Below are 288,358 nucleotides of genomic sequence, written 5' to 3'. Positions count from 1 at the left end.
AATATCCGGCAGTTCAAATCCCGACACCGGAATACCGGCAGCAGTGAAGATCCCGACAAGGTAAATAACTAACTATCCCTACCTCCCCAACCCTAACCCACCTTTAGGGGTGCCTAATCCTAACCTCCTCCTAGTGCCTAACCCTAACCCCCCGTAAGTGCCTAAACCTAACCCCCACTCCCCGCACCCTAAACTTAACCCCTCCGGGGGGTGCCTAAATCTAATCTCCCCCCAGTGGTGCCCCTAGCCTAAACCTAACTCTCCCGGGGGGTGCCTAACCCTAAGTCCCCCAGAGAGTCCCTAATCCTAACCCTCCCCCCGCGGCTAAGTGCTCCCGACTCCCGGCTTACCTATGATCGGTATGCCTGGCGTCGGGATTTCGGAATGGGGCTGATGATAGGCATCGGTATTTAGATGCCTATCATCAGTCCCATGCAGGGATTTTACAGTTGGGAAGCCGGAGGTCGGCATTTCTTCTGTTCTGTGTGTAATTCATCACTCATTGGCCCCCCTGAGTGTGATAGACCTTTTGTAGACAGCATTGTGTGCAGGTATTCCTCCCTAAAGGGGGTTTCTGACTTTGAGAGGCTGCTACTGATAACTAGCAGAAGTGTCCCCAACACTAAAAGTATCTGTGTCAAATAATTTTTTTCTGGCACGTATGTATTTGTTTTTATATTGAGGATTAGAGGCTGTATTGAAGGCCCATGCATACACTCTGCACTCCTGATAATCTCACTGCACAGTAAGGAGTTGGTCCCTTTTGAATTTGCCAACTCTTTTTTGTAAGAGTTAATCTGTGCATCAAAGTATCAAAACAGTGTTCCATTAAATTGGTTGTAATATTAAACAAACTGATTACATAAATTGTAATAAAATAAAAAGGTTTGGAAATAGAGCTCAGTCTGTGTGCACCATGAATGTTGCCACAGATTACTTCTAAATTTCTTTATAATCTTACACCTTGCTTACTCGTAATATCAAGAGATGGGATATTGATCCCTGAACAACAGGCACAAGAGTAATTTATGGAGTTCTAGTGTCATTCATAAATATATATATTTATACATTTATTTTTATACATAGTCGTTTGCACCATATAAAATATATTTTTCCGTTAGCTTGTGTGGGAATGGAATTGCCAATAAGTAATCCAGCAGAAAACCTTTTTACTGATTATACAGTACTGACACATTAATAGTGAGTTCAAATATCCCTACATTTGCTATTGTAAATAAGTATGTAAAGAAATAAGTTGACAGGAGGAGGAGTGAAGATGGAAAAATAGGTGCCCTGGCCCATGTGCTCAAAACTCAAATATGAACATGTGAATATAAGTGGTTGTAGTTGTATAATTTCTGCTATATATATATATATATATATATATATATATATATTGCCTGCTGCCGTATGAGTACTCTACCAGCTCACTTACAGGCTTGTCTCCATGCTATAACTCAGTTGTCCAGTCTAAACACTGTATACCCTCTTGTACACAGCCATCTCCCAAATGAGGTGGAGCCTCATCAAGCCTTCGAGCCTCGTACATTTTTCCAATACCCAGGCCAACCCTCCGCTTCCTGATCTGAGTAAAAAAAAAACACAAAGACCTGATACCAGACACCATAAAATTATCTGTCCAACCATCCAACTAGTTGGTTAGGTGGAATGAAAATCTGGTAATGTATGGGAGCAAATGACATTTGACCATTTGCTCCCAAACAATGTAAATTGGTGCAAATGGTCGTTGAATGGTTGCATAGATAATCTTTAGGTGCATGGCCAGCTATACAGTAACTATATAAAATAAACTATCTCTGTGCATCTGCATAGCCACCTCCCTGGAAACTCCCAGTAACTGTCCAATAAATTTTCCAGGCATTTATGAGACCGTACATCTCGATCTCAATTTTATAAGAAGTAGCCTCCTACTCCAAACGCTGACAAGGTTCCTGGGCTGTGCTGTAAACTCTTTCCAAGTATACACTGGAGGGTGAGTAGCTTAAGTAAAGCAAAGCCAGTTTGTACAAGGGCCTCCGTTAGCTTTTTTTCCTCCTAGTAGTCAAAGGGTCTGCCTGACATGCTTATTTGTACACTGTCATTAAAATAATCCTCTACCATTCTATGGATGGTGACCATATCAGATTGCATTACAATAGAGGTGTCACTAATTTTGGGCAATTCTTTTAGACCTGACCAGATGTCAAAATGCTGTGTTGACTCATCTGCATCACCAGTGGGTCTCTTGGGATAGCTCAGTTTTTTTCTGGCAGCCGCAGTTGCTGGATATACTGAAGGAGGTGAAGGAGGAGATGTTGTCATGTCATGTGCCACTTGAAGCTGACAACTTCCTCACCAGGAGCTCTTTGCATCTCTTAAGATCTTTGTCAGTTTGAAATAAAGACATGATGTATGACTTAAACCTAGGATCAAGCATGGTTGACAATATGTAGTGATCCAATTTCAAGATGATGACAACCCTTGGAAGGGCTCCTCCTTCACTTTCTCAAGCTGCTTTTCCAAAAGTCTAATTAGGGGAATCACCTACCTCAAGCAGACAGAGTCTGAACTCACTTCACAGATGAATACTTTAAATGGTTCCAGCACCTTGCACAACATGGAGAGTATTTTCCACTGCACTGGACTAATGTGCATTCCCCCTCCTATCCCTATGTCATGGCTTGTTGTGTAGATGTGGATGGCTTGTTGCTGTTCCTCCATTTTCTTAAGCATATAAAGGGTGGAATTCCACTTTGTTACTACCTCTTGCTTAAGTTGATGGCATGGCAAATTGGACTTTTCTTGCAGCCTACAATCTTCTACATGCAGTTGATGAATGGCAAAAATGTCCCAAAATTTTTCAGGCCACAGACAGCATCTCCCCCTGCCCCTGTTATTTTTTTTATTAATTCTGCACCCAAAAGTTGATTGTGTGAGCAAAACATGGGATATGTTCCAAATCACCCAGCTGTAATGGTCTCACAATATTTGTGGCATTATCAGAAATGACAAATCCTGAGGAAAGTCCAAGCAGTGGTAAGCCATTTTGCTATGACATCCTTTCATTTTTCTAATAGGTTGACACCAGTAAGCCTCTTAGTGAAACCAGTGATACAGTGATTAGCCTACCTAGGACTGAACTGGCATTTTGTGTTACCTACTGCTGCTGCTGAAGGCAATACACCCACCCAGTGGGCTGTCACAGTCACGTAATCTTTTGTTTGACCAGTACTGCTTGTCCACATATCTGGACAGTGGGTACAATGGAATTTTGTAGACCAAGAATTTGTTTTTTAAACATCCTAGTACAGATGAGGAATTGCTTTTCTGGTAAAATGGAGCCAAGAATTGGTAGCGGGGACACAGGACCTCAATTAACTGTCTAAAAGCAGATGCATTAAAGGCAGTTATTGGACACACATCAAATACTAGCATAGCCATCATGGTATCAGTGCAACTGGGTGATAGCTGCCAAGAAGCGCTTGTAAAAACACGAGTTACATTTGATAGTAATAAAAATAATTATTTTAATAATACACAATAAACAATCACATGGGCCAGTAGTACCAATATAAAACAATCTCCACATAGACAAAAGCATAATTTCTAGTAACAGTCCATTGTATGGAATCCTCAAAAACAGAAAAACACAAACGGAGAGTCTGACAGTTTTTTAAGCAGTTATGATGTTAGTAGCAGTCAATAGCAGAATTTTCCATAATATTTAATTATCCTACTTTCCAGTCATGTGCAAACAGGGTTAGTGGAGCTGTCCTCAGTTTTTATGCTGTACAGTCACACAAGCTTAACATATATCTGTGGACTCTGAAAACGGCTCTCAGGGGCTTTGATCAGAAAGTCACTGAGAGCTGTTTTCAGATGTGGGGAAACACATAAAGGGAGTACTTTGCAACACACCAGCCAGACCACCCTTAATTGGTCTAAGGCAAAAGGTGTCCATCCAGTTCTGTGCACAGACCATTTGGAAATATTCACCAGCATCTAAGAGGTGCAAGAACTGTGATTGCAATAACAGACTACAAGCATTGATTGGGACAGATTGTAGCTTACAAGTTGTCTAATTGATGCACCCAGTCTATGATATGCAATACCTGGCCAGGAATGTGAAGCAGAGGAGGTAATTATACTTTCTCAGTCCACAGATATCTATTAAACTTGTAGTGACTGTACAGCATAAAAACTGAGGACAGCTCCACTAACCCTGCTTGTGTATTACTGGAGAGTAGGATAATTAAATATTTTTGAAAATTCTGCTATTGACTGCGGCATGCAGTCTGGATGCCAACGGGCACTATCCCGCCCACCGATATCCCGACACCACAAGCCCGACATGGGACTAAAGATAGACGTCAGAATCCCGACACATATCATTAGCCCCACTACGATATCCCGACACCCGGCATACTGAACAAAGGTAAGCCGGATGTCTTAGCTTCTAGCCGCGCGGGGGGGAAGGAGTTAGGGTTACAGACCCCCAGGGGGACTTAGGGATAGACACCCCCCCAGGAGGGAAAAGAGGGGTTAGGGTCAGGCTCCCCCCTGGAGGGTTCGGTTAAGGGTTCAGGGAGGGGGGCTTTGGGTTAGGCACTAATGGGGGGAGATTAGGGTTAGGCACTAGGGGGGAGGTTAGAGTTAGGCACCACTAAGGGAGGGTTAAGTTTAGGGTGCAGGGAGGGGGGCTTTGGGTTAGGCACTAACAGGGGGAGGTTTGTGTTAGGAACTAGGGGGAGGTTAGGGTTAGGCACCACAAAGGGAGGGTTAGGGTACTTACCTCCCCCATCTGGATTTCCCTCCTTCGTTCTTCTGGTGTTGGTACTGTATATGATCCGGCGGCTATTCAGCCGCTGGCATTACATACTGATTCCTTGACTTATACTAACATCATAACTGCTTAAAAGACTAGCAGACTCTCTCCCTTTATTTGTTTCTTTTTTCCAGTATTCCATACACTGGACTATTCTAGAAATTATGCTTTTATGTATGTGGAGATTGTTTTATATTGGTACTACCAGCCAGTGTGATTGTTAATTGTGTATTATTAAAATAATTATTTTTACTACTATCAAATCTAACTTGTGTTTTTCCAATTGCTTCCTCTTTTTGCTTATGTATTGCTATAACTAGGAGGGCTGAGTATTCCTTAATTGGTTGCTGCTGGAAAGAGAAAGGTGCTTTTAAATTGATCTCAATGCCTGTGTCACGGCTGCCGACACTTGAGACTCCTTTGAGGAGGCAGGCCTATTAGGCACAATAAACTGGGGTGGCTTTAGGAATTACCTTTTCATTAAATCTCAGTAGCACGGAATAGTCTTTAACACAGAAGAGCCCAATATGGTAGGGAACCCTGAGTCCAGTATGAGGCTAACACCTCAGTATGGTATAGAGGAGCTTCACCAGGGTGGAACCCTGTAGTGATGGAGATCCGGAGCAGAGTGAGCCCTGTGATGCGGTGAAAGATGAAGCAGGGTTGAGCCCTGTGATACTGTGAGGTTGAAGCAGGGTTCAGCCCTGTGATGCGATGAGGTCGGAGCAGGGTTGAGCCCTGTGATGTGGTGAGATCGGAGCAGGGTTGAGCCCTGTGATGCGGTGAGGTGGGAGCATGGTTGTGCCCTGTGATGCAGTGAGGTTCCAGAACAGGATTGAGCCCTGTGGTGTAACTAGAATCCGGAGAGGATTGAGCCCCACGATGCAATGAAGGTTGAAGCAGGGTTGAGACCTGTGAAGCGGTGTGGTTCCGGAACAGGGTTGAGCCCTGCAGTGTGATTAGAATCCGGAGCGGGGTGGAGCACTGTAATGCAATGAAGGTTGAAGCAGGGTTGAGCCCTGTGAAGCGGTGTGGTTCCGGAACAGGGTTGAGCCCTGCGGTGTGACTAGAATCCGGAATGGGGTTGAGCCCCGCAATGCGTTGATGATAACTGTAATGGTGCAGTTGACAACTGTAACGAAGATGGGTTCGATGTCCACAGGAGTAAAAGACAACAGGCAAAGTAAATAGTGCAGCAAAAGGTGAAAACACGGCAGTGGAGCAGAAAGCAATACTTAGGCAATGGCTATGCTGAGCTCTGTAGTGCGGCTGGTAACTGGCATCAGAAGTTTAGCTGGAACATGAGCGGAGATATAGCAAAGTCCACAGCAACTCACAGGCACAGTAGGGATCTGGCAGAAGTCCAAGAAAGACCTGAAAGTAACGTTGCACAGACACTGAGACACAGTTAGCAACAGGCTTTATACTAGAGGTCTGTGATCCATAGGAAGTTCAAAACATGTGACCCAAATGGAATCAGGTTTGAAATAATGAGCAATCTAGGAATCCCACAACCTGACAACATGTTGTAAACAGATGATTACTTTAACTCTCTATCCCCTGTATGTGAAGAACGCCAGCAAGCAGGATAGCTACTCCAACAACTACAAAGGAACTTTGGAAAAAGTAATCTATCTTTATGTACTGAAATAGTCGCAGTCCTGACAGTACCCCCCCCCCTTTTTGGGTGGTCTCCGAACACCCACCAGGTTTTAAAGGGAATTTAGCATGAAAATTACGTATCAACTTAGGAGCATGGACATCAGAGTCTTTAATCCAAGATCTCTCCTCCGGGCCATAACCCTTCCTGTCTACCAGGTATTGTAATTGATTTTGATGCTTAAGTGAATCCAGAATCTTATCGATCTCAAACTCCACACCTCGAGCAGTTGTTATGGAAGGTACTTTAGGCAAGCTGTCATGAAATTGATTAAGAATCAATGGTCTAAGCAAGGAGACATGAAAGGAGTTAGGTACATGCATAGTTGGAGGTAACTGTAACTTACATTCCACTGGTTTGATAATTTTTATAATACAAAAACGACCAATATACCGGGGAGCAAACTTCTTAGTAGGTACTTTAAGTCGAAGATTTCTAGTAGACAACCAGACATAATCCCCAACAGAATATTTAGGAACAGCCGAACGTTTTCTATCAGCAAATACTTTATAATTATGAGAGGCTTTCCTAAGACACTTATGTACCTGTCTCCAAATTCCAGAAAAATGTTGGAGGGTAGTTTGGCTGCTGGAACGTCCACTGTAGGAATTGATTGAAGCTCAGGAACTTGAGGATGCCAACCAGAATTGGCAAAAAAAGGACTTACACCTGTAGCAGATGAAGAATGAAAGTTATGAGCAAACTCAGCCCAAGGCAAGAAATCCATCCAATCATCTTGAGAAGAAGAAATATACATTCTCAAGAAGGTCTCCAACTCCTGGTTCACTCTTTCGGTTTGTCCATTTGACTGAGGGTGATATGCAGAAGAAAACTGTAATTTAATTTGCAATGATCAACATAAAGCCCTCCAAAACTGAGCAACAAACTGGACACCCCAATCAGACACTATCTCAGAAGGAAGTCCATGAAGACGAAATATCTCTTTGATAAATATTTGTGCTAATTTGGGGGCTGATGGAATTCGAGCCAAAGGACAAAAATGAGCCATCTTGGTAAAACAATCCACCACTACCCAAATAACTGTACACCCCCTAGACTCAGGAAGATCTGTAATGAAATCCATGGAAAGATGGGTCCATGGTTGGGTGGGAATGGGTAGTTGATGGAGAGGACCAACTGGAGACTGCCGGGAGGACTTATATTGTACACACTTAGAACAAGAACGTATAAACTCTTGGACATAATTTTTCATGGAAGACCACCAATAGGAACATTGCAAAAATGAGTATAATTTACAAACCCCTTGATTTCCAGAGAAACGAGAATAATGAGCCCAGGAAAGAAGTTTACCCCGTAACTCTGGTGCCCAAATATCTTCCCAGGAGGAGGATCAGGAGAGATGGAAATTGAAGAAAAAGCCAGAGGATTTATTATAGGGTACCTTTGATCCTCATTTTGTTCTTTCTCTTCCAACATTGAGCGTGAAAGTGCATCTGCCTTTTTATTCAATGAACCTGGACGATACCTGAGGACAAAATCAAAACGAGAAAAAAAGAGTGCCCAACGAGCTTGTCGTGGGTTCAGACAATGGGCAGTTTTCAAATACAACAAATTTTTATGGTCTGTAAAAATAGTAACAGGATGCTTTACGCCTTCTAATAAATATCTCCATTCCTCCATAGCTAACTTAATAGCTAACAACTCTTGGTCCCCGATGGAGTAATTACTCTCAGCACTAGAAAACTTTCATGAAAAGAATCCACAAGACACTGTTCTCCCATCTGCAGCCACTTTAGACAAAATAGCCCCAACTCCATAAGTGGAGGCATCCACTTCTAGCATAAATGGCTTCTCAATATCAGGTTGAACTAGAATGGGGGTCGCAGAAAATGCATCTTTGAGAGTCTGAAAGGCATCCAATGCCTCTGGGGACAACACTTTGGGATTAGCCCCTTTTTTGTCATAGCAGTAATTCTACACTTGTTGAAAATGCTTTGATACACTTTCTCTAATAACTGGCAAAGCCTAAAAATCTCTGAATAGTCCTTAATGAAGTGGGCAAAACCCAATCTTGAATAGCCTTTAACTTCTCAGGGTCCATCTGAAGTTCAGAACCAGAAATGATAATCCCCAAAAAGGGTATCACTGGGACTTCAAAAACACACTTGGAGATCTTACCATAAAGCTTATTAGCTCGAAGACGACTTAATACCTCTTTAACATGGGTACGATGATCAGAAAGATTCCTGGAAAAAAAATCTAAATATCATCAAGATAAACAATAGCAAACTTATAAAGTATATCTCGGAAAATTTCATTCACAAACTCCTGGAACACCGCAGTAGCATTACATAAAACAAAAGGCATGAAGTGGGTCTCATAATGGCCATCTCGTGTATTAAATACAGTTTTCCACTCATCACCATCTTTAACTCAAGTTGTAAGCTCCCTTTAGATCAAGTTTAGTAAACAGTAGAAAACCCTTAACTCTGTCAAACAGTTCTGTAATGAGAGGCAAAGGATATTTATTTTTTACCGTGATCTCATTTAGACCTCTAAAGTCGATACATGGACGAAGACCACCATCTTTTTTCTTTACAAATAATAAGCCCGCTCCATGAGGAGATGAAGAAGGCCTGATAAACCCCTTTCGTAGGTTATCTTGCACATATTCCGACATGGCTTAAGTCTCAGGAATAGAGAGGGTATACTCGACCTTTGGGTGGTATTTTACCAGGAATAAGTTCAATAGGACAATCCCAGGGATGATGCAGTGGAAGTTCTTCTGCCACCTGCTCAGAAAAGACATCAGCAAATTCATGATAAGGCTGTGGGAGCGAAGGTAGAACATCTACTTTCATTTCAGCCAATCGTACCACAGGAATCAAACAATTTAATTTGCATTTAGGACTCCAAGAAAGAATTTGAGAACAAGTCCAATCAATATGAGGGTTATGAAGAGTTAACCATGGTAAACCAAGAACTATATCATACATAGAAATGGGCAATATCAAAAAGTCTAAACTTTCTTCATGCAAAGCTCCTACCCTCAACTTCATAGAGTTTGTTTGATGCATAATATATCCATTAGAAATTCTAATCCCATTAACTGCAGAAAGGGAAAAAGAACAGGTTAATTTGACAACAGGAATTTTTAATTTCTGAACCAAAGACATTGAAATAAAATTGCCAGCTGCTCCAGAATCTAGCAATGCTGAAAACTCTTGACATGAAGAACCAAAATCAGGAATGCTCACAGAAATTAAACAATCCTTTTTGGGGGAAACTTTAGAAAGTACCCCTAGTTTGACTTCCCCTCCATCAACTAGGGACGATCGTTTCCCGGCCTTATTGGACATTTAGCCAAGAAATGTTCTGAGGATGCACAATACAAGCACAAATTAGAACGCCTCCTACATTGCTTCTCAACCTCTGACAATTTAGCTTTATTAATTTGCATAGGCTCATCAGATGTACTATGAAAAGAGCGAGACTGGGGAAGAGAACTTTTAGAACACTCAGAGCGACTCCTCTGAACCCCTCATTCTCGCATATGCAGATCAATTTTAATAGTCAATGAAATTAACTCATCCAAATTCTCAGGAAGATCCCAAGTCACCAACTCATCTTTAAGTCTCTCAGAGAGACCATTCCAAAATGCTGCTCTTAATGCCTCATTATTCAATTTAAGTTCTGCGGCTATAGTTTGAAAACGAACCACATACTGAGAAACTGGAGCTGTTACTTGCTTTACTCGCAAAATATCCACAGATGCAGCCACTGATCTTCCATGTTCATTAAATATCCTTTTGAAAGTAGAAACAAAAGCTTGGTAATTCGACATTAAGGCATAATTTCTCTCCCATAAAGGAGAGGCCCACTCAAGAGCAGCACCAGACAATAATGACATAATATAATCCACTTTAACACGAGAGGTGGTAAAACTTTGAGGTAATAATTCAAAATGAATCTCACATTGGTTGAGAAATCCTCTAAATGTTTTTGGATTACCATCATAAGAGGTAGGAGTCGGTAAACGTAAATGAGAAGCAGAAACCCATGATGTACTTGCAACAGGAATCTTAAGTTTATCAAGATGTAGAAAGATCCTGTAGACATTGCAAAACTTGAACTTGAGTGTTTTTCTGTACTTCCAAATGAGCAGTCAAACCCTGAAGCACCTGTACCCCAGTAGCCTGTTCCAGATCCGGATTCATTTTTAGGTCTGTGCAAACTGTCACGGCTGCCGACACTTGAGACTCCTGGGAGGAGACAGGCCTACTAGGCAAAATAAACTGGGGTGGTTTTAGGAATTACTTTTTCATGAAATCTCAGTAGCACGGAATAAAAGTAAATAGAATTTATTCACAGGAGAAATATAATAGCAACGTCTCACATAAAGTCTGAACAACACAGAGGTTCACATAAGCAATAATGAATATAGGAGAAAACCCCCCATATATAGTCTTTAACACAGAAAAGCCAATATGGTAGGGAACCCCAAGACCAGTGTTATATCATAATTAAACCTTGGCACAATCCTTCCTATACCTTCTAAATCCTGCCTATACCTTCTAGAATTGGCGCTATTTGCGTACGCAGTCATAGAGTAAAATAAAAGCCTTCAAACTTTGAAATGTGTTTCCAACGCACAAAGGTTATCATTCAAATATAAAAACAGTAGGTTACCCGCTGTGATCTAAAGACAATTTAGTGCAAAGAAATTATACAGACCCAAGGTACAGTTATTACATATGCATAAAACAGTGATTAAACTTCAAACAATGAGAGAGAGAGAGAGAGAGAGAGAGAGAGAGCGCACATGTCCAAGATGGCTGATGAGGGGGTGTGTGTGGGGGGGTTGTTAGGGCCCATGTCCTATTGTTCAAACCGCATGGTCTCCGAACACAAACTCCATTTTGAATGTAAGAAAACTCACATAATGTTGTAACTCTGTAAATCCTATATCCACTAATGATTATACTTATAATAACTATAATAAACCTATCTGCCCAAACTACAAACTTATTACATGCAATCTATATAAGCTATGAACAGGATAACACAAACTAGTTACAGATATCATATAGGCTAACCACTGTACAGTTTACATATTCCAGGTGTACTTAGTCCCATCTTGGCAGTCTTCTGGGGAGAAGTCTGCTGTCATTTGTATCTCTCTGCAAGTGTGTGTCTGCCTGCGTCTGTGTCTGGTGTGTCCTTACAAGCATGTGTCCACAGTGTGAATGCTATCCTTTGTCTCTGTGAAAAAGCTATTTTCCCAGCATTCAACCTCACCTGTGGGATCTTGCCCATAAAAGGACATTTCAAACCTTATGGTGTTGTGTACGGTCTTAGGCAGGAAGTCTTCTATATGTGTGAACTGCTAAAGCTCCTAGCTAGGGTAAACAAATGCTAATTAGGTTGTAGTTTCAGTTAGCCAATTCTATGTAAACTTGTTCTGGGACCTGACCCTCTGTACAAAATGCAAACAGGCAAACACAATCTCATTGGAGTAGCATTCAACAGTTTCTTGGTAATCTGTTACAGGACATTTAACAGGTCGATTCAAATGGACACAGGTCAGCCTCCAACAGCCCTTTTGTCTCCTTTTTCCGGCTGCATGCAAATCTAAGCTGCTAACATTGCAAAGTACATTTCAGTATTTTAACTCTCTACAGTCCATAAGTTGCGAACGCATGTTGCGATCTTCTCACCGATGACACCGGAAAGCTGTTGAGACAGAGTAGGTCAGTACAACACCAAACACGGTTTACTTATCATATAGTAAACCTTAGATATTAAATAATCTTTATTTCACAACGTTAATAATAAATGAATAAACCTTGAATATTACACTTTGAAGCTATGGAATCTTTTATGTGAGTGTGCAGTGTGTAAGTATTAGGGGTTTGGGAAAAGACGCTAGTTAGATTTATGCATTCGCTAATGTGTGTATTTTTAATGTGTGTATGGGGTATGGTGAAATATGCGATCGCATGATGCTATTAATAGCATCGCTGTAGGTACTTAAGTGTGTTTCTCAAAAATGGCGATGGACGGCCATTCGCAAAATGGCGTTGTGCAGATTCTTATTTTTAAGATGGAGTCTGGTTGCCATTCGCAAGATGGCGTCGCTCCAAGTTAATTTTACACTGATTCTGTCTCAGCCACTAAACCAGCTGCAATAGTCCACCCTTTGATAGCAAACAACATGCTATCATACTCGGATTTTAAAATTAATTTTAGGCTTACATATGGGATATTATTTAACGTTATTTTTATGGGATGGCACAAGTTGGTTTCAATCCATCTATAATGGGTCTCTAGGAGGAAACATAAAACTACTATTATACGCACACCGCGGATCTTGGGAGATCATGGGAAAGATGTGGGGATGCACCAGTCCTATAAAGGAAGTTTTGAAGGGGAATAGAGACTTACATCATTTAAGATGTTTAAATGAGAAAAAAACAAAACATTTTAATAATACATTTTACGCATTTCTAAATATAATACATTATATGATGGTATTTTCTAGTTCAGGGTTGTAATGCAGTTCTACATTTACCTCACTATTCATATGGTCACTACTAACCACCATCATCATTTTGTTCTTCCGGTTTACCTTATTTTTACATTTTCCACACTTCAACACATTAGGAACACACTTGACACATATGCCAATTACTATTATGACAACAGTATAAGGATCAGGAGTTTACCTATGCTTGTGATCATTTCCTGGAGCCACTCCCCTAGACCTGAGAACCACTTCGCTGGGTACAACCATGAAACCCACTCTTCTACCTTCTGCTCTACTTCAGCCACTGAACCATTGTGGTTCTTCCGAAATTCCCATTTTAACTGCAGAATTTCATCCATCTAGTGGTCTATTACCTCCTTTGGGTCGCTGGTATTGTTTGTGATATAAGTGCAACACTTTACTCCAAACTGAGTGGCCAAAGTTACGAAATACCGTCCGGTGTTAAGTAATTTAGCACTAGTCTGTGTTGCAGCAGTTCTTTCTTGTACGCTTGCAATTCCCTATCTGTATACCTGAAAGTGTCATCATACATCTCAGTGATATTATCTATCAATTTAGCAAGATCTTGGATATATCTAAAATTTAGTGTACCCCGAGCGATCCTGGTGAGATCCAATGCTACTAAAACTTGAAAGCCAGTTGTCTCACTAATTAACTGTGTGGCTTTATGCACATCACCAGGTATCATATTTCTTTTGCCTCTATGTTCAAATTGTGTGTGAAGATATGGTGATGGTGTGTTTTTATGAATACCAAGCATTTCACCATGTGTAAGGGTCATAATTTCTGGAAGTATTCTTCCCAAATAATATAACAATTACGGTACTAGGATTGGTCAGACACTCCCCTGATTTGGCATAGTACTCCTCCTCTTGACTCCACTTCATTGATATCACTATCAGCTCCCCTCTCCGTCCTCTGTCCTCCATCACAGAAACTGGATATCTCCAAACAGATCATCAACACAGAAGCTCTGGAAAAAAGAACTAGGATGACCACAGCAGACCACTCCATTGCTGGAAGCACTGATCTACACATTTCTTTAGCTCAGGTATCTCACCGCACCTTTTAACCCTCCCGGAACAGGCTCGCAATCGACAGGTTCACGTTATCTGCCTCGACTCCACCCTGTATCTCGACCGGTTGGTTGAACTTTCTACAGTGAGTGGAATGAACCCAGGTATCTCTCTCGGCCACCTTCAGCAACACCTGATACGGACCTTCCCACCGATCTACCGGACAACAATTTCAGTTTCTGCTGCTGCTATTTTAACTGCTTACTCGTTGATATAAGATACTTTACAGTTACCTCGTTGTTACCTTTCGAATCTTCCTGCAGACTTATAATCAAATGAGGTTGTCTACCAAACAGTATTTCAAAGGGGGACAGATAAAAAAAAGAGACGGTCTGGGGTGATCTTGATATTATTAATACCCACAACTTACACATGTTTGTTTTTAAAGACATCACCTGTGAAATGAGTATCCCTATACTCTAGGGATACTGTATCTGCATACAACCTTCTGTACAATTAAACCCTGTTATTAATAGCTACTGCTCTAGGTAGTGTCTCAGCCCCTGGGTTTGGACAGTTTCCCAAGTACTTGACCTTAGCCTGGCATGGCTGCAATTTGTCCTTAGCAACCTTGTATCCTGTGTGTGAGAGATGAAGCACAACAGTTTAGTATCATTTAAACATGGCATAAATGAAACAGGGCATAACAATAAATCATCCACATATTGTATCAGAACAGGTCCATTGGCAGGTTGAAAAGATTGTAAACAGTCGAAAAAGGCCTGGGAGAAGATACTGGGGTTGTCTATGAACCCATGGGAAACTCATCTCTATGTGTGGTGTACACCTCCCCCCATGTGAAAGCAAAAAGGTACTGACAGTCATTAGTTTCTCGCTCTGGGTCTCTCTCTTTTTAGAGATGTTCTTGTACATTTTCCTTATGGTTACTTAAGAGAGGGTAAAAATTACTTGTTACAATTTTTATGGGTTTTTTCAATAACTGTACCTGAGCCCCCGTCCACATAAGGTGGCGGTGGTGCATGTGAACCACCCCCAATACCTTCCACAACACTACCTTGCTGCATGTGCGCGCCATTTTGTGGCAATTTAGCGCTGCGGGTGTACTTTCTGGTAATGCGTTCGCAATGCTAGTTTGTGTCGCTTGCACACTCTGAAACCATGCATCCCCTTCATGCTGCCACAATTTGAAACATTCGTAATATTTTATCTTTTTTCACTCGAGAACGCACCAAACAGATGCGAGCTCAGACATTGTTCAATACATCCTTATCAAAACTACAAATTCTTGGAAATGGTCTAACATTCTTCCTCGTCATATTAAATCATAAATCACAATACCTGGTTGCATTGGCACCGTACTTAGTATGCATAATATGTCTTGCCGACCCAAGCGGCGCTTCCAACAGCAGCAAATCATCTAACATCTCTACCGTTTGCTTGGCCCCCATTCTAAGTTTTTCAATAAAGATTTAAACTGGTGAAAGACAGTCTAGATACTCTCACTTACCTATGGAAGAAATTTCTAGATGCCTCCACTCACCTATGGAAGAAATTTCTAGCTGCTCCCACTCACCTATGGAAGAAATTTTTAGATGCTCCCACTCACCTATGGAAGAAATTTCTAGATGCCTCCACTCACCTATTATCTCTCAGTTTACAATCAGAAGTTTCCAGTGCGACTCAATTACAATGCTCAAATAACCCAACCTAATTACTAAACACTGTAATCACACTGAGAGCCGGTCCCTACAACAAAGATAACATGTACACCTGCTGATGTATATAGAATGGTAGCTACTACCGAGCAGCTAGGCTAACTCCTGCACCTAGCCCTTAAGGATCATACAATACCCTTAACATTTAGGACCCGTGTTACACCCTAAACAAATTCTCACAGTTACACACTTTTTCCTGCGCACAAAAAATACACGTTAACCCAGTTATTGGCAACAATTGATAAAGTAATCTCAATGGCTTTGTTTAAAACATGTGACAACAAGACTAGAAATACATATACGCTATTGTGCGACTAGTCGCATACACAATAATGCGACTACTACACAACCGTATGACTCTTACCCTTAGCTGCGTACGCAAAAATGCTTCTCTGCTACGTATGCAACAATGCGACCCAGCCGTGTACACAATACTGCGGCACCCCTTTTAGCATGCAATTCTATCAACAAAGGAAAACAAACTTTTTCCTTTCTTGTCCCTGGATTCTAGTCAGCATACCTTAACTCACACGATAATGGATAGCGATCTCTCAGCATCAAGTGGTTGCAGGTAAACCGTGTGTGTGGCCACTCCACCCTTTGGTGAGAGATCGATAACCGTATGTTTATCGTGTGAATTGGTAAGTGACCTCACTCGATGAGCCCCCAACTGTTATATCGTAATTAAACCTTGGCACAATCCTTCCAATACCTTCTATGTCCTGCCTATACCTTCTAGAATTGACGCTATTTGCGTACGCAGTCATAGAGTAAAATAAAAGCCTTCAGACTTGGAATTGTGTTTTCAACGCACAAAGGTTATCATTCAAATATAAAAACAGTAGGTTACACGCTGTGATCTAAAGACAATTTAGCACAAAGAAATTATACAGACCCAAGGTACAGTTATTACATATGCATAAAACAGTGATTAAACTTCAAACAATGAGAGAGAGAGAGAGCGCACATGTCCAAGATGATTGATGAGGGGGTGTGTGTGGGGGGGGTTGTTAAGGCCCATGTCCTATTGTTCAAATCGCATGGTCTCCAAACACAAACTCCATTTTGAATGTAAGAAAACTCACATAATGTTGTAACTCTGTAAATCCTATATCCATTAATGATTATACTTATAATAACTATAATAAACCTATCTGCCCAAACTACAAACTTATTACATGCAATCTATATAAGCTATGAACAGGATAACACAAACTAGTTACAGATATCACATAGGCTAACCACTGTACAGTTTACATATTCCAGGTGTACTTAGTCCCATCTTGGCAGTCTTCTGGGGAGAAGTCTGCTGTCATTCGTATCTCTCTGCAAGTGTGTGTCTGCCTGCGTCTGTGTCTGGTGTGTCCTTGCAAGCATGTGTCCACAGTGTGAATGCTATCCTGTGTCTCTGTGAAAAAGCTATTTTCCCAGCATTCAACCTCACCTGTGGGATCTTGCCCATAAAAGGACATTTCAAACCTTATGGTGTTGTGTACGGTCTTAGGCAGGAAGTCGTCTATATGTGTGAACTGCTAAAGCTCCTAGCTAGGGTAAACAAATGCTAATTAGGTTGTAGTTTCAGTTAGCCAATTCTATGTAAACTTGTTCTGGGACCTGACCCTCTGTACAAAATGCAAACAGGCAAACACAATCTCATTGGAGTAGCATTCAACAGTTTCTTGGTAATCTGTTACAGGACATTTAACAGGTCGATTCAAATGGACACAGGTCAGCCTCCAACAGCCCTTTTGTCTCCTTTTTCCGGCTGCATGCAAATCTAAGCTGCTAACATTACAAAGTACATTTCAGTATTTTAACTCTCTACAGTCCATAAGTTGCGAACGCATGTTGCGATCTTCTCACCGATGACACCGGAAAGCTGTTGAGACAGAGTAGGTCAGTACAACACCAAACACGGTTTACTTATCATATAGTAAACCTTAGATATTAAATAATCTTTATTTCACAACGTTAATAATAAATGAATAAACCTTGAATATTACACTTTGAAGCTATGGAATCTTTTATGTGAGTGTGCAGTGTGTAAGTATTAGGGGATTGGGAACAGATGCTAGTTACATTTATGTAGTAAGGACTTTTAGCTTGGGGCAGATGCGTACGCATGCAGCTAATAAACATCATTCGTATGCAGGATATTATGCATTCGCTAATGTGTGTATTTTTAATGTGTGTATGGGGTATGGTGAAATATGCGATCGCATGATGCTAATAATAGCATCGCTGTATGTATTTAAGTGTGAGTTTCTCAAAAATGGCACTGGACGGCAATTCGCAAAATGGCGTTGTGCAGATTCTTATTTTTAAGATGGAGTCTAGTTGCCATTCGCAAGATGGCGTCGCTCCAAGCTAATTTTACACTGATTCTGTCTCAGCCAGTAAACTAGCTTCGACACCAGTATGAGGCTAACACCTCAGGATGGTATAAAGGAGCTTCACCAGGGTGGAGCCCCGTAGTGATGGAGATCCAGAGCAGAGTGAACCCTGTGATGCGGTGAAAGATGAAACAGGGTTGAGCCCTGTGATACTGTGAGGTTGAAGCAGGGTTGAGGCCTGTGATGCGGTGAGGTCGGAGCAGGGTTGAGCAATGTGATGCAATGAAGTCGGAGCAGGGTTGAGCCCTGTGATGCGATGAGGTCAGAGCAGGGTTGAGCCCTGTGATGTGGTGAGATTGGAGCAGGGTTGAGCCCCGCGATGCGGTGAGGTCGGAGCAGGGTTGAGCCCTGTGATGCGATGAGGTTCTGGAAAAAGGGTTGAGCCCTGCGGTGTGACTAGAATCCGGAGCGGGGTTGAGCCCTACGGTGCACTGAAGGTTGAAGCAGGGTTGAGCCCTGTGAAGTGGTGTGGTTCCGGAACAGGGTTGAGCCCTGCGGTGTGACTAGAATCCGGAATGGGGTTGAGCCCCGCAACGTGGTGATGATAACTGTAATGGTGCAGTTGACAACTGTAACGAAGATGGGTTCGATGTCCACAGGAGTAAAAGACAACAGGCAAAGTAAATAGTGCAGCAAAAGGTGAAACACAGCAGTGGAGCAGAAAGCAATACTTAGACAATGGCTATGCTGAGCTCTGTAGTGCGGCTGGTAACTGGCATCAGAAGTTTAGCTGGAACATGAGCGGAGATATAGCAGAGCCCACAGCAACCCACAGGCACAGCAGGGATCTGGCAGGAGTCCAAGAAAGTCCTGAAAGTAACATTGCGCAGACTCTGAGATACAGTTAGTAACAGGCTTTATACTAGAGGTCTGTGATCCATAGGAAGTTCAAAACATGTGACCCAAATGGAATCAGGTTTGAAATAATGAGCAATCTAGGAATCCCACAACCTGACAACACATTGTAAACAGATGATCACTTTAACTCTCTATCCCCTGTATGTGAAGAACGCCAGCAAGCAGGATAGCTCCTCCAATGACAACAAAGGAACTTTGGAAAAAGTAATCTATCTTTATGTACTGAAATAGTCACAGTCCTGACAGCCTGGTTTATTTTATAAATTACAAGCTGTCATACTTGCTTCCTCTTGCAAAGGATTGTTCAACAGTAAATATTTTTTTTTTAAACTACAACTAGTATTTTTGGTCCCCTTATGGGATGAAGATCCACCTCCAGCACCAGCTGGTCTAGCACTCAAGGATTCATCTCAGAAATCCTGGATATGGGATGACTCAGTTAGCATTAGCAAATTGGATGCAGGACTAGCTTCGATCATTAATAATGAAATTGATGATGAAGGTGTTGGCAGTGGTGGAGAATGCAGATGCTGGGATCTAGCTAAGAGATGGGAGCTAACTGAATCTGGACTGCTTGTTGTTATTACTTTATCAAATTTTTCCGATTTTGCCCAAAACTTTTCATGAACTTGTTGCAAATAAAGTAGCAGGGAGGAGGTTCCCAGTTGGATAATGTCTCTACCTCTACTTACTTTGGTTTTACAAACGCTAAAGATGGTTTGTCTGTTGTCTGGCAGGCTTATATTTGTTTGTGGACCCAGTGTCTGAGAAAAGTCTGTATGGGTGTCTGGAGGTGTGTAGAGAAAGCTGGCAGGCCTGAGGAGACCTCATGGCATGAGGTAGAGAACACTTCCCTGACTGGGAATCAAAAACAGGTCTCAGTTCAGAGGTGGTGGATCGTACCCACTAGACCACCAGGGACTTCGGTGTTGGAAACAGGTTGGTATGTATAGCAGAGAAGAGTGTAGCAGTAGATTGACCAGGCTAGTACTGAGTTGTTATTGTAGATAATATATAATAACACACTTCTTACTTGTATCTGTAAACCAGAATGCTGGAGTAGTAGAGCCAGCAGCTGGTAGATATACCCCTGGGTTACCCGGGATAGGATGAGCAGAGTCTATGATATATGGTCCCCCCTTAAAGCACAACCAGCACTGAGCTTTTCTGAACTGGTCCTGGTTGTGAAAATATAGGGGACAAAAGACATAGGGATCCCCTGTATTTTGCACAACCAGCACTGGGCTCAGTGAGCTGGTCCTGGTTTTGGAAATATGGGGGACCAAAGACAGAGGGGTCACAAAAACCAGCACCGGACTCTTCTTAGTGGGGGTGTAATGCCACAGCCAGTGTACCCTTTCACCGAATCCCCGGTGAAAGTATTTTACCTGACCGGTACTCAACCAAGGCCAGGGATCCCTGGGCAGGTGTGGATCACCCCTATAAAGGGGTTTCCCCTCTCCAGGGAGCCCAGGTCTGGACTGATAGCCTGAAACTATCCCTGGTACCCCTGGAAGGTGGGTGCTGGGTTGATGGTGTATAAAATGAGATAAAATAACATTGTTTCTTACAGGAAAACTAGAGGTACCAGCAAGCCTTCCCACATGCTGGTACTTGGAGAACCACAAGTACCAGCATGTGGGGCATTATGTGCCCGCTGGTACCTCTAAGTTCACTTGCAAAAGAAATATTAAAATAAACACAAGACATACACTGTGAAAGTACAACTTTACTACACTCCCACTGACACTCACACATACTCACCTACAATCCCTGTACATGTCCTCTTCTCCATGTAGGCATCCACAACTATATCGGATCCAAAACATGCAAGATCTGATGCCGGGAAGATGATGTTTTGCATTGTTTTTTTAATCCAAAAATGGCCAGAGATCCTAGTACCGGCTTGGCTTCACTAGGATCAGGTAAGTTCGGGTGGGTTCGGTTTCTTGGACACCGAATTCACTCATCTCTAATATATACACTATGTAGACAAAAGTGATTGGACACCCACGTGCAAACTAAATGGTGTGCTCCTGCAGCAGACACGTGTTCGTGAAGGTATAAAATGAGTATTATAGAGATGTTCCCAATAACTCTGTGCTCCCTACATTGTGACAATTCTACGCAAACAAATAAGATTTTTATCAGGACTACAATGCCACCTGTCATGTTTCCAGGGCAACGCTGGACTGGTATACAGAGAATTCAGTAACCCAAATGGATTGACCAGCTTAGCGTCTAGATCTTAACCCCATTGAGAACCTCTGGGATGAATTGGAGGGACAGGTGCACTCTAGGCCAACTCAACCTCCTTCAGTGTCAGAGTTGGTCACTGTACTTAAAGCGGCATGGCAACACATACCACCTGCTGTTGTCCAGGAACTTGTGGACAGTTTGCCAAGAAAGGTGTCTGCAGTGATCACTGCACATGGTGGACCTACAAAGTACTGATGTCAATAAAATCTAAAATCTTGTTGATCTACTTGCTGTCAGTGTCCAATCATTTTTTTATAGTGTGTATACATATATACAGTATATATAACAATTATGCCTACATAGTATGTGTGTACATATATATGGAGAGGGATTGAGGGGGACAAAAAAAAAATCATAAAATATACTGTATATAAGGGAAGGGGTTGGGGGATGACAAGTATATAAAATATATATAAGGGAAAGGTTTGGGGATGACACATTCTTAAAAAAAAATAATGTATATATATATATATATATATATATATATACAGTATATATATATATATATATATATATATATACAGTCAGGTCCATAAATATTGGGACATTGACAGAATTTTCAGATTTTGGCCTCTATTCACCATCACAATGGCTTTGAAATGAAACAAATAAAATGTGCTTTAACTGCAGACTTTCAGATTTAATTTGAGGGTAATTACATCCAAATCGGGTGAACGGTGTAGGAATTACAACAGTTTCAATATGTGCCTCCCACTTTTTAAGGGGCCAAAAGTAATGGGACTATCAACTCAAAAGCTATTTCATGGACAGGTGTGGGCTATTCCCTTGTTATTTCATTATCAATTATCAATTAAGCAGGTAAAAGGTCTGGAGTTGATTCTAGGTGTGACATTTGCATTTGGAATCAGTTGCTGTCAACTCTCAATATGAGATCCAAAGAGCTGTCACAATCAGTGAAGCAAGCCATCATTAGGCTGAAAAATTAAAACAAATCCATCAGAGAGATAGCAAAAACATTAGGTTTGGCCAAATCAACTGTTTGGAACATTCTTAAAAAGAAAGAACGCACCGGAGAGCTCAGCAACACCAAAATACCCGGAAGACCACAGAAAACAACTATGGTGGATAACAAAAGAATTATTTCCCTGGTGAAGAAAAACCCTTTCACAACAGTTGGCCAAATCAAGAACACTCTCCAGGAGGTAGATGTATATGTGTCAAAGTCAACAATCAAGAGAAGACTTCACAAGAGTGAATATAGAGGGTTCATCACAAGATGCAAACCATTGGTGAGCCACAAAAACAGGAAGACCAGATTAGAGTTTGCCAAACAACATCTAAAAAAGCCATTACAGTTCTGGAACAACATCCTATGGACAGATGATCAACTTGTACCAGAGTGATGGGAAGAGAAGGAAAGGAACTGCTCATGATCCAAAACATACCACCTCATCAGTGAAGCATGGTGGTGGTAGTGTCATGGCATGGGCATGTATAGCTGCCAATGGAACTGGTTCCCTTGTATTTATTGATGATGTGACTGCTGACAAAAGCAGCAGAATGAATTCTGAAGTGTTTCGGGCAATATTATATGCTCATATTCAGTCAAATGCTTCAGAACTCATTGGACAGCGCTTCACAGTGCAGATGGACAATGACCCGAAGCATACTGCAAAAGCAACCAAAGAGTTTTTTAAGGCTAAAAAGTGGAATGTTATGCAATAGCCAAGTCAATCCCCTGACCTGAATCCGATTGAGCATGCATTTCACTTGCTGAAGTCAAAACTGAAGGGAAAATGCCCCAAGAACAAGCAGGAACTGAATACATTTGCAGTAGAGGCCTGGCAGAGCATCACCAGGGATGAAACCCAGCGTCTGGTGATGTCTATGCGTTCCAGACTTCAGGCTGTAATTGCCTGCAAAGGATTTGCAACAAAGTATTAAAAAGTGAAAGTTAGATTTAGGATTGTTTAGTTTGTCCCATTACTTTTGGCCCCTTAAAAAGTGGGAGGCACATATAGAAACCGTTGTAATTCCTACACCGTTCACCTGATTTGGATGTAATTACCCTCAAATTAAATCTGAAAGTCTGCAGTTAAAACACATCTTGTTTGTTTCATTTCAAAGCCATTGTGGTAGTGAATAGAGAACAAAATCTGAAAATTCTGTCAATGTCCCAATATTTATGGACCTGACTGTATATATATATATATATATATGGGAAGGGTTTGGGAGATGACAAATTCATAATATATATATATATATATAAGTGAAGGGGTTGGGGATGACAAATTCATAAAATATATATATAAGGGAAAGGGTTGGGGATGAAAAATTCATAAAATATATATAAGGCAAGTGGTTGGGGGATGAAAAAAACCTTATACATTTTTACAATCTATATATTAAAGGGAAGATGTTGGCGGATGACAAATTCATAAAATGTATATAAGGGAAGGGGTTGTGGATGACAAATTCACAAAATACTGTGTATGTACAGTCAGGTCCATAAATATTGGGACATTGACAGAATTTTCAGATTTTGGCCTCTATTCACCACCACAATGGTTTTGAAATGAAAAAGATGTGCTTTAACTGCAGACTTTCAAATTTAATTTGAGGGTAATTACATCCAAATCAGGTGAACGGTGTAGGAATTACAACAGTTTCAATATGTGCCTCCCACTTTTTAAGGGGCCAAATGTAATGGGACTATCAACTCAAAAGCTATTTCATGGACAGGTGTGGGCTATTCCCTCGTTATTTAATTATCAATTAAGCAGGTAAAAGGTCTGGAGTTGATTCTAGGTGTGACATTTGCATTTGGAATCAGTTGCTGTCAACTCTCAATATGAGATCCAAAGAGCTGTCACTATCAGTGAAGCAAGCCATCATTAGGCTGAAAAATCAAAACAAACCCATCAGAGAGATAGCAAAAACATTAGGTGTGGCCAAATCAACTGTTTGGAACATTCTTAAAAAGAGAGAACGCACCAGAGAGCTCAGCAACACCAAAAGACCCGGAAGACCACGGTAAACAACTGTGGTGGATGGCAGAAGAATTATTTCCCTGGTGAAGAAAAACCCCTTCACAACAGTTGGCCAAATCAAGAACACTCTCCAGGAGGTAGATGTATATGTGTCAAAGTCAACAATCAAGAGAAGACTTCACAAGAGTGAATATAGAGGGTTCACCACAAGATGCAAACCATTGGTGAGCCACAAAAACAGGAAGACCAGATTAGAGTTTGCCAAACAACATCTAAAAAAGCCATTACAGTTCTGGAACAACATCTTATTGACAGATGAGACAAAGATCAACTTGTACCAGAATGATGGGAAGAGAAGAGAAGGAAAGGAACTGCTCATGATCCAAAACATTCCACCTCATCAGTGAAGCATGGTGGTGGTAGTGTCGTGGCGTGGGCATGTATGGCTGCTAATGGAACTGGTTCCCTTGTATTTATTGATGATGTGACTGCTGACAAAAGCACCAGAATTAATTCTGAAGTGTTTCGGGCAATATTATATGCTCATATTCAGTCAAATGCTTCAGAACTCATTGGACGGCTCTTCACAGTGCAGATGGACAATGACCCGAAGCATACTGCAAAAGCAACCAAAGAGTTTTTTAAGGCTAAAAAGTGGAATGTTATGCAATGGCCAAGTCAATCCCCTGACCTGAATCCGATTGAGCATGCATTTCACTTGATGAAGACAAACCTGAAGGGAAAATGCCCCAAGAACAAGCAGGAACTGAAGACATTTGCAGTAGAGGCCTGGCAGAGCATCACCAGGGATGAAACCCAGCGTCTGGTGATGTCTATTCGTTCCAGACTTCAGGCTGTAATTGCCTGCAAAGGATTTGCAACAAAGTATTAAAAAGTGAAAGCTAGATTTAGGATTGTTTAGTTTGTCCCATTACTTTTGGCCCCTTAAAAACTGGGAGGCACATATAGAAACTGTTGTAATTCCTACACCGTTCACCTGATTTGGATGTAATTACCCTCAAATTAAATGTGAAAGTCTTCAGTTAAATCATATCTTGTTTGTTTCATTTCAAAGCCATTGTGGTGGTGAATAGAGGAAAAATATGAAAATTCTGTCAATGTCCCAATATTTATGGACCTGACTGTATATTTATGGACTCCCCCTCCACTGGAGCTCCCCATTTGTTACGGGATTCGGGCTCAGAGGCCACACCCCTTTCATGAGGCCACATCCAATTTCTCCCGGCCCACGTGCACTAAAGCCCTCCCCGCACCGGGTGCAATAGTGGGGAAGGACACCATTGCCTGTTACTGCCATTAACAAATGTTTTAGTAATAGGGATATATGACAGGTGGGTGGGTATACAGAGGCACTGAGTGGGAGGGATACTGTTTACCCAGATCCAGGCTTGCTGGAGGGTCCTTGCAGGGGCCCGGGTCAGCTGCTGATGGGGACAATGTCCACCTTTGCAGCGCTCTGCTGAGGGTGAAAAAGGTTCCCATTTGCAGGGCACTGCACCAGACATAGTAGTATTTCACATTTCTTTGAGGGGGCATGGCCCTACCTCCCATATTTGGCCATGCCCCACTGTACCCAGGCCCTTGTCAGCTCTCAATAGCACTGTGGAAATATTACTAAGGACATATGACAGGTGGGAGGGTAATATTAGTATGGATACATGATAGGTGGGTGGGAGTAGTAATAGTGTGAATATTGAATAGGAAGGTAGCAGTAGTAGGTACATGACAATTTGTTGGGGGTTGCAGTAGTAATAGTAGTAGAGTCACACAAGAGAACTGGGATATTAGTAGGGACACAGATGGCAGTAGAGATGTAGTACTAGGGACACATATGACAGCAGGGATTACAATGTGACATAATAATAATATTATTATTAAAATTATCCTTACGGTTCCAAGTATAAGGTAATAATTTAGCAGGTGGCCACTTAACAATAATATCTCCTTATTTAAATGAAGACAAAAGATCATCTTGTGTCTTCCTTTTAATAAGATGATGGCAAACAAGAAGATATTATTGTTTATTTAGTCACCTTCTACATTAGTACCTAATCCTTGGCACAGTAAGGATAATTTAAATTTATTGACCGGGTGAGTGCTGCATCTGGGAGAGAGAGTCATGGGAGTGTGTGAGTGAGGTAGGGGGGACAGATGCTCTTTCTTGCACAGTTCACCAAAATGTCTAGTTACGGGGCTCTGTGTCTATTTATACTACAGCACACAGTCACAGGTAGGTGCATCTGACGTTTCGGTATTAATAACCTTCTTTAAGAATATATATATATATATATATATATATATAGATGTTTTTCTGTAGCTTCACCCACAGTTCCTGAACCTATTTTTCCAGAAAAATAGCCCTGGGCATCAGTTACTGATACAATTAACACTGGTCTTACAGGGCTCTGCCTCCTGTAGGCTACAGAAGTCCTGTAAAACCGATATTGCTTCAGTAAGTGACAAGCTGCAGCTGCCTTTCCACAAATAGTCATCCAGTTCCAGTCTCCCAGACCATGGACAGCTACGTACATAAAGGTTTATGGGTAAAACAAAATAGACCTGACTTCAAACAAGGCTGCTGTTAAGGAGGTGTCAATCCCCAAGCACAAAGCTAATATAGGAATAAAGGGAAACAAAATATAGCACTGTAAGCAGGTCACATTAAAAGTATATAATCACATTAGATGCAACAACTGTTCAAATATAAAAAATATGACAATAAATATGAAGAATTTCTTGTAAAAGTCCCGGCTCAGGTGTATAGCCCAAAGCATACTTGCCTACTCTCCCGGAACCTGCGGGAGTCTCCCAATTTTTTGGGTAACGCTCCGCTCCCCCGGAACACTCCTCCCAAAGGTCCGTGAGGAGGGGGGGCTAATGACACAATTCTATAATAATTAGCCCCATCCCCTATTTAAATGCGCACAAAGCACTGCATATTGTTGTGAGGGGTGGGGCCTGATGATACAAATAGCCTGGCCCCGCCCCCATCACCTCCCACCTGCTTCCCCTCTTTGATCATTTCCTGGAGAGGAAAACATCAAGGTAGGTAAGCATGGCTATATTGTATGGTAAAATTAAGATGTACTTTTTATTAGTAAAAACCCTAAAATAGAGTGTGGTATTAGGGCTCTTGACATCTGTGAGTCCTACTACCACACTCTATTTTAAGTAGGGGTGTGCACCGGCCACTTTTCGTGTTTTGTGTTTTGGTTTTGGATCTGGATCTTTCTTCGTGTTTTGGATCTGGATTGGTTTTGCCAAAACCACCCTTCCGTGTTTTGGGTTCTGGGTTTTGTGTTTTGGATCTGTATTTTTTTGAAAAAAAGCATAAAAACAGCTAAAATCACAGAATTTGTAGGTTTTTCTGCTCCTATGCTATTATTAACCTCAATAACCTTAATTTCCACTCATTTCCAGTCTATTCTGAACACCTCACACCTCACAATAGTGTTTTTATGTCCAAAAGGTTGCACCGAGGTAGCTGGATGACTATGCTAAGCGACACGAGTGGGCGGCACAAACACGTGACCCATCTAGGAGTGACACTGCAGTGGCAGGCAGGATGGCAGTTAGAAAAACTAGGCCCCAAACTGTACATAATGCAAAGAAAAAAAGAGGTGCAAGATGGAATTGTCCTTGGGCCCTCCCACCCACCCTTATGTTGTATAAACAGGACATGCACACTTTAACAAATCAATCATTTCAGCGCCAGGGTCTGCCACACAACTGTGGCTGAAATGATTGGTTCGTTTGGGCCCCCACAAAACAAGCTGGCAATTAATGTGTCCCTGCACAAACTGGCTCTACGGAGGCAAGATGTCATCCTCATCCTCCTCATCCACCGATTCCTCACCCTCTTCAGTGTGTACATCCTCATCCTCACAAAGTATTAACTCGTCCCCACTTGAATCCACCACCACAGGTCCCTCTGTACCTTCTGGAGGCTGGTCTCCCTGGAAGAGCTGATAATTCATTTTGATGAACATCATCTTCTCCACATTCTGTGGAAGCAACCTCCTACGCCTTTCGCTGACAAGGTTCCCGGCTGCACTAAACACTCTTTCGGAGTACACACTGGAGGGGGGGCAACTCAGGTAAAATAGAGCCAGTTTGTACAGGGGCCTCCAAATTGCCTCTTTTTCCTGCCAGTACAGGTATGGACTGTCTGACATGCCTACTTGGATGCTGTCACCGATGTAATCCTCCACCATTCTGTCAATGGTGACAGTATCATATGCAGTGACAGTAGACATGTCAGAAATTGTTGCCAGGTCCTTCAGTCCGGACCAGATGTCCAAACTTGGTCCTGCCTGCCCTGCATCACCGCCAGCGGGTTGCTTAGGATACCTAAGTTTTTTCCTGGCAGCCCCAGTTGCGGGAGAAAATGAAGAAGGAGCCGTTGACGTGTCACGTTCCGCTTCAGCTGACAGTGTGTTCACCAGCAGGTCTTTGCACCTCTGCAGGCTTGTGTCGGCCGGAAAGAGAGACACCACATAGGCTTTAAACCTAGGATCGAGCACGGTGGCCAAAATGTAGTGGTCTGATTTCAACAGATTGACCACCCTGGAATCCTGGCAAAGCGAATGAAGGGCTTCATCCACAAGTCCCACATGCCGAGCGGAATCGCTCCGTCTTAGCTCCTCCTTCACTTTCTCCAGCTGCTTCTGCAAAAGCCTGATGAGGGGAATGACCTGACTCAAGCTGGCAGTGTCTGAACTGACTTCACGTGTGGCAAGTTCGAAGGGCTGAAGAACCTTGCACAACACGGAAATCATTCTCCACTGCGCTTGAGTCAGGTGCATACCCCCTCCTTTGCCTATGTCATAGGTGGATGTATAGGCTTGTATGGCCTTTTGCTGCTCCTCCATCCTCTGAAGCATATAGAGGGTTGAGTTCCACCGCGTCACAACCTCTTGCTTCAGGTGATGGCGGGGCAGGTTCAAGAGTGTTTGCTGGCGCTCCAGTCTTCGGCACGCAGTCGCTGAATGGCGAAAGTGGCCAGAAATTTTTCGGGCCACCCAAAGCGTCTCCTGCACGCCCCTGTCGCTTTTCAGAAAATTCTGCACCACCAAGTTTATTGTGTGAGCAAAACATGGGACGTGCTGGAATTTGCCCAGATGTAATGCCCGCACAATATTGGTGGCGTTGTCAGATATCACAAATCCCCAGGAGAGTCTAAGTGGGGTAAGCCACTGGGCGATGATTTCCCTCAGTTTCTCTAAGAGGTTGTCGGCGGTGTGCCTCTTACTGAAACCGGTGATACACAGCGTAGCCTGCCTTGTAACGAGCTGGCGTTTCTGAGATGCTGCTACTGGTGACGCTGCTGCTGTTGCTGCGTAAGGTGATACATCTACCCAGTGGGCTGTCACAGTCATATAGTCCTTAGTCTGCCCTGTTCCACTTGTCCACATGTCCGTGGTTAAGTGGACATTGTGTACAACGGCATTTTTCAGGACACTGAGGACACTTTTTCTGACGTTTCTGTACAGTCTCGGTATCGCCTGCCTAGTGAAGTGGAATCTAGACGGGATTTGGAACCGGGGACACACTACCTCCATCAATTGTCTAAATCCCACTGCACTAATGGCGGATACCGGACGCACGTCTAACACCAACATAGCAGTCAAGGCCTCAGTTATACGTTTTGCTTCAGGATGACTGCTGTCGTACTTCATCCTCCTCGCTAAGGACTGTTGGAGGGTCAATTGTTTAGTAAAAGTAGTGGTGTTCCTACTTCCTCTCTGGGATGATGAACGACTCCCAGCAGCAGCAGCAACAGCAGCAGCGGCAGCAGTAGGCGTAGCAATGCAGGATCCTCCGGAGGAATCCCGGATAGGAGAGTCAGTCATGCCAGTGATATGGCCTGCAGGACTACTTCCGATCCTGACTAAGGAGGAAATTGACGAGGAGGGAGTTGACGGTGTGGTTTGCAGGCGCTTGGATACAACAGGACAACGGGATTTAGGTGTCCCTGGACTGCTTACGGTCTGAGCCAAAGTTTCTGAACTTGACAGTAACTTTTTATGAACGCGCTGCAGGTGCCGTATAAGGGAGGATGTTCCTAGGTGGTTGACGTCCCTACCCCTACTTATTTCACCTTTACATATGGTACATATGGCAAGACAGTTGTTGTCCGGATTTGGATAGAAATATTGCCAGACCAAAGAGGTGGAATGTTTGGTCTTCTGCCCAGGCATGACCGTGATGGGCTTTTTCATCCCACGGACAACAACTGTCTCCCCCGGAGCCTGATTTAAACAAACCACATCACCATCAGAATCCTCCTCGCCAACTTCCTCCTCAGCGCCAGCTACACCAGTATCCTCATCCTGTTGTACTTCAACAGTGACATCTTCAATTTGCATATCAGCAAGTGGACTGTGGGTGCTCCTTTCAGCACTTGCAGGGGGCGTGCAAATGGTGGAAAGAGCCACCTCTTCCCGTCCAGTGCTGGGAAGGTCAGGCATCGCAACCACCACCACACTTGGACTCTCTTTGGGGATTTGTGATATCTTCTTAGAAAGCACAGTTCTTCGCTGTGCTTTTGCCAGCTTAACTCTTTTGATTTTTTTAGTGGGAGGAGGGCTTCCATCGTCATGTGAAGCTGAACCACTAGTCATGAACATACTAGGGATCGACCTTAGCCGTTCCTTGCCACTCCGTGTCGTAAATGGCATATTGGCAAGTTTACGTTTCTCTTCAGCTGATTTAAATGTCTTTTTCAAGGTCATTTTCCTGAACTTTGCCATTTGGGATTGTATGTGCCCTCTACTATGACATTGGGCATCGGCCTTGGCAGACGACGTTGATGGCATGTTATCGTCTATGTCATGACTAGTGGCAGCAGCTTCAGCACTAGGAGGAAGTGGTTCTTGATCTTTCTCTATTTTATTTTTATCGGAGAAAGTTTGGTCCTCCATTTATGTTATATCGATTTGATATATACGTGCGGCTAAACACAGAAAATAAATTTTTTTTTGGTTCGGACTGGAGTGTACTTTGTGGGTTACAGCACCCTTTAATGGTCAAGCCAGCCGGCCCTTTACTTATGACACAGGCGCACTCTTGGCACTACTTTGTTGATGCACGTGCGGCTACTGCGCACACAATTCACAAACACAGAAAATAATTTTTTTTTGGTTTGGCTTTGGACTGGAGTGTACTTTCGGGGGTTACAGCACCCTTTAACGGTCAAGCCAGCCGGCCCTTTACTTATGACACAGGCGCACTCTTGGCACTACTTTGTTGATGCACGTGCGGCTACTGCGCACACAATTCACAAACACAGAAAATAATTTTTTTTTGGTTTGGACTGGAGTGTACTTTCGGGGGTTACAGCACCCTTAACGGTCAAGCCAGCCGGCCCTTTACTTATGACACAGGCGCACGCTTGGCACTACTTTGTTGATGCACGTGCGGCTACTGCGCACACAATTCACAAACACAGAAAATAATTTTTTTTTTGGTTTGGACTGGAGTGTACTTTCGGGGGTTACAGCACCCTTAACGGTCAAGCCAGCCGGCCCTTTACTTATGACACAGGCGCACTCTTGGCACTACTTTGTTGATGCACGTGCGGCTACTGCGCACACAATTCACAAACACAGAAAATAATTTTTTTTTGGTTAGGACTGGAGTGTACTTTCGGGGGTTACAGCACCCTTTAACGGTCAAGCCAGCCGGCCCTTTACTTATGACACAGGCGCACGCTTGGCACTACTTTGTTGATGCACGTGCGGCTACTGCGCACACAATTCACAAACACAGAAAATAATTTTTTTTTTGGTTTGGACTGGAGTGTACTTTCGGGGGTTACAGCACCCTTAACGGTCAAGCCAGCCGGCCCTTTACTTATGACACAGGCGCACGCTTGGCACTACTTTGTTGATGCACGTGCGGCTACTGCGCACACAATTCACAAACACAGAAAATAATTTTTTTTTTGGTTTGGACTGGAGTGTACTTTGGGGGTTACAGCACCCTTTAACGGTCAAGCCAGCCGGCCCTTTACTTATGACACAGGCGCACGCTTGGCACTACTTTGTTGATGCACGTGCGACTACTGCGCACACAATTCACAAACACAGAAAATAATATTTTTTTTGGTTTGGACTGGAGTGTACTTTCGGGGGTTACAGCACCCTTAACGGTCAAGCCAGCCGGCCCTTTACTTATGACACAGGCGCACGCTTGGCACTACTTTGTTGATGCACGTGCGGCTACTGCGCACACAATTCACAAACACAGAAAATAATTTTTTTTTTGGTTTGGACTGGAGTGTACTTTCGGGGGTTACAGCACCCTTAACGGTCAAGCCAGCCGGCCCTTTACTTATGACACAGGCGCACGCTTGGCACTACTTTGTTGATGCACGTGCGGCTACTGCGCACACAATTCACAAACACAGAAAATAATTTTTTTTTTGGTTTGGACTGGAGTGTACTTTCGGGGGTTACAGCACCCTTAACGGTCAAGCCAGCCGGCCCTTTACTTATGACACAGGCGCACGCTTGGCACTACTTTGTTGATGCACGTGCGGCTACTGCGCACACAATTCACAAACACAGAAAATAATTTTTTTTTTGGTTTGGACTGGAGTGTACTTTCGGGGGTTACAGCACCCTTAACGGTCAAGCCAGCCGGCCCTTTACTTATGACACAGGCGCACTCTTGGCACTACTTTGTTGATGCACGTGCGGCTACTGCGCACACAATTCACAAACACAGAAAATAATTTTTTTTTGGTTAGGACTGGAGTGTACTTTCGGGGGTTACAGCACCCTTTAACGGTCAAGCCAGCCGGCCCTTTACTTATGACACAGGCGCACGCTTGGCACTACTTTGTTGATGCACGTGCGGCTACTGCGCACACAATTCACAAACACAGAAAATAATATTTTTTTTGGTTTGGACTGGAGTGTACTTTCGGGGGTTACAGCACCCTTAACGGTCAAGCCAGCCGGCCCTTTACTTATGACACAGGCGCACGCTTGGCACTACTTTGTTGATGCACGTGCGGCTACTGCGCACACAATTCACAAACACAGAAAATAATTTTTTTTTTGGTTTGGACTGGAGTGTACTTTCGGGGGTTACAGCACCCTTAACGGTCAAGCCAGCCGGCCCTTTACTTATGACACAGGCGCACGCTTGGCACTACTTTGTTGATGCACGTGCGGCTACTGCGCACACAATTCACAAACACAGAAAATAATTTTTTTTTTGGTTTGGACTGGAGTGTACTTTCGGGGGTTACAGCACCCTTAACGGTCAAGCCAGCCGGCCCTTTACTTATGACACAGGCGCACGCTTGGCACTACTTTGTTGATGCACGTGCGGCTACTGCGCACACAATTCACAAACACAGAAAATAATTTTTTTTTTGGTTTGGACTGGAGTGTACTTTCGGGGGTTACAGCACCCTTAACGGTCAAGCCAGCCGGCCCTTTACTTATGACACAGGCGCACTCTTGGCACTACTTTGTTGATGCACGTGCGGCTACTGCGCACACAATTCACAAACACAGAAAATAATTTTTTTTTGGTTAGGACTGGAGTGTACTTTCGGGGGTTACAGCACCCTTTAACGGTCAAGCCAGCCGGCCCTTTACTTATGACACAGGCGCACGCTTGGCACTACTTTGTTGATGCACGTGCGGCTACTGCGCACACAATTCACAAACACAGAAAATAATTTTTTTTTTGGTTTGGACTGGAGTGTACTTTCGGGGGTTACAGCACCCTTAACGGTCAAGCCAGCCGGCCCTTTACTTATGACACAGGCGCACGCTTGGCACTACTTTGTTGATGCACGTGCGGCTACTGCGCACACAATTCACAAACACAGAAAATAATTTTTTTTTTGGTTTGGACTGGAGTGTACTTTGGGGGTTACAGCACCCTTTAACGGTCAAGCCAGCCGGCCCTTTACTTATGACACAGGCGCACGCTTGGCACTACTTTGTTGATGCACGTGCGACTACTGCGCACACAATTCACAAACACAGAAAATAATATTTTTTTTGGTTTGGACTGGAGTGTACTTTCGGGGGTTACAGCACCCTTAACGGTCAAGCCAGCCGGCCCTTTACTTATGACACAGGCGCACGCTTGGCACTACTTTGTTGATGCACGTGCGGCTACTGCGCACACAATTCACAAACACAGAAAATAATTTTTTTTTTGGTTTGGACTGGAGTGTACTTTCGGGGGTTACAGCACCCTTAACGGTCAAGCCAGCCGGCCCTTTACTTATGACACAGGCGCACGCTTGGCACTACTTTGTTGATGCACGTGCGGCTACTGCGCACACAATTCACAAACACAGAAAATAATTTTTTTTTTGGTTTGGACTGGAGTGTACTTTGGGGGTTACAGCACCCTTTAACGGTCAAGCCAGCCGGCCCTTTACTTATGACACAGGCGCACGCTTGGCACTACTTTGTTGATGCACGTGCGACTACTGCGCACACAATTCACAAACACAGAAAATAATATTTTTTTTGGTTTGGACTGGAGTGTACTTTCGGGGGTTACAGCACCCTTAACGGTCAAGCCAGCCGGCCCTTTACTTATGACACAGGCGCACGCTTGGCACTACTTTGTTGATGCACGTGCGGCTACTGCGCACACAATTCACAAACACAGAAAATAATTTTTTTTTTGGTTTGGACTGGAGTGTACTTTCGGGGGTTACAGCACCCTTAACGGTCAAGCCAGCCGGCCCTTTACTTATGACACAGGCGCACGCTTGGCACTACTTTGTTGATGCACGTGCGGCTACTGCGCACACAATTCACAAACACAGAAAATAATTTTTTTTTGGTTTGGACTGGAGTGTACTTTCGGGGGTTACAGCACCCTTAACGGTCAAGCCAGCCGGCCCTTTACTTATGACACAGGCGCACGCTTGGCACTACTTTGTTGATGCACGTGCGGCTACTGCGCACACAATTCACAAACACAGAAAATATATTATTTTTTTAGCACTTGGGGGGAGCACCCCTGATGGACAGAGCACCCCCTGGACAACACTACAGCACTCCTTTAGGACTGGGACACTGCACAGGACTTTGGAGTGGACACAGCCCCTATGGAGAACTGACTGCACAACACAGTCCAGCCAGCCCCTATGGACTTTGAAGTAGTGGACACAGCCCCTATTAACAACAGCAGCACAGCACAACACAGCCAGCCCCTATGGACTTTGAAGTAGTGGACAACAGCAGCACTACACTACACTACACTACACAGCCCTAACTCCCACCCTCCCTCTTCACTGTCCACAGCCGAGTGAGAAAATGGTGCCGACGTGTGTACCTTATATAGGATCCAAAACCCGCGAGACTCGGAAGGCGGGAAGATGACGTTTTGCCTCGATTTCAGATCCGAGTCAGGCGGGAAAAGTCGAGCCTGACTCGGATCGGACTCGGATCGGGGGGGCTCGGGGGGGTTCGGATTTCAGAAATCCGAACCCGCTCACCCCTAATTTTAAGCGATTACTAATAAAAGGTAATTTTAATTTTACCATATTTCCAGAAACATTTTTTTCAAACACATCACATATATCCAACAATAGAGTGCCCCAAAAAAGGTTTTTTTCTTTTTTAGCTCTTGCTAAATACCCTTTACAATATAGTATCTCCTACTAATTCTTGGGAGCACTGCCAACCTTAATACAGGATTGGGACTGCGAGTTCGATTATTACACTTATAAGTTGGTCAATAACAAATTACCTATATGATTTGTAATATCCTGTGTGAGGCCAATCTACAATTTTCTTGATAAGACAAGTATGGCTCACAGTTCATAAAGTATAAAGGCAAAGCAACATGCTTAGTTTGCAAAGAAACCATAGCTATAATGTAGAAATATACAACTAATTGACCTAAACCTACTAATGTCTAAAGAGTGTTTGTGTCACCAAATAAAATTAACCTAAGAATAAACACATGATGGGAGATGTATCCAACCTTTTAAAGAGATCAGGTGGAGAAGTTGCTCATTGCTCATTGATATTAATTTCTCCTTCTGTCCTCTTGCAATATTTGATACATCTCCCCCACAGAGACAAAAATTGTCATTTAAATAGGTCAGCAATTTATTGAATATCTAATAAGCAACTGTATGAGGGCATTGAAAGGACATCCAAGAATTATTGCAGCCCCAGCAATGCATTGCAGACAGTGACACCGCCTGGGTGCCCCAAACACACTAAAGTTATCTAAATCAGCCTTCAACCATGACTACAATAACTGCAAGGACCTCAGGAGCTGAGCAATACCTACTTCAGGGCTCATTCCTGTACTGCATTTAACACCCCCCATTACAACCGCCATTGTGCTACTCATGATTGTGGCCAATTGAGGCCTAGCTGAGGCTGCATGAGAGGTGCAGATATAGAGCTGTGGGCAAACCGAGACCGGTCAGATGCTGAGTGAAACTGGAAAGGCCCTGACTGGAACACAGTCTACACTAGATGCCCCTGGTAGCTGTGTTTATCTGCCCCATCATGGATGCCTTCATTCTACCCGTGGTGGTGACCAGAGTAAGTTCAAACTGAGCCACAGCCAGATGTCTCCATAAGTCATACAAACTTCTAGTAAACCTGGTATAAAGGCAGCAGGAGACATTAGTCTATTTTGTAGTCAGCTGTATACTTCCCCCCCAATTACTGGTAATTACACATTATGTTTTATACCATTTTACTGCCTCACAGTATAGAAGACATTAGTTCCTAACAAGAGCCACAGACTTACATAATCTCCCTATAGCCACTCTCTTTTTTTACAACCACAACCCTGATGAAGTCCATGTGACGAAAAACATTTGGGTGGCTTCCGACATTGACAATGCCTGTGACTGTGATGCTGTTCAGTGTACTGGTGGATAAATGCTCCTGAGACCTTTGGTTTTTATGTACAGATAATCGATTTTGATTTTTTCTTTCTGTAAGCAGCCATTTTTTATTAATCTTTATGTGAATTAAGATTCTATGGCTTTACTTTATGTTAGCCCATCGTGGCTGAGCGTTCATTGAGAGATACGAGCCTCCACCTCTCTCAGCCAATGAGCCGTTCCCACCATTGACTTCAATGGTGGGAACCGCTAGGTTATTAAAGGTTACCTTGCAGTTCCCACCAGTGAAGTAAATTGAAGTGAATGCAAGTCCAAAGCACCTCTCACCCCACTCCTTACTGGCTGCATTCATGGTGCCGCACCTATCTCTTAATAATAAAAATAAAAATGTTGTTTTTGTTACTGCCCAGCTTTAAATTGAGATGAAACAAAGTGCAGGTTATTTTAAGAAGTTTCCATTAGAAAATTATGCAGTTTTCATGAAAATTGGTTCAGCTTTTGCGCGAACTTGGAACTTACAGAAACAACGTTCTTATTTTATTAGTGTAGATTACTGCCATTACATAGATGATTTGCTCCTGGTTTGGGAGGGCAACATAGCAGAGATTGAAGACTTTATGAATACCATTAACAACAATAACTGGAATCTGGTCTTCACACACAAATGTGATTCCAAAATTATAGAGTATTAATCCCTGTTAAAATACAAGTATTGTCTCAGAGAGGTTTTTTTTTTAGAAAAAACAGTTGATGCAAATAGCTTTGCCGGCTGCAACAGTTGCCATCACAGAAAATGGGTAAATAATATCCCCCTTTCACAGTTCATTCATTTACAAAGGAACTGCAAGAATGAGGAAGCTTACAAAAGACAATCTTTGACAGGTTTTCAGAAAAAGTATACCCAGAATAGGTAACTAATATGGCCTGTGATAAAGCATTAAATACTAATAGATCATCTTTATTAGTTTACAAAGAAAATAAGAATAATATTTGTAAATATTGGAAAAATGTGTAAAATGATCCCATACTTGGTTGTTACAGAAGAGCAGATAACATCAAGTCAGTAGTAGCTCCCAGTCTGATACATTACAAAAATTAACATACTAAACCCAATTAATTTGGATCACATAAAAGTGGGTCATTCCATTCTTATTTTGTAATATGTATATATACATGGATATCAAATCCAAACTAAACTCAAGGAGTGATGGTGAAGTCCATATAGTGAGAAATGCCATCTTGTGTAATTCCACGTATGTGGTATATATGGTCACTTGTGGATGTAGTGCCATATTGAGCTTTATTGTGCACTGTGCTGGCCTGACACCAGGGGTGTATCTAGGGATCCAAGCACCCCTGGCAATGTAATGGACTGGCACCCCCCCTATGCAGTGCCCCCAGTAGTAACCCTCCAGTAGCAATCCCCCTTTGCTGCATTGCCCCCATTAGTAGCCCCCCGTATACAGTTCCCCCAGTAGTAGTCCCCCCTATATAGTGCCACCAGTAGTGGCCACCCCCTAAATTACCCCCAGTAGTGGCCACCCCTATACAGTGCCCCCAGTAGTGGCCACCCCTATGCAGTGCTCCCAGTAGTAGCCAACCCTATACAGTGCCCCCAGTAGTGGCCACCCCCCTAAATTGTCCCCAGTAGTGGCCACCCATATACAGAGCCCCCAGTAGCAGGCACTCCCCCATAAAGTGCCCCCAGTAGCGGCCACCCCTTATTTCAGTGCCCCCAGTAGTGGTCACCCCTATAGAGTGCCCCCAGTAGTGGCCACCCCTATAGAGTGCCCCCAGTAGTGTCCACCCCCCTAAATTGCCCCCAGTAGTGGCCTCCCATATAGAGTGCCCCCAGTAGTGGCCACCCCTATACAGAGCCCCCTGTAGTGGGCATCTCCCCATAAATTGCCCCCAGTAGTGGCCACCCCCTATTTCAGTGCTGCCCCCTACACACACACACACACACAAAGAAAAAAAAAAAACTCACCTGATCCTCGCTCCTGACATGACCGCCGCTGTCTGCTTAGTCCGCCCGCTCTTCTCCTGCATGGGAGAGACATCATACATCATGATGTCTCTCCCATCACATGCTGCAGAGGGAGCCGGAAGATGGAGCTCATTAGCGAACTCCAGCCGGCTCCCTCCGCGGACGATGCAACAGCAAATGAGAGTCTGTCTGATTCACATTAGCTGGCTGCTATTACAAACACACAGCCGCCACTGTAGTGAGGGTAGTAAGTTACTACAGATATGAGTGAGGGTAATGTGTTACTGGAGTGATGAAATGGAAATGGAAACAGTAAATTTCTAAGGTCTACGCGGGTGAAACTGGGTACATCAGCTAGTATATATCTATATAATAACCATCTGTCTGTCCTTAATGCATGGCCAGAGTTTTGGACCTAGCTCCACTACATTTTTCAGGGTGGTGTAGTTTGACCAGGATTAGATTTTGCCTAGGTTTGAACTTTGTTATGGTCACACACTGTCACACAATCCCTAAAATGAGGACACAGTTTCCGGGGCTGGCTCCAGTGGAAAATGTCAGTCTGCCAAAAACCTGTGTGAAAGCTACAAAGGTATCCTTTTAACCTCACAGTCTAAGCAAGTGTCAAACTTTATGACTCATGTAAGATTATATTATATAAGGGTCCCATAGACGGAACAATATAGCTGCAGATCCGATGGATTGGAACGATATAGCAGCTATATTGTTCCGTGTATAGGCACAATATTGTCCATTGCGCATTCCTGTGGGGTCGTCCGTCACTCCTCTAGATCATTCTGCATACACAAGAGATCTGGAGAAGTGACGAATGATCACATGCGGGTCTATGTGGGGGAGCTGGCATATCGGGCGGTTGGGCATCGGATTGCCCCGTGTGTGGGGACCGCCCGGTATGTCAGCCGTTGGATTGCTGGTCGCATCGGTGGGTACACATCGTACCATGTATGGGGCTCTTTAGTCCTTTTTAAGGTTACCATAAATATTAATCAGCTCTCTGTGTTTGCATGTAAGTGCATAACTAGAACTTTGGGGGCCACATAGCAAGCTGTTAAAAGAGCCCCCCAGAGGTAAAAAAAAACCACACAAATTTGCCTCCACACAGAGGGCCTGATTCAGAGCCGGACGCTCTAAACGAGCGCCCGCTCTGAATCAGGGCGTTTTTTTTTTTTTTTGGAGCGTCCTCCTGGACGCTCGCATAGCTGTGGGTTACCACCCACAGCTTATGCAAGCGTCCATGATGATGGTCGCGATGGTCAAGACCATCGTGACCATCGGGCTTGCAACGAGACCCTGCGGTAGGGTCTCGGTGACCGCAAGCCCTGGAGTGATTTTGGCTTTATCAGAGCCAAAATCACTCCCACTGACATCACTAGTGATGTCAGTGGGGCCGGACCCAGACGGTAGGCGTTCCCATGGGAACGACTCCATCTTGCAGCCACGCCCCCGGCACGCCCACCAAAGGGGGCTTGCTGTCACTCAACATCGACAGCATGCCCCCTTTGGTGCAAGACCCAGAGTGACAGCTTGGCTGTCACTATCTGGGTCTCGCGCATGCGCACGATGGAGCTCACTCCGTCGTGCGCATGCGCACTAGGGCACCATCAACCCGCTTGCGAGCGCTCAGCGCTCGCGAGTGGGTCTAAATCAGGCCCAGAGTCCATTCATGTTATGCCACACAGAGCACATTCATGTTATGCCACACAGTAGTACCCCAAATACACATTATGCCACGCAGTAGTAGTGCCCCTTATACATTATGCCACGCAGTAATGCCTCTTCCATTACACAGTAATGCCCCTTACACATTATCCTATACAGTAATGCCCTTTACAGATTATGCTACATAGTAGTAGTGCTCCATATAACACATAATTCCACACAATAGTAGTGATCCTTACACATTATGCCAGTAATGCCCATTATATCATTATTCCACACAGTAATGCCGCTTACACATTATGCCCCACAGCAACTCACCTCCCCGTGTCCCTCCAGCAGCCTCCCCCTGTGTGCCATCAGCCGCCAGCAGGTGTAGATTTGGAGCCGGGCATCAGCTAATTACAGCTGGTGCACCGAAAGTCAGCAGGAGACATGGACAGACAGTGCAGCACAATTTAAATCTAGTGCTGGCCGCGAGCCAATTGGAGCACACGGACCAGCAGCCAATCAGGAGCCAGCACTTGGCTGCCAGTTTGCAAGCTCTGATTGCCTCGTGACTGGTGACGCTGTCTCTCCATGTCTGCCTGCCACTGTGCCAGCTGTTATCAGCTGGTTGGCTGTCACCAAATCAACACTGCTTTCTCTTCCTGCTCTGTCTCTTTCTCTGTATTACCCCCTGTCTATTTCATTTTCCCCACTGACACTTTCCATCCTGTTTCTCTTCCCTTTTTATTTCTTTTACTATTCCTTAAAATCTTTCTCTCCTGCTACTTGTTTCTCTCTTCTGTCATCTATCTCTTCTTCAACCCTCTGTGTCTCTTAAAGCATGTCCTCCTCTATGGGCCTGACTTCATCCAGATACTGGCTGCGGTGCGTGCTGCACACATCACCAAGTTAGCGTGAGCTTTTCTACATCATACCTAACATATATATATGTCTGTGCTTGAATTTGAGAGGCACCATTTTAAAATCAGTAATTACATAGGTGATGAGAGACTGAATCTGCAAAGGCTTGTTTAAATAATAAAACTAGGCAGGAGACATGTGCCATGCACTTTTAGGACTAAGGGCCTGATTCAGAGCCGGTCGCTATTTGCGGTCGTTCGTTCAAAAAAAAGGGGTGACTATTCAAATGAACCGTTCGCTCTTTGCGGTCTGTTCTCGCCTCTATTCTGAACGAGCGAACAAAACTTGCGGTCGTTTTTTGGGAAACTACACCCCCTGGCCGCTCGCATCCTACGTCATGTCCGCTATTTATTAGATTAATCGAGTACATCGACCAGGGTATGAACTGCTCGCTATTCTTGTGGTTGGTTTTTGCTACCACAATTTTGCGAGCAGTTCTGGCTATAAAATAACCCAGTGAAATGCTCAATGACGCTGCTGTTTTAATTATGCACACCCATAAAACGCCCGTCTTGACCTTTAAGCACGCCTCCCCGTTTTCTAGCACCTTCCCCTGTTACCACCCACATACGCCTCTTTCTGTCACTCAAATTATCAGGCATTCGCTATTTTGCGAGCACATGAATTTTGGCCGCACTGACTAACGATCCGTACGCATGCGCAGTTGGGCAAACATCGCTTCGAGCGAACGAGTGGCCGCTTACGAGCGGCTCTGAATCAGGCCCTAAATGTAACAGAGTGTGAGCCGGTGCTGCTGCCGGAATACATGCGAGTATACCGGTATGTTTAAAGCAGCAAGCATGTTAAATGCAAACCCAGCAGCTTGGTTTTGCCTTAACATGCCTGCTGTTTTAAAAAAATGGGAATACTTGCAAGTATTCCAGCAGTGGTGTCGGCTCATACTCTATTACATTTAGCCCTTAAGGTGCCCATACACGGTGCGATAGGCACCTTGTGCTGCGACGGCCAATCCGACAGCCGACATATGGTCCCCACACACGTTGCGATCCACTGCCAACCCCCCCGATATGCATGCACCCCCCCTCCCCCTGCATAGCGCTGCATGGGATCATACAGTGCATCCCCAGATCAAGTGAACATGCAGTACGATCTGTAGGTGCGATGTATGACCCCATGGGAGCGTCCACTGTCCGATATCATGCCCATACACTGTACAATATAGCAGCAATATCGTACCAATCCGTCCGATCGGCTGCTATATCGCACCGTGTATGGGCACCTTTAGTCGTGACATGATCTGTGCGTAACAAAGTGATGTCATAAATGTTATCACTACTTGGTTTTATTACTATAATTTTGGACCTGTCTTTCACCGTGTGTTTCTCTCTCTCCCCTATGCTACCCCTGCAGGTGCTTACCTTGTAAGCATGATAAGCGTGTAGATGGAGTTGGGGGCTAAGATGGTCATTCAGTATGGTATACTTATTTATATATAATTGAAAGCTTGTCCCTTCTCGGAATGCGCAGTAGGAGCCTGTTGTGCACAACCCCTCCCTCCCTCCCTGTCTATGTTGTATATTCCATATTTTGCCAATTTTTTTTTACTGTGGAGAATTTTCCATTTTAGTTCAATATTTTACAAAGTTAATCCCATGTGAGACATGTAAAGGATTACCCAGGCAATGTATTTCTTTATAGTAGCTAGGCTGTAGTTTGGGGATTTCAACTCACGTGAGAGCAGACAGGATTGAAGAAAAGAGCAGAAAATTACATTCTTGGAGCAGAGACCTATATATGACTTTACTAGCAAGCTTGCAAATTGAAACATGCCTCAGATAATATATATTTTACCCCCAAGGTATTTAAGTTATTTTAAAATATTTTATCTGTCAAATTGCGTTAGAAATATTTTGTTATGTTGGTAATAAATAAAGAGAATGATAATGTTAAGTGAAATAAATGCTGGCACTTACTGACCCGGTTTCCCTCTGCTTTACAAAACAGTAACTTAGTTATATGTGCAAATTTATGTAGGATTGAAAATTTGTAATTTAAATAGGTGTGATAGGTGAAAAATAAATATTTTATGCACCGCTATCGTTCAGAGGTACAATATTCCCACTGCATATATTTTTTTTAAGTCTATTTGACACTTGCAGTAAGTCTCTTTGGAGGTATCTGAATCATGCAGGATACTGTGTTTGCCTTAAACCACTGATCATGGGCTTTATTGTGGAGATAAAGGGGAATAAAATGAGGGTGATGAGCAGCAGAGGAGAGGTTATTCCCCATCTGTTATGGAATAAGCAGTGAACACCTCAAGGACAGGTAACACCGAGCTTGCTGCACTTTACAAGCTGATGCTTCCCTCCCCCCCAAATATCAGCTACCTGAAGAGAGTCAGAGTTATTGAAACACCGAACATAGGGTTTAGGCCCTCATTCAGACCCGAATGCAAGTGGCCGTTCGTACGTTCGGCGTACGTAAAAAAATATGTAAATTCAAGCACTCGCTCGTATTTTCGAACGCAGCCAAACATCCTCCCCAAACTCAACCGACCCCTCCTATAACTAACGAGCGTGCCAAATAGTGAGCGTACATCCCCGAAATGGCTTGAAGGGAAAGCACGCACAAGTACAAACCGGAAGTGTGACTGTCAGATTTCGATTAACTGCTCGTTTATTCTGCCTACCTCCCTCCATCGTATCATGCCAATCAATATATCAATTAGCTTAATTGTTTTTTTGTTTTTTTTTACACAGTGCAATAAACTTTAATCTTGTCAGTGTTTGTGTTTACCCGCAGAATACGTACGGCTTAAACATTCGCTTTTATTTGTCAAAATACATGTTAGACCCAATTAAACAATTGTTTTATTTGTTTTTATCCCCGCATATTTCCCGGGGTTCATTTCTTTATTTAAATTTGCTTACGCATGTCACTGCATCAAGCCTATCATAATTCTCAAGAGATTTCTTGCCCTGTCGAACACATGACTCATACACTAACCAATAGAATTGGTCCTGTTAATTACCCAAATACATTAGCCAATCAAAATTATTTTCGGGTCTTTATTAAAAATGATTTTTAACAAATACACCATTGCCATCATGAGAGCCTCGGCATTCACCAGGCGCGAGCTGCTGGTGTTAACCGAGGTGATGGATAGGCGGATCACCAGCCAGCCTCCCCCCATCACAAATCGCGAGAAGTGTTCCGCATATGCGGAGGTACATGGCCGCCTGCGTTCCTTCGGCTCACACCGCCAGATCGGACAGCTGGAGCGCAGGTGGTCGGACCTGCAACGGCGGACGCCCCGCTTGCTGGCATGCTTTCGCATGCAGATCGCTGAAAGTAAGTTTTTGGGACTGTGGTTTTCATGTTTATCTTTGTGGCCCTAACTGTATGTGCATGTTTTCATGTATGTCCTATTTATTCATTGTACTCATATCTGCATGGCCATGTTTTCATGTATGTCCTATTTATTCATTGTACTCATATCTGCATGGCCATGTTTTCATGTATGTCCTATTTATTCATTGTACTCATATCTGCATGGCCATGTTTTCATGTATGTCCTATTTATTCATTGTACTCATATCTGCATGGCCATGTTTTCCGATTTGTGTTGTCATAAATTAGTGTTTTTCTCGGTTTTTGTTGAAACTAACAACAATTTGTTTCACATCTTTTAGGGGCACAGCGAAGACTACGGCGTCATCGCCATCGAAGATGGCGCTCTCGCCCACTCTCCCCAACCCCAAGCCAACCCTCCACAACCCCAAATTCCCCTATTTCCCCCTCCTCCCCAGCCTGCCCAGACCCTGTGGCGGATATTTTGGTGCTCCTTCCCCTCCATCCCAATTCCCCCTCTCCTCCAACCACCCCTCTTCTAACTACCCCCTCCCCGGAATCCCAAATCACCCCGCCAAGATCTTTGGGGAATGGAGTCACCTCCGAGGAGGATGAGGGAGTGGCTTCAGGAGCGGCCGTTATTTTGAACGGTATGTTTTTTGGGGGGGTTTTTTAGCGCCACAAACTGTTTGTATGTAATCATGTGTCGTTCCCTTTTTTTGTGTTTTTTGGTCGACTTTTTGGGAGTTTTCGGGTTGTCTTTACCTGTTACTGCTGATTTCACCATACACATATCACACCTGTCTGATTCTGATTTTTGGACTTGTAATTTTGGGGTAGACCATTTTGTGGGCCTTGGTTTTTTCGGTGTAATTCTGCTTTGTGCCTCAATATTTTCTTTTTTGGTTAGCTTGTTTTGGATTGTTTTTTAATGTGGTTTCATTATTGATATATTAATCCCCACACTTTTCTAACCCACAGAGGAACAGAGGCGTATGGCAGAATTAGCCGGCTGTGTGGGCCGTATGCGGGAACACATCATCGGGCTGCTAGTGGTCCTTGACCATATGTCGGTCCTCCTTAGGAACTATTTTTTTTTTTTTTTTTGGACAAAATTTAAATAAATTAATATTTTCAATTTAACGTTCTGTCTCATTCCTTGTTTCAAAATCAGAGATTATTTACACTGACATAAGTAGACTATTCCAGCACGGATTTGCAATTATTGTCACTAAGATTGTGTGTTGTATTTTTTAGGAAAACAGGCACAAGAAACACCTAACAGTAACAATCTCATTTCCCTTTTTTGGTGTTGTACAAATTATATATTGCTACATTTTACATGTTCCTATTTGGGGGGCAAGCTGCTTAGGCCGATATTACGAAGCCAACTGGTTGTACAGGATTCCTTTGGGTGTTTGTTTGGACCAAGAAAACATCTTACATTTTAGCTCAACTTGCGTCATTACTGGATTACCCCTTAGGCAAATGTAACGTGTGTGAACCTGGTTACACTTGCTTGTAATGGGCAAAAAAAGGAACAAAATTACACTCTCAAGACATTTATTCACAACATAACTAAAATAACAAAGTGGTCACTCACAAACAAAACACACAGTGATAATCATAAATACAACACATACCAAAAACGAAAAAAAACCACACAAAAAATCAAGAACTGGTTGACGAAGGACCATGCCAACATGATTCCACAAATGTGGCGTTGCAATATGGGTTCCATAATATATTCCCAAAGTTTCCACATGAAGGTTTTTTAAGGGTAGCAGGAAGTAGTCATCGTTGGAGTCCCAAAGATTATGAAAACAAACAGAAGATGGAGAAAAAAAAAAAATAATTAGATGTTCTAAAACAAACCGTACCACATTGGGTCTAAACACTGTTGTTTTAACAATAATTACCTAAAATATCTGGCCACCACATCATCGCGTATTGCCCCCCCACATACTGACCTCCGACCAACCTCGGGGGGGCCATCCTCAGGTAAGGCATCCTCTGGCTGCATTGGGACACCACTCCTTATGGCGATGTTGTGAAATATCCCACACAGGACCACAATTTTCGAAATCACATCCGGCAAATACATGAGCTCGCCACCAGAGCGGTGGAGGCATCTGAATCGGCCTTTTAAAAGGCCGATACAGCGCTCCACCACTTGCCTGGTGGCTGTAAGTGCGGCATTAAAATTACTTTGTGGCCCTGGTGTGGAAGCAAAATAAGGAGTGAGCAGCAAGGGCGTGCAAGGGTAGCCACTGTCTCCTGTGAAAAAGAAGTGACAATATCAGGATCACTGTGTATCAAGCTTAACATTGTTATGTACTAAAGGTCTCCACTTACCCAGAAGCCACGCATCACCAGCTTGTAGGTTGTTTAATTTGTGCCATATCCCTGATTGCCGGATGACGAATGAGTCATGTGCACTTCTGGGTAATTTTGCATTCAGGGACAGGATCTGGTGGGAGGCATCACATACCACCATTACATTCAGGGAGTGATAGTGTTTGCGGTTGTGAAATATGGCCTCCAGCCGTGCTGGAGGCTGAAGTGGTATGTGAGTACCATCCACAACCCCTATGATGTGTGGGAAGCCAGCTATTTGGTAAAAATTGGCCTTGGCCACACTAAGGGCACCCATATCCAAAGGCATTTTAATAAAATGATGGAGGTGCTTAAAAAGGGCCTCCATCCCTGCCCTCAGGATCCGGGAAAAGGAGGATTGGGAGATTCCCGCCACTATTCCCACCATTGTTTGAAACGATCCTGAGGCACAGAAATGTAACACCGCCATAAATTGCGTAAGTGGTGGTATTGCTGTAGGACTGTCAATTTGCCGCTCAAGATCACTCTCTATTAATGAGAGAGTGTCTATGATGATTTTGGGAGGAAGACGGTAGCGTCTTAAAACCTCATCATCAGGGCATTCCAAAAAGGGTGACACGTGTTTGAAATATCTGGGGCCTTGCACGCCTACGATGCCTACACCTGGGACGAGATTGAGGTTGGTCGGCTTCCGGGAACATGGCCAGAACAATCCGACCCAGATCAACCTGAAATGGCAAGATTTGAATGTAAGGCTTTTTAACCCCCCCCAAAAAATGAGTTTTACTTAGCTTGATGATACCATCCATTGATGCTTACATTCCGGGGTATTGTCATGATACATGCAAACTGTAAAGAATCACAAAATAAAAATACAACAATTTATGCTGGGCATTTCTGTTTCAAAATTTGGTGCAAGACAAAACATAAAAGGGGAGAAACACACATTTGCCCAAAGAGCAAAACGACATTGCGCAGACTACGTCAAATTGGGGCCAAATGTAAGCAAAAAATGCTAAAGGGAAAACAAAAACAATTTAACGGGTCTGAATAAGCAGTTAAAAATGCGCTAATTAGTTTGCAAATACCAGTCACAATAGAAGCAGTTAAAAATGCGCTAATTAGTTCGCAGATACCAGTCACAATAGAAGCAGATAAAAATGCGCTAATTAGTTCGCAAATACCAGTCACAATAGAAGCAGTTAAAAATGCGCTAATTAGTTTGCAAATACCAGTCACAATAGAAGCAGATAAAAATGCGCTAATTAGTTCGCAAATACCAGTCACAATAGAAGCAGTTAAAAATGCGCTAATTAGTTCGCAAATCCAAGTTCAAAAAAACGCAGCTAGAAAAGCACAACATTTTAGAAACATTTCTGACTAAGAAAAACAAAGGTTACAAGTGTAAGGTCCAACAAAGTGGCGTAAATACAAACATGAACATTTGCTAACCAAGTGAAAAAATGAACTTACCAATAGATAATATAGAAGATTCCGGATCAAAAGGTCTTTGGGGCAGAGCCAAAAAAAAACTAACAAAGATGAAATTACGAAAAAATAACATTAAAAAAATCAGGAAAAGAAGGAGACACAAATTGAACAAAAGTTAGACTGCCAAAAACTTACCAAATAAAGAAACGCCAAAAACAAAACCAACAGAAAAAATGCGAATGGAAAAAAAAAAAAAAAATTTAGCAAACAAAAACTACTCCCACCAACGCCAACTCCAAAACCCGCCAACAATCAACTCCGACCAACGTAACCTCCAACAATCAACAAACGCCACCTCGACTCGAGACGCCCCAAGCCATAAATAGTGTTTAGTTTCCCGCACAAATTAAGGAGGGATCATAGGAACGCACAAACAATGATGCGGCCGAAAAATAAGGACGCATGTATAAATACGTCACGAGCAAAACCAAAAATTCTGGTGTATTTCTTGTTTTGAGCTAAGACATGGCTAGAGACCAGGGAAACAATGGGCAACAGTCTTGCCGTAAGTATTTCAGGCATTTGGAAACAATGATTAATTTGAAACATAATATAGTGCAAGTTGTGAAGTTTACAATTCTCAACATTTAAACAAATAGGTGAGGAGGATGACATGGAAGAGGCTGCTGGGCCCAGTATTCCGGCCAAAGCTGGCAAAAAGAAAAGGCAGCCACAATTCACAAGAAAGGAGATGGAGGTTTTGGTTCAGAAGTGTGTGGACATCCTGCCACAGGCAGACAGGAATATGAGTGCAAGCCAGAAGTGGAGAATGTAGGAGGAGGTAGCCGTTGCTGTCAATAGGGTGGGTGATTATGTCCGTCTAGCCCGGGATGTCAAACGGCGGTAAGTAAACACTTGACCCCCCCTAAAACCAAAAGCCATTTAAAACAAAAGGATAATGGTTCCAATTTCACCCACAGATGGGCCGACTTCAAATATCGCCTGAAGCAAAAACTGGCGGACAGGGCTAGGCATGCAAGGGGGACAGGTGGGGGTCCCACCCCTTTGTCATTGGAGTTGAATGATTTAGAAGAGCTGGCACAGGGGTGTGTGCAGGCTGTGGAGGTGTTTGGCGTGTCCAACATGGATACGGACATGCCAGACTTTGCGGCTCCTCATGTTGTCCAAGGTAAATATTGTGATGTCACCAACTCTGAAATGTTATTGGGCCAATATGTAGATTCTAATGTGAGTCTTTTCTCATTTTTCCAACAGAGACACAGGCGGATGAGTCTGCTCCAGAGGGGAGCCTTGGCCGCAGAATTTCTGCTGGCTCTGCAGGGGAGGAACCAGTACATCCGGCTGAGGACCCTGCAGAAGCCAGTCCAGGGCAATCCCCCTCGCAGGCAGTGTCCCTCCTCACAGAACTCAATTTTAAATCGGATTTCCATACGGAGATTCTGCAGAGGATGGACGCCAGTCTGGTACGGGTGGCTGAGGCCCTGGAGCAAAATGCTGCGTCCAACGTGACCATTGGTCAGGCCCTGGTGGAAAATACCAGGGCCAACATCCGCATCGCCAATGCCCTGGAGCAGCTCGTTCACCAGCACATGGTGGAGCCGACCTCCCTTCCTGCCGGAACATCAGGAACCTCCACCTCTGGCACAACATCAGCCAATCCTCCAAATGTGCCTAGCCCTGTGCCTAGTCCAGAGGCCACAACATCTGCCTCTGGACAGGCCAGCCCGATGACATCCCGGACCCGGTCTGGCGCCCTCCCTCCTCCAGCCAAACGGGGGAAAAAACGTTGACAGCACTGGCTACTTTTCCCACACTCCTTCTGTGCTTGCTTGATTCCTTTCTGGCCAACACTTCCCTCTCCTTTCTTGTGAATTGTTTTTAATTTTTAGCTTTACGTTTCCAAAAACTTTTATGTTTGCACAATTATTAAATATTTTGGAAAGAACACTGCAAAAAATGTTTGTGTAAAATATGTGCATGAAATTGTTTTTTTATAGCAATAAATTTGCAAAAAATGTACGAGTTTGTATTCTGACATTATTGTAAAAATGGTTTACATTTAATCCTGGCCCACAAGGCAAAAACGCGCAACAACAACATTTTACATGAAAAAAAAAAAAGGGCTCTTTAAGGAACGATTGAAAATTTACATAAGGATGCAAATTCACCAGGCAAAAGCAAAATGGCCAAAAAAACACAAACATGATGACATTATTGTTACAATAGGCCAAAAACCAAAAATTAAGCCCAAAATAAACCCCCACAAATGTACGCAAATTGATTGTGTAATCCTGACATTAGCAGCTATGATTTCCACCTGCGTACGGTTTTGTGCTAACCCCAAAAACTGATTTCAAAACACATACCAAGCCGGTTTTCAATCCAACACTAATTGATTTTCTGACAAGCCGTGATTAATCGATGCTACATCGTGGAGTGCCGGGACGGAGGAGAAGGCCATCGCCAATGTGGTCGAGTAATCCAGACCCTAAGCTGTGCGAGCATTTTGAAGGGAAAGAGGATCATCCAGTGATGTATGAGTTGGTACGAACACATTTGACGTTCGCATCTGATAATGTATGTAGGCCCCAAAAACGCCTCGCCACGCCTGCGTTTTTCCATCTCCACCCCCGTCAACGCCCAAAGACGCCCTGTTTTGTCAATTACATTTGACATGTCACTTCCTGTACGCCATTTGACGAACGAGACAAATGGCAGCCACAATTCACAAGAAAGGAGATGGAGGTTTTGGTTCAGAAGTGTGTGGACATCCTGCCACAGGCAGACAGGAATATGAGTGCAAGCCAGAAGTGGAGAATGTAGGAGGAGGTAGCCGTTGCTGTCAATAGGGTGGGTGATTATGTCCGTCTAGCCCGGGATGTCAAACGGCGGTAAGTAAACACTTGACCCCCCCTAAAACCAAAAGCCATTTAAAACAAAAGGATAATGGTTCCAATTTCACCCACAGATGGGCCGACTTCAAATATCGCCTGAAGCAAAAACTGGCGGACAGGGCTAGGCATGCAAGGGGGACAGGTGGGGGTCCCACCCCTTTGTCATTGGAGTTGAATGATTTAGAAGAGCTGGCACAGGGGTGTGTGCAGGCTGTGGAGGTGTTTGGCGTGTCCAACATGGATACGGACATGCCAGACTTTGCGGCTCCTCATGTTGTCCAAGGTAAATATTGTGATGTCACCAACTCTGAAATGTTATTGGGCCAATATGTAGATTCTAATGTGAGTCTTTTCTCATTTTTCCAACAGAGACACAGGCGGATGAGTCTGCTCCAGAGGGGAGCCTTGGCCACAGAATTTCTGCTGGCTCTGCAGGGGAGGAACCAGTACATCCGGCTGAGGACCCTGCAGAAGCCAGTCCAGGGCAATCCCCCTCGCAGGCAGTGTCCCTCCTCACAGAACTCAATTTTAAATCGGATTTCCATACGGAGATTCTGCAGAGGATGGACGCCAGTCTGGTACGGGTGGCTGAGGCCCTGGAGCAAAATGCTGCATCCAACGTGACCATTGGTCAGGCCCTGGTGGAAAATACCAGGGCCAACATCCGCATCGCCAATGCCCTGGAGCAGCTCGTTCACCAGCACATGGTGGAGCCGACCTCCCTTCCTGCCGGAACATCAGGAACCTCCACCTCTGGCACAACATCAGCCAATCCTCCAAATGTGCCTAGCCCTGTGCCTAGTCCAGAGGCCACAACATCTGCCTCTGGACAGGCCAGCCCGATGACATCCCGGACCCGGTCTGGCGCCCTCCCTCCCCCAGCCAAACGGGGGAAAAAACGTTGACAGCACTGGCTACTTTTCCCACACTCCTTCTGTGCTTGCTTGATTCCTTTCTGGCCAACACTTCCCTCTCCTTTCTTGTGAATTGTTTTTAATTTTTAGCTTTACGTTTCCAAAAACTTTTATGTTTGCACAATTATTAAATATTTTGGAAAGAACACTGCAAAAAATGTTTGTGTAAAATATGTGCATGAAATTGTTTTTTTATAGCAATAAATTTGCAAAAAATGTACGAGTTTGTATTCTGACATTATTGTAAAAATGGTTTACATTTAATCCTGGCCCACAAGGCAAAAACGCGCAACAACAACATTTTACATGAAAAAAAAAAAAGGGCTCTTTAAGGAACGATTTGAAAATTTACATAAGGATGCAAATTCACCAGGCAAAAGCAAAATGGCCAAAAAAACACAAACATGATGACATTATTGTTACAATAGGCCAAAAACCAAAAATTAAGCCCAAAATAAACCCCCACAAATGTACGCAAATTGATTGTGTAATCCTGACATTAGCAGCTATGATTTCCACCTGCGTACGGTTTTGTGCTAACCCCAAAAACTGATTTCAAAACACATACCAAGCCGGTTTTCAATCCAACACTAATTGATTTTCTGACAAGCCGTGATTAATCGATGCTACATCGTGGAGTGCCGGGACGGAGGAGAAGGCCATCGCCAATGTGGTCGAGTAATCCAGACCCTAAGCTGTGCGAGCATTTTGAAGGGAAAGAGGATCATCCAGTGATGTATGAGTTGGTACGAACACATTTGACGTTCGCATCTGATAATGTATGTAGGCCCCAAAAACGCCTCGCCACGCCTGCGTTTTTCCATCTCCACCCCCGTCAACGCCCAAAGACGCCCTGTTTTGTCAATTACATTTGACATGTCACTTCCTGTACGCCATTTGACGAACGAGACAAAAAAAGCTCGCAATCTGCTGTACGCACATGCGCAGTGTTACACCGACGCATGCGCGGTTAGTCAACATCGGAAAGCAACGAGCGTACTGCTGGTAACGAACGGCTCTGAATCAGGCCCTTAATTCAGAGATGTATACTGATGCTGCCGCTATGGTTGTGTTAAAATATGCAAATGTCGCAGCTGCTGGGTTTTGGATTGAGACGCCAGCCTGCGGCTTTGCAAATCCAAGAGACAACGTACAAAGACGCATCTCAGGCACAGATCAGTCAGTTATCATACTTCTGAGTAACTCTATGGTCGCGCAGAATGGCCCGCAGGAACTGAGAAGCTGGAGCCATTTTTATTGCGTACGGGATCGCAGTCACAGGCAGACATACAACCCAATAAAGGTCACAACATGCCTGCATTTGGGTTGCCTCCCAATAATGGTCCCTGCCTGTCAATCAGTTTGCGATTAAATCCTCACTGTGAACGACATCAAAAATGAAACTTGATGTATGCACAGTGCAGACCACCAATAATCACTCAGAAGTGGAGGAGAGAAGGAAGTAAGGGGAAAGGAAATAAGAGAGAATCAAATCATTCAATTGGATCTAAATAGTGGTTCAACAGAAAGCAGAGTATTAGAGATTAGTAGAAGAACAGCAAAGAGGGACAAGAAAGTATATAGAGAGAACAGGAGAGAGAGCCAGAGAGTTGTTAGTAAAATAGAAAAGAGGCATTAGGGCTGATGCTGACTGAGTAGCATATCTGGTATGAAATCACTTGCATGCTTAGAGACTGCCACTTGTGCCTGGATAGGCAGGAACGGGTTGTTGTTACATAGGCTGAGTACAGTATGGGTACATTTACTAACGTGAGAGTTTTTAGAAGTGAGTTTTAAAAGTGATGTTGCCCATAGCAACCAATCATATTCTACTTAACATTTAACTAGCACATTCTAGAAGATAATAGCGAAAATCTGATTGGTTGCTATGGGCAACATCACTTTTAAAACTCACTTCTAAAAACTCTCACTTTAGTAAATTTACCCCTAAGTGTGTGAGCAGATACAGGCCAGGTTAAAGACATATTTGCGAGTTAACATGGGCAAGTTCAAATCACAGATAGTAATGACGACAGTACACAGCACTAACAAACCACTTGGCTGTTTTGAATTTTCCACTGACATTGATCTGTAGTTTATTTGTCATTCAAGCATATATCCCACTTCTATGTGTATATTTAACCATATTTGGAAAAACAGGTATAATTCCAATTCTACTTAAGCTCCAGTTTTTTTAATGAATTGTTGATATACAGTAAAAAAAAACATTTATTCAGTCATTATGGTTAGAGAGTGAGTAAAATGCATACTAATTAGTAAATTAATTAGTAAGTTACAAAGTTATTGTCTCTAAAATACATTAGGTCTGTTAGTCAGAAAGTGCTATTATTATGAGTGTGAGTATTGTTGGGCAGAAATGTCAGGATGGCTTCATACTAGGGGTGACTCGGATCTGAAATCGAGTCAAAACGTCATCATCCCGCCTTCCGGGTCTCGCGGGTTTTGGAGCCTATATAAGGTACCCGCGTCGGCGCCATTTTCTCACTCGGCTGTGGACAGTGAAGAGGGAGGGTGGGAGTTAGGGCTGGCTGGGCTGTGTAGTGTAGTGTAGAGTAGTGCAGAGTAGTGTTGTGCTGTGCTGCGCTGTGCTGCTGTTGTCCATAGGGGCTGTGTCCACTACTTCAAAGTCCATAGGGGCTGGCTGTGTTGTGCTGTGCTGCTGTTGTTAAAAGGGGCTGTGTCCACTACTTCAAAGTCCATAGGGGCTGGCTGGACTGTGTTGTGCAGTCAGTTGTCCATAGGGGCTGTGTCCACTCCAAAGTCCTGTGCAGTGTCCCAGTCCTAAAGGGGTGCTGTAGTGTTGTCCAGGGGGTGCTCTGTCCGTCAGGGGTGCTCCCCCCAAGTGCTAAAAAAAAAATATTTTTTCTGTGTTTGTGAATTGTGTGCGCAGTAGCCGCACGTGCATCAACAAAGTAGTGCCAAGCGTGCGCCTGTGTCATAAGTAAAGGGCCAGCTGGCTTGAACATTAAAGGGTGCTGTAACCCCCAAAGTACACTCCAAACCAAATAAAAAAATATTTTCTGTGTTTGTGAATTGTGTGCGCAGTAGCCGCACGTGCATCAACAAAGTAGTGCCAAGCGTGCGCCTGTGTCATAAGTAAAGGGCCGGCTGGCTTGACCGTTAAAGGGTGCTGTAACCCCCAAAGTACACTCCAAACCAAATAAAAAAATATTTTCTGTGTTTGTGAATTGTGTGCGCAGTAGCCGCACGAGCAACAACAAAGTAGTGCCAAGCGTGCGCCTGTGTCATGAGTAAAGGGCCGGCTGGCTTGACCGTTAAAGGGTGCTCTAACCTCAAAAGTACACTCCAAACCAAATCAAAAAATATTTTCTGTGTTTGTGAATTGTGTGCGCAGTAGCCGCACGTGCATCAACAAAGTAGTGCCAAGCGTGCGCCTGTGTCATAAGTAAAGGGCCGGCTGGCTTGACCGTTAAAGGGTGCTGTAACCCCCAAAGTACACTCCAAACCAAATAAAAAAATATTTTCTGTGTTTGTGAATTGTGTGCACTGTGGCTGCACGTGCATCAACAAAGCAGCAGCGCCAAGCGTGCGCCTGTGTCCCATAAGTAAAGAGCCGGCTGGCTCATTTCTTAAAGGGTGGTGTAACCCACAAAGTGCACTACTCTCCAGCAAAAATAAAAAAAATATTTTCTGTGTTTGTGTGCGCCTTAGCCGCATGTATATATCAATATAACATAAATGGAGGACCAAACTATCTCCGATAAAAATAAAAGAGGGAAAGATCAAGAACCACTTCCTCCTAGTGCTGTTGCTGCTGCTGGGAGTTGTTCATCATCCCAGAGAGGAAGTAGGAACACCACTACTTTTACTAAACAATTGACCCTCCAACAGTCCCTAGCGATGAGGATGAAGTACGACAGCAGTCATCCTGAAGCAAAACGTATAACTGAGGCCTTGACTGCTATGTTGGTGTTAGACGTGCGTCCGGTATCCGCCATTAGTGCAGTGGGATTTAAACAATTGATGGAGGTAGTGTGTCCCCGGTTCCAAATCCCGTCTAGATTCCACCTGCATCCTCAAAGCAGCAGCGACAAGCGTGCGTCTGTCTGTTAAAGGGTGGTGTAACCCTCAAAGTGCGCTCCACAAACAATAAAAAAATTCTTCTTTTTTCTGTCTTTGTGAATTGTGTGGGCTGTAGCCGCACTTGTATCCTCAAAGCAGCAGCGACAAGCATGCGTCTGTCTGTTAAAGGGTGGTGTAACCCTCAAAGTGCGCTCCACAAACAATAAAAAAATTCTTATTTTTTTTTCTGTCTTTGTGAAATGTGTGGGCTGTAGCCGCACCTGCATCCTTTAGCAGACAGACGCACGCTTTTCGCTGCTGCTTTAAGGATTACATCGGCAACAGCATCCAAGTAGGCATGTCAGACAGTCTGTACCTGTACTGGCAGGAAAAAGAAGCAATTTGGAGGTCCCTGTACAAACTGGCTCTATTTTACCTGAGTTGGCCCCCTCCAGTGTGTACTCCGAAAGAGTGTTTAGTGCAGCCGGGAACCTTATCAGCGAAAGGCGTATGAGGTTGCTTCCACAAAATGTGGAGAAGATGATGTTCATAAAATTAATTATCAACTCTTCCAGGGAGACCAGCCTCTAGAACGTACAGAGGGACCTGTGGTTGTGGATTCCAGCGGGGACGAATTAATACTCTGTGAGGATGAGGATGTACACAACACTGAAGAGGGTGAGGAATCGGTGGATGAGGAGGATGAGGACGACATCTTGCCTCCGTAGAGCCAGTTTGTGCAGGGACAGATTAATTGCCAGCTTGTTTTGTGGGGGCCCAAACGAACCAATCATTTCAGCCACAGTCGTGTGGCAGACCCTGGCGCTGAAATGTTTGGTTTGTTAAAGTGTGCATGTCCTGTTTATACAACATAAGGGTGGGTGGGAGGGCCCAAGGACAATTCCATCTTGCACCTCTTTTTTTTCTTTGAATTATGTTCTGTTTGGGGCCTAGTTTTTCAAACTGCCATCCTGTCTGCCACTGCAGTGTCACTCCTAGATGGACCACGTGTTTGTGCCGCCCACTCGTATCTCTTAGCATAGTCATCCAGCTACCTCGGTGCAACCTTTTGGATATAAAAACACTATTGTGAGGTGTTCAGAATAGACTGGAAATGAGTGGAAATTAAGGTTATTGAGGTTAATAATAGCATAGGAGCAGAAAAACCCACAAATTCTGTGATTTTAGCTGTTTTTATGCTTTTTTTAAAAAAAAATACAGATCCAAAACACAAAACCCAGAGCCCAAAACACGGAAGGGTGGTTTTGGCAAAACCAATCCAGATCCAAAACACAAAGAAAGATCCAGATCCAAAACCAAAACACAAAACACGAAAAGTGGCCGGTGCACACCCCTACTTCATACTGTACTGTGACCTGCTGAGACAGAAGGATACAGAGTATGAAATATTGTTTTTTTTTTAGTTTAGATCTGATAGACATTTTATTTTTTTGCAAGTCTCCTTTTATAGACAGCCGCCAAAATCTAAATAGGGATATACGTGTAGTCTTATTGCTGCACATGTGTAGTACAGTAATGAGTATCTTACATAGAAATATCTAATGTACATCCAGCTATACATGGACCTGTTTCCATGCATAACAGTTCTTATAACTTTTCTGCACTATAAAGTCTGCAATTCATATTGTAAGGTGTATTCAATATAAGGTATTGCACACAATGGTAACACATGTCCAACTCATTTCCAGCACATAACACTAATTTTAATGCGTAGATTCAGGTAGCCATGGCCTGCCATCTGCAGCTCGCTTTGCACAGTTTTTCATGCATTACTGTTGGCAGATTCTGTTCGCACATCCATAGGTTGTACTTATATACTTTCAATACTAAACACTAAAATATAACTATAGATAAGTCCCTATACTGAATAAGTCTATAAGTGGACGCATCTAGCAATTAATTGCAAACTGCGCATGCTCCACAACATGCAAATGCACCTTGATGGAGGCTACAATCATGGCCAGCTGCATGGCTCCTTCGTGGATACACACAAGGGAACCATTCTGTAGGAGTGTGATGGATATGTAGCCAGAGTTCTGTGCTATCTCGAGGCGTGCATATGGATCTCCTGGGTTCAGCTTGGGATAGATTTAAGTTCTGCTACTAACGATGATGGTTGCGTCTGCAGACGGAAAACAGTGGGAGGTGCAGCTACATGTACAAAGCAATGCAGATAGCAGCATTAGCATATTGCACTAAGCCTGGCTGCCATGGCTGTTCGGATCTGCGGCCACTTTTCATGCGGCACAGAATCAAGTCCATAATGTACTCAAAAGTGTATAATCAGCTACCCTATTATATTCATCCATAGTAATCTAAAATGCTGTACATTTGTTGCTTTTGTCACTTTTTTTTATTTCAAATCATTTTCTTTTCCATTATTGTTCAGTTCCCTGATATTTTAATCCCAAATGAGACATTTCTAATGGATAAATCACAGGAAATATTTTTTTGGCACGTTCTCCTTATTGTAGGAAAGCCGTTTGGGAGATTCTAATTCACAAAAGGACAAAAAAGCAGAAAATGATTTTCTTGAATCAAGTACCCATATTATTATTCATTTTTTTTTAGTATATCTGTTACTTTTAGCATAAAGCTGTTACAATTTTTTTTAACTATTGTATACTTAACCATTTACCACCTATGTATAGAAAAACTCCATTTTACTGCAAGTGGAAGCCTTTCCCGCCCACTGTTCTTATGTCTGCAGCAGTAGCCATCACAATTAGTATAGGAACTTATACCAGCACCCATGCTGGGTGCAAAAGATCCAATGGAAACAGATGTCCCATCTCCATCTGCATGCTGTGAATGAGCATGGAAGTCAACCAACAAGCCCATGAGACTCCTATAACACTCCAATAAAATAGAAGAGGTCTGCGGAGATGTAGTCAGGATCCCTGCGGTAACCATCCCGATGGTCACATTACTGGCAGCAGAATCCCAATGGTCAAAATATTGATGAATCCAGACAGTGAGTATTAGGGTAAGGGTTAAGTTTAGGGTTAAGGTTGGGCACTAGGAGGAGGGTTAGGGTTAGGCTGAGGTAAATGATGGTTAGACTGCCAAAGGGGCTGGTTAGGGTTAGGCGGTGGGATGGGTGGGGTAGGGTCAGAATTAGGGGTGTGCACCGGCCACTTTTCGTGTTTTGTGTTTTGGTTTTGGATCTGGATCTTTCTTCGTGTTTTGGATCTGGATTGGTTTTGCCAAACCCACCCTTCCGTGTTTTGGGTTCTGGGTTTTGCTAAGTGACACGAGTGGGCGGCACAAACACGTGACCCATCTAGGAGTGATACTGCAGTGGCAGACAGGATGGCAGTTTGAAAAACTAGGCCCCAAACTGTACATAAGGCGCTGCTCCTTCGTTGATGCACGTGCAGCCACAGTGCACACAATTCACAAACACAGAAAAATATATTTTTTTATTTGTTTGGCGTGCCCTTTGGGGGTTACAGCACCCTTTAACGGACAAGCCAGCCGGCCTTCTACTTATGGGACACAGGCGCACGCTTAGCACAACTTTGTTGATGCACGTGCGGCTACTGCGCACACAATTCACAAACACAAAAAAATATTTTTTTTTATTTTGTTTGGAGTGCCCTTTGGGGGTTACAGCACCCTTTAGCAGCCAATCCAGCCGGCCCTTTATTTATGGGACACAGGCGCACGCTTGGCACTACTTTGTTGATGAAAGTGCGGCTACTGCGCACACAATTCACAAACACAGAAAATATTTTTTTATTTTGTTTGGAGTGTACTTTGGGGGTTACTGCATCCTTTAGATGTCAATCCAGCCGGCCCTTTGTTTATGTGACACAGGCGCACGCTTGGCACTACTTTGTTGATGCACGTTTGGCTACTGCGCACACAATTCACAAACACAGAAAATATTTTTTTATTTGGTTTGGAGTGTACTTTGGGGGTTACAGCACCCTTTAACGGACAAGCCAGCCGGCCCTTTACTTATGACAGAGGCGCACGCTTGGCACTACTTTGTTGATGCACGTGCGGCTACTGCGCACACAATTCACAAACAAAAAAATTTTTTTTTTTATTTTGTTTGGAGTGCCCTTTGGGGGTTACAGCACCCTTTAACAGACAAGCCAGGTGGGCTTTTACTTATGGGACACAGGTGCATGCTTGGCACTACTTTGTTGATGCACGTGCGGCTACTGCGCACACAATTCACAAACACAAAAAAATATATTTTTTTATTTTGTTTGGAGTGCCCTTTGGGGGTTACAGCACCCTTTAGCGGTCAATCCAGCCGGCCCTTTATTTATGGGACACAGGCGCACGCTTGGCACTACTTTGTTGATGCACGTGCGGCTACTGCGCACACAATTCACAAACACAAAAAAATATAATTTTTTATTTTGTTTGGAGTGCCCTTTGGGGGTTACAGCACCCTTTAACGGACAAGCCAGCCGGCCTTTTACTTATGGGACACAGGTGCACGCTTGGCGCTGCCCCTTTGTTGCAGCCACAGTGCACACAATTCACAAACACAGAAAAAATATTTTTTTTTTAGCATTTGGGGGGAGCACCCCTGACAGACAGAGCACCCCCTGGACAACACTACAGCACCCCTTTAGGACTGGGACACTGCACAGGACTTTGGAGTGGACACAGCCCCTATGGACAACTGACTGCACAACACAGTCCAGCCAGCCCCTATGGACTTTGAAGTAGTGGACACAGCCCGTATGGACAACAGCAGCACAGCGCAGCACAGCACACCACAGCACAACACTACACTGCACTACACTACACTACAACACTACACTACACAGCTAGCCAGCCCTAACTCCCACCCTCCCTCTTCACTGTCTACAGCCAAGTGAGAAAATGGCGCTGACGCGGGTACCTTATATAGGATCCAAAACCCGCGAGACCCGGAAGGCGGGATGATGACGTTTTGCCTCGATTTCAGATTTCAGATCCGAGTCAGGCGGGAAAAGTCGAACCTGACTCGGATCGGGCTCGGATCGGGGGGACTCGGGGGGGTTTGAAATCCGAACCCGCTCACCCCTAGTTAGAATACTCACTAAAATTCATTGGGATTTTGACCATCGGGAGTACTCTGCTGGTATTGTGACCGTCAAGATAGTCACCACCAGGATATCATACCCAACCCGTTCTTTTCAATTGCCCCCCCGATCGCTGGCCTGTTACCGCCAATTTAACCGAAAGTATTGTCCATTGATGATATCCGTTCGTGGGCAGATACCCGATCCGGTGTATGGGCAGAAGCCGATTATTTTCTTTCACGTATGCACAGAATGCTAAAATCTGTGAGATCCATGTTGCAATTCAGAATTATCCACTGTGTGTGTGTGTCTATATATATATATTATTATTATTGTTGTCATTTATTTATATTGCGCCACAAGTGTTCCGCAGCGCCTTACAAAGTCCATAAACAAATTGTAGACAAGCGACTTACAGAATACAATACAATACAGGACATGGATAATATATATTGCTACATTAGCGACCATAACACCCAGATAAGCAACAGAGCGTAAGCAACCAAGTGTTAGGTGCCCTAGTGGTGAGTAAGAAGTAGATGAAACTAAAGTAGGGAGAAGCACAAGAGGGTAGATTGCCCTGCTCGTAAGAGCTTACCTTCTAAAAGAATATATATATATATATATATATATATATATATACACACACACAAAATTATTGCAATTACTGTACATTAGGGGGGCCTACAATAATGAAAAAAAAATTTTGGGTGTAATTTAAGACCATTTTTTTTAAACACCTAAAAATGACATTTAATTATTGGGCCAATTAAGCTAACTGAAAACTTCTAAATGCCTAAGTATTCATTGGAAGGGTCCACGGGATTCTTCACTGAGTCCTTACATTTTAACTCTAAAATAAAGATTTTCCCTACCATCTCATACTTTCAGGGTGGTGCGCACAAAATGTTTTTCCTCTCAAAAAAAGAAAATGCAAGTTTGGAATTGGATTGCAATTGCACCTCGCAATGTGAGTTTGCCATGAAAACGACTTGCATAAGCCAACTCGCACCAGCTCTCACCTAATTGGTTTGACCACTAAAATTAAAAATAATTGCTTTTTACGTTTTTTTTTTACATTTTATTATTTTAAAAAGTGTCCTCACATTAAAGTGGCCTCACATTAACGTCTGAGGACTTATATTCCAACCAGGGGAACCAGGTACCGGTAAAGTCAGAAGGCTTATCCAATGAGGAGCTTAAAATATCTTCCATTGACATAAAATAGTCAATCTTATGGAACCAATCTTTGCATGTCGAGGGTTTTTAGTAGTGTTCCAAAGTACTGGATTAACAGAGCGTGCTAAAATGGCAAAGCAAAGATTTCTTGTATTTGGCCAGTGGGATTGGAAAGTGGTAAAGTAGCCAGAATGCGGGACTTGTAGGTACGGGGTACCTAAAATTTGCTAATGTCAGACCAGAAGTTTGATAGATGTGGACAATCCCACCAAATATGCCAGAGAGGTCTTCCAGAAGAGGAGAGATTTTGGGAAGAGAGGGTAACCATGGCACTATTTCAGGGTGCTGTTTCATGAAGCAGCCTTCTATGGAAAACCATTGCCTAATGTCTCTGTCCATTCGAGGATTTTATTTTATTTTTAAATATAAGGCATGATAATAAGATTTAATGTCTGGGAGTTGAAGACCACCCATCTTTTTTGGGCATGTTAATGAATCACATCGAATTAGCAACACTTGTATAGACTCTCAATTTGTTGCAATAATGTGCTGGTGGTTGTAACAAAAACCTCTTTTCAGCTCATTAAGTGGTTTCAAGTGGTTTTAATCTTGTGGATCAAAGCTATTCATAGTTCATACATTTATTGTCAATTCACAAACATATCATGATATATATTTTTTATATATTTTTGTTTTTCTTTCTTCCTTCCTTATTGTTTTTGCATATTGCCTATTTTATGTATTATTCAATAAACATGGTTTTGTCACGAATCTGGGTCTTAGCATTGCTGATATGGTGTAGACTTTCATTCATGGCTGTTTCTAAACATCATAGGGACGTCTCTCTGTGATTAATTGCTGCACCTGTTCACTCACCTGGTCTGCTAGCCCAATGGCTAGAGACCATTGCCTACTTAAGCCAGTTCCTGAAGTGCAACCCATTGCCTGAACAATGTGTTCATACCCAGATAGGTCAAGGCTCCAGGAGTTCTCTGTATCCTGTATTGTGTCCTCTGTGACTTCCTCATTTCCTCATCGATACCAGCAAGTCATCCTTCGCTGAAAATCGCTCACCTGTCGGCTTCACAGCATTCACGCTGCCACAGATCAGCACTACAGCATTCACATTGATCTGCCGAGTTCCAGCTGCCGCTGTATTCCTATCCAGTCAGTGATGCCGCTTCCACGCTGTGCACAGATCCATTATTCACTTGCCACTGTGTCTGCAGCTCTGCCAGCATTACAGCGTCCACGCTACTCATAATCTTGGAAACATCCACCGCAGTGCTCCATTACCTGCCAGGCCTGCAGATCCCATACTGCATACAAATCAGCCATATCATCACACTCCAGCATGCACGTATACTCTGCAATCTGTGCAATGAGGTGTTCAGAGACTGTATTACTTTTCCTAACATTCAGTTTCTGAGTTTTGCACTGGCTCCAGTTCCAGGTCTTGAGTCAGAGCTGTGCCAGGGTTACAGACTTCTCAAGTTGTATCCCGGATACATAAGACTCTGATTCCTGGTCTGAGTTCCTATCTACCAGTACTATGCAATTCTGAGTTCCGGGATCACCCCTGTGGATGGAGCATGTTCCTGGTCTGGTAGGCCTCCATGGTCACTAGGCGAGGGAGTGCCCAGTTACTTGGGTAATCACCCCGGTTCCAGTTTAACATCCTTGCACATCACTAGTCTGTGGTTCCTACACTTGCAATAGTGTCTAGTCTCCTGTTTTCTCATGATTCAGAGCTCGATCAAACCATCTAATTTCACAAGCACTTCGGCCAGAACCAGGGGTCCCGAGCCAGAATTTAAAAATAATCAGACCGTGACAAATTATTATATGCCCCTTATTATACCCCCCTTTTATTTAACTTTTCGGGGGATAATAAATAATTTATTTTCAATATTGGTAATTTTATTATTTTTAGGCATACAACTACATTTATCTTATTGTGCATCAGCACTGCTGTTTCTGTGTTGTTCTCATCCCCAATATCTGTGTTTCACTGGTGGTGTATATACAGTATGTTTTACTGATTTGTTACTTTAACTTGTTGTATCTCTTTTAAGTTAAGGTGTGTTGGGCTGGATGGCAAGGCAATATGTGTAGACCTCCTCTTTAGGGTATCATTGGATTTGCATGTTTATCTATTTACCGGAGTAGAAATGTAAACAGTTGTATCAGTGACTTAGTAAACGTATACAAGAAATGTCTATTATTATAGTAAAGATGGCGTAAAATTAAGCAAATTAGAAAAGTCTGGTTGGTAATATACAATGCACAGCAGCCAGATTGTACTGCATACATGTACTTCTGGCTCCACTGATTGCTTTATACACAGAGTTGTAAGGGCACAAATCTGAGACAGTCAGATCATATAGTTTTTGTTATTCTTGCATTTTGAAAAAAGAACAAAATCTGTGACAAGTATTTACTTTATGTTATCCTCCAAGTATTGCAATGTTGGCATCAATAACAATGTTATTTGAATCAGCAATTCATTTTAATACCGTAGCTAATTGTTCTTTAATAAGCAATGTTTCCATATATTTAATTTTCCTTCTGTTTAATCTAACATTTTATACATGCAAATGAAAATGAATGATCAATTCAATTAAACATTTCACTGTTAGTAATGAATGTAATCCATTTAGTCTTGTATTATATAAAAATACTTGCAGAGTAGACAAACCTTAACTGCATGTTTAAGGTTTCAAATATATCAAATGCACAAAGAATTGCAACACAAGAATCTATGCAAAATACATATAGTATACAAATTAGCCCCAAAAATGCATTTAGCCTTCCCTGAAATTTTTGAGCGGCAAAGGATCTAAATATGGTCAATATACAAATGAGAGTCTATAGCATTAGTTTTATACAAAGACAAGCTTATTGATGTTTGCAGGTAGGTCATGCCATCTTTGTTTGGCTGCAGATATATATGTAAACGGGCACTGTGTTGATTTCAGAGCTGTTACATATGCATATGAAGCTGAGGGTCTCATTCAGACCCGCTCGCGAGCGCAGGACGCTCGCAAGCGGGTCGATGGTACCCAAATGCGTGTGCACACGACGAAGGGAGCTCCAGCGTGCGCATGCACGAGACCCGGATAGCGTCAGCCAAGCTGTCGCTCTGGGTCTCGCACCAAGGGGGCATGCTGTCGATGGTGAGTGACAGCACGCCCCCTTTGGTGGGCATGCCGGGGGCGTGGCTGCCAGACGGAGGCGTTCCCATGGGAACACCTACCGTCTGGGTCTGGCCCCACTGACATCACTAGTGATGTCAGTGGGAGTGATTTTGGCTCTGATAGAGCCAAAATCACTCCAGGGCTTGCGGTCACCTAAACCCTACCGCAGGGTCTCGTCGCAAGCCCGATGGTCGCAATGGTCTAGACCATCGCGACCATCATCATGGACGCTCGCATAAGCTGTGGGTGGTTACCCACAGCTATGCGAGCGTCCAAGAGGCCGCTCCATTTTTAAGTTGGAGGGCCCTGATTCAGAGCGAGCGCTCTGGTCAGAGCGTCCGGCTCTGAATCAGGCCCTGAGTCTCAATGTCCACTCTGCATTTGGGGCACTTTTTCTTTCTCAATAGCCACTGGTCCACATGCACTCACTGAAATAGGTGCATGCATGGGAGGGCGCCTGATACTTTCACCTGCCTCTAATACAGAAATTAAAATGTAACATTTTCTTAATTGGTACCATGCAAAACCCTCTTCTGGTATTTGTAAGTAAGTGCATATTTCAGTTGTCACCTGTGAAGCAGCATGATTAACATTTGCAATAAAGTTTTTTAAGATGAATTAGCTCCATTAAAGGAATGTCCAAAACTGGCAATTACTTAGCAGGTTGTGATCAAAGAAGCCTGTCTGGGATGTGAGGATGATATTCTGTGGCATTCTGAATGGATTTGGCGCAATGTGCTCATGTACACATATTGAATGTGGCACCAGATGCTGTTTTGAACACTTTCTTGATTTCTTGTATCATTATTGACAAGATCTAAAGAAAACTGTTTTGGTCTATGATAGTTGGGACATAGGCTGCTTGGTGCTCCCCAAGGTAATGGGATAGGAGTGGTGGGGTGAGATCTATTGTGATGGTGGTGGGGAAAATTGTAACTTTGAGTTGTATAACAACTTGAATGGGCACAGTGATTCTGAGATGATCCTTTGCCAGGTAAATACTCAAAGGAAAAAGATGGTGATCGCAGCATTGCTGGAGTGCCAGGATTTATAGTGCCTCTAATCCTTCTGGTATCATCTACTGTCAAGCTTGTACTGTGTGTGACAGGATGGATTTCCACCTTTGAAATAACTTCAAATTCCAGCTCAGTGACAGGCAGAGACTCTAGTAAGCTAAGTAGCACAACAGTAGGATAATCATCATCTAAAGTTCGGTCCAACATTTCTGTTGCATTTTGTCTGAAAAGCTATATAATGATAGAACTCACACTGCAACTTCCTATTATCTAGAAGAAGCAAGAAGCAGAATATGAACATTGGCTCCAGGAAGAACGCAAGTTTCCAAGGGTAGAACAAGATCTGTTTGTAAATCTGTAGGTAAGTGGCACTTTCTACCTCGCTGTAAGTGGAGTTAATATAATCTTAATTATTTTTGGCATGGGTTTGCAGTGTGAATGAAGCCTCTATTAGGACAACATTATCATCACTTCGATCTGAGGGAGGAGACATGCCATTTTGGTGGTTTCCATCCACATCTCCTTCAGAGGAAGAGCTGGAGGTATGCTGCTGAGCTCATTTTAGATAGAGTGACTGGGGATAGGATAATGTAGGCAAGAGATGAGCTGCCTACAGGAGTATCCCGCACAGAATGAGTTCACAATGAAGCAGATGTACTGTATTATTAATAAAATTTTTATTTGAAAATTATCACTTTTTAGCACGACAATAATAAAAGGCTTTTCACCCAAACATATCAAAGTGAAGACAAAAAGTATATTTTCCTGCAATACTTCGAAAAGTCGAAAAAGGGCCTCATCATAAGACCATGAAAACCATCTATAACAAAGTTGATTAATCTATACTAATTGTGACAAGAATAACATAGACCGGGTAAAATCCATCACTAGCTTTATTGCTCACCACAGGCAGTTATACAGGTTATGGCAGTTTCACAGGCAAAATGTTATGCAAAGTCTTCCAAACAGCAATATTTGTTATTTGGACTCGCAGGTCCAGGACCCCTAACATTAGGCATCCCTGGGCCTATAAACTGGGTGACTATCTCACCATCAGGCTCAGTTTCCCCAGTGTAACTGCAGTTCTTAAACTAGCCTCACACAGATGTCTGTAATCAGCTGCCTTTCTAGACTCTGATGTAGGCAACACCTGAACTGGACATTTCATTTTCCTAATGCCTTTGCTCTACCAAAACCTGGGAGATCTGGATATTCCACATTTAATTCATGTGGAATTATGCTGACCCTGTCACACTCCTCCCCCCTTAGCTTTAAACCACCCTGGTGAAGCTGAGAAACTTTCAGGTGAGCTATACACCTCACCCACATTTACTGGTGCCATCCTCCTGGGTACACAACTCTCTACCCTTTCTCAAATCTCATCCTCCTCTAGCTTCACCATAGGGTTGCTTGGAGGATCAGGCCCAACAAACCTTCTGGAAAGGGCATCAGCAATGAGATGCTGTTTCCCCGGACGATGCTGCACCTCAAAATGAAATGGCTGCAAAGACGAAAACCAGCGGGTTACACGAGCATTCACTTCTTTGTTCGTGTGCATCCACTGTAAAGGGGCATGATCTGTAACCAACAAAAACTCCCACCCCAACAAATAGTATTTTAACTAGTCTACTGCCCACTTGATTGCCAAGCACTCTTGCTCCACAGTTGAGTACTTGCGCTCCCTGGACAGCAGTTTTCAGCTAAGGTAGAGGATGGGATTCTCTTCCCCTTCTACCACTTTGGAAAGGACTGCTCCCAATCCCATACCCGAGGCATCTGTCTGCAATATAAACTGCTTTTTAAAGTTACAGTAGGATCCTGCAGAACAGGTTCTGCAGACAAGGCGCACCTTAAATCCTGCCATGCAGCTTCTGCTGTACTAGACCATACTATCTTGTCTGGGGACTGTTTTTTGAAGACACTCTGTTAATGGTTCTACCCTAGTGGCAAAATCACAAATGAATCTGCGGTAGTAACCCACTAGGTCAAGGAATGTTCTGAGCTGGGATTTACATTTGGGTTTAGGCCATGTGAGGACCGCCTCCACCTTACTGGGCTGAGGTTTTACCTGCCCTCTGCCTATAATATATCCCAAATAGTTTGCCTCCACCATTCCAGTGGCACACTTCTCAAGATTAGCAGTAAGCCTATGTGCATTGCAACACTGCTTCTACTCTTGGTAGGTGTGACTCCCAGTCAGGGCTAAAGATGACTATGTCATCTAGATATGCAACTGCATATTCCTTGTGAGGCCACAGTAACCTATTCATAGACCTCTGGAAGGTTGCCGGAGCCCCATGCAAACCAAACGGAAGCATTTTATACTGAAACAAACCTTCTGGGGTAGAGAAGGCTGTTTTGGCCTTAGCAGTCTCAGTTAAAGGAATCTGCCAATACCCTTTTGTTAAATCTAGGGTGGTGAGATACTGGCTGTTTGCTAAATTCTCCACCACTCTTCTACCCGGGGTATCGGATAGGAATCAAACAGTGACACTTTAATTAATTTGCGAAAATCATTGCAGAATTTTAAAGCACCTGAAGACTTAGGCACTAAAACTATGGGATTATCCCATTCACTATTTGATTCCTCTATGACCCCTAGGAGTAGCATTTCCTCTACTTCCTGTTTAACCGCTGCCCACTTTGCCTCGGGTATATGGTTTGACCTCTGTTTTATTGTCACCACGGGAGGAGTAACTATATCATGCTGGATAATATGGGCTTTTTTCCCGGAATGGCAGAGAACACATCTTGGTGCTGTGCTACTAAACTCACCACCTCCTTTTTCTGGCGGGGATTAAGGGTAAATTCAATGGGCACCTGACATTACGGGGTTTTCTTGGCAACCAAAGAGGGCTGAACAGCGCTTTCTTTCCAGGGTTTTAACAGGTTTACATGGTAGATTTGCACTTCTTCCCTTCTACCCTCCTGTTGAACCTTATAATTACCAGGTCCCAATGCCTCTATAATTTCATAAGGGCCTCGCCACTGGGCATACATTTTGCTTTCAGTGGTGGGTACAAGAACCAGTACCTTGTCTCCCGATTTAAAATACTGATTAACCACGGTCACGTCATATCAATGTTTTTGCTGCTGTTGTGACCTATCCATGTGCTCGTTCACGAGTGGCGCAATTTGCATTAAACAGCCATACAATTGGGTCACAAACTGAACAATGTTAGGCTCTTGGCATGACTGTTGTTCCCACCCTTCTTTCAACAGATCTAAAATCCCTCTAGGTTGCCTCCATAGAGGACTAAGGCCCTCATTCAGACCCGATCGCAAGCGCTGAGCACTCACAACCGGGTCGATGTTTAGGCCCTGTGCACTGCAGTGGCCACACTGCACGTGCGCAAGCCCCAGAGCGAGATAAAAATTCTCTCACTCCAGAGCTCACTACAAAAGGGGCGGCTGTTGATGGAGATCGACAGCTCGACCCATTTTGTAGGCGTGGCGGGGGGTGGTTTCACAAATGGAGGCGTTCCTTAAGGCCTATCAGCTACTGTGGATATCACCTTCAGGGATCACCCTTTGATCACTATTGGGAAGTGCACTAGGGGACATTATTCTACATCCCCATGTACACATATAATCTTTACTCGGGGTAGCACCTGATCAGCCCCAGGTGGAAACAGGTTGGAAGAGATGATGGTTAATTTGCTGCCAGTATCCACTAAGGCCCAGCCCTCCCGGCCTTTCACTCGCACCATCAAACAAAACAAGGTGGTTTGCACTGGTGAAGTGCTTCCAGCAGCCATGCTGACCACTGGTTGAGTTGTTTTTCTAGCACTACAGTCCATCGGCTTGCCCTGCTTTGGGCAGTGCCGGCGCAAATGATCGGGCTAGCCGCAGTCAAAACACACAACTGGAGGTGGGTTGTTGGCTTTAACAACTGGGACTTGGGTTCTAGGCTTGGGAACTGGCTGGAATCCCTGTTTAGCTTTGTTTAACTTCCCAAGAGTCAGGTACCATTCAATTACAACTGCTAACTCCTCCTGAGGATCAGCCTGTAGAGCTCACTGTTGCACCACACAATCTAGTACCAGCACATCATGGTCCAAAGCCACCATCTCTACTATACGCTGGCAGAATTCTTATCTGGCTGCAACCATGCCTTACTCAGCCTGGCTAATTTGACCAGCTGGACCCTTGGAGCTTCAGACGGACTTAGCCGCCATTTCTAAAACTCCTGAGCTTCACTAGGTCCATTCACTCCAACTTTGCTTAATATGGCCTTTTATAGGATTTTGCCTCAGTCACGTTTAAATCAACATATGCTCTCTGAGGTTCCCCTGTGAGACAGGGAGCAAGTCTGGCAGTCCACTCCTCCTCAGGCCATTTTAAACATGCAGGAGTATGCTCAAAGGTGCACAGAAAAGCTTCAACGTCATCAGATTGGGTAAGCTTCTGTAACACCTCTCGCTCATTCCAACCTTTCCTCATTTCAGTTAATTCTGCATGTAATAACTGAATTTGAGTTTGTTGACCCTGAATCAAAGTTTGCTGTCCTTGCACCTGTGCTTGTTCCCCTGCTGTTAGAGCTTGTTGCCCTGCAGCTAATTCAGATACATTTTCAAAAGCTCCTCCATATTACACTGCTTTATCCCTTTATAGACAAACTTGGAGACTTTATAATTTCTCTTTTGCAAGCTAGATTCCCAGCAATCTATATCAGCTGGCTTTAAAAACTGCACTACATTCCCTGGGTACTCAACCACATACATAGGAATTAAGCAGTTTTTATATTGTGCAATATTTTCATATACACAGACAAATTATCACTGTGAACAACTGCCTCTTTATGGCTGGCCTGCCACATTCACCTACCCAGCTGCTAGTAAAGCGACTCAGACTCACCAAGCCGATGCATAGTGGGTAGCATCCTGCAATGCTTCTCACTGCTGCTGTGGATGGATCCTGTCACTGTATCCAGGTTCTTGCTGCGTAGTAGTATCCAGCAAGGTTCCTGTTCGGGCACCAAATGTGACAATAATCACATAGACCGGGTAAAATCCATCAGTAGCTTTATTGCTCACCACAGGCAGGTATACAGGTTATAGCAGTTTCACAGGCAAGATGTTACACAAAGTCTTCCAAACAGCAATATTTCTTCAGTGGAATCACAGGTCCAGGACCCCTAACACTAGTCACCCCCAGGCCAATAAGCTGGGCAACTATCTCACCATCAGGCTCAGTTTCCCCAGTGTCACTGCGGTTCTTAAACCAGCCGCACACAGGTGTCTGTAATCAGCTGCCTTTCCAGACTCTGATGTAGGCAACACCTGAACTGGACATTTCACATTCCTAATGCCTTTGCTCTGCCAAACCAGGGAGATCTGGATATTCCACATTTACTTCATGTGGAATTATGCTGACCCTGTCACATAATATTATAAGAACATTCTGTCTTTTTGTTCCAAGTTGGTGCAAAAACTACTGAACCAATTTACATAAAAAAACTACATCATTTTGTAGTGGAAACACCTAGAAATAACCAGCACTCCGTTTCATCTCGATCCATCAAGTTAAAGCTGAGCAATAACAAAAACAAAATGTATTGACATCATCGATGCAAGAGATAGTTGTGGCATGGGATGTAGTTATGATGCCAATGGACAGGATGCTGGCTATTGAAATCCCGGTATCAAAATCCTGACCCAGGACTAAACATAGGCACTTAAATCCTGAGGGCAGTTTCGATACTGATGCTGGAATCCTGAGCTGGCATCCCAAATGCAAGTATAGCAGGGCCAGGTTAGGTGTTAGACACGGGGGGGTTACATTTAGGCACCACGGGGGGGTTAGGGTTGGGCTATGGGGGGAGGTTAGGGATAAGCTACAGATGGGGGGTTTGGTTCAGGCAAAAAAGGGGGGAGGATTAGGTGTGGGCACTAACGGGGAGGGTTATGGTGCGGGGTGGGGAGAGTTAGAGTGCAAGAATGGAGGGTTAGGGTTGGAGGCAGAACAGCGGAGAATTAGGATACTTATGTACCCCTGTCGGGATTCTGAGCATCGGGATGCCGCTGTCTGTATTTTGACAGCTGGCATCCCGACTGCCAGTCTTTCATACCCAACACATGTGGCACCATTCGCACAGCTGGTAAGGAGTGGGGAGAGAGGTGCTTTGGGCCCATATTCACTCGAATAGGATAGGCTACAAAGCAGTCAGTGCACAGGGCACACAGTGACATTGATGTGCACAGACCACTGTGTTTTGGTTTTAGTTCTAATTCAACATTGTGTTTTGGTTATGTAGTGTGTAATGAACACATCCATTAAGGAGTTAGCCATAATCATTTGCCTGGCGTGGTCGCATAGTTTGCAATTACACCAGGCAAGTGAACACTGGAACAGTGAACACTGGAAAAGCAGCTTGAGAAACTGAAGAAGGAGATGAAATTAAGTGATTCTACCAAGTATGTTGGACTTGTAGCTCAAGTTACTTATTTGCTTTGCCACGATCCAAGCTGTCAACATCTTGAAATTGTATCACTATTTTTTTTGACCATGATTGAACCCAGATTTAATTGTACGCCTTGTAATTCTTTTCAACTCAAATAGATCTTAAGAAGAAAATGCAAGAGCTCATTGTGAGCAAGTTGTTAGCTCAAGTGACACATGACACGATGACATCTCCTTAGTCATGTAGTCCTGGAACTGCTGCTGCCTTGAAAAACTGAGCTTTCCCATGAGACCCATTGGTGATGAGGATGAGTCAATTCAGCGCACCAGAGTGACACAACATTTTGATATCTGGTCAGGTCTAAAAGAATTGCTCAAAATTAGTGACACCACTGCCATGACTCAATCTGATATGGTAACCATCCATTGAATGGTGGAGGATAATTTTAATGACAGTGTACAAATAAGCATGTCAGGCAGCTCCTTTGACTACCGGGAGGAGAAAAAGACAATTTGGAGGCCTTTGTACAAACTCGCTTTGGTGTACTTAAGCTTCCCACCCTTCAGTGTGTACTCGGACACAAGTTTTCCGCACAGCCGGGAACTGTTTGAGCAATAAGCATAGGAGGCTACTTCCTCCTAAGTACAAGTTCCATGAGAAAGACCTTTCCTGACAATTATGTCAAAGTTCAGAGACTTCTGTAATGGTGGATTCCAGCTAGGATGAGTTAATATTGTGTGATGAGCTTGTTTTGAGGGTGCCCAAACAAGCCAAGCACTTCAGCCACAAAATTGGCAGTCCTGTCACTGAAGTGCTTTGTTTGTTAAACTGTGCCTGTCCTTTTTAATATACAACATAAGGTTGGGTGGGAGGGCCCAAGGAGGGGCCCAAAGAGTGCCCAAACTTGACTGGAAATAACTGAAAATTAATGTTATTGTGGTTAATAATACTGTAGTAACAAACACAGGCCCCCATTACATGATTTTAGCTGTTTTACCAATTAAAAAAAAAATACATATCCAAAACCCAAACTAAAACACGAGGATGGTACTTTTGGCAAAACCAAAACACGATGATTAATTAGAACCAAAACCAAAAGCAAAACACGGGGGTCTGTGCACATCTCTACTTCTTATATGTCAGCACAGCAGGACACCCCACCCGGCTGCTGCAGAGAGGAGCAGCCGCCTAGGAAATGTAAATTAGTCACCCCCCAGCATATACCTGGCGGCTGCTCAGAGGAACAGCTGCTGGAGAAATCAAATTTGTGATAATTGCAATGTTCCAAACATTGATAGTCCGATATATTGATAAACAATATAGTAAAAATCAATGTTAATGTTACGTGTTTACATAATTTTTTTTAAAGTCGTGTTGGACAAGTGTTAAGCTGCATACATAATTAAAGATTTCCTGTCCAACCATCCAACTAGTTAATTGGTTGGAATGAAAATCTGGTAACGTATTGGAGTAAATGATGATCAGCAATTTGCTCCTAAATGCCAGAAAACAGATGAAAATGGTCGTCAGACAAGCTTGTTAAATGCTTGATCTAAGTAATTTGTTCAAACAACAGTTTTTGTCCATTGTCTGGCGTTTGACAAGGACACACCTACACACTAAGGTTCATTTATTTATCAGCAGCCAATTAACCTACCAGTATGTTTTTGGAATTTGGGAGGAAAACGGAGCACCCGGGGGAAACCCACTCTAATGTGGGGAGAACATAAACACTCCTCACAGATCTGCCACAACTGGGAATTGAACTCATGAACTCAGTGCTGTGAGGCAGTAAAGTTAACCACTATGGGGTCTATTTACTAAGCAGAGCTAGGAGAAGTGAAAAGTGATAAGGTGCCAGCCAACCAGCTTCCAACTGCCATCTCACAGGCTGTGTTTGAAAAATGACAGTTGGGAGCTGATTGGCTGGCACCTTATCACTTTTCACTCTTCACTTTTCACTTCTCCTAACACTGCTTAGTAAATAGACCCCTATGTCTACTGTGATGTATCTGTACTATACTTTACTTAGCCATCATCATTATAAGTGCTCACTTACACCAACCAAAGCCCTGGTGCAACAGATCCACCTGAAAACAGATGTATTTACATGTACATCCAACGCTGCATAGCCCGCAAGTCCACAGCTTCACTGAACTTAGCTTACGTTCAAAAGCTCCATTTCCCATTATGCCCTTTTTCTTCACAAGTGGAGATGCAACTGCATTTTGTATGACTTTGCATTCCTCGTACTTGCATAGACTCAGCTCTAGAGCTGCATTATGCACAAACACGCACGTTTTTTAACAAACCAACTTGTGTTCAATTCTGCATCAGCTCCATAGGATGCACTCCATCCATGATTACGATCTATCCATTCCTATTCAATAGCATTAAATAGGAAAGCTTCCGGATTTAAGAAAAGGGATCCTACAATTTTGTAAATGGGGGTGAGGCTATAATGAAAACAGTTGTTAAAAATTGGAGAGCCCTTCAGTTTAAATTTGGTTGAACAGAATCATATAGAAATTAAACATTTTTATAACTAAAGCAATCATGAATTCCTGACCTGTTCCATGGAAGTCAGTTTATTTATTTGAACATATTTAGCTAATATTTTATGTAAGACTAGAGTAAGGCATGTATGCAGTATATTACAGGAAACTAATTAGTGCATTAGCGTACAGGATTGTATCACAGTTTAAGTTATTAATTGAAGGGCATATTACTCAGGAGATTACTTAATGAGTTTCACCGAGAGAGGTCATTCTCTTTAACATATCCATTAGTGACATCTGAATGCAGAGAGAGAAATTACATTCTGGTGGCAAAATAACCAAAATGATTAACAATTTATTATTTACAACTTAGTAACAGCATGTGCACATATATTACACTCATTATCTAGAGACACAGAATCTACTTCACTCTTATGACTAAAGCACTCAAACAGACTGCATGATCCAATTACCCAGACATTCTGTTTAGAGATGAACATTTCAAATCTGTTCTGTGAATATTGATCTCATTTTATACTTGGCAGCAACATTTTGCTTGTTTCCAACCCGAACCACAACACACACCTGAATATATTGAACATCAAGATCACAACACTTTCATATAATATAAATGCAGGGAAATGCAAATGTACAAATACTGTGAACCAAATGCAGACCTCGAAGATTGCATTACAGGAACATTACAGCTCTGTGAAATTATCTTTTCTTTTGCAAAAGTAAATTTGAATTCAATTTTGACACTACATTATTTCACTCATCTCTACCTCTGTCATGTCCACCAATGAAAGTGGACTCTGAAAGTCTTTGCAGAGTGTTTGCAATAAAATGCTAGCCAAAGGAGAGAAGGGAAACCGTCCAGACTGGAAAAGTGTAGACTGAGTATGCCGAGAACTATGGACCTTATGCAGATTTATGTATAAGCAGAAAAAATAATAGTAAAGAACAAAAACATGCATAATAAGAGCAAATATAGGAAAAAAACATGCTGCATGGCAGGTGGGACAGATATAAAATGTGCTGGGAGATTTATAGTTGCAGTATAAGGGTTTGTCCTAGCTTCATTCTAAATTTCAGGTTTAAAAGCATGGAGTCTGGTATTGTATATGCACACTAGTAATAGGCACAATTTTAGGTAAGTCCTACAAGTTATATACTGTAGTGCAACTTTGGGTTGATTTTTGGGTGGTAGGTCCCCTGGATTGCTTTGGTTGGTGTGCTTCAGGGCATCACATTATAAGTTATAACACATTCTTTCTTTTTTGCACAATTTTAACACTTTACGGTTTGTTTTTATTATATTTGTATTTTCACCTTTCTATGCAGCCATAGCTGCTCTTATCTTTCTAATGCTGCATAAACACGTAAAGATTTTCTGTCCAACCATCCAACTAGTTGATTGGTTGGAATGAAAATCTGGTAATGTATGGGAGTAACTGATGATCAGCAATTTGCTCCTAAATGCCAGAAACCAGATGACAATGGTCGTCGGACAAGTTTGTTCAAACAACAGGTTTTGTCCATTTTCCGGCGTTTGGGAGCAAATTGCTGATTGTCATTTGCTTTCATACCTTACCAGATTTTCATTCCAACCAATCAACTAGTTGGATGGTTGGACAGAAAATCTTTACATGTGTACCCAGCTTTACTTCACATTTCACTTTTCTCATTATAGCGATGCCCTGGGGTGGCTCGGCTGCGCCGATTTAGGGGTGTCCTGCGCTCTGGATTTGAACCCTAGTATGTTAGGGTCCTACCCTACAGAGGTTACCTGGATATGGTGGGTAGGCCCATAACTTGGCCATGATTATGCTAAAAATCTCTATTGATTGCAAAATTTTATTGCATAATGTATTTATATATAATCAGTAATTTGGCATTGTGCACCTGTAATTTGTATGTTTCTGTGCCAAAAAACAAAGCTTCCCAGTATGTTTTCACTACATGCAAAAGCAGCAAGTATTTCCCCTGCATGCAAAAAATAAATGTATTTGCACCCTTTCCATTGCAACATGGTTTATTCCAGGAGCAAATTGTACCTTTTCTGATCTTACACCTAACTCTGAATAAGGTCCTATAATATCATCTGTACCCACACTGATAACAGAGTGGGAGGTGTTACCCATGTACCAAAAATAGACCATACAAACATAGGGTCTGATACACTATGGATCACTATTGTGATTGCAGCTGCGATTACACACTCAGGGCCTGATTCAGAGCCGCTCGTAAGCGGCCGCTCGTTCGCTCCGCATGCGAATGGGTCGTAATGCACATGCGCCAACCAGTCATTGCGGTCGGAAATCGAGCGCTTGCAAAATAGCGAGTGCCTGCTAATTTGAGTGACAGGATGAAGCGTTTGTGGGTGGTAACAGGGGAAGGTGCTTGAAAACGGGGAGTGGTGATCCGAACGCAGGCGTGCCAAACGGTCAAAACGGGCATTTTAAGGGTGTTCATAATTAACAAAGCAGCGTCATCGACCACGTCACTTGGTTGTTTCTTAGCCTGAACTGTTCGCATGATTGCGGTAGGAAAATCCAACCACAAGCACTGCGAGCAGTCCAGGCACCTTTCGATGTACTCGATTAATCTAATAAATAGCGGAGATGACGTATGATGCGAACGGCCAAGGGGCGTCTTTACCAAATAGCGAGCGCATGTTTCATTCGCTCGCTCAGACATAGAGGTGTCAACAGACCGCAAAGAGCGAGCGCTCAATTTAAATAGCCGGCCCATTTTTCTGAACGAGCGAGCGCAAATAGGGTCCGTCTCTGAATCAGGCCCTCAGTTCAACTGTCATAGTATGCTAATCCATTGCAATCGCAATGCCCTCGAAGCATAACATAAGGACACCCACTTTACTTACCATGCATCCGTAATGTTTAGCAAGACTGCGAAACCATTGGTACAATCGAGTACCATCGCTGCCTCACACATAGTTGCACAAGTACTGAACTTACTCAGAAATTGCTAACAACCATGCATGCTATGAGACCTCAGACTGCGTAGGCCATCACAGTGGATAATTTATGCACGCCCCTGCAACGGCATTGAAACGCACTGGCACACCTGCGTTCACCCGACCACCTCCGTCACCACCCACAAACGACACTTCCTGTCAATCACTCTGCGATTGGTCTGCGTAGCCTCTGCAATCGCAGTACTGATTACAATAGCTAGTTTGAGCACGCGCACTGCTATAAGTACTCATGCACAGAATGCAACAATCGGCCGATTGCATGTGTATTCGCAGATGCGTACGGTAATGAATCAGGCCCACAGACCAGAAGAAGACAATGCCAGTTGTTCAGTTCCTACAGGGTTGTACATTTTTTTTTCTTTAACTTTCTTCATACTTGGTCAATTGCTCCTTCAATTTGGGTAGAATGTCAGTTTGAGCCAGTACAAAATGTAATGATTATTGAGGTAAGAATTAGCTACTGTATACACAACGAAAACTGCTCAGTGCAATTTGAGCCTATTCAGCACATAATGCCCACTACATTCACCATCCAGTATTAGGTTTATTTGCCACTACTATGCTCTAATAATTAGAGCACCTACCACATGTGAACATTTATTGCAGCCATAAACATAACAGACTGTAAATGGCAGAAATTATATTCCAGTTACCCCATAGATGAACAATTACAGTGAAACTATAATTGTATTCAGGCATCCCTGCTATTAGCCTGAAACAAAGTTGCAGTCCGGACCAATCTGCTACTTAATCTTTTTTTGTTACAAGTTTGAATCGTATCATTCCATGTCTATCACTGTAATTTGTTTGTTTTCACGCCTTTTAAATATATTTGAGTCTGTGTCTCAAAATTGACTTTAATATACATCAATAAAGTTTATTCATTATTAATATATTTGTATATTGTCCTGTGCACCCAATGTTAAGTACCGCCTTCTTCTGTGTTTGTGCAATAAATTCTGTAGGCTGTTACAGTCATAGGGCCTGATATTGAGTTGGACACACTGTAAACCTGTTTTTGAAGTGTGTTATGTGTGTTTTCATACTTCGATTTCTCCAGAACTAAGGTAATGTACGTACGTATGAACAATGCAGAGTCATATGCATTTCAGTTACATTTCTTCTTAGAACTGAACAGATGTAACTGGGCTATGATGGTGCATTCTCATCTAGGCAAAGGTCAGTGAGGGTGTGTTGATGGAACTGCGAGCTATGCAGGTTTGGATGGAAGCAGAAATATGCCTGTTTCCAGACATATCATTTGCACCAAGATACAGGAATAATTGGGTGAGTAAGAGAAAAGACAATGGACAATCATAAACATTGGACAAAGGAAGAACAGACATCAGGCATTGGGGAGCCAGAAATACAGACAGTGACGTTGGCAATGAAGTATGGGAGTAAATAAGAAACATGAGGCAAGGGAAAAACATTTCCAGCAGCAAGTGGTGACAAAAGAAGGAAGACAGACAAGGGGGGAGACAGAAGAACAGACAACAGATAATAGGGGATAAAAGATAATTCTTTTACCCTTATATCTGTTTATGGGAATAAAGTCAGTGAACAATGCACATATTGGCTTTACCTATAAAAAAAAAACTGCAACTTTAAGTCACATGACAATTTTTTTTAAACTTAGGCCCTCATTCAGACCCAGACGCAAGTGGCCGTTCGTACGTTCGGCGTACGTACAGAAATATGTTAATTCAAGCGCTCGCTAGTAATTTCGAACGCAGCTAAACTTCCTCCCCAAACTCTACCGACCCCTCCTCTAACTAACGAGCGTGCCAAATAGCGAGCGTACATCCCCAATGTGGCTTGCAGGGAATGCACGCACAAGTCCAACCCGGAAGTGGGCCTGTCAGATTCCGATTACCTGCTCGTTTATTCTGCCTACCTCCCTCAATCGTATCATGCCAATCAATATATCAATTATCTTAATTGCTCGTCAATTTTAGTTTTGTTTTGTTTTTTAAATGCAATAAACTTTACTCTTGTCCGTGTTTGTGTTTACCCGCAGAATACGTACGGCTTAAACATTCGCTTTTATTTGTCAAAATGCATGTTTGAGGCAATTATCCATTTGTTATCTTTGTTTTTACCCACGCATATTTTACTGGGTACATTTCTTTATTTAAATTAGCTTACGCATGTCACTGCATCAAGCCTATCATAACTCTCAATAGATTTGTGGCCCTGTCGAACACATGACTCATACACTAACCAATAGAATTTGTCCTGTTAATTACCCAAATACATTAGCCAATCAAATTTTTTTTCGGGTCTTTATTAAAATTGTTTTATTTAAAATACACCATTGCCATCATGAGAGCCTCGGCATTCACCAGGCGCGAGCTGATGGTCTTAACCGAGGTGATGGACAGGCGGATCACCAGCCAGCCTCCCCCCATCACCAATAGGGAAAAGCATTCCGCATATGCGGAGGTACGTGGCCGCCTGCGTTCCTTCGGCTCACGCCGCCAGATCGGACAGCTGGAGCGCAGGTGGTCCGACCTGCAACGGCGGACACCCCGCTTGCTGGCATGCTTTCGCATGCAGATAGCGGAAAGTTAATTTTTTTGACTGTGGTTTTCATGTTTATCTTTGTGGCCCTAACTGCATGTGCATGTTTTCATGTATGGCCTATTTATTCTTTGTACTCATATCTGCATGTGCATGTTTTCATGTATGACCTATTTATTCTTTGTACTCATATCTGCATGTGCATGTTTTCATGTATGGCCTATTTATTCTTTGTACTCATATCTGCATGTGCATGTTTTCATGTATGGCCTATTTATTCTTTGTACTCATATCTGCATGTGCATGTTTTCATGTATGGCCTATTTATTCTTTGTACTCATATCTGCATGTGCATGTTTTCATGTATGGCCTATTTATTCTTTGTACTCATATCTGCATGGGCATGTTTACATTTTTTGGGGGTTAAAAATTAGCGTTTAACAAGGTGATGTTCTAAAATAACCACAATTTGTTTTCCATCATTTAGGGGCAGAGCGAAGACTACGGCGTCATCGCCGTCAAAGACGGCGCTCTCGGCCCCTCTCCCCAACCCCCAGCCAAACATCCTCACCCCAAAATACCCTAAATTCCCCCTCCTCCCCAGCCTGCACAGACCCTGTGGCACATCCGTCTGTGCTACTTCCCCTCCATCCCAATTCCCCCTCCCCTCCAACCACCCCTCTCGTGACTACCCCCTCCCCTGAATCCGAAATCACCCCTCCCACCTCGTTGGGGAATGTTGCCACCTCCGAGGAGGACGAGGGAGTTGGTTCTGGGACAGGCATCATTTTGAACGGTATGTTTCCCTTTTATCCTTTTTTGTGTTTTAAAATGTTTGGATCTAATCCTGTGTCTGTGCCTTTTACTTTTTTTGGTTTGTCACAAGTTTGGGTATATCTCTGTTTGTCTTTACCTTTTACTGCTGATTTCCCCATACACATATCCCACATGGCAAACCTGTTGTTTTTTTTTGGCAATTTTTTGGGTGTCCATTTTTGTGTCCTTTGTTTTTTGGGGTTAAATGTGCTTTTGGTCACAATATTGTCATTTTTGGATAGCTTTGTTTGGCTTGTTTTTTCAGGGGGTTTCATTAATTATGTATTAAGCCCCACACTTTTCTAACCCACAGAGGACCAGAGGCGTTTGGCGGACCTAGCCGGTTGCGTCCAAGTGATGCGGGGCCACGTGATCGGCCTGCTGGTGGTCCTTGACTGTATGGCTGGGATCCTGCGTCCATAATTTTTTATTTTCATTTAAAAATATTTATCATAATAAAAATTTAAAACTTAGAGTTCAGTCTCATTCCTTGTCTCCAAATCTTAGATTGTTTACACTGATATAAGTAGACTCTTCCAGCAAGTATTTGCAATTAATGTCACTAAGATTGTGTGTTGTAGATTTTTAGGAAACCGGCACATGAAACAGCTAACAGTAACAATCTGCTTGGGCTTTTTTTGTGTGTTACAATTTTTATATTAGTACATTTTACATGTTCCAATTTGGGGGGCAACCTGCTTAGCCCGAGATTCCAAAGCCTACTGATTGTACATAATACCTTTTGGTGTTGGTTTTGACCCAGAAAGCATATTTAAATTTAGATCAAATTGCGACATTACAGGATTAACCCTGAAGCAATTTTAACGTGTGTGAACCTGGTTACACTTGCTTGCAATGTTCAAGAAAATTTGCAAAATTACACTCTCAAAAAATTTATTCAAAACATAACTAAAAAACCAAAGTGTTGGCTCACAAACAATACACACAGTGATAACAAAAAATACAACCCATCAAACACCATATGAAAAAAGTAAAGAAAAATCAAGAACTGGTTGACGAATGAGCATGCCAACATGATTCCACAAATGTTGCGTTGCAATATTGGTTCCAGAATATATATCCAATGTGTCCCCATGAAGGTTTGTTTTGGGTAGCAGGAAGTAGTCATCGTTTCAGTCCCAAAGATTATGAAATCAAGCAGAAGATGGGAAAAAATAAACAAATTAATTAGATGGTCTCCAAAAATCCTTACCACATTGTGTCAAATAACTTCTTTTGTGCAAAAAATTACCTAAAATATCTGGCCACCACATCATCGCGTATGGGCCCCCACATGCTGACCTCTGACCAACCTTGGGGGGGCCATCCTCAGGCAAGGCATCCTCTGGCTGCATTGGGACACCACTCCTTATGGCGATGTTGTGAAATATCCCACACAGGACCACAATTTTCGAAACCATATCCGGCAAATACATGAGCTCGCCACCAGAGCGGTGGAGGCATCGGAATCGGCCTTTTAAAATACAGCGCTCCACCACTTGCCTGGTGGCTGTAAGTGCGGAATTAAAATTACTTTGTGGCCCTGGTGTGGGAGCCAAATAAGGAGTGAGCAGCCAGGGCGTGTAAGGGTAGCCACTGTCTCCTGTGAAAAAGAAGTGACAACATCAGGATCACTGTGTATCAAGCTTAACATTGTTATGTACTAAAGGTCTCCACTTTCCCAGAAGCCACGCATCACCAGCTTTTAGGTTGTTTAATTTGTGCCATATCCCTGATTGCCGGATGACGAATGAGTCATGTGCACTTCTGGGTAATTTTGCATTCAGGGACAGGATCTGGAGGGAGGCATCACATACCACCATTACATTCATGGAGTGATAGTGTTTGCAGTTGCGAAATATGGCCTCCAGCCGTGCTGGAGGCTGAAGTGGTATGTGAGTACCATCCACAACCCCTATGATGTGTGGGAAGCCAGCTATTTGGTAAAAATTGGCCTTGGCCACACTAAGGGCACCCATATCCAAAGGCATTTTAATAAAATGATGGAGGTGCTTAAAAAGGGCCTCCATCACTGCCCTCAGGATCCGGGAAAAGGAGGATTGGGAGATTCCCGCCACTATTCCCACCGTTGTTTGAAATGATCCTGAGGCACAGAAATGTAACACCGCCATAAATTGCATAAGTGGTGGTATTGCTGTAGGACTGTCAATTTGCCGCTCAAGATCACTCTCTATTAATGAGAGAGTGTCTATGATGATTTGGGGCTGAGGACGGTAGCGTCTTAACACCTCATCATCGGGCATTCCAAAAAGGGTGACACGTGTTCGATATATCAGGGGCCTTGCACGCCTACGATGCCTACGCCTGGGACGAGATTGAGGTTGGTCGGCTTCCAGAAGCATGGCCAGAACAATCCGACCAAGATCAACCTGAAATGGCAAGAATTGAATGTAAGGTTTTTTTTCCCAAAAATAATTGAAAAATTACTTAGCTTGACGATACAATCCAATGATGCTTACATGCCGGGGTATTGTCATGATTTTCCCAACCTATAAATAAAAACAAACAAACAATGCAACAATTTAGGGTGACCATTTAGGAATCTAAATTGGGTGCAAGACATAACATAAAAGGGGATAAACACACATTTGGGCAAAGAGCAAAACGACAGTGCGCAGACTACCACAATTTGGGCCCAAAATTAAAAAAAATTTGCTAACGGGAAATCACAACCAATTTCAAGTAAAAAAATAAGCAGATAAAAATGCACTAATTAGTTCGCAAATACAACATAAAAAATAATCAGATAAAAATGCGCTAATTAGTTCGCAAATACAAGATAAAAAATAAGCAGATAAAAATGCGCTAATTAGTTCGCAAATACAAGATATAAAAAATAAGCAGATAATGCGCTAATTAGTTCGCAAATACAAGATAAAAAATAAGCAGATAATAATGCGCTAATTAGTTCGCAAATACAAGACAAAAAATAAGCAGATAAAAATGCGCTAATTAGTTCATACATTTAGGAATCACAAAACCAAAGGTTAAAAGTGTAAGGTCAAACAAAGTTGCGTTAAAAAAAACATGAACATTTAATAAACAAGTGAAAAAAAAAACTTACCAATAGAGGATATATAAGTCACCGGATAAAAAGGTCGTTGGGGTAGAGCCAAAAGAAACCTAACAAAGGAGAATTTGTAAAAATTTAACGACCCAAATTTTACAAAAAGAAGGAGACACAAAGTGAACAAAAGTAAGACGGCCAAAAACTTACCAAAAAATGACACAACAAATAAAACAAACACACCAAAAAAAGCGAACGGAAATAAAAACTCCAAAAAGACAAACCAAAAACAACTCCAAACAACGCCAAATACAAATCCACTCCGACCAACGTAACCTCCAACAACCAACACCCGCCACTTCGACTCGAGACGCCCCAAGCCATAAATAGTGTTTATTTTCCCGCACAAATTAAGGAGGGATCATAGGAACGCACAATCAATGATGCGGACGAAAAATAAGAACGCATGTATAAATACGTCACGACCCAAAAAAAACGTTCTGGTGTATTTCTTGTTTGGAGGTAAGAAATGGCTACAGACCAGGGAAACAATGGCCAAGAGTCTGCCGGTAAGTTTTTTATGCATTTCCAAACAAGGATTATTTTGAAACATAATATAGTGAAACTTTGCAAGCTTAAATTTCTCAACGTTTAAACAAATAGGTGAGGAGGATGACATGGAAGAGGCTGCTGGGCCCAGTATTCCGGCCAAAGCAGGGAAAAAGAAAAGGCAGCTACAATTCACAAGAAAGGAGATGGAGGTTTTGGTTCAGAAGTGTGTGGACATCCTGCCACAGGCAGACAGGAATATGGGTGCAAGCCAGAAGTGGAGAATGTGGGAGGAGGTAGCCAGTGCTGTCAATAGGGTGGGTGATTATGTCCATCTAGCCCGGGATGTCAAACGGCGGTAAGTAAAAACTTGACCCCCCTAAAACCAAAAAAAAAAATAAAACCGTAATAATGGTTACTTTTTCACAAACAGATGGCAAGACTTCAAATATCGCCTGAAACAAAAAATGGCGAACAGGGCTAGGCATGCAAGGGGGACAGGAGGGGGTCCCACCCCTGTGTCATTGGAGTTGAATGATTTGGAAGAGCTGGCACAGGGGTGTGTGCAGGTTGTGGAGGAGTTTGGCGTGTCCAACATGGATACGGACATGCCAGACTTTGCGGCTCCTCATGTTGTCCCAGGTAAATACTGTGATGTAACCAACTCTGAAATGTTATTGTGCCAATATGTAGATTCTAATGTGACTCTTTTCTCATTTTTCAAACAGAGACACAGGCGGATGAGTCTGCTCCAGAGGGGAGCCTTGTCCGCAGAATTTCTGCTGGCTCTGCAGGGGAGGAACCAGTACATCCGGCTGAGGACCCTGCAGAAGCCAGTCCAGGGCAATCCCCCTCGCAGGCAGTGGCACTCCTCACAGAACTCAATTTTAAATCGGATTTCCATACGGAGATACTGCAGAGGATGGACGCCAGTCTGCTACGGGTGGCTGAGGCCCTGGAGCAAAATGCTGCGGCCAACGTGACCATTGGTCAGGCCCTGGCAGAAAATACCAGGGCCAACATCCGCATCGCCAAGGCCCTGGAGCAGCTCGTTCGCCAGCACATGGTGGAGCCGACCTCCCTTCCTGCCGGAACATCAGGATCCTCCACCTCTGGCACAACATCAGCCAATCCTCCAAATGTGCCTAGCCCTGTGCCTAGTCCAGAGGCCACAACATCTGCCTCTGGACAGGCCAGCCCGATGACATCCCGGACCCGGTCAGGCGCCCACCCTCCCTCAGCCAAACGGGGGAAAAAACGTTGACAGCACTGGCTACTTTTCCCACACTCCTTCTGTGCTTGCCCCATATTCCTTTCTGGCCAAAACTTCCCTCTCCTTTCTTGTGAATTGTTTTAAATTTTTTGTTTTAAGTTTCCATACCTTTTATGTTTGCCCAAATTATAATTTTTATTGGAATAACACTGCCAAAAAATTTTGGGCCAAAAATGGGCCAGAAAATGTTTTTAGTTTCCAATAAATTTTGAAAAAATGTTCGACATTGTATTCTGACATTATTTTATAAATGGTTTACAGTTAATCCTGGCACACAAGGCAAAAACGACCTCCCAAAAAAAAAAAAAAAAAAAAAAAAAAAAGGCTCTTTAAGGAACACTTTAAAAATTACATAAGGATGCAAATTCTCCAGACAAAAGCAAAATGGAAAAATACACACAAACATGATGACATTATTGTTACAATAGCACAAAAACCAAATACAAACAAAAAAAAACATACCTACAGATGTACGCTAAGTGATTGTGTAATCCTGAAATTAGCAGCTATGATTTCCACCTGCGTACGGTTTTGTGCTAACCAAAAATACTGTTTGCAAAAACTGATTGTTTTTCTGACAAGCCGTGATTAATCGATGAAACATTGTGGAGGGCCGGGACGGAGGAGAAGGCCATCGCCAATGTGGTCGAGTAATCCAGACCCCAAGCTGTGCGAGCAGTTTGAACAGAAAGAGGATCATCCAGTGACGTATGACTTGGTACGAACACATTTGACGTTTGCATCAGATAATGTATGTACGCCCAAAAAACGCCTCTCCACGCCTGCGTTTTTCCATCTCCACCCCCGTCAACGCCCAAAAACGCCCTGTTCTGTCAATCACATTTGACATGTCACTTCCTGTACGCAATTTGACGAATGAGACAAAAAAAGCTCGCAATATGCCGTACGCACATGCGCAGTGTTACACCGACGCATGCGCGGTTTCTCAACATCGGAACGCAACGAGCGTACTGCTGTTAACGAGCGGCTCTGAATGAGGGCCTTAGACCCTATTACACTCCCCCCATTGTTGGAGTAATGGGCCAGGTAAGAGTTTTATAATGTATGGTTGCGTATAGTTCTAATTAGAATTGTCAAAAACTTGTCCCACTGTTTTTACTGATAAGAAAGAGATAGATTGCTGACTAGAAGTCCCTCAGTTATTGATTTTTAGTGCTCTGGTGCCTCACAGGCTTTGGGAGAAATATGGAAACAGTGAATGAAAATCAGCAAAAGCACAATTGAAATATAAAAGTGCAGGTCAGTAGTATCTTACTGCTTCATTGGGCAGCGCTTCAAGTGAGTGAATAATACTAGTGATATGAAAGTTCTGTTCTACTGTGTACTGCAGGTCATGTAAAAAGCACAAATTGGCAGCTCCACAAAATAAATGCAGCTTGGGCTATCAGTATGCATTGATGTCATTATGTGCTCTGTGATATCTCTCAGAGCACATAGCTATGCAGCGCACACATACAAGATGGCCACAATTGTAGCTAATTGAAGAGGGGAACGTTTGGAACAGTGGGAATTCAGCAGTGGGAATCTGCACAGGCGCCTGACCCGTTCTGCGCGTGTGCAGTACAGGTCTGCGATTCCGCATGCAGACTGGCAGTGTTTGACAGTTTGCTGCCATTTGTGGGTGGGGAAGGGGCGGCGACAGCCTCCATTTCCTAAAATGGAGGTGTGTCGCCGCCGTTTTTAGAGGCCAGGATCTCCGTCTGCGGATGGAGATTTGCTGGCCTCTTTCTCTCATCTGCAGCGGCCGGCTTGCGTGACCCCATGGGTCTTTTAGCCGGCCGATGTTCTCTCAGATTATACGTTGCTGCGTTTTACAACGCAGCTCGGAAAAGTAATGCATGTAAGAGGCATTAGCACAGCACAAAGAAGCATGTTGCCTCCTGCTACATTGTAATGCATGTAAGAGGCTTTGGCACAGCACAAAGAGGCATGGTGCCTCCTGCTACATTGCTGTAATTGCAAGGACAGAATTGCAAAGCTGCTTGTGTGCAACTTTGCAATTCAGTCCTAAGCTGGATCAGGACCTGTGACTGCATTTTTATGGAAGTACAATGCTTTACTATGACTATTTGTTGTGAAGGGCAGAAATGAGATTTCATTTTACAACATGAGATTATTGTAATGAAATAAAAAGGGGCAGAAAGGGTGTATTGTCAGGGGCACTCCCTGCTCTACATGGCCTTTGGCACAGCACAAAGAGAATTCTGCATTAAATCAGGGCTGGCAAAGATAGGTTTGTTATATACTTTTCATGGGACACACTTTGTGCCTACAGTATTTGCTGTACTTCAGTGAAGAAGTGGAGAACTGCACACACTATTTTGTTCCTCCAGGGAGGCTTAATTCTCCTTTCTGAGTTGACCAACAGATTTAACTACTATGCATACACTGAGCCATAATGTCACAGTTTTGAGTGTCACAGTTGGACAGTAGTCTCCCACATAGCTCCAGAGAGACTCCGGTATTACAGCCAACCACAACCCCTTCCAGCACCCCTGTCCTGCTAGCCAGTCACCAGACACACTCACTGGCTTGCGAGCTGTATATCACCCTGTTCTGCTCAGGCTCTGCTCCATCAAACCAGTGTATTACAGTGAGTATGGCTGTATCTCATATTTCACCAATAATATCACTCCACTGGTTAAGCAATTGGGCTTTGGATGTGATCCTATCCAAAGGACGCTAACAGCCCCAACATGATACATTAAAAAGAACAGGAAGACTATGGGGTTCTGCTTCACTAGCGAAAATAAATCTCTGACTAATTAGCACAGGCCTAAATGGGAGGGGTACACAAAAAAGGTGATCCCGTCTCCTCGATAACATCAGTCCATTGCTGAAAAGCCCAACATGGTAATGCAATGAAAAGCTTAAAAAAATATCCTAAATATTAATATGTATGTACTCTTTGTGGCGTACACAGGTTATAAATAATAGACACCAGTAGAATCCAGATACAGCAGACAGCCCAAATACTTAACCATGTGTTTGGTTTATTGAAGTGTGCCAGAGGTGTTTGTACAGCTGTACTCAGTTATACACTGGATGTATAACTGGATGGAACGAAGCTTGGGCCTGATTCAGCATGGATCGCAGCTGCGTAATCGCACGCAAAGAGTCTGAGAAAATATGCTATGTCCTCAACCGCTCAGCCAGCATAGAGACACCCACTACTGCCATCCGTAATACCTTGGAATCCTGCGTATACATCAGTAACATCGGAGAACATCGGCCCCTCACACACAATTACAGCAGCTCTGACATGTCTCAGAATTTGCAAGTCTCGTACCATCGGCCCCTCAAACAGAATTATAGCAGCCCTTACCTTACTTAGAAATTGCTAATGGTGTTCAAACGGACAGGCATGTTTTCGTGTCTGCAACCACTCTGCCGTCATCACCCCCAAACGCTCATGACCTATCACTCACTCTGCGATGGATTCCACAGTGCATCCCTAATCGCAGTGCAATCGCTGCGCATGTGCAGTGCGGTGCATGCGTAGTATGCAACAATCGGCCAATCTGCGCACACTGTTGCAATTGCGATCCATGCTGAATCAGGCCCCTTGAGTGGAACATGCAGAACAGCCGGGTTCAGCAAAGTCTGTAGGATGCAATGCAAGATACTTGCAGGGTCACTAGAGCTAAGTGGAACTGGAGATCACTGGGGTTACGGGCAGTGGCAGATATTTACAGGGGTCCTGCAGCCTCTAGGTAAAATCTGCCATGGCATATAACTCTGATATACACATTTGGGACCTCATTCAGAGTCGGTCGAAGCAGCCGCACGGTCATACGCCTCCGATGTTCGCTATACTGCGCATGCGTAAAGTTCGCAATGCGCGTGCGCAAACTAGCCGCCATGATCAGAAATTTCTCTCTCCTTGAACACAGCCAGGTCGGTAGTTTGAGTGACAGATTGAGGCGTTTGTGGGTGGTAACAGGGGAAGGTGCTTGAAAACGGGGGAGTGGAGATCCGAACGCAGGCGTGCCTAATTATGTGAACGGCGTTTTATGGGAGTGCATACGGTTTATGGGAGTGCATAATTAACAAAGTAGCGTCATGGCACATGTGAGATGGGAGGTTTTTACACTGACATGATCGTAGAGCTTAAGAGAGGGTATGGTCAACCTTAAGCTCTACGACCAGTTCCGATGGTTCCTGATGGTCTTGATTAATCCTTATATGCCTGGAGATGACGTGCAATGCGTACGAGAAGGGGGCATATTTTTTTGAATTCCGGCCGCTTCCTCCCCTTGGTCGGCCAGCTACCGATCCGAACTTAGGGACGCAACTTGTGAGGGAATCATTTGCATATCCGGCCCCTTTTCACGTACGACCGTGCGGCCACTTCGACCGACTCTGAATGAGGTCCTTAGTTCCATGCATGCAATGCGGGAGCAATTATTGACAATTTATCTTCAATTCAGCATCAGGCCCATATACTATTCTGGGCTTGATTCAGAGATGAACGCAATGGCAATTACATATGCAGATGGAGCGATTGTTTGCCATTGAGCATACATATAAGCCACAATGTACAGTACGTGTACAGCAATCACACTGCGATTATGGACGCACAGAGGGATCCATTACAAATTGAGTGACAGGCTGTCAGCATTTGGGGGTGATAACATGGAGTGTTCAGAAAAATACAGGTACGTCTGACTGTCTGAACGTCTTTACATGGGCATGAATAAATTAGCCCATGCGATCTCCTACGCAGCTCTGCGTGTCAGGAGAGCTGCTTGATCTGTGGCAGATCAGACCTTTTGCAAGGGCAAGATGGCTGCTTGATGTGCATTGGTGTTACTGATATTTATGCAGGTAAGCAACATCGTACGCATGTGAGAAGGCAGCAGTGGACGTCTTTATACCGACTGTGCTTTGGCGTGCATTAGCATATTTTCGCAGCTCCATTCCGTGTGAAATCGCAGCTGCGATTGCATTAGTGTCCAATCAGAACCTCATGGAAGTAGCCTCTGTATACTGTGGCCATGGGAACAATACTGTACAATGGGGCAAAGGAGTGGCAATGTATAATGTGTACCTGGAACTATACTATTGACTTGGGAACTGACATGATAGCTAATTCACACTTGTATTTTTTATGAATTTTCATAAAATCAGGGAAAAACATAGAAAATAATGTGTTGTTATTATTTATGTATTTCTTACATTTGTTTGTAGTTTGGTTTTATACAATTTAACTAAATGAGAAAGAATGAATAAAAGAGCAACACAATTTATTCCAAACACAGGTGAGAAATTTCTTTGGAAGTTCTAATGTTTTTGGTATTTACCAGCTGGTTGGTACAACTGTGATTGATTAATTTATTTTTGGTTGCGATTTCAGTTATTCCAGCACTTTCACATAGGTGTGTTTTGGGCATGGGTATGGGATGCTGGCGCTCGGGATCCCGGCGGTCAGAAGCACGATGCCGACAACCCAACAGTTATAGGATACCGACACTTGTCGGTCATAATCCTAACTCTCCCCCTCTCCCTACCCCTAACCCTCCCTTCCTGTGCCTATACCTAACCTGCCCCTTAGTGCCTAAACCTAACCTACCCCTAGTGCCTAACCCTAACCTCCCACTTGTCCAGGAATGATGATGTTCGTCCATGTAAGATGACGTTTAGCCTCTTTCTGAGTTCCGTTTTTTTGGAGGGAAAAATCCGAACTCAACGTGCAAACTCGAACCTATCCGAGCCTGCACATCCCTAATACGAACGCTCCCTGGAACCAGTTACCGGAATCAGCAAGAAACCTCCGTCAACAGCATCAGCAAGAAGACTCCAGATTGAAGTCTGTACGCACATTTATACCATTGCAGGGATTGGGAATACAATAGATAAGTTTGGCGTGATTCCACTGGTTCTTCTTAAAGTTGTCTTGGTTACAGGATCATTAATTGGACAATTTCAAATGGATACAAATGGTCTCCAACCTCCCTTTGTATCTTTTTTCCCGCCACATGCAAATCTAGTCTGCTAACATCACAAAGTACATTTTAGTGTTTTAACTTTCTACAGTCCATAAGTTGAGAATGCATGTTGCGATCTTCTCACTGATGACACTGGAAAGCTGTTGAGACAGAGTAGATCAGTACAACACCAAATACGGTTTGCTTATCATGTACTAAACCATAGTTGCAGAAAACAGTCATTTCTTTACATGCTGGCATTGTGAATGAATCATGTAATAATAACCCTTTTGCGCTACAGAACTATTGCTTTAAGTATGCAAGGGAGAACGACACTAAATAGCGTTGTGCGTCTGGGGGTCTGTGGGGTACTTAGCAAGCAACACTAAGCTGGAAAGGTATCTCTGAGTGTATGGGACTAAGGGCCTAATTCAGACCCGCTCGCAAGCGGGTCGATGGTGCCCTATTGCACATGCGCACGATGGAGGGAGCTCCGTCGTGCGCATGCGTGAGACCCGCATAGCGACAGCCAAGCCGTCGCTATGGGTCTCGCACCAAAAGGGGCGTGCTGTCGATGGTGATTGACAGCACGCCCCCTTTGGTGGGCGTGCCGGGGGCGTTGCTGCCCAGACGGAGGCGTTCCCATGGGAACGCCTACCGTCTGGAGCCGGCCCCACTGACATCACTAGTGATGCGAGTGGCCAGGAGGCCACTCCATTTTTAGGTAGGAGGGCCCTGATTCAGAGCGAGCGCTCTGGTCAGAGCGTCCAGCTCTGAATCAGGCCCTAAGTCGGTATTGGTTGTGTAGGGATCGTTAAAAAGCTGAACATGCTAATAATTAGGTATTTTGTGTTGTGCACTGTTTAACATTGCGTGTATGTGTTAATGTGAATGCAGGGAAAACACCACTAATTTGCTATTTTGTTAAACACTGTCAGTATGTGTTTAGGGAAGAATGTTTAAAAGCTGGCCGTGCTATTTATTAGCAATTTAGCGTTGTTTTGTGTACTATGTGGTTTTGACAAAATGGTGCTGTGTGACTTATTCCTAAGATGGAGTCGCTCCGATCTAATTTTAAAACTGATTCTGTCTCAGCCAATTATCCAGCTTCGACAGAACCTTGACATGTATGAAAGCAGATAACATAGAGAAAAATCGCTCAGTGCTCGCAAGCGACTTGATGTTTGTGATCTGTGCATACGACATGTCTGGCGTGCGCATGCGCGAGCCCCTTCGAGCAACTGAAGTTCAGTTACTATGGGGCTCGCTACAAGACGGGGCGGCTGTCAAGGGTGAGTGACAGCTCGCCCCATTTTGTAGGCGGGTAGGGTGGGTGGTTGGCCAAATGCAGGCGTTCCCTTATTAACACCTGGCGTTTGGGGGACGACCTACTGACATCACAACTGATGTCAGTAGTGGACTTCCTGCTCTATTAGAGCAAGAAATCCACTCAGCCTTGCGGCAGCCGAGACCCTGTCCCAGGGTCTCGTCGCAAGGCCGATGGTCGCGATAATTGCAGCAGGCTACTTGCCGCTCGCACAAGATGTGGGTGGGCTCCCACAGCTTTGCGAGCGACAGGAGACAAAAAAAAGAGGCCCACATTACCTGCGAGCAGCTGGCCCTTACGACCGGGTCTGAATCAGGCCCTTTGTGTGCACTGTAGAGTAAAATCCTGATCAATTTTAAGGATTTTGCTAATTCTGCTATTGCATTAGTAATATTCCATGTTGCTATTAGTGTATATCTGTTTTTTTGCAAAGGCTATTGTGTGTTTAAAGTAGAGATGAACCTACCTGAATATCACCTTTTCAACCTGGAAAATGAGTCCCGACTGTCTTGAAACTCTAAACGAGTCAAAACATCATCTTCCAAAGGGTAAATTTACAAAGGTTCGATTTTGTTTTCTGTTCGATTTGGCATTTGATTTTGGCTAGATTTTCTTAGAGGGGATTTACTAAAGCCCAAATCGAATGTCAATTGAATAGAAAAATTAATTTAATTCAAATTCGAATTTCTGAAAAACATCATTGTTTTCCCATACAAGCAGTGCTCGAAGTGTTCCGGTATGCAACTGTATGGCATACCGGCACTTCAAGCAATAAACATTTTTTCTAGTTAATAGGAGAGAGGGGTGAGCGGGACAGCCCCTAAAGCCAGCCGCAGTGTTTGTTTTTGTGGCTGGCTCAATGAAAAGAGTGACCTGTTTACCAGTGTGCTGCTGCCTGCCCATTCCCACCCATCTACCCGCCCATGTGTGCTGGGAGCCGTCCCCCATTGGAAGGTCCCTGGAGCGAGTCCTCAGTCCCGCGTTGTGGCTACTGGCCTGTTTCTCCAAGTCCCTGGCCACGCGCAGGTGCCGTTCCCCGCATGGCAAGTCTTTGCAGCATGAAAGCATTGTTGCTTTCTCGTACCTCCAAACCCTGCCTACTTACCAACGTGTACTGGCCCGGGTGCTTGTCCGCCACCTGCCCATGCCAGGTATTTGTGTCTTCCGGAAGGTCTGCAGCATTCAGTACATGCTGCACGAGGTGCAGAGTCCGGAATTGTGTCTCCATCACTGTCTTCCCTCCCGGCTGTCTCTGTGTGCCCATCCCCCGCCAATTTCAGTAACAGGAGTCACAGCCAGCCAGTCATGAGGCTTGGTTCTACTGCTGGGGGCTTCCCCTCTCCAGCTGTTGGTTCCACTGGTTTCTGTACTTCTTCATGCTCACTCCTCTGATTAAAGCCCTCTCCACTCCACCTAGTTGGAATCAGACAGCCTCCTCCTCAGCTCTGCTGAAGTAGCAATACGTGAGTAATACTTGCTTTCAGTTTTATTTCCTATGCAGTGTGTGCCTCCTCACTGTTGTGTGCCTCCTTACCCTTTTGTGCCTCCCCACCTGTGTGCCTCTTCACCCCTGTGCCTTACCACCCCTGTGTACGTCCTCACCCGTTTGCCTTCATACCTCTGTGTGTCTCATCACCCCTGTATGCGGCCTCACCCATATGCCTTCCCACCCATGTGCCTTCCCACCCCTGTGTACATTACAACCCCTGTGTGTCTCCCCACCCCTGTGTACATTACCACCCCTGTGTGACTCCCCACCCCTGTGTACGTTACCACCACTGTGCGCATGAATCCCTGCAGTGGCTGCAGATCACAACCGATTACATAAGCCCTTGCATGTGTTTTTGTTCCAGGTATGCTGCAGTAAGTCAGGTAATGAGTATGACGCATATGCACTATCTATGAGAGGTGTACAACCTGCCTATAGCATTCAGTAACATTATATAGGGAGTGAGAGAGGGAAGGAGAGAGTAGAGGTAAAGAGGATGAAAAAAGGAAATGGAGTGAACGATGCAGGAGGTTACAAACAGATGAAAGGACGAAGTGAGATGTGCAAAGGGTGAGAGATGGAAGGAAGGAGGGAGTGAGGTGCAAAGCTTGAGAGATGAAAGGAAAGAATGAGAGATGGATGCATGACAATTCCCATTTTGAGTGGCCTCGCCCCTCATGACACATAACCACACCCTCATGATGCATGGTCCTACCCATTCTTCCCGTACGCCAAAGGCATGCACACTGAATCCCTATACCCCCACTTCAAATTCCCACTTCGACCACTGCATACAAGTATATAAGATCCCTTCATTTACTAACATTTGATTTTGAAAATGAAAGTAACACAAACTCAAAATCGAACTGCAAATCCCCAAATGAATAGAAGAGCTTCATGATTTCGATTTTAGTATTAGCAGTTCTATTTGACACAGATGCATGCATACATCAATGAGATGCATGCATGTATCTTAGTGTAAAATGCTTGTTAAGTGTTTATTAAATTTAAAAAATGACATGGGGTCCCCCCCTAAAAGTACAACCAGCCCCGAACTTTTCATAGCCAGTAATGGTTATGTAAATACAGGGGAAAAATGTGTAGGCTTCCCCTGTACTTAGTGCAATCAGTACCAGGTTCTGAGCCTGTCCTGGTTCTGGAATTACAGGGGAAAAAATGCCTAGGGTTCCTCTGTAATTTCCATAACCAGCACCTGGCTATTTCTAGCAGGAGGTGGGGTAATGCCACAGCCAGGGAAACCCTATCACCGGGTTCTCCGGCCGAAACATTGACCCTAACTGCTAGTCAGCCTAGGCTGGGGAGTTGGGGACCCCACAATAAAGGGGTCTCCCTCTCCAGGGCTCCCCAGGCCTAGGCTGATAGCCTGGGGCTATACCCGGCACCCATGGGCGGTGGGTGCCGGGTTGATAGTGTAAAAGTGTAATGTAAAAATATAAGTGCAAACATTGGGCCTGATTCAGAGCCACTCGTAAGCGGCAGCTCGTTCGCTCCGAGCGATGTTTGCCCAACTGCGCATGCGTACGGATTGTTATACGCATGCGCGAACCAGTCAGTGCGGCCGAAATTCATGTGCTCGCAAAATAGCGAATGCCTGATAATTTGAGTGACAGAATGAGGCATATGAGGGTGGTAACAGGGGAAGGTGCTTGAAAACAGGGAGTGGAGATCCGATCGCAGGCGTGCTTAAAGGTCAAAACGGGCGTTTTATGGGTGTGCATATTTAAAACAGCAGCGTCATTGACCACGTCACTAGGTTTTTTTTAAGCCAGAACTGCTCGCAAAATTGTGGTAGCAAAAACCAACCACAAGAATAGCGAGCAGTTCATATCCTGTTCGATGTACTCGATTAATCTAATAAATAGCGGACATGACGTAGGATGCGAGCGGCCAGGGGGCGTAGTTTCCCAAAAAACGACCGCAAGTTTTGTACGCTCGTTCAGACCTAGAGGCGTGAAAAGACCGCAAACAGCGAACGGTTCATTTGAATAGCCACCCCTATTTTCAGGACGAGCGAGCGCTAATTGCGTCCGGCTCTGAATCAGGCCCTTTGTCTTTACCAGTAGAACTGCAGGTACCAGCAAGCCTCCCCCGCATGCTGATACTTGGAGAACCACAAGTGCCAGCATGCGGAGCATTAAGGGCCCACAGGTACCTGTAGTTCACCTGTAAAGAAATGTTAAAATAAAGACAAGACACACACACCGTGACAGTATACATTTATTACACACATACACACTCACACAAACTAACAATACCTGGACCGGTCCTCTTCTCCATGTAGGCATCCTCAGTCTTCTGAAAATAAAAAAACAAAAAATACCAACCCTTGAACTCATTACCATCCTCAAAGGATGGTACCTCCCGAATGACGGGCTCAGATGCAGCATTTCCCTTAGAAGTGCCGTGGCTGAGCATTCATTGGCTCCGCTTCTCTCAGCCAATGAATGGCTCCATCATTGCAGTCAATAGTGAGAACCGCAGGCTAACCTTTAGTAACCTTGTGGTTCTCACCATTGACTTCAATAGTGGGAACCATTCGTTGGCTGAGAGAGGCGGAGGCTGACCTCTCTCAGCCATTAAACGCTCAGCCACGGCACTGAGTATGTGTACGCTTTTTCCCCCCTGTATTTCCAGAACTAGGACAGGCTCAGAGCCTGGTGTTTGTTGCACTAAGTACAGGGGAACCCTACGCATTTTTTCCCCTGTATTTTTACAACCAGGACTGGATATGAAAAGTTTGGGGCTGTTTGTGTTTTTAGGGGGGGAATCACATGTTTTTAAAATTAACACTTAACAAGCATTTTACACTAAAGCCGGCCATACACGATGCGATTTCCTAACGTTAAGATGTGTTGTACGATTTCCTTTGAGATTCTTCCCTTGAAATTCTCTATACGATTTGGTCAAATGGTGTAGGATTGTACATACGATCATACGATATCGATGCATCGTTTCTCACAAAATGGAGGGGGGTGTGGCCAGGGATTTTGCAAGACCTTGTACATCGGATCATTCATCAAGCAAAACAGCATACGATGTGTGTCACATCATACACGATAGGTCGAAATCTTACAGTTTTTCCGTAAGATCTACGGTGCAGATTTACGATTTCGGGGACGTGCTTCGTCATTGTAATTGTACAAGTACCACACACGATGTACACGATTGGTCGCTACGACTGATCTACATCGGCCATATCATGCAAAAATTTGCACTGTGTATGGGCTGCTTTAGATACATGCATGCATCTCACTGATGTATGCATGCATATGTGTCAATCACACCTGCTCAGGCTAAAAATGAAAACATGAAGCAGGTTTATTCATTTGGGGATTTGTGGTTCGATTTGTTCATGAACATGCAAAATCAAATATCAAATCCCTTCTTAACATGAAACAAGATCGAATTTGATTTGAAAATCTAAAGAAAAACAGAGGCCCTCATTCAGAGCCGTACGCTCTGAGCAGAGCGCACGCTCTGAATGAGGGCCGGGCTCCATTTTCATGGAGCGTCCTCCTGGACGCTCGTATAGCTGTGGGTCACCACCCACAGGCTATACGAGCGTGCATTGTGATGGCCGCGATGGTCGAGACCATCGCGACCATCGAAATTGCGAGCCGGAGCCTGCGGTTGAGGTTTTCAACCGCAAGCTCCGGAGTGATTTTGGCTCTATCAGAGCCAAAATCACTCCCACTGACATCACTAGTGATGTCAGTGGGCCGGCTTCTGATGGGAGGCACGCCCCCGGCACGCCCACCAAAGGGGGCGTGCTGTCAATCAACATTGACAGCACGCCCCCTTTGATCGGAAACAACGAGCGAAGGACTTTCCTTCTCTCGTCGCGTCTGGCGCATGCGCACGACGGAGCTCTGTCCGTCGTGCGCATGCTCAGTCCATAACATCGACCCACTTGCGAGCGACAGCCGCTCGCGAGTGGGTCTGAATCAGGCCCAGAATCTTAGTAAATTTGAGATTTGCTAAGGGATTTTGCTGTTCGATTACAATTCGATTTCGGGAGATTTAAGAGATTCATAAAAATTAGGGATGTGCAGGCTCGGATAGGTTCGAGTTTGCACGTGGAGTTCGGATTTTTCCCTCCAAAAAAACGGAACTCAGAACGAGGCAAAACGTCATCTTACATGGACGAACATCATCATTCCTGGACAAAAGACCAGGAATGATGATGTTCGTCCATGTAAGATGACGTTTTGCCTCGTTCTGAGTTCCGTTTTTTTGGAGGGTAAAATCCGAACTCCACGTGCAAACTCGAACCTATCCGAGCCTGCACATCCCTAATAAAAATTAATCCAAAATCGAACTTTAGGAAATTTACCCCCAGGCGTCAGATCTTAGATGTTTTGGATTGCATATAAAAATCCCTCACTCGTGATTGGGTGCCATTTCATGCAAAGAAAGCAGCAGCTAGCCACAGGGCCTCATTCAGCAAGGAACACAAGTGTTTGCACACACACAACCGGGCGCCTTGTGAGAATATGCTAATAAATACATACGCATGGCAATCACAGCAGAATAAGCAGATGCCCAGCACTACACAATACCACCCACTTCCCTTAACTTGCGTCCTCTATAGCTGGTAAGAGGGCAGAAACATTGGCAACATCGAGAACCATCGTACCCATACGCACAATTAGTGGTTGACCTGATCCTCCCACAGACTTTGCTACATCTCCTGCACGCAGTGAGTGCTCAGGCTGCATAGGGTCTAGCAATGTCTAATTTATGCACGCCTCTGCAATGGCATTGAAACGCACTGACACGCCTGCATTTGTGCGACCGCACCCTCGTCACCACCCACAAATGGTACTTTCTGTCAATCACTGGGTGGTAGGTTTGCGTGCTGTCTGTGATCACAATTCCCTTCGCAGTGCCTAGTTCGCGCATGCACACTGCATCTTATATGCATGTGCAGATTGCAAACATCGGCTGGCTGCTTGTGAATGTAGCATTGCATCAGGCCCACAGTGCACACAGTGTACCTAAAGCCAATAAAGGCAGGGGCATTACTGGCTGTCAATCAGAGCCGGCCCTAGGCATAGGCATTGTAAGCAAATGCCTAGGGCAACTGAAATGCCATGGGGCATTCCAGGGCTCTGCCGCTACCCTTACGCCTACTGCTGACTCCGCCCTCCCGGCTGCTGTTGCGATCAGAGTCCAGCGGAGGCGTTGCTTCAGCACTGAGCCCCCGCCCATTGCTGTCAGTCACACACGGAAGCCAGCCGCAGTGTGTGTTTGTGCGGCTGGCTCTGTGTTAACGCCCGCCTCCTGTGTCTACTGTATGTGCCGGGTGTCCATCCCCCGTCTGGAGCCCTGCAGCTGCGTGCTGCCACCACCCGCCCACCAATGTGTGCTGGCTTCACGTCCTCCCTCGGGTGGACTCTGCTACAGGAGCCTTGCAACTCGCCGCCGCTAGCCGCCAACTAATGTCTGCCAGCTGCCCACCCCTTGTCAGGAGGACTGTGCCACAGGAGCCCTGCAGTGTGCCACCACCATCCGACCTGCAATGTGTGCTAGCTGCCCGTCCCCCGCCTCCACGCTGCAGGGACCTGATCAGAATGTAAGATACACTGACATGTGTAAATGGTGTGTGTATATATATATATATATATATATACACACTGTATATATATATATATATATATATATATATAAATAGATAGATAGATCGATAGATAGATAGATATGTGTGTGTATTTGTATGTATATATATATGCACATACACACACATATATGTATATATATATAAAATGTGCAAATGGATGTGTATATATATATGTATATATATATATATATATATGTATGTGTGTGTATGTATATATATATATATATATATATATATATATTATATATATATACAGTCAGGTCCATAAATATTGGGACATTGACAGAATTTTCAGATTTTGGCCTCTATTCACCACCACAATGGTTTTGAAATGAAAAATATGTGCTTTAACTGCAGACTTTCAAATTTAATTTGAGGGTAATTACATCCAAATCAGGTGAACAGTGTAGGAATTACAACAGTTTCAATATGTGCCTCCCACTTTTTAAGGGGCCAAAAGTATGTGACTATCAACTCAAAAGCTATTTCATGGACAGGTGTGGGCTATTCCCTCGTTATTTCATTATCAATTAAGCAGGTAAAAGGTCTGGAGTTGATTCTAGGTGTGACATTTGTATTTGGAATCAGTTGCTGTCAACTCTCAATATGAGATCCAAAGAGCTGTCACTATCAGTGAAGCAAGCCATCATTAGGCTGAAAAATCAAAACAAACCCATCAGAGAGATAGCAAAAACATTAGGTGTGGCCAAATCAGCTGTTTGGAACATTCTTAAAAAGAAAGAATGCACCGGAGAGCTCAGCAACACCAAAAGACCCGGAAGACCACGGAAAACAACTGTGGTGGATGACAAAAGAATTATTTCTCTGGTGAAGAAAAACCCCTTCACAACAGTTGGCCAAATCAAGAACACTCTCCAAGAGGTAGATGTATATGTGTCAAAGTCAACAATCAAGAGAAGACTTCACAAGAGTGAATATAGAGGGTTCACCACAAGATGCAAACCATTGGTGAGCCACAAAAACAGGAAGACCAGATTAGAGTTTGCCAAACAACATCTAAAAAAGCCATTACAGTTCTGGAACAACATCCTATGGACAGATGATACAAAGATCAACTTGTACCAGAGTGATGGGAAGAGAAGAGTATGGAGAAGGAAAGGAACTGCTCATGATCCAAAACATACCACTTCATCATTGAAGCATGGTGGTGGTAGTGTCATGGCGTGGGCATGTATGGCTGCCAATGTAACTGGTTCCCTTGTATTTATTGATGATGTGACTGCTGACAAAAGCAGCAGAATGTAATCTGAAGTGTTTCGGGCAATATTATATGCTCATATTCAGTCAAATGCTTCAGAACTCATTGGACGGTGCTTCACAGTGCAGATGGACAATGACCCGAAGCATACTGCAAAAGCAACCAAAGAGTTTTTTAAGGCTGAAAAGTGGAATGTTATGCAATGGCCAAGTCAATCCCCTGACCTGAATCCGGTTGAGCATGCATTTCACTTGATGAAGACAAAACTGAAGGGAAAATGCCCCAAGAACAAGCAGGAACTGAAGACATTTGCAGTAGAGGCGTGGCAGAGCATCACCAGGGATGAAACCCAGCGTCTGGTGATGTCTATGCATTCCAGACTTCAGGCTGTAATTGCCTGCAAAGGATTTGCAACACGGTATTAAAAAGTGAAAGTTAGATTTAGGATTGTTTAGTTTGTCCCATTACTTTTGGCCCCTTAAAAAGTGGGAGGCACATATAGAAACCGTTCTAATTCCTACACCGTTCACCTGATTTGGATGTAATTACCCTCAAATTAAATCTGAAAGTCTGCAGTTAAATCACATCTTGTTTGCTTGATTTCAAAGCCATTGTGGTGGTGAATAGAGGCCAAAATATTAAAATTCTGTCAATGTCCCAATATTTATGGACCTGACTGTATATACATACATACACACACATACATATATATATATATATATATATATATGCATATGTGTGTTAATATATATAGAGATATTTGTGTATTTGCATATATATATATATATATATATGCAGATACACAAATATTTTTATATATAATGTATAAATGGATGTGTGTATATATATTGGGACATTGACAGAATTTTCATATTTTGGCCTCTATTCACCACCACGATGGCTTTGAAATGAAACAAACAAGATGTGCTTTAACTGCAGACTTTCAGATATAATTTGAGGGTAATTACATCCAAATAAGGTGAACAGTGTAGGAATTACAACCGTTTCTATATGTGCCTCCCACTTTTTAAGGGGTCAAAAGTAATGGGACTATCAACTCAAAAGCTATTTCATGGACAGGTGTGGGCTATTCCCTCATTATTTCATTATCAATTAAGCAGGTAAAAGGTCTGGAGTTGATTCTAGGTGTGACATTTGCATTTGGAATCAGTTGCTGTCGACTCTCAATAGGAGATCCAAAGAGCTGTCACTATCAGTGAAGCAAGTCATCATTAGGCTGAAAAATCAAAACAAACCCATCAGAGAGATAGCAAAAACATTAGGTGTGGCCAAATCAACTGCTTTACCAACAGAAGGTGTACCATACATTGCATTGAAAAATGATTTGTTATATCGTGTAACATATTTGCAGGGTAAGAAAGTAGACCAATTGTTGGTTCCACGGAAACACGAGCAATTGGTGTTGAGGACTGCTCATACACACCTGTGGAGTGGCCATTTAGGGGAGGAGAAGACTCTCCAGCATATTCAGTTAAGATTCTTTTGGCCAGGCATTCATGCAGCAGTAAAAAAATATTGTCAGGAATGTCTTGTGTGTAAGAAGACAGCATCCTGGCCAGGGTTTCAGGCACCCTTTGTTCCCCTCCCTGTCATTTCTGGACCTTTTGAGAGAATTAGTAAGGATTTGATAGGGCCGGTGGAAAAATCTGCTCATTGGCATCAATACATATTAGTGGTCGTAGATTATGCCACAAGGTACCCAGAGGTTATACCGCTACGTAATATGAAATCTAGCACAATTGTCTTGGAGTTATTGATGCTATTTACCTATCTTGGAAAACCAAAATAGGTCTTGACAGATCAAGGCACCCCTTTTGTATCTAAATTAATGAAAGGGTTTTTTTTACTGGGTAGACAGTATTACCACCTCAGTTTATCACCCGCAAACAGATGGCCTAGTAGTATGCTTTAACTAGACCCTTAAACAGATGGTAAAAAGGATGGTGTGTCACAAGAAAAGTGAGATTGAGATATACTCCTACCTTCTTTGATATTTGCAGTTCGAGAGGTGCCTCAATCGTCCATGGGGTTCAGTCCCTTCGAACTCCTCTATGGGAGGCAACCGAGAGGGATTTTAGATGTGTTAAAGTAAGGATGGGAGCAACAGTCATGCCAAGATCCTAATATCATTCAGTTTGTGTCTGAATTGTATGGCCGGAAGAGGCAGATTGCGCCACTACTGAACGAACATATGGACAGAGCTCAACAGCATCAGAAACGCAATTACGACAATACCACAGTCGACCGATCTTTCAAACTGTGAGACAAGGTACTCATCCTTGTGCCTATTACTGGAAGCAAATTGTTTGCTAAGTGGCGAGACCCTTATGAGATCATAGAGGCAGTGGGATCTGTAAACCACAGGGTACGACAGGAGGGCAGAAGAAAGGAGGTACAAATTACCATGAATATCTATTAACAGAAAGTGTCAATCAGCCATCTTTAGTGGCAAAGAAAGCCCATTGAGGTCTCCCTCAATCTTAGCCAAAAATACAAAGTGGTGAGCTTAGTAGCACGAAACCAAGATGTATTCTCTGCTATTCCGGGAAAGACGGAAATCATACAGCATGATATTGTTACTCCTCCCGGGATGATAATAAAGTAGAGACCCTATTGCATACCTGAGGCAAAATGGGCAGCAGTAAAACGAGAGGTGGAGGAGATGCTGCACTTAGGGATCATAGAGAAGTTAAACAGTGAATGGAATAACCCCATTGTCTTAGTGCCTAAGCCTTCAGGGGCTTTAAGATTCTGCAATGACTTTCACAAGTTTAATAAAGTTTCTCAGTTTGATTCCTACCCTATGCCCCAGGTTGACGAGCTGGAGAAGAATCTAGCAAAAAGCCAGTATCTCACCACTATTGATTAGACAAAATGGTATTGGCAGATTCCTTTGACTGAAGCTGCTAAAGCAAAAACAGCCTTCTCTGCCCCAGAGGACTTGTTCCAGTACAAATTGCTTCCTTTTGGTTTGCATGGAGCCCCAGCAACTTTCCAGAGGGCTATGAATAAGTTGCTTCAGCCCCACAGGGAGTATGCAGCTGCAATATTTAGACAACATCATCATCTTTAGCTCTGACTGGGAGTCACACCTTCCAAGTGTAGAAGCAGTGTTACAGTCTTTAAGGGCAAATGGGTTTACCGCTATCCCTGAAAAATGTGCCATTGGAATGGTGGAGGCAAAATACTTGGGACATATCATAGGCAGAGGGCAGGTTAAACCTCAGCCCAGTAAAGTGGAAGCAGTCCTTACCTGGCATAAATCCAAATGTAAATCATAACTCAGAACATTCCTTGGTCTGGTCAGTTATTACCACAGATTCATACGTGATTTTGCTACTATGGCAGCTTCACTGACTTAAGAAACAATCCCCAGACCAGATAATATGGTTTAGGCCAGCTGAGACTGCTTGGCAGGATTCAGGATGAGCCTTGCAAGCTCCTGACTTTAAGAAGCAGTTTGTGTTGCAGACTGCTGCCTCTGGGATAGGCTTAGAGCAGTCCTTTCCCAGGAGCTAGATGGGGAGGAGAAACATATACTCTATCTTAGCCGGAAATTACTTCGCAGAGAATGCAAGTACTCAACTGTGGAATAGGAGTGCTTGGCGATTAAATGGGTAGTAGAGTAATTAAAATATTATCTGTTGGGGCGAGAATTCTGGCTAGTTACGGTTCATGCTCCCTTACAGTGAACGCACACAAACATTGAATGTCCGGGTGACCCGCTAGTTTTTGGCTTTACAGCCATTCAGATTTGGTACAGCATCGACCAGGGAAACAGCACCTCAATTCTGATTCCCTTTCCAGAAGGTTTGTGAGTCCAGAGCCTCCGAACACCCGTACGGTGAAGCTAGGAGAGGAAGAGGGGGTGCAAGGACAGCTCTTGAAAGTGGTAGAGGATTGTGTTCCCGGATGGATGAAACAAATAGAAGTGGGCGATGCAGAGAGCTTGTCTGAAAAAGTTTTAGCTTCACCAGGGTGGTTGAAGCTAAGGGGGAAGGAGTGTGCTTTCACATGAGGTTAATATGGAGCAGCAGGTTTGTGCAGAGATGAAGCAATACACAGCATGGTAAAGAGATCCAGTCCAGGTTTTCCTGGGATCACTTGTAAGCCACAAGCAAGGCTAATTAGCAGCACCTGTTATCTGTCTTTAAAGTTGTGTCAGTGCAAATCCACAATGATCCTGATGATGAATTAGTCGCCCAGGTTATAGGCCCGGGGTTGACCAGTGTTAGAGATCCTGGACCTGAGGGTCCACTAAAAGAACTATGGGCCTGATTCAGACCCGGTCGCAAGCGCTGAGCGCTCGCAACCGGGTCGATGTTTGCCCACTGGGCATGCGCACGACGGAGCTGGCTGTGTGATGGGTGCTCCATCGCTCCGGGGCTCGCTACAAAATGGGGTGGCTGTCGATGTTGAGACAGCTCACCCCGTTTTGTAGACGAGGAGGGGGGTGGCTGGACAAATGGAGACATTACCGAACGGAGGCATTACCGAAACTGAGTCATTACTTGTGGTAGGGTCTCATTGCCACAAGCCCTGGAGTGCTTTCGGCTCTATCAGAGCTGAGAGCACTCCCACTGACATCACTTGTGATGTCAGTTGGGCCGGCCCCAGATGGTAGGCGTTCCCATGGGAACGCCTCCGTCTGGGCAGCCATGCCCCCGGCACGCCCACCAAAGGGGGCGTGCTGTCACTCACCATCAACAGCACACCCCCTTTGGTACGAGACCCGGAGCAACGGCTTGCCCGTCGCTATCCGGGTCTCGTGCATGCGCACAACGGAGCCGGCTCCGTCATTTGCATGCGCACTGGGCCAACATCGACCCGCTTGTGAACGCTCAAGACTCGCGAGCGGGTCTGAATCAGGCCCATAGAGCAAAACGTCGACTGATATTAGCAACCACAACAGGAATGCCTTTCACTTGGTTGGATATATTAAACTGACTGTTTTCATTTTAAAAAGAAGACTGATGATTGCCCCTTGTATTACTACAATAGTGATGCTATACAGGAATATAATAATATTTCTTAACCTTGGGGAGCACCCCAGCAATAACATCACAATAAGGTGAGAGTGCAGAACCTACGATTGTTATATACAAAATCATCTCCCAGAAGATTAGAAGATTTATAGATGACCTGAGTGACTGAAGTGCATTACCGCATCTATAGCAGGGCTGCACTCACAAATCCATTACGTACTTAACTATTGATGCAGATACTGAATATTTATGTTTGCAATACTGTAAAACATAACACTCTGCTTCCCAAGTGGCTCCCAGCTTGTAGTGTGCTGTACAATACATTTTAGTTGACAAAGAAATAGAGGTCACTGCTTTCATAATTTTCATTCCCTATTTTGGATGCAATATAGTCTCTGCCAGATGAGATGGTTGCATTCAGCTGCTGCCAATCTAGCATATGACAGCTGAGCACTGCCTGCACCCAGCTGCTGAAACATAGAGAAGGATAGTGTGATATAGCCCGACCTTCCAGGATTTAACCCTGAATCCTCAAACTCAATTCTCCTTATATTGATTTGTGTATTTTTGGCATTTCCTCTTAGTTAATCTGTCAACATTTGCTGACTAGACAGATATTGTTAGTGCTTTTTATAATAAAATAATTACTTATATTTATTTTTCATCATATATAGTGCTAAGATTCACTTTACCTTGTTAACTTTTAAAACCGATCAGAGCCTGCTGGCAAGTTTTGAGCTGAGCAGGGGCAGGTACGGTGTCTGTGGTTGTCATCTGCTCAGAAGCTAGCACAGCGGCGCCACTACGGTTGAGGTTACCCAGTGCTGTAACTCATGGTGTCAACTCCCCACACTCACACACACTGCCATGCAATGTTTACCTGGTGCTGTGTGGCTCTTCAAATCGACTCCTCTAGTCTCCACTAACTGGCACTGGCAGCATCATTGTATCACGTCTGCGATGTTGTGAGGTATTGGCAGACACTTCATTGGTAGGTGTCAGCGGTGTGCAAGGCTAGTCCACACGGTAGATGACTTAACCAGGGAAATAGTTTATTAACCAGGTAGAAACAAGTAGCAGGTAACACAAATTTAACAGTAATGCAGCAGATACAAGATGCATAAATATCCCAGTTGCAGCCAGGGTATGCTGGGTGTTGTGGTGCATCAGTGTGTGTGAACACTGTATGATGGCTTGAGCACAGTGGTGGCAGTGGGGTTTACAGTATATTATACTGTATGCTGCGGTGGTGGTACCATGACATTTAGGGTATTAATATAGTAACCACTCTTGGCAACAGCCAGGGGCACATCCATATACTAAGGATGCCGTAGAGGAAGAAGCATGGAACGATGGAGCTGCCCATTTGCAGAAGCCGCATGTACACCAATGTTGTTCAATTACACCCCTGGTTGTAATTGCCTTGAATTGTATCTGTGTTCTGCTGCACTTGAAGGACTTAAAAAGTAATGTTAAAAGCATGAAACAGCTTCTGTATCCTAAAAAAAAGAACCTGCACCTAACAGTGATCTATATTCAAATCAGTGCTTAGTATGAATGATTATTCTAATATATAATAACAAAATTTATATTTTGCTGAATATGTTGTTTAATTGCTAAATAATGTTTTCCTGAAAGAGCCCAATGGTAACATTTATGAGTCCTTTTATACAACATGGGCCAAATGTAATAGGGTTACAGTATAGTAAACATAAGAGTTTAGCAGTAAACTCTCACACTTTTTAAACTCAATGTAATAGAGTCCGAGAACATGCAAACTCCCATGTTTTTAGACTATAAAAAAACTCTCACAATTTAAACTCTCATCCAGATGTTTTACCATTTTGAAGATAAAACTTGACCTACAGTATGTGAGAGTTTACTGCTAAACTCTCACATTTTCTAAACTCTCACCATATTACATTTGGCCCTATGACTTAATTGTATTTGTTAAACAGTTAGTTTGTCTGCCACATATACAGAATCATATGGTTCATCCAGAAGGGTCTTTAAGTTTTGAATACTAAATATTTGTTCCATTATTCTGCAAACCCATTGACAATGTTTTACAGATTTAGGCATAACCTAAAAGGTACTGCTTTCTAAATCAAATGTAATCAAATGATAAGTACCTAATTAATTTCTTGTAATTATGAAATTTAGAGAAACTTCAAGTGACATTTGTATCCAAAATGTTTCTTGATTTTCATTGCAGCTAGCCAATTGGACCATTGAGAAATTTTCAAACATCCATCAATGTTAGCCCTATTCAAATATTCCTTAGGCTCTGGAGTTACTGTACATTTTAGATACATCCAGATGATGACTTGGCAAGTATTGTGCAGGCTCACAGATTGTCTGTTTTCCAAGAAGGGAGCAAAGTGGGTTACACATTGTGAAATAATCAGATGGATCAGCCAATTCTCATCTGGTCACTCAGATTACAGTATCTCACAGTGTGTAATGCTAGATATGATGAAAGAGGAGTGCAATTCCAGTCTTCCTGTTCTCCAGGGAGGCTTCATGCCCTGTACCATGATGGCCACCGTGATCAATACTGAGCATATGCAGGGGCCATCTTGTTTTTACTGTGTAGAGTGATATTGTGGGAGACAGAAGTCTCCTACTTAGCATCCATAAGAGACCCGATTAATTACCTGATATAAAGCTGTTCCAGCATCCCTGCACTGTTACCTGCTTACAGTACACTCACCAGCTGATGAGCTGTATGGAACACCACTCTGCTCATGTTCCGCTCCATCACCAGTGTGTATGTAACAGTGAGTACGGCTGTACCTGCTATCTCTCAATAAACCAACACCACTGGTTAAGTATCTGGGCTGTTCATAGTTTGAGTCATCCGCTAGTGTATACCTACATTACTCTGCAATATCAACACCTGCACACACATAATTTTCAACAAGGTACACACCTCAATGATCTATGGAGCACCCAAGGCTGATTATCTGACACTTGGATCAGACCTGCTGCATGACATTTGGAGTCGATCATTGCTTACATCATTGCAGTGGATAGTTAGCATTACAAGGGAAGGAAGTTATTTTTTTTCCTGTAGGGCTATTTCTGCTCAAAAACACCTAATAAAATATGTATGCAACATTTCTATATTTAAATATATTACTGGCATAAATACTAAATACCGAAATTCAATGTTTTAAAATAACATTCACTAACATCACACAATATTTCAGCAAAGGATAAAACAATCCTTGTAAAAGCATGTCTTTCTAGTTACAAATTGAAATAATGAGCACTGTAAAAAAAAAAAAAAAAGACAATAAGAAAGTGACGAGAAAATATACATAAAAGCACATCTTATAATGAACTGTTTTAAACAGGACATGGGATTTTCTATTGACAGTTTATAGTAAATTACCTTAAGGTAACGATAGCCTCTCTTTTGCTGGTATAGTACCGATGTTTGTGTTGATTTTCATGAGGTTTGGTTGTACAGATTTCAGAAGCTTATTTAACATTACAATATACATTGGTTATAAGCATGACATTTTTTGTGGTACTTTCACAATTCATTTAAGAAGAGAGAGAAGCCAGTGCCTCTCGAATTCCACAAAACTCTCTATCGGCTATTTATAGATGGTTAATGATTTAAACTTGTCTAATATAAAGACAGTGATATATTGGCCGGGAAAGGGGCCAGCTTTGTTATTATTATAAAAAAAGGAGGATAAAGGTATGGTGGCGAAGAAAGAATGGCCTTACAAGCAGTGTATCATTTGTTCAATAAGTAAGACTTAAAATGGGGGCCTACTGCCAGCCCATAGCATAATACTGTAATTCACAATCCTAAATGGTGGCAAACTGCCAGCCCATCACCTATCTCGTCAAAGCCAATGCTGAGATGGAGGGCCAACTGCCAGCCCATTGCCAACTCAATGCTTAAATGGGGAGCTAACTGCCCGCCCATCACCAGAGTCAATACTTTGATGGCAGCCAACTGCCAGCCCATCCCCATCGTCATGGCATAGATGACGGCCAACTGCCAGCCCATCACCAAACTCCAAGTCTATATGTTGAGCCAACTGCCAGCCCATCATGCACAACTGAAGGTATCCAAACTCCCCTCTCCATTACATGCTGGAAGCCCACCTGGACCGGTGGTGCTGCTGACTCCCGCAAATATGTAAAATAAAATTACAGAAAGACAATAGTGTAATACAGTGTTTGCCACAAAAACACTAATCCACAGTGAATTTGTAGTTTTTCTCAGCAACGGATAGAGCCGTATCCGACAGACGAAAGGATTGCTCCTCTTCAAGCTTGAAAATCCAAACACAGCTTAGATGAATGGATGCTTACCTTAATGCTTACATGCAAATGGTGCTGGAACTGCACATCAAGGTTTCTTTGTACCTTCAGCATTCCCTCACTTAATTAGGTTCCTCAGGACCATAACTAATAAGTAAATCTTCTCCTGTCTGTCTGGCAAGGCTGTAGTCTAGATGCAGTGATGTCCACTGCGGAATGCTGTCCAGGCTCTACTGCACAAAGATGTCCTGAGATCCAGGGCTGAAGTAAGACTGCCAGTATACAGTACTTCAGAAAAAGGCGGCATTAAGGTAGAGTCAGTTGAGACACTAACTTTGCCCAAAGGCTTCAACCATTGTTATGGATATATAAAAAACTTTTGAACTCTTAAGTACAACTTCTCAGAGAACCTTTACTTTTCTTTCGTCAGGGTAGTTTTTTAACATGTATGTGTCCAAAGTGACACCCTCCTGTTGCTTGTATATGAGTATGTATTATTTTTTTATTTCTTGCAATGGTGTCCAGCTCTAATATGCTCTCACTGCACTATAGAGGTATTTGTTAATCAATTCTGCTCTTAAAATATGCAGAGACTGCAGTTTCTGCATTGTTTAAGGGTAGAATTATTTATCTCCCTCAGCTGTTTCAAAGTGGACAGCAGGAGCTATGTCCATCCTCTGGCTCCCGCAGCAGCCCAACCTGCTATGGGGCTGCCCTACTAAAGAGGGATCTTGCAAACCCTCTCTGGTGGGCTGCAGGATATCCCAAAATGTTTTGCGACTTTTGCATCCATTCCCATAGTTTTAAATGGGGATTGTATTTAACAAGATCCACAAAGCTTTGTGGATCTTGTCTGTGTGGGCTAACACCATGTTCACCTGCTATGGGGCTGCCCTGCTGGAGAGGGATTTTGCTATCCCTTTCTGGTGGGCTACAGGATGCACCGAAATGCTTCGCATCTACATTCACTTTACTTCTATCTTATGGCACCTTTGCGACTGCTGCAAATGTGCAGGTTTCCAAGAGCCACACAGGGATTCGTAGATAGAAGGCCACATCCCCTGTGCAGACCACATCCTCACAACACTAGTCACACTCCTGCAGTGCTATTCACACACCCCAGGGCCACACACATTAGGCCCTTCATAAATTTCAGCTCCAGACATGTACATGTAAGTAAAGCCACCCCCAGTCACTATTGGAATTGAATGATCTATGCAATTCCTGGTCTGCGTCCCCCATCATTAACCATTGGTGCTTGAAGGGGTGTATGGGAAATACTGTTATATGTTGGCGGAGGGGGGTTAGTGGCGTGTGACTACAGTGCAAGGACTGGGGTAAACAGGTGGTAGTGTGAAGCTTTGCCTAGAGGCACCGGAAAAGCTAGGACTGGCACTGTTTACATGTTTGCGGGTAGATTGGGACAATCATGGCTGCACAATCGAGAATATAGTAATAAGTATTTTTTTATTGTGATATTCCTGTTGGAACAGCTGTATTTAGTGCATATTTGTGTCAATATCTGTCTGTATTTTGCTTGTTTTGAGTTAGGTGACTCCTTTTTGCTTTACCCTACTCCTTGATGATGCAAATAGCATTATATATATATATAAAGTCATGCCTGTCTTTTCTTTGTATGCCTTGTCCCATTTTCTCCTGGAAGCAAGGGATGAAAAATAGACAAGTGTGGTGTATATCCATGTCAGGTTACCAAGGATGAAACCATGAAATACTAGCACAAAGAATTAATGACAAACTGATGTGTAGGAAAATGATTTACTTGACTAAAGATTAGAGATCTGTGGTTCGGTTCTCCAGAAATCCGAATCCATCCAAATTTTGCGAATCCGAGTAATTCCGAGTAGCGGTTCTAATCTCCTGAGGAGATCTGGGTGAATCCAGGTCGCAGTTTTGATCTTTTTGTGGTTCAGACTTCGGATTTTAAATCCGAATTTCGGGTTTTGGATTGCATAAATTACATGATTTTAGCTGTTTTTAAAACTTTTTATCTATTTGTTATTTTAAAAAAATCCAGATCCAAAACCAAAACACTTGAGGGTGGTTTGCAAAACTAAATCCAGATCCAAAACCTTGAAGGAGGTACAGATCCAAAACTAAAAGACGGGGGTTGGCGCGAGGGGACGTTACTTTTTTTTTTACCAAAGGGGACGTGGCCATGCCTTCCATGATTAGGTCATGCCCCCTTTTATCTGGGCCTGCCGCAGCTCTTGGTGGGCCTGGTCGGTGCACATCCCTACTAAAGATTGGCACACACATGTCTTGACTCAGCATAAAATTCAAAGTTCATTCCTTCTACGACTGGAATATGCTTCACACTCAAGATAATCTTCAAATTGATGAGGATGGGGCACAAAGTCTCTGTCACAGTTACTGGACATTACCCAGAGCATTCTGCAGAAGGATTCTGGTGGCTGAAATCTAAAGAGTAAAGCAGAGCCAAAATCAAGCAGGTTGCAAAACAGGTAGCCATGGGCGGGGGCGTATCTATTATGGGTGCAGGGTGTGCAAGGCACATGGGCCCCGCACTGCACACCCTGCACCCATAGTAATACTTACCTCTCTGGAGTCCCACGTCGGAGCGGGGGTCTTCCGCTGTAAAAACAACTGGGAAATGGCCGCTGTGGCCATTTACCAGGTGACCAGTGCATAGTCTATAGACTCGGGGTGCACTCTAGTGCCCAGAGTCTATAACTCTGGCGCTGGCCATGCATAGCTCAGTGCGCTGCCAGCTGCCAGACAGAGAGGAGGGGGCCCATGTCGGAGACTGCACATGGGCCCCCTCCTCTCTAGAAACGCCCCTGGCCAAGGGCCATAGTCAGGGGTAACAGAGCCGGAATGGTAGTCAGACAAAGCCAGAGTAAATCTACGGGAAGCAGTTAGATAAAGGAGAAAGACCACAATAATCAGGCAATGGTAGTATTGACTACATGTAAATTATATACCTAGAGCCTGGAGTCAGGCCAGAGACTAGGTGGAGAGAAAGTACAGCATAGGATGCTTAAGTATGGTGTATGTAGGTCGTGTCAGAGGTAAGATGCCGCAAAGGTGCCGCAAGTAGGGAGGGAGTGCAAGTAGCCCCAGCTGCAGTTTCTGACAGGACTCAGTGCAGGCTGGATAATTCTGAGTTGGTAGCAGAGCAAAAAAGAAAAACATGGTACACCGCACCTGGGGAAGATGTAACATGTGCAGAGAGATTTAGTTTTGGGAGGGGTGTGTCCAAACTGATATCTAAATTGCTCTGTAGAATTAAACCTTCCCAGCATTTGTAAGCTACATGCAAAAGCAGCCAGTATTTACCCTCCATGCAAAAATAATTCTATTTGCACCCGTTGTATTACAACATTGGTAGCCAACCTTAATTGAGGTGTGAGCTACTTTAGAAAAATGAAACCTCCTGAAGAGCTACTAAAATTGTAGGGAAAAAATCTGGCTAATAACTGAACAACTGAAGGTCATTTAATGAAAATGAAAAAAATGTTTCATAGAAAATAAAAATGCATTTAATTATTACAATGATATTGTTGTAGTTTGTAAATAAAATTTAACCACAGGCACATTTCACTGTTAATTACCAGCTCCAAGCAGGTACATGCAGTAGAGGAGCAAAATATATAAGCTGGGTGTGATTTTCTGGCAGGACTGGATTGGAGTCAATTGCTCCACTGTAGCGTAGATGCTGTGGGTGGATCCACAGGGAAGCATGTTAGATGATTGCTGTAGAGACTGCGGTAATCACCTGACATGCTTCCCTGTGGTTCCACCCATGGCTTTGAGGCCACAGGGGAACACACATCAGAGGTCACTTCCTCCTAGTTGACTTGGTAGTACTGCAGCTAGGTGAGCTACCAAAAGTAAGACTGCAAGCTACTGGTAGCTCACGAGCTACAGGTTGGAGACCACTGTATTACAACATGGCTTGTTTCAGATACAAAGTGTGGAATCCAACTTTAAATCTATGTATGGCTGTTCACGCCACGTGGACGCACTTTGTGATGCATACGCAATACCTTCCTTTATAGCAACACCACCAGTATGCATCATAGTCGCTATCTTCATATCAAAATACAATGTGAATTACAGTGCAATATGTATATATCACAGCATAATAATCTTATGTGAAAGCAAGTGAACACACACACACCAGTTTCTGTGGTCCAACGCATAAAAGTAAATATTGTACTGAAAGTATATAACAATATTATCATTATAAGTTATACAGTGGTACAATATAGTTCAAGAAAAAGGTCAGAGTTACAAACCAGTATACATACATTCGCATGCGCTCCCTGGATCCAGAGTACAGTCATCACCAGATGAATGGTAGAATACAGCTACTGCTCTCTGGATCAGGGGAGCCTAATTTATACAGTTAAATTTAGGGTGTGTATAATAGCAGGCTGTGTCGTCTTCCATTGGTCCAGGGGCGGGATGTTTCCAGTTCACTGGGGGTCATTGGTTGATTCAAACAGTGGGCGATGCCTAGGCTCAGGATGCTGTTACAGGACTTCACCTCTGAGTTCCCTCCAAAAAACTAGCTCAAACCAACCATTGTTATATGCTATTATTAAACATAAATCCGGCATTGCTAATATCTGCTTGCTGCAATGTGCGACAATCTATAAGCAACCACCGGATTTATGCTAACACAATTCTGTACGTTATGACCCCAAACACAATGTTAATATGTGGTTCCATCCCTGGACTATATGTATTGTGTGAGCCACGTAAACCGGGATATATATATATATAATGTGTGGCCAATCAAATTAATCTCTCAAGGCCACAAGGGGGGAGCTGCCACCGCAGCTAGCTGGCAATTAACTGTAAAAACAAATATACTTTAGGAATATGAGGATCAGAGGCACTGCCAGAATTAAAACATCACCAATTGTTATTTTAGATACACTGCACATATACATTTCAAAGAAAAAAAGAAATCAAATAGGTTTAAATATATATGTCAAATACTTAGACAGAATGCATGCAGATGTATCAGTCTCACAGTGAGACAGGTTTTCCTGTCCATGTCACAAAACAATGGAATGGGCACTGGTATGCACAGGCGTGTAGGCGATACGTATAATTAAGATCAAAATCATAGTGTAGCAGACCTGGGGCAGTCATAAACCAGTTCATCCATTGTCCAGTAAGGGTCAGAAGAGGGGCCATGATAACAGCATATAAGAAGTCAATTATATATTGGTGCCAAGGACCCCAGGCATCACATGCTTATTTGTACATCAAACACAGGGGAATGTTGGTTGAATAGAAATTCCACATTTTATGACACCATGGTTGTTTGAGCAGAAATATCCAACCTGGGCCAGCAAACATGGTTTACAACTCCTTGGAGGTTAACTGGCTAACCTATAATTATTTATTGCATTAAAATCCATGAGAATATGCCAGTTAATGGTAAAATATGGGATATAAGTTATTTTTTTATATTTTTGACTTCGACAAAAGTTACTTGCTTTTTTGGTTTTGCTGACAACTCAGAATCATCCTCTATGTCTAGCAGCCACGGAGATCACTGAGGGGAGTGGGGCCTTCCCTCATCTATATTGCACAACTTCGAAGGCTTTGACTTTGGGCTGTTTATATTATAGATTTGTATATAATAAAAATATGAACAGTGGCTAGGTATAGCCTTTTAGAAGATGGTCTTAATATGAGAACTTAATTTGGGAATTGTTATTTTAAATATGTGAGCCCAGAGTTTCTTAAACTCAGCCATTACATTCCAGGTTTTAAGGATATCCATGCTTGAGTCCAGATGGTTAAATTAAACTGACTGAGGTACTGTACTAATTTATCAACTCTGCTCAAGCATGGATAACCTTTAAAACCTGGATTGTAATGTTGGAGTTTGGGAAACTCTGTCTTATACAAATGTCTTTAAATTAGTTTTTTGTGCAACAGGCATATTTTGTTACTTAATATACAATATAGAGTAAGCAATGTTTATACATATTGTTTGTACTGTAAATCGTTTCATTGTTGTAAACAAATGTAAACAATCTTATATCTGCAGATATATTTCATATGTTATAACAACTGTCCATCTGGCAGCTGGGGGCTGGCTTGTGTGCCGGTCATATGGTTTTTATTATCTTATTGCTTTGTACGGGGAATAGCTTACTTTATTTTTTTCTGTAGCATAAAGGCCCAGGTCTCTTTGTTTGGTGTGACATCCATCAAGCTAAGTGCATGTAATGTATTGTAATTCACTATGAGTTCTTGTTATTGCATTTAGTTGGATAATTTCTTCTTTTTCTTCTTGCTGCCTTCTACATTCATTTCTGCCTCTCACTCTTGTTTTGTTTTCATCTGTCCTTTTTTTTGTAATCTTGCCTCAGCTGTCCCCTTGTCAAAGTCAATCTGTGGCCTCCTGGACTGATTTTGGAAGCTGCACCATCAGCTGATCCATCTGTGCAAGGGGTTACTTCAGCTGCATAGGCACTAGTAGTGGAGAAAAGGTCCCTAGTGGCGGTGACCTCAAGTCACGGTTGTTTTAAATGGAAGAGGAGCGCAAGAGAGGTCCAGGGACGCTCCAGAAACCCTTTCATTGGGGGCATTGCATTATTTTCCCGTTGCGCACACTGCTAAGCAGCCCACCCCTACCCGCACCGGGTGGATCAACAAGTAGGGATGCCACTGTCTGTTGTTAAAGATTTTAGCCTGACTTTGAATGCTTGTCCACCATGTAATGTGGGATGGTCGTTCATTGTACCCAGGCTTGTCTGTCAAAGTGGTAAAGATTTTACAACAATTTAAATAATTAACATGGCTGTTTCAAAGTTATTGTTGGCCAAAAGTGGCTATGTTGTTCACCCCCCTTTCATCCATGAGGATCTGTTTAGAGTCATTAAGTATTTTTAGGTTAGCATATTGTGTCAGTGCAGTGGTTCTGTAGCCAGAATCTTGCTATGGTGGGTAAGAATGGAAGATCATCAGCCTGTGTGCAATGGTGTTGTTTTTGGGTGCACTCACCTTCATTGATTGGTTTGAATGGCTATACCACTGCAACATGGGCAGCGTCAACACCGTACCTGGTGGGTAGTCAAGTTAGAAGATATAGTTGGATACCCTGCTTGTTTTTTGTTCTGAAGGCTCCCTGGACCGTTTCTGCTTGCAATGCATTATGGTTGGTTGTTTGTGGTGTATTGATGGGCTGCTCTGATTCTGGTCATCCTTTCTTTTCCATCACACACTTTTAGTTTAATGGTTTTCAATAAAGAACTGACCTTATCTGCTAATCCATGTCTCCAAGTCTTTATGTTTATTTGGATGACACGCACATAAGACACCCTTCAGCTAATAGCAGGTTTATGACAATGGGCAGCACAGAAGGGAAGCAAATTATACTTACTTTGTGCTTTACAATTCTGGATTAATATTTAACTTTGACAGTCAGTGAGAAATGTTTAGTGAATTTAGCAAACAACAGAAGACAATAAAAATACCATTCTAGTTATGTGACACCAGGAAAAAAATTAGATTATGCTGTCAGATACTTACTTCATATCCAAATGTAATTGAACTGCTTTTGTAATGTAAGGATGAGGGAGTTCTGTTCATAATCGTGAAGTATATCAGTGACAATGACACAGACAGAAGCTATTTGAATACTTATGAGAAATTAAGCACTGTTCTTGGATTAAACTAATTCTCTTGAGAAGTGCTTTTTCTGTAAAATGTGCACAAAGAAATAATTGTACTTTTATAAAAATAGCCATCCAATATGGTGGGAATTGCTCATATACCTGTAAGAGCTCATGTAGAGTTGGATGTAAACACAAGTTACACGTTTTTGTTTTTTTGCACAAATAATGTGTTTTTCTATTGTGCATGTAGACATCTGTCCTTGTGATGACTTGGATGCTTTTTGTACTTATGACTTATGTTTAAAGGGGCAAAGTACAGTAACGACCTGTTTGCACAAATCATCCACTGCTGCCCACAACAAGCATGCTATGCGCCTATCAGGGGGCAGATACTGTAACTTGTGGCTGCCCGACACTTGGTGAAATATGAACTGATGATGATGACTATGATCATCAACAGCTTCTGATTGGCTGCATGCTTCTTGTTTCTGCCTTCCCACTAATACTATTACTATTATCAGTGTGGCTGCTGCAATCTATTAGCATTGTAACTAGAGATGTGCGCCAACCCCTGTGTTTTGGTTTTGGTTTTGGATCTGGATCTCCCCTGATTTTGGTTCTGGATTGGTTTTGCCAATACCTCACCTCCGTGTTTTGTTTTTTTGTGTTTTGGTTTTGGATCTGGATTTTATCTTATGAAATAAGAAAAACAGCTAAAATCACATAAAATGGGCCTTTATTTGTTCCTACAGTATTAATAACCTCAATAACATTTATTTCCACTCGTTTCAAGTCAATTTTGACCACCTCACAGCTCACAATATTGATTTTTTTAATGTAGTTATAGGGCCAAAAGGTTGCATCCAGCTTGCTGGCTCAAAACTGATTGATATAATTATTAATAGAATTGAGGACTGTGCAAAGATGGGATACCCTTGAGGATTGAATAATTGATAGTTGATAGTTGGTGCAGCCCCTTGCTGTAAAATGATAATAAATTAATTAAAAAACAATTCATTGGTGCAGCCCATTGCTGTAAAATTGATAATAATAAATTTAATTAAAAACAATTCATTGGGTGCAGCCCCTGGCTGAATAATTACTAAAAAGACATTCATTGGTACAGCCCCTGGCTGTAAAAATTATAATAAATTAATTAAAAAATAAATCATTGGTTCCTAAACCCGATTCTCAGATGTCATTTTTTGGTGAACAATCTGCATGACCAGCAGGTATTCCATAAGGAAAATTTTGTTTTTTCCTGGCAGCTGCAGAAACTGAAGGAGGAGATGATGACGTTTCAGGTGCGGCTGCAGCTGACAATTTTTTTACCAACAGCTCTTTGCACAGTTTTAGATTTTGGTCTGTTGGAAGAAAAATTCACAAGGTAGGACTTAGACCTAGGATACAGAATGGTCGCCAAAATATATGTTTCAGATTTCAATAGATTGGATCCTGGTGAAGTGAATCAAGGGATTGATCCACCAGTCCGAAAAACTTTGCGCAAGCACTCCATTTCACCTCCTCCTTCAGTTTCTCCAGCTGTTTTTGCAAAAGTCTGATGAGGGGAATGACCAGACTCAAGCTGGCAGTGTCTGAACCAACTTCACGTGTGGCAAGTTCAAAGGGTTTGAGAACCTTGCACAACCTGGAAATTATTCTCCACTGCGCTTGAGTAAGGTGCATTCCCCCTCCATGGCCTATGTCATAGGCAGTTGTATAGCCCTGGATGGCCTTTTGCTGTTCCTCCATCCGCTGAAGCATACAGAGGGTAGAATTCCACCGAGTTATTACTTCTTGCTTCAGCTGATGGCAGGGCAAATTTAACAGTACCTGCTGGTCGTGCAATCTTCGACAAGTGGTCGCCGAATGTCTAAAATGTCTGGATATTTTGCAGGCCACCAAGAGCATCTCCTGCATGACCGTGTCAGTTTTTAAAAAACATTGCACCACCAAATTAATTGTGTGAGCAAAATATGGGACGTGTTGGAATTCGCCCACATGTAATGCTCTCACAATATTGGTGGCATTATCCAAAATCACAAATCCCGAGGAGAGCCCAAGTGGCGTAAGCCATTTAGCAATGATTTCCCTTAGTTTTTCTAAGAGGTTCTCAGTGGTATGCCTCTTAGAGAAACCAGTTATACAAAGAGTAGCCTGCCTCTGTATCAGCTGTCTTTTGGTAGATGTTGCTGCTGCTGCTGTTGTAGGCAATAGACCTACCCAGTGGGCTGTCACAGTCATGTAATCCTTAGTTTGCCCTGTCCCACTTGTCCACATATCAATGATCAAGTGAACAGTGGGTACAACGGCATTTCTGAGGACATTAATACAGACTTGGAATTGCTGTTCTAGCGAAGTGGAATCTAGAAGGGATCTGGTAGCGAGGACACAGGACCTTAATTAACTGTTGAAAACCCACTGCAGTAATGGCGGATACTGGACGCACATCTAATATCAGCATAGCTGTTATGGCGACAGTAATCTGCTGTATAAATGGGTGAATGCTGTAATACTTGTTTGCCCTTGCAAACGATTGTTTAACAGTTATTTGTTTTTTGGAGGATACGTTACCAGTAGTCTTCCTCCTGGTCCACAACTGGGATGAAGATCCACTCACAGCAACAGCAGCAGCAACAGGCGTAGTCATCAAGGATCCTTCTGAGGAATCATGGATAGGAGAGGAGTCAATCATGCTTTGAATACCAACATTGGATGCAGCAGGACTACTCCCGATGATGAATGAGGATGTTGATTATGCAGGTGTTGGTGTTGGAGATTGAAGGCGCTTGGATCTCACAGACAGGGAGCAGGTAGGTGACACTGGACTTGTTATGTTTTGAGTTTTGGAACTTGGCAACATACACTTTTATATTTGATGAATGCGCTCAAAGTGACATAACAAGGAGGAGGTTCCTAGGTGTTTTAGGTCCCTCCCTCTGCTCACTCTTGCTTGGCAATGGTTACATATGGCTTGACAACTGTTGTCCGGATTGGGGAGGAAATAATTCCACACGTGAGAAGTAGATTCTTTTGTCTTTTGTCCCGGCATGACAACAATGGGCTTTGGCTTTTTCAAACCATGGGCAACAGCTGTTGCCTTACTTACACATCCTCGGCATCAATATCCTCATCACCAACATCTTCATCATCAACATCCTCATCATCCTTAGCACCTTAAAAAACCAAACTATCCTCCTCCTCCATGTGCAATTCCTCTGAAGCATCCTCTATGACTACATCTGCAAGATGTTGACTGCCCTTCCCCACATTTACAGAGGGCACACAAATGTTGGAACTTGGCGGATCCAACAGTACACTAGTGTAACAGGTATTCTCTCTCCTTTATTTGTTACAATAGACCTCTCTAGATTTCTTTACCTTTAGTGCCTCCACCCAAGTCTTGGATTTTCTTATGCTATACCTGGAGCGGACTTGGGAACACCCCTGAATGGTAAGTATTGGTTTTGTTTCATGTTATACCTTAATTTCAGACTGGTAACCTACCAATGACAATTATGAATATGCAGCAGCAATTATTCACTTCACTATAACATCTATGTTTATACTCAGAATTACACACAAATTAGTTACATAGTTTATTTTACTGCGACTCTCTGTTCTGCTGAAGATGAATTCAGTTAATGAACAATGCAGTAATCATAACATTTTTGGAATAACATTTACACATTTATCAATTAAGCTGAGCATTAGTTCATAATATCTCTCTATACAAATGACATACTGATAATACCCATTTCCTTTAAAGCTTTAACGAGATTAGCCCTCTCATATTCTGTTCTTAAACTCCCCTTATTAGTCAATGTGAATGGCCATGCTCATTGGTGCACATGCTAGTAGATTAATATGCATTTAAGTTCTGAAATCCCGGTTTATAGGGAATTCCTAAAATTAGTTGCTTCTCATCCAATGGGCTTTAGTAGTGATATGCAACAGTCTGTAAAGTTAGTCCTTATAATCTTCGGTTAGCAATTGTGTATGAATATTGATATAATAGACAGAAGTCTACGGTGTCTGAGGGCCAGACTTATAATGGTGAGCTGGTGCTGGATGTTAGTATAACTCATTTCTCTATATATACGTATCTGTGGTGTTATCCAATAGTGCTTACTATAATATTCTGAAGTATTGGTGGCCTGAAATAATGTAGTAGAACTTTACTTTGCATGTAGTCTTTAAGCTAATGCACTATTGGACTGATTTTAGACTTATCTCTGTCTCCTTCTTTCTCTTCCACAGACACAGCAGCACTGACTAGACTCCTCCTAGGGGCTGGGCCTCAGACCCTCTGGTTGGCTGACTCTCATGTTTCGCCTTCTCAAATCTCAGTTATAGGCAGCACTCTCTCTTGATCCTCCCCCTAATATCTAGCTGCGGTCACCTCTGCGTCCCTCCTTCAATTAATTCCTGGTTTCCAGCTCTCCAACACCAGGCACAGCCTCCTCTGCTCAGGTAAGCAGCCGTCACCACCCTGGGAGAACTGGTCAACCGCCAGCTCCAACTGTGCCTTTACAAACTGTCAATGGCACCCCTTCAGTGCCAGGGATACTGCAATAGTCCACAGTCCTCTGAATAAATGATCCCACTGTTAAACCCCTGCATATACATTACATTATAGTAGCACACTAAACATATTTATAAATTATACACAACTATAAATATACTATTTACATGCTTATAGGTGCCTATTTTAATATTGCAAGGTGTTACATTCTCACCCTGGTGCTCAGGTACTGAAAACAGAGGTACTATGCTTTTTCAAATCCAGAGCACCAATTTTTTTTTTTTATAAAATAACCAGTATTCTAAATTATCCAAACTCTAGTAAACACTTCCAAAATAGGGCCATGAATTTACAAAATACGGCTGTATTACCCTTGGTACTTCTGCAGGTAATCCTAACTTTTCATATGTAAATATCATTGGAGGCTTTCGCTCTCGTACTGGACGGTCACTGAGAGTCCTCACTGGTTCCAGAGAGCTTACTATTTCTGAGACTGTTGGTGAATCACTTGATAGATATCCTTCTATTCCATCCCCAGAACTTGACATTCTCTCCACATTTCTACTCTCTGTAAAACCATTAGATGGGTCTACATCAGGGTTACCCATATCATGACCAGACTGGTGATTATACTTTTCCAACTGAGCTTCATCAGATAACAATGGGGGTGAACTATCTCTGTAATAATACCCTCCAGTATTATACTCATAACTATCCTCCCCATTATCACCATTTTCATTATACAGGAATGCGCATGCAGTTATAGGTTGATGTCTACTTGTTCTGTTCTTTAAGCGAATACTTATCTTCTCACTTGGCTGTTGAGTTTCTTTACTGGGTTCAGGTAAATTAATTTCACGGCTGATAGGTAAAAGATATTGACGATGATATGTCACAATAGGTCCTGATCCATTCTACAATTTTAACAGAGAAACAGGAAGGTCTGGTAATTTTTCAACAATGACATATGGTTCCTCCCTCCATCTGTTCAATAATTTCTTCCTTTTAGCCAATCCTAGTTGTCGCAGTAGCACTCTGTCCCCAGTTTTTAATGCATGCCCTTTTACATTTTTATCATAGTAACTCTTGTTTCTTTCTCCGGATTTCTGTGAAATTTGACTAGCAAGTTGATATGCTTCCTTTAGCTCCCTTCTTAATTGTTGTACATATTTCGTATGGGGTCGACAAGAAGTGTTGTTAGCAGAAACCCCCAGGCTCACATCAATGGGTAGACGAGCCTCACGCCCAAACATTAGTACATAAGGGGAGTACCCAGTTGATTCCGTTTTTGTGCAGTTGTATGCATGCACTAGCTGACTTAAGTACCTAGTCCACTGATATTTGGCCTGAGGATCCAGTGTACCCAGCATGTCTAATAGTGTTCTATTAAATCTTTCAGGTTGTGGGTCACCTTGGGGATGGTAAGGAGTTGTATGTGACTTGGTTATCCCACAGCATGCACAAAGTTCACGGATCAATTGACTTTCAAATTCTCTGCCTTGATCAGTATGTATTCTTGCTGGTAATCCATAATGGCCGAAAAACTTGTCCCACAATGTCTTCGCTACAGTAGTGGATTTCTGATTTGGTGTTATATAGGCTTGAGCATAACGAGTAAAATGATCTGTTATGACTAAGATGTGGTACTCTTTACCCGATGGCCCTTCAAAAGTAAGAAAATCTAGGCAGATTAGATCTAAAGGCCTTTGACTAGTAATATTGACCAATGGGGCTCCATGCTCTGGTAATCTTTTCCTCAATACGCAATTTCCACAATTCTTGCAATACCCATTTACTTCATTATCCATGCATGGCCAAAAGAACCGATCTGAGATCAACCCAAATGTCTTATCGGCACCTAGATGGCCATGTTTGTCATGAAGAGCCGTCAAAACTAGAGGCCAATATATCTGAGGCAGTATCAATTGGAGATATGCCTGTCCATGGGTTTTTAGTCGTCTTCTGTACATTAACCCTCTTTTTGTAATCAACTGCTTTCGCTGCTTTAATAGTATCTTTGACTCTTTAGAAAGGGTACTGGGATCAATTGAAGGATGTTTCTTTTTAATTATCTTTAACACAGGACCAATTACAGGATCTCTCTTTTGCTCCAATTTCATTTGCTCATAATATATTTTGGGTAATCCATCCAATTCCATAGTACTAAGCCAACAGTAGACAGGAGGAAGGACTTTTTCGGAGACACCTAAGTAACTTACTGCTGCTACACTTGTTCCACTGTTACTTTGCACACACTGATAGGTGCTCCTAATTGAAGAGGCAGGAACTTCCACCCATTCTTCTCCCCCTGACTCTGCTGACTGACCTGGGATATGGGAAAGGTTGTCAGCATCTATATTGCTCACACCTGTGCGATATTTTAAACTGAAATCGTAAATGCTTAAAGCGGCTAACCAGCGATGTCCTGTGGCATCTAACTTATGGATGTAAGTCAGAGGGTTATTGTCTGTATGTTCTTCCAGCTTAGCACCATATAGATAGATAGTCATGCAATCGATCAACAATTGCCCATTTCAAAGATAAAAACTCAAGTTTATGTACAGGATAATTTCTTTCGCTAGAAGACAATCCTCTACTTATATAGAATACTGGGCGAAGTCCATTCTCATGCTGCTGATATAGTACTCCCCCCTAACCCATCAAAGGAAGCATCAATATGTAATATATATGGTAACTTTGGATCAGCATAAGCTAGCACAGGAGCTTTAGTGAGGCTGTCTTTTAATGCTGCAAAAGATTTCTCACAGGCATCTGTCCAACGTTCCCCAAAATCCTCTGATGATCGATAATAAACTTTCGAAGCAACTCGCTCTTTCAGTTTTTTCTTGCTCACAGGAGCATAACCCTTGGTTAGATCGGTGAGGGGTTTAGCAATCTTAGAATATTGGGGTACAAACTTTCTGTAGTATCCACAGAAACCTAAGATGGATCTGAGTTCTTTCAGCTTCTTTGGCCTAGGCCAATTCATTACTGCCTCCACCTTTGATGGGTCAGTGGCAATTCCATCCCTGCTTACTATATGGCCTTGGTACTTGACAGATGACTGACAAAATCTGCATTTATCTAAGGACAACTTAAGTCCTCTGGACCTCAACCGGTCTAACACCTTGATGAGACGTTGGTTATGTTCCTGTAAAGTGGTTCCAAATACAATTATATCATCTAAATAAACAATCACTTCACGATAATTCATATCACCAAGTGTTTGCTCCATGGTTCTTTGAAAGGTTGCTGGGGCTCCCTTAATTCCCTGAGGCATCTTGAGGAATTCAAAGAAACCCAATGGGCAGATAAAAGCAGTCTTATTTCTATCTAATGGATGCATTGGTATCTGGTAGTATCCACTTCTCAAGTCCAACACGGAAAACCAACGGCTGTCTACAAGACAGTCAAGTGCTTCCTCTATCCGGGGGACAGCATATTGGTCAGGAACTGTGCGATTGTTGAGTGTTCTATAATCTATGCACATTCTTATCTCTCCTGATTTTTTTCTTGCTACAACAATTGGTGAAGCATAAGGACTTTCTGAGTGTGTTATTACATGTGTCTCAATTAAATTCTTCAAATGTTCCCTCACATCCTCCAAATCAGCTGGAGCCAGTCTCCTAGATCTTTCCCTGAAAGGGGTGGTGTCATTCAATTTGATGCAATGTTCAACCCCTGTGGCTGTCCCAATGTCCCATTCTTCCCATGAAAAAACTTGAGGTCGCTGAATGATCTCTTGTAATAGCCAACTCTTATCAGAAGAGGAAATGTCACTACCAGCAAAACAAGTTTCCAATCTGTCAGTCTTTGATGTATCTGCCTCAGTAGGATTCATGTTTGTCATATTTAGACTAAAGGACAACGCATCCATACCAAGGGTTGTGGGGACATCTTTATCCTCTTGCTGACACCAAAGAGCCAGGCGCTTGAATAAATGAGTATTCGTTCCTACAATTATAGATACCTCTCCTTTATCTCCTGGGGAGTCCGGACATACTAAGGCAATCATTAAGATTTTCTCCATCATGCTGGTTGAATTTTCAATGAACTCGATGTTCACCACTACATATCCTAAATAGGGGTATTTGTGTTCGCTTAGTCCCCAGATGGTAAGACCTGTGAGAGGTAGTATTGGGACATCAGATAAATACTGGCAGTACCAATGCTCAAAGATTACTGACACTTGCAATCCACTATCAAGCAGAACCATGCATCGATTTCCATTCACTACAGCTGGCACCAGTGGTGTAGGTCCCGTCAATCCTTCAGGTAGGGTACTACACCATCGGGCACTCCCCATCATGCAGATCTTTATGGTTCGGAGGGTTTGTATGGTGTTCCCGGACTCCCCATCATCATTTCCCGAAGCTGCTAAACTTTGTGATGTAACCGTACCAGCGGGTCTTGGTGAGTTCCATAGCTGTACACAATTGGCTGCACGATGTCCTTGTCTCCCACACCTGAAACAACCTCTTGTTTGGAAATACTCTCTTCTCCTCACAGTCTCACGTCCACCATTCATCTGATACTGCTGATTGTTGTTCATTAACTTCTCATGCTGTAGAACAATCAATTTGTCCATCTTCTGGTTCTGGTCTTCCATCAATTTAATACACTGCATCTCTGTCTCAGTGGTCTCTGGCCCAGACATCACAATTTTAACTTTTCTAAGGGCCTTTTCCCTAGCTTCAATCAGTACCTCTTCTTGCTTGACCTCCTTAATAAGTTCACTTAAAGTTGGATTATTTACCCTATGGGCTGAACAACGAATCCTTTGAGCCACTGGGTCAGATGTCAGGGCCCCACGGATAATCTGCTTTATTCTTTGCTGATCAGCATCTCTTCTCTGAAATCCTCCTTTTCCTATTATTTTAAAAAGCAATTTATCTATTCTATATATATAGGCAGTTAATGCCTCACCAGACTCCTGAAATGTATTGCTAAATCTAGAGATTAATTCATCCACTTCCTCTATTGTTCCATAGGCATAATCCAGGGCCTCAATATAGTCGTGTACAGTAGAGACTGGATTATTTTGTCTAATAGCCTGTACTATGTCCATAGCTGGACTACGCAAACTTTCCACCACTCTCTGTTTTTTTATGTAGTCTGGACATTGCCATTCTTCAATTTGCTGCATAGCCGCCTCCTTCCACACCTCATAAGTTTCTTCCTCTGTAGGAATAGGTATTATTCCAGAGAATATACGTAGCCTACAATAACTACCCTGATAATACCACCCTTCTAGTCGTGATACTACCTTTTCTACAAAGTGTCCAAACTGATTTCCAAAGGGGTCATTGTTAGGATTCAAGGTTGTAGTATTATCACGGCTATGGTTAGGTGATGAATTATCATATGATGAGGCATGTTCTTGCAAGTCCATGATTGGTGTTATTACATGAGGGTAACTCAATGTAGGCTTTTCAGGCCACACCAATTTCCACCGCTTTTCTCGATCATTCTCAGCAACAATTATGGATGGGAGTACTGCAGGTTCTAGCTTTTTCACATTTTCAATGAGTAGGGCACTTATAACCTTATTCTCTCCTACCCATTGGTCTACTATACGTGGCTGTATTATATTATATAATTTCCTCAACACCCCTAACACTTCCTCCGCAGGGGTGTCTGTTAAATTCCCACTCAGTCCAAACCCTCTATTTAACTCTACCTCATACTTTTGACACCAGGCGTACACATCATACCCAGTGATACTCTCTATCTCTGTATTCATGGCAGCCTGTGGGATAGGACAGAGACCCCTATAATTTGGTTGTTCCCATCTCAGCAGTGCCTCCATTATGTAACAGGTATTCTCTTTCCTTTATTTGTTACAATAGACCTCTCTATATTTCTTTCCCTTTAGTGCCTCCACCCAAGTCTTGGATTTTCTTACGCTATACCTGGAACGGACTTGGGAACACCCCTGAATGGTAAGTATTGGTTTTGTGTCATGTTATACCTTAATTTCAGACTGGTAACCTACCAATGACAATTATGAATATGCAGCAGCAATTATTCACTTCACTATAACATCTATGTTTATACTCAGAATTACACACAAATTAGTTACATAGTTTATTTTACTGCGACTCTCTGTTCTGCTGAAGATGAATTCAGTTAATGAACAATGCAGTAATCATAAAATTTTTGGAATAACATTTACACATTTATCAATTAAGCTGAGCATTAGTTCATAATATCTCTCTATACAAATGACATACTGATAATACCCATTTCCTTTAAAGCTTTAACGAGATTAGCCCTCTCATATTCTGTTCTTAAACTCCCCTTATTAGTCAATGTGAATGGCCATGCTCATTGGTGCACATGCTAGTAGATTAATATGCATTTAAGTTCTGAAATCCCGGTTTATAGGGAATTCCTAAAATGAGTTGCTTCTCATCCAATGGGCTTTAGTAGTGATATGCAACAGTCTGTAGAGTTAGTCCTTATAATCTTCGGTTAGCATTTGTGTATGAATATTGATATAATAGACAGAAGTCTATGGTGTCTGAGGGCCAGACTTATAATGGTGAGCTGGTGCTGGATGTTAGTATAACTAATTTCTCTATATATACGTATCTGTGATGTTATCCAATAGTGCTTACTATAATATTCTGAAGTATTGGTGGCCTGAAATAATGTAGTAGAACTTTACTTTGCATGTAGTCTTTAAGCTAATGCACTATTGGACTGATTTTAGACTTATCTCTGTCTCCTTCTTTCTCTTCCACAGACACAGCAGCACTGACTAGACTCCTCCTAGGGGCTGGGCCTCAGACCCTCTGGTTGGCTGACTCTCATGTTTCGCCTTCTCAAATCTCAGTTATAGGCAGCACTCTCTCTTGATCCTCCCCTAATATCTAGCTGCGGTCACCTCAGCGTCCCTCCTTCAATTAATTCCTGGTTTCCAGCTCTCCAACACCAGGCACAGCCTCCTCTGCTCAGGTAAGCAGCCGTCACCAACCCTGGGAGAACTGCTCAACCGCCAGCTCCAACTGTGCCTTTACAAACTGTCAACGGCACCCCTTCAGTGCCAGGGATACTGCAATAGTCCACAGTCCTCTGAATAAATGATCCCACTGTTAAACCCCTGCATATACATTACATTACAGTAGCACACTAAACATATTTATAAATTATACACAACTATAAATATACTATTTACATGCTTATAGGTGCCTATTTTAATATTGCAAGGTGTTACACTAGTATTTAGGTCTGGCTCACACATGGCAACTGCGGACACACTTGCACTCTCCTCAGGGATTTGTGATTTCGATTTCTCAGGGCACACAGTTGGTTTTTCCAAAGGGCTATCAGAATCAGAACCAGCAGTTTTCCTAAAGAAAGGCCAAGGCCTTATCCTTTCCTTGCCACTTTGTGTATTGAATTGCATATTGCCAATTTTTTGTTTATCTAAAGGCAAATTTCCTTTCAATTTTCTTAACTTTGGTAAAAGTAGCTTTACTATATCCATGGCGTGACTTAAGCCCTGGGGCATGGGCCTTCATAGAGGATGAGGAAGTTGACGGCCTTGCACTGCTGGCGGCAGCTACAACATGTGGTTCTTGGCCTTGCTCTCCTGTCATGTGACTGCCCTCCATATTATCTGCGGTCTTGAAGCAGTTGCATTGCGTTGCCGACTTGCTAGATCTTATGCGGCTAAGCCTAACAAGCACAGACATACAGACAATTATTTATTAAAAAGAAAAAGACAATTTTTTTAAATTTTTGTTCAGCTCCAGAACTTTGGGTCCAGAGCACAGATTGATGATGACGTTAGTCGGGCAGAATAGGTTGCGTTGCCGACTTGCTAGATCTTGTGTGGCTAAGCCTAACACGCACAGACAATTATTAGGCAAAAAAAAATTAAAAAATTTAAAAAAAATTTCAGCTCCTGAACTTTGGGCCCAGAGCACAGATTGATGATGACTAGAGTCAGGCAGCACTAGGTTGCAACTTGCTGTATATTGTGTGGCTAAGCCTAACATGCACACACACACACAGGAAATAAATTGACAATATATATATATATTTTTTTTTTTAGGGGGTCCAGAACTTAGGCCTAGATGGACGCAGCAGACAGCATAGCACCAGCCCAGATGGATCAGCACCAGCCCAGATGGATGCAACAGACAGCACAGCACCAGCCCAGATGGATCAGCAACAGTCCAGATGGACGCAGCAGACAGCACAGCACCAGCCCAGATAAATCAGCACCAGCCCAGATGGACGCAGCAGACAGCACAGCACCAGCCCAGATGGATCAGCAACAGCCCAGATGGACACAGCAGACAGCACAGTGCCAGCCCAGAATGGATCAGCACCAGCCCAGGACATAGCAGACAGCACAGCACCAGCACCAGATGGATCAGCACCAGCCCAGATGGACGCAGCAGACAGCACAGCACCAGCCCAGATGGATCAGCAACAGCCCAGATGGACGCAGCAGACAGCACAGCACCAGCCCAGAATGGATCAGCACCAGCCCAGGACATAGCAGACAGCACAGCACCTCTCCCCAGCCCTACACTACCCACCCTCCCTGTTCAGTCTCCACAGCCAGAGTGAAATGTCGCTTGCCACGTCCTTTATATATAGAGATGAAAGCTCGTGAGCTGCGAGATTTCGTCTCTATGGTTTTGCCTCGATGTCAGAGATCCGAGTAAGGCGGGAACATCCCAGCCTGCTTGGATCCGACTCGGATCCCCTTAGTTCGGGTGGGTTCGGATGTCTTAGATCCGAACCCGCTCATCTCTAATTATAACATGTTATCTGCTATCAATTCGCAGCATAAAAACAAATTCCCATTTGATCTTTTAAAAATAATTTCTACATTCATATTTTTCTGGTTTTCATTTCTTTTTACATGGCAAATGTGCCTTTATTATTTATTAATAACAGTCAAGACACAGACAGACTATAATGTGTGTGAGTTGTGTACTGTAACATTTGTATTAATTGCTACCTCTATCAAGCCACATTTTTTAAACTGCTCTCATATACTACTCATTTTTTGTGGAGTCCCCTAGACTCCGAGAAGAGTAGGGGTACCTCCTGAATCCCACCTCTCTTCCTAATGAAATGGACCGGACGGGGAGCATAAATCCGGGAATTGGGAGACTATGTGGAAGGGGCTGGGCCAATATGATGTGATGTTGGCACAAGCTACTTTTTATTGACCCAGTGGCGTCACAAGGGAGGTGTGGACCACACCCGGGTGCCACCCACCGAGGGGTGACAGCAAGGTGCAAGCTCCCCCTCAGTAAAAGGAGCCGGGTGCTGCACTCTAGCATTAAGTGCAGCACTTGGTTCCTGTCACAGTGAGGGAGCTGGCACTGCCCCAGCACCTCCGGCACCCTTCACCACCCCATTGATAATCACGGGCCGGGGTTCAGGCGGCAAGGCCAAGCCCCTTCCCAAGGCCATGCCCCCCTTTCAGCAGCGCATGGCAGCATGCACATGGCATCCCTCCCCACACCTGGTGTCACCGCGGGGAGGGACACCACTGCATTGACCCACAATTCGTAGCATTATACCATGATGGCCCAGTGCATGGCCTAATGACGAAAAGACCCAATCCAATCAGGAGTCAGCTAACGAATGTTGGCAAGTATGATTCTTTCCAGGTGTAAACCAAGTGAATATGCTGCCTGTGCACAGCTGCATGCATCTTGCCATACTACCAAGTCAACAAGCTGTGTAAATTGCACCTTTTGGATTTTAAAACAAATTTCATTAAAGTCCACATAACACATAGGGGCTAATTCTGAGTCACACAATCTCTCTTCATTGACGCAAATGCAAGATTTTGCAAATAGTGCAAAGAAGCGACTTTACGCATTTTTGCATATGTGCATCTTATTCTAAGTTTGACGCAACTTGGACAGATCTGTCTTCCAATGACATAGGGCATTTTGGCGCGTGTACTGGGTGGTGCCAAAGCGATCACATGGAACTACCCTGACTGCTGGGAATGTCATAGAAGTGTTGTGTATCAAAAGCTCCTTGTGATTCTGAGTCATGCATACAGCGAATGAAAATCTGTTTCTGACTGATTTCTTACACCTACATTGTAAAGAGAGTAACCTGCATTGTAAGGAGAGTAACCTACATTGTAAGGAGAGTAACCTACATTGTAAGGAGAGTAACCTGCATTGTAAGGAGAGTAACCTACATTGTAAGGAGAGTAACCTGCATTGTAAGAAGAGTAACCTGCATTGTAAGGAGAGTAACCTACATTGTAAAGAGAGTAACCTGCATTGTAAGGAGAGTAACCTACATTGTAAAGAGAGTAACCTGCATTGTAAGGAGAGTAACCTACATTGTAAGGAGAGTAACCTGCATTGTAAGGAGAGTAACCTGCATTGTAAGGAGAGTAACTTACATGGTAAGGAGAGTAACCTACATGGTAAGGAGAGTAACCTACATGGTAAGGAGAGTAACCTACATGGTAAGGAGAGTAACCTGCATTGTAAGGAGAGTAACCTGCATTGTAAGGAGAGTAACCTGCATTGTAAGTGGAGCTAGTGATTGCTTGTAGGCTATGGATTTGCAGGATATGCAGAGTTATGTGTACACAGATATTGATCTGTTTTCTTGTACCAGGGATAGGGATAGGCAGCAGCAACACTTGCAGACCTCTAGTTACAGCCCAGCAAGTAATGGTAAGTAACAAACAGTGGGCCTGATTCAGAGCCGGACGCTCTTTGAGAGCACTTGCTCTGAATCAGGGCGTCCCTGGGTTTTTTTAAAGACGACCTCCTGGCCGCTTGCTAAGCTGTGGGTGACCACCCACAGCTTTAGCGTGCGGCGAGGTGATGGTCGCGATGTCGTGGGGCTGCCCTCAAATGGCAGACGTTCCTTCGGAAACGCCTTTGTTTGGCTTGCCACCCTCCCTGCCCGCCTCCAAAACAGGGCAAGCTGTCAATCACAATCAACAGCTGTTCCACTTTGGTGTGAGACCCATAGCAATGGAGTGCCCATCATTGGCCAGGTCTCGGACATGCGCACGCCGGAGCCGGCTCTGGCGTGCGCATGCACAGTGGGGAACCATCGACCCGCTTGCGAGCGCTGTTCAACCGCGAGCGGGTCTGAATCAGGCCCAGTGTACATCAAAGAGTCACAATGTGTCAAAATATTATGCACAAGTAACAATGTACATCAAACATAAAAGTGTTGCGAGTCTAAGACAATGGTCAGTAGGCAATTTAGTAGGATAGTACACTTGATCCCAAGCAAGAGAGACAAATGGCCAGGCAGCAGCATGGGACCAAGATTAAACACACACAGAGATGGAATAAAGAGCTCATGCAAGTAAAGAAAATCGATTTATGGTCTTTTGGGGGAACCTGAGCACAAAGGGCCTGATTCAGAGGTGTATGCAATGGCGATTTTTATGCAGAACATGGAATTATTTGCCATTACACATGCATCAAAGTTGCATTGCGCACACTCAGTGATTGTCTAGTGATTCCGCATTCATAGAGAACCCATTCACAAAGTGAGTGACAGAGAGTTAACATTTGGGAGAGGTCATGGAGGAGGTAACGGGGGATTAGAAAAACACAGGTGTATCTTAACTTTTAAACACCGTTACATGGGCGTGCATAAATTAGCCATTGCAATCTCCTACGCAGCATAAAAGCTCTCTGCATGTCAGGAGAACCACTGTATTTGAGACAGGTCACACCTGCCACAAGGGCTGCATGGCTGGTTAATGTGCATCGATGTTACAGAGGAGATATTGGACGCAGAGGAGAAGGCAGCGGTGGGTGTCCCTATGCTTGGGTAAGCTTTGAAACTAGCTGACACTATCACTTTACTGAACACAGAAAAAAGAAAATTGCCCTCCAGCACACTGCAGATAAATCAAAAATACTTGAATCCTACATGATAATAGAAATTCAGAGGTATTGGTTAACATACATTTGCAAATATATGAATAAGCGCTGGGCCGTCATCAAGGCTCCTCTATACCAGCGTCCCTAAAATTAAGGGGTTCACGTCCGAGAAGCAAGGCACCCCAAAAAATTCCAGCCAAGGACCACCCCCAGGGCATCACACGAAAAGGGGAAAAAAGGTGATAGTGAAGTGTTAAAGGATAGGTGTGTAAAGATAAATCAATAAGTGTTAATGAGATGTAAAAGAATTAAAATGACATAAATAATACACAAACGCATAGAAAAGTGAAAAGATATTCTATGTGAATTAAGTGGTGATGCCATGAGCAAGGTCCAGCCAGAACAATCCCGGGGGCCCCACTCCCAAACGCTCACCCCAAAATAATTATTGCTACATAATAGTAGCACCCACTCTGGGTCATATAATAACAAATTGATGTACTGCATGATAACAGTACATGTATGAGCTGAGAGCTAACTTACCTTGGAGGTACCCCAAAAAACCTCCACATGGCACTATAAGGATCAGCACCTCCTCCTAAGGAGGCATGAAAGGAGTCAGCATTAGGAGGAGGTGCTGATCCTTATATCCTTCTTCTTGAAGCCACACCTCAAAGGTGAGCAAGGGTTGGATTCCCACACAGCCCAGACACTCACTCACGCTGCTACTGCCATACAAGAAGGATGGGATCTCAACACTCCTCAATGGAGAAGCTGACTCTTTTTCTCCCTGATGGATAAGTATATCTGTCCCTCAACCCACACATGGCTTACAGGAAAAATGTAGTTGGAAACCATGTGTTTTGATGGTAATGGTTAATTATGCTTTGATCTGTATAAAAATGTAGTGATCTGTACAGTAGTTTAGTCTTGTAGTGATTTGTGTTAACATGCAGTAGATGGTATAGTAATTATGTGATGTTTTGTGGGCAGCATGCAGGAAAGGAATTTATAGTACAATCTTTGTTCATATACACAGATCACAGATATTGTAATAGGCCCATAAGTACTATATACTGTTTGCTGTATATTGTCAAAATGGCTGCCCATATGTGGTTTAAACAATAGGGAGCTCATTCAGACCTGCTCGCTGAATGTGTTTGCTCGCAGCCTGTGTATGCGAATCCAGCACATGCCCAGCAAGGCAGGCGATTGCACAGCAAGGCATTAGCACGCCCACTGTGTCTTGGCGAGCAATCACTTTGTGTATGCAGACGCCCACCAGTCATTCCTAAGATGCCCTCTTGCGCACGTCATCTCCTGGAATTGCATGATAACATTGGTACAACGAGCACCATCGGATGCGATCGCAGTGCTTGAGGTTGATTATACCCTGCCGCAAGCACTGAGTTCACTTCAGTGTGAAATCCAACCCAGTGACGTGTACTATGACGCTGCCTTTTAATTATGCACACCTCTGAAACGGCGTTGTAACACTCAGGCATGCCAGCGTTCATACCTCAACTCTGTCACGACCCTGTGTAGTTGTCACCTTTTGCCTTGAGACTTACCCCTGTCAGCTTCCCCATGGATCTGTGTGTGTAATTTGCCTGGAGGATTTGCTCTGATTATTGCACCTGGCCTCTCCTCTGTCTGTGAGCACTGCTAGCCCTGATTGGAATCACAGGTGTGGTTCTGATTCTCAGAGCTGCAGAGATGTATACTCCCTCTGCATGTTGTGCCTTCCACCACTCAGAATGCTACTACCAGACCACCTGTCCGTATCCACCAATTGATGCCAGACCCATGGTATATATATCCTCTCCTGATAGCATTCTGGGCCTGAACATCTCGTCTTCCCGTGGTGTATGGTTCATGCATTCAAGTCTGTCCCTGTAACCTGCTACAGCAATCCCTGGCGCTATCCAGAAAACCTGTTTCAGCTGTACCTGGCATTCCAGTAAATCTGCTGGCAGCAACCCCCGGTGCTTCCAGAAAACCTGTTACAGCCAAGCCTGGCAATCCAGTAAGCCTGCTGACAGCAACCTCTGGTGCATCCCGAAAACCTGCTACAGTAATACCTGGCATCCAGATGTCCTGTTACAGAATACCTGGCCTGTGCTCTGCTGCTAGTCCTACTCCTGGTTGGTCCCTGGCACTCTGTAAACCTGCATCGTGTTACCCTGCCTTGCTTCCTGCTGTGGATCAACTCCTGCCCCTGTTACCTATTCCCTCCCTGAACCTAAAATTCCCAAACCTACCCATTCCTTCCTGAAACCTGTTATTTCCAATTATCCTGTCCAGCCTGCAAATTCCCATTCCTTCCTGAAACCTGTTATTTCCAATTATCCTGTCCAGCCTGCACCTGAGTTCTAGCCTTTGTCATAGTAATTCCAGATTACCCTGTTTAGCCCTCGTCTCAGCATTACCTGACTTCCCTTCAGCCATTGTCACATTCCAGTCCTGAGTCAAGTTCCAAGCTCATCAGTTCAGTCCACGTTGCTCCAGTCCAGAGTCAAGTTCTTAGTTCATCAGTTCAATTCAACAAGTCTTCCTGCCGGTCCCAGTCCGGTCCCTCCAGTTCCTGTCATTTATCATCAAAGGCAGTTTTCACTGCTACCCAAGACTTGTAAATAGAGCTATTTACATTATCTGTGATTCCAGTCATGCCGGCCTCCGTTGAAACCCGATCACCACCTGAGACAGGTAACTCGCAGACACCAATTGTGACAAACTGCCCCTGTCACCACCCACAAACGGCTTCTCCTGTCACTCATTCTGCTGGGCTGTCTATGCACAGCGAGCGATTGCTTCCCGAGCGTTCGCACTGGTTTGCACATGCGCATTGCGATGCACATGCATGCGCAGATTGCAATTATCGGCCAGCTACGAGCGATCGCATCCTAGCGAACGGGTCTGAATCGGCTCCTAGGTTCCATGTACTTCTCCTCCCCCCCACTGAACCATGTGCTTGGAACAATAGCACAGCCTGGGAAAGATAGGTTTGGTATGTGTTGTATTCTTGTGGTTTAGCTGTAATATGGTGTGGTTAGAATTAAGATGGAACTGTTTGATTGTTTATACCTTCTGAAATATTATAAATATAATGGAATCTATAGAATGTGTATATTTCAGTTTCATGTCAGCTGGTGTTTGTGGTTTGTTGAAGGAGAATGGCGACTGCCATGTGCTTTTCCTTTAGTGATAAGGCTTTGAACCATGTACTTGATACAATAAGGGTTGTGTGTATAATGTGATTCTAGGGATGGATGCAATTGTATAATTCAAATAGGTTTGTTATCATGAGAGATGAATTTGGAATGGTGTCGGTAGTTTGTTAATATGGCCGATGCCATGTGGTTTAAACAAAGGTATTCATGCTATCCTCCCCCCTCCCCCCATTGAACCACGTGGTGAATAATAGCACGGCCTAGTGAATTCTGGCTGTATTCTAGAAGGATTGTGAGGTCTGTATTAAGACGATATTATTAGACATTGGAATCCGCTTATGTTATGCATTCTGGAATACTATACAGTATAATGAAATGTTTGCCTGAAGATATCACACAGTTGTGGTGTGTGAGAATGGTGTCCCTTTTACCAAAAATAGCTTTAAGGTGAGATGAGTTCCACATTTCACTAATAGATATCGTATCTGTGAATGCATTAAGGTTTATTTCCCTTATTACCATGTTTTGTTAGCAGTCGGCATAATATCCAATTTGAATATTTATAATAGTATTAAAAGTAATGTCTGATGAAGTTGGTGTAATGAAGGAGGTGGATGGATAGGTATGTGAATTACTGGATGCATTACGTTGGTATTACAGAGCTATAGCATCATGGGAGTTTCAAAATGGAGTTTATCTTTGCACCATGAGGCTTTGACAAAGAACATGTTCCATCCCATCCCCCACACAGAACAGACACACATCTCCCAGCATGTTTTCTAACAGCCATCTTGGTTTTCTCTCTCTCTATCTCACTCACTCTCTCATCATCTATGTATATTTTCTATTGTATTTAGATATACTTTATGTATGGGGACTTTATGAGCATCGATTTGATTATATAAATACACTTTTACTTTAGTACATCTGATGTGCAATGTCTTATTGAAATGAAATTATCCTAATGACTTAAAGATTCCTGGGTAACACTTTGCGAGTTAAGATATTAATAATAATCTGCTATTAAATTATAAAAAATAGAATATTTGCTTAAGACATATGAGATTAAGGGGCCTAGTTACTAAGCATTGTTATGAGACAGAGTGATAAGTTTGTGATAAGGTACCAGCCAATCAGCTCCCAACTGCCATCTCACAGGCTGTGCTTGAAAAATGACAGTTGGGAGCTGATTGGCTGGCACCTTATCAAAGACTTATCACTTTTCACTCTGTCTCCTAACACTACTTAGTAAATAGACCCCTATAACAGGCAATTATAGGTATAAACAAAAGAAGGAAGAAAATCCACCACCTCTTAACAGTAGGATATAACAGAAAAGTTAATTTAATTGAAAAGGATGATACGAAAGGATTAGTGTGTTCGTTGGACTTATGTTGTTTACACTTATTTGCACAGTGCACTTCCTAAACATTTGTCTGTCTCTTCAGCCTTCGAGGCGCCATCTTATTTTGCAGAGCCTGCTCGCCATATTTGGTGTGCATCTTAATATGTTATATGAGGACCAATATAGTTTGCGGTATGTCAGCCGCATTAATAAATTAACTCTTCTTGAAGCTATTGTAGTTACCTAATCTCTGCTATATGAGACATAACTGTGGACAAAGGGGCAGATTTCAAGTCTAGTTACCACTGATCTGGTTTCAAAGAGAAATATTTAAAATACGTGTTTTGGGTGATTCATACTAAAGTGTTATTTGTTTATTATTAATTTAATATTATTTTTCTTTTACATTACTTCATTTTTTTTTAGAAATAGTTACACAAAAAAAGAAATCATCTGCACACAATGGGCCTGATTCTGAGATGTATGCAAACCTGATGGTTTGTGTATCTTATGGTATGCATACACAGGATCTGTACTGCACGAGTGCTGACTAGTGTCTGCAAGATCGCTCGCAGTGCCAACCAAGCCGCATCATGATTGATATGCTGTGACCATTTGGGGGTGGGGGTGGGGGTGGCGACAGTGACAGAGGTCAGGGTCTGCATCTTCCGACACAGATTTCTTGGCCCTGGCAGAGGAGTTCATTCTGAATTATTATTATTATCCTTTATTTATATGGCGCCACAAGTGTTCCACAGCGCCTTACATAGTACATAGAACTAATAAGTGAACAAGAAATAAGTAACTTACAGTACATTACAGTGCAGGACAAGGACACTATTTATATACATTGCTGCAATAGCGATTAAAGCACCTACAATAAGCAGCCGGGAATTGGCAGTCACGTGTTAGGTGCCCTTATGTGGAGTAAAGAGTAGAAGAAAATGTAAAGAGAAGCACATGAGGGAAGAGGTCCCTGCTCATGTGAGCTTACATTCTAAAGGAATGAATAAGCTTAGACTTACTCAGATGGCAGATGGCTGCCAGATGGTGATCCAATGCTGCGTCTTCGGATGCAGCATTTGGATCTGCAATGCCAGCAGTGAAAGTCTTTAGCCTTTAAGTACCTTGTCTGGCATTGGCATTTTTCGCATCACTGCTGCATCCAAATGACGTAGCAGTGATGCAAATAGCATACAATTCTGAATTAGGCCCAATATACCCACTTTTTCACTATTGTGTGTGCGATTTGCCATGAGCTCCAAATGCACATTACAATACAACACTTTATATTGCTGTATCAGTTATACAGTACTTACTGATCAGCAGCTGGTTCTCAATGCAAAACTGGGAAGGGTTCTATACACACAATGCACACTGACCTTTTGCTTCAATTTACACACCAATTGTGAGCTTTGTTTACAGAATGGTAAGCACAACCCACATGTGATCAATTAATTATAGTGTGCTTCCATTCAACAGCGGTAGCTTTTGGCAGCTATATGGTCTGAAGGAGTCTACACACCCATCTGTGATGAGCCACAATGACCTTTTGATGTTATCTTCACGACTGCTTTCAAAAGGAAGTAGGTCTCTTTGTCAAGCGTGGTTACATGCAGAAAGGGAAATGTCATTGTATGCATATTCATTTATCGGAAATGCAGTTTTACACGACTCTGTGCACATGTTAGCTCAGACACAGGATCCCTGCCTAATCATCAATCTTTCAGTCTATTTTTTGCAATCTGACAAATATGAAAATAAATTGTTCAAGGTCACAAGAAGCTGTACTGGCATTACAACTGGGAAATTCATTGAGTACTCAGTGTCCTTTATACAGTCAGTAACTTTAGCCTTTAAGATACTTCTAGTGGAGTGCTGATCAAATACACTTTATCTTGATACACATATATCAAATGTAACCTAATCTTATGGCTTTATTTAGGATTTATTAATTGGAGCTTGTAATGCCAATAAAGCAACTATAATATATAAAAATATGACAAAGGCAATTTTTGACACTGAAATGCTAAATTAAAAAAAGTGGTCCCACTAGATTAAGATGTATTAATAATGTTCCCATCTCTGCAAACCATATGTTCTACCTGTGCTCTAAGGTTGAAGACTAATGCGGCTAATTTTGACTAGGGTACAAGGCTCATTTTAAACATAAAATACATCTTTTTAATCAGTGCATGAAAATTGCAGAACTCTACATCCTTTTTACAGTATTTGGGGATCTCTCAGTTGTGCCCCTTTATGTGTGTACTGTAGAGGCTGAACAAGGGAATTTTAATGTAAACCACGTAAAGTAAAGGTGTGTTTGTGTACTTACACTGTACTTAGAGGTAGAGGCAGCCATAGATATGTATTTTAGCAAGGATCTGTGCTGATGATATTGACATGCTCCAAGCACCAGCACTCATACTGTAACTTGGGCTAGTATTGTCGACGACCAGCATGGGGTCCATAGACAGGTGAGATGCAGTCATTATGTTGACACTAGAATAATGATATTCTCAGAATGCCAACAGTAAAGTTAGGCTACAAAATGGGAGGGTTAAGGAGCTTAGGCTACAGGAAGGGAGGGTTAGGGTTAGGCACTAGTGGGAATATTAGGGCTTGGCTGTGAGAGGGGAGGTTAGACAATAGGGGGAGGGTTAGGTGGAGTGGTTAGCAATACTCACCACCAGAACTGCTGTAGGATCATCTGGAAGTCACCACCAGCTGACCCACAGAAGACAGCACTGGAGCCATCGAACCCACCAAACAAGGTAAGTCACCGCTGGACCACCTGGAATGTTTTGTCAGCATTCTATTCATGTCAACATCACATAAGTGTCGACATGATGGATGTTGTCGTGGCAAGAATGTGTACACCCAATATGTCTGTGAACAATGTTATTCACGGCATATCACATAGGCTCTGCAAGCACAGCCAATGCGATACATCTGAAATATTTATTGGTCATCTGCTGGTGTGTATGGCAGTGGCGTAACTAGGGTATTTGGAGCCCAGGGTAAATTTGAAAACGGAGCCACCCCCCCACTAACAAACCGTTATGTGCGCGCGTCGAAAAAAATGAGCGTGGTCACTTAAAAATGGGGCGTGTCAACATGACACACCCCTTTATTTTCACGCTGAACATTCCTATCCATATGCACTTTAACCCCAGTAGTACCCCTTATACAGTACCCCCAGTATGCAGTTGTGGTCCCTCTTATGCAGGCCAATAGTAGTGCCCCTTATACAGTATCCCCAGTAGTGGTCCCGCTTATACAGCCCCCAATTAGTTCCCCTTACTCAGTACCCCCAGTAGTGGCCCCCCAAATGCAGTGCCCCACGTAGTGTTCCCCCTTATGCAGTGCCCCCAGTAGCAGTCCCCACAATGCAGTGCGCCCAGTAGCAGTATCCCCTTATGCAGTGCCCTTTATATGGTGCCCCCAGTAGTAGTCCCTCCCCCTATGCAGTGCCCTTTATATAGTGACCCAGCAGTAGTCCCCCCCCATGCAGTTTTCCCAGTAGTGGTCCCCTTATGCAGGCACCCTGTAGTGATCCCCCCTATCCAGTGCCCCCTGTAGTGGCCCTTCCTATTATTTCCCCCAGTAGTGGTCCCCCGAGTGCAGTGCCTCTAGTAGGCCCCTTTTATAATGCCCCCAGTGGTAGTTCCCCCCAATTAGTAGTCCCCAGTAGAGTAGGTCCTCCCAATGGTGCCCCCAGTAGTAGCCACCCCTCCCCCAGTAGAGGTCCCCCCAGTAGTAGCCACCCCCCTCCCCCGTTGTTCAAATAGGTTATAAAAAAAAAAATATATATATATATATATATATATATATATATATATATATATAAAAATATACTTACCTGAATCTCTGCTCCTGGTCCTGCTCCTGCTCTCGACGCCGCTCCCGCCCGGGCGGGCGCGCTCAGCATTATGGGATAGACGTCATGACTTCATGATGTCAGTCCCATTACCCACTGCAGAAGCCGGACGGAAGTCCGGCTCTTGCAGTGGGTGCTGCAGCAGTCAATGAGAGTCTATCTGACTCTCATTGGCTGCTGTTTAACACACACACCGCCGCCAGCGCTGGTGGCGATGCGTGTGTTATGCACAGCCTGAGCCCGCCTCCTGGCACTATTGGGCAAGCACTCAGGGGGAGGGAACGGGCTCAGGTGTGCAGCACAGGACTGGCGCTGGAAGCCTAGTGCCGGGCCTGTGTAAATGTGTAGCGCTGACCGCACTGACTGCGGTCAGCGCTACACTGGCTAACTAGGGTGGGCGGGCCGGTACCGTGGCCGGCGGCTCCCCCTCGCGCCGCCGGTCCAACGGCGCCCATTGCACTAACCCCGCCCGCCCTGCCCTAGTTACGCCACTGGTGTTTGGGTAACCCGCCGATCGCCCTTACACTTGCTGCGGAGACCCAGCAGTGATTTACATTGCAATTTAAATGCCTGCCCACTTGTGATGTCAGCACTGACCGCGCAGGCACACATCGGCAGAATGATTGGTAAGTGTGTATGCACTTACCAATCGTTAGATAGGCCGCCAACCATCCCCTCAACCTAGTGTGTACCCAGCTTAAGGAACATTACTAAACAAGAGAGGGTAGGTAGGAAAAGAAAGGGATTTTGTTTAAATTGCAATTTAGTATATTTTAGGTATGGTGCTCCATACTTATTATGAAAAATCTCTTATCTGGAAAACCTAAGTCCCAAATATACCAGATAACAGATTCCATACCTGTACCCTTTTATATTGTTTGAATTTAAATTCTCATAATTCTGTGTGACATGGTTTTTTTTGTTATTATTCCTCATTATTCCTCAATAAATAAAATGTATTAATTTATTAATGGCAGCACAAGCACCTGTATGTGAGCAAGTGAAAGGTAATATGACTGCTGCACATACTATTGAGTGAACGTGTATATAGTTGTTATGTTTGTTTTATCAACAGTAACTTAGGTATGTATAGCTGGTATGACACTAATGAATATTCATGCCAGTTTCTGTGTTTCCATGGTAACAGAGGTCAGACGATCTACCATCTTGACGTGAACAGTTAGATAGAGGCAATTAAGTGGATGTAAAGACAGGGCTATTGTAGTCATGCAAAAGAAAAACAGGGAAATAGCTTCATGAACAGGAAAAAATAAGACTAGTTTGAAAAAATATCACAGAAATGACAAAAACCAATAGAAATCCTAAAAAGAATTAAAAACATGTTGTCATCCGCAATCTAAAAAGAAAAGAAGAATATGATGGTCTAACCTTACAAACAGCTAAAGGACAATTTATTTATTGCTGACTCATCAATGGATTATTATTGGTTTACTTGTAGTCTATAGACTAATTTCTTCAAGTATATTAGAAAACAATAATAGATCTGTGATAAATGTGTGTTTTATACTGCTAGTAGGACACTTTCAGGTAGAGTAGATTGTCATATTGCGTGTATTTAAGGTCATCAGTGACATGTTTCTATATACAAACACTGTCAAATATGTAAAGTAAAGTTACAGATTTAGGGTGGGATGTACCAAGCATCTCGCCTTTCTTCGGGTACATTCTGCAGTTGATTACTGCGGTATGTACCTAGAATATCGCAAAGGACAGCTCTCCCAATAAGAGCTGTCCTTTGACATCCCTGATTGGATCCCTCTCAGAAGGAGCGTCCCTGAAAGAAGCCCATAGGCTTCTATTGGGTAACGCCACTTGAAGGTTACCCACCGGGATGATGCGCTTTGTACATATGGGGTATGTGGCAAGACCCCCTAAAACTGCATTTTGTGGGGGTTTTACCGCATTTCCCCCTTTAGTACATCCCACCTTTATATTGTAGCAGCATTCAGTGGCTGCTGAATAGAAATAAGTTAATAACATATTTGGTAAAATTGGAAGAAATCATAGTTTATAACATTTGTTTCCATTTAGGAAAATCTCCACAATAACTAATTTTCAAACAAAAAAAATCTCTTTTCCTGATAAGTTAGAGTGGAAAAGACTGAATACCACACTGTGGACCTGATTCAGACCTGCTCACTAGGATGCGATCACTCGTAGCTCGCCGATATTTGCACTGTGCGCATGTGTATGCATCACAATGCGCGTGCGCAAACCACTGCGACAGATCGGGAAGCGCTTACTCACCCAGCATAGACAGCCCAGTTGAATGAGTGACAGAAGAGGCCGTTTGTGGGTGGTAACAGGGGCTGGCCACTAGAAACGGGGGAGTGGAGGTACGAACGCAGGCGTGCCTGTGTGTTTCAACGCCGTTTCATAGGCGTGCATAATTAACAGGCAGCATCATTGTACACATCACCTGGTTGTATTTCACACTGAAGTGATCGCAGTGCTTGCGGCCAGGTATAGTCAACCTCAAGCACTGCGAGCACATACGATGGTGCTCGATGTACCAATGTTTTCATGCTCATCCAGGAGATGACGTGCACAAGTGGGCGTCTTATGAATGGCTAGTGGGCGTCTGCATACACCACACGCCAAGACATAGTGGGCATGCTAATGCCTTGCCGTGCAATTGCCTGCCTTGCTGGGCGTGCGCTGGATTTGCATATGCTGGGAGCGAGCGATCGCATCTAGTGAGCAGGTCTGAATCAGGTCCTGTATATTATGTAGTTTGCTTTCATTTAGAAACAGTAACTTCCTAATTGGATGAGCCTGGACGTCATAAAGTAATTGATGATTGGTGTTAAAGTTATTTCTGACAAAAAAATGTACATTTCTAATATGCTAGAAGTTAATGAATAAAAACATTATATTATAAAAATTGATATGTTATAACAACTTTGCTCTGCAAATTTAAATGAAAAATTACTGTTTCATAAAAAAACAAGAAAAATAATAATAAAAAAGAGTAGCAAATGGAGCTACGCTAGTTGAACAATTAGTAAATAGAAAAAAAGAAGTGACACAGTTTAAGCAAATTATTAAGCTCAGGACTTGGCAGCCAACTTTTTCAAACCACCTGTTTGCTGTCAGGTGTAAAGACTGTGGATCGAGCAAAAATAAAGGTGCCAATAATAGATTAATATGAAAGTATAAGGGTGAAAACAACAGAGAAGATGGAAACAGACATAAAAAGAAGACACAGGTGGGACAAGAAAGGGTTAGACAATACAGGAAAGAACAATCAGGACAGGACAGTCAGACACATGGACAGATAGCAGGAAAATATACACAGGACAGGTAGACAATTGCCCACAACATGGAAAGGCCTGATTCGGAGTCACACTCAATATCGATGTTTGCTGGGTTGAGCCATTTTTTTTGTATGTGCATATGTGAAAAACCCTAAAAATTTGTACTGTGCATGCGCAGGGGTGCCAGTAGGGAGAGGGAGTGGGTACTGTTTACCTGGGCCCTGACTGGATGGAGGGGCCCAGGTCTCTGATCTCCCTCACTGCTCTGCCCACAACTGGTGGCCATGCCCCTATAGCAGCACAGCCAAGTGGCACATTGGGCAGTGAGAAAGAGGAGACTGCTGCAGCAGACCCATTTCACTGCTCAATGCACCTATTGGCAGCACTGCTATACAGGAAGGTCAGCGGTAATGGAAAGAGAGGAAGAGTGTCCTCTGCAGCTGCCTCACTCTTCCCTGGGGTCGCCCCTCTTTCCCCTGATGCAATGTATGGAGTGTTACTGGGCAGTGACTGGGAGGCTACAATGGGTGGTATAAAAGATGTACAAAGAGATAGCGTATTATGGGAGTATACCCAGGTGTGTCTCTGAAAGTGGTGGTGTGCAGAGATGCTCTACTACTCATATAGGAGGCCATACTCAGATGGAGAAACTGCACCGACCATAGGGCAGGTGAATGTTTAAATGGTGTGATCAATGTGTAACCCCTTACAATATTAAAACAGGCAGCTTTAAGCATGTGGATAGTCTGTTTATAGTTGTATAGTGTGCTACAGTGGTGTAATGTAAAGAACACGGAAGACATTTTATATGACAGTAGTGCCATAAACCTCTAGTCTGTCACTCCGCATACTCAAGAACACAGAAGGTTAGTGATTGGGGGAGGGGTTAGGATAATGTTGATTAGCCAATGGGTTCCAAGGGTTTATAGCAATGGGAGTTGGTCTGAGGGTTTTATAGGTACTGCAGCTTAGGAAACCCTCTCTTTTTCCAGAACTTGGACAGAGAAATATAATTTTCCTTATCTTAATAGTTTGTTATCTAATTATACAAATTATTCCCCTTTTCTCATTTTACTCACATTCTTTTCATTCTCTCTTTTCTTTTCTTGGCTCTTTCTTGTCATTCCTTTCCTTTGCCTTTCCTTTACTGTCTTTCCTCAGCGGTTGGCATGGATCATCCTCGCAGGAACGCCGCCATCCCAGCCCGCTATTTAGTTAATGTGCTTGGTGGCAGGGGTTGAGCTGCGGGGTAATAAACGGTGGTGCTCTGGTACGGGCTCTGGGGATGACAGTTTTTCTTCCATTTCCTCAGATTCCTCTTCGACTTTGCGTAAATGGAAAAAGAAGGAGGGTAAAAGGAATAAGAGTAAACGACTGTCATCCTCTAGCAGTTTGTCGGTCATGTCGAAGCTTTTGGATGAGGTGCTGTGTGTTAACACAGCAGTATTGAGGTTGGTGCGCCCTAGGGTGAGGGAGCAGATTAGGCGGGGACGATTTGTTAAAATTTTTGCTCTCACGAGCAAGGCAAAGAAGGCGTGGGGTGCGGCGAAGAAAAAAGATGGGGTGGGGCTGGAAGCGTGCATGTCTTACCATATGGCTGAGGGGCATGTACATTTTTGCATCATGCCATTTAGAGACGCACCCGATGAGCATATGAAAGTGATCAGGTATATGTATTTGATATACGAGTTGTTCAGTACCATGAGGGCTGGTGCGTGGAGGGTGTATGACAAGGAGTCCGTCACAAGCAGCAGGGTAAAGAAATGATAGATTTTGGTTCAAAGGATGTAGAGGTTTTTGTGGATGTGACTCAGCCGCAACGGTCGCAGCAGGAGGAGGCGACTCCTCGTTGTGCTTATGGCGATGGTTATGGAGCATCATGTAGCGGGTCTAGGGGTGCCACGTCTCAGATTGGGCATGGGAAGTGTTTTTCCTTTAATAACGGGCAGTGCTCCTTGCGGGCAAAATGCCGTTTTTGACACACTTGCATTTGATGCGGGGGGACACAACCCATTAATAATTGCACCCGGGGGTGGAGCAGGGGGAAGCGGTTGAGGGATTGCTATCCGTGGTCCCATGGCTGCCCTCCCTAAACAGAGCCCCTACCTCTGTTCACGTGGAGGCAATGTTGGATTGGCTGGATGTTTATTCGAACAGAGCCGATGCTGTCTTTTTGCGTGAAGGGTTTTCTGGGGGATTTCCACTCCCGGTGGTTGGGGTCGTTTGGTCTGGTAGGGGCAGGAATTTGCATTCAGCAAGAGAGTTGCAGGTTTATAAGGAAATTGAGCTGGGGCGGATAGTTGGACCTTTTGCTAAGCCCCCTAATCCGGGTTTGGTCTTATCACCAGTGGGGGTAGTTCCAAAGAAGGCGGCGGCTATGTTCCATTTTATTTTGCACCTTTCTTACTCGAAGGGTTGTTTGGTTAATGATGCTATTTTGGAGGATCTGTGTCGACTGGTTTATCAGTCTTTTGATGAGGCATTGGACACAAGGGCAGAACTATGGGAGACAATGGAGGTGCCTGCCACCAGGCTCCAGCTCTGAAGGGGCACCTCCTCCGTTGTCCAAAACATATTCACCCCACAGGGCTGTAACTATGTACCCGAAGTGTACCGTCCTTGCCGCCCAATACATGGCACCCTTTCCCGATGACTGAGAAGCCATCATACACTAATGGAGAGCTCCATGTCAGACCATCAACTGCTGCCTTTGTCTATCTATAGCCTGTCTGCATGCGAATTGCTACATTACAGCATCAGCGACTGTAACAGGGGGGGCACCAAATTATAACTTGCCTCTGGGCATCTGGAATGAACTTATGCCACATGATCTGTTCATTCGGTTCTGGGGCTTTAATGTGTAAGGTGGATATTGAGTCTGTGTTCAGATTTCTGCACCTTCACCAGTCTACTTTCCGACTCATAGGTTTTTGCTTGGAGGATGGGTTTTACTTTGATAGATGTTTGTCAATGGGTTGCTCAATTTCCTGCTCCTATTTTGAGAAGTTCAGCTCCTGTTTGCATTGGTGTTTGGCGACGGGGTCCCAGAAAGAGGGTATCGCACATTACTTAGATCATTTTTTGCTTGTAGCCCAGCAGGGTCAGATAGGTGCGCATTTTTGCTACGGGATGCCGTTGGGCTCTTTTCCTGTTGTGGGGTGCCTTTAGCTTTAGACAAAACAGAGGAGGGGCCCACTACCAAGCTCTCTTATGTAGGCATTGAAATAGATACGGTCGGGGGCCTTTGTAGATTGCCGGCTGATAAAGTTCAGCATTTACACGATGGGATTTTATGGCACTGGAGTTGGGGAAGGTTATGTTGTGGCAGGCTCAATCTCTTTTGGGTTTGTTTAATTTTGCTTGTATGGTTGTTCCCACAGGCAGGGTTTTCTGCAGGAAATTGGAGCGACTAATGCCAAAAGCGCAAGTTTTTAGTTTTTCAGGACAAATTCGTAGGGATTTGGTAGCAGGGTTGGCTATAGGGGTGTTTGACCAGTGCGGTCCATCAGGGGTGCCACCCAAAGAGGGCACACTCCTCCCCAACATCCCAATTTCAGTGGGACAGTATTGTCAAATTGGGAGGTTGGGGACCGCCACCACCGCAGCTGCACGGCAGTGCCGGGCCCAGAGTCTGAATGGATGCTGCGCACATGCGCCTGGCATCCATTCAGTGACGGGAGAGGGCTGGGGGAAGCCCAGCTAGTGAGGCTCTCCCCAGCCTGATGTTATTTGGTGGTGTGCCATGCAGGCACGCCACACCTCCAAATAATGTCACACAGGGGGTATTGCTTATGATAATTAGGATACACCCCCATTTTTGGTCACGCTTGGCTTAGCAGCGTGCGTGATGTTGGGGCACACTGTAAAGAGCCGACCCCTGGAGCCAGCGCTGTTTGTTAGTTTGGGATGTCTTTCTTGATCAGTTTAATGGGGTGCATATCGGCCTGCGCCACCGGTATCGAACATAGTGCTTGGGTTTTGGTGCCTTTTTGGGGGGGAGTTGGTGTGCCACGCCATGGACCAACGAGTGGGTTGTTGAGGTTCTGTCTTGAAACCTCCTGTTGCTGGAGCTTTTTCCCATATTGCTGTGCTGCAGCTTTGTGGGGAGAGGTTGAAAAACAAGTCAGTCAGTACGATAACTTGTGCATCGTACAAGCGATTAACAGACAGAGAGCTTCTTTTTTGCCTGCCATGTGGGTTATTGCCCAAGTCGTACTTCGGTGTTTGTAGTTTAATGTTGCCTTTTGCACATATCATGTGGCTGGGGTTGATAATGGGGTGGCGGATGCGTTGTCGTAATTTGACTGGGCGAAGTTTAGGAGACTTTCCCCTTTCGCTAACCCTGTCGGTGAGTTATGCCCCAATTATGTCTGGCAGGTGATATGTCCAGCTTGGAGGCATTAGCCCACCGGTCCCTGGGCCCAAGAACTTACAGAGTTTTTCTTTCATCTTGGGAGCCGTGGAGTCGATTCTTATTGAAGCCGGGTACCAGAGGTAAGAGTGATATATTTTTGATCCTTGCCTTTGTTAATTGCTGTGACGGAGTGAGGGATTTATTTCGGCAACTGTTTTGATATGGCAGAATTTTATTTAGTGTTTGTGCGGCATGTGGCAAGGTGATGGCGGTTAGTTCCAAACCACAGCCTATCTTCGCGTTGGCACAGGCGATCGCAGGGACTCAGTGAGCAGGGTGCAACATTTCAGGACTCTCATTTTTTTAGTGGGGCACATGGTGGCTCTGGAGAGATCGCAGGCATGTTTCGGTGATCTCGACAGTGGCCCCTGTGCATCTCCATCCCAATTTTGCTGGTTCACCTTTTCGGAGCTAGTTTTGTGGAGGGTTGTTTACGGTGTTGCACCTGGTTGCTGGGTCGGTTGCCTGCTGATGTTTTTGGCCCTAACTTCTTCGTATGGGTGTCATTTCTGGCTACTTGTGCGTTGGGGTGTTCTCATGGCCGGAACCCAGGCCCTTGGGGGTCTTGAGGAATTTTTGTTCTATCACTAGCTTTAACCGTGGCTACTGCCGGCTGGTGGACATTTTGTGTTTTTTGCCTCAGGTCAAGTTGGGATTTCCCCAGGCCCACTCATTCACTTCCTTGTCAGATGTTAGGCATTAAATAGGTTTAGACGCAGGTTTATTTGCTAGGTGTGTGCCCCATTAGTATATATATATTTTGTTTCCCTGACAGTTCTAGTTTACTATTTGGTATTGTATATTTTATTAACATCTTTATACAATTTTTTTACCAGGTTGTTTTTGTATGGATGATTCCTTTGTGTGGGTGGTGGGTTACTCTTACATTTTTTGGCTGTCTACACCTGAGGTGCTTTTGGGGTAAAGGGAGTTATTCGAACTAGTCAATGTCAGATGGATTGGGCAGAGGGGTATGCAGTGGCATGAGCTAGGGTTGGTGCTTCAAGACTCAGCAGAATGCTTTGGTTACCCCCTGGAGCACTAAAAAATAAAGAATCCACACCTAATTGAATAGCAAAAATCCTGCACCTGCATGAAAACCTCACAGGTGCGGGATTTTTACTTTTTTTGCTCCCAATTGAATATGCCCCATATACTTTAATATGGAGTTGGTCCCCATTTTGCAGCAATAACAGCTTCCACTCTTCTTGGAAGGCTTTCCACAAGATCTTGAAGTGTTTCTGTGGGAAACCCATTCATTCTGTAGAGCATTTATGGACGAGGTTGGATGAAAAGGCCTGGCTCGCAATGTCCGTTCCAGTTCATCCCAAAGGTGCTCAATGGGGTTGAGGTCAGGGCTCTGGGCGGGCCAGTCAAGTTCTTCCACACAAAAACTCATCAAACCATGTCTTAATAGTCCTTGTTTTGTGCACTGGGGCACAGTCATGTTGGAATAAAAAAGGGCCTTCCCCAAACTGTTGTCACAAAGTTGGAAGCATAACATTGTCCAAAATGTCTTGGTATGTTGAAGCATTAAGATTGCCCTTCACTGGAGATAAGGGGCCTAGCCCAAACCCTGAAAAACAGCCCCATACCATTATCCCTCCTCCACCAAACTTCCCAGTTGGCCCAATGCATTCAGGCAGGTAATATTCTCCCTGCATCTGCCAAACCCAGACTCACCCATCTGACTGCCAAACAGAGAAGCGTGATTTGTCACTCAACAGAACATGTTTCCACTGCTCCACAGTCCAGTATTGGTGTGCATTACACCACTCCATTTGATGCTTGGCATTGGACTAGGTGATGTGCGGCTTGCATGCAGCTGCTCGGCCATGGAAACCCATTTCATTAAGCTCCCGCTGCACAGTTTTTGTGCTTACATTAATGCCAGTGGAAGTTTGGAACTCTACAGCTATGGAATCAGCAGAGCGTTGGCAACTTTTTGGAACCATGCACCTTAGCAGTCGTTGACCCCGCTTTTGATTTTACGTGGTCTTCCGCTTCGAGACTGAGTTGCTGTTGTTCCTAAATGCTTCCACTTTTTAATAATATAACTTACAATAGACCATGGAATACCCAGCAGGGATGAAATTTCATGAACCGTCTTATTGCAAAGGTGGCATCCTATTACAGTACCACGCTTGAAGTCACTGAGCTCTTCAGGACAACCCATTTTGAATCACAAATATTTGCAAATGGAGACTGCATGGCTAGGTGCTTGATTTTTTTTTTAATATTTTTTATTATTTTTTCAAGAAATAATGATGACAAAACAGAATACAAAAACATCGAGATGTGTATAATATTGACTCAATAATTCTGGATTACAGAGTATAATAATTCCCTACAAAGTATCACAGAATACAGTAGACATAATGTAAGCAGGGAAACAAGCCAAAAACAAAAACAATATACACAACCCAACAGTATCAAAAAGAGAAGTAACAGAAAATGAGAATACTAAAAATAAAAAATTATAATATAACATAAAATAATATAAATTAAATAAAATAAATTTAAAAAAAAGAGACCATACATTTTTAGTAATCATATCCAATGGGCTTCAAAAACCTAATACATAAGTTACTCTCAATTAAGTCAGATTGTGGGTCAAAAACCAAGAGGTTGTTTAAAATACCTTCATTATATTAATTTGTGCAGAGGAGTCAAGTGAATCCACAAGAGGGCCCCATTTATTATAGAACAAAACCACTTCCTCTTCAAGAGCAGGAAACAAGGCTTGCTTATCAAAATAGAGGGTTTTTAACATTAATGATTTCACTGTGCCTAAAAAAGGAGAAGATGTCCAGTTACACAAAATCACTTTTTTGGCAATTGTAACGATACTAGTCAATAAGGGTACAAATTACTTTTCCTTTATCCCCAATTGCCACTTATAAAAATCAGCACATAATAAAACAGTAGGATCCATTGAGAAATGGCAGTGAAAAGTAGAGTTTATATTAGGGGTGTGCACCGGCCACTTTTCGTGTTTTGTGTTTTGCATTTGGATCTGGATCTTTCTTCATGTTTTGGATCTGGATTGGTTTTGCCAAAACCACCCTTCCGTGTTTTGGGTTCTGGGTTTTGTGTTTTGGATCTGTATTTTTTTGAAAAAAAGCATAAAAACAGCTAAAATCACAGAATTTGTGGGTTTTTCTGCTCCTATGCTATTATTAACCTCAATAACCTTAATTTTCACTCATTTCTAGTCTATTCTGAACACCTCACACCTCACAATAGTGTTTTTATGTACAAAAGGTTGCACCGAGGTAGCTGGATGACTATGCTAAGCGACACGAGCGGGCGGCACAAACACGTGGCCCATCTAGGAGTGACACTGCAGTGGCAGACAGGATGGCAGTTTGAAAAACTAGGCCCCAAACAGTACATAATGCAAAGAAAAAGAAGAGGTGCAAGATGGAATTGTCCTTGGGCCCTCCCACCCACCCTTATGTTGTATAACAGGACATGCACACTTTAGCAAACCAATCATTTCAGTGCCAGGGTCTGCCACACGACTGTGGCTGAAATTACTGGTTTGTTTGGGCCCCCACAAAACAAGCTGGCAATTAATCTGTCCCTGCACAAACTGGCTCTAAAGAGGCAAGATGTCGTCCTCATCCTCCTCATCCACCGATTCCTCACCCTCTTCAGTGTTGTGTACATCCTCATCCTCACAGAGTATTAATTCGTCCCCGGTGAAATCCACCACCACAGGTCCCTCTGTATGTTCTGGAGGCTGGTCTCCCTGGAAGAGTTGATAATTCATTTTTATGAACATCATCTTCTCCACATTTTGTGGAAGCAACCTCCTACGCCTTTTGCTGACAAGGTTCCCAGCTGCACTAAACACTCTTTCAGAGTACACACTGGAGGCGGGGCAACTCAGGTAAAATAGAGCCAGTTTGTACAGGGGCCTCCAAATTGCCTCTTTTTCCTGCCAGTACAGGTACGGACTGTCTGACATGCCTACTTGGATGCTGTCACCAATGTAATCCTTTAACAGACAGCACCTTTTAACGGTCAAGCCAGCCGGCCCTTTACTTATGACACAGGCACACGCTTGACGCTAATTTGTTGATGCACGTGCGGCCACAGTGCACACAATGCACAAACACAAAAAATATTTTTTTATTTTGTTTGGAGTGCACTTTGGGGGTTACAGCACCCTTTCATGGTCAAGCCAGCCGGCCCTTGGGAGCACCCCTGATGCACAGATCACCCCCTGGACAACACTACAGCACCCCTCTAGGACTACAGCCTTTATGGGACACTCCACAACACAGTCCAGCCAGCCCCTATAGACTTTGGAATGGACACAGCCCCTATGACTGCAACTGACTGCACAACACAGCCCAGCCAGCCCCTATGACAGCAGCACAACACAGCCCAGCGAGCCCCTATGGACAACAGCAGCACAACACAGCCCAGTCAGCCCCTATGGACTGAGTGGTCACAGCCCCTATGGACAACAGCAGCACAACACAGCCCAGCCAGCCCTAGCTCCCACCCTCCCTCTTCACTGTCCACAGCCAGAGTGGGAAATGGCACCAACATGGGGACTTTTTATAGAATCCAAAACCCGCGAGATCCGGAAGGCGGGATGATGACGTTTTGCCTCGATTTCAGATCCGAGTCAGGCGGGAAAAGTCGAGCCTGACTCGGATACGACTCGGATCGGGGGGTTCGGAATTCAGAAATCCGAACCCGCTCATCCCTAGTTTATATAGTTAATTACTTTTCCCAAAAACTTTTGAATCTTGTGGCATTGCCAGAAGTTATGGTAAAAAGTCGCATTAGGGCGCTTACATTTCACACAATCCCCCGACTCTCCTGAAACCATATACCGTCACCGGGCTTGAGAAATGTAAACACGGTGAATGGTTTTTATATGTACCTCCTGTAGCCAGGAGCAATGTTGATATCTTAAGACAGAATCATAATGGAGCAAGAAACAGTCAGTAGAATAGAGGGAATATCACGTTTCCATGACGCCACAGTCTATTTCCATTTCCGTGAAGATGTCTTTCTCAGCAATTCTGAACATAAAATATTATTTTGTATGGATTTAATACAATGAATGCTAACAAAGAATAAATCCCAGGGATTCCAGCCTCTGTAATTGTTTTAATACTGATTTAGCATAATGGGTTGCTTGCAAATACATAAAAATCTGTCTATGTGGGATATGATAATTGTCATGCAATGTGGTAAATGAACAACACCCCCTGGATCAAACACATCTCTGATTTTAGAAATATTCCTAAAAAAGGAGGAAAAAGTGGGTTACCCCAAAAAGAAATACATTTAGAAGCTGTGTAAGGCCTAGACAGTTTAGAGCAAATGGATTTCCATGCCAAATATGTGTCATAGAACAGAATATTGTTAAAAATATGACTAGGTATGAGTCTCTTGGGCATATGGAGCAAGGTGTCATGCTTGGCGCTGGAGGAGTGGAAACTCTGGGTCCGGGTTGCGGGAGGAAACGAAGGCGAGGGGCCTGGATATATGTTTCCTCATCCACAGCTCTCGAGCATTGACGAGACCTGGGCAATGGTGCGGAGTCTAACCCACAGGATGGTGTTCGCCAGTGACCCCTCCAATCAGGATTTGGGCTTAGCTGCACCCTGTGAGCAGGTCGCGGTCCTTTGACCAGGTACCCAAGCTTAGTGGGAATTGGAGACACAAATAACTGTGGCCCTAATAAGAGATGCCTAAGGTTTAAGGCACTGTGGAGTGATCCACAAACAACGTAAAGAAGTCTGGCAAAGAGTTCACTAGTGACACGTTTAACACACAGGCAGATATGGTAATTCACTGTTGTATGAAGTTCACTAGAGGCTCGTTTAGCACACAGGCAGATGGTAATTAACTGTTGCACCTGGTTCACTAGAGACTTGTTTAGCACACAGGCAGATGGTAATACACTGTTGCATGAAGTTCACTAGAGACACGTTTAGCACATAGGCAGATGGTAATTCACTGTTGCACAAGGTTCACTAGAGACACGTTTTACCACACAGGCAGATGGTAATTCACTGTTGCACAAGGTTCACTAGAGACATGTTTAGAACACAGGCAGATGGTAATACACTGTTGCAAGAAGTTCACTAGAGACACGTTTAGCACACAGGCAGATGGTAACTCACTGTTGCACAGGGATCACAGTAACGTCTTGGCACACAGGCAGAGATGGAACACACTGTAGAGGAAATAGAATGCCAGGAACCTGGACCGGAACTCAACTAGGGACTAGGAGACAACCGTTGTTCTGGCAGTTTGCAGAAAGGTGGAAGCAGGCTATATACCCCACAGAACCCTTTGATAGGTGCACAGCGATCAGCTGATGCTCACCTATCCCAGGCCAGAAGTACAGTCACATGGGCTGACTGACATGGCGGCGCCCATGCCGGTAACCCCGAGTCCAGACACCGGACTGCCCGCAGTCCCCTACGCACGGGGAGAATGCTCAGCATCCTCTCAGCCGCCGCGCCAGCTGCCCGGCCGCCCGGGAGATCAAAGGAAGCCGGCGAGGAGGTAAGGCCGCGCTGATCCCCAGCAGAGCCCTGACAGTACCCCCCCTTTCAGGGTGGGCACCGAACACCCCATAGGCTTATTTGGAAATTTCCTATGAAAGTCTCGGACCAACCGTGGAGCATGCACATTGGAAGCCTTGACCCAAGCCCTTTCTTCGGGACCATAGCCCCTCCAATCGATGAGGTATTGAAGAGTATTAAACTTAAGGCATGAATCCAAGATCTTCTCCACTTCAAACTCAGTACCCTGTAAAGTCTGTACTTGAGGCAATTTGGGAGGAACAATTTGAAATCGATTGAGCACCAGAGGACGTAAAAGAGAAATATGGAATGTATTGCAGATTTTCATTTGTGGAGGAAGTTCCAACTTATACACTACTGGATTGATTATCTTAATGATGCGATAGGGGCCAATAAAGCGTGGAGCAAGTTTCATCGTGGGTACCTTCAAACGAATGTTCTTGGAAGATAACCAAACCCTATCCCCAACTTTTAAAAAGGGAACAGCCAAACGTTTCCTATCGGCAAATCTCTTGTAATTCTTTGAGGATTGTACCAAGGAATGGTGAATCTTATTCCACAGGGTTGAAAATGACTCAATCTCCTTGACTGCTGCCGGAACTTCTACCGCTGGAAGATGTTCGAAGTCAGGGACTCGGAGATGTCTACCGAAGACAGTGAAGAAGGGTGTGGACTTGGATGACGAATGATACTTAAAATTGTGAGAAAATTCTGCCCATGGTAGAAGGTCCACCCAATCATCCTGAGAAGATGATACAAAAAGCCTGATGAAGGTCTCAAGTTAACCCTTTCAGTTTGACCATTCGTCTGAGGGTGGTATGCTGAAGAAAATTTTAATTTAACTCCACATGTATTGCACAGGGCTCTCCAAAATTTGGCCATGAATTGGACCCCACGATCAGAGATTATCTCCTTAGGGAGACCGTGTAATCTGAAGATATCCCGGATGAATATTTTAGCCAATTGAGGAGCCGATGGAAGACCAACCAGAGGAACAAAATGTGCCATTTTTGAGAAGTGATCCACGACCACCCATACCGTATTATGTCCCTTGCATCGAGGTAGCTCGGAAATGAAGTCCATAGAGATATGAGTCCATGGGGCAACTGGAACCGGTAATGGGCGTAATTGACCCATCACCCTCCTGCGAGGTGTCTTATGCTGCGCACATTTAATACAGGACAGGACAAATTCTCTGACATCTCCCTTCATGGTGGGCCACCAGTAGGAACGTAGTAGGAATTGGTAAGTTTTAGTGATTCCTGTATGACCAGCAAATAACAAAGCGTGAGCCCATGTCAACAGTTTTTTACGTAAACTGGGAATAACAAATAATTTTCCCGGAGGCGGAGAGGATATCTGTGTAGGAGCGAAAACAATTGGATCAAGAATTTTACGTATCTGCGGATGGTCCTCTTCCTCTACCATAGTCATAAAAGAACGGGAGAGAACATCCGCTTTTTTGTTTAAAATGCCTGGGTGAAATTGAAGCCTTAGATTGAACCTGGAAAAAAAAAGAGACCACCGGGCCTGCCTGGCATTCAATCTATGAGCAGTTTGTAGATAAGTAAGGTTCTTATGGTCTGTAATGACCGTAACTGGAAATCTAGCTCCTTCCAGAAGATAACGCCATTCCTCTAGTGCCAAGCGTATAGCTAATAGTTCCTGATCTCCAATAATATTATTTTTCTCTGCGGGAGAGAATTTCCGGGAGAAGAATCCGCAGGGGTGGATCTTCCCATCTTCAGCGATCTGAGACTATACGGCCCCAATTCCAACAGAGGATGCGTCCACTTCTACTGTAAATGGTTGATCCAGCTGAGGCTGGCGGAGAATTGGGGCTGTGGAAAATGCAATTTTTAATTTTTTAAAAGCTTGTATTGCTGGATCAGGCCAAGAGGATGGGCTGGCTCCCTTCCTTGTGAGAGAAGTGATAGGAGAGACCAATGTGGAGAAATGTGGAATGAACCTCCTATAATAATTTGCAAAACCCAAGAAACGTTGAGTAGCTTTCAACGAAGTAGGCTGAGGCCAATCGGCAATAGCTTTCAGTTTATCAGGGTCCATTTGAAGAATTTTTCCAGAGATTATATGCCCCAGGAAGGGTACCGAGGTCTGATTAAAGAGGCATTTTGACAACTTTCCAAAGAGACGATGATTTCGGAGACGAGACAACACTTCTAGTACATGCCGATGATGGTCTTGTAAGTTTGTAGAAAAAATTAAAATATCATCGAGATAAACTACCACAAATTTATAGAGAATGTCCCGAAAAATCTCGTTGACGTAGCCTTGAAATACAGCTGGCGCGTTACAGAGTCCAAAAGACATTACCAGGTACTCGAAGTGTCCATCCCTAGTATTAAAAGCAGTTTTCCACTCATCCCCTGCCTTCATTCGAATTAAATTGTAGGCCCTGCGTAAGTCTAGTTTGGTGAAAAAACTGAGCTCCTCGGACCTTGTTGAAAAGTTCGGAAATCAAGGGTAGTGGATACCGATTCTTTATCGTAATTTGGTTTAGGCCCCAATAATCTGTACAAGGGCGGAGCCCTTCGTCCTTTTTTCCTACGAAGAAGAACCCTGCTCCAGCAGGAGAGGATGACGGCCGGATAAATCCTTTAGCAAAGTTGTCCTTAATGTACTCTGCCATAGCGGTAGTCTCAGGAACAGATAATGGATAAACACGGCCATGAGAAGGGGTCTTCCCTGGAAGCAGGTCAATAGCACAATCCCATGGTCGATACGGAGGGAGTTTATCTGCCGCTTGTTCGCAGAATACATCAGCGAAATCCTGATAGGGTTCTGGTAAATTGGACTGAGAGGGAACCACAGAGATAGAGGGTGGAGAGAACATCTCGGATGGACAGGTAACTGTGGTGAATTTACGCAAAGGAACCACCTTGGTCAAACACTTCTGTAAACAACTTGATCCCCAGGACAAAATTTGCATCTTATTCCAATTGAACACAGGGTTGTGCTTTTTTAACCAGGGTAGCCCCAACACCAGCTCATAGGGAGATTTAGGTAACACAAATAATTCCAGCCATTCCTGATGAAGACATCCAATCTTGATGGATACTGGATGGGAGAGAGAAGAAAGAGATTCTCCTAGCACTGTTTTACCATCTAAGCCGGAGAGTACTAGTTTATTGGGTAATAGAATGACAGGAATACCTAGAGTCCGAACGAGAGTATCTGAAATGAAATTGCCTGCCGCTCCGGAATCACTTAGAGCTTTAACCCTCTTTGTCCTGGACCCATGGGAAAGCGACACTGGTAGAAGACTGTCTGTTATTTGGGATGACTTGGACATAACCCCTAACTGAATGCTCCCTACTTCAGTCAGGGTCTCGCATTTCCCGCAAGCAGAGGACAATTCTTCAAAATGTGCAGCACAATAAATACATAATTTATTTTGGAAACGCCTGTTGCGTTCTACAGCTGTAAGCTTGGACTTATTGACCTGCATGGGTTCTTCTTCACTACTAGGAGAGAGAGAAGACTGGTTCACAGGAGGAGTACGGACCTGAAAGTGTTCCCCCCTGCCTCTACTAGTCCAGCGTTCCCGATGGCGAAGGTCGATCTTGATGCAGAGGGAGATGACATCAGCAAAGGACTCCGGTAAATCTCTGGAGGCCAACTCGTCCTTCATCCTTACTGATAGTCCATGGAGGAAGGATGCCTTGAGATCTTCCTCGTTCCACTTTAGCTCAGATGCCAGGGTTTGAAACTGAACTATATACTGACCAACAGATCGGGTCCCCTGGCGCACACGAAGCAAATCGGATGAGGCTGAAGCGGAGCGGCCTGGTTCGTCAAAAATCCTTTTAAATGCTGAAACAAATCCTTCAGAATTTGACACAATGGGGTCAGCTCATTCCCACAGGGGAGAGACCCAGTCCAGAGCAGCCCCGGTCAACAGGGAAATAACATATGCCACCTTTGCTCGAGAGGTGGGGAAATTCTGGGGGAGACATTCATATTGGATCTCGCATTGGTTAATAAACCCTCGGCACCGCCTGGGATTACCATCAAATCTTTCCAGGGTTGCCAACTGGAGACGAGATTTGGATCCCGAAGCCCTTGAGGCAAAACAGGTGGAGGGGGTGCAGCGGCTGCAGCTGGTGGAACTGGGAGAATAGATGCCAATGTAGTTTGGATCGAGACCAGCTGTCTAGAGAGCTCCTGTAGGTACTGGGCCACTTGCTGTTGGGCTGCCTCCAGGTTATCCATCCGAGAGGCCAGGTCCTGAAGGGACCCTGTACCTTGGGACCCAGCAGCTTCCATTGTGCGGCCTGAACAAACTATCACGCTTGGCGCTGGGGGAGTGGAAACTCTGGGTCCGGGTTGCAGGAGGAAACGAAGGCGAGGGGCCTGGATATATGTTCTCCTCATCCACAGCTCTCGAGCGTTGACGAGACCTGGGCAATGGTGCGGAGTCTAACCCACAGGATGGTGTTCGCCAGTGACCCCTCCAATCGGGATTTGGGCTTAGCTGCACCCTGTGAGCAGGTCGCGGTCCTTTGACCAGGTACCCGAGCTCAGTGGGAATTGGAGACACAAATAACCGTGGCCCTAATAAGAGATGCCTAAGGTTTAAGGCACTGTGGAGTGATCCACAAACAACGTAAAGAAGTCTGGCAATACTGTAGCACAAAGTTCACTAGTGACACGTTTAACACACAGGCAGATATGGTAATTCACTGTTGTATGAAGTTCACTAGAGGCTCGTTTAGCACACAGGCAGATGGTAATTAACTGTTGCACCTGGTTCACTAGAGACACGTTTTAGCACACAGGCAGATGGTAATTCACTGTTGCACAAGGTTCACTAGAGACACGTGTAGCACACAGGCAGATGTTAATACACTGTTGCAAGAAGTTCACTAGAGACACATTTAGCACACAGGCAGATGGTAACTAACTGTTGCACAGGGATCACAGTAATGTCTTGGCACACAGGCAGAGATGGAACACACTGTAGAGGAAATAGAACGGCAGGAACCTGGACCGGAACTCAACTAGGGACTAGGAGACAACCGTTGTTCAGGCAGTTTGCAGAAAGGTGGAAGCAGGCTATATACCCCACAGAACCCTTTGATAGGTGCACAGTGATCAGCTGACGCTCACCTATCCCAGGCCAGAAGTACAGTCACATGGGCCGACTGACATGGCGGCGCCCATGCCGGGAACCCCGAGTCCAGACACCGGGCCGCCACAGTCCCCTACGCACGGGGAGAATGCTCAGCATCCTCTCAGCCACCGCGCCAGCTGCCTGACCGCCCGGGAGATCAAAGGAAGCCGGCGAGGAGGTAAGGCCGCGCTGATCCCCGGCAGAGCCCTGACACAAGGCTTCTGCAGAATAAGGGGCAAATAATGCTGATTCAGAAGGAGCATGGATGTATACTTCCCTAGATAATAGCCAGTCACTGATATATCTAAAGAAAATTGCTTTAGAAAATAAATTAAAGTTAGGAAAACCCAGTCCACCCTTTAACCTAGGCAACTGCAATTTAGAGGCAGCAATTCTTGGACGCCTACCCTTCCACAAGAATTCCGTAAAAAATTTAGTACAAAGTTTTATATGTGAGAGTGAGATGGAAATGGGGAGCATTTGGATGGGATAAGAAAGTTTAGGAAACACCACACTTTTAATTAGAGCTCGGCGACCTAGCAGAGACAAAGGTAAAAGTTTCCAGGTCTCCAGCAATTTTGTCATCTGGGTTAATACTGGGGTGAAATTCAGGTTATAAAGAGAGGACAACACTAAAGGAATTGTTATACCAAGGTGGTAATACGAATATGACCGTAAACTGGGTCTTTCAAATCCTCATTAGTAATACCATCCAGAGGTAGCAGTTCAGACTTATGCAAATTGATAACCTGCAAAAGAACCGAAATTAGACAACAATGATATAATGGCAGGAATAGAATTTGTCGGGTTTGAGACAAATATCAACATATCGTCCGCAAAAAGCGAACGTTTAAGCTCTGTCAGACCAATAAATATACCAGTATATTCAGCCAATGAATGGAGGGCTACAGCCAGCGGCTCTAATGCCACAGCAAATAATATAGGGGACATGGGGCATCCCTGCCGCATACCCCGGCAAACCTGAAATGGAGAGGATAAATAACCATGGCTGGAAACCTGGGTGGAGGGGGAGGTATATAACGCCTGGAGGAGGGAGACAAAATCAGGAGGAATACCAAGTATAAGCAAGGTCGTGTAGAGGTGGTCCCAAGTAACCAGGTCGAAAGCCTTCTCAGCATCCATAGAAATAATGACCTGAGAAGAAGGGACAGGAGAAAAGGCTGATGTCTGAATCACCAAGACCACCTTTCTTATATTAACTGTGGAGTGTCTACCCCAAATAAACCCAGTTTGATCTGGGGCAATAATAGAAGGTAGTATTAATTTCAGTCGATCTGAAATAATCTTCATAAATAATTTATAATCCACATCTAAAAGTGAGATGAGGCGGTATGAGGCAGGCAATTCAGGGTCACAACCTGGTTTTGGTAACACCTTAATCACCGCTGAATTGAAATATTGAGGGATATTATAATCAGATAGAATGGAATTAAAAAAGGACGTTAATGGAGGACAAATATCTTTACTAAGTATTTTGAAAAACTCCCCAGAGTATCCATCTGGACCTGGAGCCTTCAAAGGTTAAAATTTTTTGACCACAGCAGCCACTTCCTCAGGTGTTATGGGGGCGAGCAAAGAGGTAGCAGCATCTGAGGAGATAGAGGGCAAAACAATAGAATCCCAAAAAGCTGTTTTACGACTCAAGTCTATAGAAGGGATAGAATACAGGTCAGCATAAAACATTTTTAATAAATTAGCAATGTCTTGTCCCTTATGTACCTGATTATTATCAGAGGTGCGAAGTACTGAAATAGAAGAGGGAGCAGTATGACTGCGTATTAGATTAGACAGGAGCCTATCCGCCTTGTTTCCATGCTTATAAAATTGATATTGCTTACAATGGCGGGAGGCAAGCTGATCTAAAACCCCTTCAAATGGGCTTTGGCTTTTTGATATTTCACACGAGAACTAGGAGAAGGACGAGATTTAAATTCCTGAAAAGAGGACGTGAGATCTGATTGAGCCTGTACATATAATTGGGCACATTCTCTTTTATGTTTTAGATGTATGCAATGATATCACCTCTCAGGACAGATTTAGCGGTCTGCCAAAATAAGGAGGGAGAGTATTTGTGTACCTCATTATTCTGGAGATATTCCTGCCAACGGGATTCCAGAATCTTTCTAAATGTAACTGAATTTGCCAAATAAGACGGGAAATGCCAGGGACTATATGATCCGCTATCAGTTTTTGGGACTAAAGAAATCCATATTAAGGCATGATCTGATAAGCTGATGGGTTCAATGTTAAGCTGCGTACACACCTATAGATATATCTGTCCAATCTGTCTGGTGGGATGGAAAATCTGGTACTGTATGGGAGCAGATAACAATAGAAATTTGTTACCAAACACTGGAAAAGGGACCAGATTTTCCTTCCCACCAGACATATTGAACAGATATATCTGTAAGTGTGTACACACCTTTAGAGTCCTCAATTCCGGAGAGCAGCTTTTCTGACATTAAAGAGTATATCAATAAGTGATACAGTGGCATGGGCTGCAGACAAGCACGTGAATTCTCTATCAGTAGGATGGAAAGTTCTCCAAACATCCACCAACTGGAGTTCATAATTCAATTGCGGGGTACCAATAGAAGGTGGGCGTTTGGGGCAAGAGGTGGGAGATTGTCGATCCATAAAAGCAGAGGCCAAGATATTAAAGTCTCCTCCCACAATTAAAGAGGAATCTATAAAGGGACTAAGCTTGGCCAATATCAATTGAAAAAAATCAGTTTTGGCAACTAGTAAAATTAGGGCAAGAACAAAAGTCTTCCGCAGACCTGCAGACCAAGAAATAAACTTCCAGGCTTTCATAGCAACAGATAGAGGTGAGTGCACAACCAGTGTAGAACCACACCCAAAATACAAAGGAGAGAGGGGCTCCAGGGAGCCACAGCATATAATGACCATCCCATATATTTAAACAGAAAAATAGAGCACTCAGCATGTAAAAAATATACCTAAGTAAGATGGGATGGGTGAGATAATTATGATAACCGAACCTATGCCACCATCAAAAAGGATAGAAGAAACATACTTGCAATTAAGAAACAATGTAAATTAAAACAACATGTAAAGTGCAACAGCATTTTGCTGAGATATACAATACCAGCTCCTGAAGTAGGAGAGCATTATGCTTCCAAGAAATTTGAGGTAAAAAATATTATAAACTTATATCACACTCAGTCCTGTGACATAACATGAGAGGGAGAGGTAGGGATCAACTCAGCCTGGGCTTCTTCCTGAAGATAAGTATCTGCGTCCTCCAGTGTAGAAAAGTCCACAAAAGAATCTACAGGGAATATGCGGAGACGGGCAGGGAACAATAATGCAAAACGACGGTTGATTTTAACCAGTCCCGCGCATATCACGAAGAAAGCACACCTAGCTCTTGTCACTTCTGTGGAGTAATCCTGAAAAAGGAACAACTTGTGTCTCTCCCAAGTTATTGAGCGTTGACGTCTAGATGCTTGCCACAGAGTTTCTCAGTGAAGAAAGTTAATGCAACAGAATATGGTCACCCTAGGGCAGTGTTGGCTAACCTTGACACTCCAGCTGTTATGGAACTACATAACCCAGCATGCACTGCTACAGTTTTGCTATTAAGGCATGCTAAAACTGTGGCAGGGCATGCTGGGATATATAGTTCCACAACAGCTGGAGTGTCAAGGTTAGCCAACACTGCCCTAGGGTGTGCATCAGTGTTAGAGTGAGGGGGACCAAGCCGGTGTGCTCTTTCCACTATTATGCCTTCGCATGAGTCCTGCACTTGCAATAATTCCGGCAAAGAGACAGTAATGAAACGTATCAGTGCGTCACCTTTCATGGATTCCGGGAGACCCACTATACGTAAGTTATTTCTTCGTGAGTGGTTTTCAAGGTCGTCCACCTTATTCATAACCTGCATATGTTGCTTATAAAGCAAATCGTATTGCTGCTTTAAATTGGAGACATCATGGAAAGTATCACCCAGTCTGTTCTCAGTGACTAGGACCCTGTTTGTAAGCCGGACAGTGTTGGAGTTTGCTTCCTGTAAAGCTTGCCTGAAGGAGTCAGCCTGTTCTTGCATCAAGGGAGCCATAGTCTCCTTAATGGCTTTAATAATGTCCGCATAAGACACCAGAAGACCTGGTTGTACATTCTCAGGAGAGGCACCAGATAGTGTGGAAGGGGCAGAAGAGGGCACAGGAGAGTGATGAGGCTGTGGAGAGGCAGGTATGGGTGCAGTTGCAGGAGCCATGGCCTCCATCTTGGATTTGCGCTTGTCTGCTTCAGAGCGTTGGCGCTGGCTTTTCCCCAGCATTAGAGGGGAAATATACCTCTCCATACGCGGAGGCGGTAATCCCCTTTGTAGCGGTGGCTTCAGTCCGGCTGTGTGAGCCTGTTAAAGGGCTAAAAACATAGGTGCTGCTGCGGCTATGTAGGAGCTGGCTCAGCCTGCAACCATCTCCATTGGGGGTGGAGCCGGAAGTCAGGTGCTTGATTTTATACACATATGGCAACGAGTCTGATTGAAATGGGATGTAGCTGTTAGACTGGCAGATGCAATGCTGCCGGTCTAAATACCGACACTTCCTGCCTGACACGGGACTTACCTTAGGCATTGAAATGCCGACGCTTATGTTAATCCCGACGCCGGAAGACCGACCCCCGCCATCCCGTTCGTCATCTGACGGGTAAGTATAACACTTAGCCCGGGGATGGGGGTGTTAGGTTTAGGGACCCCCGGGGAGACTTAGGGTTATGCACCCCCCAGGAAGGGAGTTTAGGGTTAGGCACCCCCCAGGAGGATTAGGTTTAGGGTGCGGGAAGGGGGGGTTAGGTTTAGGCACCTCTGGGGGGAGGTTAGGGTTAGGCACCCCTAAAGGAGGGTTAGGGTTAAGGGGGGAGAGGGAAGGGTTAGGATACTTACCACCACCCGTCAAGATCTCCTACTGTCGAGTTTTCAGCCACCGATATTTCAATCCCATTCCAATTGACACACCTCAATTCAATACTTAACAGGTGTGGCCACCTATCTGAAGCCTAAAGCTGGTACAGCAGTATAAGAATATGGAATGACAAGAAGAATATTATAATTTACAGTATTTAAGATTAAAGGCCTGGACAAGAAAAATTAACTTCAGGGACTGTTGATTTATATTGTGAATTATATACTCATTGCAAACCTGATTGTAAATGCAGCAAGTAATGAGCGGCAGTGCTTTTCAGCACACTTTTTATTTACAAGAAAACATTATGTAATTAAATGCTGATTCCCATCTCCCTTGTTTTTGTCCTTCAAAGACCCCCTGTTCCCTCCTACCAAATCTCCTTTAATTTCCTCTATGAAGCATTATTATCCAGTGCATACTAGACCTTTAAGGGTCTGCAAATTGCATTTCTTTGTATTTATCAGATGGCATACTAAGTGGAAAGTTTGTAAGCACTAAATACATCTATTGACTCTTCTGAGGCTGTTTTGTGCTTTATATAATATGCACTGATGTCAATTTAATGTCTATGCAAAGCACTTTCAATTTGTACTTTTAAGTGGATATACAATTGCCAATACATTGTTGGTAATTTTCCTCAAGAATAATTTAAATGTTCATGAAAATATGATGTTCAGCAAAGCCAGTAGTTTAACATTTAGAAAATGCGCTGTAACCATATGTATTGTATATGTATGCATGAATATAATTAAATTGCTAAGTGAAAGTAAAGGCTCATATAGATGAGCGGACCAGACCAGAGCTAACAAAGTTTCACATGGTGTTATTTCCAAACTGTAGGACAGAAGTTGAATAATGTTTAAAATTACAACCCCGATGTTGGTTGGACAGTCCTGCTTTTCGGCATTGACCCACCAGCAGGGCGCAGTGTCAACCACTATAGAGAGAGTCTGGCAGCACACCAGCAGCTAGGGGAGCACTAGGCATGGCCCCAGCGTGACATTGTCTGCAGGTGTGATGCAGGGCCACGTATCCCAAAATGCCACATGGTAGATGGTATGGTACAGTGTCACATTCCAATTTAATGTGTGCTCCTCCTTGTGCCCTAAATGTTGGGCAGGGATGTCTTTATTTCAAATTATTTTAACAATAAAATAAATAAAACAGTAGAATAAACAGCCAAATAAACCCTACTGACATAAATCATGCCTCTCTGAGAGTTAAGTGCCCATAGCAACCAATCAGATTCTACTTAACATTTAACCAGCACCTTCCAAAAGATAATAGCTAGAATCTGATTGGTTGCTATGGGCAGCATCTCAATTTCTAAAAACTCTCACTTTAGTAAATATACATCCTAATGTCTAAGTCACACATACAGCCATGGCCAAAAGTTTTGAGAATGACACATGTATTGGTTTTCACAAGGTTTGCTGCTTCAGTGTTTTTAGACCAATTTGTCAGATGTTTCTATGGTATACTGAAGTAACATTACAAGCATTTCATATGTGTCAAAGGCTTGTATTGATAACATTAAGTTTATGCAAATAGTCAATATTTGCAGTGTTGACCCTTCTTTTTGAAGACCTCTGCAATTCACCCTGGCATGCTGTCAATCATCTTCTGGGCCACATACTGACTGATGGCCGCCAATTCTTGCCTAATAAATGCTTGGAGTTTGTCAGAATTTGTGGGGTTTTGTTTGTCCACCCCCTCTTCCACATTGAGGATGGTTAAGTCCAGTGTTAGATCTTATCTATGGTCCCTATGGCATAGCTCCAACCCCACAGTAAACTTGGCCTGCCCCAGTGAGACAGAGAGTCTTCTGGCAGTGGCTTGAAGCACTGTATGTTAATCACAGCCAGGCAGTCTAGGGGGGATGTGCTTACTCCCTATAGGACGGCCATTCCAGACCATGGTTAGCAGAGAAAACGCTTTCAATAAGAAGCCTGTCTTCTTTCTTTCTCTGACAGTCATACCTGGCTTCTAGGAGCTGTAGCAGATGCAGTCTCTAGAAGCCCTTTTTTGTGCACATGTGCCATTCTAGGGCCCTGGTAGATGCATTGCGCATGCGCAGCCACCGAAGGTAACAGGGGTTGGACTGTGGCTGCTCAGACTGCAGCACACGGGCAGCCCCTTTGACATAAAAAGATACAGTAGGAGCCGCCACTGGTTATAGAAGGTGGTTGTGCATTTCCACACAAGATTATCTACCTTCCACCTCCCTAACAGAAATAATGAAGTACCCTCACATGGGACCTATATGGTTTCCTGTTTACTATACATAATCCTACCCTTTAAATGTGCTTCCATGGTAGCATGGATTTTATTGGGATATATTTTTATGCAGATACTTGTCTTTCGGTTCTCCTGGAGGCTGGTCGGTCTCCTGGAGGCTGGTCTGGTGCACTAGAACACTATAGTACTTGGAACAGATTTATTTTTTTTTAGTTACCTTGTATTGAGGCTTTGAGCTTTTACCTTTTTATGTTTAAAATCTTGAATTTGTATTGATTCATTATTTTATCTATTGTGTGTATTATTTTCTTCTTTAATATACAATATATTTTTTAAATAGGTAAATTTGAGCTAGTCTCTGAGAAAGAATATCTTTAAACTTTGTAAAAATATGAGGGCAACACAATGTATTCAATGTACTGATACTAGACAGACGCAGTAGGCTGCATTTTTTCATCCCTTTTATTAATTTTTCCCTTTTCCATTCTAATGAAGTTTTTCAAACATACAGATTTATAAGCTGACAGAAATCGTGGTGTTCAAGTCCAATCCATCCTGGTCCATCGTGCATTGAAAGCCTGTACAGTGACTGACAGTCCTTGAAAGATAAACAGATTGTGGTGTGTGAATAAGGTTCATGGCCTGAGATGCCTGAATATTTACCTTGGGTAGAAGGGGGTGTCCACAGGTACAAAACTCTCTTATGTCTAGTGTGACACAGAAAACTTCCAGGTGTAAATATGCAGGAGGGAGCTGCACACAAGATTCCTAAGACTGGGCATCTTGATCCAAGCGACTCCAGTGGTAACAGTAACAAAAATCCCACTTACTGTAGCAAAGCTTCACACACAGATATCTACTGTATCAAAGGTAAAAAAAAAATTTTTAGAATTTAAATTCACCAAAAATCACTATTAATTAATACTCATTCTTCCCCTAAAATCTCCAATATAATAAAATTGTACATTTTCAGGTGATGTTGAACAATTTTACTCGGTGGAACAAAATCAGGATTTTCCCAATCTATTTGAACAAAGCATTTCAATGAGTACATAAGGCCATTGCAATGTAATGCCCATAGAAATTAATGGGATTCTTGTGATTGGCTGACCAGGCACTGACCTTAGCACCGTTGAGAAAAATGGGGCTAGCAGCAAGGCAATTCAATACTATTGTGGAACTTTCCCAGTTTGGCCTTGGCTGACAGGGCATTCCTCCTCCTCCTCTTCCTCCTCTTTTTTTAAATTTTTTTTTACAGTGAAGTACAGGTTCCAGCTTGGTCTGCCACGTTCCCTGTATTTCCGACAGCACCTGCAGCCCCCAAGCTGTTGGATTGACAAAGCTCCGGAATGCGAAGCAAAGACCGAAAGGTCCAGCAGAAAACATAATCTTTAAATAGCGCATCCTATGGGCTACACTCTTCATATTGTTATGGGAGATCCTACCCTCTGCTGCCCACTTGCACATGTGCCGACCAAAGTTGTTGCATGTGTACAGTAGCTGGCTGAAATAGAAAGTATAATGATTGCGGTTGTGATCACTTGTACTGATCATGGAGACGGGGCCCAGTCCCTGCGACTCAGTAATAATACATTTAGGCGAATAAGGATTCCTTACTACAGCGGATTGCGGTGATAAGGACTCCTTCTTATTGGGGGCTGGGCACACCTATTAATAAATATGCCACTAGTACTGAAGCATTCACATGTATGCACAGGATGGTGCCCACCACCACAGGTACCCACCACAGTAGAGTATACATAAGTGTTTGTGATGTAAAAAGTGAAGAGGGAGAGGCAGGTCCTAAAGTACAGTTATTGTGCTGGTTAGTGGAGGTCGCTGGCTGTCCAGACATTAAAGGGTAAAGTTGGAAAGGTAGTTTCTATAGTACAGTTAGGGGACAGTTAGGGGGATATATGGCTTTACAGGACAGTAAGGGATAAAGTTAGAGGGGCAGGTTCTGTAGCACAGCTAGGGTGGGATATATGACTATACAGGACAGTAAGGGGCAGAGGCGTATCTATAATGGGTGCAATGTGTGCGAGGCACACGGGCCCCCCGGGTCCAGGGGGCCCGCACCGCACACACTGCACCCATATTATTTTAGCCTTACCTGTCCGTGGTCCCACGTCGGGTGTCTGCACTGCTCAGAATACCAAAAAATGGCCGTCGTGGCCATTTTTCCAGTGTTCTGCACATGAGCAGTAGACTCTGGGCACTAGAGTGTGCCTGAACTCTACTGCGCATGCACAGAATGCCGGAGAAATGGCCGCCACAGCCATTTACTTGCATTCTGCGCATGCACAGTAGACTCCGGGCACACTCTAGTGCCCGGAGTCTACTAAGGCTCCGGTGGCTGGCTAGCCGTGTCAGTCGGCTGCCGGCCACCGGGGAGAGAGGACGGGGCTCTGTACAGGGAGTGCACATGGGCCCCCTCCTCTCTTAAGACGCCCCTGGTAAGGGGTGTAATTAGAGGGGCAGTTCCTCTAGTACAGTTAGATGGGGGGCTGTGTATATAGCTGTACAGAAAAGTGAGGGGAGAACTTAGAGCAGCAGGTCCTGTAGTACAGTTGGGGGGTATATATCTGGACAATACAGTTAAAGGGTGAAGTTGGAGGGGCAGGTTTTGTACTACAGTTAGGAGGGATTTGCAAGATCCCCCATCATGTTTGTTATGACAGCCACCTTGCCTCTCCGGAGCACTGTATGATCAGAGCTGCAGCCACTAGGGGAATTGTAAACAATTTTACATTATGAAGAGCGGTTTTCTCATTATTTTCTTTGATGTATTGAGGGTTTGGTGGTACACCTCCACCACTGTTGGGAGAATTTTAAAGAAAGAGGAAAAGGAAGGTGCAATACATTATCTATATGAAACCATACCTCTATTAAGAAAGAACAACCCAGTTTGAAGGGGAACAAAGAAACCTTTCAAGGTCTATTACTCACCTATTTAAGGTGAGCCTAACAAAATCTATTAAGACAAGCACACATTTGAAAAATAGTTTGTTTATTTATTGGTGGACTTTCTTTTCTTTTTCTTCTGTCTGCATATACTGCATACAGTACAACGAGTCTTCATTTACAGACAGCACTTGGTGGCCATCCTATTGTAATTTTGGTACATGTTGAAGGGGTGGTGAGCCTTGGCCTGGACCCTTGTCACTGTGATGTGATGAGATGTGCACTGACCCCCGTATTTTGGTTTTGGATCCGGATTCACCTTCGTGTTTTGGTCTTGGTTTTGGAGTTGCAAAACCATCCTCATGTGTTTGGGTTTTGGTTTTAGATCTGCATTGTTTTTTTTTAAATAGAAAAAACAGCTAAAATGACGTTATTCTAATCTGTTAGCACTCGGTACCCCAAAGTGATTCCGAACTCAGTTAGACTTGGAACCCCTAAATTCGGTTGTTGTTGGTTCTCTGTGAACCCGAACACGCACATCTCTAGTTACAACACACTTTGTTTGCATATAGTGACAGCCAACCCATGAAGAGTCACAGCAGCTGCAGCCACAAGGAGCCGGCAGCTTAGCAAAGCAACCATAGCAGCAGCCCCACTGCAACAGAACACCCGGCCGCATCTGCAGTGCAGCTCGGGTTATCGGAAGAACTACATACAGTAACAATCCCACTCCCGGTAAATGAGGGAGCAGAGGTAAAGGTAAAACTTTGGGACACATGGCTTTCCTGACACTTGCTGCTGCAGCAGTGTGGAAAAAGTAGCCAGTGGACCTGACTTTGAGATGTACACTAATTAGGGGTGAGCGGGTTCGGATTTCTGAAATCCGAACCCCCCCCCCGAGCCCCCCCGATCCGAGTCAGGCTCGACTTTTCCCGCCTGACTCGGATCTGAAATCGAGGCAAAACGTCATCATCCCGCCTTCCGGGTCTCGCGGGTTTTGGATCCTATATAAGGTACCCGCGTCTGCGCCATTTTCTCACTCGGCTGTGGACAGTGAAGAGGGAGGGTGGGAGTTAGGGCTGACTGGGCTGTGTAGTGTAGTGTAGTGTAGTGCAGAGTAGTGTTGTGCTGTGCTGCGCTGTGCTGCAGTTGTCCATAGGGGCTGTGTCCACTACTTCAAAGTCCATAGGGGCTGGCTGTGTTGTGCTGTGCTGCTGTTGTTAATAGGGGCTGTGTCCACTACTTCAAAGTCCATTGGGGCTGGCTGGACTGTGTTGTGCAGTCAGTTGTCCATAGGGGCTGTGTCCACTCCAAAGTCCTGTGCAGTGTCCCAGTCCTAAAGGGGTGCTGTAGTGTTGTCCAGGGGGTGCTCTGGCCGTCAGGGGTGCTCCCCCCAAGTGCTAAAAAAAAAATATTTTTTCTGTGTTTGTGAATTGTGTGCGCAGTAGCCGCACGTGCATCAACAAAGTAGTGCCAAGCGTGCGCCTGTGTCATAAGTAAAGGGCCGGCTGGCTTGACCGTTAAAGGGTGCTGTAACCCCCAAAGTACACTCCAAACCAAATAAAAAAATATTTTCTGTGTTTGTGAATTGTGTGCGCAGTAGCCGCACGTGCATCAACAAAGTAGTGCCAAGCGTGCGCCTGTGTCATAAGTAAAGGGCCGGCTGGCTTGACCGTTAAAGGGTGCTGTAACCCCCAAAGTACACTCCAGTCTAAACCAAATAAAAAAATATTTTCTGTGTTTGTGAATTGTGTGCGCAGTAGCCGCACGTGCATCAACAAAGTTGTGCCAAGCGTGCGCCTGTGTCATAAGTAAAGGGCTGGGTGGTTTGACCGTTAAAGGGTGCTGTAACCCCCAAAGTACACTCCAAACCAAATAAAAAAATATTTTCTGTGTTTGTGAATTGTGTGCGCAGTAGCCACACGTGCATCAACAAAGGAGCAGCGCCAAGCATGCGCCTGTGTCCCATAAGTAAAGAGCCGGCTGGCTCATTTCTTAAAGGATGGTGTAACCCACAAAGTGCACTACTCTCCAGCAAAAATAAAAAATATTTTCTGTGTTTGTGTGCGCCTTAGCCGCACGTATATATCAAATCGATATAACATAAATGGAGGACCAAACTTTCTCCGATAAAAATAAAATAGAGAAAGATCAAGAACCACTTCCTCCTAGTGCTGAAGCTGCTGCCACTAGTCATGACATAGACAATAACATGCCATCAACGTCGTCTGCCAAGGCCGATGCCCAATGTCATAGTAGAGGCCACATACAATCCCAAATGGCAAAGTTCAGGAAAATGACCTTGAAAAAAACATTTAAATCATCTGAAGAGAAACGTAAACTTGCCAATATGCCATTTACGACACGGAGTGGCAAGGAATGGCTAAGGTCTTTCCCTATGTTCATGACTAGTGGTTCAGCTTCACATGACGATGGAAGCCCTCCTCCCACTAAAAAAATCAAAAGAGTTAAGCTGGCAAAAGCACAGCGAAGAACTGTGCTTTCTAAGAAGATATCACAAATCCCCAAGGAGAGTCCAAGTGTGGTGGTGGTTGCGATGTCTGACCTTCCCAGCACTGGACGGGAAGAGGTGGCTCTTTCCACCATTTGCACGCCCCCTGCAAGTGCTGAAAGGAGCACCCACAGTCCACTTGCTGATATGCAAATTGAAGATGTCACTGTTGAAGTACAACAGAATGAGGATACTGGTGTAGCTGGCGCTGAGGAGGAAGTTGGCGAGGAGGATTCTGATGGTGATGTGGTTTGTTTAAATCAGGCTCCGGGGGAGACAGTTGTTGTCCGTGGGATGAAAAAACCTGGGCAGAAGACCAAACATTCCACCTCTTTGGTCTGGCAATATTTCTATCCAAATCCAGACAACAACTGTCTTGCCATATGTACCATATGTAAAGGTGAAATAAGTAGGGGTAGGGACGTTAACCACCTAGGAACATCCTCCCTTATACGGCACCTGCAGCGCGTTCATAAAAAGTTACTGTCAAGTTCAGAAACTTTGGCTAAGACCGTAAGCAGTCCAGGGACACCTAAATCCCTTTTTCCTGTTTTATCCAAGGAATCGGTGGATGAGGACGACATCTTGCCTCCGTAGAGCCAGTTTGTGCAGGGACACATTAATTGCCAGCTTGTTTTGTGGGGGCCCAAACGACCCAATCATTTCAGCCACAGTCATGTGGCAGACCCTGGCGCTGAAATGATTGGTTTTATTAAAGTGTGCATGTCCTATTTATACAACATAAGGGTGGGTGGGAGGGCCCAAGGACAATTCCATCTTGCACCTCTTTTTTTTCTTTGCAGTATGTACTGTTTGGGGCCTAGTTTTTCAAACTGCCATCCTGTCTGCCACTGCAGTGTCACTCCTAGATGGGCCACGTGTTTGTGCCGCCCACTCGTGTCGCTTAGCATAGTCATCCAGCTACCTCGGTGCAATCTTTTGGCCATAAAAACAATATTGTGAGGTGTTCAGAATAGACTGGAAATGAAGGTTATTGAGGTTAATAATTGCATAGGAGCAGAAAAACCCACAAATTATGTGATTTAAGCTGTTTTTATGCTTTTTTTAAAAAAAATACAGATCCAAAACACAAAACCCAGAACCCAAAACACGGAAGGGTGGTTTTGGCAAAACCAATCCAGATCCAAAACACGAAGAAAGATCCAGATCCAAAACCAAAACACAAAACACGAAAAGTGGCCGGTGCACACCCCTAACACTAATGCAATCACAACTGAATTCTCTCACGGTTCATAGTTGCTAAAATATGCTAATGCCCTCCAAGCACAGCCGAGCATAGGGCACCTTCTGCTGCCTTCTCATATTCGTCTGACGATGTACAACAGCGTAACCATTGGTACTATCAATGTGCAGTCACGCAGCTTGTAAGTCAAGTCTAACCAGTCGCAAACACTGCAGCTCTTCTGACATGCAGAGAGCTCTCATGCTGTGAAGGACAGCGCAATAGCTAATTTATGCACATCCATGAAACAGCCGGACACGCCTACCTTTTTCTAACCGCCCCCCCAAACGCTGACTTCCTATTACTCACTTTGCCAGTGGTTCGTCTGAAGGAACATAATCATATGGCAATTGTTGTGCGCGTACACTTTGGCTTTTGCGCATGTGCTATAGCAAACAATTACTCAATCTGCACAAATATCTGCATTGCATACAGCTCGGAACCAGTGTCCGACTATTTATCGTTCAGTTGGGGGGAATCATTCGAATGATTCATTGGGAAAAATCAAATAGTTGTACCAACCTTTTTCCACCATTTTTCATAATCTGGGAGCAAACAAATGATTATCGTTTGTTCCCACACACTGCCCTATTATTGTTCCAACCAGCCAACTATAGTAGCTGACTAGTTGGAACAATATCTTCCTGGTGTATGGCCAGCTTAACACTATGAATTGTCTGTTCCACACTTACAAAAACAGATATAGGTTTTTAATTTTCTGACACTTTCTAACTCAAACTAAATTTCACAGAGTGTTTGTGAACCTGGCACACATTAATAAAAATCAGGCGTCCTTTTCTAGTATTACTCCATGCACTCAGAAAAAGAAGGAAATATTTTTCTCACCACTTCACTTTATATATGATTGGCAGATTTCTCAGCACTAGGAGTTTGAAATTTTACCAGTCATGTACCTAGCACTGCGCTGGAGGTTAGAATTAAACGGAGGACCTGATTCAGAGCTGGATGCTTTTTGTGAGCGCTCGCTCTGAATCTGGACGGCCTGTTTTTTTTTTTGGACGGCCTCCAGGCCGCTCGCTAAGCTGTGGGTGACCACCCACAGCTTTTGCAAGCGGCCATGTGATGGTTGCGACCATCGGGCTTGCGACGAGACCCTTGTGGTAGGGTCTCGTTCCAGCCCCAGTGAGCTTCCTGCTCTAATAGAGCAGGAAGCTCACTACTGACCTCACGAGTGAGGTCAGTAGGGCCGCCCTCAAACGGCAGGCGTTCCTTCAGGAATGCCTCCGTTTGACCATCCAGCCCCCCTCCCCGCCTACATCAACAGCTGTCCCGTTTGTAGTGAGCCCCAGCGCGAGTGAATTTCTCACTTATTCCGGGGCTCGTGCACGCTCATTGCGCACGCCGCAATGCTTCTTGGAAAACAAGTAGGTCCCTAGAATAGTGATTAATTTGCTTAATATCCACTTCCTAAAGGGGGGGTGAGTAAAACTGTCAACCACTTACACTGTGCTTGTCCATTCAAAGCAGACATTGCTATAGATTATAATGTAGAGGAAAGTTGGATATCAGTTTAACTACCAACATTTTTAAATAAAGAGAAATAAGAAAAAATATATATTTTTAGAAATACCTGCATCATAGATCCTATTTAATCCCATTCTATTTCAGAAGGTGTTAACTCACCTCTGAATACCATTAAAACTTGTATTTTGAATGTTTAAGTATGACATACAGTATTATTATCTGCAAATTCACTACAAGCACTCATTCACACAATATACTGTTTAGTAGCACATATTTCTGAACCCAGTAATAATCTTATTAAATGGAACACAACTGCACATTGCACTTTGACCACAATTTTGGCTATTTGCTCCCTCTCGGGAGACCTAATGTTGGACTTAATGGGATCGTTGTGTAGTGAATATTTCTGCAAGTGTTCTAAAAATGACTGAAGAGTCTAACCTCTATTGTATGTTCAGTAAGAATAATGTATATTTAGGCCTCTTAACTGTTTATGTGCTTCAGACAACAACATATTTACATCATATTCCTATGAGACTGTGTCTTTCTGTTTGCATACAGTATATTAAGCACCTTTGTTCCCGAAACAGAAGTGTTTCTAGATGTACTCAGGGCTGTATTATTTATAAGGCTAAGAAGGCTGAAGCCTAGGGGCCCCTCAGGGAGAAGTTGCAAGGTACACTCATAGTCAGCTGAGGTTTGTTTTGAGACAATGAATGGGAGACAGCGGACCTATAGCACACTAGTGTCAGGGTTGTTACACCTGCATGAGAGGACATTTGACCACTGCCATCACAGCTGCTGTCACGGCCGCTACCTGGAGGAAATTCTCTCTCCTCCAGACCTCAGTACACACAGGAACAGGAGATTCCACAAGACTTGCAGAGATACCAAACGCCCACTAGAGAACCACGACCGAGTGCAGAGCAAGGATACCTCAGCATAGGGGTGGAGCCAACAGGATCTAAGATCTGGAGTGCAGACACCAGTACGGATGCTGCTGCCTGCTGGTAAGTATATAGTGCGGGACACCACTACAAAACACACACACAAGGACATCCAAAACTTGGACTACCACCTTCTGGTTGAGGGAGACATATGGTGTGAACAACATATGGGAAGAGCCCCCCCCCCTCCACCCCCCTTAAGAGTCATCTTACAAATCCCATTCCCAGTGTGTGACTGCGCTATCAGTAGACGCTACATTGCAGACATGCCACAGGGAGATATCACAACTATTTGGAATATAGACAGTGGGAAACCCTAAAGGAGCCAGCTTATCTCATCAACATCCTCTATGACAACAGTCTTCCCACACTGGACATTATTGATGATTTAATGTACATTTTATTGGGATTATCCGGAGTACTGTGTCTCCAATTTTAGAAATCTAATAAACAGAAACTCACTTTATACTGAATCAAATCACTCCATTATTGCCTTACTGTAAATAATATACACTGCTCAATTTCATCTTTTGGCCATGCTCTACTAGAGCATATACTGTTGGTCAGTTTCCACTCAAACATACCAGACCCACTTAACATACAGTACCTGTAGTAGGGTGAAAGATTGAAGTGCCAGAGGGGGTATGAGATACCTGAAAGCCTAGGGGCCCAGCCATGGGTTAATAAGGCTCTGGATGTACTAGTGAAAAATGTTGTATGCCCTTTATACCAACTGTGGCACTTCTGCTTCCTAGTGCATTATGTCAGGCAGTACCATCCTCAACCCATACAACACCTTTTGGTATATTAAATTGGGCACAAGGTTTAGCGAGGCTAAAACCTCGTGCCCCTCGCTGCCAATTTTCGAATCCTGTGGGTATGTGTGCTCCCGATACCAGCGGGATTCAATTAAATAACCATGGATGCGGGGTTTTCATCACTGAAAACCACTCGCCGTGTAAATTAAAAAAAAAAAAAGTAACCTACCTGCCCGGGGCTCCCGGTGGCATCCCCGCTCTCTTCTTACTGGAAAGGGGGCTGCTGGGAGTCCCGGTGGCTCCTGGGAGGCTCCAGAGGCTGGTGAGTGGGGCAAGGGCTGCTGGGAGATGTAGTTCTCCCAGTGCCCATTATGGGGGCCACAGTGACACTGGGGGGGCACACTGACACCGGGGACACACACACACACACACTCATGTACACACACACTCATACACACTTACAAACCACACACACTCAAATACCCCTGCTGTAGAAGAGCCGGCTCCCGACGCAGGATGAAGAAGACAGCGCTGCCAAAGGTAAGTAATTAAGGACTAATTAAGCTAATTGGATACTTCCAATTGCATAATTAGTCCTCAGGGGGGAGTGCCGCAGGGGCGTCAGAGCAAGTCCCGGTGATTTTACCTAAAATCATCAATTTTAGGAAAAATCACACTTGCTCAGGAGGTGCGATATTAAAATCCACCCGGCGTGTGTTATAAAAAAATATGCACCTGATAGAATAGCAAAAAACCCGCACCTGCAGGAAAAACCTTGCAGATGCAGGTTTTTTGCTATTCTCGCAGACAGCTTGAATTGAAAAAATATTTATAAACACATTAGGGAGTCTATTTGTAAAACAACATATGTGGCAAAACATGAAAAAGGACATGACATTATTTATCGAGCCATTAATTATGAGGGAGAGAATTGCTGTGGTCCATAGAGAGCTAAGGGGACTGCAATAATGAGCAATTTACCAAGGTTCAAAAAGTTCATCTTTTCAAAGCTTGTTTTTGGCATGTAATGCCATCTGTGTAAGCCAATTGTAGCTTTTGGGCTACAGTTCTGCATTTTCTGTTTGAAAATGGATCCCTCTCCCTGTTAGTCCATACTCGCGGATTTACCTTGTCAGATTTGTAGATCTGTACTCGACAGTAAAATGATAACAGAAGCTAACACTTTAATTCAGGCAGCCATACACTGTGCAATAATTGATGCTGGGTAGATAACAAGAGTGGCACTTGTCAAGTCAGCAGCTGTTAAGAGGAGAGTGTTAAACTCCTCATTTAAAAAATAGCAAACAAAGAAGAGAAAAAATAATATGTGCAAAAATTTGGTCCAAACAGCCAATTATCAGCTGATCTGACTGATGATTGAACAGTATATGCGTACAATGAGAATCAAGAATCACTTAGTCAGGCACAAGAAATCTTTCAACATACCTGACTTATGCAGTTATTAGGGTTTAGATCTGACAGTGGATATACTCACCATCAGAAAGACCAATTATCTGACAGTGAATGGCCATATCAGATAATTGAAAAACAGAATAAGTAAAACTCTGAGCTTCAGAGAACAGGTGCTGCTAAAAACCTTTTAAGGAAGTCACTTTCTCATTTAAAACATAAATATCAAAAAACAACAAGTGGTCTAGCACTATCCAAAGTTGGGTATATAGAAATACCAAGTTGTCTTCTTGTTCAAGTAAAAAGTAACAATTATTCTATAGTAATTCATACTCAAATATTCATTAATATGTCCCACTATATACAGTGATTGATCACTTACAAGGGGTGAATGGGATTAAATTAATCTTGGAAAATAACTTCTTTTAGTTTAAGGACAAATTTTATCAAGAAAAAAGAGGGACAGCCATGGGGACCCGCATTGCACCAGCCTACGCAAATCTTTTTATGGGTCATTGGGAAGAAAAAGTTATATAAACTAACAATAGATTTAAACAGAATATTAAAATATGGTATCGATTATAAGAATATTGAAAGAGCTCTTCTATCTATCCTGGAAGCAATAAGATGCTACTGTCTATGAGAAATAGTGTGCATTACAGGCTGTAATGCTTAAACTGCAGTGTCTGCAGTGATCTTCAGATTATACTTACTTAAGGCTTTTATCTACTTGAAACAGATAAAGGAAGATGTATGATGGCCTGTTATAAATGTATACTACAGTATGTGCATTTATGCTATTTTTGATTACTAAATAAATGGAAAGGAGACTCAGTGTTTAAATAGGATACCATTCCACTATTAGAGTATATATTAAAAACTAAGAGTTGAAACGCATTGGTGGTCAGCAAGAGAAGGGCAGCAGACTGTATTACACCATCTGGAAGGAGTTAGAGCACCAACTTCACTTTTACAGATTCTATTTTCCCCGGAGATATCTGGAAATTTTGCATTAGATGATCTTTGGTGTGCTGTGTACACCTTCCTATTTGGTATGCTGCTTTATCACACTGGTTGTGGATGTATTGTGATATGTTTTAACCTACTATAATATTTAAAAAATAAAAACTTTACTATATATAATTTCTTCTCTGTATGTGCATCAAATGTGATTCTACAATTCTGATATTGGGAGAGTGTGAAGACCAGAAAGTGATCACTTTTGTGGTTGTATGGAGATTAGTGGGACATTTGGCTGAGACATTTTAAAGAAAAGACATTTAAGCATTAAATGGTTCTGAGGACTATGTTTGGGACATATTAATGAATATCTGAGGGTGATTTACCATAGGATAATTGTTACTTTTTTACTTGAACTAAAGCGCTACGTGGTATTTCTGTATACCCTAATTTGGATAGCGCTAGATCACTTGTTGTTTTTTGATATCAGATAATTGGTCTGTCTGACAGTTAGTTTTATCTCACAGTCTATGGTCAGCATTCTTAAAGTGGCCATGCACTGTATGGGCCTTGTCAGGATTGGAAATCCGAGCTTCTGCCTCTGTAAATTGCTCCTGTGCTGATTGAGCTATTCTGGCTGTTGAATAATACTGTATGTAGGGGGTTCTTAGCGCAAACCTATCAAAAAATTGAACATTGGAAGTAAAAGGCAGATAAAACCCCCCAGATCTTATGAGATTATCAACTAAAATAAACACCATTTTGGTATAAAAGATGGATTTTTTTTTAATGAAATATAAGTACAGTGGAACGTCAGATACAAAAAAAAGGACAAGATTATCTGTAAAAATCTGGTACACTACTACATATAGAATCTAAAAGATAGGGGTGCATGTAGTGGTCTGAATCGGAAGTAGAACTAGGTAAAATAAAAAGTGAGGAAATCTAATGTCACACTTGAAGGTATGTATAGAAGTGCTGTCTGTGAAGGTAGAATTTAGTTTGTAATTATGTAAGGAAAAATATTCCTAGACCAGGGTCAAACACCTTAGATAAGCAGGAAATGCCTCTATCCCTTCATAGTAGAAATTTACAAATTTGGAATTAGTTATAGAAGGAGGAAACGATGGGTTCCCCAATGACAGGATATAAGATGAAGCAAGATGATCCCTGCAGAGTTTTTGTTAATAGATACCCAAGCAGAGTATGTATCCCTAAACATAATATGGTATTATTATTATTATTATTATTATTATTATTATTATTATTATTATTATTATTATTACATTTTGTTTATAGGGCGCCACAAGTGGTCCGCAGTGCCGCACATACAGTAAAGGGTACACAGAACATTACATTACAATACAGTAACCAAAACATAAACAGAATACAAGTAACAATTAGCAACACAATTCTCCATACACAGTACAGCTCTGAAGGTGAAGGCTGTCATAGAAGTGCTAGAGAAGAAGACTGTGAGACAGTGGAGTGGAGGGCCCTACTCCTAGGAGCTTACAATCTAGTATATCATCAGGTATGTCTGCTATTTTGGTGTGAAAGAGAGAGCCTGGAGGGAAGGGTTCAAACAAAGCTAGATCCAAGGATTTATCAGTATACATGCTCTTCTCTTATGGCCAATCACTAATGTATCAGGAAAAGATTAAAAAGGGAATATGACGTAAGATCTGGAACCCCTATTGTACTTTTGCTGTGGATAGTTTTCAAGTTATGCAGAGCAATTCTACAGATGTGTCCTGCTATATCTTTGGTGATCGTGCTACAAAAGTGTGCACACATCGTGCCATGTGATTACCCGCAGCTACATACGCTACGCCACACATTCGCACCATGCATTCCTATGGCGGCACAGATGCGAATGCAATGCGCATATCCACTTGCGGGCATATGCCTCGCGCCATGCGTGGAAAAGATGTAGCAGGACATATCTGTAGGTCGTTTCTTCTGTCATAAAAAACGAGATATTGTACAGTGAATTTTGGAGATATCAGCTTTTCATAAAGATATAGGTAACATCTACATTAAATAGAACATTTTAGGAAATATAATGCTTTTAATAACTGCCATGCGGTCTAGCAGCAAAAAGGAAAGGGATTTCCAGTTATCAAATAAGCAGGTGATCTTGGATATAATTGGTGAAATATGTGCTTTATATAGTAAGGAAAGGTCAGATGTGACATAAACCCCCAAGTAATTAAGCTGGGTAGGAGCAACCCTGAAAGAATGGAAATCAGGGTTAGACGAAAGGAAGGATTGAGAGCCACTGACAGGGTGAACCTCGGATTTGGCAACGTTATCCCTATAACCCGAGAAGTTCTATTGCTAATGCAAATAAAAGTGGTGATAGAGGGCCTCTGTGATAGAGGTACCTCTGTGTACCAGAAAGGGTGAGGAAAAATAACCATTGCAGGATACCTGTGACTGGGGAGTAGTGTATAGGGTGCAAAGAAGGTCAATAAATAGTATAGGAATGACACATTTATGAAAGGTATGAAAAAGATGAGGAGATATCAAAAGTCTTCTCTGCATCTAAGGCTACGTTTACACTCTGGTCAGGGTTAGAGGAAGAGCGGACGTGTTGAATAGCCAATAGGACCATTCGCACATTGACCACTGATCGTCTGCCCCATATGATAGCTGTCTGGTCAGAATGAATGATGTGAAGTGCCAGCTTCTACACACACCTATACTGATCGCCCACAGTTTGAAGAATTTCGTCAAAGTGAATTTTTGCAGTTTGATATAAATGTTTTGTTGTGGGGTTGGAAGAGTTTTAACACACTGATAAGCCTCAGTCAACACTTGTTGGTGGTGGCATATTTTTCTTTTAAAAAGCAGAAACATATGAGATAATGTCACCACTTATTACCGATTTTGCTGTTTGCCTGAAAAGAGGTGGTTTAGATTCAGCATATGAGATATTATTTAATCTGTATTCCTCCCAGGCTGATCCTAGATACCTAAACCTACCTCCCTGTAGTGCCTAAACTTAACCTCCACCCTGCACCCTAAACCTAACCCTCCCCCCTTAGTGCCTAACCCTAGCCCTCTCCCTAGTGCCTAAGCCTAACGCTAACCCTCCACCCAACCCCACTACTTACCTTCGGATTCTGGTGGTCAGGATGCCGGTGCCGGGATTCTGACAAGTTTCAGGATTCCAGTATTCTGACCACATCCCAGGTGAAGGGCCCTCCAGACGTCAATAAGTTGAAATTGTTTGGATAGTAGAGGGATGCCTAGTGTATGGAGAGCAGGTAAACTTCTAGGAGGTTGTGAGCGAACTAGGTACAGAGAGGAAACTAAATTTAAGTCCCTGCCTGCATAATACTAAGGGCCTGATTCAGATATGTACACAATGGTGCTCCTTACATAGAACAAGCGATTGTTTTGCTATTGTGCATGCGTGTCAGCTTCCCTGCACATGTGCAGTGATTGTCTTGCGATTCTGCATGCACAGAGAACCCATTCGGAAAGTGAGTGACAGGTAGTCAGCATTTGGGAGTTGTAACAGGGGGTTTATAAAAAAGAAGGCATGTCTTTACGTTTTGACGCCGTTACATTGGCGTTCATAAATGACATATTCAGCATGAGAGCTCTCTGCATGTTAGGAGAGCCGCTGTATTTGAGACAGGTCAGGCCTGCTGCAAGGGCTGGATGGCTGGTCAATGTGTGACAATGTTAGTGATTTTTACACTGGTACACTACGTAGGACACAGATGAGAAGGTAGCAGTGGGTGTCCCTATGCTTGGGTATGCTTTGGAACTATTAGTATCAGAATTAGGCCCTAAGGCTGCAACCTACTCTATTTTTACATTCATACTACACATAAAACACTTGTGCAGATAGCTATTGAAATTTATTGTATTCTGGCTGTTGCACAGCTCCTGCCTTCACTCTGTGTTCTAGCTCAGTTTAACTGTTCTCCTGATGTTCCAGCATGTTCTAGTTTCTCCCCCTTGACTTCTTATATAAGCCTTGTCTGTTCCTGTCTGCTTTACCAGATTATTGTGCTCCTGCCAGTCATCTAGTTCCTGTTGCTGCATCCTGTTATGTACTTTTCATGTGCCTGTACCCTTTGCCTTCCTTGCTTCTCTGTATAGTGGACCTGGTTGCCATTGACCATCTTTTATTGCACTATCCCCTAGTGTCCCACCTTCCTTCCTCCCACTAGACTACAGTTAAGTCTTCAGACCATTATAGGCCTGATGAGACAATTATCAGCTTATCGGGCTGATAATTGCATAGTGTATGACCAAGCAGCAACTATCACCCTGCAAGAAATCTTTCAGCATGTCCGACTGATAATTTGTGTTCTAATTTGACAGTGGATATGCTCACCATTAGAAATACAGACCAATTATCTAATGCTGGGTACACATTAAACAGATTTATCTGCAGATGATGGTTGTTCATTATTGATTCCTAATAGTTGTTAGTCGCTATTTAGCGCTGCTAGTCGCTTGAAAAAGAATTGCTTTACAGTCCAATCATGTGGTTCCAAAGCACAAAAAGTTATTTATGTAATGAAAAAGTAACACGGTGAAAGATTTAACACTTATGGAACATATACACGGTCAGATTTTTCTTCAGATCTGAACGATAACAATTTAAAAAATGGTTCAATCGTTCAATTCTGAAGGAAAATCTGACATATCTGACATACAGTATCTGTCAGATCTGTCAGATGAACGATTTGAACGATGCGCGTTCCAGATGGTCAGATAACGATATCTGACATCTGATGTGTTTGCAGTCAGACTTGGACGATTCCATTCATTTTAATGCAGTCAAAAATCGTTCAAATCGTTCAAATCATTCAAATTTTTGGTAAAATTGTTCAACCGTTCAATTGTTCATCTGACAGATCTGACAAATCTGACAAATCTGCCCGTGTGTATGCTCCATTAGAGTAAAAAGCAATCAATAATAGTACCGATACATACGCATGCGCACTGGTCCCAGTATACAGTCATCAATCCAGAAGTCTGTGATCATCAAAGAGAATGTCTGAACACTGGGATCGGGACGCAGTTAATATACCTTACAGAGTTCTACGTCAACAAAGGAACTAGTTTACAGGTTTCATTGGTTCTTGCTTCTGGATTGTCTGGTCATTGGTTGATTCATCGGTGTCATCAGGGGCATGTCTCAGTTCTCCAACGGTCTCTTTGTGTAGTTTCCCGCCGAACAACTGGTTAATACTAGCTACAACACTGCATACTGATAATAACATTCTATGTAATAAATCCTTATCATCCATAACTAGCGGATGCAAGATGCGACTCCTTTGCTGAGAGGAACGGGAGTCTGCAAATAGGAAGGGATTTAGTATGATACCAAACATGACATGTCCACTATGTTCTAAACCTTAGATCTAATTAAAGTACATATTATATCATAATTATTAGTCAATAAAACCTTTAATAACACTGGTTAGTAACTATTGTGAATGGGAACCATCTTGCACATATGCGTCCGCATATGTGCATCTGTGTGTTGAAATAACAACTATATACAAATGAGCATCCATGTGTGAGTATTGTGTATATGCATATGAGTGTCCGTGTATATAAGTATATATACATTTATATGTGTGTGCATTATGTGCATCAGTGTGTATGTGTGATGTGCATACGCAGTTTAGCGCATCAGATTGTACGCTGCAAAGTAGCATCGTGGAAACGCATCATCAGACCATCGATGACCAGATCGTCAGATAACAATTGGGTGCGATCATAACCAATTGTTTGACTTCGACAGTCCACCCTTTGATAGCAAACATAAAACTATCACATTCTAATCTTAACCTACTTAGTCATGCATAATAAATTATTATTCAGTGTTCTAGACGGTGTGACACAATTTGGTCACTGAACTGTCAATAATGCATTTCGAGAAATGGTAAAACAACCCTTATATGCACTCAGCGGATCTATAGGGGACCACTGGTAAGATGTGGGACCTCATCGAACCTATAAAGGAAGTTTGGGGTAACTGAGACTACATTATCTAGGATGTTTAATGGAACATTTACAATATTTTATTATACATGACAAAGCCTATTCACATGTTATTTATGTGAAGGCACATTCAATTTCAGGATTGTAATGCAGTTCTTTATTAAACTTAGTACCTATACCATCACCACTCACCACCATCATGATCTCATTTTCACAATTTACCTTGGTGTTACATTTTCAACTTTTTACTACAGTAAGAACACATCTGACACATAAGCCAATTACTAAGATGACAGTAGCCTGTAGCTCCTTACCAGTATACTTGAAAGTGTCATCATACATCTCGGTGATGTTGTCTATTAATTTAGCCAGGTCCTGGATATATCTAAAATTTAAAATACCCCGCGTGATCCTGGTGGGATCCAATGCTACCAAAATTTGGAACCAGTTGTTTCACTAATCAACTGTGTGGCTATATGTTCTTCACCAGGGATCATATTTCTTTTGTCACGATGCTCATACTGTGTGTGTATGGAGGTGGTGTGGTTTTATGGATACCAATCATTTCACCATGTGTAAGGGTCATAATTTCTGGTACCACCCTTCCAAGATAACATAAACCTTCAAAACTCGGAGAGAGCCACTTGTACGCTTTCCTTCTACATATAAAATACACATCATCTGGGAGAATGTAAGGAGTAGAATGCATCATTATCATAGAACACATTATTCTGACAAAGGATCCTGCTCCTATTTCTCTCATTTGACTGTTACACATTTCTGGCTGTATAACATTTGCACAGTAACCTAATGCTACTCTGCCAACAATTAATTTGATGTAACTACGCGTGTACTGATACTGGAAGCATCTCCCACTTGCAATAATACTGCGTACAAGTTCAGAATCGATAGGCTCATTATCAGCTCGGTGTGAAAAGGTCATTGTCTGATTGTTCCCGGTCACCTCCCAATTTCCTGGTTTTCCAAAATGTATGACATTTAAGCATACCAGGGATCTATTTACGTGGTACTGGTGGATCTTAAGACTAGGGGGTCTAGATATGTTAAATTTCTTGTCCACCGTTCTTCAAGTACCTTTGCTAACTTTAATGGGTATGGCACTAATCCCAAGTTACTATGTCCTAGTGGTACTTGTGAGCACACCCAACATTCAGTCTGGTTTAAGACCTTACCCACTAAGGAATGGTAATCCTCTAAAGGATGCCCACCCACATACAGGTTACTCTTGGACTGGCATCGTTGGATGCAGTTCTCATCAATTAGGGACCCACAGTATTCGCAAGTATAATATTCATCAGACAATAACCCATCTCTGAGTTGCATGGCTAACAGATCTCTTAACAATTCCTGTACTGAATTTGACCATATACCACCCTGATTGTTTTATCACTCTCTCTCTATCCCGACCCCACTCCATCAACATCACTCTTGGTCTCCCTCTCAGTCATCTGTCCTCTGTCACAGAAACAGGAAACAAATAAGGATGAGGAGAACCCTGGAAGGTAACACAAACACAAACTCAGCCCGCCACTCCATTGCTGGAATAGTGGCCTGCACACGCCTCTAGCTCAGGTGTTTCACTGTCGTCTCTAGCTCTCCCAGAACAGGCTCACAATTGACAGGTCCACGTTATCTGTCTCAGCTCTGCCTTGTATCTCCCCTGGGTAGTTGACCTTTCTGCAGTGAGCGAAATAGACCCAGGTATATATTTCCGCTACCTTCAACGATGTGGTACTTGTCATCAACACCTGATACGGACCTTCCCACCAGTCTGTCAAACAACCTGAGCATAAGAAATTTTGGATCATAACATATTCTCCAGGTTCAACATCATGACAGTTTGTTTCTGGCATATCAGCTGTTTACTCATTTTTATAAGATATTTCACAGTAACCTCATTATTACACTTCAGATCATCCTGTGGACTTACAATCAAATGAGGTTGCCTTCTAAACAGTATCTCAAAGGGGGATAGATTAAGAGGAGATCTAGGAGTGGTTCTGATGCTATGGAGGACTATCGGTAAGGCTTCTGGCCATCCTAATCCAGTTTCAGCCATGATCTTACTCAGTTTATTTTTAATAGTACCATTCACTCTCTCCACCTTCACACTGGCTTGCGGTCGGTAAAGGGTGTGAAGTTTATTATTAATAACCATTAGCTTACACATGTTCTGGAAAACATCACCAGTGAAATGAGTACCCCTATCACTTTCTATGATTCTAGGGATACCGTATCTGCATACAAATTCCTGAACAATCTTTTTAGCAGTAAAAACAGCAGTATGAGTGGCAGCTGGATATGCCTCTACACAGTTAGAAAATACATCAGTACAAACTAATACATTGAGATTCCTGCAAGGTGGTAATTGAATGAAGTCAATTTGTATTACGTGAAAAGGACCGTCTGTCGGAGGGATGTGGGATGGTTCAGTAGGGATTGTCTTCCCGACATTTTTCCTCAAGCAAGTCAGACAGGACATTGCTATCTTTCCAGCTTGAGAAGAAAAGCCCGGTGCACACCAGTATGCTCTCACCAATTTGCACATACCTTCTTTTCCTAGGTGCCTCAGCCAAGCTTAGGTAATATGATTTGGGAGTAACCGGCCTACCTTGTCCATCTCTCCAGAGTCCGGAGGACTCCTGAACACATCCCTTAGATCTCCAGACTGCCTTTTCCTGTAGGGAACACAAATTTCGCATCTCAATTAATTTCTGCATGTCTATTGTCTGGAAGACCATCACATTATCAGTTGTTACATTATGCGTAACCCTGCTGCCCATTTGGCAGCTTCATCTGCTCTGTTATTGCCCATTGAAACCGGGTCTTCTTCACATGTGTGGGCTTTACGTTTGATGACAGCTACTGCCTTTGGTAGCTGGATCGCTGTCAGTAGTCCTTTTATGTGATGTGAGTGTGCAACTGGTGTGCCTGCTGCTGTCATAAAATTTCTAAGATGCCAAAGAGCCCCATAATCGTGTACTACCCTGAAGGCAAACTGGAGTCAGTGTAGATATTAGCGGATTTACCTTCTGCCAGCTCATGCACTCTCCTTAATGCCACCAGTTCAGACACCTGTGCTGAGTGAGGTGGACCAAGCGGTTCAGCTTCTACAACATCCTCATCATTTACAACAGCATAACCTGTGCATAATTCTCCTGTGTCAGTATGCCTGTGACAACTCCCATCCGTGTAAAATGTAAAATCTACATTTTCTAATGGTGTATTACGTATGTCTGGTCTTGCAGTAAAAGTCTGATTCAAATACTCGATACAATCATGTGTGTCAGTATACCTACAAAAATTCACCTTCAACCAGAGACTCACCTTCCTCCAGCTTTTGTGCATCTCGAGGCACATATGGCAAGTACGTTGCTGGATTTAACATATATCGATACTGGATTTAAACCTCTATATGCTCCTGCCTATACCTTCTAAAACCTGCCTATACCTTCTAAATCCTGCCCATACCTTCTAGAATTGTCGCTATTTGCGTACGCAGTCATATAGTAAATAAATGCCTTCAGACTTTGAAATGTGTTTCCAATGCACAAAGGTTATTATTCAAGAAACGTACAGATAGTTAGACGCTGTGATCTAAAGACAATTTAGCACAAAGAAATCATACAGATCCAAGGTACAGTTATACATACGCACGCGCACTGGAACCACTTACCGGCATCAACAAGAGACCTCCGTCAACAGCATCAGCAAGAAGACTCCAGATTGGAGTCGGTACACACATTTATACCCTTACAGGGATAAGCAATACAATAGAAAAGTTTGGCATGGTTCCATTGGTTCCCGTTGCGGGTGCACCTGTTACAGGACATTTAACAGGTTGATTCAAATGGACACAGGTCAGCCTCTGACAGCCTTTTGTCTCCTTTTTCCCGGCGCATGCAAATTTAAGCTGCTAACATTACAAAGTACATTTTAGTGTTTTAACTCTCTACAGTCCATAGGGCCTGATTCAGAGCCGGACGCTCTGAACGAGTGCCTGCTCTGAATCAGGGCGGTTTTTTTTTTGTATGGTGCGTCCTCCTGGACGCTTGCATAGCTGTGGGTTACCACCCACAGCTTATGCGAGCGTCCATGATGATGGTCACGATGGTCAAGACCATCGTGACCATCGGGCTTGCGACGAGACCATGCGGTAGGGTCTCGCTGCCGCAAGCCCTGGAGTTATTTTGGCTCTATTGGAACCAAAATCACTCCCACTGACTTCACGCCTCTGTCTGGGCAGCCACGCCCCGGCACGCCCACCAAAGGGGGCATGCTGTCACTCACCATCGACAGCACACCCACTTTGGTGCGAGACCCTGAGTGATGGCTTCCCCGTCGCTCACTGGGTCTCGCGCATACGCACGATGGAGCAGCCTCCGTCATGCGCATGCGCATTTGTGTACCATCGACCCGCTTCCGAGCATCCTGTGCTCGTGAGCGGGTCTGAATGAGACCCCTAAAGTCACAGTAACTGGTAGCGCACTCTCAGCAACAAACATGGTAACAGATTCCGAATGCACAGTGCGTTCTCCTGTCAGGCGTGCCTCCACCCTTTTGCTTAGAGTTCGATACCGAGTGTTACGGACCGGTGGCGTGATTACACTGCGAGCCCCCAACTATCGATACTGGATTTAAACCTCCTGCCTATACCTTCTAAAACCTGCCTATACCTTCTAAATCCTGCCTATACCTTCTAGAATTGTCGCTATTTGCGTACGAAGTCATACAGTAAATAAATGCCTTCAGACTTTGAAATGTGTTTCCAACGCTCAAAGGTTATTATTCAAGAATAGTACAGATAGTTAGACGCTGTGATCTAAAGACAATTTAGCACAAAGAAATCATACAGACCCAAGGTACAGTTATACATACGCACGCGCACTGGAACCAGTTACTGGCATCAACAAGAGACCTCCGTCAACAGCATCAGCAAGAAGACTCCAGATTGGAGTCAGTACGCACATTTATACTCTTACAGGGATAAGCAATACAATAGAAAAGTTTGCCATGGTTCCATTGGTTCCCAGTGCGGGTGCATCTGTTACAGGACATTTAACAGGTTGATTCAAATAGACACAGGTAAGCTCCGACAGCCTTTTGTCTCCTTTTTCCTGCCGCATGCAAATCTAAGCTGCTAACATTACAAAGTACATTTTAGTGTTTTAACTCTCTACAGTCCATAAGTTGAGAATGCATGTTGCGATCTTTTCACCGATGATACCGGAAAGCTCTTCAGACAGAGTAGATCAGTACAACACCAAACACAGTTTGCTTATCATGTACTAAACATTAGATCTCAAAATAGTCTTTATTTCACAACATAAGTAAGAAATGGATAAACCTTGAATATTACACTTTGACGCTATGGAACCTTTTATGTGAGTGTGCAGTGTGTAAGTATGAGGGGTTTGGGAAAAGACGCTAGTTATATGTAACTTAGGGAAGATGTGTACGCATTAAGCTAATAAACATTGTTCGCCTGCAGGATTTTATGCACAGCGCAACTGTGTGTATTTAATGTGTGTATGGGATATGGTGAAATATGTGATCGCATGATGCTAATAATAGCATCGCCGTATGTACTTAAGTGTGAGTTTCTCTAAAATGGCGCTGGGCAGCCATTCGCAAAATGGCATCGTGCAGATCTCATTTTCTAAGATGGTGTCTTGTGGCCATTCGCAAGATGGTGTCGTTCCAATCTAATTTTAAACTGATTCTGTCTCAGCCAATTATCCAGCTTCGACACATATTGCACCTTTTAATGGTGATATTTGCAGGTGCCATTAGAGCTAGTTCCCATTTTGTGAACCTAGCTGAAGAGACATGTCTGGTTTGGGCAGAATTCAACAAGGCAGATACTGCATGCAGTGTATAGACAGTTGTATCATACCGTAATACTACATCCTCACTCTTATTTTCCAGAAGAGCAGTTGCAGCTACACTTCTTAGACATGTTGGGAGTGATCTTACTACAGTGTCCAGTTGTGCACTGTAGTATGCTACAGGTCTGCTAGCATTACCATGTTTTTGTGTGAGGACACCTGCTGCACAGCCATCAGCTTCCGTACAAAATAACTCAAAGGGTTTTTCATAATCTGGTATTCCCAGGGCAGGTGCTCTTGTCAGACTATCCTTCAGATTAAGGGAAGCCTGCTCTGTGTCCTCAGTGTGTATGACACGGTCAGGTTTTGAGGATGAAACTAATTCCTGCAATGGTAATGCCAAAATAGAAAAACCTGGGATCCACGTCCTGCAGTATCCACACATGCCCAAGGAGGTACAGATTTGCTGTTGGTTTCACGGCAGTCTCATGGTCTGTATGGCCTGTATTCTGTCAGTTGTCAAAAGTTGTAGCCCCTGGGTTAGACAGTGTCCCAAGTATTTGACCCTAGTCTGGCATGGCTGTAATTTGTCCTTTGCAACCTTGTGCCCTGTTTGTGAGAGATGAAGTAAAAACAGTTTAGTATCATTGAAACATGACATAAACAAATCAGAGCACAACAACAAATCATCTACATATTGGATGAGAACAGACCCATTGCTTGGTTGAAAAGATTGCAAACAGTCATGTAAAGCCTGAGAGAAAATACTGGGGCTATCTATGAAACTCTGTGGCAATCATGTCCATGTATATTGTACCCCTCTGTAGGAAAATGCAAACAGATATTGACAGTCAGGGTGAAGAGGAACAGAGAAAAATGCAGAACATAGATCAATGACAGTGAAGTGGGTTGTAGACGGTGGAATTTGCATGAGGATGACAGCTGGATTGGGCACTATGGGGAATTGGCTTTCAACAACTTTGTTAACACCCCTAAGATCCTGTACTAATCTATAGCCCCTCCCCCAGCCTTCTTCACTGGAAAAATGGGACTATTGGCTGGACTAGCTGTGCGAATTAAAATCCTTTGTTGCAGTAACCTCTCAATTATGGGATACACCCCTAGCTCCACCTCTGGCTTTAATGGGTACTGAGGGATTTTTGGAGCCTGCCTACCACTCTTCAAATTTACCATTACAGGAGATACATTTGCCATCAATCCAGTGTCCTGTCCATCTTTGGTCCACAGAGTACCTGGTCTTTGCATTAACATTTGTTTACCCGAGATGGACTTTGTTCTAAAATGGCAGAGTGTAACATTAACCTTTGTGGTGTATCCAAGATATCCTGTACCTCATGCGCAACCTTTTCCAGTATATCTAGGTATATACCATTAGGGGTACAGTATATGACACATCCCATTTTACACAGCTAATCTCTTCCCAACAGGTTAGTAGGAGACGCTGCTGCCAGAAGAAAGGAATGCTTGGTTTGCAGTGGCCCGATAGTAACATCTGCCGATCTGGTTAGAGGGTAATGCTGTACCCTCCCCGTTACTCCCACTGCTGCTATGGTCTTGTTTGTAACCTGTAAGTTAAATGGAGAAGTTATCATGGATCTGGTTGCCTCTGTATCTACAAGAAAAGTGTGTTTAGTACCAGATATATCAACTGTCATTGTAGGTTCTTCCCTAGTATTCTCAGTTAACCTGACTGGCTGTAGACTACATGTATGACCTAACCCCTAGCACTGACTATCAACCTCCAGCAAAGCATTGGCTGTCACTATGTGAGCTGTGACTGTTGGAAATTCCCTGAACCTTGTGAGTGCCCTTTCTGAGTATATCTGGGTGTTTCCTTCCTAGGTGGCCCCCGATTTCTCAATTTACAGTACCTCTGTATGTGTCCTTCTTTATTACAATTAAAACACCTTACTGTATAACCCCATTGCTGGTATGTGTTGTAAGACTGTGGCTGTGTATGTGATCCCTCTAGAGCCTGAATGCTCACTGCCATTAACTTCTCACTCATTGCCTCTTTCTTCCTGTCAATGTTCTTGTCATGTTCTATGGCAGACTCTCTAAGTGCATCTACTGTAATTCCTCTCCAGTTAGGTAGAGAGGTTTGCACTCTGGTTTTTAGGTTGTCTTTGAGACCATCCATAAGTACTGTAACAGCTACTTCCCTGTGTTGTACATCATCTTTAATATCTGCTATCCCAGTGTACTGGGTTATTGTTAGCAGTGCTCGGGCAAAATAATCTGATGCAGATTCACTATCCTTTTGTTTAATAGTGAAGATTTTACTCCAGTTAACTACCACTAGGAAATATATAGCCAATTGTGTTATTATATGTTTTATATTTTCCTGGTAATCCTCATCATTTAAGGATTCATCCTCTACCAATACACAATCCTTTATAAACTTTTGCACATCAGTATTGGAGGGGAGACAGGCCCTTAACACCACTCGCCAATCCTTATTAGTTGGCTTATGAGCATTACCTAAATCTTTAATAAATTTCTGGCATTTGGCTAACTCTTTCCTAGGGTCTGGAAAATCTGCCATTATTGAATGTAATTCTGCTGTCGTCTATGGACAGTGCATTTCTACATTCCTTATGGGAACTATACCACCTTTGTCCGGTTTTCCCATTATGAACTGCAATTGCATGGACAGGATGTGCACCTACCACCTCACTTTGGGCCTGATTCAGACCCGCTCGCAAGCGCATAGCGCTCGCAAGCGGGTCGATGGTGGCCCAGTGCGCACGTGCGGCATGCACACTGTGCATGCGCGAGCCCCTGAGCGAGCGCAAAAAGCACTCGCTCCATGGCTCACTACATTTTGTTGGCGTGGCCGGGGCGTGTCTTCATAAATGGAGGCGTTCCCAAGTGAACGCCTGCCATTTGTGGGCTGCCCCACTGACATCACCAGTGATGTCAGTGAGAGAGCTTCCAGCTCTATTAGAGCCAGAAGCTCTCTGGGGCTTGCGGCCACGAGACCCTACCACAAGGGTCTCGTCGCAAGCCCGATGGTTGCGGTGGTCTTGACCATCGCGACCATCATCCTGGCCGCTCGCAATAGCTGTGGGTGGTCACCCACAGCTGTGCGAGCGGCCAGGAGGCCACAACTAAAAAAAACAGTGCCTGCCCTGATTCAGAGCGAGTGCTCGCTTTTTGCGAGTGCCTCTGAATCAGGCCCTTTGTTCAGGATTACCTCTCCTAGTATGTTCTCCACTAGTCTCACCCATTTCAGCTGCTGGCCCTGCTGGTTGGATTGCTGCCTTTCCTCTCTGTGGAACATCTAATATATTAACAGCATGTGTAATGGCTGAAATTATAGTAGGTTCATCATCTTCTAACAAAACATTTTCCTGGAGAGGACTTGAATCAGGATACAAGTTACTTATTACGATTTTTTTATTATTTTTAGTATCGGCTGTACTTTCACCTGTGGTTGCATATGGCGACCGAGGTGCACTTGCGCTGTCTCCTTTATGCGCGATGACACTACCTTGTAGCGTGGGTATGCTACCAAGTGGCATGTTGCTTTGCCGCATGAGTAGGCTGTTTTGCAGCATGCTACTATTCCACATGTGTGTGCCATTTTGCAGCGTGAACACGCTAATTTGCAGCATGTGCACACTGCCTAGTGGTGTGAGTATGCTGCTTTGCGATGCACATACCGTACACCACCATGCCATGTGTTCCCCTCGTGCTGCCATAACTTTAAACAGTCATTATACTTTACTCTTTTCTTTAGAGACTTGACTAAACATATGTTATCTCTAACTGCCAACTTTAGGAAAGGGTTTCACACATCCTTTGGTCATTTTGACCCATATGTCACATTATCCAGTTGCATACGCACGATACTTCTCATTCATTATGTACCTTGCCAATCCAATCGGCCCATTCATAAGCAGCTCTCCCTCAAGCATCCCTTGCAATTGCTTAGCACCCATCTGGGCCCACGCTTTCGCCTCTCATTAGGGATTTTGGCATTGGATGAATTAAATAAGATGCATCCACTCACTTCAACCCATTATGCGCCGCTAACCGCTAAGCGTTTTTCCGTCAGTGTGCAAAACAAGGGAACAGAAAATAGCCTATGTAATTGTTCTGCTTTCTGTATAACTTCAAGTTACCAAGCTATCAAGCTTCCTACTTTGAGTTACTCTCCACTGGTAGAATTTAAGTATTCCAATAACACTTACCCTTGCCAGGGATTTCCTCCCACGACCCCCAAGTCACAATCACAGTTTACACTACCATGCGATCCGATCACATTGCACAGAGACACTACCTCTTGTCAATGGACTTTGCGAATACTATTGGGGTTCAGGAAAAAACTACTCCCAGTTTTCCAAAGCCACAATATACCTGCTGTGTATACTGGCCCAGTAGCAATTTGCCTCGTCAGACACCTACCGAGTTTCCCTGTATCTTTTCAACAATAAGATTTTTCACATCACAAGCACACGTTCACATTCATATACCTTTGTTTTCTGGCCAGAAAAATGCTTTCTAATTTAGAGGATTTTAACGAGTGATACAAGACTATCTATTACAATGATTGTTTAAACATGTGGCATCAATACATGGAAGATGCATATGCTATTTGTGAATTGCCTATTGCAGCGCAAAGTGACAATAAAAGAAACAGACTTTTCTTTCTTGTCCCTGGATTTTAATCAGCGCTCCTTTGATCACCCAAAAATGGATATTCGATTTCACAACACTGAGTACAAAACGGGCATAAAACACATTGCGTTCTTACCCGTATATGACGCGTCCACCCTTTGTTGAGGAATCGAAATCCGGTCGCTTTGAGTAATGTCCAGTAGCGTGATCTCAAATCTGAGCCCCCATCTATTGATTCCTAATAGTCGCTAGTCTCTATTTAGCGCTGCAAGCCACTTAAGAAAGAATTGCTTTCCAGTCCAATCGTGTGGTTCCAAAGCACAAAAAGTTATTTATGTAATGAAAAAGTAACATGGTGAAAATATAACACTTAAGCTGCATACACACACAACGATTTAGTTAATGAACGATTTTAGTAAACGATTTTCTACCTAGAAAAAATGAACTAAAATCGTCTACTAAAGTTGTTCATTTACTATGTTCATTTAAATGTAACGAACGATTTTTTAGAACTACAAACGATTTTTGCATATTCCCTTACTGAAAATCATTGAGTTGACAAGTCTGACTGAACTACAAACTACGCGCATGAATGAAAATCGTTCATCGTTTGACTCAGAAAGTGAACGATTTTTACAAACCATTATCGTTAAACGATATCGTTTAACGATAATCGGTGAAAAAATCGTTGTGTGTGTATGCACCTTTAGAGTAAAAAGCAATCAATAATACTACAAGCAAATACATACACATGTGCACTGGTTCCAGTATACAGTCATCAATCCAGAAGTCTGTGATCATCAAAGAGGATGTCTGAACACTGGGATCGGGATGCAGATTATATACCTTACAGAGTTCTACATTAACAAAGGAACTAGTTTACAGGTTTCCATTGGTTCTTGCTTCTGGATTGTCTGGTCATTGGTTGATTTATATGGTGTCATTAGGGGCATGTCTCAGTTCTCCAACAGTCTCTTTGTGTAGTTTCCTGCCGAACAACTAGTTAATACTAGCTACAACACTGCATACTGATAATAACATTCTATGCAATAAATCCTTATCACCCATAACTAGCGGACGCAAGATGCGACTCCTTTGCCAATAGGAACGGGAGTCTGCAAATAAACAGGGATTTAGTATGATACCAAACATGACATGTCCACTATGTTCTAAACCTTAACTCTCGTTTAAGTACATATTACATCATAATGAATTAATAATACCTTTAATAACACTGGTTAGTAACTATTGTGAATGGGAACCATCTTGCACATATGCGTCCGCACATGTGCGTCTGTGTGTTGAAATAACAACTATATACTAATGAGCGTCCATGTGTGAGTATTGTGCGTACGCATATGAGCGTCTGTGTATATAAGTATATATAATTTATATGTGTGTGCATTATGTGCGTCAGTGTGTGTGTGTTGTGCATACGCAGTTTAGCGCATCATATTGTACGCTGCAAAGTAGCATCGTGGTAACGCATCATCAGACCATCGACGACCAGATCGTCAGATAATAATTGTGTGTGATCATAACCAATTATTTGACTTAAACATCATACACACTGAACAACCATCAACTGTGTTCAGTGTAGGAGGTGGCGGGTCCCGCTGGCTGGGGGCGGATCCACTCCCCCTCTTGCGGCTGCCGCTGCATGTGTACGGGCGGTCTGATCTATGACCAGAAAAGGCTAAAAGGTCCAGGGCTGGTTATGGATTTAGGGAGTAACTCCACTCAATTTTGGGGGGATTTTTTTTTAACTATTTAGCTGCTTTTGAGCCTAAGAAGCATGCACAGATCATAGGGATCTGTGCATGCATCTTTTTAATATGTATTTCATTTCATTTGTTAGGTTTGTTTTGCATTTGGTTTTCAACAGAGAATTCAAAACTGAATGCAATTACACCTGCCAAATGCGACTAACATCGATTTCGATTTAAAAATTAAAACCAAAATTGAATGTTAGTAAATGAGCATTTTTGGCAGTGCTTTAAACAGACGATTTTGATTAAATTTGAGTCGATTAAAATCAATTTCATGTTCCTACATTACTATTAATATCATGTTCATTTATAGTAATTTACAGTCAATTTTATAAACAGCTCGAAAATTTTAATATATTCCTTTTTCATCAATATTGTCAAAAGGCTGCATGGAGCTGGCTGTATATTCTTAGTGATAGAGCAGCGGCATACATACAGCAGTTTAATATCAGATACGACACCTATAGAATACAATAGAAATAAATAGAAGTGAGATCCTTTTGTGCAACACACAGAAATTAAATGGTGGCAGATTTAGAGGCTAATGATTAAAATATATAGTGGACCTCAGCATTATGATACTTAAAATGAAACAGAAGTTTATGTACAGACATTCAATAAGTAAAATTTCTACCTTTCAAAATCAAAATATATATATTTTTTACTGTATTTCTTTTTATTTGCAGAGGTCTATTCAAATTGAGTTGTTCACTTAACTATATAAAAGGCCCTATGTGCATGTAAAGGTTTCATTATACAATTCGGATGACCGGGAATATATATCCAATTCTTGCTACCAGAATAATTGTATGATAAGACTCACATTAGTAATTTGCCCTATGTGCCCATAAAGGCTTCTTTCTCTTTCCTTCATAATAATCCTCACTTTATGTCAACAGAGATTTGCCTTTTCTGGTAGCGGTCCCCATAAAGGTTTCTTTTGCAAATGGATTGTATCCCCATCTTTCAATTAGATGTTACAATGTATTCGTTGTCACCTCACACCCAGAGTGCACATAGGGCCTTTTATATATGTAAGTGATTAACTCTATTTGTATAGATCTCTGCAAACAAAAATAAATACAGTAGAAAAAACAGAGACTTTGGAGTATATATACTAAAGTGCAGGTTTTTAGAAGTAGAGATGTTGCCCATAGCAACCAATCAGATTCTACTATCTAACACCTTCTAGAAGATAACAGCTAGAATATGATTAGTTGCAACATCTCCACTTCTAAAAACTTGAACTTTAGTAAATATACCCCTTTGAAATTGAAAGGATTCTTATTGGAATTTTACTTATTGAATGTCTGCAGAGGCGTATTTACCTATTGGCTAGGATGGCACTCACCAGGGGTGCCAGCTGGATGGGAGGAGCAGGCACCTCCCAGTAGTGCCACCTGCAGCCTGCAGTAACGGAACCCCCCCTGATGGACCAAATTGTTTTCTTAGAGATGGAGACAACTGTCTCTGTCTCTCCACTGACCACAGGCCACCCACCATAATTAGAGCTGCCCGGCCAATGCTTGTTAGCTGTCAACGCTTCTGCATCATACCACCTGACACGGAAGCACTGACAGCTGAACCAGCAGGGTCCAGGCAGTGCACCTGTGCTGCAGTAACAGTTAAAGACCTTTCAGAGGGAGCATGTCATCATAGGAGAAGGCGGATCATGGCCGCCCAGCAGCCCGGCACCTAGGAGGAGGTCCAAGCAGCAGAGCCCACACTTGTGTGTGTAGGTATGCTCTGTGTGTGTGTGTTTGTAAGTATGCTTTGTGAATGCTATGTGTGTTGTACTGAATGTTGTGAGTATATGATCAGTGTTTATGTATGTATGTATATATATATATATATATATATATATATATATGTATATATATATTGTGATAGAAGCACTGGAGAAGTTAGGGATGGCATGTATTTGTGTCCCAGATTCCTGTAATATGTGTTTTAACCCCCAGGAAGAGTCTGTTTTACAAACAGATCTTAGTGTCGGCTTTTGGTAAAAGCTGAGAATGGGTCCTGGGAGTGTGGATGTGAGAGAAAAGGGAGGGCTCCATCCACAGGGCCGTTTCAGGTGTTAGGCCTTACAGCTTGTGAGCAGGCTAATTAGGGATACACCTGGAAGTGGCTCAATATAGCTGTGTAGGAGTTTTGATACCGTGTCTCACACATACTGGGGAGAACAGACACTGAGGTTTTGTTCTGAGACACTGTGACATTGGTATGTACTATGTTTGTGGTAAGGCAGTAGGCCCTGCCACATGTAGAGAGGGAGTTACCTGTCTAGTTAGAGCCCAGACGGGCTAGAGTTTATTTTTATGTTTTGTTTGTTTGATTATAGGTGTCACACAATAAAAACTGGTGCCGACCAGCTTGCACAAAAACCCACAACTAGTGCTATTTCCTGGATGCTGTGTGTAAGGATGTGTCCATCTACCCCAGGAGAGGGACCCCTGCCTCGATAATATCACAATATATATATATATATATATATATATATATATACACTAGGGATGTGCGCCGGACCATTTTTGCCGGATTTAGTTCTAATTCGTTGTCCGGCTTTGGATTTGGATTTGCCAAACTGCGGTGACTGGCTTTGGATTTGGATTTGGATTTTTTTACAAAAATTGACAAAAAAAGCTAAAATCACATAAATTGGTCTTTTTTTTCTTCCTAGAGTATTATTAACCTCAATAACATTAATTTCCAGTCAATTTAGACCATATAACAGCTCATAATATTGTTTTCAACATTATTGGCCAAAGGTTGCAGTGAGCTGACTGGTTCCTAAGCGACAGAGCAGCGGCACAACGACACAGACACCACAGTATAAAGTACATCTATGACACATTGCCACACAGCAGTGGCAGAAATGAAAAGTAGTGCACCCACCCAGTGGGGTATGGCCAGCAGAGTCACAGTACTTGTTTACATAGTGGGCTATGGCCCAAGGAGTCACAGTGCACAATCTTATTCACATTACACCGCACGTAGGGCCTGATTCACATTACACCATAAAGTAGTGTCTCTTATTCATGTTACGACACACAGTAGTGCCCCTTTTACACAATGCCCACAGTAGTGACCCTTTTACACAATGCCCACAGTAGTGCCCCTTTTACACAATGCCCACAGTAGCGGTGTTCTTTACACAATGCCCCCAGCAGTGGTGCCCCCTATGCAGTCCCCTTAGTAGTAGGGTCCCCTATGCAGTACCCCCAGTAGAATGCCCCCCAGTAGTATGCCCCCCATTAGCAGGCCCCCCCAGTAGTATGCCCCCCATTAGCATGCCACCCAGTAGTATGCCTCCCTTTAGCAGGCCCCCCCAGTAGTATGCCCCCCATTAGCAGCCCCCCCAGTAGTATGGCCCCCCCAGTAGTATGGCCCCCCAGTAGTATGGCCCCCCCAGTAGTATGGCCCCCCCAGTAGTATGGCCCCCCCAGTAGTAGGCTGCCCCCGGTAGCAGGCCCCCCTCAGTAGTAGGTTGCCCCAGTAGTAGGCCCCCTGTAGTAAGCCCCCCCAGTAGTATGGCCCCCCAGTAGCAGGCCCCTCAGTAGTATGGCCCCCCCAGTAGCAGACCCCCCCAGTAGCAAACTCCCCCCAGTAGTATAGCCCCCCCCAGTAGCAGGCCCCTCAGTAGTATGGACGCCCAGTAGCAGACCCCCCCAGTAGCAGACCCCCCCAGTAGCAGACCCCCCCAGTAGCAGGCCCCCCCAGTAGCAGACCCCCCCCAGTAGCACCCCCGGACCTTTGACAAGTAAAAAAAAAATAATAATAAAACTTACCTGATTCCCCGCTCCCGCGCCATCCGCTCTGCTGTCACACGCTGCGGAGGGAGCCGGAAGACCGAGCTCATGTGTGAGCTCCAGCCGGCTCCCTCCGTACTGCAGCCAATGAGAGTCTGTGTGACTCTCATTGGCTGCTGTGACAAACACACAGCTGCCGCTGGCGGCTGTGTGTTTGTGTCTGTGTAGGGCAGAGCGCTATCACAGTGCTCTGCCCTACACAATAGGAGCCCTGATGTCGGATTCTCTAGTGAGAATCCGACATCAGGCGGCCGCCGTTCGGCCCCGAACGGGGATCCGAGTCAGGCGGTGAACACCCGAACAGGGTTCGGGTGGACTCGGATCCCCAATGTTCGGAGCGGTTTGGATTCCACAGAATCCGAACAGCTCATCTCTAATATACACATGTGCTTTTCCTCCTTATTAATACTTGCCTCTGCCACTATAAGGCTTGTCCTTGTCCCCCTCTTTTATATATATATATATATATATATATATATATGAGAGAGAGAGAGAGAGAAAAAACACAACAAACAAACACCCCCCCCCCCCCACTAAAAATCCTGTTTTTGCCACTGGCCAGTATGGTCAAAAGTCTGTGCTTCTGCTGATTTATTAGTCATGAGTATCATTGCTGGACAGCAAGGGAGGGGGGGCGATTGACACTCGTACAGCCATTACGGTGTCTGTTTACTAACTTCCAATGGGGTGGGGGCGCAAGGTCCCTATTTTGCCAGGGGTGCTCAGACCTCTAGATACACCCCTGAATGTCTGTACATAAACTTCTGTTTTGTTTTATGTTTCCTACCGCTGAGGTCCACTATTTATTTGAACCATTAGACTTTTATGGAATTTGGTGTATTCTAATAGAGGAACCAGCTGCTAAGAAGGATTGTGGTGTGCTCAAGGATCAGAAAATTTTATCTTAGATTTAAAGGCCAGGTCCTTTTAAACAGTAGATACTGATGATAATGAATAAGAACTTGAAGATTACCCATTTAAACTCTTCTCCCTTTTTGTAGAATCTGTCATTAGTGGTTTGCAAATGTGACTTTTCCACACAGAGAAGCTTCACCACTAACAACAGATAATAAAAATCACAAAGTGCTATTTCACAAGACCAGATCACCATAGCCATATTAACCAATGGCTGGATCCCTAGGCTTTCAGGTATTTTGGGCTCCCTCCAGAACTTCAATCTGTCACCCCATTACACGTTCTGTATGTTTAGTGGGTCTGGTATGCTTGAATGGAAAATGACCAGCAGTATATGGTCTAATACATCATGGCCAAAAGATTAAATCTGTCACGCCCAGCTCCGAGTAATCCCCTATTGAGAGGTTGAAAGCTGAGATACTGGGTTGAGGAAGGAATCGGAGGTGAGTTCTCCTCATCTGACTAAAGGCACGGAGCATAACCTGCCAGAAGGTGTTCACCAGTGAACCCTCCTAGTGGGATATGAGTTTAGTTGCTCCTGACAAGCAGGTCGCGGGCCCTTGGTCAGGTATCCGATACAAGTGGGAAACGGAGAGAGATACACTACTATGGCCCAGAGGAAGCACTTTGGAGAAGTACTGAAATGTATGCTATACCCTTAGGTACAGAGTTGGTACAGTAGGGTTGTGCTGACTGCACAGTGTGTGGATACTGGTGCACCACTGGTACCTGATGGTGGTTCAGTGGTTGGTGTGTACAGAGTACACGATGTGCGAATCCAGGCGCACTGGAGGATGCTGAGGTAGTTGTACTCAGTGGTGTGTACTGAGGCCCTGATTCAGAGCCGGAAGCTCTTTCGGAGCACTTGCTCTGAATCTGGGCAGCATTATTTTTTTTTGTGTCAGCCTCCTGGCCACTTGCTAAGCTGTGGGTGACCACCCACAGCTTTTGCAAGCAGCCAGGTGATGGTTGCGATGGTCGCGACCATTGCGACCATCAGGCTTGCGACGAGACCCTTGTGGTAGGGTCTCATCCATCGCAAGCCCCAGTGAGCTTCCGGCTCTAATAGAGATGGAAGGTCATTACTGAGGCCGCCCCCAAATGGCAGGTGTTCCTTCAGGAACACCTCCGTTTGGCCAGCCACCCCCCTGCCCGCCTCCAAGACAGGGCGAGCTGTCAATCAAAATTGAGAGCCACCACCTTTTGGTGTGAGACCCTTAGCGATGGAGCGCCCGTCGCTAGCCGGTCTCATGCATGCGCACGCTGGAGCCGGCTCCGGCGTGAGCGTGCGCAGTGTGGGACCATCGACCAGCTTGCGAGCGCTGTGCGCTTGCGAGCGGGTCTAAATCAGGCCCTGAGTGCACAATGTGTGAATCCAGATGGACCGGAGGATGCTTCGGTAGTTGTACTCAGTGGTTTGTAATGAGTACACAATGTGCGACTCCAGATGCACCGGAGGATGGTAATGAGATGATAAGCAAAGACTTGAGAACATAGAACAGGAACCTGGAACAGAGTGATGATCAGCATACACTGGAAGTGACGATGCTGCACAGGCAACTTCCTGGTATCCAGAGCTCAGTTATATACTCTACAGTAGCAGTTCACTGGAGTTCAGCATCAGCTGACCGAGACTACGCTACCATTGGTTAAGGGAACAGTCAGGTGAGAAAGACTAACATGGCAGCGTCCACGACGGCAACCTCAGAAACCAAGACACGGAGCCACACATGGAAGTAAAAAAACACCTAAGGCAAAATCCTCAGCGCATCACCTGCCACTGCACCTGACATCTGACCACACGAGAAGTCAGGGGAAGTCGGTGCTTGGGTGAGTAATGGCCGATTCTAGGCCGAACCCCGACAAAATCAAGCAGAGTGTATGGTATCTAATGCAATAATGGAGTGATTGATTCAGTATAGAGTGATTTTCTGTTTATTAGATTGCTAAAAATAGAGACACAGTGCTCTGGACAATCCCATTAAAATGTACATTAAATTATCAATAATGTCCAGTGCAAGAAGACTGTTGTCAGAGAGGTTGTTGGCGAGATAAGCTGGCTCCTTCAGGGTGTTCCACTTTCCATATTCCAAATAGTGTTGATATCTCCCTGTGGCATGTCTGCAGTGTAGCATCTACTGATAGTACAGTCACACACTGGGAATGGGATGTATAAGATTACCCTTTCTGGGAGGGATCCTCTTCCCACATGGTGTGCACACCATACTTCTCCCTCACCTTGAAGATGGTTGTCAGGGTTTTGTATGTCCTTGTATGTGTGTATGTGTGTCATGGCAGCAGCCCAGACTATGCACTTACCAGTAGACTGCAGGTTCCACCCTGGTGTGCGCACTCTGGATCTTCAATCCAATTGGCTCTATCCCTATGCTGGGGTATCCGTGGTCTGCACTTGTATGTGATTCTCAGTGGGTGACTGGAAACCACACAAGTCCTGCTGAGGTCTGGAGGAGAGAGAATCTTCTCCAGGTAGTGGCGATGACAGTCGGTTTGATGATGGCGGTCACGTATTCTCTAATGGAAGTGTAACAACCCTGACGGTAGTGCGCTATTGGTCAGCTGTCCCCCACATTATCTCAAAACAGACCTCAGCTGAGAGTGTGTCTTGCAACTTCTCCTTGCGGGGCCCCTAGTCTTCATCCTAGTCAGCCTCATGAATAATATGGCCCTGCAGATTACATATGGACCGAGGATGATTGGTCAGATTTATACAACTTGGTAACTCCTAGATTGTGTAAATGCTAGAGCTAAATTAAAGTTAGATGGTGATGACACACCAGGACATGGAAAACAGCAAAACAAAGTCATAGGGCCAAATGTAATAGGTTGCAAATTTGTAAAAAATGAGCGCTAAACTCACATTTTTTACTCACTCACAAATGTAATAGTGTGCGACTATAGTAAAACTCACATTTTTGGGGCTTTACTACTACTCTCAAACAATCAACTCGCATCCAGATGTTTTCCCTTTCTCTAAATAGAACTTGGGCAATGTAATAGAGTGCGAGTGCTTCACTCGCACATATTACTGCCTGAGAAACCGCAAAAACAATAGACCAGCTTCAGGATAGCGAGTTTATTCTGAGCAGGTCAGAGTAACACAGAAACATGCACATATCCATGAGATACGTGCATGTTTACGTGTGTACATATGAAAATATATATATTTCACACCATTGAGGTCTATGGGGGAGACCGCGCACAGCCAATCAGCAGACAGCTCCTACAGAGGCGCCCACTGATTGGCTGGTGGCTCCTGCAAGACTGGGCATATGTGGGTCCGAGTAATTTGCGCACAGGAAGGGTAAACCCTTCCTGTGCGCAAATGAAGGGTGAAGGGTTTCCCTGGCTGTGGCATTACCCCCCCCCCCCCGCTAGAAAAAGTTTGGTGCTGATTATGGAATTTACAGGGGACCCATACTAGTTTTGTCCCCTGTATTCCCACAATCAGGACCAGATCAGAAATGCCCGGTGCTGGTACTTAAAATACAGGAGCCCCATGTGCATTTTGTCCCATGAATTTTAAAAACCATCACAGGCTGTACAGAGCCCAGGACTGGTAATGCTTCTGGGATGGGGGTGCATGTAATTTTTGTTCTTAACATACAGACAGAAGCCAGAAAATTTAATGAAGAAATTAAAGAAGTAATTATCATTCGTAATTAAATAAAAAGGAGAGATATGCAAAGGTACAATGTTTACAAAAGATAACTAGGGAGGTGAAAGCAATACATTCTAGAAAGCGGTCCACATATGACAAATACTGCAAAATGTTTGAAAAAAAATTAGAAATTGCAAAAGGAGATGAGAAGGTTAAAATGGCTTGCACAAGTTTGTCAGCGAAGACAGCAGAAGATAGACCTCCAAGGAGGAAGATCTCCGGTGGCCAAAGAAGAGGCCAGAAGATGCTGTGCTCGAGCAAGAAGACTTCAGGGACAGCAGTAAACGACTGTGAGCCAGTGACTGAGCCTGGAGGATGATGGCAGCTCCCGACAAAGAAAGGAGCTGGAGAGGCTTGCGGTGGTAACAGGCAAAAGAGCTTAACTAAACCCCCCACCACAGTCTCTCCCTCCATACAGGGTAGTAGACGGCTGTGGATAGGGTTCTTTCCACTTACCTGTAACCCGTGATGAACTGGCATAAGGCCCTGAAATCTTGAACGGTCGCTAGGCTCAGGCCCCAAAGTTAGGATGGGCAGTGGGCCTGCGCCCTGTGTTTACTTTGGACAATAGGCCCATGCGCCATGAGAAAGTCAAACAGTAGGAACATCTGGGAACATTGGTGTGGAGGGATTACTGGCCCATACACACTGTGCCCACATTTTCCCAACAAAAATTGCAGAAAAACCTAATTGTAGATAAAACAGAATCCCTATGTAATAGAGCTATAACAAAAACAAACCTGGGCGCTCAACAGAATGGCAGCAAGAAATACTCTGAAACCTAATCACCAAAACTTGCTCAAACACTGAGGAAATCTTGCGCTAATCTTGTTCCAAGTGTTCACGTCTGAGTCAATGTCCACAAATACTTTCAATGGAGAAATATCTTCTACCAGATGTGAAAAATCCTCAGTGGGTAATGTATGCAAATAAAACATAAAAGGACATATTTAGAAAAGAGCAAAAACACGCTTCTTAGCTATATATAAGACCACTGTGTAGGCCAGAAAAATCCTTTCCCAATTCAAGTATCTGCAGTCGTTTTAATACCAGGAAACAGACAAAATGCTCACATCAGGGTTTACTTGAAACAGGTGTGTGTAAGTCACATAAAGGTTTCTTTCACCCTAGTACGCCCACACACATTTGGAATGGATAAAAAAAGGCAATGCTCACACTGCAGCTTACATGTGTAATGTGCATGCAGACATATAAAGATTTATCTCACCACAGAGTGCACATGCGCCTTCCACATGGAATCACAAACGATGCTCACACTTCAGCTTACATGTAAACCATCAATGCAGACAAAAAAAGGTTTCTTTAGTATCCCAGAGATGGAAATGACTTCTTCCAATACATATTTCACACAGCAAAATCACATAGATACAATTCAGCTGATAGATGGAACCCGGGTATTCAAGACTGATAATGCACTCACTGGACCCAAACAGTGGCCACTGGTAATAAAAAAGAAAATCCCCCTATTCACTCCCCCAACATTTTTCGACACCAGTGGGTGTCTTTTTCAAGGTGGAGTGTCATACTAAAAGAGGGGTTTAAATTCCTGAGAACTAGAAGTATCAAACTGGATGTCATAATGGGTCGATTGTGGCTATAATAAAAAAGTTAAATAAAAAAATAAATGAATACTCATGCCTGGCAGGTGATCCGCTCACAAGAGACCTTGTGTAGCGGGCTAAGCTGGACATGGTACACATTGTTAATGCCAGGTAAATATTCTGTCCATGTGTTTCAATAAAGTTATTGCGATCACATGACACAGTCTATTCGATCTGGTTGCTAAAGCAACCATATAAACAAAAAAATAAAAAATATATATACAAGACTTTATTTGAAAACTTAGGTTCCATGTACACAATATATATATATATATATATATATATATATATATATATATATTACATTTGGCATAAAGTGCATCGGTTATATACAAAAAGCATCACATTACAGATATATGACAATATAAAGTGACATATAAGCAGCATAATATGCAAATGAATGACAATATAATTTTACAAATATATGACTATATAAAGTGCATTAGGTATACATAAGCAGCATAATATTGCAAAACCATAACAATATAGTATCTTAAAATGTAAAATAATGCTATAATGATAAAAACAAAGATACATTTGTGTTTCCTATTTTCACTGTAAAAACCATTTGACTTCAAAGTCGTGGTTTAAACCAAAAGGCTTTAACGTATCAGGTCATATATACAACGCATCTATTTCCTAGCTAACCATATATCCCGGTTATTTGTTCTCCAGTTTTCTTTTACTAGAGAAATGCCACAAAACCTCTTTATACCCTTTAAAAATGTATCATGTTAGACAGCAAAATGTGGAGAAAATGGATGGATTTTCTAATCCCTTTTGAATGTTTCTGGCATGTTAGGCCCATCTAATTTTCAATTGCCTCTTTTTCTAACATATTCAATGTTGCAGGTGCATTTGATTGCATATATGACATAGCGGGTATTACATGTAATAATGTTGGTTATTTTATAACTTCTTCCCTGAGTTTCAAATTCGCTTACCAGGGCAAATTTTACATAATTTGCATCTACCACACCTATAAAAACCTTTGTTTCTAGGCAAAAACCTATTATCTAAGAAAGCACTAGAAACTAGAATATCTTTAATTGTAGGGGCATGCCTTTAAATAAACTTAGTTTTTTAGGTAGTATTTTACATAATGTGTCATCCTTAGGGAGTAGTTTCCAGTTATTTCTTATGACATTTTCAATATTTCTATACTGATTATTAAAAGTAATACAAAATACCAAATTACATTTTTCCTTTGGAGAAATTTTTTGTTTATTCTCTAATAGTGTAACTATATCTATAGTGTTGTCCAATTGACATAAAATAGTCACTTGTTTATAGTTCAACTGTTGTACATCCTTATTTTCTTTAGAGTCAGCAACCTGGTTTCTCCAATTGGTTTTTCACACTAATACCCCTCAGCATCAAAAGGCCATATAAGACAAAAAGAGGGGAGAATACATAGTGTAAAACCATAAAACATTTATTCAAAACAATATTAATAAAAAATGGTCGCGTACTATCCAAAACCTTTACAGAAAGGCACAGTTTTAGGCATATAGGGGTAAATTATCTGCTCCCCCTATTTGAGCAATACCTTCCCACAGTCAGGGTAGATGGCAGCAACACAGGATACAGCACCAACGCGTTTCAACCCAAATAAGGTCTTTTTCAAGGTGTGTTTTGTTAAGAGAACTGACCAGGTTTTATACCCAAAGTGACTCCTCCCCTTCTTTAAGGGTTTTTTTTTTAAAAAATTCTATACATCTCAGGTGTATTGTTTCTAGTATCTGTGTACATTCTTATCCCTAGAAATAGACAGACTGCATTTCCTTACTGCGTAGTCCCCTCGTTTTTGCAAAATCCAAAAGTGCTCCGGATCGCGGATTTAAGCGGTGCATTCCACGCCGTGGAACGCACAGTCAGTTGTGTTTTCATAGTCACGTGGTATTAACCACGTGACATCGGCCTGATACCAGGAGTGCAGCACGTCTTACACTGCTGACGCTGCGCTCCAAAGTCTCGTGTGGAACGCAGCGGGTATATCTCAACTAGCGCTGCGTTCCAGAGCCCGCCGTGTCATGTGACCTGTGTCTCATATGGAGCGCAGCGGATTTATCTCAATTATCACTGCATTCCAAAGCCCCTCACATCACGTGATCTGTGGCAATGCGTTACATTAGGACTTTTGGGGAATCCCTTTGTTGTAGCTTTCCCATATGTCTAATACGGGCCTATAAGATGAAATGATCGCTTCTTTACTAGTCTATACAGCAAGTTTATATCATTACTAGTCCATTTAGAGGAATTTTTTTCAATTTTGTTGGTTCAATTTCAAAGTATCTGTATATGACCTTTGATATGTCTTGTATTTCGCATAACAATACTATACCCAGTGGGAACACTGATCTACACTACCATTATATTATATCAATCCATTTCAACAATGAAGGTCACCTATACAATCCTTCATTTTTTCAACCACACTTCATGCATATTTAAATAGTTGATTCAATACATACATTATAACATAAAGATAAAACATGTGTGGTAATATTCTAATCTATAGAGCATAAAAGGAGATATATAAAAAACGATATAAATAAAATATTACATATATTAGTAAAATATAATAATAACAATCAAATAAGACAGTGATGAGAACATATGATAAAATGGAATAAAACATAAGGTAAAAAGAAGTGAGGCTCCAATGAGGTCATATAAAATAATAAAATAATAAATATATATTATTTTATAAAAATATATTATTTTATAAAAACCACTTGAGTTCAAACTCGGAATTTAAACCATATGGTTTGAGCGTTTTGGCTTCATATATATATTTCATCTCAGCTTTAGCCAAAAATGTTTCTAGTCCCTTGGTCCTCCAATTGCCTTCAACTTTTTTGATGCGGTGACTGATAAACACAATAATGCGGTGACTGATAAACACAATAATGATACAAATACTGTATTATTAGATGCAGATTTGGAAAGTGTTTTAAGAAAACTAGAGAGAGCACTTACTCTGGAAAGTAAGATTTGGTGGGAAATTGCAACTCTAGAGAGATATATAGCTGAAGATCTAATCCCCAAAGGATTACAAATCCAGAAACCATGCACATTTTAAACTAAAAATTATAATTTTGAGAAAGACTGGCAGATCATTTTAGATAGATGTGCTTTTTCATTAATGGATCTTATTATTAAAGAGAGAAGATCAGATCTTGTGGAAAGTGAGAAACAAATCAACGAACTCACTGCACTCATAGATCCATTCAGAGAATTACAAGAGTGTAAGGATCTAGAAAGTGAAATGGAAACAAGAATTATACGCAGAGAAAAAGAATTAATCAACAGAGTTAGAGCAAAATAGCTAAGCATTCATAAAGGTGGCTAACAAATGGATGGGAGACCTATGAGGTTCCAGTGAGCTCATTACTTATCTATTTTTTTTCTGGACAATATTACATTAATTAAATCAAAATGCCACAATTGTGACATCAATTCTCTGTGGTTTATCCCCCCTTTTTTTTGTTCAACAATTATTATTTTTTCTGGACTATATTATAAAGATTTAATCAAAATGCCATAATTGTAATAATAATTTTCTGTGGTTTATAACGGTTTTTAGCAGGATGTGTGTCTGATGAATTATTAATTTTTCTGGATACTGTGACGTTTTAACCAAATGCTGAAATGATATTGGGAGTAATAATTTTGTAAACACTGTATCAACTATCAAAATATCAATTTGTGGTTTTCTTAAATACCTTTAATTTGATACAATGTTCTGACACCTTGTTTTTTTTTCATTCATCTTTGTATAAACAGCCCTTGAGATGGGCAATATAATTGAATTTACTAACCACATATCATCTTTGACACTAATCATCTAGACCAGTGGTGGTTATTTTCATATAGTAAATCAGTTTATAGGTTTGACACAGTCCCAACTGATAGACTATGTATGTTGGTGTATATCAGTGTAACATATGTATTACTTGAGATTCGATCCATGTTTTTAATTGTTATAATATATGTTTCTTTATTTAATTTTTAGAGTATTTTTTCTTTATATTGTCTCTTTCATATATATTTATTAAATATTTTTTATACTGACCAGCGCCTATATATTCTTTGTCTGTATGTTCTTTGATTTATGGGAATCCAGCAATGTTCCCATCTATATAAGGGCTGCTGTCAGCCATTTTGGATATCGAACATTATACATATTTGATGATTTTTTGAGTCTCAATTACTATCTTTATAGGCTAGCGACCATACATATTTGTTTTTTGGTTATCTAAAAAGGTTGCTCCTGTTTTAGTGTTAATAAAGTTAGAAGGTATGGGCACTGGAACTTCTCATGTTACATTTCTATCACTTTGGATTTTTTTTCTTTTTTTCATAATGATTTCCTTCTCATTCTCATTAATTCTTTGGATGATTCATTCCTCCAAACTTTTAAAGCCTTCCATATCGACAAATGGACTGACCAAAATTTCTAAACTAGAAATCTCTTCTACCAACGATTTAAATTCTCTTCTCCTCTCCTGGACTATTAGTTCCACGAGGGAAAATGAACAATTGTTTATGATTTGTTCCAATTTATATTTAAATATATCTGAGGAATTACTGAAGGAGGCAATTTTATCAATTTTCAAACCCTTGAAAATTAATTGGGCTGCTATGTATTGTTCTAGTGAGACAATCTCCTACCATATTCTATTTTCCTTTAAAAGTATATTCTCTAGTTTTTTCATTACTCCCCCTAAAGTCTCATCCTCCAAAATAATAGTATATTCCCAATCTTTACCTCTATAAATATCATCCACTAGAAGGGAAATATTAATCCTATGTTGGAACATAATAGCTGCCTAGGTAATGAGTCAAGGTGAATAAATAAATATAACAAAAACAAATGACACCTGGGCACTCAACAGAATGGCAGAAAGAAATACTCTCAAAGCTAGTCACCAAAACTTGCTCAAACACTCTAATAAAAACATTGAGGGATGCTTGCACTTAAAACCCATTTTGTTTAAACCATGCCTTTGAAGTCAAATGATTTTTAGAGTAAAAATAGGCAATATAAAAGTATCTTTGTTTTTATCATTATCGCATTGTTTTTAATTTTAAGGTACTGTACTATATTGCTATGGTTTTGCAGTTTATATTGTCATATATGTATCAAATTATATTGTCATGCATTTGCAATATTATGCAGCTTATATATACCCTATGCACTTTATATTGTCATATATCTGTAATGTGATGCTGTTTGTATATACCCAATGCACTCTATGCCTAATGTAGTATATATATATATATATATATATATAAACAAAGGCAAAAATAGGCGGCACTCAGAGACTCCAGTCTTTAAACAAGTAGCCCCATGTCCGGGGTATATATTAATGTGATCGACGTTTTGGGGAGCGTGACCCCTTCCTCAAGACAGACAGTGTTATGCACCTGTTTCAAGTAAGCACTGATGTGAGCATTTTGGCTGTTTAATAGTATTAAAATGACTGCAGATATTTGAATTGAAAAAGGATTTTTCTGGCCTGCACTGTGGTCTTAGTGTGTTTTTGCTCTCGGCACTTGTGTACTTTACAGACTCATTGCAGAGAGAACCCAAGTGTCCTACACTCATTATCATCAATCATGGTAATGTCTAATTCCACTTCACGGAGAGGACCCTGACATCATCAGCCAGTGTCCAGCTTCATTCCCAGTGTCCAGCATCATTCCCTACCATCCAAGTGGGCATAGAGGGGGAATATAACCTTGTGGCAAGCGTAGCGAGCCCACGAGGGGACAACTTTCTTCTTTAGGTGGGGACAACTTTCGGTACTTGTGTACCATTTAAAACATTCATTGGGTTCTCTCTGCAATGAGTCTGTAAAGTACACAAGTACCTTGCTCTCTTCAAAAAATGTCCTTTTATGTTTTAATTGCCTATATTACCCACTATGGAATTTTCACCTGTGATAGAAGAAATTCCTCCATTGGAAGTATTTGTGGACATTGACTCAGACGTGAACACTTGGCACAAGATTAACACAAGAATTCCTCAATGTTTTTATTAGAATGCAATAGAGCTGGCCAGCTAGCAGTGTACAAAGGGAAATTTAAAAAGCAAATTGTTAGAGGTTGTACCTATGTATTAACTTGTCTATTGTCTGTGTTTGAGGTAGAATGTAGTGTGACTCGGACGTACAACAAGACTGTGCTGATTAATTTGATATGCAGCACTTGTATATATGTGTGCACCTGAGTCGGTATAAGAACCACAATAGAGCTTGGAATAAAAAAAGCTGCAGCTACTACATTATAGCACTTCGTATGCAGATTCAGAGACTCAGGTGCACATAGATATACAAGTGTTGCATATCAAATTAATCAGCACAGTCTGCCGGTGCATCCTAGTTGCATCACATTGCAATGAAAGGGACTCCCGGCACCAGCAGAGTCTCACGAGTCCTGGCGCACCAAGATGAGCTTTTTAGCACGACTTCAGCAAAGATGTATAAGGACATATCTGTATGTCTGTGTTTTTTCTGTGCCTTTTCTTTCAAGATGACAATTGGCCTTACAATCCCATAAGGGAAAATCAGGATCTGAGGTCAAAAGTGCCAATTATGATTTACACTCTACCCCGAGGAGGGATACCTGTTACAGTAAGGTGTTCCCACTATATCAAGCAGGGACCTTCCTGATCCCCTGTCCTGTTATTTAGTTTTGAGGTCCATTCTGCATCTGTCTTTTGTACCATGACAAACTGAAGGATAATATACTATGTAGACAAAGTGATTGGACACTGACAGCAAATAGATCAAGGAGATTTTATTGACATCAGTACTTTGTAGGTCCACCACGTGCAGTGATTACTGCTGACACCCTTCTTGGCAAACTGTCCACAAGTTCCTGGACAACAGCAGGCTGTATGTTTTGCCATTCAGCCTTAAGTACAGTGACCAACTGTGACACTGAAGAAGGTTGAGTCAGCTTAGAACGCACCCATCACTCCAATTCATCCCAGAGGTTCTCAATGGGGTTAAGATCTGGACTCTGAGCTGGCCAGTCCATCCTGGTTAGAACATTTTCTGTATACCAGCCCAGCATCACCCTGCAAAAATGACAAGTGGCATTGTCCTCCTGATAAAAACATTTGTTGTTTCCATAGAACTGCAAGTGCATGGGCCTCCCTATGAAGTGTTCCACAACATTATTGGTCATTTGGAACTCATGTGCAAGCGGTACTAACCCTACCATCCCCTCACAACAGTATCGATAGTTTCAATAAGAAAATGCAAAATATAAGCTAAGAGTTGATTTCACTATCAAATTTTTTTTAAATGAAACTTGTCATCAATAATTATGAGTATGATTTTGGTACAGTATATGTGTCACGGCCAGGGTATTTCAGCATGGCGCTAGGCGGGTGTTACCTGTGAGGTCGTTGTGGCGCGGGCTGTCTGGTGGCGGAGCTGGTGTCTGGCGGGGGGCTTTGGCTGCGCGCATTGTTGTGCGGCCCTGTTGTCACTCTGCGCTGGTGAGGCCTGGTGGCGTCTCCGTTCCCTTTGGCATGGGCGCCGCCATCTTGCCTTCTGGCCATGTGATGCGGCTGGCCAATCCTGGTGAGTCACATGTTCCCTCCGGCCAGTAACAGCACGGCATGGGGTATTTAGGAAGGGTCAGTGCCTTCCTTCTTTGCCAGTGCAACGTGTATCTCAGCCTAGCTGAGAGGGAGTTCTCTGTGCTTTCCTGTTCTTGTGAATTCGCTGTCTGCCAGTCTGCCTGTCAGCTCCTAGTTCCCACTGGACTACCCCGCTACCTCCATCACCCTTGCCCATACCTGAGTGCCTGAGCCTGCTGACATCCTGCGCTTCAGTTCACTACCTGCAAACCTGGCTTGATTATTTTCAGTTCACTACCTGCAAACCTGGCTTGATTATTTTCAGTTTCACTACCTGCACACCTGGACAGCTCTAATTGTTTCTACCTGGACATTAACCCTTTTGCTCCCACCACAGAACTCTTGTGCACATTTATATTTTCCTGGACTTTTATTTACTGCCACATTATATGTCTACTCAAGCACTTATTAAAAATCCTAGTTTTATATTCAAATCTGCTTCTGTGATCGCTCCTGCTACCACCCCGGGTCCACAAGCAACCCAGAACATAACAGTTTGCACTGGCCCCATGGAGCCGGCCACGGATCAGGAGTCAGGAGTGGATTTGTTCAGGTGCATTTCTGGTCGTTTAGAAAATCTGGAAAACATGCAGCATCGGATGGCTACATTTCTGCAAGAGATGTCCAAGCGACAGGATAGTTTGCAAACTTCCTTTTCTACCCCTGAAGTACCAGCATCTACATCCGCATCAGCATCTGGGAATACAGGAGGCAGATCATCTCCCCGCTTACGTCTTCCTTTACCAAATAAATTTGACGGCAATCCTAAACTCTGCCGAGGTTTCCTAAATCAGTGTGACATACATTTTACCCTGCAGCCTGACAACTTTCTAACTGCAAGAACTAAAGTGGCTTATATAGTCTCTCTGTTATCCGGCCAGGCCTTGGAATGAGCTTCCCCACTCTGGGAGCGCTCAGATCCGCTGCTGGATAATTACGCAGGCTTTGTGTCATCCTTCAGGAGGATTTTCGATGAACCTGGGTGTACTGTATCAGCATCATCAAACATCATGACACTGAGACAAGGGGTCCGTCCTGTCAGTCAATATGCCGTGCAATTTCAAATTTTAGCATCAGAGCTCAAATGGAATGAGGAAGCCCTCACCTCGACCTTCTGGCATGGGTTGTCAGACCGACTAAAGGATGATCTAGTCACTCGAGAGCTTCCTACTAATCTGAACAACATGATTTCGTTGTGTATCAAAGTTGACCTACGCTTCAGGGAACGTCAGGCTGAAAAAAACAGAACTGACCGGCAAAGGTCATTTACCCCTTCCATTTCTACCCTTCCCATTCCTTCCCCTACTGAAGAGGAGCCTATGCAGGTGAATCATACACACCTCTCTAAAGAAGAACATCAGAGAAGAATGCAAAAGAACCTCTGTCTGTACTGCGGAGAGTCCGGTCACCTGCTGATCTCCTGCCCCCGTAAACTGGGAAATGCCAAATCCTAACTGACCCTGGAGACATCAAGTTAGGAGTTATGAACCCGTCTCCAAAAATTAAAGATTTCACGATTACCCTAGCCTTGGATCTTAAACCCAAACCTGTCTTTGCTACTGCTCTACTCGACTCGGGAGCAGCCGGAAATTTCATAACGTCTAGTTTCATAGATAAATTTCAGATTCCTTGTTTGTCTCTCAACCATTCCATCTCTCTGACCTCTATAGACGGACGCCCTCTAACTAACGGGATAGTCACCAAAGAGACTCAACCAGTATTGGTCTGAATTGGGGCACTTCATTCTGAGTCCTTAAAATTCCTGGTGATATCAGAGGCCTCTCAAGAAATTGTTCTTGGTCTACCCTGGTTACGTCAACATAATCCCAGGATTGATTGGAGTTCTATGCAGATTCTTTCATGGGGTATGGACTGTCAGAAATCCTGTCTTCCAAAAATTCGACCTGTGAGAAAGACAGTTCCATTAGTTTCCTCTGCCATTCCCAAGGAATATCAGATGTTCGCCGACGTTTTCTCTGAACAACAAGCAAATATCTTACCCCCTCATAGGGAATGGGACTGTCCAATTGAATTGATACCTGATAAGATACCACCTCGTGATCGTACCTATCCGCTGTCCTTGCCTGAGACTCAAGCCATGACCGAATACATCTGGGACAACCTGGCAAAGGGGTTCATTCGCCCCTCTACTTCACCTGCCGGAGCTGGGTTTTTCTTTGTTGGCAAGAAGGACGGTGGTCTAAGACCATGTATCAATTATCGAGGCCTTAATGACATTACTGTAAAGAATCGATACCCTCTTCCCCTGATTACTGAGTTGTTTGATAGGGTCAAGGGCTCTGTCATTATTTCGAAATTAGATCTAAGAGGGGCTTACAACCTCATTTGTATCCGAGCTGGCGATGAATGGAAGACCGCTTTTAATACCAGAGATGGACATTTCGAGTATTTAGTAATGCCTTTTGGATTGTGTAATGCCCCTGCTGTCTTTCAAAGTTTTGTTAATGAGATTTTCCGGGATCTGTTATATGTTTCGGTTGTTGTCTATCTGGATGACATACTGATTTTTCACCCTCTTTAGCTAAACATCAAGAACATGTTAAAGAAGTTTTGACCCGTTTGAGAGAAAACCACCTTTACTGCAAACTGGAGAAGTGCGTCTTTGGAGTGCCCAGTGTACCTTTTCTCGGATATGTAATATCTGGCTCCAGTTTAGAAATGGACCCCAAGAAGGTACAGGCAATTCTGGATTGGACCCGACCTCAGACACTGAAGGCCATCCAGAGATTGTTGGGCTTCGCAAATAATTATAGACGCTTCATTAAGGGATTTTCTACACTGCTGGCTCCCATTACAGCCTTGACCCGCAAAGGTGCTAATCCTGCCCAATGGTCACCTGAGGCAGAGTCTGCCTTTCATCTTCTAAAACAGGCCTTTATCTCAGCACCAGTTCTTCGACAACCCGATCTGGACAGGCCTTTTTTGTTGGAAGTAGACGCATCATCTGAAGCTGTGGGAGCAGTCTTGTCTCAACGTTATGAGGACAACCGAGTCCATCCGTGTGGGTTCTTTTCTAAAAAATTCTCTCCTGCCGAAAGGAACTACGCCATAGGTGAGCAAGAACTACTAGCTGTAAAGTTGGCGTTGAAGGAATGGAGATATTTGCTAGAAGGCGCCAAGTTTCCATTTACTGTATTTACGGACCATAGAAATCTCCTATTTCTCAAAAACCTCCAATGTGTGAGTCCTCGTTTGGCCCGCTGGGTAATATTCTTTGCCAGGTTTCAGTTCACCCTGACCTTCCGGTCTGGAGCACTTAATCAGAAGGCTGATGCCCTATCGAGATCTCTCCTCTGTGATGATCAATCTGAAAATCAAAGCAATACCCCTGTCTTGGAATCAAGAGTTTTTGCCGCATTACAACTTCAGCCTCCTACGGGAAAATCATTTGTGGCCCCGGAATTAAGGAAGCAGCTTCTCACTTGGGCACATTCCTCTCGCTTCGCAGGGCACTCAGGCACTCGGAAGACCTTGGAGCTCCTGAAAAGACACTACTGGTGGTCTTCTATGAAGGCAGATATAATGGAGTTTATCTCTTCCTGCTCCTCCTGTGCCCAGCATAAATCATCACGACAAGCTCCAGCTGGGGAATTGCTTCCATTACCTACTCCATCACGTCCATGGACGCATCTCTCCATGGATTTCGTCACAGACCTGCCAGTCTCTCAAGGTTTCAACACTATCTGGGTTGTAATAGACTGATTTTCTAAGATGGTTCACTATATACCGTTGAAGAAGTTACCTTCTGCCCCTGACCTGGCACAGTTGTTTGTCCAACACATATTTCGTCTACATGGCCTTCCTGCTGAAATTGTCTCTGACCGTGGTGTGCAGTTTACTGCAAAATTCTGGAGGGCTTTGTGTTCTGTTCTTCAAGTGAAGTTAAACTTTTCCACGGCCTACCATCCGCAAAGCAACGGCTCCACCGAGAGAGTTAATCAAGATCTAGAGACTTTCTTAAGAATTTTTATGTCATCTTCCCAGGACAATTGGGCTGCCTTGCTGCCGTTGGCTGAGTTTGCACATAATGCTTCCTACCACTCGTCAATGAACCAAACGCCATTTCAGGTTGTATATGGCCTTCATCCTCGTGTTCCCGAATTCCGAAGCCTGCCTGTTTTCGATGTTCCGGCCGTGGAGGACACGGTGCGGAATTTTGCTGCCATCTGGACTCAAGTACGGTCTGATTTGTTGAAGGCATCCTCTCGCTATAAGATCCAGGCCGATAAGAAGCGTAGAATAGTTCCACGCATGCAAGTAGGAAACCAGGTCTGGTTGTCTACTCGGAACCTTCGTCTAAGAGTTCCGTCTATGAAATTCGCACCCCGCTTCATCGGTCCCTTCACCATAACAGAAGTCATTAATCCAGTGGCCTACCGTTTACAGTTACCCCATACCTAAAAATTCCCAATTCCTTCCATGTTTCCTTATTAAAGCCCCTAGTCCTGAATAAGTTCCATAATGCTCTACCTGCTTCTCCTCGAGTCAAGACGGAGAGAGGAGTTGAGTTTGAAGTCGCTCAGATCTTGGACTCTTGTCTGCGCAGAGGTCATCTTCAGTATTTGTTGGACTGGAAAGGTTACGGTCCAGAGGAACGTTGCTGGACCTATGCTCATGATGTCCACGCTTCCACGCTCATCAGGAGATTCCATTCTGCCCATCTGGAGAAGCCTGGTGAGTGTCCTGAGGCCGCCCCAAAAGGGGGGGGGTACTGTCACGGCCAGGATATTTCAGCATGGCGCTAGGCGGGTGTTACCTGTGAGGTCATTGTGGCGCGGGCTGTCTGGTGGCGGAGCTGGTGTCTGGCGGTGGGCTTTGGCTGCGAGCATTGTTGTGCGACCCTGTTGTCACTCTGTGCTGGTGAGGCCTGGCGGCGTCTCCGTTCCGTTTGGCATGGGTGCCACCATCTTGCCTTCTGGCCATGTGATGCGGCTGGCCAATCCTGGTGAGTCACATGTTCCCTCAGGCCAGTAACAGCACGGCATGGGGTATTTAGGAAGGGTCAGCGCCTTCCTTCTTTGCCAGTGCAACGTGTGTCTCAGCCTAGCTGAGAGGGAGTTCTCTGTGCTTTCCTGTTCTTGTGAATTCGCTGTCTGCCAGTCTGCCTGTCAGCTCCTAGTTCCCACTGGACTACCCCGCTACCTCCATCATCCTTGCCCATACCTGAGTGCCTGAGCCTGCTGACATCCTGCGCTTCAGTTCACTACCTGCAAACCTGGCTTGATTATTTTCAGTTCACTACCTGCAAACCTGGCTTGATTATTTTCAGTTTCACTACCTGCACACCTGGACAGCTCTAATTGTTTCTACCTGGACATTAACCCTTTTGCTCCCACCACAGAACTCTTGTGCACATTTATATTTTCCTGGACTTTTATTTACTGTCACATTATATGTCTACTCAAGCACTTATTAAAAATCCTAGTTTTATTTTCAAATCTGCTTCTGTGATCGCTCCTGCTACCATCCCGGGTCCACAAGCAACCCAGAACATAACAATATGTCCTTATTCACCTTATTCACCTTTCCTTCACCTTCATCCTTATTCAATGCTAGATCCCAACACCTATAGTTGTACAAACTGGCTAAGCAAGTCCGTTCATTGTGTAAGTGAAATGAATAGATAATTAAGTATACCAATTTGTATATGTTTGCATATAGATGTATGTTTGTGTTTTACTGTAAGACTAAGTCATTGTGCATCTTTGGAGAAACAGGTTGTCTTTGCATAGACTAGGTCAGTGGTTCCCAAACTTTTTCGAATCATGGTGCATCAGAATTTTTCCCACGGCCCCCCATGGGCAAAAGTATCTTATTGAGAAATTCAGCAAAAATTAAATTAAGTAAATTGTGCTTATATGTCACCCTTAAGTTCAGTTATGTGGTGGTTTACAGAGCTGTTGATTGGCAGCCTTTGGCACTGGTTTTGCCTATCACACTAACTAAAAATTATTTTAATGGGTACTGGACTAATAACCCGATGCACCCCTGTAAGTGCCCTGAGCCACCCCAGGATACCACGGCACCCAGTGTGGGAACCACTGGACTAGGTATTGAGATTACAAACTCAGATCATAACTGGTGTACAGATGATCTACATTGAGGGCCAGATAATAGATCCATTTGTTATCAACAAAGTTTACATATGTCACCTAGATTTGTGAAAGTCCAAATATGCTAAGATATTTGCAAGGCTGCTTTGCAATAAAATACAAAGAAGTGAAGGTTATTATCATAGAGCCTTGACCGAAATTAGAACTCAACGTAATAATGGAAAAGTATATTCCTTTGTAGAAAGTGTCTCATAAATACCTCAATGTACAAAATGAAGAGAATATACAAGGTTATGTCACTTTGAAGCATACCAGGAAAAAAACCTAAACAGGTAAGATTAACTATATAAATATTAGTTGAGAGTCTGCAGTTAAAGTTAGGAAAAATGTATGGTGATAAGAGGAGGAGGATGGAGTGTGTATATGGAAGCCAGAGGGATACACAAGATAATAGGTACTCATATGGTGTTTTTTGGCCTTAATGTATTACACTATGTAGACAAAAGTGATTGGACACTGACATCAAATAGATCAACAAGATTTTATGGACGTCAGTACTCTGTAGGTCCACCATGTGCAGTGATTACTGCTGACACCCTTCTTGGCAAACTGTTCACAAGTTCCTGGACAACAGCAGGCGGTATGGTTTTGCTATTCCACCTTAAGTACGCTGACCAACTGTGACACTGAAGAAGGGTGACGCGGCCTAGAACACACCCGTCGTTCCAATTTATCCCAGATGTTTTCAATGGGGTTAAGATCTGGACTCTGAGCTGGCCAGTCCATCTGGGATATGAAATTTTTTGTATACCAGTCCAGTGTTACCCTGGAATCATGGCAGGTGGCATTGTCATCCTGATAAAAACATTCATTGTTTCCATAGACATGCAAGTGCATGGGCCTCCCTACGAAGTGTTCTTGTCGAAACCGCCACATTAGTGGCCATTTGGGACTCATCTGCAATGGTATGCATTTTGATCGCATGTGGTTGTCCAGTCACTTTTGTTTACATAGTGTAGTTATGTAATCCATGTGCCATGCAATCTTCTAAGCCCCCACATACCCTATAGTACCCTCACACCAGACTATCATCTCTCTCTCTCTGTCTCTCTCTCTCTCACATTCTATCTAACTACCTCTCATTCTCTCTATCTCTCTATATTTTACACCCACATACACCCATATATAGTTAAAACATATTGAAATATTGGATTGCATTTGACGATGTGATAATACTGCAAACTTGCCTACCCTCCTGATTCGGCCGGGAGCCTCTCAAAAACCGGGTGCCACTCTCGGCCCCCCGGAAAGGCAGGCCGATCCCGCCCCCTGTGGTTACTATAAAACCACTGCAGCAGGGGGGGGGCGGTGAGACAATTCACACTGAATCACGTCACTGTTGCCCCGCCCCCTGCTTTACCATGCTGAAAATCTCAGCCATGTGTAGCGGGGATGGGGCCAAAATGACGCAGTCCTGTGTCCAAGCCCCCACCCTCATTACCAGGTAGTATTCCCGGCCACACCCCCCTCTATCGCGCCATGCCGCCCTGCATGTCCGACCGAGCTGCACCCTCCCGGAGGGGGCTGCCGGGATGTTGGGAAGCCTTTAATACTGTTTATAACATATGTGAAAGTTATTGAATGAAAATATACTTTGCTACATCTTGTGTGCAATCTTTCATCAGTAGAATTATCTTAATGATTTAAATGTTATTGAAAGGCAAATAATTAGTTAAAAATAGAATATTTGCTTTAAGAATATGGTAATTATATGAGCAAAGTAATTAAGACAGCTTTCACATGAACGACCAAGAATGGGACATGCTTTATCAGATTTAAAGCAAAAGTTATGTGAAAAGAGAATGGAGTTGAAAGAACTTGAAAGGCATGTTAGAGAGCTACAGGAAAAGTTCTACTTCCTGGTGGTACCAAACAAAGTTGCAACAGATATATATGACCATGGTTTAACTATTGGAAATATGGCTACAAAAGTGTTGGGCAATACAGAGTTTGTTTCAATATGTTGTACTGAATTTTGCTCATTGGAGAAATTTAGCTTCAATCTAATGATCATTTTTAAAGTACTGTGTGATTAAGTAAAAAAATAAACACTATTCTACAATGAAAATAGTCTGGGATTCAACACCAAAGTTTGACAGTCATGTATAAAAAAAACACCATCTGAATGGTAGATTTACGAAGTGTTGTTTTTTTTTACGAATTTCCATTGGATTTGCAATCCAGAGATTTACTAAAAGCAAATCTGATGGTAATTCACAAAAAAAAAAAACTTTAGTTAGTGTGATAGAAGCACTGGAAAAGTGCTGAATGGCATATATGTGTGTCCCAGATTCTTGACTAATGTGCTTTGAAAGCCACAGGAAATCTCTGTGCTTGTTGGAGTTTTGGGCATGTAGAAAAATCCAGATAATAGGTCCTGGGGATGTGGATGTGAGAGTGAAGGGAGGGCTCCATCCACAGGGCCAGTTCTGATTTTCCGGTTTTCAGCCTGAGAGCAGGCTGATTAGTACCTGCAGCTGTGGGAGGCTCATATAAGATGTGTGGGGATTTGGTTCAGTGTCTCACACCTGGGGAGAGCAAGCAGGCAGGCTTTTTCAGAGACACTGTTATACTTCTAGTAAGTAATGTGCACATGCCTATGTTTGTGGTAAGAGTAGTAGGCTCTACCACTTTTGAGAGAGGGAAGTTATTGTCTAGTTAGTACCCAGATGGGCTAGGATTTATGTTTAGGGTTTACATTTTATTTCTGCACAATAAAAACTAGCTCCGGCTAGCTTGAACGAAAACCTTGGACTGGTGTACTGTTTTCCTGGCTGCTGTGTGTTAGGAGGTGTCCAACTACCCAAGGAGAGGGACCTCCTACCCCGATCCTATTACAATACCAATAGACAATCAGAGGGATGTAGGGCCTGCTTCAGAGTTTTATGCAACCCTTTGGTTTATGTAAAATTCCAATGTTTCACTTTCTGCGCATATGCAGGATCTTTACTGCTTATGTGCAAATTGGTGTCTACGACGATATTCACAATGACCCCTAAGAAGCAGCATGATTGACATGCTGGGGTAATTTGGGACGGGGAGAGGGTGGTGACAAGCTGCATTCTTCCAATGCAGATTTCCTGGCCTCTGCAGCATGATTAAACCGGACATCCTGAGAAACCTGAAAACCTTTATATGCAAGAGTTAGGATCCGCGGGTAGTGGATCATCTTGGTGGCAGGTTACAGCCATAGTTGCGACTGGGATACTGCATCTAATCCTGTCTTGCCTGTGTACAGCTCATAGCCTGTCATTCCTGCCTGTTTGTGTACTGAGCTCATGTACTCATTAATTAACTAGATGTTTGTCTGCAGAGCAGGCACACACATGCCTTTGATCAGGAATAACTCTACAGGAATTGTCTCTGATTGGATCCTGCATCTCATACCTATACAGCCATCCCTGCACTATCTGCATTTAAACTGTCTGACAACCAGTGTATGTATGTCTCTCTGAAGTCCGAATTTTTGCTGGTCTCCCCAAGTTCCACAGTTCCAGTGTCCTGCACCTATCTGTCTGTTTAGTATTTACCTGTAGAATATACCCTGCTGCTGCCTGTGGCACTCTCATTCCAGAGTCCAGCCAAGCCATGTCAGTCAGCTTCCTGCCTGTGTTCCTGTCATGCCAGAGTTCAGCTGTCTGCCATATTGCTCCAGACACACCTCAGCCTGCATATCATCTCGGCTGTCATAGCCGCACCACGGCTCGCAAGGCTGCATCGTAGTCTGCATCTCATTTTGGCTGTCATAGCCGCACCATGGCCCACAAGGCCACATCATAGCCTGCATCTCATCTCGGCTGTCATAGCCGCACCTCAGCCTGCCGCTGCTTCCTAGCCAAGTATTACCCGGCTCTCAAAGCCACATCTCAGCCCAAAGGCTGCAACTCAGCAAAGTGTCACCTGGCTCTCAAAGCCGCATCCCGGCTGTCTAAACTGCCACACGGCCTCAAGGTCATCTAGTATCTTGTGTCTATTTTGTTGTGTCCATCTAGTTCTTGTCTGTTTTTTGTCAGTCTTGTCTTGTCCAGTCCAGTTCAGGCTTGTCTGTATCCTGCTACATATCAGTCCAGGTTGCTCCTGCCCTGCAGCAATTAGTATTGTCGTGCCACTCATTGCCTGACTACCCAGCTGCACCACTGTCCCTGGACGTTCCTGTGACCCATTATCTGTCGCTGGTGGTGTATCCTGTTGATTATGCCTGTTTTAATACCATTACCTGCAACTTCACTCCAGTTAGCCAGTTGTGGAAGGACTGCCACATCACTGTCCTGTCTTGTCCTAGTCAGCAGTCCTGCGGTTTCTCGCCAGTTGTGTAAGCCTCTACTGCTTGAGGCATAAATCCAGGCGGCCACCTAAGTACCAGTGTGTAAATAATTCACTAAGGGAACAGCGGGCAGCTGTTATTGGTGGAAGATCCTCTCCCTGGCTGTAGAGGTCTTACACAACCGTGTGTGAACCGTAACAGCAAGTTATATAAAAGGATTCTTAGGAAAGTAAAGGGTAATAATCAGGGCCGGATTATAGGGAGGGTGATAGGGGCCATCGTCCCGGGGCCCCCCACACATAGGGGGCCTCCACACACTGTCCCCAGCCACCGGTGCCGGCGCAACCTGCTCAGCAAGTCCTGCACTGCAGGGAGGAGCCAGGCTGGAGAGGCACTCTCCCTGCAGCACTTCTTGCTTCTGCCGGCTGCCGATGCGCCTGTCACACTGAGATAGGCAGCGGCAGGCTACTGTTGAGAAAAGTCCTGCTGAGCTCTTCATATAGTACCATCCATATGGGGGGGAGGCGAGCACTAGAGGCAGGGGGCTGATTAACAAGATGATCAGCCTAAACTGAAGGCGAAGCCGCTGGGGTGGATGGCTGAGCTTCTGCTCCTCCTCTCTTCAGGTCTCTCCCTGCCTGAAATAACATCACACTGGAAACAGGCAGGGACAGTCTGCAAAACATTTGCCAGTTTACAAGTGTATTCAAACACTGTTGATTACACTTGAATAGTGACAAGTAGTTTGTACACTGTCCCTGCTTGTTCCCAGCGTGACTCCTGACCTCCCAGTCAGAGAGGATGTAGAGAAGGGACTGGTAGACAGCAACAGCAGTCAGCACAGTGACTACGTTCTATTATGAATGCTAATGCCTAATTACCCCTCTTGGAGTGTTCATCTATTATGGATGTATGGATGTAATGGCAGGAGGGGGGGGGGCATTACCAGACTCTGTGTGTGTGTGTGTGTGTGTGTGTGTGTGTGTGTGTGTGTGTGTGTGTGTGTGTGTGTGTGTGTGTGTGTGTGTGTGTGTGTGTGTGTGTGTGTGTGTGTGTGTGTCATATATATATATATATATATGTACACTCACATACAATGTACCTACCTGGGCATGTTCTACTATTGACCAGTGGAAAGCAGGGCACCTATGTGGGAATTGTGTGTGTGTATACTTATATATGCACACACACGGTGCCCACATAGGTGACCTTTATTCCACTGGTCAATAGTACAACATGCCCCAGATTGTACATTGTGTGCGTGTATATATATTTATTATAAAGGCACAGTCGTGCCCTTATATTAAGGCTGCATCTAAAAAAATGGATTTCTCCATAGAGAATTCCGAAGGGGGAGGCAGGGTGTTTATTTTCAAAGATGGCCGCCGCGAGCCAATCACGACTCTTGACGTAATTGGAGGTGGCAGCACCTGAAGAGGACCACAGAAGTCCTGGGGAGGTGGCAGCAACCCCCCGGGTGGGCGAAGATGTCGAAGCCATGGCGGGTTGGTGCCTGCCAGGCGAAGTCGTCACAAGTCCTAGTGGGCGGCAGCCATGAAAAGGAGCTGACACAGGCTATCGGCCACTAGGTGAAGACGTCGAAGCCCTGGCGGGTCGGCGCCCACTAGGTGAAGACATCGAAGCCCTGGCGAGTTGGTGCTTGCCAGAAGACGACGCCGAAGCCCTGGCGGGTCGGCGCATGTCAGGCGCAGACGTCCTAGTGGGCGGCAACCAAGTACAAGAGCTGACACAGGCTGCCGCCCACTAGGTTTAGACGCCAAAGCCCTGGCGGGTTGGTGCCCGCCAGGAGAATACGCCAAAGCCCTGGCGGGTTGGCATCCGCCAGACGAAAACACCGGAAGTCCTAGTTCGAGGCAGCCACGAAAATGAGCTGACACAGGCTGCCGCCCACTAGGTGAAGATGCCGGGTTGGTGCCAGCCAGGTGAATACGCTGAAGCCCTGGCAGGTTGGCATCCACCAGGTGAAGACGCCGAAGCCCTGGCAGGTTGGCGCCCGCCAGGCGAAGTCGCTGAAGCTCTGGCGGGTCGGCACCCGCCAGGCGAAGAAGCCTAAGCCCTGGGGTGGTAGCGGCCATGTAAAAGAGCTTAAAGGCTGCCGTCCCCCAGGTGAAGACCTGTAAAATAAAATATTACAATATTAAAGTGTGTTGTGTTACTTTAATATTATTTTTTTTTTACAGGTGGCAGTGGGCCCTAATGCCCAGCATGCTGTTACTTGTGGTTTTCCAAGTACCAGCATACAGGTATTGTGCTTAAATACGGGAGACCCCTATGTCATTTGTCCCCTGCATTTAAGCACAACCAGGACTGGCTTCCTATGTTTAAAAAAAATAAATAAATAAAAGGCGTGGCCCTACCCCCCCAAAAAACAACCAGCACCAGGCTTTGGAGCCCCAGTACTGGTTGTGCTAAATACAGGGAACAAATGATGTAGGGGTCCCTCGTATTAAGCACAACCAGCACCAGGCTTTTCAGAACCTGTCCGGGTTGCCAAAATATGGGGGACAAATGATGTAGGGGTCCCCCGTATTTAGCTCAACCAGCACAGGGCTCTGAGCCGGTCCTGGTTCTGGAAATACAGGGGGAAAAATGCATAAGGCCCCCCTGTATTTCCCAGAATCAGCACCAGACTTCTTCTAGCGGGGGGTGATGCCACAGCCAGGGGAGCCCTTTCACCAGGCTCCACAGCCATAGCATCACCCCTGACTGCTAGTCAGCCCAGGCTGGGGATCCCTGGAGAGTTGGGGACTCCACCCAATAAAGGGGTCCCCTCTTCCTCAGGGCACCCCAGGCCCAGGCTGATAGCCCAGGGTTATCCCCAGCACCCCTGGGCGGTGGGTGCTGGGTGTATTATGTAAAGTGTGGTGCATTTAAAATGATAAATATTGGCTTTTGCTGTGGAACTACAGTTCCCAGCAAGCCTCCCCCGCATGCTGGTACTTGGAGAACCACAAGTACCAGCATGCGGGGCATTACAGGTGTGCTGGTAGCTGTAGTTCCACAACAAAAGCAATATTAAAAAAAACACACACACACCATAGAAAAGTATAATTTTAGTAAAACATACATACACACACACACACACACACACACACACACACACACGTACTCACACATACACACACTATCTCACATACTCACCTAGTATCCCTGAAGCCAATCTGTCCTCTTCTCCAGTAGGTAATCCAATGGTGTACCGGTAATAAAAATTCCATACTCACCTCCTCCTATGCGTAGATCTGTCCTCTTCGTTCCAAAGTGGGCAAATCCTGGGTCTTGGCAAAAAAAACAAAACGAATTACCCGAGCCCACGGACATTACCCGAATGATAGCTCCGGTGCAGGATTTCAGTCCAGAAATCCCGGTGCGGAGCACTCATTGGCTGAGAGAGGCGAGCCTTCCGCCTCTCAGCCAATGAGTGGTTCTCAACATTGAATTCAATGGTGAGAACCGAGCGTGCCCTTTTCCAAAATGGCGCCTCAGCGACATTTTGGAAATTCAAAAATGGCCACCGCGAGCCAATCACGGCTCGCGACGTCATTGCCCCGCCCCTTCGGCTGGCTTAAATACTGCCAGCGTGAGGTCTGTGCACTCATTCGGCGGTGGGGGGGGCAGCAGAGAAGAGTTACCAAAGAGAGAAGATGCCACGGAAGCCGTGGATGGGACACGGCCAGGAACAAGAGCTTAAATGCCATCACCCTCCAGGTGAAGACGCCATAGAAGTCCTGGGGAAGCGGCAGCCATGAAAAAGCTTAAGGCTGCCGCCCCCCAGGTGAAGATCCCGCTAAATAAAATACTTTAAAAAATGGTGTCTGTCTGTTTTATTTTAATATTTATTTTGCAGTGGTACTATAGGTACCAGCAGGCCCTTAGTGCCCCGCCTGCTGGTACTTGTGGTTCTCCAAGTGCCAGTATGCGGGGGATGCCTGCTGATGCCTGCTGGGACCTGTGGTACTACTTCAAAAGACAATATTTTTATCTATACATATGCACAACACAAAATCAACCCAGCACCCACTGCCCAGGGGTGCTGGGGATAGCCCCGGCTGGGGTGCCCTGAGGAGGGGACCCCTTTATTGGGGGGTCCCCAACTCGCCAGGGATCCCTGGCCTGGGCTGACTAGCGGTCAGGGGTGATGCTGCGGCTAGGGGGCCCTGTGAATGGACTCTCTTGGCTGTGGCATCACCCCCCCGCTAGAAGGAGTCCGGTGCTGGTTCTGAGAAATACAGGGGGCCCTATGCATTTTTCCAACTGTATTTCCAGAACCAGAACCGGCTCAGAGCCCTGTGCTGGTTGAGCTAAATACGGGGGACCCCTACGTCATTTGTCCCCCATATTTTGGCAACCAGCACAGGTTATGAAAAGCCTGGTGCTGGTTGTGCTTCATACGGGGGACCCCTACGTCGTTTGTCCCCTGTATTTAGCACAACCAGTACGGGCACTCCAAAGCCCAGTGCTGGTTGTTTTCTGGGGAGGGGGGGGCAGGGCTACGATTTATTTTTTCTTTATACATTCAATTTTTAACATAGATGCGTAGATCTCACTGCTGCATAGGTCCATCTGTGACTTATTGATTTGATTTTCTCAGGTGCATACGCACTACCAGTGAGCCCTCTGTCGCCCACTGATGCCCCCTTTGCACTGCACCACTGCCACTGCTCTGCACCAACGATGCTGCCACTACCCCACATGCCTACAGCACCTCCCAAACCAACCTTGTGTGTGCTGTACCCTCTTCCACATGCGTTAGTGTACCATTTTGTTACCCTTCTCCCCTGCAGGTGGCCCGGTTTGCTCATCCAAACCCTCATAGTTAATACATTTTAAACAAGCTACTGTATGAAATTCCATAGACAAAAAACCTTACGGTTTCACATGTCCCATGAAGGCTGCTTAGACATGATCTGATTCAAAAAACCTATTGATTTTCTGCCACTCAAACTTCAAAAAGCAATGAAATTATGATCAAATAACAGAATATAAACCCAGCTCTAATTAAAAGAAGGAAGATCAAATATAAGTGCAGCAATAAATAGAAAGGTAATTGTCAACCTAACGAGAAACCAAAAAACAAATGAATTACTGCGCTCTAATACTTAGATAAGAACATCAATATAGCACAAATGTAGATACATACAAAATATTTCAATCAAATACAGACAATAAATACACATAAATGAGGATTAATAAGTAAAAACATATAACATGTGTTGTACTATCAACAGCTGAAGCAGATAAGACAGCAAAGAAATGAAAAATACAGTATATACACACACAATTAACTGTAATAGAGGGAGTTGATCAAACTCTCAATGAAACAGAATGTATACAAGTCAATATCAGGGAGACAACAATGTTGTTGTTACCAGTAACTAATCAAAATAATGGTCATTTGTAGCCAAATGTGTTACTAGTAGATGGAGTCTCTCAATTGAAACGAGATATTACCGGGGATTGTTTTCACCAAGGAGTCTGATATTAATTCATAGTGTTATTAGGAACTGATAGCCACGTCCATTGAATTTATATTGAATTTATTGAATTGAATTTATATATGAAGACTATCTGGGTTTCAGATCATGTCTAAGCAGCCTTAATGGGACATGTGAAACCGTAAGTTTTTTTGTCTATGGAATATATATATATATATATATATATATATATATATATATATATAGTTTGGAGCCTACAGCCGTGTCCCACCTTCTCATCCCTCAGGCAAAGTCCGCCTTCTAACCCCCCCGCAGCACCCAATTACCAGTAACTCTGCACATCATACATTAGTGTTCCCCCTCATCGCAAACCTTTTCCCAAAAACACTTCCATGCACACAGGAGTGTCCCCTCCATCAAACCCCCTAACTCACATCAGCACCACCTTTTCTCACCCCCCTAGCTCTAATCATCTCCCCCACTTTTCAGCTAGCACACATACGGTTGTTCCATTAAAATTAATAACTGTAACCAAATTCTGTTCCAATAAATATATATTTTAAAATAAATAAGTATTACCCCAAATTTTGGTGGAAAAAAGAATATATTGTAAAGAACATGATTTACACAGTTTTTACAATCATACATTTTATTTTGTGCATACCAAACACATTTTATTAAAAATCAATACAACACACACACACACACACATACAATTAGACACATATATAAAAATATTATTTCAAGTCACAATAATATGAACTTGTGTCTCCACATTTCTTGTGAAAACCACAAACACATACTTATATACACAATAGTAAATATAGATATATTTACAGACACACTTACACAAACACATATATATCCATACATATATACAATTTGGGGTGGTTTTCAATTTTTTCCAAGGCCACAAAAAAAGTCACCACCCGCACTTTTCTCCTACATCGTGTATTTTAGGTAGACGAGAAAGTATCACCTGCACCCCCACTTTTCCCCTTATTCAATTGCAAAGGACGCAAAAACGGCATCAAGCAAAGTCAGACCAGGCGAAAAAAGATGTCAGGAATGGGGAAATCAGTCTGGACTCCCCGAAAAGCTGCACTAACACAGGGACAGTGACGAAACTAGGATATCTGTCACCCGGTGCAAAGTAGCAATTTTACGCCCCCTCCCTTCCTGTACCTGGATTTTGTCCTTGCTCCTCCATAAGGCAGTACACTAGTCAAACGTCCCTGGTATAGTGACTTCTTATTCCACACACAATAATGCCCATTACACATTATGCCACACACTATAATACCTATTACCAAAGTGCCACTTACATATTTGCCCGACACCATTTTATGCCCCACAGTAAGGCTTCTAATTACTTTAAAATTACCTGCTCGTTGTCAGGGGTTTTATGCTCATTACCAGGGGGTTCCATGCTCGTTGCCAGGGGGTTTCATGCTCGTTGTCAGGGGTTTTAATGCTCGTTGCCAGGGGATTTCATGCTCATTGCCAGGAGGTTTCATGCTTGTTGCCAGGGGGATTCATGCTCATTGCTATGGGGTTTATGCTCGTTGCTATGGGATTTATACTCGTTGCTATGGGGTTTATGCTCGTTGCCAGGGGTTACATGCTCGTTGCCATGGGGTTTCATGCTCATTGCCAGGGATATTCATGCTCGTTGCTATGGGGTTTGTGCTCGTTGCTATGGGGTTTATGCTTGTTGCCAGGGGTTACATAGCCATCCGCATGGAATCTGCTGAAAATTACCATCCAAAAATGGCCGTTGTCAAGGAGGAGACAGACACTAGAGGTCCAGTAAGGACCTCTAGCATCTTTCTCCTCCTTGGCGGCGGCCATTTTTGGATGGCCGTTTTCTGACTCTGCAGCCCCCAAGCCACCATGAGACATCCCTTTTTCACCCCCTGCATTCCGGCACCCGGTGCACGTGCACCTCTAGCCCCCCCCTAGTTGCGGCCCTGACAGGGAATCACTATAGGGATGTACTAGTACCCCTAATAAAAGGTATTATGGGTGCTTAAGTTCTCTCATTTGAATCCTATTAGCGACTTTGCATAAGTGGTGAAGAATATCATTATTTATTATTGATAGGAGAAACTAACTAGTCTCAGCAAATTAGGGGTACTTTAAAATGGGTGCTAGAATATTTTAAAGTTGCTAAAGTGTACTTTTAAGAAGCATAAAATACGTAGCTGTTGCAAACACCTGCAATCCCATAAACACCTGTCCCATACTTGGGGACCACCCAGAAGCCTATTTTGCTAGTTTTTATAATTCTACCCCAAATTGGTATTTTTGGGCCACAAAAATAAAAGTACTTTTTTGGGGTGATCGTAATTTTTTGTCATTTTTTTTGACACATTTACCCTTTAGGGGACAGTCCCAAGGGTGCACACTGGTTTCCAGACATTTGCACCTTAAAACCGCAAATCTACACTTCTATCTGCCTGCTAATCAGCGGCAAATCTTTCACCTATTACATTGAGAAAAAAAAATTATTATAATAAACACTATTCAGTACATGGAGATAAACAAACAGGCGAAAAGTACTTCGAAATCGGCGATACTTTTTCGCCTGTTTTTAATTGATTACCGAAAAGGCGAAATCTCATTATTTCCTATGGGGAACGGCTGACCAGGCAAATAGTTTTCGCCTTTTTTTTTTGCGAAAAGTCAGAATTGAATACGGCGAAAAGAGACATCCTTCATTTTATTGCGAAGTGGACACAGTGGTGCCCCCCCAGGTGCTGGTGCCCTAGGCAGCTGCCTAAAAATTCCTAATGGTAGCGCTGACCCTGTATTTATTAGAGACAAATGTCAGAGCTGGAGGCAGCCAGTGGACAAATCTGTTATATTTTCTATCTGCGTTGGATGATGTACTTGTGCTTACAGGCTGCATCTTTCTCAGGTGCACCACAGAGTACTTTCTGTAATGTCAGTTTTCATGTTCTGACAATATTTTCGTAGTCAGATATTTGAACTTCATATTAAAAGATAATTAAAAAAAAAAAAAAAGCTTTGTGTTTTTAGTTATAGTTTTTATAGCACATTTCAATAGAGATTTAGAAATTTTCCTTTCACCTTCCGACTAAGGCCGGTATTCAATTAATTTCGTACCCGTATGTGACAATTTAGTACAATATTAATTATTTGCAGCATTTGCAAACCGACTGTACAAAAAAACTCAATATCTTTTTGAAAGTATAATTAAAATCTGTGTTCCTTTCAATGTATAAATGATATATGGGATAACAATCAAATAATAAGTAATATATGTGGTATCGGTCAATCAATAAATAATATATGAAGCCCCTGTCAAACAAAAATAATATTTGTCCCTTTCAATTAATAATGCATATACAGTATGTGCCTCTTTTTAATGGTTACTACTCACATTCCTTCTTCTCATCTTGATCCTACGTAGATAATGAGCCCGGAGGTTTGGATGGACAGCTATATGCAGCTATTACAAACCCGCTTGGAAAACCGCTGCTTGCTACGATCCACATTATTTTTCTTTTTATACAGATGTAGCCACCGCCATGGTTGCCGCGATGCGCGTGCACAGTGTCAAGCATCGCTGCATAGCGCAGCTCTCGCCAAGCTGCAACTAGGCGCACCCGGCGTTCTCCCCATTGCAGTCTATGGCAAACGCGTGCATACGCACACCATAGACGCGGGGATACTAATCGCGCCATCCATACGCATTACGGCAAAGATTACGGCGGCTACATCTGCATATATTTTACTATTTAATGTGTCAATTTTACATAGACATAAACAAAAATTCTGCTTATTAATGTGATTTGCTACTATTGTGTAATATCCTTGTAAAGCTGAAGCTCTGTTCTCATGGTAGAAGGTTTATTTGCTAAGCATCGGATTCTAAAACCAGCACTTCCAATCGTGTTTATGCCCAAAATTTATAAGGGCAATGCTATTACTAAACCGTGTTTTGCTAGTAAAAGGTTTGCACTTTAACATTTGGGGCATAAACACGATCAGTAGCGTCGGGATTTAGAACCTGACGCTTAGTAAATAAATGATGATGAATTACAGATATACACATAGAATTTCAAGTTAGGTAGCTGAGCTGTTAAGGGTAAATGGGCAACTTGGGTCAGTATGGCTGAGCTGCGGCTTTGATGTGACAGGTTACTATAGAACTTGGGTCAGGATGGCTGAGCTGCGGCTTTGATGTGACAGGTTACTATAGAACTTGGGTCAGTATGGCTGAGCTGCGGCTTTGATGTGACAGGTTACTATAGAACTTGGGTCAGGATGGCTGAGCTGCGGCTTTGATGTGACAGGTTACTATAGAACTTGGGTCAGGATGGCCGAGCTGCGGCTTTGATGTGACAGGTTACTATAGAACTTGGGTCAGGATGGCCGAGCTGCGGCTTTGATGTGACAGGTTACTATTGAACTTGGGTCAGGATGGCTGAGCTGCGGCTTTGATGTGACAGGTTACTATAGAACTTGGGTCAGGATGGCTGAGCTGCGGCTTTGATGTGACAGGTTACTATAGAACTTGGGTCAGGATGGCTGAGCTGCGGCTTTGATGTGACAGGTTACTATAGAACTTGGGTCAGGATGGCTGAGCTGCGGCTTTGATGTGATATGTCACTATAGAACTTGGGTTAGTATGTGACATGTTACTATAGAACTTGTACAACAAAAGGGACTGTGGCCTTTACACCAACCAGACTAGTGACTGTGTTATTTATATATTCCATTGTTGTTATGTAATCAGGGTTCTGGCAGGCCCCAATACTGATGGGAGGGAGCAACTTCCCATCTGGTTTTTTTTTAATCATATAGGTTGAGGGCCACTTTGGTGGATATGTATATGCCTTCCCAGTCCGCGTAATTTGTATCCCCCCCCTCCTCTTGGGACCCCTGTATGTAATATAGTGTACTGGTTATTCTGATCTAGTACATTCACCTGACTCCATCCCATGTGCATGAGATATCCTTGTAAGCTGGGCTGAAAATTCTATCTGCCATTGTGATGTAATAGATGGATTTCTGTACAACAATGCTGGTGACTCACTATATAATACCCAGACACAAGTTACTTTGCTCATTACAGGTTTTATATCTGTAAAAACCGCTATGTTTATCAGAGAAAGAAAATGATGGCGAATATTTTTGTTTTATTCTTCATATTTGGGATGTGCACATCCCAGGACATATCTCTGGAAAATCTGGATATGGTGACAATACCGGACATACTGAAAGGTATTTCTGCTAAGGTGCTGAAAGAGAGCACCACATGTAGTACATCCTGCGGACAAAGATGGCCTGGTGGATGACTGTGAAAAGGTGGCAGTGCGATGTGTGACCAGCTGGATGTGCGGTATGCACACATACACCCTGGCTGTTGGAGAATATTTTAATATTACATGTTTAAACCCAGACACTGAAGCAGACCTGGAGACAGTGGATATTTACTGGAAAGTAGCCAGTGGGGTTCTCACAACACAAGAGGAGGCCTTCAGACCAATAAAGCCCAAGAGTTACATGGTTACATGGTGGTGTTTCCAAACATACAGGAGAAACATGCTGGGACATACTGATGTGATGTGCACAATAAACAAGACCGCAGGTTAGTGAAAAGGCAATATTTTGGGCTGAAGGTGTGGAACCATAAGATTGCCAGTCTCAGCAATGAGAAGTTACTCGCAAGGAGCCAGACGGTGATGGCGGAGATATCACAAAGAAGAAGACCAGTTACAGAGGCTAAACTTACCATAATACAAATAAGATTATATATCATGCTGGTGGCTGGCATCAGTGCTGGGTTACTGGCAGGCTTTGTTTATGGATGGATACATTGGTATGCATCTAGATGCAAAAAGAGGGATACCGAGGAAGGTGATTTTGAATCTTCCAAATAACAGGAGCCCACTAGACATGACTGTATCAAAATGTTCCTGGCACACAATGAAGATTAGTTGCATAAACCCCACTAGCTGGACATATTCCTTGGACTCAAAAAAATAATGAATGCAGCTCCCAAATATGTCTACTGTCACAACCTTGGCTAGTTTTTACCTTTGCTTTGAGAATTACCTCTGCCAGCTGCTCCACGGATCTGTGTTTGTAATTCACCTGGGAGATTTGCTCTGAATCATGCTGGTTGTAACATTTCTGTGTGTGCAGACTGCTCTCCTTCCCAGTGATTAGCCACCTGCACTCTCCTCTGTCTGTGAGCATTGCTGGTCTTAATTGGAATTGCAGGTGTGGTCCTGATTCTCAAGGGCTGCAGAGATGATTACTCCCTCTGCATGTTGTGCCTTCCACCACTCAGAATACTACTGCCAGACCACCTGTCCGTATCCTTCAATTGCTGCCAGACCCAGGGTATATATATCCTCCCCTGATAGCATTCTGAGCCTGAACATCTCATTACGTTCCGTGGTGTACAGCTTATGCTATAGCTGTACCTCTGAGTACAAGTGTATCCCAGGCTCCTGCTGGTTCCTAGACCAGTTCTATCTGAAAACCTGTTGTGTCCAGCAATCCTGCTACCGCCATCTCCATTCGGCTTCCCAGGCCGCAACCAGTAGCTTCCACGCTACCATCTATCATCTATGGCTCCCAGGCCATGACCAGTAGCTTCCACGCTACCATCTATCATCTACGGCTCCCAAGCCGCAACAAGTAGCTTCCACGCTACCATCTATCAACTATGGCTCCCAAGCCGCCACTAGTAGCTTCCACGCTACCATCTATCAACTATGGATCCCAAGCCGCCACTAGTAGCTTCCACGCTACCATCTATCAACTACGGCTCCCAAGCCGCAACAAGTAGCTTCCACGCTACCATCTATCATCTATGGCTCCCAAGCTGCCACTAGTAGCTTCCACGCTACCATCTATCAACTACGGCTCCCAAGCCACAACAAGTAGCTTCCACGCTACCATCTACGGCTCCCAAACCGCAACCAGTAGCTTCCACGCTACCATCTATCAACTACGGCTCCCAAGCCGCAACCAGTAGCTTCCACGCTACCACCAACGACCTATGGCTCCCTAGCCGCAACAAGTAGCTTCCTCGCTACCACCATCTATGGCTCCCTAGCCGCACCAAGGAGCTCCCATTCTAATATCGCTCACCTCACGGCTCCCTAGCCGCTCCAAATAGATTCCGAGCTACCATCAGTCTCCTTACGGCTACCCAGCCACACCTAGTAGCTCCCGTGCTACCACCGTGCACCTCACGGCTCACTAGCCGCACCAAGAAGCTCCTGAGCTACCACCGCTCACCTTACGACTCCCTAGCCACTCCACATAGCTCCCGTGCTACCATCAGTCTCTACACGGCTTCCCAGCCACACCAAGCAGCTTCCACGCTACCATCTATGGCTCCCAAGCCACAACCAGTAGCTTCCATGCTACCATCTATCATCTACGGCTCCCAGGCCATGACCAGTAGCTTCCACGCTACCATCTATCATCTACAGCTCCCAGGCCATGACCAGTAGCTTCCACGCTACCATCTATCATCTATGGCTCCCAAGCCACAACCAGTAGCTTCCACACTACCATCTATCATCTATGGCTCCCAAGCCGCCACTAGTAGCTTCCAAGCTACCATCTATCAACTACGGCTCCTAAGCCGCAACAAGTAGTTTCCACGCTACCATCTATCATCTACAGCTCCCAGGCTGCGACCAGTATCATCTATGACTTCCAAGCCACCACTAGTAGCTTCCATGCTACCATCTATCAACTACAGCTCCCAAGCCACAACCACTAGCTTCCACGCTACCACCAACCACCTACGGCTCCCTAGCCACACCAAGTAGCTCCCGTGCTACTATCGCTCACCTCACGGCTTCCTAGCCACTCCAAGTAGCTTCCGAGCTACCATCAGTCTCCTTATGGCTACCCAGACGCACCTAGTAGCTCCCGTGCTACTACCGCTCACCTTACGAATCCCTAGCCACACCAAGTAGCTTTTGTGCTACCATACATCTGCAAGCCCATCTACTGGTACCCCGTCCAGCTCAGAAGCCTTCCTGCCGGTCCCAGTCCAGTTCCTCCAAGTTCCTTCTGGTCCCACTCCAACGTTTCAAGTTTCCAGTTCCAGTCATTCATCATCAAAGGCAGTTCTCACTGCTATCCAATTCTTATGTTAAAAGAGCTGTTCACGTTACCCATGGTTCGAGTCAAGTCAGTCTCCGCTGAATCCGGTTCATCACCAGAGTCAGGTAAATCACAAACACCAATTGTGACATTATGTTCATGCCTAATGATGGTGGCAGATCAAGCACCTAATCCTGTATCAAGTGCTTTCCGTAACCTGATCACTCGCTTGGATTCACAGGAGGCGGTACAGCATCCAGTACTACAGCTTCTGCAAATTCTGACTAACTGGCTAGATGATACACAAATCTTACCTGAACCCCTAACTATCTTCCATCAACTGCTGGAACAGCTACAGGCTCTACTCATCAGAATTTGTCAGGTCATTCCTGAATTTCTTAGAGCTACCTCTATCTCAACTAGAACCTCTGTCTTGGAATCTCTAAGAACCAAAGATTCTTCCATGCCAAGTAAAGTGAGACATCGAAGTTACCCACGCCCCAAGCTCTCTGTGGCTGAACACCAGCGGCGTAAAGATTTACATCTCTGTCTCTATTGTGGAGCTTCTGACCACTTTATCAAAGACTGTTCCCTTTGCAATTCCAGCAGTAATGCCATGTGTCAATGTTCCGGTCCCAGCCCGGATTCTGCCTGTTCCGGTCTTGTCCCGGATTCTGCCTGTTCCTGTCCCAGCCCGGATTCTGCCTGTTCCTGTCCCATTCCGGATTCTGCCTGTTCCGGTCCCATCCTGGATTCTGCCTGTTCCGGTCCCGTCCCGGATTCTGCCTGTTCCGGTCCCATCCCGGATTCTGCCTGTTCCGGTCCCATCCCGGATTCTGCCTGTTCCGGTCCCATCCCGGATTCTGCCTGTTCCGGTCCCATCCCGGATTCTGCCTGTTCCGGTCCCATCCTGGATTCTGCCTGTTCCGGTCCCATCCCGGATTCTGTTTGTCCCAGTAGAGGACTCCAGTTGGCCACCCCAGGAGGGGTCTCCAGAGTCTCAACACCAGGAGGGTCCTCAAGTCCCATAACCCAAGAAGGGGTTTTTTAGTCACTCACCCCAGGAGGAAGTCTCTGTCCTCGCATCCCAAAAGGGGTTTCATGTTCCATACCCCAAAAGGAAAAGTCGAGTCAGTTTTCCCAGAAGGGGATTTTGGGTCCCATACTCCAACAGGGAGTGTCAAGTTCTGTACTCCAGGAGGGGACCTTAAGTCTCTCACCCCAGGGGAGGGTTACAAGAATTATGCCCCAGGAAGCGGCCTCAAGTCTCATACCCCAGGATGGGGTTTCTAGTGCTATTCCCCAGGAGGGGAATTCAGGTGCCTCACTCCAGAAGGGGATCTCAAGTCTTGCACCCCAGCAAGGGGTCTCAAGTCTCATACCCCAGGATGGGGTTCCAAGTCTCGTACCCCAGGAGCGGGTTCCAGTTCCCAGGGAGAAGTGTCATGTACTACTAATCCTGATCATGACTCCTGTTCAGCATCTCCTGAAAATCGTTCCAGAGGATGACAGTTTCTGTAGTCTGTTCTCAGCCTCGATTGTTGAAGCTGCTGTCTCTGGCTCCTCAGGACTCCTTCCAGTTCCTTTAGCTGGTCCAAGTACCGTACAGCTGTCAACTTCAGTTGTTTTGACTCCTCATCAATCATAGCTTACTCAAGTCTCTTCCAGCCCTGCACTTGAATGTGCTCCACAATCCTCGAACACACAAACTTCATCGGATACTCCAGGATGCATATATTTTAATGGGGACTTATCGCAATACTTTACATTACTGGAAGCAGATTCAGCTTGTGGTATCACTCCTACCAACTTTACTAAGTACCTTCTCTCTTCCTTTAGAATCCTTTCATCGAGTCTAAAGATCCTGTGCTTCTAAAAATAAAGACTTTCAGTGAAGCTGTTATTAAAGAATTTGGTATTTAACCTGTCAAACAAAATTCGAGTGAAGTTCTCAGTCCTGAAAATTGGTCCAAGCAGTCTGTTGGTTCTACTAAGGAATCATCCTCTGCTGAGTCCTCCACTTCCCTGATATCCGAACAAGGTCAAGTTTTCAAGGGCCAACGTGCTGAATTTGAAGCATCCAAGGAAAGTGGCACTATAGAATCGGCATCTCTGAACATGAGATGTGCGCGCACCTCCTTGTCCTCTTCTTACTGCTGTACTTCCCAAAACCCCCATCAAAATTGGTCATGTTTCACTTAGTTCCTCCCAGGAGTCCTATCAATGTTCAAGTCCTCCTAAACCTTCCATTTTACCTTTAGATACTGACTCGGAGTCTGCACTTGATCCTGCATATGATAATTCTCCATTCCTTGAAAACCATCTGCCATTTGACCCTGTCCTTTTCAGTCATGTATTTCCACAGAAGTTACCAGAGATCCCATGTCCGTTGGTTGGCACAAAACGTTCTCGCAGCAGAAAGAAGAATCGACGAAGGTCTTGAACCATCTCCTTTGAAGAATTTCCACTCCTGGTATCCCAATAAATGTAAGAATTAAGAGATGTTTCAAGAATTATTGTGTCCCTATGTTTGAAGCTCCTGTAATGTCATGTTTGGAAGAAAGTTTTTCAGTTTTCTGGGTGTCTCTTTTTTTCATGTTTATCTATGTATTTATTTGGGTGTTCAGAGTCCACCCATGAAGAGGGGGGTACTCTCATAATCCTGGCTAGTTTTTACCTTTGCTTTGAGAATTACCTCTGCCAGCTGCTCCATGGATCTGTGTTTGTAATTCACCTGGGAGATCTGCTCTGAATCATGCTGGTTGTAACATTTCTGTATGTGCAGACTGCTCTCCTTCCCACAGTGATTAGCCACCTGCATTCTCCTCTGTCTGTGAGCATTGCTAGTGTTAATTGGAATCACAGGTGTGGTCCTGATTCTCAAGGGCTGCAGAGATGATTACTCCCTCTGCATGTTGTGCCTTCCACCACTCAGAATACTACTGCAAGACCACCTGTCCGTATCCTCCAATTGCTGCCAGACCCAGGGTATATATATCCTCCCCTGATAGCATTCTGAGCCTGAACATCTCGTTACATTCCGTGGTGTACAGCTTATGCTATAGCTGTACCTCTGAGTACAAGTGTATCCCAGGCTCCTGCTGGTTCCTATCCCAGGCCGCGATCAGTAGCTTCCATGCTACCATCTATCATCTACGGCTCCCAAGCCACCACTAGTAGCTTCCACGCTACCATCTATCATCTATGGCTCCAAAGTCACAACCGGTAGCTTCCACACTACCATCTATCATATACAGCTCCCAAGTCGCAACCAGTAGCTTCCACCAACCACCTACGGCTCCCTAGCCGCACCAAGTAGCTCCTGTGCTACTATCGCTCACCTCACGGCTCCCTAGCTGCTCCAAGTAGCTCCCGAGCTAGCACCGCTCACCTTACGACTCCCTAGCCACTCCACATAGCTCCCATACTACCATCAGTCTTTACATGGCTTCCCAGCTGCACCAAGTAGCTTCCGTGCTACCATCCATCTGCAAGCCCATCTACTGGTACCCCGTCCAGCTCAGAAGCCTTCCTGCCGGTCCCAGTCCAGTTCCTCCAAGTTCCTTCTGGTCCCACTCCAACGTTTCAAGTTTCCAGTTCCAGTCATTCATCATCAAAGGCAGTTCTCACTGCTATCCAATTCTTATGTTAACAGAGCTATTCACATTACCCATGGTTCGAGTCAAGTCGGTCTCCGCTGAATCCGGTTCATCACCAGAGTCAGGTAAATCACAAACACCAATTGTGACAGCTACATCTTGAGTCTTGATCCAGGTATTCACTAGACACTGCTGCCCTGCCTCCTGTCCACTCCAGAAACTGCCTTCCTGCCTCCAGTCCATTCTGTAGACCACTGTCTGGCCTCAAGCTTGACCAGAGACCAAAACCTGGCTTCCAGCCCAATCTAGAGACTGCTGCATGGCCTCCACCCAGAAATCACTGCCAGGCCTCCACCCAACTCCAAAGACCACAAGCCAGCATTAAGCTCCAGAGACTGCACCAAAGATTGCTGGACAGCCTCCCGCTTGTCCCAAAGACCACAATGCTGGTTCCACCCCACTCTAGAGAAAACTGTCTGGAAACCAGCCAACTTCAGAGACTGCTGGATTGCCACCAGCTCTCCCCAGGGCCTGCAGGCCTGCACCCATTCCACACCAAAGAATGATAGCTGGCTTTCAGTCAACTCTAGAAACCACTGCTTGGCCTCCATCCAGTGCCAGAGACCACTAACCAACCTCTAGCTGTTCCAGAGAATGCACCAGAGACCGCTGTCTAGCGACCATCCCTCAGATAATTGCTGGCCAGCCTCTAGCTTTTTTCAGAGACTGCTAGCTAGCCACCAGCTTGCTCCAGAGACTACTGGCCAGCCTTCAGAAGCAACAAAGAGTTGTGGTCTTCCTCAGGTCACCCCAAAGACCATGGTCCTGCCTCTAGGCCTTACAAGTGACCACTCCAGAGAACACTGTTTAGCCTCAAGCCCACTCCAAAGACTGGTGAATGGCCTCCAGCCTACTCCAAAGACCACTTTCTGGCCTCCAGCCCACTCCAGAGACTTCTAAAATGTCTTCAGCTGTCTGGCCACCAGACTTCTCCAGAGACTGCTTCAAAGGCTCCTCATTGACCTCCATCCCATTCCAAAGACCACTGGCCAGACTCCAGCCCACTCCACAGACTGCTTTATGGCCTCCAACCCATCTCCAGAGACCACAGGCCAGCCTTTAGCCAACACCAGAGACAAGTGTCTGGCTTCCAGCCTGCACAAGAGACCAGTGACTTGTCTCCAGCTAGTCCGTTGACCATAGGCCTGCTATCTGGAGGCTTAAGAGACAACTTCAGAGATCTATAATTGGCCTCAACTCACTCCAGAGACCATTGGTTGGCCTCCAGCCCACTCCATGGACTATTGGTCAGCCTCCAGATCACTCCAGAGACTGCTTGATGGCCTCCAACCCACTGGAGAGACTGCTGTCTGGCCTTTTTCCAGTGCCAGAGACCACTATCCAGCCTCTAGCCCACTCCAGAGACAGCTGGCTGACCTCCACCCACTCCAGAGACTGTTGGCCTGCCTCCAGCCTACTAGTTGGCCCCCAGTCCAGATATCCCTGGCTGCCTTACAGCCCACTTAAGAGACTACTTGCCAGCCTCCATCTTGCCCCACTGACCATGGGCCTGCCTCCTAGTGTTTTAAGAGACTGCTGTTTGGCCTCCAGCCCATTTCAGAGACCACTGGTCAACCACCAGTCATTTCTAGAGACTGATCGATGGACTCCAGCCTGCTCCAGAGAGCTCTGGCCTGCCTCCAGCCCCCTCCAGAGACTGCTCCAAAGGATGCTAGTTGGCCTCCTGTCTGCTTTAGAGACTGCTGGCCAGCATCCAGCTCATGCCAGAGACTGCAGACTGGTCTCCAGCCAGCTCCAGAGACTGTTGTCCTGCATCCAGCCTGCTGCAGACACCACTCTCTGGCCTCCAGTTTACTTCACAAATTGTTGAACAGGCTCCATCTCTCTCCAGATACTGCTGGTCAGCGTACAGCTCTCCCCAAATACTTTGGGTCTTCCTACATCCCACTCCAAAGACCACTGGCCAGCCTTCAGCCCACCCCAGAGACTGCTGCATGGCCTCCACCCAGTTCCAGATAAGAATCTGTTAGCTTGGCAAGTCCCATTTTTACTGTACATTTTCATCCATAGTATGAATAAAATATATTTTCTATACCTACTGAAATCGTTTTACTCCATGTTGTTAAAGATGCATTCTTGGTATTGTTATTCTTCAAATGCTGCTGGCCTGGGCCCATTACCTATTGCCAGATCCTTCAGTATGTTAAAAGAGGTCAGCCATGTGTAATGGAAGCTAGTCCACACAGTGAATAGTGTAACCAGGTATTAGTTTATTAACCAGGTAGAGAAGTAGAATGTGATAGAACACAGGGTTAATGCAGCACAATGCAGAAACATACAATACAAGACAGAGACAGTTGGATATGGGTTAATTGATATCAAAGGGAAAAGGGATTGGGAAATGAGACCCTGCACAAGATAATGATTATGAAAATAATCTATAAACCAACAATATCACGTTATTCTTCTGAGTTTGAATCATATAAATAACAATGTGTTGGTGGTGCTCCCAGGAATAAAAATATATGTATACAATGGTTTTGCAAGAGCAAAGAAGAAAAAATTCCTTTTTTGGGGCACTCTTAAATTCTACAGTAGTATTGATAACAATATTAAAACTTAACTTTTATTACCTACTAGTATAAAATATAATGTGAAATGATACAAATATTATACAATAAAATGTGGATAATTAAATGATCGTATGTCTTGGGCGAATATAATTATCTATAATTTCCTAGACAGTGTAAATTCTATTGTCTAGGTATTCCCCTTCGGATGTTTGATCAGTAATCTGCTATTCTAAAATGCAACATGTACTGATCAGCCAAGATAACATAAATTGCAACATTGTTGTTAAATCATGAATTGAAAAGGCAAACACCTGTAAAAAAGAAAACTGTATCCTACTATGTTATAGATTTAAAAGGTATTGAGTCTGTACATATGAATGTGTCACTTCTGGTAGTCCAATCAGATCAAGTGACTGGTATCACTCATCTGATATCCCTAAAATATCGATGGTTTACTAAATCGTACCATGCATATATCAGATTATTATCGGGCTCCAAAATTAAATGTCAAACAATGAAATTAACCACATCAAGTAAAACAATTGAGAAGGTTGCCATCCAATAACTACATCAAGGTAGATATTATAATCATATAGTCATATGAAAAATGTGTAATTGGAAAAATTAGTTTGACAACAAGAATAGGTTATTTATATTGCATATAATTATCACAGTGTGTCATAACACATACGGATTGTAAATACAGCATCAAGAATTATTCACCTTCTAGTAGCATATCTTAACCTGTGCAGGTTTATAGAGCATAACCCTCATTAATAACATGCATAGTATAATGTTATCAAAAAAATATATAATAAGAGGCAGCTTTCAATTTGAACATGAACAACAATCAGTTTTTCTCGGTTTAGTCTAATATATAGGCGACAAAGTAACCATAATATTTAACCACTGGTGTGATCGTTTTATCAGGTTAAAGCATATATTACATAGGACCAGCTGAAGTATCCATATATCAGAAAGGTTAATCTCCTCATTTGTATTACAGATAATTGATTAGGATAAATGCTTACACAACAATAGTTTAGACCAAACAAAATGAAGTGGTAATTAGAGAATCTGTATACAAATTCTCATAATTATTGTCATCAAAGCATAATAACAAAATAAAACACAGGCCACTTAAATCACTGTATATATAGGTTGTAGGAGTAAAGCATTAGTAAGACATTTAAAGTGTTCCTCACTTCTACTTTTACCCGTTGTTCGATTCCTACGTAGTGAACAGGTAATGAGAGAGTGAGAAATCGAATGTCTATAGAAAGAAAAGAGACAGTGGTATTGTGTTAAAGGTCTTGATATTGGGAGTTAGATAATCCCTGGTGCCTGCCGGTATTGCAGGGGTTAAATTCACCCAGACCAGTCAGAAAAACCACTAGAAAAAAGTAAAAGAGAATATAACAGTGTGACCTATAGCTGATATAAGGTCTGATAAGTGTGCATAATAAATCTTTCATATATAATATACACTCTGTTAAAGAGCTGTATGAGGCAGATAGTATCCCAATATAACAGATAGAATCAGAGCATAGCTCTTGATTACCAGATCCATATAGCGCTGTTGGACCGTTTATGATGAAGGGTCAACACAGGGATAGAAAGCAATATATCCGTGGGTTATGCTCTATAAACCTGCACAGGTTAAGATATGCTACTAGAAGGTGAATAATTCTTGATGCTGTATTTACAATCCGTATGTGTTATGACACACTGTGATAATTATATGCAATATAAATAACCTATTCTTGTTGTCAAACTAATTTTTCCAATTGCACATTTTTCATATGACTATATGATTATAATATCTACCTTGATGTAGTTATTGGATGGCAACCTTCTCAATTGTTTTACTTGATGTGGTTAATTTCATTGTTTGACATTTAATTTTGGAGCCCGATAATAATCTGATATATGCATGGTACGATTTAGTAAACCATCGATATTTTAGGGATATCAGATGAGTGATACCAGTCACTTGATCTGATTGAACTACCAGAAGTGACACATTCATATGTACAGACTCAATACCTTTTAAATCTATAACATAGTAGGATACAGTTTTCTTTTTTACAGGGGTTTGCCTTTTCAATTCATGATTTAACAACAATGTTGCAATTTATGTTATCTTGGCTGATCAGTACATGTTGCATTTTAGAATAGCAGATTACTGATCAAACATCCGAAGGGGAATACCTAGACAATAGAATTTACACTGTCTAGGAAATTATAGATAATTATATTCGCCCAAGACATACGATCATTTAATTATCCACATTTTATTGTATAATATTTGTATAATTTCACATTATATTTTATACTAGTAGGTAATAAAAGTTAAGTTTTAATATTGTTATCATTACTACTGTAGAATTTAAGAGTGTCCCAAAAAAGGAATTTTTTCTTCTTTGCTCTTGCAAAACCATTGTATATGGATATGGGTTAATGAAGGTGGTGTGGGTTGGGAGGGAACACACACCTACAGATACAGGCAGTGGAGGTTTTGAAATATAGCAGACGGTAAGTGATGGTTACAGAATGGCTTTAGGTGTACCCAGCAGTGTCTATGACACTATCTCCTCTTGGGAGACACTCAGGGGCACATCCTTAATATCTGAATGAAAATGTGCAGTAATGACGTGCATGTGCAGAAGCGCAGTTTGGTTGGAGGTTGTGGATTCCCAGTAGCGAACCTCCATTACTATGGAGCAGCTATGAGGAGACAGCACAGAGAGCTCTGATCAACAGCCTATATTATGGCTGCAAAAGGAGACCTATATCATGGAAAGTGTGATGTCTGGCAGGGGCAAATGCAGGATTTGTAGTGGGGTTTCCAGAGAGGGGGTGGAGACTGAGGTGACCTACTATATGCTGAATCTGTTAAACTACTGTGTATATATATATATATTTTGATAACTTGGGGTAATTAGCTTGGTAGATTGGTGTCAGTGGTGCAGTGATTAGGTGCAGAATTAGAGTCCACACATGGCATTCCAGTAAAATAAACGAAAATTGTGCTTTACTTCCAGCATGGTACTCAGGAAACAGAAATAGAAAATAACAAACAACCTAGCCCTCTCTTAGGGCACTAGCTCACTCCTTGCACCCTCTCTATCAAGGTGCAGCTAGTCTGCCAATAAAGTCTCTGCCTACTTCTCTGCAGGTCTATTGCCGGCTCCAGCCTGGCTTGGCTGCCACAGCTATACAAACACCATAATTCTTGGTGGCCTTCCCTGTATCCTCCAGGTATACAGTAGGCCCTGGCTTCCTCAGCTTGCAGCCCAGCTGCTTCAATGTTACACAGTCTGAGAGGTTTATGATCCCCCCCCCCTGTCTACCGCAAGGTCCAGACACAAGCCTCCTGGCCCCTAATGGCTTGCTTAGCTTCACTGGGCTCTCTGGCTGCCACAGTCCCACATAGACTGTTTCCAACAGCAGCCTAACTGGTCTGCCTTCTCATTAGCCCACACCTGAGCTCTCTCCACAAGGCAGCACCAGGTGTGTCACAACTCAGTATTTCTACCCTGTGTGGGAGGATCTTTCCAATCCCACACAGAATCTGTTGCTCACCAACATCCTCTCTGGTGATACGTCCACATTGAAAATATTTTTTTTTATATATATGTATATGTGTATATATATATATATATATATATATACATACACACACACACACAACACATAGGTCCAGCACTCGGTGTAAAATTAACTACTTAGCTGGTTGCCCCCACAAAGTTCAATTTCATAGGATCCATCCGGTGTGGCACTCCACGCTGATAAAATAAGACTCTCACAAAGCTTGAGGTGCCAACGTTTCAATGGTTATTATGTAGCATTTTCATCAGGACAATGATGAAAATGCTGATGAAAATGCTACATAATAAGCATTGAAACGTTGACACCTCAAGCTTTGTGAGAGTCTTATTGTTATCAGCGTGGAGTGCCACACCAGATGGATTATATATATATATATATAAATATATATATATATATATATATATATATATATATACACATGTATATATATATATATATATAATTTTTTAAAAGGCAGTGCTCTCTTCAGTGGGCTCCAGTCTGGCCACCTCTCTTCTCCTGCATGCAGAGACTCAGCAGCGCTGATGAACCTCTTAAGTAACCATCTCAAAGGGGAGAAATTCACCATAGAGACGGAGAAGCATTTGGTTATATGCACACTTAATGGTAACCTATGTGGCACGCGCGCATTTTATTACTATTGTCATATTCCATATAGACCATTTGATTATTACACTATAATGCGCTGTTTTATCACCTTTTGTCTTATATATATATATATATATATATTATACATACATATATACACACACAGAATTAGTATGTATTACCGCCGGCCATGTTCAAATCCCAAAGTTAGCAGCCCGGCAGGGTTGAAGATCCCGACAGCTGATTTAGGTAAGTAATGCTAACCCTACCCCCCCTTAACCCTAACCCTCCCTTAGGGGTGCCTAACCTTAACCCCCCGCTAAGTGCCTAAACCTAACCCCCCCTTTCCCTAGCCTAACCCTAACTCTCCCAGGGGGGGGTTGCTATCCCCAAGTCCCCCTGGAGGTCCTGAAACCTAACTCCCCCCCCCATGGCTGTCAGTGCCCAGTTTACTTCGTACGGTATGCCGGGCATCGGGCTCCCGACATAGGTCTAATTACAAGCGTCAGGATTTCGACGCCTGTCATTAGTACCCTGCTGGGTACTGACAGTCGGGAAGCCAGCGGTCGTCATTTTGACAGTCGGCTTCCTGACTGCATCCACACACACACTGTGTGTGTGTGTGCGTGTGTATAATATATATATATATATATATATATATATACTTACACACACATACACACACACATACATACACATATATAAAGAAGAGACCAATGTCTGTATCTTGTGCTAAAACAAACAGTTGTAAAAAGCTGCATCTCTCAGTAAATCCCATTAGTAAGGATCAAACAATAATACACAAATGCAAAAACCACGGGGGCGCTAAACAGAAGAAATATTAAAATATATGAGTGATGAAATCATATATTAAGATCAGTAAGTCGTCTTTACTGTGTCTACAAGTTCTTTCCACTAGGATACCTCAAGGTGTGAAATTGTGGAGACCGATATGTCCGGGGTGTTCCTAAAACTACCCTCTCACCAAAGATCACCCGACAAGAAAAAAGGCCCAATGGCCGATCAGTAAATAGTTTGCAATTTTTTATTTTTGATAGAATACAATGCATGATTTATAAAAATTGCTTACAGCATAAATAAGGTGACAGAGTATCCACAATCACTATACAGTTGAGGTGATGATATATTCCTGCCACCACCCTTACGGGTGTGAGCTCGATTGTCAGGATCCTATCGCTTAGTGTATGGACATGGCACCAGAAACCCTACGCGTTTTGTCCATGAATGGACTCCTTCAGGGGTAATAAATCAAGAATTATAATGCATTGCTGTGATTGATGTACTGGAAATCGTTCCTAGATCATTCATAACAATAGGAAAAAATTGTTTGCACGATCACTCAAAAATGGGAATTCAAATCCAGTGGATAAGCGGATCCTAAAAAAATGGACTGGTCATATTCCTTCTTTGCATGCTGAAATCAATTACAAGTAACTATTTTCACATCGGAAACATTTTCATTGTTGTGCAGTGTTATCAAGATTGACTGAGAGCCTGTGGGGAAGCAGCCTGAGACCTGTCGGGCTGGATTGGTAAGGGAGATACCCCTTTTCCCGGCGCGCATAATTGCGAAGGCCCCCACCCGGCTACTTTTTGATGCCACCCGGCTGGAAAAAAATTTGCAGAACACTGAAGGGAGGTATGGGGGGGGAGTTAAGGGATACCTTATAGACTTACCTTGTCTGCATTTTAACTGTTCTTCCTCCCGGCATCTGTATGATATTCGCCAGGCTTATATCCGGCTGTATATCATACAAATTCCTATCTAAATACATTGATGTTTGGTTGAAATGTTGAACTCAACTATGCAACTTGTAACACAGTTGCATAGTTACATTTGCAAAACAGCATGGATCTGAATACCTTAACTGCCTGTGAGTAGCTTTATCAATTGCGTTCCTGCCTTTCTGAGGACCTTATATTGTTATTGGAGTTGTACAGTTAGGTATAATTTGTCCACATACACATTTTGCTGACATGTTTAATTGTACACTCACAACTTTTTCAAATCTTTGTTATTACAAAATCAAAAAATAATTTCAATCTATTTTTATTTACAGGCAAATTCCTTTATCATCAAGGAAAGCTTGAAAAAAATATAATTAAAGATCATGCACAGATTTGTTGCTGAAATATATGTTTTAACTATAAAAATTTTATTTCTATATTTTTCAATTTTACTTTTTGTACAAAATAAAAGTTTTGATTTCACCCTTATTTGTCTCTTTTTTTATTTTTAGAGTGATAAGTTTAATGTAAAAATGTGTGACATATGTTTTAATAATTGCAGTGCTACTGCATTTATTAATTATAGATATTTTTTGGAATATTTTTAAGTCAGATTAAAAATATTCAAGGTTATGTAGAACCATAGGACTTGCAGTTACAGTGGTTGTGTTAACCAATGTATTTGCAAAAATATCCTTGGTTTTTACTCTTGAAATATAGAAGAACCAACCAACCAGGTGTCTGCTGTTATTGCGTTGCCCAGGGGATGATACTATAGGGAAAGGTAAGGTTAATGCTCATTAGACACGGAGCGATGATTGTTGTCTGTTTGTCCTGCATGTGTTGGATGTTCATCCAACACATGCAATAACCCCCCAACACAAAGAACGACCCGCGATCAACGATCTTCGGTCCCTATAGTAAACAGGCTAACCTGGTCAATATCGACCAGGTATGCCTGCTTGCACGGGCAACGGTAGTTGATCGCTAACGACCATCCTTTGGTCATTTGGAGAGGCCTGAAACTGTCTGATGTTAATGATAACAATAGTAAAGTTATTGTTACAATCAGACAGTTGATCATAAGGTGTGTACGCCGGAAAAGTCTAATTTTGATTCTGTTGTACTATTGACAAGTGAAATTGCAAGCACCTATGTGGAAATACACATACACAAACACAATGTCCACATAGGTGCCCTGCATTCCACAGGTCAATAGCACAACATGCCCAGTTATGTACATTGTGTGTGTATTTTAATATATATATATATATATATATATATATATATCAGGAAACAGCGGATGTCACTCAAGGATAACATCAGCAATGTCCGACACAAGCGGTGTGGAACAATGTTTCAGGGCGCAAAACCTTATTTTATATATATATATATATATATATTTATATATACTGTGATAGGATCACTGGTAAAGTGGTCTGTGGCAGGTACATTTGTCCCAGATTCCTGTCTTTTGTGTTTTAAACCCCCAGGAGAAAGTCTGCAGTGTAGCAGGCTTGAGTTTCGGCTTTTTGAAAAGCCGGTTGGGACCTGGGGGTTGTGGGTGAGAGGAGAAGGAGGGCTCCACCCACGGCCACTCCAGGTTTTGGTTCTCGCAGCCTGGTAACAGGCTTGTTAGTTTTCCACCTGAGAGTGGCCAATATAAGCCTAGTGTGTTTAGGGCTGAGTGTCTCACCTGGGAGAGCAGACAGGGAGTTTGCTCAGAGACACTTGAAAACCTAACTATGAGTGTTGTGCTGTGCCTTGGTTGCTGGTGAGGGCATTAAGCCCTGCCAGGTTCTGGTAGTGAGGGAACTACCTGTGAAGTTAGTGCCCCGACAGGGCTAGGATTTATATTTATGTTTTCTTTATATTTCTGTCATTGTACAATAAAGACTGGCACCGACCAGCTTGTACTTGCATCCAGACTGGTGTGCTGCTTCCCTGCTGCTGTGTGTGTGTGTAAGGAAGGAGTCCTCTACCCAGGAGAGGGACCCCCTAACCTAACTGTGTCACAATATGGTGGAGAATGCGGGCACCCACACACACTGAAGTTGCAGCAAGAGGAAAACTTTCCGTTTAAAAATTAAAGGGACAGACACCCAATTTGTGAGTGTGGAAATAACGCTGTGTCCTTGGAGTCCCTTAGAGGAGGCGTCAGCCCATGCTCAGAGAGGCAAGGTTCAGCTTCCAACCTACACCCCAGGACAAAATGGAGGACATTATTAAAGCCCTGCTCCAAGCTACAGCAGCTCAGCAGGAATCTACCAGAGCTCAGCAGGAATCTACCAGGGCTCTGCAGGAATCCACCAGGGTGCAACTGTCGGCCTTGGAGACAGCCCAGGGGCAACAACAGGTTGCCATCGAGGAAACCCACCGGGCCTTAGCAGAAAACAGCCAGGCCATAAAAGAGGTGGTACAGCACCTGATCGCCCGGCCCAGAGATGTTGGTACTGGTCCTCCCACCACCACTCACTCCGTACGAGCCAGTCACTTCCTCCAGAAGATGACTTCGGGCGATGATGTGGAGGCCTATCTCACCGTATTTGAAAGAACGGCCGAAAGGGAGAGTTGGCCGAAGGAGCAGTGGGCAAGTCTGGTGGCACCTTTTTTGTCTGGGGAGCCACAAAAGGCCTATTTTGACTTATGCCTGGCTGATGCCAAGGACTATAAAAAACTAAAACAGGAGATCCTAACTCGCTTGGGAGTCACCACCTTTGTTCGTGCCCAACGGGTCCACCGCTGGGAGTTCCATATGGACAAGCCTCCACATTCACAGATTCATGACCTCGTCCATCTGTCCTCAAAATGGCTACAGCCCGAGACGCTGACAGGACCACAGATCGTGGAAAGGGTCATGATGGACCGGTACCTGCGAACATTACCTGCGACTCTGCGCAAGTGGGTGAGCCATGCAGACCCTAAGTCCATGGACCAGTTGGTCGAGCTGGTGGAGAGGTACGTGGCGGCTGAGGAGCTGATGAGTATGCCCCACCGAGCCCCGATGGCGCACCGGCGAACTCCCACAGACACTGGTAAGACTGTTCCAGGGGAGAAGGGTGCTGGGCGGTGGAATGTACCTAAGACTGAGGGTGTAGAACCTGGAGACAGGCCTGCCAGGCCGGGAAGGTTCTTGCCCCGTAAACGACTAGACATTAATATGACTCAGTGTTTCCGATGTGGTGGCTTCGGCCATATTGCCGCTAATTGTGCACTTACAACTGAACCTATGCAATGTGATACTGCTCATGTTTACCACAGGGGGTCTTTCTTTGCACAGATAGCCTGTACGGCTGACCGGCAGGCTGTGACTGATAAGCACATGTGTGTACTCACTGTAGATGGCAACCGAGTAGAGGCACTGTTAGACTCTGGTAGTTTGGTGACACTTATAAAAGCTGAGCTGGTGAACCCCTTGCGGCATGAGGGGAAAACTGTTGGTGTGACCTGCATACATGGGGATACTCGATATTATGTTACTGCCGAGGTGAACATCGAGACACCATGTGGTTCTGCTATAGTTTCTGTAGGTTTGGTACATGGTCTGATGTACGATGCAATATTGGGGAGAGACTTTGCTCACTTCTGGAAATTGTGGGAAAGCCGTTTTGTTCCAGAGGAAACCCCGATCCATTTGAGGAGGTTGTCGATGTAGTGGAGGAGGGAGTTTCTTCTGAGTCAGAGTTATTCCCTTTTTCTACTATGATTAGCGAACTAGAGAATGCAGAGCGTGACGGTGGCCCGCCAACTGATGTGCCTCCCATTGAGGTGGGAAGTGTTGTTGGGCCAGGTGATCATCTGCCTGATTTAGAGGTCAGAAGAGAGGTCTTTGCCGTGGAGCAGTTGAATGACCCTACTTTGGTAAAAGCCAGGGGTTAAAGTTAATCTAAAGCCCTATAGGTTACCAGAAGCACAAAGAGAATCGGTGTCGAAAGATATTAAAAATATGCTAGAGTTAGGGGTTATTGAAGAATCACATAGTGAATGGTCAAGTCCCATTGTGTTGATTCCAAAGCCCGACGGGAGTGTGCGTTTCTGCAATGACTTCCGAAAGTTGAACAGTGTTTCAAAATTTGATGCCTAACCGATGCCAAGAGTGGATGAACTGACTGAGAGACTAGGGACGGCAAGGTATTTAACCACTCTTGACCTAACCAAAGGGTATTGGCAAGTACCGTTAACCGAGAGTGCCAAACAAAAGACAGCTTTTTCAGCGCCAGAGGGCTTGTTTCAGTACAAGATGTTGCCCTTCGGGTTACATGGGGCACCTGCTACCTTCCAAAGAATGATGGACAGGATTCTAAGGCCCCATAGATGGTATGCGGTTGCTTATCTGGATGACGTGGTCATTCATAGTCCTGATTGGCAGTCTCACTTACCCAGGGTACAAGCAGTGTTGGACTCCATCTATAAGGCAGGTTTGACAGCCAACCCAAAAAAGTGTTGTCTAGGCATGGAGGAAGTAAAATATCTGGGATACACCATTGGCAGAGGCCTGATAAAGCCTCAGATCAATAAGGTTGATGCCATACAAAACTGGCCACGGCCTCTGAATAAGAAGCAGGTGAGAGCCTTCTTGGGAATTATGGGGTACTACAGGAGGTTTATACCCAACTTTGCCGCCATGGCAGTCCCACTGACTGACCTGACCAAAGGCAAACAAAAAGTCATGGTAGAATGGAGTCCTGAGGCAAAGCTTTTCAGGAGTTGAAAGTAGCGTTGTGTTCCCAACCAGTCCTGATGACTCCTAATTTTGAAAGTGAATTCATAGTACAAACCGATGCATCAGAAGTAGGTATAGGAGTGGTCCTGTCCCAGAACAAGGAGGGTGAGGAACACCCTATTTTCTATCTTAGCAGAAAGTTGAATGTACATGAGAGAAACTATGCCACAGTGGAGAAGGAGGCGTTGGCCATAAAGTGGGCATTAGAGGCTCTCAGGTACTACTTTGTCGGAAGAAAGTTCAAATTGATCACTGACCATGCCCCTCTGAAGTGGATGTCTGAAAATAAGGACAACAATGCGAGAATTACAAGGTGGTTCTTGGTGTTACAAACTTTTAAATTTTCAGTGGAACACAGGCCAGGAAGCCAGCTGGCCAATGCTGACGCGTTGTCACGCGTTCATTGTTTGGGGGCTTCAGTTGTTCCGCCCCACAGGTCGAAACAAAGGGGGGGATATGTGATAGGATCACTGGTAAAGTGGTCTGTGGCAGGTACAGTTGTCCCAGATTCCTGTCTTTTGTGTTTTAAACCCCCAGGAGAAAGTCTGCAGTGTAGCAGGCTTGAGTTTCGGCTTTTTGAAAAGCCGGTTTGGGACCTGGGGGTTGTGGGTGAGAGGAGAGGGAGGGCTCCACCCATGGCCACTCCAGGTTTTGGTTCTCGCAGCCTGGTAACAGGCTTGTTAGTTTTCCACCTGAGAGTGGCCAATATAAGCCTAGTGTGTTTAGGGCTGAGTGTCTCACCTGGGAGAGCAGACAGGGAGTTTGCTCAGAGACACTTGAAAACCTAACTGTGAGTGTTGTGCTGTGCCTTGGTTGCTGGTGTGGGCATTAGGCCCTGCCAGGTTCTGGTAGTGAGGGAACTACCTGTGAAGTTAGTGCCCCGACAGGGCTAGGATTTATATTTATGTTTTCTTTATATTTCTGTCATTGTACAATAAAGACAGGCACCGACCAGCTTGTACTTGCATCCAGACTGGTGTGCTGCTTCCCTGCTGCTGTGTGTGTGTGTAAGGAAGGAGTCCTCTACCCAGGAGAGGGACCCCCTAACCTAACTGTGTCACAATACACACACACACACACACACACAATATCTAGAATATGTGTGTGTGTGTGTGTGTTGTCAGTTTTTTTTTTAATAGAAACTTCATGGCTTATTGGCATTGTCTTTACTGCCTGGTCTGTGCGGAGTTCTGTTTTCATTTCCTTTCCCCATTACTATGTCTTGCATAAATAATCTAGCGTTTCCTCTGGGATGGGTACGGGACGCTCTACATTATCTGGCTGTCTCTGCAACGCTCTCTGCATTATCTGGCGGTCACTGCGACTCTCTACATTATCTGGAGGTCACTACAACACTCTCTGCATTATCTGTTGGTCACTGTTACACTCTGCATTACTGTTTTTGGCAGTCACTATTACGCTCTAAGCATTATTTGTCGATCACTGTTACGCTGTATGCTTTATCTGGCGGTCACTGTTGCTGTCTACTTTATCTGGTCGTCACTGGGATGTTCCCTGTATTATCTGACGGTCACTATGTGTGTGTGTATGTGTGAATATATATATATATATATATATGAGGGGCCCCCATACATTTGTTACCCAGGGGCCCCCACAGACCTTAGTCCGGCCCTGGTAATAATTATTATTAACAATTTATACACAGATAAAATTATAATAATATGCAAAAGAGATTGTAAGTGGATGCTATATTAAAATTTCTTCATATGCTAGGCTATAATTAAGCCTTACATTTAAAACATAGGTATTATCTCTAAATGTTGCACAATAATGCTTATTTTCATACACTTATAAATATGTCATGTCTCTTCTCTTGACTAACATATATTTGAAATTACATAAAATAAAAGTTATATTTTAATATTTTTGTAGGAGTGTCCCACAAAGGGAGTTTCTTTTTCTTATCTTCCATGCTGCTTGTACTATTTACCTACTCCCTGGGTGCACCACCAGTCAACAATATACTCTACAAACCATTGAGATATTACTAATTTATACTGGTTCTTCTTCATATACATACAGTCAGGTGCATAAATATTGGGACATTGACAGAATTTTCATATTTTGGCCTCTATTCACCACCACAATGGCTTTGAAATGAAACAAACAAGATGTGCTTTAACTGCAGATTTTCAGATTTAATTTGAGGGTAATTACATCCAAATCAGTTGAACGGTGTAGGAATTACAACGGTTTCTATATGTGCCTCCCACTTTTTAAGGGGCCAAAAGTAATGGGACAAACTAAACAATCCTAAATCTAACTTTCACTTTTTAATACTTTGTTGCAAATCCTTTGCAGGCAATTACAGCCTGAAGTCTGGAACACACAGACATCACCAGATGCTGGGTTATTATCCCTGGTGATGCTCTGCCAGGCCTCTACTGCAAATGTCTTCAGTTCCTACTTGTTCTTGGGGCATTTTCCCTTCAGTTTTGTCTTCATCAAGTGAAATGCATGCTCAATCAGATTCAGGTCAGGGGATTGACTTGGCCATTGCATAACATTCCACTTTTTAGCCTTAAAAAACTCTTTGGTTGCTTTTGCAGTATGCTTCGGGTTATTGTCCATCTGCACTGTGAAGCACCGTCCAATGAGTTCTGAAGCATTTGACTGAATATGAGCATATAATATTGAGCGAAACACTTCAGAATTCATTCTGCTGCTGTTGTCAGCAGTCACATCATTAATAAATACAAGGGAACCAGTTTCATTGGCAGCCATACATGCCCACACCATGACACTACCACCACCATGCTTCACTGATGAGGTGGTATGTTTTGGACCATGAGCAGTTCCTTTCCTTCTCCATACTCTTCTCTTTCCATCACTCTGGTACAAGTTGATCCTTGTCTCATCTGTCCATAGGATGTTGTTCCAGAACTGTAATGGCTTTTTTAGATGTTGTTTGGCAAACTCTAGTTTGGTCTTCCTGTTTTTGAGGCTCACCAATGGTTTATATCTTGTGGTGAACCCTCTATATTCACTCTTGTGAAGTCTTCTCTTGATTTTCTTCACCAGGGAAATAATTCTTCTGTCATCCACCACAGTTGTTTTCCGTGGTCTTCCGGGTCTTTTGGTGTTGCTGAGCTCTCCGATGCGTTCTTTCTTTTTATGAATGTTCCTTACAGTTGATTTGGCCACACCTAATGTTTTTGCTATCTCTCTGATGGATTTGTTTTGATTTTTCAGCCTAATGATGGCTTGCTTCACTGATAGTGACAGCTCTTTGGATCTCATATTGAGAGTCGACAGCAACTGATTCCAATTGCAAATGTCACACCTAGAATCCACTCCAGACCTTTTACCTGCTTAATTGATAATGAAATAACGAGGGAATAGCCCACACCTGTCCATGAAATAGCTTTTGAGTTGCTAGTCCCATTACTTTTGGCCCCTTAAAAAGTGGGAGGCACATATAGAAACCATTGTAATTCCTACACCATTCACCTGATTTGGATGTAATTACCCTCAAATTAAATCTGAAAGTCTGCAGGTAAAGCACATCTTGTTTGTTTCATTTCAAAGCCATTGTGGTGGTGATTAGAGGCCAAAATATGAAAATTCTGTCAATGTCCCAATATTTATGTACCTGACTGTATATCAATACCCAGTGCTGGGATTCTTCCCCTTCCACTTCCCCTTTACATATTGCTTTTTTCAAGCCAGATAAAAATGTCTTTTTTAGCGCTTATTATTATGACAGCTGACAGAGCCATAACAACCAGTAAGTACAGTATTAAGCTCTTCCTGGCTATATACACTGCCCCTCAAACACATACAATCTTCCCTGGAAATATATATTATAAAGTTTAATTAAGAGACTTGATGTTTTTTTATGTCAACTACAGTAAGCTTGCAATCACAGAGACAGTACGTCTCTGCTCCTAACTCCGCAAGATAAATACCCTTCAAATGTGTACACAGTAAGTGCAGCTCAGACTCGAATACAAGCAGAAGGAGCCTATACAACCTGTCTTTGTTATAAATGAAACATATACACAGTAATCAGTGTTTTTACAGCGTCTCACAGTGGCAAACACAGGATTTCTAGAGGGGGTTTTCCAAATGCTTGATTTTAGAGCGAGTGTGGCCAGTCCATGAATAGGGCAGAATTAGTACTTCAACAGCTTTAATATGCATCATACAAAGTGTATTGTGTGTCATAATTCCAGCATATATAGGACCAGTGATCATAGTAAGCTATTAGATGTGTCATACAAAGTGTAGTGTGTGTCATAATTCCAGCATATACAGGACCAGAGATCACAGTAAGCTATTAGATGCGGCAGTAGGCCATCCTGCCGAGCTGAATGTTATTATTTTAGATGTGTGCATCTTTCCTGACTATTGGAGCAAGTTCAGGAGCCTGAAGGAGCAGCAGAAGGACCTAGCACTGCCATGGGCATATATATGTACATATTGCGCTCTATAACAGTGCATCCGTAACAGTACATGTTTTCCAGATCTCCTAGTTGGTGCACAGGTTATTTATCACTGGCTGATACATGTCCACAGGTGGTGCCAATTATTTCATTTGTGATACTGAGAATAAAGGCCCCCATACATCAGCAATTGATTGCAGCAATCGTGCAATTTGCAATCGATTGTGTATAAAAATCTTTCCCTTTTTCAATCGATTGCAGATTGCAGAATTGCCACAATTGATTGAAAAAGGGAAAGATTTTTATACACAATCGATTGAAAATTGCACGATTGATGCAATCAATTGCTGATGTTGGGGACCTTAAAATGCAGCACTAGTAAAATTCTATTCTATTATTATTTCTATTGTGGTCATGGTGTGGGCTGGGGAGGAGGGTTTCCAGGCAGATAGAACCCCCCTGTGTTTGCCTATGTCTCATTTCTAGTTTGAGCTACTGAAAACCTGTAAGGATGCGTGGTCCTGTACCTGATTAAAGGCAACACTTTACAGTAATGCCACACCTACCAAATCAGAGTGCTGTGAATCATTCTGAAGTAGTTTGGTGATTTCATCTTGTCATAGTAAATCATACTTACATATAATATGTGTATGACAATATATTTAAATGTGCTACTGCTAACCCAGGAAAAGCTCTCAAAAATACAACAAAACATGGTGGAAATAAAGCAACCAACAAATCATCAGACATATTACTTTAAATTGTGCTGATGATATCAGGTGTTTGGTGATATCTTATAATAACTAATGATTAATATTTGCATTTTTGCCACATTAGGTAACATCTGCAATGGCTGCTATTCACAGCATGAACAGATTAATTAATGCGGCTGTTTATCATTCAAGTCATGTCAGCACAACACATCCTCCATCATAGTTTGATTATCACAGTGGTGAACAAAGTATTTGTAATGGGCAGACATCCTCAAGGCTGCCAGGAAGAGACCCGAAGATCTCTCCGGCAAAATAATTAGAAATTGTAGCATATTTGATAAGCTTGTTAGATAGCTTCACTGTGGTCTGCTGTGTTTCATACACAGGAGATATCAACTATAGATCCTGCATTTAGTCTTTGGTAAATTGCAGGAATACTTAAATAATGTAAACACTGCAGTTACTACATGATTTAAGGGTCGATTTAGCTCGATATATAGGCCCTTAATGACTTCTAAAGTAGTTTGATGATCATCTGAATGCCCCAAAATGGTCTTTAAAATAATCCTTAAATGAATCTCTTCATGTTATTTATAAATTATACCTAATTAACTCATTTATCATTAGAAAGGTGTCAAATTTATTTTCAGGCATTTTATTGGGGCATTATGTAAAAGTTTTTTGTGGGTGTGTAATCTGAATTGCTGGCTATTCAAAAGGTGAATGAGCATAAAGATCCAGCAATTTCAGACTGCATTGTGTGCAACTGAGTCAGCCCCAGACTGTAGAGGAAGAAGTTCAACACATTCTATACATTGCATAAATCAGCAAAGAGTTCTTGGCAGCGTACAGAGTTGGATTCAAATCACTGGAGGTTTATAGAAGCAGAAGTGATGGACTCAGAATCAAAGATTAGTAACGTCGTAGAACATAACTAAGGATTGCAATCAGGGAGGAAACAGTAGTAGCCATTGGCCAAATAATGAATCACAAGGTGAGAATCAGGCCAATGTTAGTACCAGGGTTACTATCAGTCCCATATAACAGGATCAGAAATTAGGTCAAGTAAAGATAATTTACAGGAAGCAGGTCAGGAACAGGAGGAGGTACTGAGAATTGGAATGTACTCTAGCTAAATATCTGACAAGTCTAATAGCCATTGCTACCTTAGAACAGGTGGACTGAAAATCTAGACTGATACACACAATCATTGATTATGAATACTATTAACAGTAAACCATTCAAACTATCTCAAGGATTTGTTGGTTGCCCATGTGCAGCCCTCCTTTCCCCTCCACAATTCCCTGCTTGTTGCATTACTTGTTGCATTACTTTAGGATTATGAAATAGGAATATTTGAAAATTAGTGACTGCATTAAGTTTAGACATAAGGGCTATATTTACTAACAATCATGTCTAGTCGAGATTGCATTACCATGAGAGCTTCACCTGATTTTCTAACACAGAAATTAACTAAAAGCAAACACTAGTGTAAAAACACGATTCTACAGTATTTGCAAAACATGACTGAATACACAAATTGAAGTCAATACACCATCAAACCAACTCACAGGTTCTTTCCATAGACCGGTATACAACACAGGGATTTACCAAGAATCATGTTTGCAAAGACAATTGTACATGGAGCAAACTCAGGCCAGAATAGAAGTTTTAAATAACCTACAGTACCTCATCAGCAGTGTGTTCTGCAGAAGCACTGCACAGATCAGTGTGATCTGTGCATGCTTCTGTGTGCTTTATGTGTAATGAAGGGTTAAAAATAATACAAAATGACGTGGCATTTCCCTTATTAAAAGCATAACCAGCCCTGGACCTCTAAGCCTGTTCTGGTACAGGAAAATAAGGAGTAAAACCACCATGGGGTTCCCCCTATTCTCCTATAACCAGCACCAGGTTGCACCAGCCAAGATGGTAATGCCACAGCAGGGAGACATACAGGATGGAGTCTCCCTGACAAAGCATTCACCAGCCCCAAACTAGTCAGTCCAGGGCTGGCAGTCCTCGGAAAGTAGGGAGCCCTTCCCTGCACCCCTGGTGGCTGTGTGTGCAGGGGTAATGTGTTAAATATAGTACTAACATTGTTTTGTACAGTGGGACTACAGTTCCTAGCAAGCCTGTCCTGCAGCGCTTGCAGAATCACAAGTGCCAGCAGGTCGTCTGTGCCCACACTGAACAAAATATATATATATAAAAAAAAAACACTGCATATTATAAGCCTATCTTTCACATTCACTCACTTGCACTGCCACAGGGCAGGCTTGCTGGGACCTGTAGTTCAACTATAATATTAGTACTATATTTAACCCATTACCCCTCTACCCACTGCCACCTGGGTGCAGGGAAGAGCTCTTGGTTTTCAGCCCAGGGCTTGTTAATCCTCGGGAGGGGAGACCCTATTTTATTTTTGGGGTCCCCACTTTCCCAGGATTGCCAGCCCTGGGCTGACCAGTTTGTTGCTGGAGAAAGCTTTGAAAGGGTGACCCCATGATGTGTGTCCTCTTGTTTTGGCTTTACCACCCCAGCTGATTCATCTCAGTGCTGGTTATAGAAGAATAGGAGAAAACCCACAATGGGGTTTCCCCCAATAATCCTGTGCCAGAATGGAATCAGAGGTCCAGGGCTGGTTATGTTTAATTATTTCAGATTTTTTAACCCTACACAAATAGCACACAGAAGTCTGTACAGATCACACTGATATCTGCAGTCCTTCTGCGCAACATGCTGCTCACAGGCAGGTATATATTAATTTTAGCCAAGTATTACTGAACTCACACACGATCAAACATGATTCCATAGACCTCTGGAAAACTTGATTCAGTGAAACATGATTCTTAGTAAATTTGTGAGATTGCTTGAGAAAAACTTACATGTCCCAGTGATGCCCAGTGTGTTTATTCTTGGCCAGAAACGATTCCTAGTAAATTTATCCCTAAATGTGAGTACCTCCTCCTGCTCCTCCTCCTCCTCCTCCTTCTCCTTCTTCTCCTCCTCCTCCTCCTCCACCTTTTCCTCTTCCTCCATTTCCTGGAAGCACTTTCCCTCTTCTTGTTCTTCTTTTAGTTCAAATACCCTCTTGCAGTGCATATAATGGATCCAAGCCTCTTTCTGCGACGTTCAGTGATGTAGTAGTAATAGTGGAAAAAACAGTAAGAGAATACACCTGGCGCTGAGCTAAATTGAACAATTAAGCTGAAACTGCAGCTCTCTCTAAAGGAAATCTACTCACAATCTCCTGATCTGACACATAGAAAAATAATATATATATATATATATATATATATATATATATATATATATAAAAGAGCGCTGAGACAGCTGATAAGTTTTAATATGAATTTAATAATAAATCACCTTTGATTTCAATTAAATATATATAAACATTATAACCATATACCAGATATGGACCGGCAATATTGTATCCAATTATTTAGCATGAACCTCAAGCAATTAGATATATACCACATGAAAAATAATTTAAAACATGAAAATAAAAACTTAGACAGATCTAGACAACATATAACACTTAGTGCACATAAAAAGGCCAATCTATATTAATATCTGTGACTGTTGAATTCAGCAGAAGATGTAGCAGCTTCTGTAATTATACGGATACAAATGTAGCAATTGTGTGCTTCAGATGCAGATTTGATACACAGTATTTATCTTCTACTGCCTTAACCACTTGCCTGGCACAGTCATATCTGATACGGCCAGTCAGAGAAACACACAGTGGGCGGCTTCCTGGAAGTTAACTTCCAGCAGCCGCCCATCTCAGAGGGTCCTACCGGTCCCTCTACACCTGCGCCTCCTCCTCCTTTGTGGCCCGATCACTGCTGGCCACAGTGATCGGGCCCCGGCTGCACCCCCCTAGAAGCAGCAGCCACGGCTCATGTAGCCGCTGCTGCTGTGACCCGATCACTGTGGCCAGCAGTGATCGGGCAGCCATTTCAATAATAGGCAGTAGTGGCGGCTCTGGTAGCCGCCGCTGCTGCTATGTAGCGGAGCCGCTAGCGGGACACCCTCCCGCTGCGGCTCCGGATCACAGTGATCAGTAAGATCACTGTGTGAGAGAAGCAGCAGCGGCGGCTCTGGTAGCCGCCGCTGCTGCTATGTAGCTGGGCCGCTAGCGGGACACACTCCCGCTGCGGCTCCCGATCACAGTGATCAGCGAGATCACTCTGTAGTCAGCAGCAGCAGCGGCTCTGGTAGCCACCGCAGCTTCTATGTACCCCGGCAGCCCCTCCCATTCCTTTCCGGCCTCAGCTCCACCTCCCCAAGTCCCCATGTGTCCCGATCACTGCTGGCAACAGTGATCGGGTAAAATATAAAATAGTAATAAAATATGTGTATACATATATATGTACATACATATGTATATATGTGTGTGTATATATATATTATATATATGTATATACATGTGTGTATATATATGTATATATGTGTATATATATATATATATATATATATACACACACATATATGCATATGTATACATATACACACATATGTGTGTGTAAGCAGGAGCAGTATATATATATATATATATATATATATACATATATGTTCGATATAGATATATATATATGTTTGATATAGATATATATATATATATGTATCGGATATATGTCTCTATATCGAACATATATATATATATATATATATATATATATCTATATATATATATATATATATATATATATGTATATATATATATATAGATATCGATAGATATCGCAGAGCCTCTGATTAGGGATGGCAACTGACCATCGATGGTTTGCAAACATCGATTGCCTGACTGAAAACAAGTGGTTTGCCATTGCTGGTGGCCATCAATGTTGCAACATCGATGGTAGCCCTCAATCGATGTTTAGGAAACATCGACAGTTGTGGTCTACACAGATCTTGCCCAATCACTAAACAATTGATGGCTTCTAACGATGGTTGAACCATCGATGGTACAGCTGTCAATGGCCATCACTACAGTATAACATAAAAAATTCTATTTTTATGTTATACTGGGTTTTAAAAAAAATATTTTTTTCAAATAAAATAGTGACGGATAAGTTTAAAATTATGTTCTTGACCTAATTCAATCATAAAAGAAACCGACAATTTTGGAGCGGTTTTTGGAAAAAGAATTAGTCAGTTAAGTGGTTAATCAATTGCCGGCAGTATGCTGTTGTTCACTGTCAAAAATATTCATATAAACCCTTATGTAGCAATCAGAAGATTCAGAATTGCTGGAGGCTCATGCTAAATAATTGGATACAATATTGCCGGTCCATATCTGGTATATGGTTATAATTTTTATATATAATTAATTGAAATCAAAGGGGATTTATTATTAAATTCATATTAAAACTTATCAGCTGCCTCAGCGCTCTCTTTTATATATATATATATATATATATATAACATTTTTCTATGTAGTAGTAATAATCAACAATTGGTATGATCCTTCCCAATGATCTGTTAAGCAGCCAGAATGCAAGAACTGTTTACACATTATATTTTCTCCAGGTTCAATATTATGACAGTTTGTGAATGATGGTGTCCAGTCACTTTGTCAACAGTTACCATATCAACATACATAATATCAACACCACAATGTTAGCACTAGAATGCCAACATGGTTCACATGTCAAAAGGCGCCATAATAGATTGTCGACATCACGATGTCAACATCTGAAATGTCCCAAGTGAAATGTTTAGGCACTTCTGGGAGGGTTAGTGTAAGGCACTAAGGGAGGGATACAGATACATGTCCACTGGGCCACCAGGGACATTATGTCAACATTTTGACCATGTCAACATCTCGGGTTCTCAAAAACCATTACATTTGTTGCCTGAATTTCTGGTATCAGAGCTATGGGTGAGGCTGCCACTCTCTTTGTAGATTAATCTGCTTTTCTATTTCCTATTGAAACTGGGTTTATGTTAAGAGTGTATGCTTGGCGTTTTATAACTGCGACTGACAGAGGCAACTGTATAGCCATAACAGTGTATGTGTCTTGAGTGTGCTATTGGTGTTCCTGCTGCTGTCAAAATATTTGTAAGGCATCATAGTGTCACATAGGGCTCAAAAATCATGTACAACACCAAAAGCATACCATGAGTCAGTATAAATATTAGCTGAATTACCCTATGCCAACTGACATGCTCTCATCGGTGCTATCATTTCAACTACTTGAGCTGAGTGGGTAGACCCAAGAGGTTAAGCCTCTACTATACTTTTGTCATCTAACACAGCATATCCTGTGCATAGTTTTCCTGTGTGAGTCTGTCTATGACAGCACCCATCAGTATAAAGGGTCAACTCTACATTGTCTAAAGGGGTGTCACATGTCAGGTCTTGCTGAAAAGGTCTGATTTCAATTTTCCATTCGATCATGTATAATTGTGTAACTACTAAATCTTCAACTATAGCCTCTTCTGCCACCCTTTATATCTTATGATGTATGGTAAGTAATTTGCACGATTTAGTGTATTAAATCTCTAAGATCTAGTTCTGATCTTGTGAATCTTGCTAATGAGACATGTCTTCATTGTACTAAACTTAGAAGAGCATATACTGCATGTGTTGTATGTAACAGTAAATCATGTCCTAATACAAAATTTTCACACTTGCTAATGAGAAGAGCAGCTGCTACTACTGTGTCAATCATGTAGAGAGTGATCTTGCTACAGTGTACAATTAGGCACTGTGGTAAGCTACTGGTCTGTTAGTGTTGCCATTTTTTTGTGTCAGGACAGAATCGGTATGTAATACTGCCGGCCGCATGGCCAGCAGTTCGAATCCCGGCAGCGACAGGCAGACAGAGCAACAGATCCCAGCAGCGGCAGCCCGACAGCGCTGGAAATCCCTATCGTCCCGAGGTAAGTATTAACTAACCTAGCCTACCCCCCTAACCCTAACTCTCCCTTAGGGGTGCCTAACCCTAATCCCCCCTCTAAGTGCCTAAACCTAACCCCCCCTTTCCGCTGCCTAAACCTAAGTCCCCCGGGGGGATGCCTAACCCTAACCTCCCCCTGGGGGTGCCTAACCCTAACCCTCCCTCCCCCTAGCCTAACCCTAACCTCCTGGCGGGGGTGCCTAACCCTAAGTCCCCCCCGGGAGCCCTAAACCTAATCCTCCCCAGCCAGCAGCTGTCCGCTGGCGGTGCCAGGCATCCCTTTGATCGGGATGCTGGGCGCTGGTCTCCCGGCGTCGGTAAAATGACAGGCGTCTACATTTAGACGCCGGTCTTTTCGCCCTCGCCGGGATATGACAGTCGGGAAGCCGGCTGTCGGTATAATGTCAGCCGGCTTCCCGATTGCATCCCGTCAGGACACCTGCCACACAGCCAACAGCTTCTGTGCAGTATAGACCAAACACTTTCTCAGAATCTCGTATGCCCCATGCAGGAGACCTGGTCAGACTTTCTTCAAGATCAAGAAAAACCTGTTCAGTGTTTTCAGTATGCTGAAAATGATCTGGTTTTGATGATGAGACTAGCTTCTGGTAATGCCAGGATAGAGAACCCTGGTATATGGTTCCTTCAATACCCACACCTATGAAGGTACATATTTGTTGTGGTTTTGCAGCAGTGTCACATCTTGTATTGCCTGTATTCCATCTCGTGTCAGATGTATCAAACGTGGGTCAGACAATATCCCAAATGTTTCACTTTCATATGACATGGCCATAGCTTATCCTTGGAAACCTTGTATCCTGTTTGCTAGAGATGAAACAACAATTGTTTAGTACTACATTTTGCAAAATAGAAATAGTATTGTTACCACAAAGGTGTACTGCAATCTGCGACCTAAGGGGAAAGGCCCTAGGGGTAGTCTGTAAAAGTACTCTCTGTTACTGATAGGAACACTTATCAAATGTATTTGAAAATCCACTAGAGAATGTGTCTATGACATTGCAATTCCATTTGGGATAATACCCCTGGTCCCATTATTATTAGTCATCTATGAGAGTTGTGTGTCTTTTTTACTATTTAATACTGTGGTCTTAATTCTATTTCAGTGGCAAACGCAGGATTTTGAGAGGGGGGTTTCCAAATACCGAATACAGATCCAATTAAATAAATCCACACACATATATATATATATATATATATATATATATATATATACATACTGTATATATACACAGTATACATGCCAATAGCCTGGCACTCCCACAATCTTACTAATGTCCAACAGTGCCCTCTGGAAAGATTTGATATGAAACCAGATGAAAACAAGCAGCAGCACTCATTTGAAATAACAAGAGATATGGTAAGAACTTACCTTTGTTATCTCTGTTTCTACGAAGTCCATAGGGTCCACAGGGTTGACCTTGGGGTATAGGTTGGGAACCAAATCCGGGCACCACGCAGTTAAAGCTTTTAGCTCCCAGGATGCACTGGGTCCACTCTCCCTATAACCCCACCCCCAAGCCAGAGGCACCTCAGTTTGTAAGTAGCCAAAGGCCGGAGGAGGAGAGAAAGAGAGAGAGAAAACTGGAACACTCAATAACCATACTCACCGAAATGGGAGACGGAAAACCGGTGACCAGCCACACAGCCCATATGAAGCCAGGTGCGTCAGGGCGGGCGCCCTGTGGACCCTATGGACTTCGTAGAAACAGAGATAACAAAGGTAAGTTCTTACCATATCTCTTGTTTTCTACTTCAGGGTCCATAGGGGGTCCACAGGGTTGACCTTGGGGATGTCCCAAAGCAGTTCAACCAAGGGTGGGGACGCTCCTGTGCTGAGAGGAGAATCCGTCGCCAAAAAGGAAGCATCCTGAGAGGCAAAGGAAACCAATGCCTAGAACCTTAAAAAGGTGTGGACAGAAGACCACGTGGCCACCTAGTAAGGCAAAACAGCCGAGGCGCCACAGCGAGCCGCACACGAGGGTCACATGGCCCGAGAAAAAACAAGCATCAACAACAGGAAGGCCTACCCATGGGTAGGCCCCTGAGGAAGACCTACGAGGCCATCCAAGCCAACATTTGGTTATAGGCCGGCCATCCTTTCCTGTGAAAACCAGAAATCTCAGACCACCAATAAGGAGTCCGATTTCCGTAAGGAACCTGAACGGATCACATAAATCCAAAGAGGCCAGACCACAGTCAATGAGGCCACACCAGCCGAGAGGACTGGGGACAGAATGGCCGTACCATAAGTTCCAGAATATGGAACCTGAAAACCACTAAGAAGAAACACAGGGCGAGAGCAACTCCCACCCTGACATGATGCCCTCCAGAAGAGGGAGCCACATGAGAACGCTCCCAATTCAGACACTCTCCTGGTTGATATAAACACCCTGAGAGAAAGAGAGAGCCTAAGCAATAGACCATGTAATTACTATCACAACCAGCGGTTCCATTGACTGTCCCCGCAGGTAACGAAGAACCACTACTTACTCCCAAGGAGTCCCTAGGGAGGACAAATGGAGGCATAATCAAGAAAACACTCCAAAGGATGAACTGGATACCAGAGTGGAGCAATTCCATATCTTAACCATACTGACAGTGTAGAGATCCGCACTGTCAGGAAGACCAGGCCAAGTGTGAAACCCAAGCCAGCCGGAAGGAATGCCAGAATATCTGGAAATCCTGGACACCGGAGGATTGTATCGACAGGTACAATACCATAAGATTTATGGCTGCCACAGTTTGTGGTAGGTCCCAGCAAAAGCTGATCCATGTGCTCTAATCATTCAAACGATGACAAAGCCAGGGAAGCCGTAAGACCACTGTAAGGACACAGTCAAAGACAAACGACCCAGGTCCAAGGCAAAACCAAGGACCCTGAGACAACAGGTCCGGGCAGTGAAGCATCAGGGATGGAGTATCGATGTAGAGACTCCGAAGATCCAAGTACCCCTGACATCTGGGGCAATCAGGAGCCACCAGCAGGAAAGCATCTCCGTCTCGATTGAAAACACTTCCAAAGACCTCGAGGAAGAAGGGAGACCGGAGAACACAGGTACACAAAGTGGAAGGACCACTTCACCGACAAAGAGTCGCTGAAGTTTGCTTCAGAATCCCCAGAGCTGGACTGTAACACCATAGTGTGATAAAGTCAGAAGGCCATGAGGGTCACCTCAGGGGGGCCCCCCCTGCTCACCAGGAGATGAAACCTCTCTTGGGGAAGAGACTAGTCCCCGGGATGCACGTCGTGACGGCTGAGGACTCCCGCTTCCCAATGGAGAGCTCCTGAAATGAACGCTGCCGAGATGGTCGGGAGGAGACCCTCGAACTATGTCCGAATATGTGACATACCTGTCATTCCCACCCAACGAACAGTGTTGCTAAAAAGGAAGCCACTGTCCTGACCCTGTCGGACTGAACCTTTTCAGGTTCACCGGGAAACAAGAGTTATGCCAGAGTAAGTTAATTGACAGGGTGGAATCGACAGACGTCCAACTGCACTGAAAAGGATTCGATCCAGACACTGTCCCTAGCAAAGAAAACCCTGGACGAGATGGCCATAGCCACCCGGACAGGGACCGACTTGCCTCCGGAGAGAGCATCATCGTTTGAACAGTTATCCGACAGAAAAAACTCATTCCATCTGGAGATGAGCCAATTATGGAAAGGCCTGGAATGGAACTGAGCCCATTCCACCATGCATCCCAGAGTGTAAAGACATCTGTCGACTGCGCAGATAAACATGTACTCCTAATGGAAGAGAGGAGATTCCGTCTTACGCCAGAAGAATTCTCAGATTCTGAGAATCCAGCAGGGATCCTAGATGAAGAATACCCAGAGAGGGATGCAGGGAGGACTTTTTCCCCGTTGATTAAACGTCTGCACCCCGAAGAAGCCACAGTCATCCTGACCTGGCCGTAAAGTACCCCGGTGATCCCGCTAAGAGCAGGAGGCCGTCCAGGTACAGGAGCATTGGGATATACTGAACAGAAGAACTGTCAGAAAATCCAAAACGCTGGTAAACCCCTGTGGGGCTGAGGACAGTCCCAACAGGCAGAGCCCGAAAAATTGTAAGTGTTGCTGTGATACAGCAAACCTCAGCCCATGCTGAGGAAAGGTCTCTGTAAGTACCCGTAGGCACGCGTCCTGTATATCCAGTGATACCCTAAAGTCCCCAGGTTCCAAACATCGTATGATGGAGCATAGGGATTTCCTCCTGAGCCCAGGTAGCTTTAGGAACTGGTTCAGGGAATTGAGACAGAGAATAGGCCAAAGAGGACCATTCAGCCACCGCACCAGAAAGAAAACAGAACAACCAGTCCCTCACTGAGATAGTGGGGATGGCCTAATTAGCTCCGCTTACCGCAACAACTGCATAGCTTTCTGGATCTGTAAGGCCCTTGTAAAGAGGGCGTACCCTCCTACCCACGTAGCCGCGGCAACTTGACACTAATACCGGGCGAACTGAGAAAATCGGTATCTCCCAGTTGTAGGCCTGTCCCGTCAGACTGAAGAGATATCCGTAGGTTCAGAAGCAGGATCGGCTGGCAGTCCAGGCCTGCTCGGTACTGGATATGTCAGCCCTTGTAGATGCCGACATCTACGAAGAAACAGACCTTTAGGCTGACCCAGAGGACAAAAAAGACTTAACAGACTTAGTCTGAGGCCTTGTAGTGGGCATAGCTGAAAGCGGTAAACTTGTCGTTAGTAATACTGCCAATGTTACTACAATCTTGTCAAGGTCAGGACCAAACAATATCAACCCTAAAGATGGTATCTGCACCTCTGCATTCCCAGAGCGCAGCCATAGGGTATTACGGAGGATACAGTCGCAGCCGGAACTCTGAAAGTTAGGAGACTGGTATCCAATATAGGCATTTCCACCTATGACAACAGCATATATTACGTGAGCGACCAAATACATTTGAACCCCCGACGTGTTGGAGGGGAAAAAACGTTACAAATGCATCAACCCAATATGCAATAGTATTAACCAACCATGCTATAGCCATGGTAGGATGGGTAACAACTCCTGAAAGCAAGTATACTGATTTCAGGCAGAGTTACCACCTACGGATCCGAAGAATCCGACCACGCAGGAATGGGAGGCGTAGTAACGTCTGTAATCAGACGAGTAACACGCCCATCCCCCCCAGGAGGGGCTCGTGATGACCCTCAGGGAATTTGGGACAGGAGGCCAAACACTGTTGTAACACCTCCTATCTGGCAACATCCAGAGTCCCGCTATGCGATCCACCCGCTAGTCAGCAACAGGTAACCCGAAGGCACGCAATACTGAGGGTGTATGATACAGGTGCAGGTCAACATTCACTCTAACCAGAATGGACCTGCTACCAGCCCTAAAGCAGGGATAATAATACCTGAAATAGGCTTCCCCCCGTGTAAGAGGGAAAGAGCCCCGAACAGTACCCAGTTCACGGCAGAGCCAACTGGGAAGTAACCACAGGGCGTCAACCACGCCAATTAGCGTTTCGTAGAAAACGACATCCACCCAGGGTGGCTGTTGTGGTAATCCCTGCAAGGGGAATGACAGACTATTGTGGCACCAGGGGGAATTCATATACTGCGAAAAACCCCTGCAGGGAGCGGTAGTCTGTGTCACAGGGGAAGAGTGCAAGAAGCTGCGAGATACCCTGAGATGAAAAGGGCAGTATGGTGAAGTAACCCCAAGTGAGGTACAACAATGGGGCCCGCCCGGCGATCCGCAATTGAGAGGATCCCGAGAAAACAAACCGCCCAAGGGGGTCGTGAAAGAGGCCGGCACCAGATGACGCCACATACAGAACCCTTTATGAGTCAAATCCTCCGCACTAACACCTGCAGCACATGACTTGCAGGATAGTAAAAATGGGTGCAGTATAACGCTCTATCTCCTGGTCAGACATATCTGACCAATCTTGGCGGAAATATTAAGCAGCACTATACTGGTCCTGACTGATGCCAAAAATTAGCTGCAGGGACCCATTTTCAGCGTATGCAACACACAGTTCCATCTAAAATATGGCAACGTGCAGCACGCAACAGTATGTGACAAACCACACAAATATTAACAAGTATATAAATGTGAGGTCTCAGAACCACCCTAAGTACAGCTGTATTAGGGCAGATAAAGAAAAGGGATAGATATACACTGACAGGTGAGAGAATAAAGTACAGTCAGCACTAGCATAAGTCACATACAATGCAGATATATACATATATACATAAACATGTCATATAATATACTGCACTATTACACTGCATTCAACTTACCCAGATTCAGTGTCTGGGAAGGCTACAGCGCTGTGTACACTGACCTGATGGTGAGGTACGCAGGGGGACTGGACTCACTGCCATCCTGAGAGATTTCTGCTGCACCACAGAGATAAAATGGCCGCTGGAGACCTCAGAGGAAGCGTGGCCCGCGGAGGAAGCAGCTCAGCGACGCCAGACTATGGATTCTGAAAGGCGCGCTGAGCTGAGGGGAGGAGCCGCTGTAACAGGGAAGGCTGTCTCCCCTGGCCGGCTATTAACCCCCGGGACGCCGGCTCCCTGCACCGATCGTTAAGTCCCTGGTGGTCTAGTGGACACACGGGGTATGGGGGGCCCGCCGCCACTGCCGGCGCCTCCGGTCTGTCCCCTGAGACCGGAGGCACAGGACTGCATTTGAAATGCGCGGATCACCGCAAGCGGTGATCCGCGACCTTACCTGCTCCCCGTGGATCCGGCAGCAGTCCTGGGCGCCCGCAGAGTCCGGCTAGTACAGACTCTGGGGTCCCGCTGAGATCCCCAGATCTGTACTGGCGTCTCAGCGCCAGCGGGGTGACGGAGCGGCAGCTTAGACGTCCTATGGACAGTCCGACGCTGCCGCTCTGAAGAGTCCAAAGTCCATGAAAAAAACTTTGTCCCTAAAAAAATAAAATAAGCTTAGGGGCTGCTAATCAGCTCCCCCTGCGCTAACGGTGACCCGACTCCGGCCGGGCACCAACTTAAACTGAGGTGCCTCTGGCTTGGGGGTGGGGTTATAGGGAGAGTGGACCCAGTGCATCCTGGGAGCTAAAAGCTTTAACTGCGTGGTGCCCGGATTTGGTTCCCAACCTATACCCCAAGGTCAACCCTGTGGACCCCCTATGGACCCTGAAGTAGAAATATATATTTGATGGACTGTTCAGCATTACACACACTGACACAGTGACAGACACACTCACAAAGACTACACACACACACATACAGACACACAGGGCTGCCATCAGAAATTGCGGGGCCCAGTACAAACAAACAAAGCAGGACCCCCCATCTCCTCTACACACTGAGCTACCCCCTATATTTATTACACACACACACACATATATATATATATATATATATATATATATATATAACCCATCTCAATCCCAAAAAAACTATTAGTATACAAACCCCCCACAATATAATACTACACACCCTAACCTACCTTCCCTACCTGATAAAATAGGTGCACACACCCCCTGATATATTACATCCTTAAGCCTATCTCAATTCACAGATAATATTTAAGTGTACACCCCCAGATACATTACTATACCAATCATCCCCCCTTCCCATCCGATGCATAACTATACACCTCCAGATACATTTACCTCACCCCCTTCATACATTACTATACCCCCCAACCCAACTCACCCCCCCAGACAATGTTTGCCCCCCCATACATTACACCTCTCAACCCCCAGACAATATGTTTACCCCTCCATACATTACACCCCTCAAACTACCTCACCAGGGGGGGGGCTCGTAGAGTGGAGTAGACTCTGGAAAAAGCAGGGAGAAGGGACCTCACACTCCACCAGCCATAGAGACAGACAGGCCAGGCAGAGCAGGAGAGAGAGGAGGGGGCGGGACTCAGTTAGGGGGCAGGGAGAGGGGACTTAACTCATCCCCAGCAGGGAAGAATGAAGAACAGGTGGCCTTGCATAGATACAATGTCGCAGCTTGTTAATGGAGCAGTGCTCTGCCCTCCTGCATACCACTAGTCACAGTGCTGATCCTAACTGCAAACTGCTCTGTATTTACAGGCAGACATCTGCCTGTAGCAGTTCCCAGGCAGGATCACCTGCATTGTGCGGGGCCCCCTCTGAGCCCAGTACATAATTTCCGGCTGTGCCCCCCTGATGGCGGCAGTGACACAGACTTACTACACACACACCGACAGACACAAAGAATACACACGCACACCAACACAGACTACACACACACATCCAGGCAAACAATGACAGCATCATTTATTAAAGAAACACCCCCGCACCCCCTCACCTGCGGCTCCAAGATAGAGCGCTGGGAATAGAGAGCCTCTCACAACGCAATGCCCCATCGGAACTGCCTAGAAGGAGCTGCGCGCTGCCACTACAGCGCTCCCTACATTCAGCTAGCAGCCCAGCCAGTTGCAAGTTAGCTGAACTCCGGCTGCTCCTTCTAATTCAGCTGTGCAGCGATGGAGCGGCGGCCAGGGGGAGTTTCTAGGTACTCGAAAAACCCCCCTGCATGCACGTATGTATTTTATTGTTTAATATTTCTTTTATAACTGTTTAGATGAAATGTATTGTCTGTCACAGCGAGAAAAGCATATTTTGCAATATTTGTACATTTATCTATATTTGCTAACTTGCTAACTTTTTAAATAAACTGTTGTTTCAACTTTTACCCGCTGTTTGGACATTCCTGGTTTATATAGCTTACTTTATGTAAGTAGGGTACTTGTCCTTTTGAGCAACATAGTGTCAAAGACACAACTCTCATAGATTACTCACATTTATTGCAACCAGGGGTATTGCCCAAAATAAAATTTGTGTCATAGATACTATCTCTAAATACATTTTCTAAGTGTTCCTATCAGCTATGGAGAATAATTGTTTAGTGTAAGATATAGCAGATGACAATAAATACGAACAAAACGATACTGAAATTCTTCACATATGGCATCAGGACAGATCTATTGCTAGGTTGAAAGCATTGCAAACAGTCATGTAAGGTTATGATAAAATACTAGAACATTGCAGTCATCAAAAAGGAATTATCAAAGGCACAATGGTATTATTCTGTTGGGACTGTCAAAGGGCGTTGAAGCACTTTCTCTGCTACTCTATGGACAAAATAATTTATTTTGTGATAGGCAAATTTAAAGTAGAGTTTAGGTTGCAAAATCATGCAACATGACACTGTTGCCTGCATCTGAAGCACTTCGTTATGTGTTGGCATGGCTGTTTATCATACTGTGTATTGTATGGTTGCAGTAGTAGACTTGTTTCCTGTAATGCTTGTATAGTTAGAGTCATCGATTTGGTGCCAAGTGTCTTTTTAATTTTTGCTATATATTTGTCATGTTCAAAGGTGGATCCTTAAGGGTATCCATTGTTAGACTCCGCCAATTGGTATGATGTTTGTACTCTGACCTTTAATGACTCTCTCAGTCCATCTGATAATACTGCTACAGTGACTTCTCTATGATGTACATTAGCCTCAATGTCTACTATCCCTGTATATCTGTACATTTCAGCTAATGCCAAAGAAAAATAATTCATCGCCCTCTTATTTTCTTTCGTTTATTTGTGAATATTTTATGCCAGTCTAATATAGAATTTTTACTTTTGGACAGATCTTTTCTTAGAGTCTGGAAAATCTGATTTAATTGATTGCAATTCTGATCTATTCTATGGACAGTACACTGCGAGATTACGCACTAGAACTACCCCATCCCTATCTGGTTTACCACTAGGGACTGCAATAGTGGGCACTGAATGTAATCCTATACTACCCTAGTGGACAACTCACCGCTACTCTTGCTGAGCCATTTACAATTTAACAACTGAGGCAATGTTGCTACTAAGGAGAGATCATCTTCTGGTTCTTCCAGATCTTCCTCACACACTTTATCAGATAACAGGATACAGTGCTCTTTCCTACATTATAATATTGAACTGCCAAAAGTCACGGGATAGCAGTATGTAAATGTAATGGTAGGTGGAGTCACCATACTGTGACATCTTGGAAAGACCAGGCCTGCAACAGTTGTAATCTGACATCTCGTGAGTCAGTTTGAACATTGGCTAGGCTGCTCATGTTAAGGTGACGTGAATTATCGGAGTTCGAATGGGGCATGATAGTGGGTGCCTGATGCTCGTGACATTCCATTTCCAAAGTTATGTAGACAATCAACAATCCTCAGTCTATGGTGTCACGTGTGTACTGGGAATACATCATGGGAGGCATTACTACACACCATGGACAGCACAGTGGCTGACCACTGGAGCTTAATGATTGTGACCAGCAGCATCTGGCTAGAATTGTCCTTGGTAACAGACAAGCGACACTGGCTCAAATCACATCCACACTCAATGCAGGAGGTACCAGACATATTTACAGCAGGTCAGTGCAACATTCTTTAGATTCCATGGTATATGGGAGAACAAGACCCACCAGAGTGCCTCTATTAACATTACAACTTTGGACACAGCACTTCACCTATGCTTGTGATGTTGGTAATTGGACCCTGGAAGACTTTCAACATGTGGCGTGGTCTGATGAATCACAGCTCCAGTTGTTTAAGGCTGATGGTAGGATTCGGTGTGGTGAAGACCCCATGAGGCCATGAACCCCAGTTGTCAACAAGGCATCATGCAGGCTGGTGGTATTTGCATAATGGTGTGGGGTGTGGTCATGTGGCATGGTTTGGATCTGCTGGTCCACCTGAACATGTCATTGACCGGTAACTGCTATGTTTCATAGCTTGATGACCATTTGCAGCCCTTCATTAACTTCATGTACCCCTATAATGATGGAATATTCCAGCAGGATAATGCACTGTGTTATTGGTCCCAAGTTGTCCAGAAGAGCATTCTGGAGAGTTCCGACGAATGGTGTGGCCACCACATTTGCCTAACATGAACGAATTTGAGCATTTATGGGACGTGGTGGAGAGGTCCATTCACACCCAAGATCCTGCACCTAGAAATATCAGGGAGCTGTGGGAAACTATCCAGACGACATGGGTCAACATCTCTCCAGAGGTCTTCTATCCACTTGTGGAATCGACGCCACGTCGAGTTGCTGCACTTCGCCGGCCTAGAGGGGGTCTTACACGATACTAGGCATCTATCCTATGACTTTTGGAATTTCAGTGTACATGGAGGTGGAGGCACACTAGGTGCATGCACCGACATCCTTCCAGTCTCCTTGCTACAGGTTTGCAATTTAACTCTCCACTCCTCACTTTCATGTTGCCAAATTTCTAAACATTCAGTATTTAGGCAACAATTTCAAGAGCTTTTTCCACATATCTTATCACTAACATTTTTTTAGGCATCTTTGTCAATAGTACCAACAATTGTACAACATTTTTTACCACTTCTCACAATACTGGGTTGCATTCACACCATACTTTGTCCCTATTATAAATCTAGCCGATCCTACTGGCATAGTAAAGGACATAATTGCAGATAGTCCATTGACCGTTCTCAACATCCCTCCTTGTTCTTTTGTGGCACCAAACTGTGACTGCCTGACTCCAATGGCCATACTGCGCCTAACCTTTTATTCCAACAGCTTCTTTGGTTCTAAGGTCGGTATAATAATACCAATACAGGCACAATGCCCATGGCTGCTCTTCAGCGAAGCCCAACTGCACCCAACCTTTTGGTCAATAGTTTTCAAAGTCTCACACTTTACAAGTATATTTTGATTTAGGAATGTGGTTTTTTGCTCCCCAATACCCAATGCATGTTATTGACTTTTAACAGCTTACAATCTTTTAGATATTGTTCTAGGGTGCAACTTTGTGTGCTCCCTACCTGTGATATATAATCATGTTTTTGTTTACACTTTAAAATTGCACGCTCTATATTATAATTATTAACTATTTTGTAGATAGTGTATAAATGCTTGATTGGTGACTTTTATGGCTATATTACCATATCTATATTAGCACATGCTGGGGGCATTCACATATACAAAAACTGTATGTTTACCACAAGTACCTTCACCAAGGCCATGTCCTTGTATACGGTGGTTTGAATGCCATACAAACAACTAGCATACAGTTTTGTTTAACACAATTTCTTTTGTTACTACCCTTAATTCAAATATTCTTTTTGTTAGTACCCTTAATTGAGATATTTCTAACACATGTATGAGACTATACAGATTTTAGCTATATTATTATAATGTTTAACTAACTTCTGTCAACATAAATATATAGGAAATGAGAACAATTAAAAATACAGCAAATATTCAAACAATCAGAGTATGCACTTATTTTACCTTATCTTCCCAAATTTGGTGTATCAAAATGGATGGTTTTATAATGCATCTTTCCACCTTTTGTCAAAATCTGTGTGTTAGTGCGCAGAGGGATGAGAGTCCTTTTCACGATCCCCCAATTATTAAAGCAAATTAATTTTGAAGTCGGATCAGCATAAATGGTCAATTCGCAAATTCAAAGTAAAGCGTACAGCCAATACACAAGTACATGCATGGTTGAGATCAACGCAAGGCTACAATCCTGAAAGCACTGACATCTAATGGTCAGTGTGTAAAGGCTAACATTCAAATAGTCAACATAAAATAAAGTTATTGGTTACAGGAAGGGATCTGTGTATACTCAACTTTGCACATCATGTACAGTGGTAAAGAGTGAGGGACTGAAACCAGTTTCAGGGGTAGGGACATATAAACTTTACATAATATTACATTTAAATGAGTGGCTAATATGCGGTAATACTGTATAATGCAAGTCATCATATGCAGATTAAAATTAACATCCATATACAGTTATGTGAAATAATAGAAATATAAAATTATGTACTGTATATAAGGGAAATAATAAGGAAAATAATAAAGATGTATTTTAAAAATGTACAGAAAGTGTTTTGTTATTGTACCTCATTAAAAGTTAATATTTGACTTTAACAATACATTTCCTCCTACAATCCAAAAACATGCTGGATGGTTATATTTTGCTTCTGACAAAAAAAAACTATAGATATGTGTGTACATGTGGTAGGGAATATAGATTGTAAGCGCCAATGGGGCAGGGACTGATGTGAATGTGCTGCTTAATATGCGTGGGAAACATAAATAACTGTTAATAAATGTGTCTTGTAAGAGGGAGTTAGCAGGTGAGGCACAAGACATAAGTAGATCTAAAGCCGAGTATATACTGGACGATATGTCATCTGATCCGATGGATTGGAGCGACATTTTGGGCATGTCGCCTTGTGTGTTCCCTCTATGTTGCTGATGATGCGCACTCTCGTATGCAGGTCCGATGGGCAATAACGTTAGCAAGGACCATTCTGCCGCCACTGTCGCTCCATCACTGCCAGCGTTGGTAAGTGTGTATGCACTCTCCGATGCCGGCTCCCCCGTCGGGGACACACAAAATTACTGCAGCTGTAGGCAGTGCTGCGCATGCGCTGGTTTTACGAATGTAACAGCGCATGCGCAGCACAGACTCCAGCTGCGGTAAGGTAGTGTAGAGAGGGACAACTATCTATTTCCCGAAAAGCTGTCATCGCAAAAATGACAGCTTTTCAGAATAGATAGTTATGTGGAGGAGGAATGATGAATTCCTCCGGTAATTAGGAGGAACTCCATGTGAGTTCTAAACCTAATTACCTCTAGAGAATTTTAAGTTATAATAAATAGGCCCCTCAGTGAATTAAATCCACAAGAGAAGATGTGTAAAATGAGAATAATCAGTACTGGTAAGAAATTGGTCTTTTAAAATACCTTTTTAGATTTTTTTAAACCAGTGATGAAAGATTTGAGAACCATTTGGACCAAAATAAATCTATTGTGCCAATATTGCAAATCATTGCACAAACCAAACACTGGAATATTTAGTTACTAATATATTGTGGGATGTACTTAACTGTAGTTGAGTTGTTGAGAATCAGAATGTCAACAATGAGAGGCGGACAGCATTATGTTGAATTCACCATGCCGACATGGTATTATTAATGCATTGTAACCATGTCGGCTTTAGAACTTTTAAAAATCAAACTTTGGATGGAAAAAAGAAAATTGAGTAAGAGATGTCAGCATAAAAATTGGTATCTGCAGGAGGCAAATATTTAGTAATGGCAGCAAAAAAATGGCAATAAGTTCTGCATGTTAAACTGGTGTTAGCTATGAACCTTCTCTGGTAACATTGTGTCCTGAAAATGGCATAGTTATAAATGTTTCAAGTCTCCAATTTTTCCCTGCTGACCGTTTTGGCAGATTTTGCAGCCTCTCCTTTTCCAAACTATTTCTACTGTACTTCTTTTACATACTGTAACACAATAATTGGTTAGGTCTACAGATGACATACAATTCTTTGTATGCATTGTTTTGCATAAGAAAACTTGTTCAGACACAGGTGCAGTGTAAGCGCTTGGAGATAAGATCTCCAAGTGCCGGCTCTTCCACTGCTATCAATGGGTCCCGGGTCGGATGACTTGGGTTACCCGTTTACCCTGCACCGCGACCTGGGATAAAATCTTGTAACAACTCGTTTGTTTTCTAGGACCCTTTCAGACTAAGGAAAATCCCGGGTTGCTGTGCATTCACGTGCAATAACCCAGGATTTTACTGCTAGCCTGAAAGGCGTTTAACAGTGAGCAAGACCCACACAGAAAAAGAGTTTTCTTTGCAGAACAAACTATTCAAATTAGATGGCAGAGATGGAGACATATATGAAGGCATGTTTGACCTTGTGAAGAATTCAGGCCTTGTAAGCCACACAAAATACTTTTCATGATAAAGTCCATCACTACATGCGTTAATTAACATATCTGACACAAAAATGGCAGTCCCTACACCCATGACTTTGATGAAGAACTAGGGATAGGTTACCCAGGTGATTTTTAGCCGTGCAATATCCCCAGATTAATCTCATAACAAATAGCTAATTTTGTCACTTAGCGTACCCTACGCTCTGTGTTATACAAAATAGTTTGAAATATCTTTAGTTCTTTAAATGGACAATGCCACAATTTAATCATTTTAGATGATCTCCAGGAGATCCATGTCCATAGAAGTAGATGTAATGATTGATTAATCAGGATTCTGGGCATATTCCACTGAAATAGAGAAGACAAAAAACTCATATGCATGTGATAAGCCATAAAGCCAGTGCAGATCCACATGCACAGGTGCACTTTACTTAAATTACCCTTAATGACTGTGATATGTCAGGTAATAGCAATAATAACTTAATAAGTAATCCAGTATTTCTTATATCATTGACTGCAGTACTTAATTGTATAGTTTAATTTTCTCCAACTAAAATCCTTTCACCGCCTCTAGTCTTATTTCTTGATTTAAGGAAATAAATCCTCATAAAAAATTTACTTTGACCTTTTTCTCTGTAATTTGTTATCTAGGCATCTTATAAAAGTCCTTCACATGTCACCTAATTAATTTAAGTAATCATATTAATGCTACGAATGAATAGAAAGAGCTGTGATATTCATTTCAACAGTCATTCATCTAATGATAGGGGATGGGTAGCTACAGCTGTGAAATAAACTTAATTAAGTGGTGTCTAAGGAGCCATCGCTCGGTGTCTTCCAAACAAAGGACAACACAAAATAAAATAAGAAATGAGAGTTTCTTTGCTAAATAGACTATTATTAAGTTACCAAACTAACCGATTTTACTGGTGCTGGGAGATTCTGATCTGAGCTAATTCATTCCTTCAAATGAAGCCCTGGAAATGACACTCAGATATAAAACCCACACATTTTATGATAAACTGGAGAGACATTGTAGGGAAATACATTTGCATCTTTGAAATCCAAACCACTCTAAATAATGTAATCAAATCAGCATTCCATTGAAATTGTAATCTATTTTCAGTTCTTTAAGCTTTGTCATCATTAGTCATCATTAGTTCAGTATTTTGTGCAAGAAAGACAGGAATATTCTATATACGAGGATGGTTCAATAATACTGCTTTTACACCTAAATTCTGGTTCTGACCCGAGATTTGGAACACAGGAGCTGATTCAGACCTGTTCACTATGATGCAAACGCTCGTAGCTGGCGATTAACGCTATCTGCGCATACATACATATCGCAATACACGTGCGCGAACCAATGCAAAAGATCGTGATGCGTTCACTCGCTAAGCATAGACTGCCCAGTACAGCGAGTGACAGGAGAGGCCGTTTGTGGCTGGTGACAGGGGCTGACCCCTGGAAAGGGGGGAGTGGAGGTATGAACGCAGGCGTGCCTGAGTGCCTCAACACCGTTTCAAAGGCATG

Source organism: Taudactylus pleione, unplaced genomic scaffold, assembly GCF_031769625.1.
Source record: "Taudactylus pleione unplaced genomic scaffold, aTauple2 ptg000186l, whole genome shotgun sequence".
Lineage (NCBI taxonomy): Eukaryota > Metazoa > Chordata > Amphibia > Anura > Myobatrachidae > Taudactylus > Taudactylus pleione.
The sequence above is the reverse complement of the archived record's forward strand: the minus strand, read 5'-3'. Positions refer to the sequence as shown.